The 288,358-nt window shown below is 38.9% G+C and overlaps 2 protein-coding genes and 1 long non-coding RNA gene across 4 annotated transcripts; 2 read left to right on the forward strand and 1 right to left on the reverse strand.

Moving 5' to 3' along the window:
- Positions 1–16,950: 16,950 nt before the first annotated feature.
- On the reverse strand, positions 16,951–163,739 carry TET2 (tet methylcytosine dioxygenase 2). Of its 2 annotated transcripts, none has more exons than XM_055434728.2 (11): positions 163,539–163,739; positions 116,058–116,237; positions 60,785–64,227; positions 59,084–59,174; positions 57,581–57,674; positions 56,756–56,964; positions 39,373–39,523; positions 37,645–37,734; positions 27,109–27,246; positions 24,030–24,384; positions 16,951–21,760 (listed from the first exon to the last, which is right to left on the reverse strand). In XM_055434728.2, the coding sequence occupies exons 2-11, from the start codon at positions 116,081–116,083 to the stop codon at positions 20,265–20,267; spliced, it is 6,093 nt and encodes a 2,030-aa protein (XP_055290703.2). In that variant the 5' UTR covers positions 116,084–116,237; positions 163,539–163,739; the 3' UTR covers positions 16,951–20,264. The 2 variants fall into 2 exon arrangements, with proteins under 2 accessions (XP_055290703.2, XP_055290704.2); XM_055434729.2 differs by having other exon boundaries at positions 116,091–116,237; positions 163,539–163,736.
- On the forward strand, positions 44,465–47,387 carry LOC129561886 (E3 ubiquitin-protein ligase RNF138). Its single transcript, XM_055434730.2, is given in 3 exon segments — positions 44,465–44,828; positions 46,609–46,774; positions 46,777–47,387. Coding segments are annotated over 3 exon segments (741 nt in total). The 5' UTR covers positions 44,465–44,718; the 3' UTR covers positions 47,242–47,387.
- LOC148777808 (uncharacterized) lies at positions 163,122–188,946 on the forward strand. Its single transcript, XR_016037416.1, has 3 exons — positions 163,122–163,270; positions 186,573–186,798; positions 188,313–188,946. It is a non-coding gene; the product is annotated as an uncharacterized LOC148777808 (long non-coding RNA).
- The last annotated feature ends 99,412 nt before the right edge of the window (positions 188,947–288,358 follow it).

Raw genomic sequence — 288,358 nt, forward strand, 5'->3', positions numbered from 1 at the left:
TTGGGTGGGGTTTTTAGGATTTTCTATATATAATATCATATCATCCACACACAAAGATAATTTTACCACTTCCTTTCCTGTTCAAAATGTCTTCTTAAAAGTTGAGATATAATTGACATTATAGTGTTATATTAGTTTCAGGTATATGTTAATAACATAATGATTTGATATATGTCTATACTGTAAAATGATTACCACAATAAATCTAGTTATCCATTACCACACAGCTATAACTTTATTCACTTTTATGATAAGGACTTTTAAGATATGTTCTTCTAGAAACTTTCAAATATACAATACTGTTTTATTAACTATAGTCACCATGCTGTACACTATATCTCCAAGACTTATTTATTTTTTACTGGAAGTTTGTACTTTTTGAGTCCCTTCCCCATTTCACCCCTGTCTAACCACTGCCTCTGGCAACCACTATTCTGTTCTTTGTATCCATAAGTTCATTTTTGTTTTAGTGATTCCACATATAGGTGAGATTTTAGGACATTTATTTTACTCTGCCTGGCACTACTCTTAGTAGAGTGCCCTCAAGGTCCATCCATGTTCTTGCAAATGATAGGATTTTCTTTGTGTGGCTGATTAAGATTCCATTGTGTGTATGTATGTGTGTGAAATGTGTATGTATATATGTATGTATACATATAATACACACACACTCTACATATTCTTTACCTATTCATCCATCTATAGACACTTAGTTGCTTCCTTTGGAGCTATTGTAAATAATGCTGAAGTGAACATGGGGTACAAATATCATTTTGAGTTAGTGTTTTCTTTCCTTCAGATAAACACACAGAAGTAGGATTACTAGATCGTATGGCAGTTATATTTTTGATTTTTTGAGGAACCTCTATAGTGCTTTACATAGTGGCTATACAAATTTACATTCATATCAACAGTATATAAGGTTTCCTTTTCTCCACATCTTTGCCAGTACTTTTAAGAAATTATTATAGCTATTCTAACAGGTACAAGATGATACTGCATTGTGGTTTTGATTTGCATTTCCCTTGTGATATTAAATACTTTTCCTGTATCTGTTGGCCATCTGTATATCTTCTTTCAAAAAATTTCTATTTAGATCTGCCCACTTCAGTCATATTGTTTTTTGCTCTCAAGTTGTATGAGTTGTTTTTAGTACTTGGATATTAATCCTTTGTCAGATATATGATTGAAAAATATTTTGACTAATTCCATAGGTTTCTTTTCGTTTTGTTGTTGGGTTCTTTTGCTGTGCAGTGCTTTCTTGGTTTATCTAGTACCACTTGTTAATTTATGGATTTGTTGTTGTCCAGTCGAAAAAATCTTTGCCAAAACTGACATCAAGGGGCTTACCATCTGTGTTTTCTTCTAGGAGTCTTGCTAGAAGAAAGACCTGAAAGAAAGACTTTTCTTTCCTCATTGTATTCTTTTCCTCATTGTATTAATATATTCTTGTCTCTTTTGTCATGAATTTATTGACCATATATGCATGCTTTTACCTCTGGGTTCTCTATTCAGTTCCATTAATCTGTGTCTAGATTTTTTTGCCAATACCATCTGGTTTTGATTACCGTAGCTTTGTAATATAGTGTGAAATCAGAAATGCTGATGCCTTCAACTTTGTTCATCTTTGTCAAGAGTGTTTTGACTATTCATACTCTTTTGTGTTTCCATACTAATTTCAGGGTTATGTTTTCCTGCATCTGTGAGGAACCCCACTGGAATTTTGATAGGAATTGTTTGAATATGTAGTCTGCTTTGAGTAACATGAACATTTCAACAATATTCTTTCAATACATGAGCACAGAATATCTTTCCATTTATTTATATTTTCAGTTTCTTTCATTGGTGTTTTATAGTTTTCAATGTACTGGTCTTTCACTTCCTTAGTTATATTTATTCCTAGGTATTTTATTATTTTTGATGCTAGTGTAAATAGGAATGTAAATGAGATATTTTTCTTCTTTTCTATTTCCAATAGCACAGTAAATAGCAATGCAACTGATTGTTCTATGTTGATTTTTTGTATCCTCCAACTTTATTGAATTATTTTATTCTAATGTCTTTTGGCCACCTCATGCGACGAGTTGACTCACTGGAAAAGAGTCTGATGCTAGGAGGGATTGGGGGTGGGAGGAGACAGGGACGACAGAGAATGAGATGGCTGGATGGTATCACCAGCTCGATGGACATGAGTTTGAGTGAACTCCAGGAGTTGGTGATGGACAGGGAGGCCTGGCGTGCTGTGATTCATGGGGTCGCAAAGAGCTGGACACGACTGAGCGACTGAACTGAACTGAACGTCCTTTGGTATCATCTTTAGGGTTTTCTAGAGAAAATACACTGTCATCTGCAAATGGTGACTATTTAACCTCTTTCCCATTTGTATACTCTTTTATTCTTTTTCTTTCCTAATTGCTCTGGCTTGGGCTTCCAATGCTTGGGCTTCCAGTACTATGTTGAAAAAGGTGGTGAGTGGGCATCCTTGTTTTGTTCCTGATCTTAGAAGAAAAGCTTTCAACTTTTCATCATTGAGTATGTGTTTTGTTATATATATTGCCTTAATGAAGTTGAGGTACATTCCCTCTGTACCCACTTTGTTGAGAGGTTTTGTTTTGTTTTTTAAATCAGTTTTTTATCAGAATGGATGTTGAATTTTGTCAAATGCCTTCCTGGCATCTGTTGAGATGAATATATGATTTTAACCCTTTATTTTGTTAATGTGGAATATCATATTAATTTATTTTGAAGATGTTAAACCATCTTTGCATCAATAGAATAAATCCAACCTAATCATTCTATATAATTATTTTAATTTATTGTTGACTTTGATCTGTTAATATTTTGTTGAGGGTTTTTGCATCTATGTACATCAGGATATTGCCCAGTAATATTATATTCTTGTAGTGTCATTATCTTGTTTGGTATCAAGGTAATGCTGCTGCTGCTGCTGCTGCTGCTGCTAAGTCACTTCAGTCGTGTCCGACTCTGTGTGACCTCATAGACGGAAGCCCACCAGGCTCCCCCGTCCCTGGGATTCTCCAGGCAAGAACACTGGAGTGGGTTGCCATTTCCTTCTCCAATGTGTGAAAGTGAAAAGTGAAAGTGAAGTCGCTCAGTCGTGTCCGACCCTTAGCGACCCCACGGACTGCAGCCTACCAGGCTCCTCCATCCATGGGATTTTCTAGGCAAGAGTACTGGAGTGGCTTGCCATTGCCTTCTCCCAGGTAATGTTAGCCTTGTAAAATAAATTTGGAGTTGTCCTATCTGCATCAATTTTTTGAAAGTGTTTGAGAAGGATTGTTGTTAATTCATTTAAAAAAATTTTTTTATTTAAGTCTATTTGACTTACAATATTAGTTTCAGGTGTACAACATATTAATATTTTAATATGTTACATTCAAGAGAAAGTTATTAAAATATTATTATATTCCTTGTGATGTACGTTACATCCTCTAACATTTATTTTATACCTAGTAGTTTGTATCTTTTAATCTCTTTCATCTATTTTGACCCCCCACCACCCTTCTCTTCTCTAGTAACCACTAATTTATCCTCTGTATCTGTGAGTCTGTTTCTGCTTCCTTATAATTGTTTCATTTTTTAAGTGAAAACATACACTATTTTTCTCTTATTTTTCTAAGTATTACACCTTCTAGGTCCATTCACGTCGAAAATGGCAAAATTTCATTAGTTTATTTTTTAATTGGAGGAAAATTGGTTTACAATGTTGTGTTGATTTTAACCATATGGCAATATGAATCAGTCGTAATTATATATGTTTGCCTCCCTCCCCGCCCCACCTCCAAGCCCTCAAATTTATCACAGAGCATCAGGCTGGGCTCCCTGTGTTATATAGCAACTTCCCACTAGCTGTTTTACACATGAAAGTGTATGCTGCTGCTGCTGCTAAGTCACTTCAGTAGTGTCCGACTCTGTGTGACCCCATAGACGGAAGCCCACCAGGCTTCCCTGTCCCTGGGATTCTCCAGGCAAGAACACTGGAGTGGGTTGTCATTTCCTTCTCCAATGTGTGAAAGTGAAAAGTGAAAGTGAAGTCGCTCAGTCGTGTCCGACCCTTAGCAACCCCACGGACTGCAGCCTACCAGGCTCCTCCATCCATGGGATTTTCTAGGCAAGAGTACTGGAGTGGCTTGCCGTTGCCTTCTCCGATGAAAGTGTATGTATATATGTTAATGCTACTTTCTCAATTCATCTCATCCTCTCCTTGCCCTTCTGTGTCTACATTTGTTCTCTACATCCATGGCACCATTCCTTTTCTAGATTCCATATATATGCGTTCATAGATATTATTTGTTTTTCTCTTTTTGACATATTTTACTCTGTATAAGACGCTCTAGGTTCATTTTTTAGTGGCTGAGTATTTAAGTGAGTGGGTTGGTGGGTATATCTATCAGTGGACCTTTAAGTTGCTTCCATAGTTTGGCTATTGTAAAAAATGCTGCAATAAATATGAGTCTGTATTTTTTTTAATTAGTATTTTTTCTTCAGATAAAAACCCAGGAAGGGAATTGCTGGATCATACTGTAGTTCTATTTTTAATTTTTAAAAGAATCTTCATACTGTTTTCCATAGTGACTGCAGCAAATTGCATTCCTACCAATAGTGCACAAGGGTTCCCTTTTCTCCACATCCTTGCTAACACTTGTTATCTTTCTGTAATAGTCATTTTGACAGGTGTGAGGTAATATCTTAGTATGGTTTGATTTGCATTTCTATAATGATTAGTGATGGTGATCATCTTTTCATGTGCCTGTATTCTTTGGGGAAAATGCCTATTCAGGTCCTCAGCCCATTTTTAAATTCTATTGCTTTTATTTTTGATATTAACTTTTATGAGTTATTTAAATACTTTGGATATTAACCCCTTATCAAACAAATTGTTTGCAGATATCTTCTCCCAAGATTTTGGAAAAAGTAGGTTGACTTTTCATTTTTTTAAATGGCTTCATTTGCTTTGCAAAAGCCATTTGCTTATTTTTGCTTTTGTTTCCCTTCCCTGAGGAAACAGATCCAAAAACTATTGCTAAGACCAATGTCAAAGAGCTTACTATTTGTTTTCTTTAAGGAGTTTTATGGTTTAGGTCATTAATACATTTTGAGTTTATTATTGTGTGTGGTGTGAGAAAATGTTCTAGTTTCATTCTTTCACATGAAATTCTCTGGTTGTCTCAAAACCAGTTATTGAAGACACTCTCTATTCCAGATTGTACATTTTTGCCTCCTTCGTCATAGATTTGTTGACCATATAAATATAGACTTATTTCTGAGTTCTCTTCTGTTCCATTGATCTATATATTTGTTTTTGTGCCAGTGTCTTATTGTTTTGATTACTGTAGCTTTGCAGTATAGTCTGAAGTTGGGAAGTGTACTTCCAGTTTTGTTCCTTTTTCTCAAGATTGTTTTGGCTAGTCAAGGTTCTTTCTGGTTCCATACAAATCTTAGGATTATTTGTTCTAGTTCTGTGAATAATATCATGAGTATTTGATAGGAAATTGCATTAAATTTGTAAATTGCTTTGGGTAGTATGGACATTTTAACAATGTTAATTCTTCCAGTCATGAACGTAGGGTATCTTTCAATTTATTTCTGTTGTCTTCAATTTCCTTCATCAATGTCTTATAGTATTCACATCCTTGGTTAAATTTATTCCTAGACATTTTATTCTTTTTTATTTTATTACATGGGGATTACTTTCTTGATTTCTGTTTGTGATAGTTCATTATTAATGGATAAAAACTCAGCAGATTTCTGTAATTATTGTATCTTACAACTTCACTGAATTGAATTCACTTATTTATTCTAATAATTTTTTTTTTTGGTGGAGTCTTCAGTTTTTTTTAATATATCCTATCATGTCACTTCCAGATAGTGACAGTTTTACCTCTTCCTTTCCAATTTGGATGCTTTTTATTTTCCTTTCTTTGTCTATTCCTGTGACTAGGACTATCAATACTATGATGAATAAAAGTAACAAAAGTGGACATCTTTGACTTTCTCAACAGTGAAAATGATGTTAGCTGTGGGTTTGTCATAAATATCCTTTATTATCTTGTGGTATGTGCCATCTATACCAACTTTGATAAGATCTTTAATCTTAAATGGATGTTGAATTTTATCAAAGGCTTTTCTGCATCTATTAAGATTTATCAGTTCAGTTCATTTCAGTCGCTCAGTCGTGTCCAACTCTTTGCGACCCCATGAATCACAGCACGCCAGGCCTCCCTGTCCATCACCAACTCCCAGAGTTCACTCAAACTCATGTCCATCGAGTCAGTGGTGCCATCCAGCCATCTCATTCTCAGTCATCCCCTTCTCCTCCCGCCCCCAATCCCTCCCAGCATCAGACTCTTTTCCAGTGAGTCAACTCTTCTCATGATGTGGCCAAAGTATTGGAGTTTCAGCTATAGCATCAGTCCTTCCAATGAACACCCAGGATCGATCTCGTTTAGAATGGACTGGTTGGATCTCCAGCACCACAGGTCAAAAGCATCAATTCTTCGGCGCTCAGCTTTCTTCACAGTCCAACTCTCATGTAATTCTTATACATCTTTCATTAATGTGGTATATCATATTGACTGATTTCTGGTTATTAAATCATCCATGTATTCCTGAATAAATCCCACTCAATCATGATATATGATCTTTTTTATGTATTGTTGAACTTGATTAGCTAATATTTTGTTGAAGATTTTTGCATATATGTTCATCAAGGATTTTGGTGTGTAATATTCTTTTTCTTCTTTTTTTAGTCTGGTTTTCATTATCACAGTAATGCTGGCCTTGTAGAAGAGTTTGGAAGTAACCCCTCCTCTTCAATTTTTTTGGAATAGTTTAAGAAAGATCTCTTCTTTAAACATATGATAGAATTCCCCGGTGAAGAGGTCTGTACTATTTATTGAGAGATTTTGATTACTGATTCACCTTTTTACTAGTAAATGATCATTCAGATTTTCTTCTTCCTGATTCAGTCTTGGAAGATTAAATGTTTCTAAGACTGTTTCTCTTTCTTCTAGGTTGTTCAGTTTATTGGCATGTAACTGTTCATAGTATTCTCTTATGATTCTATTTCTGTGATATAGGTTATAACTTCCCCTCTTTCATTTCTAACTTTATTTTATTTGGACCCTCTCTTTTTTTCTTGAGGAGTCTGGCTCAAGTTAAAATTTTTTAAAAAACAACTCAATTTCATTGATCGATTGATTTTATTTTTATTTTTTTATTTATTTTTTTTTGCTGCAAAACCATTTATTTCTTTTTTTTTTCATGTTTTAATAAACACTTCGTCTTTTTGTATTGCTTTCTTTTTCATCACAATAATAGAAATATAACACCATATATCACTGTAAAACACGTTTCCACATAAATGCTGATAAGCACAAAATATTTTTCATCATTTACATTTTAACTTTAATAATATATGGCAGGATTAAAGCTGCATCCATCATGTGTCTAACTAACCTTGCTGTAATGAATTTTTAAATGTAATGGTTTCTGTTGCAAAGTAAAATCGTACATAATGTCTAGTGACACAGTACGCTGGTGAATGGGTGGTTTTGGAAAATGGAAATGCAACTTCATTTTTAATTAGATTAATAAACTTCACCACCTCCACCTCCACCTCCAGCCAGCTTCGCAATCCTCCCTCCCACCACCATTATTTATTTTTTATTTTAAATGAGGCTTTTAATTAATGTTTGACAGAGCTGATTCAGGTTGAATAGACTAAATTTCTTTAAACAAACTTACTTATACTCCAGAGTCCTTTAAAAACTTAATAGCATTTATACATTGAAGGTATTTGATTTTCTTGTAACTAGCACTTCAAATGCAACAAGCATTTGAAGCAACAGGCATTTGACCCAACAAGTAAAACTTTCTACAGTTCATAACTTTTATAAATAAAATAAATTAAATGTACAGTGAATAAGTTCTCTGAAATATTTCAATATTTCTGCAGGTTCAGTAACATCATAAAATACATATCAACTAAAATTCACAAATCTAAAAACCTGTTAGGCATTTTTAGGCGTTTTAAGTTGGAAATGAAGACCAATGTTACATCGTAATATGCCAATTACAAATAGTACTTCAAATAGCAAATACTACAGTTTGTCCCAAACTTTAAAAACTATTCATGAACTCAACACTGAACTATTGATGGCTATGAGAATTGTTTCCTAGCCTTTTTGAAAATATCAACCCATTTACGTTTAAGGTAATTATTGATAAGTACGATCCCATAGCCATTTTCTTTATTGCTTTGGGTTCAAGTTTATACACTCTTTCTGTGTTTCCTGTCTATAGAAGATCCTTTAGCATTTGTTGGAGAGCTGGTTTGGTGATGCTGAATTCCCTCAACTTTTGCTTGTCTGTAAAGCTTTTGATTTCTCCTTCATATTTGAATGAGATCCTTGCTGGGTATAGTAATCTGGGCTGTAGGGTATTTTCTTTCATCACTTTAAGTATGTCTTGCCACTCCCTTCTGGCCTGAAGAGTTTCTGTTGAAAGATCAGCTGTTATCCTTATGGGAATCCCCTTATGTGTTATTTGCTGCTTTTTCCTTGCTGCTTTTAAGATTTGTTCTTTGTGTTTGATCTTTGTTAATTTGATTAATATGTGTCTTGGAGTATTTCGCCTTGGGTTTATCCTGTTGGGGACTCTCTGGGTTTCTTGGACTTGGGTGATTATTTCTTTCCCTATTTTAGGGAAGTTTTCAACTATTATCTCTTCAAGTATTCTCTCATGGTCTTTCTTTATGTCTTCTTCTTCTGGGACTCCTATGATTCGAATGTTGGAGCGTTTAACATTGTCCCAGAGGTCTCTAATATTGTCCTCATTTCTTTTAATTTGTTTTTCTTTTTTCCTCTCTGTTTCATTTATTTCTACAATTCTATCTTCTAGTTCGCTAATCCTGTCTTCTGCCTCTGTTATTCTATTGTTTGTTCCCTCCAGAGTGTTTCTGATCTCATCTATTGCATTATTCATTGTATACTGACTCTTTTTTATTTCTTCTAAGTCCTTATTAAATCTTTCTTCCATCTTCTCAATCCTTTTCTCCAGGTTATTTATCTGTAACTCCATTTTGCTTTCAAGATTTTGAATCATTTTCACCATCAAAATTTGAAATTCTTTATCAGGTAAATTCCCTATATCTTCTTCTTTTGTTTGTGTTGGTGGGCAATTATCTTGTTCCTTTACTTGCTGGGTATTTCTCTGCCTCTTCATCTTGCTTATATTGCTTTGCTTGGGGTGGCCTTTCCCTCTTCTTGCAGTTTGTGAAGTTCTCTTTATTATGTAGTTTCTTCGCTGTGTGTGGGGTTGGACGGGTGACTTGTCCGGGTTCCCTGGTTAGGGAAGCATGTGTTGGTGTTCTGGTGGGTGGAGCTGGATTTCTTCTCTCTCCTTTAGAAGACAATGGGCTGCTTTTCTGGGAGCCTGATGTCCTCTGCCAGTATTCAGAAGTTGTTTTGTGGCCTTTACTCCACGTTCAAATGTTCTTTTGATGAATTTGTGGGGGAGAAAGTGGTCTCGCCGACTTATCCCTCTGCCATCTTGTTCCTTCCTCCCCAGAACACTGGATTCTTATATTCCACTTGGTCATGGAGTATCTCTTCCCAGCTGCTCCAGCAAGGTGCAGCCGCTGTACCTTACCTTGGACTAGGGGTATCTCCTCAAGGCTGCCCCTCCTGCTTTGAATGTGGATCAGCTCCTCTCGGCCCTCCGGTGCCCAAGCAGCCACCGCCTCCTGGACGTGGTACAGCTCCTCTTGGCCACCGCCCTAACCCTGGGCGTGGGGTAGCTCCTCTCAGCCACGATTCTGCACGTGGTCAGTTGCGCCGGAGCCGGGCGTCTCTCGCGTCTGCACCGCCGGAGCCGGGCGTCTCTCGCGTCTGCTGTTTTATTTTTAATCTTTATTTCCTCTCTGATCCTTATTCCTTTCTTTCTGCTGAATTTGGGCTTGATTTGCTTTTCTTTTTCTAATTCATTTGTGTGGAAAGATAGGTTGTTTGAGATTTACTTGTTTCTTGAGGTAGGCCTGTATCACTATAATCTTCCCTCTTAGAACCACTTTTGCTGTGTCCCACGGATTTATTTATTTATTATTTAATTATTTTTGGCTGTAGTAGGTCTTCATCACTGCACGGGGTTTTCTCTAGTTGTGGCTCATGGGGGCTACTCTCTAGTTGTGGTTCCTGAGCTTCTCATTGCAGTTACTTCTCTTTGCAGAACACAGGCTCTAGGGCATGCAAGCTTCAGTAGTTGCAGATCCCAGGATCTAGAGCACAGGCTTAGTATTTGTGGCAAATGTGCTTAATTGCCCCATGCCATGTGATATCTTCTTGGATCAGGGATTGAACCCATGTGTCCTGCATTGGCATATTCTTTACCACTGAGCCACCAGGAAAGCCTTGTCCCATAGATTTATAAAATTGTGTTCCTATTTTCAATTCTGCTTATATAACATTGTGGTTGGAAAAGATGCTTGATATGAATTTCAGCCTTCCTAAATTTTTTGAGACTTATTTGTGGCCTAGAATGTGATCTATGCTGGAGGAAGTTCCACATGCACTTAAGAAGCTGTATTCTGCTGTTTTTAGATGGAATGTTCAATAGGTATTGTTTGGGTGAGATGTATTATTTAAGGCTACTTCCCCTTATTGATTTTTTGCCTGGATGAACTGTCCATTGATGAAGTGGGTGTTTGTTCTTTAAATATTTGGTAGAATTCACCATGAAGTAGTCTGGTCCTGGACTTTTGTTTGTTGACCTACTTGAATGCTGATTCAATCTCCTTACTCACTGTTGATCTTTTGTAGTCTGTTTCTTTTATGATTCAGTCTTTCTAGAAGTTTTTCTGTTTCTGGGAATTTATCCAGGTCTACATTGTCCAGTTTGGGGCATGTAACTTTTTTAAATGGTCTATCATGATATTTTGTATCTCTGGGCTATCAGCTGTAACTTCTCCTCTGTTTTCTGTGATTCTGAGTCCTTGTCCTCTTTCAGTTTTTCAAAGTTTGTCTGACTAAAAGTTCATAAATTTTCTTTATCTTTAAAAAAAAAAAATAAAATCAGCTCTAAATTTTAATGATCTTTTCAATTTTTTTTATGGTCTCTATTTCATTAATTTCTTCTCTGATCATTGTTATTGCCTTGCTTCTGCTAACTTTGGGCTTAATTTGTTGTTTTTTTTTTTTCTCTCTCGTTCCTTGTATTGTAAACTTAGGCTGTTTATTTGAGATATTTCTTTCTTTCTTAATATATGCATATATAAACTTCCTTCTTAGAACTGCTTTTGTAGCATTCCATTTTTTAAAATAATTTGTTTAATTTTTGGTTGTGCTGAGTCTTCATTGCTGCATGCAGATTTTCTCTAGTTGCAGAGAGTGGGGACTTCTCTCTAGTTATGGTCTGTGGGCTTCTCATTGTGATAGCTTCTCTTATTGCAGAGCACAGGCTCTAGGGAGCATGGGCTTCAGTAGTTGAAGCATGGGCTCATTAGTTGTGGTTCTTAGGCCCTAGAGTGTGTAGCCATCAGTATTTGTGGTGAATGAGTGCAGTAGCTTCAGCTCCTGGGCTCTAGAGCGCTGTAGTTGTGGTACATAAGCTTAGTTGCTCCATAGCATGTGGAATCTTCTGGATTAGGGGTCAAACCTCTGTCTCCTGCATTGGCAGTTGAATTTTTTACCACTGAGCCACCAGAGAAGCCCACCATCTTTTTTACTGTGCTTCCATTAACAAATTGTTGAACCTAGAGCTATTTTTATGCTTTTATTACTTAACCTTTATTCTAGAGTTAAAGACTTCCCTGGTGGCTCAGATGGTTAAGCGTCTGCCTACAATGTGGGAAACCCAGGTTCAATCCCTGGGTTGGGAAGATCTCCTGGAGAAGGAAATGGCAACCCACTCCAGTATTCTTGCCTGGAAAATCCCATGGATGGAAGAGCCTGGTAGGCTACAGTCCATGGGGTCACAAAGAGTCGGATACGACTGAGTGACTTTCTTTCTTTCTAGAGTTAAATAGCACATCACCATGTTATAGTATTAGAGTATTCTGAATATGACTATATGCTAACCTTTACCCTGGGTTGGAAAGATCCCCTGGAGGAGAGCGTGTCAACCCACTCCAGTATTCTTGCCTGGAGAATCGCTATGGACAGAGGAGCCTGGCAGGCTATAATCCATGGGGTTGCAAAGAATCAGACACGACTGAGCGACTAAGCACAGCACAACACAGCATCAATGTGTGATATATTTTTATGTTTTCATTTTACTAGTTAGCACTTTTTCCTTTCACCTCAAATAACTCATTTCAGCATTTCTTATAAGGCTGGTTTAATGGTGATCAATTCCCTCAGCTTTTGTTTATTCTGGAAAGTCTTATTTCACCTTTAGTTCTGAAGAACAATTTTGCTTGGTAAAGTATTTTTGGTTGGCAGTTTCTTTTACCACTTTACCTGTATAATCCCCATACTCCCCTGGCCTGTAAGGTCTTTGCTGAGAAATCCACTGATAATCTGATGGGAGAAAATTTTTGTCCCTTGCCTCTTATAAATTCTTTTTTTCTTTGATTTTAAACAGTTTAATGATTACATTTCTTGGAGAAGAATGTTTTGGATTAAAATTTTGAAATGACCAGTTAACTTCATGAGGTTAGATCTGTCTTTACCTTTTAAAATCTATTCTTAACACAGAATTACCCTTTAAAACACAAATCAGGTCATATTCCTCCTCTGCTGAGACCCCTCTAATATCATCTTAGAGTGAAGGCCACCATCTGACCTTATCCTCACCATTCTCTTCATGACTCATTCTGGCCTGGCCACAGCTTTTCTGAGTTTTCCAACTTTAGAGCTTTTCTCCTGCTTTTCTCTCTGCTTGTATACTCCTTCTCAAATATCCACATGACTTTCATTTTCAAATATTGTCAGTAAAACCTCCTTGGCTGACTACTGATTATTTAGAAAATCCAGCATTCCTCCCCATAGTCAGTGCTCCCTTTCCCCCTTAACTTGCCTTACTTTTTCCTCCTGCACTTGCCTATTAATACTTTATTCTGTGTCTCTCTTTCCTAACTAGAATATAGGCTCCAAGAAGATAGAGACATATTGTTCATTGCCGGATGCCTAACTCCTAGAAATGCACTTGAAACCAGCTTTAAGAGTGAAGGTTCAAACTATTTCTTAATGGACGGGTGAATGAGTGAATGATTATATAAAACCAGGGTGGTGGAAAAGGTGATCTCTAAGATCTCATTCAAATCTGCTTATCCCTGATTTTGTAAGTTAAAATGTACTTCCTTTTTCTCATTAATGACTTGAAAATGAATAAAATAAAACCACTATGTTAGGAAATGATAGCTTCAGCTCAACTAATTAACATAATATCTGACGTTTTTAGTTCATTTGATGTGCTTTAAATGAACTCATTTATTCATCGCAACAATCTCATGGCATAGTTATTATTATTTTCATTTTGGGGATGTGCAGATTGAGGAAACTAGAGGACAGATTAGCGCATAGCCCAAGGCTACATACTAGTAATGCAGAGCCAGGGTTTGAACCCAAAGTCATAGTTCTTTATTGTGAGTCATCATCTAGGGAATATAAAAATGAAAATTTAATCAGTGGTACATAATATTTAAAACATAACTCTTTCATTTTAATATATTCTCCCTTAAAATATTTTATTCAAATACACATATTTGAAATATGGATATTATAGACATTAATTTCATGAAATATATACCTGTTAGTAGCTGATATTGTAAGGAAAGGAAATACAAATATAATTTCCTCAGTCATTTATGTCTGGTTGACTTTTTTTTCCTTCTGATTTTAACTCAAATTGTTTGAGCTTTTTACTGGTCTTTGATGTGTATCTTAGAAACTGTGATATCATTCCAACTACTGGAATTTTTACACAGTCACCAGGGGATTATTTACTATAGCCTGATGGCTCAGATGTTAAAGAATCTGTCTGCAATGCAGGAGACCTGGGTTTCATCTCTGGGGCAGGAATATCCCCTGGAGAACGGAATGGCAACCCACTCCAGTATTCTTGGCTGGAGAATCCCCATGGACAGAGGAGCCTGGCGGGCTACAGTCCATGGGGTCGCAAAGAGTCGGACCCGACCCGACTGAGGGACTATCACCTTTACTTTCTTTTCTGGGATGATTTACTCACCTGAAAATCAGTTTGAGGCTTAATAAGAGTATATGACAGAGAACTATTTCCTTGTTTTTGTCCCTGTCTTCTCTCTAGTTTCGAGGTCCTATTGGTGCTTCATGATCAAGAGCTCATATGCTGTTACACAAACCTGTTTGGTCAAGGGGGAGGGAATTCCAGGTCCTGTGGTGAGGAGTCAGTTGATGGGCACTAGGGTGTGATCAGTGGAATGCACCTGCTAGCATGAAGCATGAAGCAAAGGGGAGGGAGGGAAAGGAAACACCTTGTGAAAATAACCGTTTATTCTAGTTTGTACTTAAAGTTTTAGATCCTTATTTAATCCTGACCATATCCCTGTGAGGAATGCACTCTTTTCCTGATTTTTACAGATGGGGCTTAACCGGTAAAGGTGCTAGTCTGCATCCAGAGCCTGATGCTTTCTTCTATACTGCTGCTGGCCTCCATCATGCTCCTTAAAGCTCAGTTAAGGGCTGCTTATGAGAGAGGCGTTAGGCTGCCAGGGGCATCTCAAGTTTCAAGCCACACCACCCGGATCTCTATTAATGGGACTCTTCTCTGTGCAAGGAATATAAGGCAAGGGCTCAGTGAATACGCCTAGAAATTCTTAATTCAGTGAATTTAAATGATCCGAATTCATTCTTGTGGGGGTAGGGAAGAAGTGGAGTATCTCTGTGTAACTACTATTTTACTCAACGCCTAAGGAGAAATCTCATTTCAGTTTGAATTAAGAATTGATTAGAGAGTAAAATGTCAATTTGAGTCGAGAAATTCTTTTGAAATTGCATAAAAGGAAGCCCCCAGAGAAAGCATATTTGTGCAGCATACTTGCAAGGGAAAGAGTGGCTCCTTTCAAGAGGGAAATGTTTCGAGAAGGAGCAAAGACATTTGTGAGAAATTGCCTTGTAAGAGAGGGAGATGCAGGCAGGTGGCCTCAAGAATATGGGAACAAAAGTATCTTTGTTCTTAGAAACTGAAGAGTGCTGGCAAAACTGAAATAATCTATAATTACTGCTAATTCTCTGCTGGGCATCTTTTGTGAACGTTTTCTCACCACTCTAACAACTAGAGAGTGTGTTTCTCATGGGAGGGAGGCAGGGAGGAAGCGCCCCACCCCTTACTGCAAAGCCTGAGACTGAAGTTAGTTAGCGTCTTCCTGTGGCCAGCACTCTCACACTGCATTGATTTGAGAAAGATGCTGGACACTCGCCTCCAGGTGGCCTTTAAACCCACAAAACCAATTAAAAATTCTCTGCAGCTTGAACAGTAGCTGCCTGGATGAATAAGGTCTTTTCTCACTGAATTTGGTTCTTACACAGCTGATGGAAAGGAATAGAAGCTTGAATCACCCAAAGCAGGAGGGTTTTTATGCTAGAGCGACTGAAGAGACCACGGAAAGGAGTCAGGAGTACTGTGTGACTTGGCAGCTGTGCGCATGCCTGCTTGTGTGAAAAGGTTCATTCTCAGCAGTTATTTCCAAAGGAGACAAGGGGCCAATCAAGCTTTTGACGCTGGCTCGTCTGTCATTGTCAGCTGTCTCCCTGGTTCAAGTCCACCTGCAGGCTCGGAAGCAGCAAAGTGGCCCACACCTTCATTTATGGGGCATTGGCATCACCAGCCTCTGCCGGGCCAGTGAGATCAGGAAGGCCCCTAGCAGGAAAAGCTTTTGCACTCACAGAATCTTACATTCCCCTTGCCTGGAACAGTGCAGACTAGCAAACCTGAAGAGCTAGAAGTTCCCAAGGTTAAGCCAGAGGATGGATTGTGAAATGAGAACTGACAACATCTCCAGAGGGTTGAAATTAAAAACAAAAACAAAACCCTCAAATGGTTGTGTTACTGCTTTTTAACGGTGACATTGCTTCTTAAGACCCTGGCTTTGAGCAGAATGCTCGAGGAATCACACAGGCAATGAGTTCAAAGGTTATTAAATGGCAGTCATTTTCTGGGTTCAAGAATGACTATTTGACAGAGAGAAAAATATGAGAAAGAATTCCCTTACTTCATGCATGATGTAAATGATTTCTCTACCAATTTCAGAAGGGGTAGGGCCGACAGTTAGAAGACTCAAGGTAATTAGAACGTGTAACTCTGCTATCTTGCGTTTCTATAGAGTGTTCAGCAGGATGCACAGGGGCTGTGTGGGGAGTGGTACGCATGACAGGGAAGGAAGAGAGGAGGACCTGGCTTCTGGCTTCCTGAAGGCACGCGGGGTGGATGCGGACATACATGTCTATCTGGTGCTTCTCAGGCCACCTCTTCCCACTCCCCTTCCTAACACTGCCTGCCTTTCTGATAGGCAGGGAGAGGAATTTTCCATTAAGAGTGGACAGGAAGAGGAAAATGAGAATCTGAGAAAAGGGCTGGGCTTGGACTTAAGCAATGTGACCTCAACTCTGGGGTCCCTGCTGTCGCCAACGGTGCTGAGACTGTACACCAGGAGGGACGGTCAGCTGAGGTCCTCAGAAGAGCTGTTACTCCATTCCTGACACTGGCTACACGTGAAAAGTGAGTAGGTTAAAAAGTAAGCTTGAAAAAAAAGTCAGCTGAATAGCTATTCAATCAGAGAAATATTTTGGCCTTAATTATTTGGATGCTACCTTAGACATAGTTTACTATTAAGAATAACCATCTAAAAAGTATCTTTAAAAAGCAACTGTTTTTCATTACCTTCTGCCCCACTGAGGTGGCAGTAATTCAGGAAGTAAACAGAAACTTCAACAACAAGACAATACTTAGAGTGCATTAAATAAATATAAATTTTATTAAAAACACTCACATAGCGTTATCAGGAATGATATAATAATAAACGCTTTCAAATAACCTGCATTCATAACATTACAATACTTACAGTATTTATAACCATCCTCAGATTTTTATAGACAAACCAAACATCTCATGAAAATAAGTTTTTAAAAAAAGCATAGAAAAATGCACACAGAACTCATTATCTTAGTGTCAGACTGCAGAAGTTTCCTACACAAGTTAACCACTAGCTTTAGAAATGAACTGTACACCACTGTGCGTCAATCAGGATGAAAAATTCATTCAAGTAAAGTTGACACCACTCAGAAGCATTTTCAAGTATGGCTATAGAGTCAACCTGATATTCCTATATAAGCAAATTGGAGATCTGCTTTCCATTCATTCTGAGGCAGGTTTGATATTTACAATTATAGATCTGATATTTACAATATGTCACTTAATTTCTTCTCCTTCCTACCTAACCTCTCCTCAACCCCCTGAACTATACTTCCTGCTCTGTTGGCCAGCAGTTTGACAAATGACAGTGGATTGGTACAGAAACCAAATATTCACTCATCTAGGGATGGTTGACTCAAAACCAGCAAATGTGCATGTAGTAACCAAATATTTGGGGTTAGATACATGGCATATGCAAAACATTCAAATCATGCAGTTTGATGTATATAAAGCAAATGTTCCTGAAATGCTTGTAAACTGGTCACAGCCAAAAACTAGCGAAAAAAAATTTTTTAAAGACAAAAGCCATGTTTTGACCCTCCCCCCAAAAATCCATTAAGATTTGACCAATAAAACTCAAAGGCCTCCATTGATTAAGAATTTATTTAAATCTTAGTAAGCAAAAATGTACATAGACTAAGACATAATTGCACAGTTGATTGCACACCATCCCCCTAAGTGTTTTGCTTGTGTAGAAAAGTCCTGTGGATCTGTACCTGTATTGATTACAGGATCAAAACATCTTTTATTCAGAGAGTTAAAGACTCTAGCCAACAGCCACTTGCCAAACTCCTGACTTACAATTTTCCCTTTATCAACTCAGTGCATTCTATTTTCATGTAATTTTTTTCTGCTTGAAACAGTCAAAAGATTTTCCAAACTCTTAAAATGCTTTTCTTTACAATTAAAACAGCCAACAGATTTACAAGATTAGTTTTAGTTACATCAGGACATATACAAGTAAAATAGGAGGGATTCAAAATAAAAGGGTTAAATCCCTGAAAAAGAATATATTTATTAACCTACAACAATTTTACATGAACACAGGTGACATGTTGGCATAAGGAGAACATGAGCTGAAATATCCCTGAATTTTTAGAACAAAAAGGTTGAAGTTCAAGTTATACTTGCTAGAAATCAAGTATTGGAAAAAGGTATTTTTTTTTTTTTAACTAAAAAAAAAAAGCCTTGGAAAAAAAATGATGGTACACAATGCTATAAGCTTTCACTCTCAGTTCAATATCCTATTGCCAAACTAGTGTTGAGGTATATGACAAGTAGGAACATCACTCAAACCTTTAATGAATTCTTAGCTCACATTATGATATATTTGTAGCAGGTTGAGTAGCACCATCATGATGTGAATTCTGTTTCAAATCTATATATATATATATATATTTATATATATATGTATATATTTAATTTCTTTTTACAGTACTAAAATACTAAAGCATTGCGTTAAAAAAGTTTGTTTACAATTTAATTTACTTACTATACATCTCTTTCATTTCTTTATACAAATTAATGATTTAAAACCACCACAGCAAACCAGCTGCCTGTTTTTTAATTTTTTTTAATTAATAGATTCACATGGAACTAACCCTGTTTATTCATCTTATGCAGGCATCAGTCTGTTCAATCTTTCTGGTAAAGAGGACACTTAAGCTAAGAAATGACAACATTAAAATGTACAATTATCAACACAAAGGCAGACTGCCATTTGGTTCGCCAAAGGGAACCATACAGATCCATAAAATAGCATTGGCTTAAGTGAACTAGCTTTGTTGAGTCTGTAGCATGCTTTTATTTATTACCTGCAGTTAATAGAAAATTCTTAAAACTCTACATATTTGAGCAATGAACTTGTCATACAATTTTGTATAAAACTGTTTTACAGTATAGCATGTGAGATGAGCACCAGAAAACATGTGTTTTGTGGACTAATGTATTCCCTTGAATCCAGTAAGCCCCATTTTGGATGTAACTGGCTATAATAAAAATGGATACATTGCTCATCAGCAGATGCATGGCTAAAAGCAAAAATACTTTAAAAGCTTTCCTTAAAAAAATCAACTTTTCATTCTAAAATGAAAGTAAACGTTTTTTTCTTTTTTTTTTAAACATCTCAGTACCTTAGCATTGTTCAAGTTGTCAAAGCTTAGGTAGACAAAGTGCTTCTAAAACACCATTTAAAATATTTATAGATATACATGTTTGTGCACATGTACATATGTGTATATATATATATGTACATATATACGTTTATTGTCCTACAAGGACTTCACTGGATGAGCAAAATCCAGAGGCCTTTAAAATGTCCACATTTTAAAAACTAAGCTTGTGTAAGAACAGGTAATTATGATTAAAAACTTGAATGAAAAGGTACCCCCATTATTCAAGGGCATTGGAGTACACTGATAGCATCTTGATGATATAAAGGCATTAAATGTTCAGCTGTTAAAGACACCATTTTCTTAGCACCATTTCTTAGAACATCCAAACAAATTCAGTGTTTTGCTGTCTATTCAGCTTCCTGTATCTATTTCGATAAATAAAAGTTAATATTAAGATTACAGTAAAAACTGCATGTTTAAAAGCCATAATTCCAGTATTTCAGTACATTGTATACTCAGCACCAGACGGTATTTTAAGATTCCTGCCCCTGTGATACTACAGTACTTGATTTGTGTTCCATGACTATGCAAACTTGGTATTATTAAAAGTGGTCACAGATGTGTAGAGTTGTAAGGGGGGGGAATCACATTTACATATCATTTCGTCCAGTAATAGAACCAGTGTTTAAAAATGTAAATTGTGGAACACTTCCTTCTCCACCTTCTTTTTGCATAGAATGCTTTGGTCTTTTGCCTAGATTCCATCTGTGACCACTTAGGAGTCAGTGGAAATTAAGTGCTATGGTAAGATGACCTCTTGTTTTGCTGGTGAGCCGAGGTTCCTCCCACCACATTTGTCAGGATTACTGTGTCCTTTCACCACTGCCCATGTCATGAGAACTACACTAACAGACAAGTTGGTTGTGGTCTTTTCAAATGAGGTAACCAACTCAAGGGGCGACATCATATATATCTGTTGTAAGGCCCCGTGACCCTAGTGAAGGCATATGGAGATGTAGTTACTGTGGAGTCTGTGGTCACGGACATGGTCCTTTCAGCAAGGGACTTGATGAAGCGTAGGTAAGTGGGTTCGGAAGGTTCATGCGGCTCAGTGGGCTCCCGTTTCACCTTTTTGCCATGGGTTTTCTGAGGCACATAGTCTGGGCCATACTTTTCACATTCTTCCTCTTTCTCACGGGCTTTCTCGGCCATTTTGGCTTCCCAGAGTGCCAAACCATGTTTTGGCTCATTCATGCTCTTGTGCTGGTAAAAGACAAGTGAGATCCTGGTGGGGTGATTCCTGTTGGGATTCTTTAAAGGGGTTGTGGCGTGCAGCTCACGCTTCGCACACTCGATGAGAATTGACCCATGAGTTGGAGCCACAGCCACTCCTCCGATGTCAGGATCCAGGAAGCTCTGCTCGCTGTCAGACCAGACCTCATCATTGTCCTCGGTGGCCGAAGGCTGCTTTTCCTGACTGCCAGCCTCGTGTACTTTGTGCAAGCCTTCCTGGACAGAAGTAGTTCTCTCGTGGTTAAGACCCGGAAGCACCTTCGATAAGCCATTTGCTGTGTGGGAGAGCATGTCGTTCTCCTTGTTTTGGAGATGCAGAGCATGAAGGGAGCTGTTGAACATGCCCGGAGCTGCACTGTAGTTATGGATTAAATGAGAAGCTGGGTGATGCTCACCGTTTTTATAGTCTATGTTTGAACTGCTCAAATTGGGTGGTAATCTAGAGGTGGCTCCCATGAAGTGGCCATCCATCTCATGCGTGGAATAAGGAGGAAATGTCCCTACATGGTGTACATTTGGTCTGACAGTACAACTGCTGAAGGCATCTCCTTGCATATTTTGGTTTCCGTAACCTAAGTATTTAGAAGTAAAACTCTGGCTGTTTCCGAATCTCGACTGGTAAAGTGTGTGGATGGGTGGCAGATTTAGCTTAGAGAGAGGGTCTTGGTTTGGATACCTATAGAGATCCATGGGCTGAGACTGGGGAGAATAGGAGCCCAGATATTGGGAGCAGTTGTCCATTGATATGTTTCCATTGCATTGATATGATGGATACTGGTTACTCTGATTCAAAAGCCCAGGGTAGGGGCTCGTGGGATTAGAAGAATTCAAATAGGAACCTGCAGCTTGGGATGAGGTGGAATAGAGGTTCACAGGGTTGGCACCTCCATAAATATCTGAAGTGTGCGAAGAGCCTGGATAAGGGCTCATTGCATTGGGTCGTCTCATGTACAGACTGGTGGATCCAGATGAAGAGTAAGAGCTGACCGACTCTGACTGAGAGTTATTACTTAAGGGGTGATGTGGCTGCTGTTGTGGGGGCTGCTGCTGGGGTCGCTGCAGCTGTGGTGGCTGTTTCTGTGGCTGTGGAAGTTGTTTCTGCATTTGGGGCTGGGACTGGGGCTGCTGGGACGGTTGCATGACTGGTCCTGAAAGTCGCAGAAGTTCTGTGGACAGGATAAGAGAGAGCAGGGACAAATATGCTTGATTATCATTTTATGAAAGCCAGTGAGAATGTTTACATGCATGTGAAAACCAGGACTAGAATTATGCAAGACCCGTCAAAGAAGGACGAGAGTAACATCAGAGCGCTCTAATCACCGTCTTGCATAATTTTCTGTGTCTAAAGTGTTAGAAATAAAATGGCAGAATCCGTAACAGTACAACTGGGTGAATGGTGGGAAATGTAATAAAACATCCAAAAGATATTCCACTGAAAGCACCATGTGCTGTGGAGCTTCTGCGCTTTTGATCACGCCACACTGTCTACTGGAAGTGCCCTGCCCCATCCTCCCTATCTCCCTGCCCTTCCTTGACACAGTCATCCCTTCCTCAAGGAAGCCTTCTCTAAAGCCAGCCTCCAGCGCTTTTGTAATTCTTAGTCACAGTCACTGCAAACATAAGTCAGATAAAGCAACAGTCATAGTATACTAGATACTGGAATTATATATAACGGATACTGGAATTATCCATTTTTAGCTCTTTCTTCACCTCACTATAAAGCAGTTCCGTGAGGGAAAGGATCCTGTCTCATTTCACTTTATTTCTCCATTGCCTGGCAAACAATGTTAAGTGGGTAAAGGAGGAAGAAAATTTGTTATGGAAGATTTAGCAATGCTATGAGGGAAAAAAATGGCATTCATTTCAATACCCAAAACACCTTATACAACTGGCAAACTCTGTTTCATTAGCATGCTTTCCAGGAAGGAAATTCACAAAGTTATAGATAGAACTTTAAAGAAACTTTTAGCTTTGTATGTGAAACTGGTAAAAGTCACACTTCTGTTTCATGACTTCACTTAAAAAAAAAAACAGTAATATGAGATCAGAACAGATAAATGGAGCTGCAATGGCAGTTCTGAGAACTGAAATGACTACTGCAGAGGCCAGTTAGAAGGAACTAGATGCAAAGTTCTTACTGATTATACTATATAGCTAACTTAAAGGAGATATCAGGGAGTGGATAGGATTTACTTACTGTAAATCAATGTATCAACAAATGTTTATTAAACATCTTTGACATATGATTCTAAATTACTTAGTTTTATCACTGAGATTCAGAAACAAATCAATCAGTAGGGAGATTTGACTTAGTGAAGCAGAGATGGGTGGTTCCAAGCAAAGCAGGATACTAACACAAAAGATATACATTTTTCTTTTGTTTATGGCTAGGTCAATACCTTCTCTTAAATTTGGATATGGACAACATGTATGATTTTATTTTTTAGGGTATTAACTACAGTCATAAAGCAAGAAGCTTTAGAAAGAGAATATTCACTTAGCATTGATAAATAACGCTCTATTGCTATAACTATAGATGTGATCTATTTTGATGGGTAAAAGTTTTATAAGAACTATATGTGGAGTCCCCTGCATACCTCAGACTCAACCTGGCTAAGGAAAGGTATCTTATTCTCCTGCCCTTCCCCTTCCATATCTCAATAAATAGTATTATTATCTGGGCTTATAACTTTAGAGTCATCGTTAACTATTTTTTCTCCTTCATTCTAATGGTTTGTCACTGATGTATTGATAATCATGTTGGAAGAATTCGCTTCCATCATCTTTGCTACACCAAAATGCAAGCTCTTATTATCCCCCTCTCGGTTGACTGCATCGGTCTCCAAACTATTAGTTACTCTACCTCCAATTTGGCTTGCCAGTCATTGCTAATAACTCTAATTTCACCATGTCACTTACCATAAAACTCTGCCATTTATTAGAAAATAAAATCCAAACTTCTTCCTCAAACTGGGGCTAATGGTGCAATATCTCATTACATCTCCAAGAACAAAGCCTGGGCCTTGCTACCTTAGAGAAAATTCTGGCATAGAACGAAGACCATGGCTGAACTTAACCTTCCAAAATCAACAATGTTCACTTTTAAAATGTGTCATCTAACACGTGAATCGGAGAAGGCAATGGCAACCCACTCCAGTACTCTTGCCTGGAAAATCCCATGGACGGAGTAGCCTTGTGGGCTGCAGCCCATGGGGCCACTGGAAGTCAGACACGACTCAGTGCCTTCACTTTCACTTTTCACTTTCCTGCATTGGAGAAAGAAATGGCAACCCACTCCAGTGTTCTTGCCTGGAGAATCCCAAGGACGGGGGAGCCTGGTGGGCTGCCGTCTATGGGGTCGCACAGAGTTGGACACGACTGAAGTGACTCAGCAGCAGCAGCACATGAATCTACAGTGCCTCACATTAGATTTACCTGCCAGCTGTTTAGCCTGGCTTGTGTTTTCAGTCTGTTTCGGACGAGATGCGGCTGACTTTTCTTTTTCACTCTTATTCGTGCTGTTCTCCAAAGAGGAAAGCTTTTCAGCTGCAGCTTTCTTGGCTTCTAGTTTCCTCTGTCGGCCCGTCTTAACCGGCTCTGCTAACATCCTGACCTTCCGCCGAAAAGAACTCAGTACCTGAATGGCACCATTTTGTTTTTTCTCCTCCTGAGCCTCTACACTGCCAAATTCATCAACATCAGAGACTTTGTAGAGAGGCAGAACGTGGAGCTGCTCATCCTCAGGTTTTCCTCCAATTTCTCGATTGTCTTCTCTAGTGAGGGTGCATACCTGGCAGGGAAGTAAGAGAGCATAGCTTCAGTTTCATCCCAAATGAAAGTTGGTGTGTCTGTTTCTCCTCAGTATTTAGATTCATAGTGCTGGCCTACTGGACCAGATTGGTTTGTTACCGTAAAACCATGTTTGTCTGTTATTAATGAAGACTGCATCAAAATGGTACATCAAGACAAATAAGTTCATTTTTTTTTTTTAATCTATCAGGACTCGCTCCCTGTAGTGACCCTGTTCCTTACAGACATTTCTAAGGGAAGAAACTGTACTGTACCCAAAGTGTAGCAATCTTACACTCTTCACACTTACAAAATAGACGTGCTAGAGGTGAAGCCTCTTCAAAAAGAAACTACAAGTTTCCTCCACCAAAACGACTTCCTCTGTTTTTGGTAATATCACATGCGCCTCATTTCATGCTTCTGTGCTCAAAGAAATTTCACATCTTTCTTCACACCTAACTCTCCTTAACTGTGTTTAGGAAATTTGCACCAGATACCAAAGTGAAATCTAAATAATGTAAAACTGAGGATTTGATTCATATGCAACTTAATGCTGTTTCCACCTTTCTTTTCTCTCCTCTATACTCTATGAAATCTAACTTATTGTTTGTCTTCTTTCTCATTTCTTTTCTTAAAAGGAAAAAAGCTACTTCTACTACTCTGATAACTCGAGGTACTTTTTTTTTCTTTGGTTGGCCACAATCACATTGGCTTTGAAAGACTGTTGGTTTTGAAATACTAGCTTTGAGTATTCAGTGTTTTTAATTAACAGAGAAAATGTGACCACAGTTATTTAAAACCCAAGGTAACATAAGAATCATCGAGAGATACGCTTGAAAGGAATGTGATGGCTAGATTTATGTTTGTAAATAAGTTTAATGTGAGATGGTATTAAAGAGGTACACATAAGTCATCCCAAATCCTTGTCTCTGAGCATCTGTCACCTTTTCCCACAATTTACCCCTACTCGCTTCTACTTCTCTTGTGCAGCTTTCCATCTAACCTCACAAAAATTGCAATTTATCAGAGGTAAACTCCCCTCCACTTAAAAACTTTTTCTTCCTCTGCCTACTCTCCATGTCCTTGCTGAAGAGGAATCTGGTTATCTTCAGGACCAACTATAGCTCCATCTATCATTTATTTCCCCTATTCCCCAGAATCTAGCAGAGCCTCCAAATGAGCAGATGTTCAATACCTGATTAATGATGACATAAGATATTGTAGATGATAAGCCTTGTGTTTATTCTCCTGGCAAACTTGGGTTAGTGGCCAATCTACCTCGCAGCCTGTTTTTTGTATGGCCAGTGAATTAAGATTTTTTTTTTTTCACTTTTAAAGAACTTTTTATTGGGAGGGACCCGAAGAACATTACAGAGATCCTATGTGGCCTGCAAAGCTTTTTAACAGAAAATGTGTCCAACCCCTGCTCTAAATTATAGGTATTAATCAATACCTTCTCTGCTTTTCAACAAAAATTTCACACCAGCTTCCTCAAATTACATCTACTGCCTACTACCTCTCTGAGTTCTTTTCTCCTCTGTAATGGAACGATAGTGCCTGCCTTATATTTTCCATGTTAGGTCTCATCTTCCTTGGTTGCACTTATATCTACGTTGATAACTCCTTGTTGTTCAGTCGCTCAGTCATGTCCGATTCTTTGCGACCCCATGGACTGCAGCATACCAGGTGTCCCTGTCCCTCACCATCTCCCGAAGTTTGCCCAAGTTCATGTCCATTGCACTGGTGGTGCCACCCAGCCATCTCATCCTCTGATGCCCTCTTCTCCTTCCGCCCTCAATCTTTCCCAGCATCAGGGACTTTTCCAATGAGTCGGCTGTTTGCATCAGATGACCAAAATACTGGAGCTTCAGCTTCAGTCCTGCCAACGAGTATTCAGGGTTGATTTAAGACTGACTGGTTTGCTGTCCCTGCTGTCCAGGGGACTTTCAGGAGTCTTCTCCAGCACCACAGTTTGAAGGCATCAATTCTTTGGCATTCTGGAGGAAGGAATGGCAAACCACTCCAGTATACTTGCCATCAGAACCTCATGAACTGATGACTCATTAGGTTGATTATACAGTTTCTGTACTTGAACTTTTTCATTCTTCATCTCCATCCTGGGTCATCATCCCTCTAGGTACAAGGGCACACCCTGGGTTTTATTGGTATAGAACACACCGCTCCCTCCTAAGATGGATCCATTTTCTCCCCTTAGCAAAGTTTCCAATTAAGGGCAATTCATTTCACTGACTGTAATATGTAGCGACAATAGGTGGTTTTGGACTTTGAACCCTCTATAGTAGTTACTGTGACATGGTGACACATTTTTCATATATCTTCTCTATGTAAGTTAGACTGGTATCGTGGCTTGTGTATGACTTTTTGCTGAACTGATTATAACTTACCAGATATTTGATACTAAATTCTGAAAGCTGTTTTCTGATATCCAATTATAGCTAGCAATGTTTAGTCACCAGTTTAGATTAGAACCAAGAACTTTCATGATTTTTACGTACTTCTCAACAGTTTTCTACTGATGTGATATGCCAACCTGTTATACAAGTACTAGTTATGCCAAATAAGGTCACTTGCAACAGCGATCATTCATGAAAACTCTGGCCGCTACAATGACATCTGCAGGGAGCAGATTAATTAAATGCTGCCGGCTTCCGTCCTCTACTCTTCAGTTAGCACATGCTGCTAACCTGTCCTCAGCTCCACCTACCAGTGTGCTGCCATTCTGCATGTTTTGCAAGTCTCTGTGGGCATGAGCACAGAAGTCCAAACATGCGGTGACCCCTGAGAATGGACGGCCTTCCTTCAGACCCAGACGGCACTCTGGTGCTCTGTGTTCATATTCAATCTGAAAAACAGAAGTGTGTCTATGAGTGGGAAGGACTTAGACATCTAAAATTCTTAGGCACACATTTGACAAAAAAGTTTTAAGATGGGTATACTGAGCAGGTGAAAAAATTCCTTAGTATTTTATATCCCAAAACACAATGGAATGAGGCAAAATGGGGCAAATGCTTTGACATAATACAGTTTTTATTTTACAGTGTTATTGAGATATACTTGACTTATACTTTAAATATATGCTGTTTAGTGTACTGTTTGATGTATATATCAAACAGTACACTATATATATGTGAAACCACTGCCACAAACAAAATAATGTACATATCCATCAATCCCCAAAGTTTCCTCATGCCTCTTTCATGCCTCCTACTTTGTTCTCAAGTAAGTAAGTAAGTGAAAGTCGCTCAGTCGTTTCCGACTCTCTGCGACCCCATGGAGTATACAGTCCATGGAATTCTCCAGGCCAGAATGCTGGAGTGGGTAGCCTTTCCCTTCTCCAGGGGATCTTCCCAACCCAGGGATTGAACTGGGGTCTCCCAGATTGCAGGCGGATTCTTTACTAGCTGAGCGACATGACTTTCTTCTCAAGCACAAGCTTTGTCACTAGAGATTAGTTTGCATTTTCTAGAATTTTATACAAATGGATCCATTTTGAGTTAATTTTTATATAGGGTGTGAGAATAAGAGTCAAAGAATTTTTTTTTCCAGATGGATATTCAACTGTTCAAACACCAGTGGGTAAAAAAAGTTTATACTTATCCCATTGAATTGCCTTTGTTGCAAATCACTTGACCATACATGTTGAATCTATTTCCAGACTATCTATTCTGATCTTTTGTTATGTAATAGTGTACTGGCATGTGTATGTGTGTGTAGACACAAACTGTCTTGATTACTAGTAAATGTAGATTTGTAGTAAATCTTGAAATCCTGGAGTATAAGTATTCAAATTTTGGTCTTTAAAAAACTGTTTGACTACTGTGGGTTCTTTACACTTCTCTCTATATATTTTAGAGTCACCTTGTCAATTCCTTCAGAACACCTGGTAAAATACTGCTAGGCCATGTACTGAATCCATTGATTAATTTGGGAAAAACTGACAAATAATATTTAGTCTTGTGGTCCATGAACACTGCATATCTTTCCAGTTATTTAGGTTTTCTACAATTTCTCTCAGCATTGTTTTCAGTGCATAGGTCTTATACAGTTCTGTCAAATATGTATCTATGGATTTTTGATGCTACTGGTTTTCATTTCAATTTTTAATTGTTCATTGCTAGTATATAGAAAATAGAATTCATTTTTATATTTTGCAACTGTTGTAAACCATTTATTAGTTCTAGGAGGTTTTTTGGTAGATTCTTTGGAATTTTCCACGTAGATACACATGTTGTCTGCAAATAAGGGCAGTTTTATTTCTTCATATTCAATCTGTATCCTTGCTTTCTGCACTGTCTAAAATTTCCAGTTAGATGTTAAATAGAATAATCTACAAGGATATTTATACAGCACAAGGAACATAGCTGAAAATTTACAGCAATTATAAATGAAGTATAATCTTTAATAGTTGTGAATATCTGTGTTGTACATGCGAAACTTATATGGTAAATCAACTATGCCTCAATTTAAAAAATTAGGATGCCACAAAAAGCTTGCTGACAAGATGAAAATTGAAAACCTACCTTGAATTTTATTAAGCAAACATCCATTTGATAAAGAATTATGTATTTATTTTTATTACTGTATGACAATTGTATATTAAACTTATGTTTATACATGTGGCACAGAGAACATTGTCAACAAACAGTAAAACCTAGTTGAGAAGTTAAAAGAAAGATGTTAACTAGAAGTGGTAAGAATGGACATCCTTTTCTTATTCTGAGTAATGTGTTTTTTCACTTTTTTAATTTTAGCTTTCCATTTATTGAGTTTTCACAGATGTCAAAGGTCTACCTTAGATAACAGGCATGATCCCATCACAAAATGGATGGGTGGCTTAGATGGTAAAGAATCTGCCTCCAGTGCAAATTCAATCAATGCAGATCAACCCAGGTTCGATCTCTGGGTCATTTTCAGGCTTTCACCATTACTCATGTTAGCTTTAGGTTTTTCATCTATGCCCTTTATTAGGCTGAGAAATTTTCCTTCTATGGATGTTAAATCTTGTCAAATGCCTTTTCTCTGTTGAAATATTTTTCCCCTAATATGTTGGTTAATACAGTGAATCACATTGATTGATCTTTGACTGTTAAATGAACTAACTGTTCCTGAAATAAACTCCATTTGATCATGATGTATTATTACTTTTACACCATTATTGGATGTATTTGCATGAAATTTTGTTAAGAACTTTCATATTAATATTCATGAAGATCATTGGACTTTATTTTTTTTTAATGTTCTTGTCTGATTTTAGTATCAGGATATTTCCAGTCTCATAGAAGGAACTGGGAAGTATTTACTCCTTTGCTATTTTCTAGAAGAATTTTCATTGTTATATCTTTCTTAAATAATGGGTGAAATTTGGAATGGAAATCATTTGGGTTTGGAGTTTTCTTTTGAGAAAGTTTTTAATTACAATTTCTTTAATAGAAGTATTTGTAGTATTTTCTTTCTTAAAATTTATTTTTAATTGGAGGATAATTGCTTTACAATATTGTGTTGGCTTCTGCGATACAACAATGTGAATCAGTCATAAATATACATATATCCCCACCCTGCCCCCAACCCCGCACCCATCCCAGCCCTCTACATTGTCACAGAGTACTGGGTTGAGCTCCTTGTGTCATACAGCAACTTCCCATTAGCTATCTATTTTACATATGGTAATGTATATGACTTCACTCTATGTAATAGGCTCTAGGTTCATCCACCTCACTAGAACTGACTCAAATGTATTCATTTTTATGACTGAGTAATTTTCCATTGTATATATGTACCACAACTTCTTTATCCATTCATCTGTCAATGGAAATCTAGGTTTCTTCCATGTCCTATTTATTTCTTCTTTAGTAAGCTTTGGTAATTTGTACCTTTTAAGGACTTTGTTCATTTCATTGATTTTATTTTCATAAAGTTTTAATAATATATTATTAATTTGTAGGATCTACTGTGATTTCTCATCTCTAATTCTTGATATTGACAATTTATACCTTCTATTTTTTTCTTGATTAAACTGACTCAAAGAAATAGCTTTTCCCTTCACTGATTTGTTTTCTGCATTCTATTTCATTGATTTCTGTTCTTAAATTCTGCGTTTCTTTCCTTCTGTTTCTTATAAGGCTAAAAGTGCTCCTTTTCTCCAAGTTTCATTGGGTAGAAGATCACTGATTTGTGGCTTTATTCTTTCCTTTCATTCATTTCATTCAGGTTGAAATAGTTTCTTTGTTGAGATTTGTGATTTTTACTTTGTAGGGTCAGAGAACATACTTTGTGACTTTTAAATTTACTGATAGTTATTATTCCGGGTCACCAAACAATTATCTTGGTAAATCATCCTTGTACACTTGAAATTAATGTTAACTCTGTCATTGTGTGGGGAGTTTTATACATGGCAATAACATCAGTTTGGTTAAAAGTGTTGTTCAAGTCTTCTGTTCCCTTATTAATTTTCGGTCCACTTGTTCTCACAGTCATTGAGAAAGATATACTGAAAATTGACTGCGGTTGGAGATTTCTTAGTTCTATCAGTTTTTGTTTAATATAATTTGAAGCTATTTATTATATGCATAGTTAGGATTATGTTCTCTTGCTAACTTGACCTTTTTATCACTATGAAATGATCTTTATAATATTCTATGCCATGAAATCTACCTTGCCATTAATATCACTCCAGCTTTTGATTGACATTAGTACAATATTTCTTGGTTCTTGCTTTGTAAAATCATAACTGTTTTACATCAGTATGATTATTCAATATCACAAGCTCTACCTTTTAAGTTGGGAGTGGTAAAAAAATTTACTTTTGATGTGGTTTTTATATATTGCTTGGATTAAATATACCATATGATATTTGTTTTATATTTGTTTTATCTTTGGTTTCATTTTTTTTTAAATGCTTTGGGATTCTATTCTCATCTCTTTACTGGGGGACTATACACTTTTTTTTAGTGGCTGCTTATTTTAAAGTTTATAGTGCAGTGTAATAGTTTATCCCTGTAGTATTACACTATTCCATATATAAGAATCTTACAACTGTGTACTTCCAATTCCCCAGCTTCCGCACTTTTACATGTTATGAGCCTTAAATTACATTTTAAATATATTTTAAAATAGCAAATTATCTTTTAAAGAAAATTTTTTTAAATAAGGGGAAAAAGTCTTTTTCTTAAATATCTACTATTTATAATGTCTTCATTCCTTTTTGTCAATCCAGATTTCTATCTAGTATTTTTCTATCAAAGGGCTTCCTTTAACATTTTTGAAGTGTTAGTCTGCTGGTGGCAAATTATTTCGGCTTTGGTAGATCTGAAAAAAAATTTTTATTTTGCCTTCAGTTTTTAGAGTCTTTACCGATTCCAAGGTTGATAGTTTTATTTTTTTCCCCAGGACTTTAAAGATGTTTCTCCTGTCTATTTTTCTTGCATTTGTCTATGTCTATTATCATTTTTTCTCTATAAATTAATGTCTTTTCTTTCCCCTCCTCTATCTGCTCTTCATGTTATTGATTTTAATGTGACTTTATGTAGCATTCTTTGTTAACTCCTCCTGCCCCCCCCACCCCCCACCACACACAACCTCTATTTGGGGCTTGCTGAGCTTCTTCTGGGATCAATGGGTTTATTTTGAACAAACTTGAAGAGTAATTGGCCACTGTATTTTAAAATATTGTCTGTCCTCCTTCTGGGATTCTAATTACACATATATTGGGGTAATAATACTGGCATTTGATCAAGTCGTTTTATTTTTCAGTTTTGCTTTTCTTCTTTCACATTGGGACATTTCTATCACCGCATATTCAAGCTCACTAATCTGCTGTTAATTCCATCTACTGTATTTTTTATTCAGATATTATATATGTTTTTCATCTCTAGAAGTTCAGTATGGGTTTGATGTCTCCTTAACTGTTTCTAAAGTCATGCTCATACTTTCCTCTATTGTCTTGAGCAAATGAAATATTAGCGATTTTAATGCCCTTGTCGATATATTCTTATCATATATCATTTCTGGAACTATTTCTGTTGATTGCTCCCTACCCCTGCCCCCCTGCCCCCAATTATGGATCATGTTTTCTAATTTCTTTGTATACCTGGTAATTTTTGATGAGTTACTAGACACTATTAATTCTATCTAAAAAATTTTTTTTTGTTCTGAGATGCTGTTATGTGTGTGTACTCAGTCGTGTCCAACTCTTTTTGACCCCATGGACTACAGTCTGCCAAGCTCCTTTGTCCATGGAATTTCCCAGCAAGAATACTGGAGTGGGTTGCAATTTCCTCCTCCAGGGGATCTTCCTGACCCAGGGATCAAACCCATATCTCTTGCATCTTCTACATTGGCAGATGGTCTCTTTGCCACTGCGCCATCTGGGAAAACCACCCCCCACCCCCATTAAATTTGTTGAAATCGGTTTGATCCTTTCAAGTCTTGCTTTTAAACATTATTAGATGGAACCAGAACAGCCTAATCTACGTCTGTTACCAAGGCCAGAAAATTCTAAATACTCTGCTTAATATCTTTCATGTTAGGGTGTCTTTTCCTTCTGGATGGTATTAACAACAACTATTCCAAGTCCTGTATAAAATTAAAGGATTGTTTTGCCTCTTTTGATGATTCTTTCCATGGCCCTGGTAATCTCTTCACAAGCATGCAACACTAGTACACAGCTGAAGACTCTACAGATCTCTGGAGCTCTTCCCAATGAAGCATTCACCTCTTTGGGACTCTGAATTGTGAATTCCAGCACTTTTACCAAATTCTGAACTTCATATCCTAACAGAGAAAACCGTGGGGTCTGTGTAGGTTCCTCCTTCCTGCCTGAAGTCTAACATGCTTTTTAGGAAGTAAGTTGGGGTAACTGTAAGTTTACCTTTTAAAATTCCCTTCTCTCTAGTGTTAGTATTTTGAGTTTCTTATTGTCTTATATCTAAAAACTACTGTTTGGTGTATTTTTCTTTTTTTTAAATGTGTGAAAGTAAATCAGTTTCTGTTAATCCACCATGGCTAGAAGCTGAAGTCGTAACATGATACAGTTTGTGACGGCTTGAGTATTTACTATTAGGTTTATGCAGCATCTTTGAGAGACTGACTAAAGGTAAATGACCACTCTATTTCACAAACCACAAACAGTGGCTTGTGACTATTTAGTCCATACTTTGGTCTAGTTAGCTTTATTCTGTTCCTTGAATAAAAATGATACAGAATCTAGTTGGTTTTTAGACTCATGCCATCTTATACCATGCAGGAGTGTGTGAATGAATTACTGGAAATTAATCTTTTTGGATGTGAGAGTTGGACTGTGAAGAAAGCTGATCGCCGAAGAATTAATGCTTTTGAACTGTGGTGCTGGAGAAGACTCTTGAGAGTCCCTTGGACTGCAAGGAGATCCAACCAGTCCATTCTAAAGGAGATCAATCCTGGGTGTTCATTGGAAGGGCTGATGCTGAAGCTCCAATACTTTGGCCACCTCATGCAATGAGTTGACTCACTGGAAAAGAGTCTGATGCTGGAGGGATTGGGGGCGGGAGGAGAAGGGGACGACGGAGAATGAGATGGCTGGATGGCATCACTGACTCTATGGACATGAGTTTGAGTGAACTCCGGGAGTTGGTAATGGACAGGGAAGCCTGGCGTGCTGTGATTCATGGGGTCGCAAGGAGTCGGACACGACTGAACAACTGAACTGAACTGAACTGAATCTGTCTGGAAGACAATTGTAGGTGGATGACTTTCTGATGGTGTAAAGCTGTGCTGTTCAATTTGGTATCTAGCAGCCACATGTGGCAATTTAAATTTAAATTAACTAAAATGAAAATTTCATTAAATCAATTGCACTATCCACATATCAAGTATTCAGTAACCACATATAGCTAGTAACTATCATTCTAAACAGTGTAGACAGGAAATATTTCCACTGTCATAGAAAGTTCTCTTGGTCTAACATGTCATCTCCACACATGATGAAAGCACATGATTTTAAGATTTAAGCCTGCTAATTCAGGCCTAAACTTTGGTGGTAAGATAATCATAGAAAAGACAGAGAAATACAAATCTACTGGCAGATATGAAGGTGTATTTAAATTAAGAAAATATATTCTCATATCATGGAGCTGACAGAAGAAATGCTGTGAAGACCCAATGAAGCTTAACTTTAGCAATAAGACTTTATGAATTCAAGGACTAACGCAAGGAAAAACATGCATATGTGAGAAATAAAGGTATTATATTCAGTTGGGGAAAAGGAGGCAAAGACCAAATAACAGACCTTGGCAGCATCCATAACTTTTATGTTTTACACATTCTGTAGGAAAAGATCACATGGTTGTTTTTCAGATCTCTAAACCACATTAAGACATATGGATAAATATTTTCAATAGTATCTACCATGAAATTTAAAAATACACCTTATTCATTCTTAGTCATTAGATGATTTAGTTTATATAGATATTACATCTATTTTTTAATGTATGAATGTATGTATGTATTTTATGGTGGTAAGAACACAACATGAGAGCTACAGTTTTAGAAAATGTTTAAATTTGTTGATTATAGGTACAATTATACAGTAGATCTCCAGACATTATTGATTGTGCTTAACCAAAACTTTATGACGACTGGTTAGGCTCCTTTGTCCATGGGATTTCCCAAGCAAGAATAATGGAGTGGGTTGCCAGTTCTCCAGGAGATCTTCCTGACCCAGGGATCAAACCTGGGTCTCCTGCATTGGCAAGCAGATTCTTTACCAGGGAGCCACCAGGGAAGCCCACAGCACATCTACACATTTGCTCATATACAAATATTAAAACACATCTAAGGAATTATATATAATCATAATCATGTTGTTATAACTTAAAAATCTGAGGCTCCTTTGTATTTTAGATAGTCCAGGTTTACTCCAAACATAAATAGAGGAGAACATAGATGCTTAGATAATTGTGTTTGTATGATACAGTCTATAGTAAGAATCAAAGAAGTAAGGTGAACATCAATGCTTGTTGTTCTGTCCCATTCCTCAGTTAAATCCATTAGATTAATAACCCCTATAAAAAATTCACTCAACAGAAAATGGCCAAACTTGAAATCTAGCAATGTAGACTCAATTCATTTTCTTTTTATAGCTTGATTTATTGTGTTGCTTACCCAGAGCTGTTTTATAACAGTATAAAACCATTCCTTATACTTTCCTGTGACACTGATTAAAACAGGTAAGGTTGTAAAATAACAATATTAATCCCACTGTTATTAACCATATTTAAAATAATTTTCATAGACAGTTACATATATATCTCTAAAAATCTAGATGTGACATAAAACAACTTATAAAGAGACAGTCATTAAAGTTGCCCTCTTTGCTACTTAAAAAAAAAAAGTGAATTGGGATTTGAGGAAAATGTTGTAGTCCACATGTTAAAGAATAGCTAAACTGTTAATTAGAATTGGTCCCCTGTCTCTGCTGTGTAGACCAATCTAGTCCCCTGAGAGTCTTTAACATTGTTAAGTATTGCAAATAACAATGTTTGCAAAAATGCTGCCCTTCACATTTCTTCATATCCCCACTGCTGTGTACTCTGAATACTTTCTCATCACTTCCAGCCTTCCCCCATCTATCAGTCTTCCTCTTCCTCTTAAATCTTTAACCTCTCCTATCCCATTGTTCCTATCCCCCCAGTCCTTTCTTCAATGGTTTCTCTTCCTCCACTCACCCCTAAACTGTTAAATGTCAAAATCATTAGACCCTTCTTATCTTTATAATCTCCACTCTGAAAAATTGCATTTACTACTACTTCCTGCATTTTGATAACTCCCACAGGGCTAACTTGGATTTTTTATTTTTCTGATTGTTTTTTAATTATCCTAGAAATATGTCAAATCTAGCATGTCCAAAATGACATTTATCTTCTTCTCCTTATCTCCTCCAAACTTAATTTTCTTCACTGATTCCTAATACTAATTAATAACCACCTAAGCCAGAAATTTGGTGGATCCTCAAATTCTCTTTTGCTCATCCTCAAATCCAATTGGTCACTATCAGTTCCACCTCAAATATTTCATATATTTATTTCATTTTATCACTGCCGCTATTTTGTTAAATTAGGACCTTAACATGTCTTGCCCAATGACTGCAATAGTTTACTTCTCTAATCTTCCACTGATCTAAGCTGTATTTCATTTATTTGGCTTGAGTAGCCTTATAGAGTTAAAACACTTCACTCTCACCACTTCCCTGGTGGCTCAGACAGTAAAAAATCTGCTGGCAAGGTGGGAGACCTGGCTCGATCCCTGTGTCAGGTAGATCCCCTGGAGGAGGGCATGGCAACCCACTACAGTATTCTTGCCTGGGGAATCCCATGGACAGAGGAGTCTGGTAGGCTACAGTCCATTACAGTTGCAAAGAGTTGGACAAAACTGAGCAACTAACACTCACTTTCAACCTTATAGAGTTAAACCACTTCACTCTCACTGCCCCCAATATACACTTAGAACACCCAGTGATAGGCCTCTTGTCTACAGGATTTTAAAGTTCAAAGATCTTTGTATGGCCTCCAAGGCCATTTATGACCTTACAGCTCTCCTCTACTCAGGAAGTAGCTTTTTTTTCCTTCAGAAATGTGTGCATACCTCTATCCCAGCTGTTACCATTTTTTTTCTATAGTTGGCATTTTACATTTCTCCTCTAAGGAAGGAGTTTATTGAAACCATGTAGACTTCATGGTCTTTTGCCTTCTTCATGAGCATCTCTAAACAAATCACCAAGCCTTCCATATAGGCACAACCTGGCACACACTTAGAAAATAGGGGGCAACTAGCAAAATCTAATATATCTCATCACATGTATATACACTCACAAAGTGGTATACCCATAGCTTTATATGTATAGACTTGCTATGAAAACAGTTAACAGGTGGTTGGAACTATAGTTTGAATCATATAATTTAATTAACCACTAAAGCCTGACTTTAGAGATAAAATCATCCATATGAGAACAAGATTAGTAAGTAAAACAGCTTGTGAGCCTTAAAAACTCATTATCTTTACAGATTAAAAGACCAGAAATATGCTCTTTTGGATGGTATAATTTTCATATATCAAAAACAGAACACTACAGTGGCTTCAAAAATTAGGAAGAGAAAAAGTTAGATAAAAGAAAAACATTGCTTCAAAAATATTTCTGGAAAGACAGGTAGGTCATCAATAATGAGTCAGTAAAGTGTCTCAGTAATTGTCAGTAATTGTTTAAACTTACCTGATTATTATATGCATCAGGTGCAAGTTTCTTGTATGTTGGTGCCATAAGAGTGGACAGGTTTTGTAAATGAGACTCCAATTTCTCTTCCTGTATAAAATGAACAATTCTGCATATTAAATTCCAAATCATTCTATCCATATATGAAAGGTGATTAGATTTTTTTCACCTACATCTTAGATCCAAATCACTATATATAGCATCTCTTGTTAAATAACTGCCATCTTAACACACTATTTCTAAGTGAAAAGCATAGACCACTTATAACCTATTTTTGTTTGTGTTGTTAAATGTCTATCACTTTGTTATTTAATAAGATTAATCAATTTTCTACTTTTCATGCATTTTATTAATATATGTTTATACTAGTAGTAGATTAGGAGAATGAAGCCATATCGTTTTAAAAGGTCACATTCTCTACTCCTCTCCAGGTAGTGGCCAAGGAAGATGAGGTGTTGAAAGGATTTGTTTGGTTTAACCTATTTCCAATCTTTCTATTTTTAAATGTTTATAAAAATAGCATTTCAAAATTTGAAATATCTCCATAGAACTAAAAATCACTAGGTGATTCAAATATGAATAAAACTCTAAGAACTATAATGTGGCATATGTGAAAATTTTTGGAAAGTTTAAAAAGCTCTCCAGTGTGAAAAATTAAAGTGGAAGGCAGCATGCAAATTTGCTGTTCATTTAGTTCAGTCGCTCAGTCGTGTCCAACTCTTTGCAACCCCATGAATCACACAGCACGTCAGGCTTCCCTGTCCATTATTAAATAGTTGGGTGTTTTTCTTTATGAAAAGAGGACATCTAGCACATTAATACAGCTTATTAAAATATTATGATTCTATGAAAAAAATTTTATTGTGACTTGAAGAGCTTTTGCACTTTATTAAATTTCCACTTACTATTATAATTACAAATAATAGAGATAACAAATTTTTCAATTAGAGGGACATGTAAAAATTATTACATCAATAGATATCTATTTCAATTTCATCTACTAAAATTTGAAAGAAAACTACACTGATTCACTAAAAATTTGATCATATTTAAATGCTAAACATACTGAGGTTTTCCAATTATTCAATTAACATACCCTAGAACACAAGCTACCCAAAAGTTGTTAAATTTGATACCAGTTTACAAGCTATATTTCGAGAAACTGATAGTCTAGAGAAAGGACAAACCCAGTGACATCAATGAGAAATCAGAGTTCATTTATTTCAACTGCACTTTTATATTAAAATCTAAATATGTTTTAGTTACTTAAATGCACATATTGTAGTAACATTAAATCATCAAGTCTCATGGGCTGAAAATGTGAATAGAAATAGTCTTTTATGAATACGGCAGTCACAAACATGGCTTCTATAATTCAGGTTTAAAAGATGAAAGTTTTAACAGTGAAGTATTAATAATTTTAATATGGAAATGACAGCTGTGTAAAACTCTGTAATTAATATAAAAGACAAACAATAAAAAGCCATAAGCATAAAGATTTTGTGTTGCTCAAACGCTATTACTTTGGTATCACATGGTTGTTATCATGCATAATTTTATAAAATATTATTGTGTGTCTACAGTTTAGCCAAAATTTTATTGATCCATCTTTGAGATGAAATTCTCTCTGATAATGAGAGCGTAACAGAGTATTTCATATTCATTTCATCTGTGTTCATCAATTCTCCATGAAAAATAAACAGATTATACATCAGGAAGTAAACAAACCTCTTTTGGGTCATCCCCAAGCAGCTTAAATTTTCTTGGGATCTTGCTTCTGGCAAACTTACATCCATTGTAGTACATGCTCCATGAACAACCAAAAGAAAAGGAGGCACCACAGGTCTCTGGGTCCAGCCCCTGACAGGCACAGGTTCTCCTGAGAAATCAAAGAACCGAGTTCATGACTATGGGTAGCACTGTCTGGGCCATCAATCTCACATTCTGGGTATCTACATTCCAAAATGGGTGCAAATTAATTTTAAAAGTCTGTATTAAGCTGTGCCACAATCAAATGAGAAAATAACTATTTCAATTGACTCAAAAGACCATTTAAACAACATTTTATTGCAGTATAAACCGGAGAAAAGTACACATGATTTTATAGCTTGCAATCACTCAGAAATGAACCATACCCATGTGGCACTTAAACTAAGAAATAAAACTTACACTTGCACCTTCAAAACCCCATCCTTTCAGGCACTGTCCTCCTAACAGTAACTTCTATCACAAGAGATTAGTTTTGCCTATTTTTACACTATATGTTTGCCTGTGCCCATACACTCAGGTATGTCCGACTCTTTGCGATTCCATGGACTGTAGGCTGCCAGGCTCCTTTGTCCATGAGATTCTCCAGGTAAGAATACTGGAGTGGGTTGCCATTTCCTTCTCCAGGGGATCTTCCTGATGCAGGGATCGAATCTGCGTCTCCTGCATTGGCAGGCAAATTCTTTACCACTGAACCACAAGGAAACCCTTTATACTATACATACTATTGTGTCTATTGTGCTTAGTCACTTAATTGTGTCCAAATCTTTGTGATTCCATGGACTGCAGCCTGCCAGTATCCTCTTCCCATGGAATTCTCCAGGCAAAAATACTGGAGAGGGTTGCCACTCCCTTCCCCAGGGGATCTTCCCGACCCAGGGATCAAACCCAGATATCCTGCACTGCCAGTGTATTCTCTACCATCTGAGCCACTAAGGAAGCTCTTTATAAAATAAATACTGTTCAGTTCAGTCGCTCAGTCGTGTCTGACTCTCCGCGACCCCATGAATCACAGCACGCCAGGCCTCCCTGTCCATCACCAACTCCCGGAGTTCACTCAAACTCATGTCCACAGAGTCGGTGATGCCATCCAGCCATCTCATTCTCGGTTGTCCCCTTCTCCTCCCACCCCCAACCCTTCCCAGCATCAGAGTCTTTTCCAGTGAGTTAACTTGTCGCATGACGTGGCCAAAGTATTGCAGTTTCAGCTTTAGCATCAGTGCTTCCAATGAACACCCAGGATCGATCTCCCTTAGAATGGACTGGTTGGATCTCCTTGTGGTACAAGGGACTCTCAAGAGTCTTCTCCAGCACCACAGTTCAAAAGCATCAATTCTTCGGCGATCAGCTTTCTTCACAGTCCAACTCTCACATCCATACATGACCACGGGAAAAACCATAGCCTTGACTAGACGGACCTTGGTTGGCAAAGTAATGTCTCTGCTTTTTAATATATTATCAAGGTTGATCATAACTTTCCTTCCAAGGAGTAAGCGTCTTTTAATTTCATGGCTGCAATCAGCATCTGCAGTGATTTTGGAGCCCCAAAAAACAAAGTCTGACACTGTTTCCACTGTTTTTCCATCTATTTCCCATAAAGTGATGGGACCAGATGCCATGATCTTTGTTTTCTGAATGTTGAGCTTCAAGCCAACCTTTTCACTCTCCTCTTTTACTTTCATCAAGAGGCTTTTGAGTTCCTCTTCACTTTCTGCCATAAGGGTAGTGTCATCTGCATATCTGAGATTATTGATATTTCTCCCAGCAATCTTGATTCCAGCCTGTGCTTCCTCCAGCCCAGTGTTCCTCATGATGTACTCTGCATATAAGTTAAATAAGCAAGGTGACAATATACAGCCTTGATGCACTCCTTTTCCTATTTGGAACCAGTCTGTTGTTCCATGTACAGTTCTGACTGTTGCTTCCTGACCTGCGTACAGGTTTCTCAAGAGGCAGGTCAGGTGGTCTGGTATTCCCATCTCTTTCAGAATTTTCCAGTTTACTGTGATCCACACAGTCAAAGGCTTTGGCATAGTCAATGAAGCAGAAATAGATGTTTTTCTGGAACTCTCTTGCTTTCTCCATGATCCATCTCTGATGCCTCTGCCTTTTCTAAAACCTGCTTGAACAAATACTGTAAACCTACTTAATTTAGTGTGTATGCGTGTGTATATGTATGTGAAAGTGACATAAAAGTGAAAAAGTGTGTGTGTATATATATATATAGTTTTGCCCATTTTCATACTATGTATAGTATAGATCACACATACATTTATACACACACACACATATAGTTTTGACTATTTTTACACTACACGTAAAGAAAAGGCAGAGGAACCAGAGATTAGAAAAGGCAGAGGAACCGGAGATCAAATTGCCAACATCTGTTAGAGCATCGAAAAAGCAACAGACTTCCAGAAAAACATCTACTTCTGCTTTATTGACTACGGCAAAGCCTTTGACTGTGTGGATCACAACAAACTGTAAAAAATTCTTTAAAAGATGGGAATACCAGACCACCTTACCTGCCTCCTGAGAAATCTGTAGTCAGGTCAAGAAGCAACAGTTAGAACATGAAACAACAGACTGGTTCCAAATTGGGAAAGGAGAATGTCAAGGCTGTATATGTCTCTCTGCTTATTTAACTTATATGCAGAGTACATCCTGTGAAATGCCAGGTTGGATGAAGCACAGGCTGGAATCAAGACTGCTGGGAGAAATATCAATAACCTCAGATATGCAGATGACACCACCCTCATGGCAGAAAGTGAAAAAGAACTAAAGAGCCTCTTGATGAACGTGAGAGGAGAGTGAAAAAGTTGGCTTAAAGCTCAACATTCAGAAAACTAAGATCATAGCATCCGGTCCCATCACTTCATGGCAAATAGATGGGGAAACTATGGAAAGAGTGACAGACTTTATTTTGAGGGGCTCCAAAATCACTGCAGATGGTGACTGCAGCCATAAAATTAAAAGATGCTTGCTCCTTGGAAGAAAAACTATGATCAACCTAGATAGCTTATTAAAAAGCAGAGACATTACTTCACCAACAAAGGTCCATCTACTCAAAGCTATGGTTTTTCCAGTAGTCATACATGGATGTGAGGCTTGGACTATAAAGAAACCTGAGCGCTGAAGAATTGATGCTTTTGAACTGTGGTTGTTGGAGAAGACTCTTGTGAGTCCCTTGGACTGCAAGGAGAGTCAACCAGTCTATCCTAAAGGAAATCAGGCCTGAATAGTCATTGGAAGGACTGATGCTGAAGTTGAAACTCCAATACTTTGGCTAACTGATTCGAAGAACTGACTCATTTGAAAAGACCCTGATGCTGGCAAAGATTGAAGGTGGGAGGAGAAGGGGATGACAGAGGATGAGATGGTTGGATGGCATCACTGACTCGATGTTCATGAGCTTGAGTAAGCTCTGGAAGTTGGTGATGGACAGGAAACCCTGGAGTGCTGCAGCCCATGGGGTCACAGTCAGACACAACTGAGAGTGAACTGAACTGACACCACATGTAGTATGCTATATACTTTATACTATAGTATAAAAATAGGCAGAAATGTGTGTGTGTATGTTATACATACACACATAACATAGGTACATGCAATTATTTAGTATAAGCTTATTTGTATCTTTTCTTCAACATTTTTTGGATGTTGCAACTGTATTGTTACATGTAGTTTTACTATATTTACATGCATACAGTTTTCAATTGTATAAATATGCCACAAATTAACCATTTCAACACAGATGGGCCTTTGAGTGCTTTCTAGTTTTTGGCTAAAATACAGTACTGTGACTTTACAGACCAAGTCAATTATATCCTAAGGGCAATAAACAGGCAACCAAGCAAAGAATCAAAAATTTAAAACAAGATAAAACATGCCACAAGGAAAACTATATTATTTAGCAGGTAATTTTTTCCTAGCTGTACTGAGGTATAATTGAAAAATAAAATTGTAAATATTTGAAGTATACAATGTGATGATTTGATACAAGCATATATTATGAAAGGATTCTCCCATCAAGTGAGTTAACACATCTATCACCTCACAAATTTATCTTTTTCTTTCAAAGAACATTTAAGTATGACCCTTTTAGCAAATTTCAATTATATCATAAGGTGTTTTCAACCACAGTCACCATGTTATACATTAGAGCCTCAGATCTTATTTCATAATGAAAGATGATTATATATATCCTTTACAAATCTCTCCCTATTTCCCTCAGGCCCTAGCCTCTCACAACCACTATGCTACTCTGTTTTAATGAGTTTGATTTTTATTTGTTTGTTTTTGACTCCATGGATAATTGATACCATTAGTATTTGTCTTTTTCCATATGGTTTATTTCACTCAGTATAATACCCTCCAAGTTCATCCATGTTTCAAAAATGACAGGATTTCCTTTTTTAAAAGCTGAATAATATTCCTGTGCGTGTGTGTGTACACACACCACATCTTTATCCATTTATCCATTAATGGAGTCTTAGGCTGTCTCCAAACCTTGGTTATAGTAAACAATGCTGCAATTGGAGACCAGATACTTCTTTGAGAGAATGATTTCATTTACTCTGGATACATGTGGACAAGTGGATTGTTGCATCTTTCATTTATGTATTGCTCTTCTGACCTCACTGGACAACAACCTTATTTGTAGTAACGATATTATTTTGAAGTTACTTATATATGTTCTGACATGAAGAAATCATTGTTAACTTCAATTAAGAATTTCAGTGTAAGATGAAAGAAGTCTAAATATAAGTAAAGATCCTGTAATCCTATGAATAGGAAACAGTATGAATTCATGGGTTAAAAAGTTCAAAATTTCTCTTTCTAAAAAAAATTTCTTTATCTGCCCACTGAAAATACCTAAAGTAACAATATTGTTGTAGCAATGGGCACATCTGGATACAGATTGTGATCTCTAAATACTATTTCTTATTGAAAAGAACACAAGTTAAAATCCATGAGGTTTCTATTTTTCAAGGGAGTTAATAATGATATCAAAAAGAAAGCACAAACTAATCATTTTTGGATGGTTACTAAGGTACCAATTCACTATTTTGAAATTTCACAACTAAAGATACTTACCATGCATTATTCTATCATTTGTTTACAAACTATATTTAATGGTAACCAAACAGTTAATAAGGAACAGTTTTTAAGTCAACTTTTCAGAAATATGAAAATTAACAAAAGGTGTATAGCAGTCCTGGGGTTCGCGTAGGGAGTCGGGCCCCTGGCCGCCGCCGCCACCTCGGCTGCTGCCGCCGCCATCGCCTTCATCCTTCGTCCCCCACCATGGCCGAGGAGCTCTCCGCGGCCACATCCTACACCGAAGATGATTTCTACTGCCCGGTCTGCCAGGAGGTGCTCAAAACGTCCGTGCGGACTGCGGCCTGTCAGCACGTCCACCAACATAACTTTAGATGAGAGCTGACAATTGTTGGGAAGAATTGACAGACCTCCAAATTTTCATCCTTTTAAATGGAACCAGTTTTCACTGGGCCTTAGGAAGTCAAGTGGGCCTTAGGAAGCATCACTATGAACAAAGCTGGTGGAGTTGATGGAATTCCAGTTGAGCTATTTGAAATCCTAAAAGATGTTGCGATGAAACGGCTGCACTCAATATGCCAGCAAATTTGGAAAACTCAGCAGTGGCCACAGGACTGGAAAAGGTCAGTTTTCACTCCAATCGCAAAGAAAGGCAATGCCAAAGAATGTTCAAACTAACACACAATTGTACTCATCTCACACGCTAGCAGAGTAATGCTCAAAATTCTCCAAGCCAGGCTTCACCAGTACGTGAACCATGAACTTCCAGATGTCCAAGTTGGTTTTAGAAAAGGCAGAGGAACCAGAGGTCAAATTGCCAGCATCTGATGGATCATAAAATAAGCAAGCGAGTTCCAGAAAAACATCTCCTTTATTGACTACGCCAAAGCTTTTGACTGTGTGGATCACAACAAATTGTGGAAAATTCTTCAAGAGATGGGAATACCAGACCACCTTACCTTCCTCCTGAGAAATCTATATGCAGATCAAGAAGCAACAGTTAGAACCAGACATGGAACAACAGACTGGTTCCAAATTGGGAAAGGGGTACATCAAGGCTGTGTATTGTTACCCTGCTTATTTAACTTACATGCAGAGTACATCATGCCAAATGCTGGGCAGGATGAAGCACAAGCTGGAATCAAGATTGCTGGGAGAAATATCAAACCACAGATATGCCGATGACACCACCCTTATGACATAAAGTGAAGAAAAACTATAGAGCCTCTTGATGAAAATGAAAGAGGAGAGTAAAAGAGTTGACTTAAAACTCATCATTCAAAAAACTAATATCATGACATCCAGTCCCATCAGTTCATGACAAATAGATGGGGAAACAGTGGAAACAGTGATAGACTTTATCTTTTTGGTCTCCAAAATCACTGCAGATGGTGACTGCAGCCATGAAATGATAAGATGCTTGCTCCTTGGAAGAAAAGCTATGACCAACCTACACAGCATATTGAAAAGCAGAGACATTACTTAGCTGACAAAGGTCTGTATAGTCAAATCTATGGTTTTTCCAGTAGTCATGTCTGGATGTGACAGTTGGACTATAAAGAAAGCTGAGTGGAGAAGAATTGATGCTTTTGAACTGTGGTGCTGGAGAAGACTCTTGAGAGTCACTTGGACTGCAAGGAGATCCAACCAGTATATCCTAAAGGAGGTCAGTCCTGGGTGTTCATTGGAAGGACTGATGTTAAAGCTGAAACTCTAATACGTTGGCCACCTGATGCGAAGAACTGACTCATTGGAAAAGACCCTGATGCTGGGAAAAATTGAAAGTGGGAGGAGAAAGGGACGACAGAGTATGAGATGGTTGGATGGCATCACTGAGTCCATGGACATGAGTTTGAGCAAGCTCTGGGTGATGGTGATGGACAGGGAAGCCTGGCATGCTGCAGTCCATGGGGTGGCAAAGAGTCAGACATGGCTGAAGATAATTACCTTAACAATATTGTGGTGGTTTTTGCCATATATTGACATGAATCAGCCACCGGTGCACATGTGACCCCCTATCTGGAACCCCCCTCCCAATTCCCTCTCCACTCCATGCCTCTAGGTTGCCCCAGAGCACCGGCTTTGAGTACCCTGCTTCATGCATCGAACTTGCCCTGGTCATGTTTTTTACATATGTTTCTGTAGAAAGTGTTTCCTGACTGCAATGAGAGAAAGCGGAATACATTGTCCCCTCTGTCATGGAAATGTGACTAGAAGAGAGCGAGCATGTCCTGAACGGGCCTTAGACCTTGAAAATATCATGAGGAAATTTTCTGGTAGCTGCAGATGCTGTGCAAAACAGGTAGAATTAAATTCTATCGCATGAGACATCATTACAAATCTTGTAAGAAGTATCAAGATGAATATGGTGTTTCTTCTATCATTCCAAACTTTCAGATCTCTCAAGATTCAGTAGGGAACAGTAACAGGAGTGAAACATCTGCATCTGATAACACAGAAACTTACCAAGAAAATACAAGTTCTTCTGGGCATCCTACCTTTAAGTGTCCCTTGTGTCAAGAATCAAATTTTACCAGACAGCGTTTACTGGATCATTGTAATAGTAATCACCTATTTCAGATAGTTCCTGTGACGTGTCCTATTTGTGTGTTTCTTCCTTGGGGAGATCCTAGCCAGGTTACTAGAAATTTTGTTAGTCATCTAAATCAAAGACATCAGTTTGATTATGGAGAATTTGTGAATCTTCAGCTAGATGAGGAAACCCAGTATCAAACTGCTGTTGAAGAATCTTTTCAAGTAAACATCTGAAGGCTGTAGACATGTCTGCATCTTTGTACCTGCAAGTGCCATCTTTAAGGAGAATACTACATGAAGTCACCATTTCAGTAACTTGATGTGTATATTAATAAAAGTAATTCAGTCTATTGTTTTAGTTTTGTAATTGAAAAATAAAGGTGGGCCATGTAAAAATTTAATTCTTTTGATAAGTTAAAAGATAAAGCTTAGGCCATTATCTTTATAAACATTAAAAGGATATTTCGTTAATGGTGAAAAAAAAAAAAAAAAAAAGGTGTATAGCAGTCCTGAAAGCATTTATTCAAGAATAGCAGTGAAATTTTGATAAGAAGCTAAGCTTTACACAGTGTTTTAACTTGCCCTATTCCCACTGTCCCCAGAACTCCGCAGCAGCCTTAAAAACCAGAAGTTCACATTTATGGTGAAATTTAGCAGGCTGGCAACCACTGGACAGGGCAGAATTAGGCTGGATATCCTCCAAAGCCCTACTCTTGGAGAAATGTCACTATTTTACCTATTTGGTAGCTCTCTAGAAGACCCCACTGGCAAGGCTTTCTTTATTTGCTCTGACCTGGAGCTCACCTATTGTATACAGCCTTTTCCCCACTGGAGGTATTTGTTGAAAATAGTCAAAGGCAGTTGTTGAACACTGTAGCTGTCTGAGGTCTTGGTAGACAAAACTAGCTAGACTGACCAAGAAAAAGAGAGAAGACCCAAATTACTAAAATTAGAAATCAAAAAGAGGACATTACCAATGACCTTATTAAAAGCATTATAAGGGAATACTATAAAAATGATCTATTAACAAATTAGATAACATAGATGAAATGGACAAAAATCCCAGGAAGCACAAACTACTGAAACTGATGAAATAGAGATCTGAATATATCTACAACAAAAAGACTGAATCGATAATCAAAAAACTGCCCACAAGGATAAACCCAGGAGTACATGATTTTCCTGCTACATTTAAAGAACTGGCCCCAATCCTTTACAAATTCTTCCAAATAATATGAGAGAACCCTTTCCAATGCATCTTAGGAATCCAGTATTACCCTGAAGCCATAAAACAAAGACATCAAAAGAAAACTATAGACCAATATCTTATCAATATAGATGAAAAAATCCTCAATAAAACACCAGCAAACAGAATCCAGTAACATATACAAAAAGTATACACTATAGCCAAGTTATAACTATCCTAGAAATGCAATGTTGGTCCAATGTACAAAAAAAATCAATATTATATACTACATTAACAAAATGAAATTCAGAAAAAGCATCTGAGAAAAGTCCAACATCCTTTTATGATAAAAATGTTCAATCTAAGAACAGAAAAAAATCTTCCTCAATCTGACAAAGAACATTTACAAAAACCCTACATTTAGCATCATACTAAATAGTGAAAAACTAAAAGTTTTCCCTTAAAATCAGGGATAAGACATAGATGTTTGCTTTTGCCAGTTCTGTTCAATAGCCACTATACGTTCTAGCCAGGAAAATAATGCAAAAGATTAAAAAAAAAAAAAGTAAAGACATTCAGATTGGCAATGAAGAAATTAAACTATCTCTATTCATAGATGACAAGACTTTTGTGTGTATAAATCCTAAGGAATCTACTAAAAAAAAAATTTAATACTAATCAACTAGTTTAATAAGTTTGCAGGATAAAAGGTTAATATATAAAAACCAATTGTGTAAGTGTATACTAGCAATGAACAATTCAAAAATGAAATCAAAATAATTCCACTTAAATAGCATAAAAAATAATAAATTATTTAGGAATTTGACTAAAGAAGTGTAGTACTTGTACACTGCAAACTATAAAATATCATTAAAAAAATTAGAAACCTAAATAAATGTAAAGACAGTCTAATAAATAGGAATATGTAATATTGTTAAGATGTCAATAGAACCTCTGTCAAAATCCCAGGTGGGGAGATTAATAAGTTGATCCTAAAATTCATAGAAACCTGAAAAGGACACAAAGTAGCCAAAACAATCCTACAAAAGGAAAACAGAGATTTACACACCCAATTTCAAAACTTATCATGACAACTACAGCAGTCAATGCCATGAAGTATTGGCATAAGGACAGGTATGTAAATTAATGAAATAGGAAAATCCTGAAATGACCCATACATCTTTGTCAATTAATTTTCAACAGGAATGACAAGACCATTCATATAGAAAACACAGACTCTTCAACAAATGGTGCTGAGACAACTGGATAGTCACATGCAAAAGAATGAAGTTGACTTCTTATCTCACATGATAACTCAACAGTGATCAAAAGACTCAAATGTAAGAGCTAAAACTATAATACTCTGGGAAGAAAACACTGGTGTAAATCTTCAAGACCTTCGATCATGCAATGATTTCTTAGATATGACACTAAAAATACAAGTAATTTAAAAAGACAAATTGATTTCATCAAAATAAAAAACTTCTGTGCTTCAAGGATATCATCAAATGAAGAGATAACCTACAGAATGAGAAAATATCTGCAAACCATATATCTGATGAGTTCTAGTATCCAGAACAATTAAAAATTGAGCAAAGATTTAAGTAAAGATTTCTTCAAAGAAGAAATGTACAACTGCAAATGAAATAATGACTAACATCATTACTCATAGGGAAATGCAAATCAAAACCATGAGATATACATTATACCCACTGAAAAGGTTATAATGAAAAAGGCAGACAACAAGTAGTTTTGATTAAAATGCAGAAACATCAGAACCTCTATATTTTGTTGCTAGACATGAAGAGTGGTGCAGCTGTTTGGAAAACAGTCTGGCAATTGCTCAAAAAGTTAAACAGCATTACCAAATGACTACCAATGCCATTCCGAGGTATATACCCAAGAGAAGTGAAAATATATGTCTATACAAAAACATGTACACAGATATTTATAGCAGCCAAAAAGTAGAAATAACCAAAATGTCTATGAACTGATAAATAGAGAAAATGTGGTATATATACACAATGGAATATTATTCAGTCATAAAAAGAAATAAAGTACTGATTAATGTTATGACAAAGATGAACCTTTAAAACATTTTAAGATACCTAGGAATAAAATCCTACCTAAAGAGGCAAAAGACCTGTACTCTGAAAACTATAAGACACTGATGAAAGAAATCGAAGATGACAAAGATGCAAAGATATACCAAGATATGTTCCAAGATATGTTCTTGGATTGGAAGAATCAATATTATCAAAATGATTATACTACCCAAGGCAATATACAGATTCAATGCAATCCCTATCAAAATGCCAATGGCATTTTTCACAGAACTAAAACAAAAAATTTCTAAATTTGTATGGATACACAAAAGACCCTGAATAGCCAAAGCAATCCTGAGAAAGAAAAATAAAGCTGGAGGAATCAGGCTCCCTGACTTCAGACTATTTTACAAAGTCACAGTTATCAAAACAGTTTGGTACTGGTGCAAAATCAGAAATATATTAACAGATCAATGGAACAGAAATAAAGCCACACATCTATGCTCAATTAATGTATGGCTAAGGAGGCAAGAATATACAATGGAGAAAAGACAGTCTCTTCAGTAAGTGGGGCTAGGAAAACTGGACAGCTACATGTAAAAGAATGAAATTAGACCACTCTCTAAAAACATACACAAAAATAAAGTTTGAAATGGATTAAAGACCTAAATGTGAAGGTGAACACTAAAAACTCTTAGAGGAAAATATAGGCAGAATACTCTAACACAAATTTTGCTGCAATAGCCTTTTTTGATCCACCTCCTAGTGAAAATAAAAACAAAAAACAAATGGGACTTAATTAAACTTAAAATCTCTGTACAGCAAAGGAAACTATAAACAAAATGAAAAGATAACCCACAGAATGGGAGAAAATATTTTTAAAAAAAGTGACCGACAAGGGATTAATTTCTAATATATAAACAGTTCTATATAAAAAAAAATTTTTTTAAATGGGCACAAGATCTAAATAGACATTTCTCCAAAGACATGCATATGGCCAAAAAGCACATGAAAAGTTGCTCAACATCGCTAATTATTAGAGAAATGCAAGTCAAAACTACAATGAGCAATAACCTTATACCAGTAAGAATGGCCATTATAAAAAAATCTATAAACAGTAAATGCTGGAGAGGGTGTGGAGAAAAGGGAACACATCTACACTGTTTGTGGGAAATGTAAATTGGTACAGCCATTATAGAGAATAGTATGGAAGTGCCTTAAAAAACTAAAAATAGAACTACCATATGATCCAGCAATCCCATTCCTGGGCATATATCTGGAGAACACTCGAATTTGAAAAGATATAAGAAACCCGATGTTTACTGCAACACTATTTACAATAGCCAGAACATGGAAGCAACCTAAATGTCCATCGACAAAAGAATGAATGTGATATATACATATACAATGGAGTATTACTTGGTTATAGAAAAGAATGAAATAATGCCATTTGCAGCAACATGGATGGACCTAGAGATTATTATACTAAGTGAAGTAAGTCAGAGAAAGACAAATATCACATGTTATCAGTCATGTGGAATCTAATTTTTAAAAAAAGGATTTACAAAACAAAGGAGCTTGGGATTAACATACACACACTACTATATATAGACAACCAACAAAGCACAGGTTTGAAACTCTACTCAGTATCCTGCAATAATCTATATGGGAAAAGAATCTGAAAAAGAAGGAATATATGTACAACTGAATCACTGTGCTATATACCTGAAACTAAGACAACACTGTAAACCAACTATACTAAAAGTTTTTTAAAAAATTTAAAGAACACACATTATGCCAAGTGGAAAAGGCCAGACAGACAGGTTAAATATTGTATGATTCTATTAATATGAAATGCCCAGAGGAGGCAAATTTATAGAGACAGAAAGTTGATTAGTAGTTGTCATTTAGGGGAGAGAAGAATGGAAAGTTACTAACTAATTGCTATGAGGTTTATATTTGGGAGTGATGAAATGTTGCACAGCTTCGTGAATATACTAATGCACTGTATTGTATCCTAAAAAGGTGAATTTTATAGTGTGTGAATTATATCTAAATTTTAAAAAATCACTACATAAAGTGACTTCAAGGTGATTTCCTACATGAAGTGGATACTAAAAAGGCACATTCCTTTTGACAGAGGCCTTTCAATTACGGTTAGAATTTTCACATTGTAGCCTCATTTCAACATGACTCAGAATTTGGCTAATTGTTAAATAACAAATCAGAGAAATTGTAGTAAAAATGTCTGCCAATGCAACATATTTTTAAAATGCTTCAACCTCTTTGGACTTCTAACTGTAAAAAAGAAAAGGAATTTAAGCTAAAAACTAGATCAGCTATTCAAACTTATGCAAGAATAGAAAACTAGCAAAATAAATGTATGCAAGAAATAAATTTGTACAACATTTAAAAATAAGAAACATTTCAATTTGCAAACTAATAGAAACAGGTAATAATCATTGATGGATGTACTAAGCTGTTAAGTAAAAGTTTTCTAGGAAACTCTGTGATGAGTGAATCAAGCTAATAACTTCTGAACTGAACACTGATAATATCACTATAAATGGAACAAAGCAGATATTATGTCCCTCATGATGGGTCTAAAGAAGTAAGATTATTTCATGACCACTTATGAAGCATTTTGCTAATATACATGTATGCTGCTGCTGCTGCTGCTAAGTCGCTTCAGTCGTGGCCAACTCTGTGCAACCCCATAGACAGCAGCCAGCAGGCTCCGCCGTCCCTGGGATTCTCCAGGCAAGAACACTGGAGTGGGTTGCCATTTCCTTCTCCAATAATATACATGTATACATACATATTTAAGTCTCTAACTACCAGTGTATAGACGATATTAGTGGCAGAGGAACAAGTTAAGTGTGCACAGTCAAATCCAGAGTGTGGGAAATTTTACAAAGCAAATCAAAACCATACAGTCTAACAAATTCATTTAAAAGAGGGGAAGCTATTCATAAGAGGCTTGTGAATCATATACTTTATCTTACAAACTGGGACACTTTTGAGAATAAAAGGAAGTTCTATTAATAATTATGCTAGACAATAGGCTTGAACTAGGACCTACTGAAAAGTCTCAATCAAATGCAAGATACAGACTTTCTTTATCTCAGTATTTTTTTACTCTCTGTATATATTGGAAACAGGATCCAATTAAGGAATTTTAAATGTGGTCTGAACATTAAATGATATTCAAGAATCACTCAATTTTGAAATGAAGGATAGTGCCACTGTGACTAGGTTTTGTTAAAAAAAAAAGTCCTCATCTGTTAGCACTATACATCAGAGTGAACACAGCTGAGATGATATGGCATCTGTTTTGCTTAAAACAGTGGCGGGGGTGGGGTTAGAAAGTGCGGTGGGGAGGATATATGTAATAGTATTGGCAAAATGTTGATAAATGCTGAGGTTGTGTGATGAGTTCCTGGGGATTCATTATCCTGTACTCTCCATTTATGTATATTGGAAAATTTTTATAATATAGTTTCTTTAAAAGCTTAATATCACCCAGCATGGCAGAGACAGTTCTGGCTTTGACTTTCTTATAATGACAGATAACACTCCCACAACTCTTACTTGCCAAAAAAATACTGGTTAGGCTTAGTCCATAAAATGGACCTCTCAAAGGGAAATCTTTAAAGGAGAAACAAATGGCTTGGCTCAAAGGAAATATAAAAATTCATTCTGACTTTCCCACTGGAAGATGCTCTCAGAGTTCGTTTCTGGACTCAACAGTGGGTGGTTATGGTGCATGCGGGCACTGGGATCTGTAACAATTCAGTGATGAGGGTCACACAGCTTTGAACATTAAGATGAGTCAGCAGCCCCAATTTGAGATTATCCCTTGTTGTTGTTGTTTAGTTACTTCAGTCGTGTCTGACTCTTTGTAACCCTATGGACTATAGTCCACCAGGCTCCTCTGTCCATGGGATTCTCCAGGCAAGAATACTGGAGTGGGTTGCCATTTCCTTCTCCAGGGAATCTTCCTGACCCAGGGATCAAACCTGTCTCCTGCACTGCAGGCAGATTCTTTTCCTACTGAGCCACCAGGGAAGCCCTTTGACCCTGTTACCAGGAGTTTTTCAAGGCCTAAGGATACAGAAACAATAAACAAGCTGCAATAAAAATAAAATCTCATACCATGAAAATAAGTATTCTTCATACTTGGCAAATAATAATTTTAACTTTTGCCAGATATGAAATAAAATTTATTTTATAGGGTAGGAGAAATTTTAAGCTGTATCTGAGTGATATATGGTATGCCATTGGTTAAATGTCTATTTGAATCATGTACTTCAAGTATATTTTTTGTTTTTTGGGGGGACTGCTCTAAGTATGAGTAGCCCAAAGCCAAAATACCATCTAAATAACTCTTCATCTTTACTTTGAAATTCCAGACCAAGTTAAGCAAAAGTATACAGACTGGCCTTTAAAATGTCTTAATATTTGCAGCAACATCTTTTAATAGTTTTGTACTTGCCTCCTATTTAGACCAGTGAAACAAATTACACTTTTTCTTAGACCCCAGCCCCACCAACAGTTGTCATTTTCAAATGTAAAATAATGTAATTTAGCAAAGTTTTAACATAAAATCTGACATATAGAAATAAATTCTGTTTCAGACAATGGTATTTATAGGAATCAAAGAAAAGCCTTCATGGGAAAAATAACAGATATTATAAAAATTAAATCAATTTCAAAGGATGTGAAATATAGTTTGCAAGAAACTTTAAGAAATGTAAACAAAACTGGCATTTTCACAAGATCTTTGGTGGTTTAGAAGTTCCAGCCACCAAGTCTAAGAGGAGGTCTGCTTTACAAACATAAGGCAGTGTCACTGAATTCCTGAGAAAAAATGTTATCACCAACACCAGCTCAAGATGTCTTAATGTTCATTTTCTTTCTGATTAAAGGCACCTAAATACATTTTTTAAAAAAGAAACATGAGATGTTAGGATAAATACAATATTACTTTACACCTAAAGCAATGCAGGAGACCCTAGTTTGATTCCTGGGTTGGGAAGATCTGCTGGAGAAGGGATATACACTAGTATTCCTGGGCTTCCCTTGTGGCTCAACTGGTAAGGAACTCGCCTGCAATGTGGGAGACCTAGGTTCGATCCCTATGTTGGGAAGATACCCTGGAGAAGTGAGAAGCTACCCGTTCCAGTATTCTGGCCTGGAGAATTTCATGGACATGGGGTTGCAAAGAATTGGACACGACTGAGTGACTTTTACTTCACTTCAAAGCAGTCAACCATAGTTTGAGTCATGTCTTATGAATCAACAACTTGGATCCTCCAATCTATCATTTGTGAAAGTGGGTTTATGGCCATAAGGTACACACCATGAAATTTTTGGATCATAACTATCATAGAAAACCAAGCCATATTTGCATATCGAAACAGTAATTTTGATAGATTATTTGTAGTTGATTTAGAACCCCATCTACCTGCCCCAATGTCCCAGACGGAGAACCTATGTTAACATATACTTCAACCATACCAGTTAGAGTAACAGTCAATGAAATTACAAATTTGGTTAGCAGTGGGTTATTGCAATGAACAGACAATATTTCCATAAGCTCAGTAAACTATTCTGTAATTTGGTGGACACAGGAGAAAGGAGACTAAAAGAAGAAGTGCAAAATTAAACTGTGACTAAAATAGTTACATAGGATTTCAGTGCAGCACTGTGAATTTTCCTGTATTTTTTTAATGATATACAAGAATACCATAGCAGAAGGAAAATTAAAAAGTACACTTTCTCAAAGTGAAGATTTAAATTTCCTGCAAGTAGATGAGATTAAAAAATAAAAAAAAAAACCCACAAACCATAAATTCTTGGTTGCATTAAATATTTAACTGTATACCCTTGCTTTCCTATTTCAAATTTTTATATTCCTGGAAAATAACGCCATCCATAGCTAATGTGTTGATTATTTAGCAGCAGTAAAAATAGAGGCAATTTTGATTATTACAATAGAAGGAACGAACTCGATTGCAATGAAGTCAAAACCAGTTTGTTCCTACAGGACCTCTACAAGCCTTGTACTTTTGTCTGCTACAGATGTAGTAAAATCCTTGATCTGGAAACCCTAAAGTTTCTTACCAAGCTTCCTTTTTCAAATACTGCAACACAGAAGTGGTATCAATACTTACTAACATGATGGCCAGGCACACAAAAAGAGTGAGCTTGCAGCGAGCGGACACACAAATATTTTCAAGTTTATAGTATGGTCCAGTTTGTGGATATACACAGACTTCCAGCAAGCTGCTTCTAACTCATAGCTACACTGTCCAAAGGTACAAAACATTAGTGAGTGCACCTCCCTCAAAGTATCCATGTTAGCAAATACGAGATCCTATCGCATGTTTGTGAAGCAGGCATTTTGAGCCCTATTTTATAAACAAGAAAACGCAAGTTCGACTCTTTACCCTCAAGCCAACGGTCAGGCGTTTTTAGCAGCGGAGAAGGAGGAGAGGCCCCTGGAGGCACTTACTCTTCGTTCAGGGCACAGCGCCGGTTGGTGAGCATGCCATACTTTCTTAGCGTCTCGGTGAGTTCCGAGTACAGCTTGTCAGCCAGAGAGACTGGGATGCCTTCCCACACCAGGATGAGAATCACGATCACCGCAGCCTCACACGTGTGGCCAGCTCGCTCCCGCACCAAGCACAGTAGCTTCTCCTCGCTGCAGCTTCTGCGAACCACCTGTTTGGGTCACCATTCCACCCCAACACCCCCACCCCAACCAAAACAAAACAAGGGTCACTTGCAGCAGAGGAGAGCATTGATTGATGTCTGTATATTTTCTCACATCTGGTCACAATTAGGTTGACATCTATCAGCACATGCCACCTGCCTTTTGTTGCCCATCTATGATGCTGGGGCTTACCCTGGAGTCAGAACCAGGAGAGATGCAAATGCAGTGTGTAGCAGACCCTCCCCAGGACACTGCAGGCAATGCTCCCTGCATTAAGAAAGCCAGAGCTACAGGGGCAAGACTTTAAAGTTCCAGGGCTTCAAAAACGACAAGATACAGATTGACCACAGGTTTTTAAAGGATTAAGGACCTCACATGCTGGGAAGAATTATACTTCTAGTAGGCACCTGAACAGACCTCCTCCTCACCATTAAGTTATTTCAATTAAGTACAGTTTGTACATGGTTTTAAACTGCCTTTTTCTTAAGAGATGACACAAAGATAAATATAATCAATCTTCCTTTCAACTGGCATAAATGACTGATCTGGGCAACCCAGTTCTCAGGGTTAGATAATCAAAATGCCCAAGACTGAGGATCAAAGGCCTTGTCAAGTCACACTTACCCATTTGGCAATAGGACATCCCTGAGAACTTTTGCCTTCTTTACCAGTATAGATGACTCTTTCAATCCTAATAGCTTTACCCTTCTGTCCAAACCTTAAAGAAATCCACAGAAACACACACACACATAAAATTAGCAAATGAATCTAAGAGGCAACCAAAATACTGAACATTTGAGCATAATTTTATTCTATGATCACATCCTGAGAAATGAATAGTTTAATTTATTAAAAAAAAAAAAAAAGAACTAAGCCAAGGAAACTGGATAACAGACTTTAAGCCTTGTATCTCTTTAGTATCAAAATATATTGGTAATTATAATGAACTATTTTGAAATTATATGTTGGGTAAAAATAATGGGGAAGCTTATTTTTATACATAATTTCACAAAGCACAAAACTTTTCCAAGTTTGTTAAATTTATTCTTCAAAGATATGTACTATTTGATTTGTCCTTTGCTGAATTAAACTATTTTAAAACTTGGGGAATCTTAATAGATTTTAGTTAGAATCCGTTCCTCTAAGAACCTCTCTCTCTCACATTGTTTAAAAGGCTCTCAAATAACTAGTATCCAGCAATTTTGAAACTATGGGATAATTCTAGAAACAGATTATACTTTTCCTTATGACCAAGACACTACTTACTACTTGCTAATAAAAGAGGGCACTTAGGGAAATTCACTATTTTTGCCAGGCTACTAGATGATTATTTAGTGAATTTCTATATGCTCATTTAGAAATAAATAATTTGGAATTAGGGCAACAATGATACAGAATATGTCCTTGCTGCCAAGAATGCTTCCTAATGTATTTTAATGATAAAACTGCCTACCTCTTAAAGAAAAGGCACCCCAGCATAACAGCAGCTCAGCGCTGTTGATACCTATATGAAGGTCTCTCCCTGCACTGATTATCTCAGAGTCTTCTACATGCAGGAATAACCATTAGATGCAGGTAAATACTTGCACACTTATGACTAACAGTTAAACATAAATGTAGCTATAAATAGAATCTATTCTATTTCTATTCAGTATATCATTCTTGCCCTCTGCTCATACCAGTGGACAACTTCCCTAGAGATAGCTACTCGTTTACAACTCGAGGCGAATTGAACTCAATGGTTCCTTTCTTATACCACCTTTCCCCTCTTTCTGACACTTTATCATCAAGTGGGAAAACCAGAGCGGGGCCTCTCTTTGCAGCCTGCGCCAGCACCCTTATGCCTGGCAGGCTGGCTGGCTGGCTGGTTCTTGTCCATGCCTGGGTTTTCTGGCATCCATCTCAAAGTGGGCAGCCTGTGCCAGCTTGCAGACTATTAGTCCTGTCAAATATTGTGACTCTCTGGTGAATAGCACAGTGTGTAGCGTTGGCAACCCTGGAATAGCTAAGCCTACTAATAATTACTCAGTTTACAATTGTTTACTGCTTTGTATGTGAAAGCTAGAAAAATTCTGACATATACAAAAGGATAACCGTTCATCTGCCCTGTGCCTTTGTGTTAATTACCTTTCTTCCATGATTTCTCTAATAGCTGCCACATTAGGACCTGCTCCTAGATGGGTATAAAAAGGACCTTCATCTTTTTCAATAATTTGCTCTGTTGAGATAATAGAAGATTATTATTTTAGACCTCAATTATACTAAATATAAAGGCTACATCCACAAAGCTTATCCCCCAACTGTACAGTAAGGGCCCTAAATGTGACTTTAAACATTTTTTTCCTTTAAAATGAATTGATGGACTAATCTATTAAAAAAATGTGCCAAATAATTAAGTATATGTACATTCTGCCTGTCGGATAAAAATATATTAAGTACATTTCAGATATGGGATAAGGAGCTATTTTAAACCAAGTAAGTGGAACTAAACAAAGAAAACAGTGAGGGAATTAGAATATATTATATGTAATATCAACTACAATCCAATTTTTTAAACTGAACAAAAAAATTACAGCTTACTAGAAGCCTGCCTACTATTTGGATGTTAAAAGATTAAAAATAAAATCTCCTGTCCTATCTCACCCCCCAGGATCTTGTTGAGTTTATTGTCAAGATACCTTTTTCTCCTCTTCTTTCCCCACAACATTCAATCACTCTGTTTTGAAAATAAGAACACTGAATCCAGATCCATGTTTGTATGTACTTTAGAACAACTTATGATGAGAGAAAACTTGAAGAGAGGCAGAGGGTCAGATAAAAGGAAGATGCTCTTGCATACCATCACAGATGACAAGTGAGGGAAAAAAGGGTCAGTGTGATAGGAGCGGGGCATGAAGATGAGGATAACTTACCCAGTGTTGTCTATGACATGTGTGGCACTTTAGCCCCATGAGGCAATAATATTAACCACACGCCAAGGGGCAGTATGGATCCTCCCTCCATCCTCCTACAAAATGTGGGGTGTCCCATTGTGATAAGAATAACATGGAGTGGGTGGACTATTAGCCACAGTAGTTTAACAATGGTTTTTACAAATGTCTTCTACTGTATCCAACAACACACCTATCAAGCATCTTGAATTTTAACAAAAAGAATCTTGTTTAAAAATAAAAAAGAAAGGGAAACACCATATTTTCTATCAAATAGATGAAATTTTAAAGAGAAAATATTATCAAAATAAATATAAATCACACAATGTTTCAAATGAATACACAGAGAAAGGGCAACTTTATGAGTATTCAGAACTTCAGCATTATAATTTCCCCCAATTCTCTGAGGCAGAAGGATGATCATTTCCCCCTTAACTGGAAGTTAACCTTGTAAGACTACTAATACATTCAACCTTGAATTTAAAAAAATATTAAAAGCTCCTACATTAATTGGCATCTGGCAGTTACTTTGCCATTTTAATGAGATGATTTTACAGCTTGGGTATCTCTCCAGGAGTTGATACACAAAGAATTAAATAGATTGATTAGTCTAAAACAGATACCTTTCAAGGGTTTGAAGGTAGGGACAAATGAGCATGCACAATTATTTTAATTTTTTTTTTTTTGAAAAATTGAGTGTAAATGAAGTTCTCTCTTGCACAGCACAAGCATCTGTAATTTAAAGACAAGAAATGTAAGCTTCAGGTTTTTATGAGCCTTCACAAATTGCTGCCAGACTCAAGATTTTTAAAAAAAAGAAAGAAAAATCCCATATCTGAAGACAAATTTGCTAATTCTGGATAAACACCATGTGTCTCAGTACATTTCTGGCACTTACCTACACATCTGCATGATGGGAAATCATACTGAGTCTTGACAGGTGTATCCAATAAATTTTTTATAGGAGTATCTAGTAATTTGGAAGGTGACTCTAAAAAATTATTGAGAACAGAACCAGCTGTTCTTTTGGTTGGTGTCTTTTCTGAGGAAGGCATTGCTTGTTGCTCTAAAGCTGGGGTGTGGCTCTCAAGTTCTGCGGCAGTGGTTTGTCTAGTTAAAACTGTAACTGGCCCTGACATTTCAACTTTTACTTGCTTCTGTGATTTGAGATTAAGAGCCTTATGGTCAAATAATGATTTGACCTGAAATTGCTTCAGATGCTGCTCCATGGTCTCAAGGATGCTCCGCTGCTGCACACTGTCACAGCTGGGAGGTGGAATCTCTTGCTTGGGTATCTTTTTCCACATTTTATTTTCTGGCTGTGCTGACAGGGGGCGCATACAGGCATGGGGTTTGGATCCAGGCTCGACCTTAATCGGCCTTTGCATCTGACTATGGCAAGACTCGGCTTGGAGTTGTGTTTGTTGCTGTTCTTGCTTCTGTAAGAGGTGCCACCTCAGAGCAGCATGCTTGTGAATGTCCTTCTGAGGTGGGGTCTGAACATGAGTTCCTGTCTGATCGGGCACAGGGAACGCATTTGCTTGGTTTTGCATCAAGTACCTTTGCTGAGCTAGTTGTGCAGCTTGTTGATTAGACACGTCTTGGTTCCTACTTTTATATCCCTGCAGAACTGAAGCCTGTTGAGGCTTTTGTTCCTGTTGTTGAAAGCACCTGTGAAGAGTATCTTGCTTAGGAGTCACATTATTTGGAAAATATTGCATGTGATGCACATTTGGGGTCTTGTTTCCTGCAAACAGTTCAGAATTTACAGTCTGTTCTTTATTGTCTGGAACCAGTTGCATATGGTTTGAACCAGAAATCTGTACTTTGCTTGCATTTGACTTCAAGATCTGACCATAGGGGGAATTTATACTGTTTATACTCTGTACTTGCTCCGGTCCCATTTGGGGATTATGAGTCTGGAACTCACTTGATTTTGAATATTGATCTTCACCAGGAAAGCATTCTTCTACTTTAACCTGGTTAAAGAATGTTCCTTCTCTTGGCTCATCACTGTTGCCCTGGAGATGAGAAAAGGTCTGGGGCATTTGTTCTTTATTCTTCAGCTGTAATTTTTGCTGCTGTTGCTGGTTTTGAGAGAGATGTGAATTCTGGGGTGGTTGTGTTTTTGCTGCCTGCTTATGAGGCTTATGCTGCAAAAGGTGTGAATTTGAGAAGGGTTCAGTCTCTGAAGTCTGTTGATTCAAGTGCTGTCTTAATGTTGGGGGCATGAGCTTCTCAGTTTGGGGATCTGGTCTTTGTTGGAAATGACATCTCGGGGCACACAGTGACTGCCTGTGAGTGTCAGGTGAAGGCTCCATTTTGGAGAAATGCACCTGGAGTGAGGGATTTTGGAACTGGAGATGCTGGTCCACTGTACCTTGAGACTGCCCTTGATTCATCTCAACTTGGTACCTTGATAGCCTCTGCTCCGGCTGCATTATTTTCTGGATATAAGCCTGCCCTGGGAGCCTGTTGGAATTTCCAGTGTATTGTTTGGAGATCATTTGATTGGAAGAGTTGGACTGATACTGAAGAATTGACCGCAGGGTTGTCTCATTACATTTTAGATGGGATTCTGCTTGATGATAGTGAGGGGCCTTCAATTCAATCCATCCTGGTTTCAGATAGGGCTGTGTTGGGAGCATGAGGTCACGTGTTTGTTCCTTGACTTGACTCTTGATACTCTCTTGCTGTTTGTGTCCCATCAAACGCTGGCAGTGATCCCGTGGATCTCCACCGCTACGAAGAATCGGTGGGTTAGGCTTGAGATATTCTGAAAGTTGTCTGGTTTTCTCAGAACCCAATGGAATAGTCATCATCCGCAGAGTCCGGCTGTCATTCTTGTTAACACAATTATTCTGAGGCCTTACTGGAAGCATCAGAGAGGGGTTGGATACATGGGCGGAGGGAGTGGGACTCTGGGGTGGCGGTGCCTCATGCTGACCCTCTACTTTCACTTCCCTTAAAAGAGTTGGGTCACTTTGGTTGGGGTAGTGATGGAGTTCTTCCAAAACCCCATCATTCAGAGCGTCGTTTCCTTGAGAAGGAAGCTGAGGAACCTGCGGAAGAGGAGGAGGGGAAGAAAGAAGCAATTGTGAAGGTGGTGGTGTGGTAGTGGCAGAAAAGGAATCCTTAGTGAACACTGAGCTTTGCTTGAAGCAAGCACCATTCATTTCATTTTGCTTTAAATACCGTGCAGAGCTGCTGCCAGGAGACTGCAAACTGCCGCTGGGACCCAAGCAGAATTCTTCACCAGAGCCTAGCTTTGCAGTTCCTTGGGTGTTACTGTTTTCTGCCGGAGATGGGCATATCTCAAAAGCGGACTTCTGCTGTTCCGGCTTCTGAAAGGGGCAGGCCCCTAGCGTCGCAGCTGGGTTACTGGCACCATCAGCCTCACAGCTCTCAGTCGCCGCTGCGGCTGGCTCTGGAGGCAGCTCAGAGTTCGAGGTCTGTGGGAAATTGATCTGCCCTGAGGTATGCGCTGGGTGAGTGACCTCACAGGACAACTCATTAGTAGCCTGACTGTTAATGGCATGTATGTGAGATGTGGTTTTCTGCATCGCGATGGAAACACAATCTGGATAATATTGAGACAGTGTTTTTTCCAGGAGTTCACCGTGTGTGTTTTCCATGGAAGAGGCAGAAACTGTAGCACCATTAGGCATGAGCACTGCCTTGTTTTTAAGAAGTAATACAATGTTCTTGTCGTGGTAGTTAGCACTTTTCCCCTCCTGTTCGTTCAGAATCTGAAGCTCTGGGTTTTCAGACCCACCACAATTGTGTGTTGGAAAACTGGTGAAATCTTTTACTTCATTTTCTTGGGCTGCAGAGCTCACAGATTCCCTCTTACCACTCACATCGGAGACATTTGGTTGACTGCTGCCTTTGTCTGGATTTCCTTCTTGGCTTTCCCCGAAGCTCTTTCTTTCTCCATTAGCCTTTTGGTCTGGTTTCAGTTTCTTGTTCTGATGGAGCCCAGAGAGAGAAGGTTCGCTAACTGTGCGTTTTATCCCGCCATTCTGCAAACATCTGGAATACCCTCTACCTTCCTGTATGAAATCTGGACTCACACGACTATTTTGGCTTCCTTTCATGTGGGGTATTCCATAATAACTTTTGAAAGACTGCCACTTTCTGTCTCCATTCACTTCTAGATAAGGTCTCTCGGTTAATGGGCTCCCATTCTGGAGCTTTCTCGCCAGAGGTTCTGTCTGGCAGATGGGAGAAGGAGATGGTATCAGGAATGGACTTAGTCTGTTGCCCTCAACATGGTTGGTTCTGTCCTGTTCCATCAGGCTTGCTTCGGGGCCATCCACAAGGCTGCCCTCTGAATGAATTCTAAAGAGCACAGAAACAAAAAATAAAGTACATTAATATATATCTAACACTAACAGTACACCTTACAGAAAAACTGTGGCCTTAATAATATTGGTATTCCTAGACATAGCAAAGTGTGATACTCCTTTTCATGTCTCAGAGTGACAATCAAGAGCTACTCAGGATATGCTTACTCTTGTCTTCCCAGCAACCCTCAGATATTTATGTTCACAAAAAAACAAAGATCAAAATCACCAGCTAATGTGAGAAGTTCATACTGTATTAGTAAATATTATCGACTTCCTTCCCAAATAATTTTTCTTGTCAAAATGCTAAGAACAACAGAGGAAGACTACCTCCTTTCTTTCTTCTCTAGTACCTTACATATCCAATCGCTTGCTAAGTTCTATCAATTCCATTTCCTGTGTATTCCTTGAATTATCTTCACTGCCATTTAGTGGCCAGATCTATATTATCTTGCTTCACTATCTACTGCAGTAGTTTTTAAAAAGATTTTTCCTTCGAACCCAGCTTGTCCTCTTCCCAGTCCTTCAAGGATCCTTCAAACTGCTATCAAAGGAAATGTTCTAAAATGCAAATCTGGTGTCATACCCTTCTTCGCACACTTTGGTGGTGGTTTGGTTTCTAAGTTGTGTCCAAGTTCTGCAACCCCATGGACTATAGCCCACCAGGCTCCTCTGTCCATGGGATTTCCCAGGCAAGAATGCTGGAGTGGGTTGCCATTTCCTTCTTCAGGAGATCTTCCCAACTCAGGGATCGAACCTGGGTCTCCTGTATTATAAGCAGATTCTTTACCGACTGAGCTACCAGGGAAGCCTGCACACTTTACTAACTCTTATTGCTTGCATTAGCAGTTCTCAAACTCTTTACCTAAACACACCTGGAAGACAAGGCATGGTCCCTGCAATGTTAACATTCCAGGGGATGGGGTATAGGGGTGAAAGTATAATTTATATGCCCTTTCTAAGTGATTCTGTATTTTCCTCTATAGGATCCGGCTGCCTCCTCCTGCGAATTCCTGTCCAATAGACATGGTTTTTCATATGCAAGTTTCTATTTTCCTGTCCTCCTACTTGCTCCCACAGATTATACTCCAACCATAACAACAGCTTATAAATACCCAAACACTGTAAGCTGTTTCAGACCTCCACACTGTTGTTTTATCTCCTAGAATGCCTTCCTAGTCCCCTTACCGTGTCCAGTGACTTCTGTATCCAGCTAAAACAGTCTCAGATCACCTTCTCTAGGGATTCCCTCCTGATTTTCCAGAAGAATTAATCACTCCCATTTCTATTCTCCTTCTTTGCCTTATATATAGTCTACTGCTGAACATATCACATGCAATTGTATCTTGCTTGGTCTCTATTACTGAGCTGTGAATTCTTTAAAGATATCCTACTCTGTTTATTTTTGTGCTTGCTATAGAGTAAACATCTAATCAGGTTCACTTAGACTGAAATAACTGTATTCATCTTGAGTTCATTTCTTTATTCAGTCATTCATTCAAACATTTTTTGAGACCACTATTGATAGACATTTCAAGGTCTAAATAATAGCGAAAGCAGGATGAAATGGGCACTAAAAATAAAAAATAATCCATTATATAAAGTGAATGCTGCCCCATTTATTATGGAGTCATACTTTATTTTCCCACAGTTTTTCTCATTAAATTTATTTTAAGGATGTAAGCAGAAAAAGAAATCAAGACTATTTTCCCTTTGGGCTATAAAAAAAGTCTATTAAAATAGCCACTGCTTACTAACCAGGACAAATGAAACAGAGGAAGAAATAAATATTGGAAAGCAACACTAGAGTTACCGTTTGCAGAGAATAAGATTGTACACTGGCCAGCCAAGAGAATCAACTGAAAACCTGTTACAAAGGACAGTAAAGTAGCTAGAGAAAAAAATCAACTACCTTGGTACCTAATAGCGACAACTAGTCAGAAGCTTTGGTGAAATAAAAAACCGTAAACTTTATATAAACACTAAGAATACACTTAAAAAGATATGTGAAAGACCTATCTGAGCAAAACGTTAAAACAAGATAGGGATTTACAAACGCAAACACAAAACAAGTAGAAAGGTAATATATCTTCCTACACAGTGGTCAAACAACCAATTCATTTAAAATATTTTCATAAAAATACTAGCAGAATGTTTTGAGGAATTAAGAAGCCAGATTCTAAAGTTTATGTGGAAGAATAAACAAATTGGATACCCAGGAATAATGTGAAAGAGAATTGTAACTCAGCTTGAGCAGGGCAGTAGCCAAATTGAAAGATATTAAAAAGCAACAAAAGCTCTACTTAAAACAGCTTGTACTTGCACATCAATAGATAATATGCTGTTTATTAGACCAATGGAATAGAATATAAAAAAATAGATTCAAACACGCATAGAAATATGGTATGAGGTAATATTAGATCGATAGGATAGTATTCTGAAAAAATGATGAAGTTGGATTAATTCCTTATATCTTATACCAAAATGCATTCTAGATAGATTTAACATCTGATTATGGAAAACAAATCACTAAAAAATTTAAAAACAGTCTTACAAAACTTAAAAGCATAATCTAATGACTGGAAAAGTTCTTTGTGACACAAAATCTAAAGCCATGAAAGATGAGGAAGTTCAGTAAAATGTATGCATGCAAACATAAACCCCTGAGCAAAGTTAAAAGTTATGTAATACTTTTCTTGATATGTAAGACTCATATAAATGGACAGAGGAAAAAAAGTTAACCATCAAATAGAAAAAATGAGTCAAAACTAATACAAATAACATAGAGGGGATTTAGCAATAGCTACAGAATTTCATAAAAACTTCCTTTGATTCTTCAGTTTTAGAAACTTTTCTAACAAATATTCTCATATATATGTGTTAAATGATGTATGCACAATGTTTTGCACTAGCAAAAGTTTGGCAACAACCTACATTTTCAGATAAAGTATTTCCAAGTAATTAAATGAAATAAAGAAAGCTGCAGGACAGTATGTATAAGAATGCCACAACCTGTACATTTACAAGAATAAAAATAAAATGAGCTCTGGTTTAAATATTTTGCTTCCAGGAAAAGGAATGGAGAGTTGGAAAACAGCACTGAGAAGGAGATTGCCTTTAACTGTGTCGTTTTATAACATTTAGGCATGCATATAAATAAATAAAACTTAAAATAATGGACAAAGAAAAACAACAGAACAAAGTGATATCTTAATTTCTGCTGGACCTACTTCCTTTCAAATATTAAGAGATGGCCTAGATGTGCATAGTCACTAGTCACAAAAAGCCATTGGGCCTTTGAAACCTGTTTAGTCCAAGTTGAGTGAGTAGTTCTGTAAGTATAAATACACACTGTATTTCAAAGAACTTAGTGTGGACCAAAAAAATATAAAAAAAGTCAATTCTTAGTTCATGCTGAAACAATGCTATATTGGATACAATAAGTAAAAACAGATCATTGAATTTCATTTGTTTCTTTTTACTTGTTTTACTGTGAGTACTGGAACATTTTAAATTTCAAATGTGGCTTAGGTTGCATTTCTATTGGGAGGCTCTGAGCTAAACTGATACTTGTAATCATTGATAATCTTTAATAAAAAATAACCTTTAGCTTTCAGAATCATTAATATTGATTTGTAGCCTTTGATATAGGAGGTTTCTCCAAAATAAGGGCATTACCATTTTTCAAAAATTAAGAAGCATATCAGAGCAGCCAAGATGGCAAATTAGAAGGAGCTTAATGAGCAGTCCAAAATCACAACAATCCACAGAACAACCATCCTTGAAAAAGACTGAAACCTACCAGAAAACACTTTCTACAGTTAAAGACATAGACGGAACCAACCAGACTAGTGGTGAACTCTCAATATAATCAAATCCCATACCCCTCAAGTGAACGACCCACAAACTGGAGAATAATCATATCACAGAGGTTCTCCCACAGAAGTGAGACTTCCATCCAGCACCAGGAAGAGGAGCCCTCCAGAGCATCTGGCTTTGAAGGCCAGTAGGGCTTGACATCAGGAGCTCCCCAGGACTGGAGGAAACAGAGGCTCTTAAAGAGCACACCCAAAATCTCACGCGCACCAGGACCCAGGGCAAAAGCAGCAATCTGATAGAAGCCTGGGCCAGACCTACCTGCCGGTCTTGCAGCACCTCCTGGGGAATGGTGGTGGATATACTGAGGAACATTCATCTGTGTGAGCTTTCCAGGAGGCTGACGTTTTGGCACCAAGACCTGGCCCCACTCAGTAGCCTTAGGCTCCGTTGGTGGGGTTCCTCGGCCAAATAACAAACTGGATTGGAACGCAGCCCCACCCATCAGCAGAAAGGCTGCCTAAAGACTTCCTCAGCCCACAGCCTGAGAATGATGGGGAAAAAATTTGCAGATAATGCTACCAATAAGGGCTTAATTTTCAAAGTGTACACACAGCTCATACACCTTAACATATATATTTAAAAAAATCCAATCAAAAGATGGGCAGAAGACCTAAATAGCTATTTCTCCAAAGAAGACATACAGATGGCCAACAGGCACATAAAAAGATTCTCAACGTTCTTAATTATTAGAGAAATAAGAATTAAAACGACAATGAATTATTACTCACACCAGTCAGAATGGCCATCATCGGAAAGTCTACTAATAACAAATGCTAGAGAGGGTATGGAGAGAAGGGAACCCTCATACACTGTTGGTGGGACTATAATGGGTACAGCTGCTATGGAGTTTCCTTAAAAAGCTAAAAATAGAGCTACCATATGATCCAGCAAGTCTGCTCCTGGGCATATATTACGGAAAACTCTAATTTGAAAATGTATATGCACACCAGTTTTCATAGCAGCACTATTTACAATAGGCAAGATATGGAAGTGACCTAAATGTCCATCAACAGATAAATGGATAAAGAAGATATGGTAGGAGCTTCCCTGGTGGCTCAGTTGTAGAGAATCTGTCTGCCAGTGCAGGAGACATGGGCTTGATCCCTGGTCCAGGAAGATCCCACAGTCCATAGAGCAGCTAAGCCTGTGAGCCACAACCTTTCAGCTTGTGCTCTAGAGCCTGGGAGACACAACTACTGAGCCCATCCTAGAGCTGGTGCTCCAGAAGAGGAGAAGCTACCACAGTGAGAAACCTGTGCACTGCAACGAGAAGCAGACCCTACTCACTGCAACTTGAGAAAAGCCCACGTGCAGCAAGAAAGACACAGCACAGCCAGAAATAAACAAAATAAAGAAGGGGTGGATGTATCGAATACATATAATGCAATAGTACTCAGCCATTAAAAAGAATGAAATAATACCATCTGCAGCAACATGGATGGACCCAGAGATTATCATACTAAGTGAAGTAAGCTAGACAGAGACAAATATCATATTAATATTACTCACATGTGGAATCTAAAAACTGATACATATGAACTTGTTCTCAAAACAGAAATAGGCTCACAGACATAGAAAATAAACTTATGGTTATCAAAGCAATAGCAGGGGGTAGCAGTGGAAGGGTAGGGTGGGGGAGATAAATCAGGGGATTTGGATATGTATACTGCTGCTGCTGCTGCTGCTAAGTCGCTTCAGTCGTGTCCGACTCTGTGCGACCCCATAGACAGCCCACCAGGCTCCGCCGTCCCTGGGATTCTCCAGGCAAGAACACTGGAGTGGGTTGCCATTTCCTTCTCCAGGATATGTATACTACTATATATAAAATAGGTAGACAACAAGGACCTAAAGTATAGTACAAGGAACTGTACTCATTATCCTATAATAACCTATAATGGAAACGTATCCAAAAAATAATACATGTGCGTGTGCCAGCATGTGTATGTGTATGACTGACTCACTTTGCTGTACACTTGATACTAACAAAACATTGTAAAATAACTATACTTCAGTGAAAAAGAAATGAAGTAAGAAGCACAGATACAAGCTAGATAATTCTTCATAGAATTAGGTCAGTTATTTTTCCAAATACTATAGCAAAAAATGTGTTTTTTTTGGCAACTGTAAAACTGATTAACACATACACCAAATAAAATGTATTTACATATATGTATACACACATGTACATTATATTGTTACATATTATATGAAACTTGCAGGTTCTGAATATATATTGTCCTACTTACTTTTTTATATAAAAAATATTTATATATTAAGTGGGGACTTCTCTGTAATGCAGAGGACATGGATTCAATCCCTGGTTGGGAAATAAAAATCCCACAAGTCTTATGGTGTGACCAAAAAAATATATATATATATATTTATATATAAAGTGATACATTATTACAATCCATACCACATAATTTAGACATTCTTTAAAGTGTCAAGGACAGAATTACAATGGATGGAGTTTGCAAATCTTTTATGAGCATAATAATAGCTTCTAAGAAGAAATGAAGGTGACTTGAAATTTATTTCAATATGGAGTTTTAAACACAATAGCCAGTTTTAAACACTAATTTAATCCTAGTATTAGAACTATTCTGTCCATGACAGCAATTCCTTTACGGAGTACAACCATCAGATGTAGAAAGTTACATGGTTAACTCTTTCAGGGAGGACAGGAAAATTATATATTATGTTTTCATTTTTGGATGGGGATAACTTTTATTTGAGAATTATTTGTTATTGGTCTATGAATCTAATTCAGACAATTTAAACAAAAAAAGTGCCATTTTAGAGGGAGAAAAAAGAAATATTTTCTTTGACTTCAGTTTGTCCTAGACCACACTTTTTGCGTTTTAACCCCAGAATATTACAAATCCAGGAGCCTACTTGCAACAGCACTCTTAAAATCCCCAAGTGCTTATACTGACATTGGAACATTATTTATCTTATAATGAAAGAAGAAAGAAATGAGACCTGTTCATTTTGATCACTGTATAATACTGAAAAAGCTTTTCTGCTGTAATTTTTACAGTGAATATAAATATAAAAAGTTTTTTCAAGCTTACAGAAGTCAACACTTTGTATGTAAGACAAAAAATCTTCCAAGATAATTTTTTCTGCTAAGCTGTGAAAATAGAGTTAATACTTTTACAAATTCAAGGGGAAAAGGGAAACTTTTTTCATAATTAAACTAAGTGGGGGGTTTTTTTTGAATGAACGTAAATTTTTATTAGAGAGATATTTTTGTGTGGCTTCCTTTTGCCTCACAAAGACTAAAAACAGAAATAGAGTTTTTATTCATTCATATCTGTTCTTCTACATGACTGATAGCAGAAACATTTTTGAATCCTCATAATTGAGATTGAAATGGAATATCCTTCATTTTTCCTACACTCAGTTCAGTTCAGTTCAGTTCAGTCGCTCAGTCGTGTCCGACTCTCCGCGACCCCATGAATCACAGCACGCCAGGCCTCCCTGTCCATCACCAACTCCCGGAGTTCACTCAAACTCATGTCCACAGAATCGGTGATGCCATCCAGCCATCTCATTCTCCGTCGTCCCCTTCTCCTCCCGCCCCCAACCTTTCCCAGCATCAGAGTCTTTTCCAGTGAGTCAACTCGTCTCATGAGGTGGCCAAAGTATTGGAGTTTCAGCTTTAGCATCAGTCCCTCCAATGCTAGAGAGCATATAATTAATATGATATACAGTACTAATCAGGATGCTATTCCATTGTGAAGCAATATTAAAATGTTTTTAAATACCAGCTCTTGGGGGTTTGTATATGATAATTTATACCAAATACAATTGTCAAATAGTTAATGCCAAATAAAAGTATATCTATAAAAAACAGAAGAGAGAATTTTCATTTTAGAATAAGATTCAATTTCTACAATAAGGACAATGACTTATCTACAGGGACACTGACCAATCAAAACTAAGGCACTAATTTTTTCTTAAAACTGTTAGGAAGTTTGTAGGCAGGAACATAGGCTGAAGAGCCTTTGGCAGACTGAAAAAGGAAGACTGGCTAAGCTTACTCAGTTATGTTTTTTCATACTGTCAGCACTTAACGTTATAGCGTTTAGTCACAATTTTAAAATGAATAGTGAGCTTTTAACATATTCCTTAAGAGATGTTCTGACAGATGATAGCTAATTTCAAGCTATCAACCGCCAACTCACAAAATTCCTGAAAATTTCACAATCTGCTCTTGCAAACTGTTAAGAGGTAGTTCTAGGCACACTACTGTTAAAGCTACTGAAATATTAACAAATCATATTTGTTTCTTTTCTTCTTTTTTGGAAATAGAATGAAAGTTCCCTGAGAACAAATATGTGCCATTTTATTTGCAGCAGTCTTCGTTATTTCCAGAATAGCAGTGGACAAAGCAGTCTTGCCTATAGACTTACTGAACAGTATGTTAAACTTTTGGAAGGCTAAGAAATTTTTTAATTATTCAAAATGAGTGATAAGTGTGATGATGATGGTCATGACAATGTATAAAACATTTCAGAGCATAAGAAAAAAATCTAGTTCTACTCTGTTATTTTACAGATGTAAAAACTGAGCAGTTTGCTCAAGTTAGGCATCAAAATAAATGCTCCCACAGGGGCTAAACTGGCAGTTCCATTGAGGCATAGGTTCTGCACTGCCCTGGACTGTGGTTTTGGTAACACAATATGAGTATTCAATTGCCACAGGAGTACAGGAGAGGGGAAAAACACTTTCAACTGTCAAGGTCTGCATGCCATCAATCCCAATTTCTCTCATGAAATTTAACTCCATTCCCTCTTGCCATAAGAGAGAAATACATGTGCCACTAAGTCAAAGTTAGTTTTAAAAGGATGACAATGAATGTTCACCAAACAGATCTATCAAAATCACTGAGGCAGAAGAACTAGTGTTCTAAGTAGAATATACATCAGTAGTTATCAGATACAGAGGGGACTATGTAAAAAAACTCAGCGCCTTTTTAAAAAAGTAATATTCAGTAAATAACTTATGGAAACTTTTCTGGCTATTAAATCTTTAACTTAGGAAAAGACATGGCATATATTTATCTACTTTAACTGCTCTAACAGTTATCTTTGCTAATCAAAATGTAATAAAGAGTTTCCCAGGTGGCTCAGTGGTAAAGAATCCACCTTACAACGCAGGAGACGCAAGAGACATGGGTTGATCCCTGGGTTGGGAAGATCCCCTGGAGGAGACATGGTAACCCACTCCAGTCTTCTTGCCTGGAGAATTCCATGGACAGAGAAGCCTGGCGGGCTACAGTCCGTGGGGTCGCAAAGAGTCAGACACGACTGAGCACGCACAAATGTAGTAAGTAACTCATTGCTTAAACTGTGTACACACACTACCAGCTTTGGCAATTTTTTCAAAGCCTAAAGAAGCAGTTTTAGAAATTACCTAAATGATGGATGTTAATTAAATCACAGCTTAAAATCTCATAATTTAGATTTTACTAGTCATGTTATTTATGTTTCTCCATTGTAACAGTCTAATGTTTCCCATGAAGTATGGTCTTATAAAGAACCAAAAAGAACAGCTTTGTCTATTATAAATACAGCCAATTTTTTTGAAATTCTAAAGGTCAAGTTATAACCAGATAACAGAAATGTACAAGAATATGTTATGGCCACTTCATGCTTTCAGCTAATGCTACAGGATAATTTTTTTGTAAGCTATAAGCGAGAGGAAGAGAAAGATGCTGAGACAGAGACTAAGAACTTTAAGTAAAAATTCCAAGTATATCAACCTTCATCCTCAGTATTGGAGGTACACATTAATGGAGGCTGTTTATCTCAGTTGAAAATACTAGCCTTTGACTAGTAGCTAACATTTTTGGTTTCCTAAGACCAAAAACAGCCACAGCAGCTTTCCTTTGGTATTTGATTTTGCTCCTTCTCCCACCTCTCTGACAATAATTTATTATGAATTCAAGTCACATTGGCAGCATCTGTGAAACAATTACTGCATCTAGGACTGACTCTGCAGTCTAATCCATCATAATTATGACAGGCCTCTTTGAAGATGCTATGATGCATGACTTAAAAATAGCACATTAGTGTGCAAATGGATCAGCGTCTCATTTCACCAATACGCATTTAGGGTTGTAATTTAGCTCAACACCATTTGACTCTCTTTGAATCATTCAAGAATGGTAGCTGCATCTCTCACCACATAAAGCTGTAGATGATGCTCAAAATATGTGAAGAGGGCTTTCTGTTTTTGCTTTTACTTTTTGGTTTATTGATTTTGTTGGTGGTGTGGTTTTAACTGCTCTAAAAGAAAAGAAGGAAAAAGAAAAATCATTTAAATCTCATGTCAGCTTTTTCCAAGGAGACAAAAAAAAAGTTAATTTATAGATATGTATAGTTATCACATGATAAGGCAATAATTTTTTTTTCTATAAAAATTTTTTGACTTCATGTTCTAATATTGAAAGTATATAAAATACTCTGCCATCATCATATGAGTCCTGTTTATTGACACAGGCACATTGCAGGGAGTAAATTCTTAAGACTAGTTACTTTCAAGGACCGTAGCTATTCAAGTACCTGTGTCTCAGCATCAACCTTAGGAGATTACTGTATGTCTCTATTGCCGCCTTGACAGGCTCAGCCCCTATTGTAATTCAAGTGTTAGGAATTAATTAGTTCCTAACATGGAAAACGTTGAGCAAAGATGATATATTTCACTACCCTTCCTGTGAAGATGGCAGTATTCTCCAAAACTATTTTAGATTCTTCCCACCAAAATGGGAGATAACTTGAGTTGACATATTTATTTCAAGATGCATGCAGGACAACGGGCCTCGGTTTTGTCTACCGAAGGTCCCCATGGGTAGTGCTCTAAAATCCTGATAGATCTCCATCCCTATCTTCTGCATCTATCAAAATCTCTCCACTCAGTTTGACTTACTTTCTTACTATATAATATCAGTATTGCTAAGTCCCATTCTGGAAGTAAGCAAAGCCTTTTTTATAGGATATAACTTAAGAAATTAAAAGTTATTTTTCATTAATCTTATATTAAAGCTAAAATTTTTAAGAAAAACAGTCAATCTACGCAAAACCAACTTTCAATAGCAAACTTTGTCTCCAAACTATATGTTAAGCTTGGAACATAATGCCTTGCTGCTGCTGCTAAGTCGCGTCAATCATGTCCGACTCTGTGTGACCCCATAGATGGCAGCCCACCAGGCTCCCCCGTCCCTGGGATTCTCCAGGCAAGAACACTGGAGTGGGTTGCCATTTCCTTCTCCAATGCATGAAAGTGAAAAGTGAAAGTGAAGTCGCTTAGTCGTGTCCGACTCTTAGCGACCCCATGGACTGTAGCGCACCAGGCTTCTCCGTCTATGGGATCTTCCAGGCAAGAGTACTGGAGTGGGTTGCCATTGCCTTCTCCACATAATGCCTTATATATGCATTAAATATGGAGAATATAAAGTTAATTAATATTTTTACTTCAAAATTGACTTTTCAATGTCTCATCTAAGAACTTTCAATTTTAATATTAAGAAATCTCTTAAGATATAATTCCCATAATTTGGGGGAAAAAAACCCAGCAAACACACAAACATGTCAGAATCTCAGAGAAAGTGCCTACATTTCCAGAAGTGTATTAATTATACAAGTAGCTACGCACACGACCAGCACTTTGCTTTGCTCCTGTGGTGTGTTACCCACGCTTATAGAGAGGACTTGTCCCATTTTTCATAATCCTCAGTAGAAACTATATAATTCCAATGTTGTAAGTTTTAAAGTGTGTTTCTTATCTTAAAAATAACAGTATAGACACAATTGAATAACAAATAGACGACTTGAGGGAGGAGAGAGGAGAAATGTCAACGAAGATTAGAGAAGAGGCCTGTAGATAGAAGTCTGCATGTAAAATGTGCAGACACCTGACAGTTTAGAAATAAATCTGCTTACAGTTTACAACTCGAGTCAACTGGTTTCCCAACTGGTGAAATGGGCATGCTCTTTTGTCAGTTTTCAATTATCCACATATGTGTTAATCCTGGGATTGTTTCTTGAATTTGGATTTATTCCTGGTCTCTAACTCTCACCAAATTAATATGTGTTGAGGGAAAAGATGATCAAACATAATTACAAATGCCATGTGTCACAAGCATCATTTGTTTCTCATAAATTATAAAAGTGAGATTTTTCAGCTTCAGTCCATTGTCATCATTAGAACAGCTAATTGTGAGTGGCTTATTTTTACTAGGAAACTGGGTTACACTTATTGGAATACACTCTATCCAATGCCTGACATTTTCAATTAAAAAAAAAATGTATTACAGGAACTGTCGTTCTTTGCGCTTTACCCCATTGACATACTATCTGAAGATCTGTCCAGTGGACAAGCACCCTGGCACAGAGAGAGTGCAGAGTGGACTTGCTGTAGGCAAAGCTGAACTGGACATAGTGACAGAAGAGACAGAGAGGACAGACTTCCTGGTCGGGGAGCTGTGTAGGAAGAGCCCCCGTGGGCCCCTCTCAAGAGCCATGGGTGCCAAGAGAGCCAGTGCTTGAATGCCTGCCCCACAGAGGACACCCAATAGTTAGTCATTGTCAACCACCAAAATAGCAACACTCAAAGTCCTGCAGCCTTGTTCTGCAGGTGAATAAGGAACCCTAAGTTTTTTCCATCCTTCCTTAGCGTTGCCTAACTTCCTAGTGGCTGGTGTTTAAAATAGAGGAGGCAGGGGCAGAGATATTCAGAGTCAGACTCTCCACATGTTGGAGCCACAGATAAAGACTCTGCTGGGGGAGGAAGAGTACTGATTTAGGCTTGACTTGGGAGTTTTAAGATGAATAAGGCTGAATTTCAAAGACCAAGATAAAACTATTCTAATACCAGAGGATGCTGTCAAAAGTACAGAGTCTAGCCAAGAAGACACCATAGGGATAGTAGGGTGGGGGATAGGGGTCGCTATCATGGTATATTTGCAGGTAAACTATAGGGAGAAATGCTTTTAATTTTATATCCTGGAGTATGATGTTTCCAATAAAACTGTCACATAAATCCAACAAAACAGTTTCTAGTAAAATAAAAGAACTCAATATAATTTCTGACAGGGTTAATCACTCAGAGGCATAAAAATAAAAAAATAAAATGATATATTCATATTCAAACTAATATTATTTCATAATATAAAATAATTTTTGTCCTTCCAGAAGAAAAGAAGTAAAAAGAGATTGTCTAGTGGACAAAGCATTAAGAAACATCAACTATTTGATTTTACTTGACAAGAGTATATAACCATGTGTTTTATCAGAAACATGTTCCCATAAGTTATGAAGGTTACTCTCATATTTTTCGATCTTCTGTGTTCTGTTAGAAGATCTGATAAATACTTCATATTGCCCCAAATTATAGAGTATATTTTAACTAGTATCAAAATAGAAATAAAAAGACTATACATTTTTTTCCCTCAAAAAGACTCTTACTCTGGATATACAATCTTAAGGGATCCAGAAGAAGCATTAAATATCTATCATTAAAATTTTTTAATTACTAAATTGGTGGGATAAGACATACATATACAAGACCAGTTCTTCAGATCTAGTCCTGGATATAGATTTTTGAGCAAGTCATAACATCTGCACGTGACAATTTAAACAAAAACAAAAAACCTCAATTATAATCTGAGGGAAATGAGCAGGATTATGTCTAAGATCTTTCTGAGTGCTAAAATGACATGATTCTTTAAAATTGGCAACGATTAACAACTACTGCAGAGAAGGCAATGGCACCCCACTCCAGAACTCTTGCCTGGAAAATCCCATGGACGGAGGAGCCTGGTAGGCTGCAGTCCACGGGGTCGTGAAGAGTCGGACACGACTGAGCGACTTCACTTTCACTTTTCACTTTCACGCACTGGAGAAGGAAATGGCAACCCACTCCAGTGTTCTTGCCTGGAGAATCCCAGGGACGGGGGAGCCTGGTGGGCTGCCGTCTATGGGGTCACACAGAGTCGGACACGACTGAAGCGACTTAGCAGCAACAACTACTGGGGTCTCAGTGAAATAAGTCATCACAAAGACTACTCTCGGCCTGGAAAGTATACTTTTCACTTCATTTAATAATAAGTAAATAGAAGCTAAAAGAGCAAAGAAGCTTGGCACAGCTGATACAGGGCAGATACAGATATGAAACACAGACCTGTCAACCTCTGAGCCAAAATGTGGCTAGAGGGAGGTGGTCAGTTCACGGCAGAGAAGCAGGTTTGGTGCTCCTATGGTTATATAGGCACTCCATATACTGTCCTGGGAAGAGAAACTCTGCACTGGCCAATGTGAGTATGGTCACTAGGTGAGCAGATTCTCCTCCACGCGAGGAAGATGGCTTTCTGCATCGAGATCTAGACGAGAAAATATTCCTTAAGTTCTCCAGATCCACGAAACACCGGGCACCCTGCGTGCGAGTACTTTGGACAAGGCACGTACGTACAACATGTTTAGAAGTGTGAATTTCTGATTATGAATTGAGAAATATATAAGTTTATTTAAACACCAACTTCATGTTCATTTGATTAAAACAAATCACTTTCAATCTAATCAACTCTGACAGAAAGATAAAATTGGGTTTCTGGATTTTCAGATTATGGAGCAGATTCTGGGCAATGTTGTCCATCCCAAAATGATATATTCTTGACATATCTAGCAAGTCTCTTTTTAAGTGCGTTGCTAAATACACTGGAGATTAGTCAGTACGTACAACTGCAAGAACACAAATAGACAACCACACTATAGGAACAAGGTCACATCATATGATCCACAAAGTACTAGTTCTATTGGTTATTAATACATGTTTTTTAAAAGGAAGGATGAGGCTGAGAGAAAATAAGGAAAACTGGGTTATGAATAAATTTAAATCTGCCTTTAATGAAAATCCTCAAAGCTTTTAATATGATGGTGGGAAGCCAAAAAAGTCAATGCATGTGTGGCATTTCCCAGACATAGCTTGAGTGCAGAATCATAGTTTACAGAATATCCTGCAAAACCAATATCCCACGGAATAGCACACACTAAAAAATCCTAATTCAGATCTACATGATGACTTTATGCAGTTTTAAATATGTACATGTGTCTTGAACTTGTGGTCTAGGAAAATATAAACTCATCTCCATAACTTAGGTATAAAGAGCTCTGAGTTCATCTTTGAGAGCCAAAAACATCACATGTGCCAGCCTTGCTTTAACTTCAAATTAAACATGTAAAGCCATTCTCCCTAATTTCTTCTAGTTACATTACCATTCTAATACTTAAATTCTTCCTTAGCTCAAAATCTCTTCTGTCCTGATGAAAATATTTAGAAATGGCTACAAAATCTCAAACCAAAATGTTTTGAAACAGTGACTCAAAACTCTTCAATTAATGGTGACAAATTTTCTTGGTAATTTTAAGAGTAGAGTCATTTAATTAATGTTAAAAGTGATTTACATTATATATAGATATTTAAAGAGACAAACAAATACTTGGTTTTAAGATTAACTCGTATAAACATAGTCTTTGTGATGTCTGTATTACCACCTGCCACATCAAGGTGTGACGTTTGTGTTACCACAAAGCCACTCCTAATTGTCCAAGACCAGATCACATAAAAATGTAATGGAAGCAAAGGACTGACACAAAGTAACTTTTTGTGCACTAAGTATAAGTGATCGAAATAAAATCAGATTATAGCTGAGGAACTACAGTAATATAAAGAATCCAATTAAAGATAACATTGAATAGAATAGGAACAGAAAATCTAGCTTTTTATGATTATTTTCTAAACATCAAAAGTGCCAATACACTTATATATTTAGGAGAAAAAAATTCTATCAGAAATTTCTTCAACCTTGAAGTGAACAATTAAACTTTTGATAACATAACCACAAAACTCCTTTTTCTCTCTAAATGCTCTCAAACCTACCATACATTAGAGTACAGTCTTTAGCAATAATATTGAATATAAAACAACCCTGAAGCGTAATTTTAAAAATAAATGAAGACAAACAGGAAAATTCAGATTCCCAGCAGCAATTTTACTCATCAAACTATCCTACTTTGCTCTGGTACTCAGAAATTGCTAATTTTCTGTGTGTGAGCTAAATAGACCATTTAAGTTATGCCCTTAAAATTAAGAGAAAGGCTGCTCTCAGGGTGTAATCTGGGTAACTGTTCCTTTAATGTAGCATTGCGTCTTCACAGAGCATGTGGAGAGGATAAGAAAAAGGAAAATAAAACGGCTTATAAACTCACTAAATCTAAACACTGAGAAAAACTAAAAATATACTTTGACTATGTCTGTGTTAAAAATATCATCTGAATTCATAATAAGACTTAATTACCTACAAAGTAATTTCCATACAACCACAGCATTATTTACGGGATAGCTGGGAAAGATTGAGGGCAGGAGGAGAAGGGGATGACAGAGGATGAGATGGTTGGATGGCATCACTGACTCAATGGACATGAGTCTGGGTAAACTCCGGGAGTTGGTGATGAACAGGGAGGCCTGGTGTGCTGCGGTTCATGGGGTCGCAAAGAGTTGGACATGACTGAGCAACTGAACTGAACTGACAGATTTACAGGTCACACCAAAGGATGCATTAGAGGTTGATTTGGCTAGTGATTTGCACAACAAACATAGCTATATCTGTTATCATGACTATAACTATATTCACTAAAAATGCATTAGCTTTTGTTTGAAAACCACTTCAAATTAACAAATCAGTAAATAATACAAGTTCATGGCATTTTCATAGAAAAGAGAATTTTCTAGAGAAAAGAATATAATAGAAAATGTCATACATTTTCTGTCTTTTGTCAAATTGCCATGTTTACACTTCAGTTATATTTGAATATGGTATATGCAACATTGGACTTCCTTTGGCGCTAGTGGTAAAGAATCCACATGGCAACCTTCTCCAGTATTTTTTCATGGAGAATCCCATGGACAGAGGAGCTTGGCAGGCTACTGTCCATAGTGTTGCAAAGAGTTGGACTTAGCGTGCATTCATATGCAACATAAATCTGAAATAATGTACATTTAAAATATCACCAGCTCTCTAAAAGTTGTAGCTTTCCCTTGCACCCCTTTCTTTCTTTCCATCTTTCAGTGGGTATACACACTCAGACTTTAACTGTCATCTTATAAAATGGTACCATAAGATAGGTTATAGAAATGTAGGATGCAGAAGTACCAACATTTCCATGAAAAAAACTTCATTAAAATTCAAAACAGTATTTCCTTTCAACTTTCTTCCCCCTCACCTGTTGCAAAGAATTATAGAGAAATAAACACAATAGAAACAAACACTATTTGCATTAGTCTTTGGCTTTAAAAATATTTATTTCTACTCTACTTGTCCTCTTTCATCTCCCCAAGAAACTCTAACCAAACTCCAAGCCCAGTAACTCCAGTATTCAAAGTGTGGAAATGTTTTACACAGTCTTCTAAACCCATGGTGAGCAATAAGATCTTAAAATTTTGGATTTTGTTTTAGTTGCTAAGTTGTGTCCAATTCTTTTGTGACCCCATGGACAGATCATAAAATACTCTGAAGCAAAATTAATTTTATTTGAGGGGAAAATAACAGGTAGAAGGAAACTATGGTGTGTCTCCTAATGGGAAAATTTCGTTAGTCACACATGGAGAAAACAGAACTCTCAATTGTCAAACTTTTCTATTCAAAGGTACTGACTTTACAGTTAAAATGTTACTCAGGCCACCCATTAATGGTACTGCATAAAAATTCTACACTGTTCTGCTGAAAGAGGTTATGGGTTATAATCCCAGAACTGAGTTGGCATTCTGGTCCCCTTTCAGTTTCTTACAATTCAAGGCAAATTCCCATGTTTAAATGTTCTCTTTGTGGCAAGAGGCAACTTGAAGAGATGGTGAAATCATTGCAGCCAAAAAAATAAAAGAAAACTGGCTGATCTCATCTTAACTATTGTTAATGCTTTGAGATGATGCTTAAAATGGCATTATTGAAGCAATACTGGGAAAATGCTGTATTCCTTTCTGCTTTTTCATTCATAATATTTTCAAAACTCTAAATCTTTCCTCAGAACCCACTCTGGCATTTCTAACTTTGGAAGACTGCCACAGCGTTACCAATCAAAGATTTTAAATTCCTCCAAGCTAATTTAAGTTTTAAATAATTGAAATTATAATATGCAGAATAAGAATTCAGCTTCTGGGTAATAAGTCAAGACTCACAAGGTTTAAAAAGTTCTTTCATTAATTTTCTTGAATATATATTTCATGATCTGCTAAGTGATCATAAGATGTTACTACAGAAAGAAACTGAAATAACCCATTCTTTTCAGTTTAAATGCTACTTACTTGAAGACTATTTGATTTTTATTAAAAAGTCTCACGTGGTATTTTCTGTAAAAGTAAGCATTATATCTATATCATTATACATGATAAACTTTCAGGGTATATTTTCTGACACACACTTTCAAATCTGTAGTTCAACTTACCATTTATTAAGCCTGTGAACTGAGTACTATGCTAGATACCATGAGAAACACAATGATGATTGTCATAGTGCCCTCAGGGAACTTATACCTAACTTAGAGGTGCATCCTAGAGTTTTAAGAAAATGAATGAAGGAATTCCCTAATGATACAGTGCTTTGGACTTGGCACTTTCATTGCCAGGGGCCAGGGTTTCATTGCCTGGTCAGGGAACTAAGATCCTGCAAGCCACATGGCACAGACAAAAATAAATAAAATCAAAAAAGAAGATAAATACTATCAGGCTCATACAAACACAGAACCACAGAACATACATCATAATGGAAATGTTTTTGTAGAAACTCAAGAATTTTTAGGATATCTTCAGTTGTAGTGAAATAAGAGCATCAAGCTAGAGGGAAATGCTTTAGGAAATTTATAGAAAGGGGACTTGAAACAGAAACCTTAAAATAACAAGAAATCTATTTGGTCAAGCAAAGATACATAAAACCTTAAAATGAGAAGGGCATAAATGTTATAGCAATTAGGGTGTCATTTTGAGTAAGGTTATTTGTGGTTATCACTATACGCTTTGATGCACAATCACTCAACTTGATTAAAATTGGCTAAAAAATTTTAGTATGCTTCTTCTGACTTTACTGCCTCTGAGTATACTTGAAGAGCTGAAAGTCCCATAGTAGTGTCTGACTCTTTGCGACCCCATGGACTCCTCCATGGAATTCTCCAGGCCAGAATACTGGAGTGGGTAGCCTTTCCCTCCTCCAGGGGATCTTCCCAACCCAAGGATGGAACCCAGGTCTCCCACATTGCAGGCAGATTCTTTACCAGCTGAGCCACAAGGGAAGTCCATTACAATCTCTCTAAATTCTACCTTTATAATCTTATGATAATCAAGTAAGCGTACTGTCACATTTCAGCAAAAATATTGAGTTCTAGTCCTAAAAATAGCCACTGTAGGCTATTTCATACTGCAGTTGTATATTTCCATCTTAGCAGGGTTGATGAGTTGAGTCAAGAATTAAACTCAGACTTGATGTAGTTAAAAAGAAAACAAAAAAGCAGATACATTTGCAAAATAAACTTCCATGGAGTATTTTGGTGGGAGAAGGGTGTGTTAGAGAATGAATGCATTTTTTTTAAAATAATGGAAAGTTTTAAAAAATTGAGATTAACAACATGAATTTAACTTTTTATGTATTTAAAGAACAGCACTAGAAAATATAGACAGCCTTCACAATTTCAATTTCCAAAATCTGGGGTATCTTAACTTTCATTTAGTGTGCACAAAAGAATCATTTGACTCGAGCTTAAAATACAGGCTTGTAAACTAAACTCAAAGCAGAAGGAAGGAGCTAATAGAGATTAGAGGAGAAATAAAACTGGAAAACAACAGAAAAGATTTACAAAACTAAGAGTCAACTCTTTGAAAAAATAAACAAAACGGACAAACTTTTAGCTGGACAAGAAAAAAAGATAGGACTCAGATTTTAAAAAGAGAGATATTACAACTGATACCACAGATACACAAAGGATCAGAAGAGACTACTTTGAAAAACTATATGCCAACAAACTTGGACACCCTAAAATAAATGGATAAACTCCTAGAAACATACAGACTACCAAGATTAAATCATAAAGGAATAGAAAATCTAAACAATAACGAGTAGGGAGATTGAATCAATAATCAATAAACCTCCCAAGAAAGAATGACTCAGGACAAGATGACTTCACTGGTGTATTTTAATAAACATTTAAAGAAAAACTAATGCCAATCCTTCTCAAACTTTTCCTGGGAATAGAAGGGAACACTCCCAAATGAGGCTGGCATTACCCTGATATTAAAGTCAGATAAAGACACCACAAGAAAACTGCAGGCCAATATCCCTAATGAATATAGATGCAAAAACTCCAAACAAAATACTATTAAATTGAACTCAACAAAATATTAAAAGAAGGATACTACAAGAAAACTGCAGCCCAATATCCCTAATGCATACAAGTGCAAAAACTCTCAACAAAATACTAGTAAATCAAATTCAACAACACGTTAAAGGAATCACACACCATGATCAAGTGGGATTCATCCCTGAAATGCAAGGATAGTTCAACACACCCCAATCAAGAAAAGTGGCACTACACATTAATAGGATGAAAGATAAAAATCATATCATCTCAGTAGATGCAGAAACAGCATGACAAAATTCAAGATCCATGATAAAAAAAAAAAAAGACTTTCAACAAACTAAGCAGAGTGAATGTACCTCAACATAATAAAGACCATTTATGATACTCAATAGTAAAACTTTGAAAAAGTTTCCTCTGTGATCAGGAACAAGAAAAGGGTACCTACTCTTACTACCTGTATTCAACACGGTAGTGGAAGTCCTGGCCAGGAGAATCAGGCAAGAAAAAGAAATAAAAGGCATCAGAACCAGAAAGGAAAAAGTAAAATTTCTCTGTTTTCAGATAACATGATTTTATATGTAGAAAATTTTAAAGACTCTACTAAAACACCATCCCTAATCAACAAGTTCTGCAAAGTTGCAGGATACGAAACACTACAAAAAGCAGTAGTACTTTTATACATTTGCAATTAATTAGCTGAAAAAGAAATAAAATTATTCCATTTACAATAGCATCAAAAGCAAGAATCCTGGAATGGGTTGCCATTTCCTTCTCCAGGGGATCTTTCCAACCCAGGGATTGAACCCATGTTTCCTGTACTGGCAGTCAGATTTTTTACCACAGAGCCACTAGAGAAGCCTGGGAAAACTGAATATTCACATGCAAAAGAATGATTCTTAACATTCACAGAAATTAACTCACAATTTATTAAAGACTTAAGAATAAGAGCTGAAACAATAAAACTCCTAGAAGAAAACATAGGGAAAAAAGCTCCTTGACACAGAGCTTCCTAAAGATTTTCTGAGTTTCCTTGATGGCTCAGATAGAAAGGAGTCTGCCTGCAGTGAAGGACACCCTGGTTCAATCCCTGGATCAGGAAGATCCTCTGGAGAAGGGAATGGAAACCCACCCCAGTACTCTTGCCTGGAGAATTCCATGGACACAGGAGCATGGCAGGCGACAGTCTATAGGGTCACAAAAATATATCACAAGCAACAAAATATAAGATGAACTACATCAAACTAAAATGTTTCTGCAAAGCAAAAGAAACAGTCAACCAAATGTAAAGACAATCTATGGACTGTGGGAAAAAACTGCAAATCAAGTAACTGAAAACAAGTTAGTATCCAATGCATATAAAAAATTCATACAAGAGCAAAAAAAACTTCAATTATTTGAGCAAAGGACCTGAACAGACATTTATACTAAGAAAATATAGGTATGGCCAACAGGTCTATCAAAGGTGCTTAATATTAGGGAAATGCAAATTAAAACCACAGTGAGATATGTGACTTCATGGCTTTTAGAACAGCTATCATCAACACAAGAGATAACAAATTCTGGTGAGAAAGTGAAGAAAATGGAACACTTGTACACTGTTTGTAGGACTGTAAATTGCTGCAGCAGCTACAGAAAACTATGGTGGATCCTCAAAAAATTAAAAATAGAACTACCATACAATCCAGAAATTCTGCTTCTGGGTTTACATCCACAGTAAATAAAAGCACTATGTTAAAGAAATATCTGCACCCCAGTGTTCACAGCAGCATTATTTACAATTGTCAAGGCATGGAAATAACCTAAGTATACATTAATGGATAAATGGATAAAGAAATGTGAAATTATTATATATAAAGTTGAATATTATTTGGCCATACAAAAAAAGGAAATCCTGCTATTTGCAACAATATGGATGGACCTTGAGGGTATTATGCTGTGACATAAGTCAGGCAGAGAAAGACAAATACCACATGATCTCAAACAAACTCATACTTAACAGAGGATAGGCTGATACCAGAGGTGATAATGGCAAAATGTGTGAGGGTGAGCAGAAGGTACAAACTTACAGGTATAAAATAAGTCAGTCACAATCTGAGTTAACAGTACTGTATTGTATATTTGAAAGCTGCTAAGAGCTAGATTTTATAAGTTCTCATCACGAGACAAAAATATCTATGTGAGGTGATGGATATTCACTGAACTATTCATGGTGATCATTTTTCAACAACTACATATATCAAATCACTGTTGTGAACCTTAAATTTATACAATGTTATAGGTCAATTATATCTGAAAACTGAAAAAAAAAATACCAAAATACAAGGGGTGTGTGTGTGTGAACCTACAAATACAGGCGCATATAAACAATTCACTACAAAATTCTATCCCAAGTTGCCAATCTTTATAAACAGTTGGTTTTGAATACACAAGAAAAATAATTCGACACTTGAAACTGTTACAAACTTAGTCATTTAATAGTGTTTGGTGATTAAATATAATCTTTGGAAAGTCTGCTGTTCCTCTCAATCTCAAATGGGCTTCAGGTGATCAGTACAGATCATTCTGCAAAATAGAACAGTAAGGGGATAAAGAAGAGGTGCTCTTCACTATGAGTAAACTGGACTTGTCAGCCATCTGACAAGATAAAAACTGCATGGTTCAGGTATTTAAAATTTTCTATTTTGGGGACAATGAAAGTGCTACAATGAGAATATTCATTTTTTCCCTCCGCCTCAAGTTTTCTTGATACTATAAGGGGAATAATCAAAGTTAAGAGTATCTGTGTTCACTGCCACCCACTCATTCACACCTCATTCCATCACTGGCATACTGTTATTCACAGGGTAGTTATGAGGTATTTATAGAGAATCTCAATGACAAGTCAGAACCAAAAAAAGTAGACTTGCAGTCAGGTAGGTCTGCATTTAAATCTTCATTCCTCCACTTACTGTGTAACTTGATGGAGCCTTTGTTTACTAGTCTAGTGTCAACAGTAACAGTGAAAGGGTTGCTCACTGTTAACCGAGGAATATGGAAGATCAGTGGGATGACTTTCTGTTCCCTACCAACAGGTATGATCGCCGAAGAATCGATGCTTTTGAACTGTGGTGTTGGAGAAGACTCTTGAGAGTCCCTTATACTGCAAGGAGATCCAACCAGTCCATTCTAGAGGAGATCAATCCTGGGTGTTCATTGGAAGGACTGATGCTAAAGCTGAAGCTGCAATACTCTGGCCACCTCATGCAACGAGTTGACTCACTGGAAAAGACTCTGATGCTGGGAAAGGTTGGGGGCGGGAGGAGAAGGGGACGACGGAGAATGAGATGGCTGGATGGCATCACCGACTCTGTGGACATGAGTTTGAGTGAACTCCGGGAGTTGGTGATGGACAGGGAGGCCTGGCGTGCTGTGATTCATGGGGTCGTGGAGAGTCGGACACGACTGAGCGACTGAACTGAACCAACAGGTATATTCTGCTTCACTGTCTCCTGCCCCTCCTTCTTACAAGCCTTCCCTACCTATCTGCCAAGGTGCAATAAAAATCTACTTCCTCCATACAGCCTTTCCTGTTCCTGTCCAAACAGAAGGGGTGCCCTTTTCTGAACTCTCTTTTCCTTTAGACTTGTATTAGGACACTCTCACTTCAGTAACATCTTGTCTCAGCTGTTGTCTATTTCTCATTGCTCCGTCTCACTGTCCTACCAAGCTCCTCTGCCTCTGTTTATTCATTAAATGCCAGCGTCCTTGGGGTTCCAGTCTACAACTTCTTCAACATTCATTCATCTATTTACTCATTTTATTTAACAGGAACCTATAATCAAGGTATTGCTCTGAATTCTGGAGATGTAGGGACGAACAAGATAATCTAGATTTCATCATTAGGGAAATTTATTTAGACAAGCAAGTAAACAAATAAAACAACTGCAGATTGTTAAGTGTGTTGAGGGAAATATATCTGAATGATGGGATAGAGAGGGATTAAAACAGAACTATTTAACAGAGAAGTTACAGAAAAGGCTCTTTAGTTGCTGACATCTATCTGAGCTGAACAAAAAAGCCAGCGGTAGGAAAAGTTGGGGGAAGAATGTTCCAGTCAGAAGGAACAGAAAGTACAAAAGCACTGAAGCATAAATGAGCCTGGCTTACCTGAGGAACAGAGAAACTGGTTTGGGTGGTTCTCAGTAAGCAAGAGAGAGAGAGGTTTTAAGATAAAGTTGGGCTTCCGCAGTAGCTCAGTTGGTAAAGAATCTGCCTGCAATGCAGGAGACCCTGATTTGATTCCTGGATCAGGAAGATCTGCTGGAGAAGGGATAGGCTACCCACTCCAGTATTCTTGGGCATCCCTGGTGGCTCAGCTGGTGAAGAATCCATCTGCAATGCAGGAGACCTAGGTTCAATCCCTGGGTTGGGAAGATCCGCTGGAGAAGGGGAAGGCCATCCACTCCAGTATTCTGGCCTGGAGAATACCATGGACTGTATAGTCCATGGGGTCACAAAGAGTTGGACACGACTGAACAACTTCACTTTCACTTTTCAGAGATATATGTAGGTCAGGCAGGGGTGAGGCACCTAGATTTTGTTTCTCAGTTACTAAGTCATGTCCAGCTCTTTGCAACCCCATGGACTACAGCATGCCAGGCTTCCCGGTTCCTCACTATCTCCCTGAGTTTGCTCAAACTCATGTCCATTGAATTCGTGATGCGATCTAACCATCTCATCCTCTGCCATACCCTTCTCCTTTTGCCTTCGATCTTTCCCAGCATCAGGGTCTTTTCCAGTGAGTCAGCTCTTTGCATCAGGTGGCCAAAGTACTGGTCAAAGCTTCAGCATCAGTCCTACCAGTGAATATTCAGGGTTCATTTCCTTCAGGATTGACAGGTTTGATCTCCATGCAGTCCAAGAGCCTCTCAAGAGTCTTCTCCAGCACCACAATTTGAAAGCATCAATTCTTTGGCACTCAGCCTTCTTCATGGTCCAACTCTCACATCTATACATGACTACTGGAAAAATCACAGCTTAGACTACACGGACCTCTGTCAGCAAAGTAAAGCTTCTTTAGGTTCTTTCTGTCTAGGTTTGTCATAGCTTTTCTTCCAAGGAACAAGCATCTTTAATTTCATGGCTGCAGTCACAATGCTCAGTGATTTTGGAGCCCCCCAAAATAGTCTATCACTGTGCACCTAGATTACTATTTAAATCCACCGGGAAACCATCTGAGCATTTTATGCAGAATCGTTGCATACTCTGATTTGGACTTTTAAAAGATCCCACTGGTAGTTTGTGAAGGATGAACTGAATGCATTAAAAGCAGATACATCAAGATGGGAGATTGTAGTAATCCAAAAGAAAGCATATAATATCCTGAACTAGGATGACCGCAGTGGAAATACAGGGAAGTGAATGGATTTGGATGCATTTTGGAGGCAGAAACAAAACTACCTGGTAATAGATTGGATGTGAGGTACCGCATGAAAGGGAAGAAGAAACCAGGATATGCTGAGAGTTTTATCCTGAGTCCCAAGATTGATGATGGTGCCCTTTACAGAGAGATGTGAATGCCAGTAACAAGATTAATGGAAAATTATGAGTTAGGTCTTGTACAAGCTGTTTGAACTGGTTTAAAACCCAACATTCAAAAACTGAAGATCATGGCATCCAGTCCCATCACTTCATGGCAAATAGATGGGGAAACAGTGAAAATAGTGACAGACTTTATTTTTTGGGCTCCAAAATCACTGTGGGTGGTGACTGTAGCCATGAAATTAAAAGATGCTTGCTACTTGGAAGAAAAGGTATAACAAACCTAGACAGCATATTAAAGTACAGAGACATTACTTTTCTGGCAAAGGTCCATCTAGTCAAAGCTATGATTTTTCCAGTAGTCATGTATGGATGTGAGAGTTGGACCATAAAGAAGGCTGAGCACCAAAGAATTGATGCTCTTGAACTGTGGTGCTGGAGAAAATTCTTGAGAGTCCCTTGGATTGCAAGGAGATCCAACCTGTCAATCCTAAAGGATATCAACCCTGAATATTCACTGAAAGGACTGTTGCTGAAGGTGAAGTTCCAATACTTTGACCAGCTGATGCAAAGAGCCAACTCATTAGAAAAGACCCTGATGCTGGGAAAGATTGAGGGCAGGAGGAGAAGGGGATGACAGAGGATGAGATGGTGGATGGCATCACCAAGTCAATGGACATGTGTTTGAGCAAGGTCTGGGAGATGGTGAAGTACAGGGAAGCCTGGCCTGCTGCAGTCCATGGGGTTGCAGAGTTGGACACAACTGAGTGACTGAACAAAAGTTACTTAAGACGAAACTTTGGATGTTTAATTCTTTCTTTTCTCTTACAAACATCCCATCAAAAGCAAGTATTACTGGCTCTACCTTCTTATTGTATCTGGAATCCATAAATCACCCACATCCTCATTCTTACTCTCATGGTCTTACTGTCACCATCTCATGTAATAATGTTGGATTACTACAACAGACCATTAAATGGTCTTCTTGCCTCTGGTCTTCCTGGTCTTCTACCTCTTCTCTATACCAAAGCCCAATGCTGAACACTCTTGCTTGTCTACTTACTCCCATCACCACAGTAGATCCTCTTAGCCTTGATAGTCCTTAATCCCCTTGCTGCTAACTGCTGCTGCTAAATCGCTTCAGTCGTGTCCGACTCTGTGCGACCCCAGAGACGGCAGCCCACCAGGCTCCCCCGTCCCGGGGATTCTCCAGCAAGAACACTGGAGTGGGTTGCCATTTATGACCCTAAAGCCATCAGGATCTACCAGTGACTTCTCTCCAAACCTTTCTCTGAGCTTCACTGCCCCAGTCTCCTACTGACATGTTTATAATTTACATTTTCTTTAACTCAGAAGATTCCGTTTCTTATGTCTTTGCATATGTGGTCTTGTTTCACTGTACAAATCTTCCCCGTCTCTTTCTTCTTCACCATTCCCATTCTGGACAAATTAACTCTCATTTATTCTATTCAGATCTTGACATAGACAGTACTCCCTCTAGGAAACTGACTTTCCAAGGGCATGTTACATGGTCACTAGAATGGTCTCAGAACACCATTGTATTCTTAGATGTACTGTTGTATTTTTCTTCAACATAGCACTTAACACACTATACTGTATCTGCCAATTTCCTTCTCTGCATCCTCTACCAGGTTTAAGCTTCTTGCAGAGAAGAAGCTGTCTACGGGTTTCATAGTCATAATCACAATACTTAACCCAACACCTGGCAGAAAATACTCAATATCTGTTGAATGAATGATTGGGTATACATATTTTCTCTCCTATTGGTCTATAAAAATCTTAAGATTTAAAATTCAGCATTTTAACATAGATATTTATTCTAGTGAATAAGTGCATTAAAAACTAGAACACAAAGTACTCGGTAAAGAGAAAAGGTACAGGCAGGTATAGATAAGATACTACCTGGAAAAAATAATACCTGGTTATTGAATTAGCAATTGAGGAAAAATAAGTTTAAAATCTCTTGCCATACATATTTATTTTAACCCAGGTCCCACACACAACAAATCCTCAAAAAAACTACTTTGACTACAATATAAATGATTAGTTTTTAGCACACAGGATTAACAGGCAAGGGCCTCACACAGGGATTTCTAAATTCCCTTAGTGACTGCCCTGGTTATCACTAACAAGGTTTGTCCATCTTTGACTCAGCTTTGGACTCCCGAGGGGCAAATTCCAGGTGTTATCTACCTTCCCTCCCAACCTGAAAGCCTAGCAATATATGCAAAAGGCACTCAAAAACTGACTATTCACTAAAAGAAAAATAGAAGAGATACGATTATTCTAGATGGTATGTGTGTGTGTATGCTCAGTTGCCCAGCTGTGTCTGACTCTCTGTGACCCTGTGGACTGCAGCCCACCAGGCTCCTCTGTCCATGGGATACTGCAGGCAAGAACACTGGAGTAGGTTGCCATTTCCTTCTCCACAGGATCGTCCCAACCCAGGGATCGAACCTGCGTCTCTTAAGTCCTCTGAATTGGCAGGCAGATTCTTTACCACTAGCTCCACTATAAACAACAAACAAGCATGAAATGTCAGTAAAATATCTATAACTAAATATTTTATGCCAACCACATGGGGAAAATATTAGCATGTTAGTATTCCCAGATGATTAGAAATAAACTTTAGCTTTCTATATCTGTTTAAAATAGTAATTTCATAGCTACAAGTTTAAGATTTCTCAATTTTCTTAGACATCTTTTATCAATAAAATATCTTCACTAGAAAAGCAAAAGCATGTATTTAATTCCATTAAGAAACACAAAAACATATCTGAGAAATCTGCTGTTAAATTTCTGTTCTATTTCCATTGGGACACACCAACCTGGCATGTATCCTATTTTAGTTACAAGAAAGTTGGAAGTGCATTATGTCAGGTATGAACCTGTATCAAAGGATTTAGCTCTCTAAACCTGAAAATCAGTTCAGCCAACTACTTAATGTAAAGATCTAAAGGCAACGAGTTTTGTATCCGGGTTCATCTAGAACATCTCCGTTAGGGTAAGGACAGATAATCACCTTTCCTCACAAGTAAGGCTGAAGACTTATTTTGATCCAAAAATCTTTTATTATGCTTGACTTAGCCTAGAACAAATTCAGCCTTCAAATACTGCCATTCTCATAGCTGGAACGAATGCCAAAGGTGAATGTATAAACAATATTATGCAGACATTCACCTCAGTGTATTCAGTTCTGCTGAAAGCAGCCTCCGCCCAAACATACACACCATGCATTAGGCATCTATTTGGATTTCTGTTGTGCAAGTTGTAACATATTTAAATACCAAACTTAATTAAACTGGCATGCATTTTAATCGTTCCCCAGTAGATGTTGAAATTTAATAGCTTTGCTCTTTTATTCTGTTTCATCTAAAACACTTATCACTATTTGGATTTGAGATTACATTTGCTGACAGTTCACTTCTTTGGTGGAAGGAGGCTGGTTTAAATTGGCACCAAGTTTCCTGCTGTTTCCTCTTTATTATGGTAGGTCACTATGCCAAAAAAACAGGAAGATACCAAAGAATAGAATTAATGCTAAATTAATTCCAACATTGAGATTAATTGGAAACACCATCTACTCACCACTATTCAGCCTTTACACACTGTTTTACTCGTCTTCATCCTACAAGCTACTAAACAAAATTGAGCTTGCTCAGCATCTTTTCTATGACTGGAAAAGATGCAAGAAATATAGAAGGATAAATGGTTAAATAAAGATGCCTAATAAACTTTAACTTCCTGCACATAAAAGTAATCAAGTCTCCATGTCCCTTATACTTAATGGCAAAAAAAATAATTAGATGTTAAAAATGAATGAAAAAAATGGTTTCCCAATTTGGGAACTTGGTTCCTCAGAGAACTCAAAATGTAATTCAGAGAAAGATGTTGGGGAGTCCTGCTCAATGCTGGCCAGTTTGGATTGTTCACAAATCGAATGATTTGTTCAAATTTTGCTGAAAACTGTTCTTCCAGTTCCCACCAAACCAAAAATGCACATGAAAATATTCTGATAAATTAAAAGTGGGAGCTTTCTCATCCTGATAATGCCTAACAAAACGAAGGTATTTATAGTGCCTTCCACAGCAGAAAAAAAGAGCTGGGCTCCCCTCAGAAACCACAGACCTGCAGAATTGCCATCATGACCAATCATTTCAGTTCCCTCTTATGTTGCCTTAATATAGACACTGAACCTGATGTCATGGCCAAAACAAACTGACTGTGCTCTTCACTTGTCTTTTAAAACTCTCCGCTTCTTCCTCTTCAGCATACTCAAGAACTATGCGATCAGAACCGTGTTAAAATCTAGTATTAATTCTAGATACACTTTGAATGGTAGCAAATCCAGTTTTCTGCACTCCAGTTACATATCTTCACTTTCCTTTTATGTAGCAAAACTAGAAACTCAGAAGATGGTACATTTTTGACTTTATTTTCTTATATATTTACAGCACTAGTTCCTAAATTTTGAGATCCCATTGAGGATCTTAACAAAGCAACTTAGTCTTAATGTCCTAGCAAAACTTATGGAAAATTTCCAATGAGCTTTTAGATTCTTATCAGTGAATGCTTAGGATCCTTATCAGTTAAAAATTTTAGCTCTTTGGTTTCATCTAAAGAATTCAACTTGAACTGGAAATGTTAAAAAAAGAAAGAAAAAATTACTCCAAAAAACTTGGCTTATTTTTATCCTTGTGAGACCAGCTGATAATTTATTCTCTCTTCTTGAAAGATTGCTTTCTATTCTGAATTTCCTTGAGAGCAGCATCCAATATTAAATTCATTTAAGGAACTAATTTTCATCATGTTCAAGAACAAAATTATGCTGGAGAACTTGGAGAGAGGGTAACATAACACCAGACATCCAAGCCCTTCTCCCATTAAATGACTGAAATAATTAAAAACAAAAAAGAAAAGTGGAAATATCCTACATGAGCACTAAAGTACTAGAGAATAGTGACAGCTGAAAAACAGAAGTTTTGAGGAATTTCTGGATAAAACGCAGATAAATCCACATTAAAGGACCTATCTAAGAGTCTAATCTCAGTCCCTCTTTCAGGCAGCTGTGGAATGTAGAAAATAAAGAAGACGCTAGCCGACTGCCCCAAAACCCTTTCATTGAGGCATGGATTGGGGCAGTCAGGGCTAACAGGAGAAAAGGAGATTTTGCAATGCAAGTCCTCCATCACTATACCATAGCTGAGAGGCAATTGAAAACACAAACAGAAACTGAACAGTGCTGTGGTATTTCTCTCCCAGCTACACATTCTTGTGGCAGGCTCACCCCGACATAGGGATGCTCAGCGTCACTAGTTCAGTTCAGTCGCTCAGTCATGTCCGACTCTTTGCGACCCCATGGACTGCAGCACGCCAGGCCTCCCTGTCCATCACCAACTCCTGGAGTTCACTCAAACTCATGTCCATTGAGTCGGTGTTGCCATCCAGCCATCTCATTCTCTGTCGTCTCTGTCTCCTCCTGCCCCCAATCCCTCCCAGCATCAGTCTTTTCCAATGAGTCAACTCTTCGCGTGAGGTGGCCAACGGATTGGAGTTTCAGCCTCAGATTCAGTCCTTCCAATGAATATTCAGGACGCATCTCCTTTAGGATGGGCTGGTTGAATCTACTTGCAGTCCAAGGGACTTTCAAGAGTCTTCTCCAACACCACAGTTCAAAAGCATCACTTCTTCGGTGCTCAGCTTTCTTTATAGTCCAACTCTCACATCCATACATGACCACTGGGAAAACTATAACCTTGATGAGATGGACCTTTGTTGGCAAAGTAATGTTTCTGCTTTTTAATATGCTATCTAGGTTGGTCATAACTTTCCTTCCAAGGAGCAAGCGTCTTTTAATTTGATGGCTGTAGTCACCATCTGCAGTGATTTTGGAGCCCCAAAAAATAGTCTCTCACTGTTTCCACTGTTTCCCCATCTATTTGCCATGAAGTGATGTGACCAGATGCCATGATCTCAGTTTTTCTGAATGTTGAGTTTTAAGCCAACTTTTTCACTCTCCTCTTTTACTTTCATCAAGAGGCTCTTTAGTTCTTCTTTGCTTTCGGCCATAAGGGCGGTGTCATCTGCATACCTGAGGTTATTGATATTTCTCCTGGCAATCTTGGTTCCAGCTTGTGCTTCATCCAGTCTAGCTTTCTCATGATGTACTCTGTATATAAGTTAAATAAGCAGGGTGACAATATACAGCCTTGATGTACTCCTTTCCCGATTTGGAACCAGTCTGTTGTTCCATGTCCAGTTCTAACTGTTGCTTCCTGACCTGCATACAGATTTCTCAGAAGGCAGGTCAGGTGGTCTGGTGTTCCCTCTCTTGAAGAATTTTCCACAGTTTGTTGTGATCCATACAATCAAAGGCTTTGGCATAGTCAATAAAGCAGAAGTAGATATTTTTCTGGAACTCTCTTGCTTTTTGATGATCCAGCGGATGTTGGCAATTTGATCTCTGATTCCTCTGCCTTTTCTAAATCCAGCTTGAACATCTGGAACTTTACAGTTCACATTCTGTTGAAGCCTGGCTTGGAAAATTTTGAGCATTACTTTGCTAGCGTGTGAGATGAATGCAATTGTGTGGTAGTTTGAACATTCTTTGGCATTGCCTTTCTTTGGGATTGGAATGAAAAGAGAAATGCAAACCAAAACTACAATGAGGTCAGAAAGGCCATCATTAAAAAGACTCCAAATAATAAATGCTAGGAGAGGGTGTGGAGAAAAGGGAATCCTCCTACACTGTTGGTGGGAATGTAAACTTCTGCATTCACTATGAAGAACAGTATGGAGCTTCCTAAAAAAGCTAAAAATGGTTACCATATGATCCAGTAATCTCACTCCTGGGCATATATCGGGAGGAAACTCTAATTCAAAAAGATACATGCACACCAATGTTCACCGCAGCACTATTTACAACAGCCAAGATGTGGCAGCAACCTAAGTATCCATCAACAGATGAAATGATAAAGAGACGTGGTTTGCATGCATACACACACACACACACACACACACAATATGGAATATTAGTCATAAAATATAATGAAATAATGCCATTTGCAGCAACACAGGTGGGCCTAGAGATTATCATATTAAGTGAAATAAGTCAGAAAAATATATGATATCTTGCGGAATCTTAAAAAAATGATACAAATGAACTTACTGGGCAAACAGAAACAGACTCGTAGACATACAAAACTTATGGGGAAGGAGGGATAAATTAGCAATTTGGGACTAACAGATATACACTACTATATATACAATAGATAAACAATAAGGAACTACTCTGTAGTACAGGGAACTGTATTCAGTATCTTATAATAGTCTAAAATGGAAAAGAATATGAAAAAGAATAGATACATGTATAATTGCACCACTTTGCTATATACCTGAAACATTGCAAATTGACTGTACTTTGATTAAAAGAAAATTTTTAAAGTACTCATTGCCCATAGAATGAAAAAAACACAAGAATAAATATTGTAGATAATGACAATAGTCAAGTGAAGTATAAACTGAAGCGATTTTTATTTCTTTTTCTAAATAACTTTTTGTTCAAAGAGGAAATTTAAACTTTTAAAAATTTCTGAAAAAAATGATAATGAATACAACACATCTCAAAATACATGCAAGTTAAAGTAGCTCAGTCATGTCTGACACTTTGTGACCTATGGCCTATACATTCCGTGGAATTTTCCAGGCCAGAATATTGGAGTGGGTAGTTGTTCCCTTCTCCAGGGGAGGTTCCCTACCCAGGGACCCAACCCAGGTATCCTGCATTGCAGGTAGATTTTTTACCCGCTGAGTTTGCAGGGAAGCCTAAAATACATGGGCTGTAACCAAATTATTATAACTAGAGTCTTAAAATCCTTTTATTGACAACACAAAGTAAAATAAATGACTTAGGCATTCCAACCAAATAATTTAGGAAAAACAAATGTAAGTGAAAAAAAATAAGCAGGGGGAGACTGACAATAATAAGAGAATTAATAACAAAAACCTGTATATTATATTTAATAAATAAATTCAAGTATAAATTCTTAGAAAAGATAATACAGTGGATAGAAAAATCACTCAGGCAATCTAAATAACTAAATAAATAAACCTAAGTGCCATATCTATAGATACAGAGAATATTAAAAAAAATAATAGAATGTCATATACTTTAGACCAATAAATTAGAAGACCTAGCTAGACTGGTGTTACGGGGAAATATACATTGCTAAAATCAATTCAAAGGAGGTATAATGTCTAAATAAATTTCAACTTTTGAAAAAATTTATACTTTTGGAATATAACCTTTAAACTTTTCAAATTATTGTTCTGCAATTAGACCCAGAGCTCAAGTATTCCCACAAGCAATAACTTTCAGTTTTCCAAGAGACATCTTACTTTTATCTCTCTCTCTCTCTCTCTCACACACACACACAGGAATTCCCTGGCAGTAAAACGGTTAGAACTTGAAAGAAAGTGAAAGTTGCTCAGTCGTGTCCAACTCTTTGCGACCCCATGGACTGTCCATGGAATTCTCCAGGCCAGAATACTGGAGTGGGAAGCCTGTCCCTTCTCCAGGGGATCTTACTGACCCAGGAATCGAACCAGGGTCTCCCACATTGCAGGCGGACTCATTACCAACTGAGCCATCTGGGAAGATAGGACTCTGAGCTTGGGGGGAAAAAAAAGTGTAACTAAAGATCACCCCACTATAAAGTTATTCTGAATAACTGACAGCACTTTTCTTCTATCTACTGCTTGCCTAATATTATACAATGTCTATAATTTTTGGCAGCAGCAGCCCACTATTCATTTGAATTTATCTGTTAAGTGCCTGGTATGCACCAAGGATTCAAGATTCTTGCCCCTGAGGAAGTGTTGCTTCAAGCACCGAAGAAAACAGAGTGGTTAGTTTCCTAAAAGATCATATACCACATGCTTTGGAGACACAGAAGAGACAGGGGATAAATTTACCTCAAGGAGTTTGGATATTTTCACAGAGATTATATATTCCTTATTATATTGAAAATTTACTCAAATCTTGCTGAAAATATTCCCTCAACCTTGTTAATCTGAGTCTTTTTGGGGTTACCTACTGCTCAGCAGCATCAGTACTGAAGTTAAGAGCTCAGGTGCACTCCTCTGTGTGTGATGAAACGCACTGACAAATATACAAAGGCCTTTCATGGACAGAAACACATTCAATTCCCAGCTGTTCACAGTATGACTTAGGATAACTTTGAAAGCTAGAAATATTATTTTCCAGTAAATTCAAAGTATAAAACCCTCACCTACCACTCCTTTCCAAATCTTCTAAACAAATTTGGTTTCATGTATTCTGGTGTAATTATATAGGCCAAATATGAATTTATATGGTCTATATAAGAATGGATGGAGAAGGAAATGGCAACCCACTCCGGTGTTCTTGCCTGGAGAATCCCAGGGATGGCGGAGCCTAGTGGGCTGCCATCTTTGTGGTCGCACAGAATCGGACACGACTGAAGCGACTTAGCAGCAGCAGCAGCATATAAGAATGGAAGTAGTTCTTCACTTAGTATAACATAGTCATATGGCACTACTTTTATCATATAAACTTATATAAAATGTTTCAAAATAACTAACTGGATGTTGTTAGTATTTTGCCAGCTCTCCTCCTTGTTTAGTAACCATTATCGATACACCGAACATTTACTACCTAACATGTGCCAAGCACAGTGTTAGGAATCCGAATCTAAGAGAGAAGTCCAAGTACTTCATGAGCTCAAACTCCACTACGTCATTTTCAGTTTACAAGGATAACTATGAAATCCAATGTTTCACTAAAAAATAGAGAGGGTTTCACTAAAAAATATTTGGCCAGGTATCCAACTCTATTTGATACTTTTACTTACTCACTTTCTGTTTTGTTTCAGAAAATGTTTGTATTTACTAGTTTCATTTTGCCTGCCACAGTAACAACCAGCCCATCTTCATAATAAAATCTTTATTGTGTTAACACAGTATCTACTACTCTTTGACAGTAACTCTATCACAAAACTATGGAACCTAAAGACAAAGTACTCTTCGATAAATTATAAATGATAATAATAATAAAAACCCAAGCTTTGCTATAAAAAGAGAATGTAGTTCAAAAAAAGGGCTTAGTGTGGCCATTAACTAAAGTTATGATATTACTAAAACTACTAAGTGTTATTTAGAAGAAACTAAAAAACTATTGCCTTTGAGAAAACCAGAATTTCAGAGAAGGAAAAACATTAACTAACTGGAAACAATAAGTAATTTAAAAATATCTTTCCAGTATTTATTTAATAATAATAGTTAAGGGAAAAGATTTAAAAAATAAAGTATGAATTACAGATTTTTCTTTAATAGAGGCAGTCTGTAGCAGTGGAAATAGAACCACTATGTATTCAGAGGATTGGACAGGCAGATCTGTGCCACAGTAATTCATCACTCTACCCTGAAGCAGTCACCTCACTGCTCAGAAGACTCAGGCTTATCAATGATAAGGGCTGGGAAAACAATATCAATAATTTGATTTTCATATTATTTTCAGCATCAGCTATCCATTAAGTAAGATTAATATATGTTTGCTACTTATCCACAGTTTTTGCAAGCATTCTATAAAACTGAAGTTGGAAGAGATAGCTATATAAATACATATTCATTATATTTACGAGTCAGGGAACCAGTTCATTGGACATATATCTATGTTTACAAGAAGTCAAAGAAGAGAGAAGACGGGAGTGCTTGCTATCTCCCAAAATATACAGTTAATTTCTATGATCACACAAATCTGGAGGACAGGAGATAGTAACCCATAGATTCTGGATGAAGATGTCCTGGGAGGGATTCAACTCTAGTCCCAACTTGGAGGTGACTTTTTATTGCTTTATGGTTTGCTTTGTAAAATTCATAATAAGTAGCCTTGAAACCCTCTCAGTGAAATGAATTTTTTCTTTGAAAAGCACACAAAAAAGAAATACCGCCACTTAAAAAGTTCCTGGTTTAAATATTATCAACTGATGGTTTTAAAATTTAGTAAAAGCTACTGAGCATTGCAATGGGAACAAAAATTAGCACTGCACCAAATGTACTCACTATTTATCACTTAAAAAAAAACACTTTTTGCCTCAATATATATTGTATTGATTACTATCAATGAATGGAAATACAGTCTTAGACCTTCCATAAAATTTTTAGGAAATACTTTAAACAAAAGGACAAATAAGATATGTAAATATGAACCACTTCACCAGGAAAACAGTTCTTCTCAATTACATATTTGAAGGGAAAATGGTGCCTTTTTTTAAGGAAGAGATAATTTTTCCTTTAAAGGCAATTCATCTAACTTTTAAAATATATCAGTGGTACATACAATGGAATATTACTCAGCCATTAAAAGGAATGAAATAGTACCATTTGCAGAGATGGGACCTAGAGACTCATATAGAGTGAAGGGAGTCAGAGAAAAAAATATTGCTTACGTGTGGAATCTAGGAAAATGGTACAGATGAACTTATTTGCAAAGCAGAACCAAAGACACATATGTAAAGAACAAACTTACAGATACCAAGGCGGGGGGGGGAAGGGAATGAATTGGGAGATCAAGATTGACATACACCCACTACTATGTATAAAACAGATAACTAATGAGAACCTACTGTACAGCACAGGGAACTTTATTCAGTGCTCTGTGGTGACCTAAATGGGAAGGAGATCTAAAAAAGAGGGGATATATGTATACATATAGCTGATTCACTTCGCTGTACAACAGAAGCTAATGTGACATTGTAAAGCAACTATATTCCAATAAAATTAATGAAAGTAAATAAGTAATATATCAAATGGAATGTTTCTAAATTAAACTCTTAATTTAAAAGTACTTAAATGATTTACCCAAATACTTGAATTTAAAGAAGAATTGAATTCTTCTCACTTTTCTGGGGTAGAAGGATTCAACTACAAAGATTTTTAATCATAGTATTATTAAGTGTCTCAAGTCATAATGGCTCAGATGGTAAAGAATCTGCCTGCAATGCAGGAGACGTGGGTTCAATCCCTGGGTCAGGAAGATCCGCTGGAGAAAGGAACAGCAACCCACTCCAGTATTCTTGCTTGGAGAATTCCATAGGCAGAGGAGCCTGGTGGGCTACAGTTCATGGGCTCACAAAGAGTTGTGCACAACTGAGAAACTATCACTTTCTTTTCATTTTCAAAGTCATAATTATCTCATGAACATAAACCTTAGACCTTGAAGTACCACGGTAAAGTCAAACTTCTTTCTTCTTTTGATGAAAAGTATGACATGAGTGTGTCTGTGTATGTGTGCATATATGTGGGTGTATGTGTGTACATTTAAATAAATAAATATATATATATACACGACACATGGTCTCTGAACTACTAAACAGCAGGAAGCAGTGTTCTCAGAAAGGGAGAAAAATGAAAAACGGTTTAACAAGCAGGAGGGAGGAAATGAGAATTAAATGAGAAGGTAATTAGACAAAGGTTGAATAAACATATAACAAGGAGGGATGTAGCAGGATTTTTTAAATTAATGTATCTTTTACTGCATTCACAAAACAAAACTCTAGAAGGAATTTTCAAAATAGAAATAATTATTGAACTGAGGCTTAGAGAAATACCAGTGGAAGTTTAAAGCTGACATCTTCCCCTGAATGTCCTCTAAAAACAAATTCACAGTTTCTCATCTCAATGTCAGTTGGGCATATCATATCTCTGTGACCTTTGTATTCTAACAGGATATAAACCAAACAGTCTCGGGTTTATACTATCTATCATCAAGAGTAGTATCTGCTATTGCTGATAAATTAGTTTAATGGAAAAACAGTCTACCAATGGGTCAAAGATGTTAAGCACATTATCTGCAGGTCCAACAGGAAAGCACTTTTTCTCTCCCTGTGCTAAATTGCTTCAGTCCTGTACAACTCTTTGCAACCCCAAGGACTGTGGCTCATCAGGCTCCTCTGTCCAAGGGATTCTCCAGGTAAGAATACTGAAATGGATTGCTATGCCCTCTTCCAGGGGCCCTTTCTGACCCAAGGGGCAAACCCACGTCTCTTATGTCTCCTACTTTGGCAGGTGGATTCTTTACCAGTAGTTTCACCTGGTAAACCTGCATTGTACGTGGATTCTTTACCATCTGAGACACCCTCTAAGGGGTTGGGAAGCCCTAAGTAAAGGCAAGTTCAGTTCAGTTCAGTTGCTCAGTCATATGACTCTTTGTGACCCCATGAACCACAGCACGCCAGGACTCCCTGTCCATCACCAACTCCCAGAGTTCACTCAAACTCATGTCCATTGAGTCGGTGATGCCATCCAGCCATCTCATTCTCTGTCGTCCCCTTCTCCTCCTGCCTTCAATCTTTCCCAACATCAGGGTCTTTTCAAATGGCAAAAGTAACCACAAATCCAAAAGTGAGACAATTGCTTCTACATGTTCAAGCCTACCTTCTAATATACCCTTAAGTTCATGGTTCATCACTGGCCCAATTCAATGAGGTATCACCTCACACCAGTCAGAATGGCCATCACTGAAAAATCTACAAATATCTGTAATAAATGCTGGAGAGGGTGTGGGGGAAAAGGGACCTCTCCTACATTGCTGGTGGGAATGTAAATTGGAGAAGCCATATGGAGAACAGTATGGGGACTCCGTAAGAAGCTGAAAATAATTACCATATGATCCAGCAGGGCTTCCCAGGTGGCACTAGTGGTAAAGAATCCACCTGCCAATGCAGGAGATGCAAGAGACATGGGTTCAACCCCTGAGTCGAAAAGATCCCCTGGAGTAGGAAATGGCACCCCACTCCAGTATTCTTGCCTAAAAAATTCCAAGGGCAGAGGAGCCTGGCAGGCTACAGCCCACAGGGTTGCAAAGAATCAGACACGACTGAGCACACACACACATATGATGCAGCAACCCCACTCCCCAGGATATGTCCAGAGAAAACGCTGATTTGAAAAGATACATGGACCCCGATTTTCATTGCAGCACTATCTACAATAGCCAAGAGGCAGAAGCAGCCTAAATGTCCATCAACAGAAGAATGAAGAAGATGTGGTACATACATACAATGAATGAAATAATGCCACTTGCAGCAACATGGATGGACCTAGAGACTATCATACTAAGTGAAGTCAGAAAGAGAAATACCAATATCATACATTGTGAGATCTAAAAAAATGATACAAATATATTTACAAAACTGACACAGATTCACAGACACAGAAAAGAAACTTATGCTTACTAAAGGGGGGGTGAGAGGGTAAGTTAGAAATCTGGAATTAACAGATGTACACTACTATATATAAAATAGATAAACAAGGACCTGCTGTACAGCACAGGGAACTATATTCAGTATCTTGTAATAACCTATAATGGAAAGGAATCTGAGAAAAGAATATATTCATGTGTATATAACTGAATCACTCTGCTGTACACCTGAACTAACATTTTAAATTAATTATATTTCCATTTTAAAAATGGTTTTTAAAAATGTATGAAATTAAGGGAAAAAAATCTTTTTGAGACCATCTGATTTTATACTTTTAGTAAATATATATCAAAAGGTTATACATTTTTTTGTTGTTGCTGTTCTAAATAAAATACATTTAAAATGTCAAGTATTCAATTCTGCATTTGATGTGCAAAGTTTATTTACCATCCTCTGAAGCTGTGAATTTTAATAAACATGTCACTGTTTGGTTAGGGAACCTAGAGCTCAGAGGTCTTTCCTGAAATGCTCTCTAGAGATCCAGAATACTGATTTAGCCCTGCAAGCTTGCATACATTCCCAGTGATGTCCTCATATCATCACAAGGCACCTGGATATCTCTGCCAAACACATGGCTCCCACAAAAGCCTACATTCAAGAGTACACTGATCAACCTGCCTCCTCTCCCCTGACGGTAAAAAAAAAAAAGAACAAAATAAAATTCTGCTGGGTCAGAAAATCCATCATCAACTAAACTTTCTGGAATTTTCAAGACATTTCCTATATTTATGTCTCCCCAAGCAAGGTCTTGAGTGAATTTATTCATTAAAACTATCACCCAATAGACATCATATATTATTCATAATAGCTTTTAAATTTCTCTTCCTATGGTGAAGCATTTGTGTTAATGAATACTCCTGGAATCAGAATATCCTTAATGTCTCCCAAAATAGCCAACAAATCCCAATTTAATTTACTTAGGGTAGGATACTTCCCAGGTGGTGCAAGTGGTAAAGAACCCACTTGTCAATACAGGAGACATAAGCGACACGGGTTTGATCTCTGGGGCGGGAAAATCCCCTGGAGAAGGGAATGGCAACACACTCCAGAATTTTTACTTGGAGAATCCTTTGGACAGAGGAGCTTGGAGAGCTACAGTCCATAGCAAAGAGTCGGACATGATTGAAGTAACCTAACACATACTTTAGAGGAAAAAAACATAACCATCAAATGTTACTTATGCAAGTGATAGTTACAGTTGGGCTTCCCAGGTGACTCAATGGTAAAGAATTCTCCTGTAGTGCAGGAAATGCAGGTTCAATCCTTGGGTCAGGAAGATTCCCTGCAGAAGAAAAGAGCAACCCTCTCTAGTATCCTTGCCTGGGAAATCACACAGACAGAGGAGCCTCGTGGGCTACCGTCCATGGAGTGGCAAGAGTTAGACCAGGACTGAGTTGCCCCAGGACTGAGCAACTCAACAACAGTTAGAGTTGAGTGTCTCCGAGGTTCAAGTTCTGAAATAATGTAACTCTGTATACAAAATTACCAATCTAGACACTGTAAATTCTAATTTACCCTCCCAGTTCCTCCTCTGCCCCATTCCCACTTAACGGACAGATGTATCTATATGAAGGAGCCAGAGCAAACAAGAAATAATAGATGTGATCACAAAGGCAATTCTTTCTTCTGAAGAGTGTGATTAAGTGCCTACTATATAACCAAACACCATACAAAACGTTAGGCATGGAAGATAAGACAGCCTTTGTCCCAAGGATTTCAGAGAAGACAGGCACACAGGACTACAATAAGTGTGATGTTTGAGGGGCAAGAACTGCCACAAATATGAGGATGTGCTGGTAAAAATCTGAGCTGAGGCTTCATGGGAAAAGAACAGTTAACCAGGAGAGGAACGACAAGCATAAAGACTTGAATGAACAAAATATAATGTTATGTTTAAGACCTAGAGTTAGGAAGAATTAAACCACACAGTCTGAGAGACAGTCAATATGCTGACAGGAGGTTGGAGAGAAATCAAGAGCCAGATAAGGAATCTCAAACACAGAGTTTGATCTACTTCTTGTAGGCCAATGGTTTTCCAAGCTGAGTTCTTTGGATAGCAAGAGTTCACAGAGATGTTCAGGGCCACACTGGCTGAAAAGCGGGTAGGGAGGCGGCCCCATAAGTCCCCACATTGTATCCACTTCTGCACTTACCAAATGAACTTCGTTTTAATTGTAATAACTTTGAAAGGCAGTTGTGTAGGGAGGGGCGTGGGTGCTTTAACAAAGTTTGCCAACAGACATCTATCAAAGGGTAGTAAGAAGGAGCATACATGCTTATGGGCTTCCCTGGTGGTTCAGAGGTAACGAATCTGCCTGCCAATGCAGGAGACGTGAGTTTGATCCCTGGATCAGGAAGATACCCTGGAGAAGGAAATGGCAACCCACTTCAGTACTCTTGCCTGGAAAATAATACAGACAGAGGAGCCTGGCAGGCCGCAGTCCATGGGGGTCGCAGAGTTTAAACAACAACAACAACAATACATACTTATATCTGCATTTAAGAAAGAGCACACTAGTGGTGAGAGTGGGCACCCTTGTCTTGTTCCTGACTTTAGGGGAAATGCTTTCAGTTTTTCACCATTGAGGATAATGTTTGCTGTGGGTTTGTCATATATAGCTTTTATTATGTTGAGGTATGTATGGCTATACCAGTTAGAACTGGACATGGAACAACAGACTGGTTCCAAATAGGAAAAGGTGTACGTCAAGGTTGTATATTGTCACCCTGCTTATTTAACTTATATGCAGAGTACATCATGAGGAACGCTGGGCTGGAAGAAGCACAAGCTGAAATCAAGATTGCTGGGAGAAATATCAATAACCTCAGATATGCAGATGACACTACCCTTATGGCAGAAAGTGAAAAGGAACTCAAAAGCCTCTTGATGAAAGTGAAAGAGGAGAGTGAAAAGGTTGGCTTGAAGCTCAACATTCAGAAAACAAAGATCATGGCATCTGGTCCCATCACTTCATGGGAAATAGATGGAAAAACAGTGGAAACAGTGTCAGACTTTATTTTTTTGGGCTCCAAAGTCACTGCAGATGCTGATTGCAGCCATGAAATTAAAAGACGCTTGCTCCTTGGAAGGAAAGTCATGACCAACCTTGACAGTATATTAAAAAGCAGAGACATTACTTTGCCAACCAAGGTCCGTCTAGTCAAGGCTATGGTTTTTCCCGTGGTCATGTATGGATGTGAGAGTTGGAATGTGAAGAAAGCTGATAGCTGAAGAATCGATGCTTTTGAACTGTGGTGTTGGAGAAGACTCTTGAGAGTCCCTTATACTGCACGGAGATCCAACCAGTCCATTCTAAAGGAGATCAATCCTGGATGTTCATTGGAGGGACTGATGCTAAAGCTGAAACTGCAATACTTTGGCCACCTCATGCGGCGAGTTGACTCACTGGAAAAGACTCTGATGCTGGGAAAGGTTGGGGGCGGGAGGAGAAGGGGAAGACCAAGAATGAGATGGCTGGATGGCATCACCGACTCTGTGGACATGAGTTTCAGTGTACTCCGGGAGTTGGTGATGGACAGGGAGGCCTGGTGTGCTGTGATTCATGGGGTCGCGGAGAGTCGGACACGACTGAGCGACTGAACTGAACTGAACTGAACTGATGTCCCTTCTATTCCCACTTTCTGGAGGGTTTTTATCATAAATGGATGTTGAATTTTGTCGAAGGCTTTTTCTGAATCTGTTGAGATAATCATATGATTTTTATTTTTCAGTTTGTTAATGTGGTGTATTACGTTGATTGATTTGGGGATACTGAAGAATCCTTGCATTCCTGGGATAAAGCCCACTTGGTCATGATGTATGATCTTCTTAATGTGTTGTTGGATTCTGATTGCTAGGATTTTGTTAAGAATTTTTGCATCTATGTTCATCAGTGATATTGGCCTGTAGTTTTCTTTTTTTGTGGGATCTTTACCAGGTTTTGGGATTAGGGTGATGGTGGCCTCATAGAATGAGTTTGGAAGTTTCCCTTCCTCAGCAATTTTCTGGAAGAGTTTGAGTAGAATAGGTGTTAGCTCTTCTCTAAATTTTTGGTAGAATTCAGCTGTGAAGCCGTCTGGACCTGGGCTTTTGTTTGCTGGAAGATTTCTGATTACAGCCTCTAGTTCCTTGCTTGTGATGGGTCTGTTCAGATTTTCTATTTCTTCCTGGTTCAGTTTTAGAAAGTTGTACTTTTCTAGGAATTTGTCCATTTCTTCCAGGTCATTCATTTTATTGCCATATAACTGCTGATAGTATTCTCTAATAATCCTTTGTATTTCTGTGTTGTCGGTTGTGATCTCTCCATTTTCATTTCTAATTTTATTGATTTGGTTCTTCTCCCTTTGTTTCTTGATGAGTCTGGCTAGTGGTTTGTCAATTTTATGTACCTTCTCAAAGAACCAGCTTTTGGCTTTGTTGATTTTTGCTATGGTCTCTTTTGTTTCTTTTGCATTTATCTCTGCCCTAATTTTTACGATTTCTTTCCTTCTACTGACCCTGGGGTTCTTCATTTCTTCCGTTTCTAGTTGCTTTAGATGTAGAGTTAGGTTATTTAGTTGATTTTTTTTCTTGTTTCTTGAGGTGTGCCTGTATTGCTATAAACTTCCCCCTTAGCACTGCTTTTACAGTGTCCCAGAGGTTTTGGGTTGTTGTGTTTTCATTTTCATTCATTTCTATGCATATTATTCAACATAGTTCTGGAAGTTTTGGCTACAGCAATCAGAGCAGAAAAAGACATAAAAGGAATACAAATTGGAAAAGAAGAAGTAAAACTTTCACTGTTTGCTGATGACATGATCCTCTACACAGAAAACCCTAAAGACGCTACCAGAAAACTACTAGAGCTAATCAATGATTACAGTAAAGTTGCAGGATATAAAATCAACACACAGAAATCCCTTGCATTCCTATACACTAATAATGAGAAAATAGAAAGAGAAATTAAGGAAACTATTCCATTCACTGTTGCAACGAAAAGAATTGAATACTTAGGAATATATCTACCTAAGGAAACAAAAGACTTGTACATAGAAAACTATAAAACACTAGTGAAAGTAATCAAAGAGGACACTAATAGATGGAGAAATATACCGTGTTCGTGGATTGGAAGAATAAATATTGTGAAAATGAGTATACTACCCAAAGTAATCTATACATTCAATGCAATCCCTATCAAGCTACCAACGATATTTTTCACAGAACTAGAACAAATAATCTCACAATTTGTATGGAAATACAAAAAACCTCGAATAGCCAAAGTAATCTTGAGGAAGAAGAGTGGAGAAGGCTTGGTTAGACTAACATCTGTAAAGACAGGTAAACATTTCCATTGTCTTTAGTTGCACTGCAACTTCCTTTCAGAACACAAAGTGTTTTCACCAAGACTCTTTCATTTATGCTTAAAATATCCTATGAGATCAATAGAGGCAGCTGATACTTCACCTTTTGATAGGGAAACTGAAATACAAGAATGGTGAAAATAACTTTCATAGGGTGCAGTCTATTTTAGCATGGCTGACTCGTTCCAGACTCACAGTGCGTGTCACTCGTAGACAGGCACTGATGCCCAAAGTGTTACAGTGCTATTTGTGAATTCAGGGACTGCCAAAGTTCTCAGCAGAAACCCATGTCTTCCAGAATCCACTCTCTTGGGACGTAGAGACTATGAGACCAAGCTGGGCATTATATGAATAAAAGACAAGACATCACAGATAACGCAGATTTTGCTTTCATATGGCTCAGTCATGACCTGTATTATAATGTGCGTGCTTATTTAACTTATATGCAGAGTACATCATGAGGAACGCTGGGCTGGAAGAAGCACAAGCTGGAATCAAGATTGCTGGGAGAAATATCAATAACCTCAGATATGCAGATGACACTACCCTTATGGCAGAAAGTGAAGAGGAACTCAAAAGCCTCTTGATGAAAGTGAAAGAGGAGAGTGAAAAGGTTGGCTTGAGGCTCAACATTCAGAAAACAAAGATCATGGCATCTGGTCCCATCACTTCATGGGAAATAGATGGAAAAACAGTGGAAGCAGTGTCAGACTATTTTTTTGGGCTCCAAAATCACTGCGGATGCTGATTGCAGCCATGAAATTAAAAGACGGCTTCTCCTTGGAAGGAAAGTTATGACCAACCTTCATAGTATATTAAAAAGCAGAGACATTACTTTGCCAACAAAGGTCCGTCTAGTCAAGGCTATGGTTTTTCCTGTGGTCATGTGTGGATGTGAGAGTTGGACTGTGAAGAAGGCTGATCGCCGAAGAATTGATGCTTTTGAACTGTGGTGTTGGAGAAGACTCTTGAGAGTCCCTTGGACTGCAAGGAGATCCAACCAGTCCATTCTAAAGGAGATCAATCCTGGGTGTTCACTGGAAGGACTGATGCTGAGGCTGAAACTGCAATACATTGGCCACCTCATGTGACGAGTTGACTCACTGGAAAAAGACTCTGATGCTGGGAAAGGTTGGGGGCGGGAGGAGAAGGGGACGACCAAGAATGAGATGGCTGGATGGCATCACCGACTCGATGGACATGAGTTTGAGTGAACTCCGGGAGTTGGTGATGGACAGGGAGGCCTGGTGTGCTGTGATTCATGGGGTCGCGGAGAGTCAGATACAACTGAGCGACTGAACTGAACTGAACTGAATAGTGGAGAAAGTGAAGGAATGCATAAAGAAAGACGTGCAGCACTACTGGGAACAGAAAACTAAAATGTTCTTTTTTAAGCACATTTCTGCTCTTTTGTTAGAAAGTTACATTTTATTAAAAATAAGAACATATTTAATAACAAACAGGTGGGCAGCAAAATAATAGTTTGAAGGGTGCAGTTTGAAGAGCACTGCATTGGACGATCTCTAGGGTCTTTTTTTTGTTAAAAGTCTTATGGTTCAAAGGATAAATTGATCAGGTCTGTCAGAACAAGGACAATGAATTTCAGTTTACAAGACTGATCTATAAGGGAGTGTTAAGGATCTATAAGGAACACGTCTGAAGTGTTCATTTTTAAAAATATGGGTGGTGATTTATATTTAGGATGACAAAAGGCATTTTTGTTTAGAAAAATAAACAGAAAAAAGGTACAATGATAGAAATTACTGTTCCATCTCAAACTACTGAAAATATAAAAAGATGACATTTTAAATCAGGAAAACAATAATCACCACAGGTGGGAGAATCTAAGCATATATGATGAACCTCTTCTAGTTTTACCAGTGCTTCTTTGACCCTTTCTAAGCAACTTAGATCTGTTTCATGTGACAGTAAATAAAAATGTCCACATTAATTAGAAAAAGTGGCTACAAGACAGTGTGAATAGGCAATCCAAACATTCTAACTCTGTTCTCCACAAGCAATCTGGAAAAATGCAAATCACAAATATTTCCTACAGAAGGCACAGGCTAGGAGCTGTCAATACGGAGACGTGGAGCTAGTCTGGGTTCTACCAATAACTAGTGACATGGACTTAGGGAAGTCATACGTCACTTCTGGGTACCCTATTTCCTATAATTTCCTATAATGGCCATACTTCATTGATCAATTTAAAACTTGAAAACATTTCTTCTTAATCCCTTGTGTGCAATTAATCAGTTAAATCATTTTTCTTCAAAATATATCAAACCTACCTTCCCTTTTCTGTCTTATCTCTTACCATAATCCATGTTTTCAACCTCACTCCTCAATGACTCCAACCACTTCCTTCATCTCCCTACTCTTCTAGACTACTTATAACAATATCACTAAAGACCTGGATTTACCATGTTACTTATCTGCTTCAGCTGCTCCTCAATATTTATATGAGAGCAGGTAATCATCTTTAGACTGCCCTTAGAGTTTTACAAAAACTGACCTCACTGATCATCTTCCCGCCCACTACTTGCCAACTCTGTGCAAAGCTGTCTGCCTGTTCCTTTTTCCTAGTGCACCTCTGCCTGCAAAGCCAACATCCTAATTTTATTCCGCCTCATGCTATTTCCCATTTACTTCAGTCCACTGGGATGTCATTCCTTACTGTTTTATTTGTTTTGTGGCTGATGATGTGAGGCTGTATGACTGTGAACTGTATAAAAATAATTTTAACTCAAACTTTTACTTTGGAGTTTTTTTTTAAGCTTCATTGAGGTATGAACAACAAATAAAACTAAAATACATAAAGTATACAATATGATGATTTGGCATAGATACTGTGAAAGAATTTCCCCCATCAAGTTAATTACCACCGCCATCACCTGATGTTTAGGTTCTACTTTTTGTTTTTCATGAGAACATTTAAGTTGTACTTTCTTAGCAAATTTTAATTATACAATACAGCATTGTCAACTATAGTCACCATGCTATATGTTAGATCCTCAGATTTTATTTATCTTGTAACTGAAGGTTTGTACCCTTTTACCCTTTTAGTGAATTTTACTATACAAATTCTTCCTCGCCTCCGAGATCCAGACCACCACCTTCCTTCATGAAGTCTTCTCTACCTGTTTTAGTCTAGATGTACCTTGCCATTCTTTGAACTTCCAAAGTTCCTATCTGTATCATTCACTTGGGTACCTGGGCAAATGTTTATTCGTGATGCATGAAGAAGCTGTACATGATGTTCTAATTCTCTTTGAATCACTCCGAAAAAACTGCTCTAGGGGCTTTGTGGTATTTCCCCTCTGCCCCCATGTAACTTTATGGTATGAGCATATTCCTTTTTCATGTTTTTTACTCAAAAAATAATTTTATCCTGATGTCTTTCCTGACTACTCTATCTTCAGTTACTAACTCACTGCTGCTGCTGCTGCTAAGTCACTTCAGTCGTGTCCGACTCTGTGTGACCCCATAGACAGAAGCCCACCAGGCTCCCCCGTCCCTGGGATTCTCCAGGCAAGAACACTGGAGTGGGTTGCCATTTCCTTCTCCAATGTGTGAAAGTGAAAAGTGAAAGTGAAGTCGCTCAGTCGTGTCCGACCCTTAGCGACCCCACGGACTGCAGCCCACCAGGCTCCTCCATCCATGGGATTTTCTAGGCAAGAGTACTGGAGTGGCTTGCCATTGCCTTCTCCAACTAACTCACTATGCCTCCAATTTTCTTTTTCTGACAAAATGCTTATGCTTAGTATTCCCTGGTATTCTATATAGAATGCATTTGTGTTTATGTCTGGCTCCCACTCTATAAACAAGGAAAGACTTTTGTCTGTTTTGCTCGTTAATGTGTCCCTTCCTAAAGAGTGCCTGGTATTTGATAGGTGGTCAAGAAACACTTTTTGAATGAATTCATTATTAAAAAACGAAAAGCAGCATTAGTAATAGTGGTTAATAATAATAAAAAAATGCTACTATACAGTTGAGAACTATGTGCCAGGCCCTGAACATATCATCCATATAACATTACACAATTCTATTATCATTTCACTCTGACCTATTTTCCTCCTTGCCAAATAAAACAAGGCTTAAAGAGGCCAAATAACTTTCCCATGGAACACACAGCTAATCAACATTACGAAAAATAAGCCCCGGCTTATTTACTACTGAAAATAAGTCCTAGGCTGAGCTTACCAAACTGTAAAAAAACTGAATGCAAAATTAAATTCTTTTTTGATATGAAGGAAGGATTCCTTCAGGAGTGACTTGAAATTTAAAACATAAATAACAGCTAATATTTTAATCTCCTGTCCTCTTTTCTTTCTTTTTTAAAAAATATTTATTTATTTGGCTGCACTGGGTCTAGCTGCAGCATGTGAGATCTGGTTCCCTGACCAGGGATGGAAGCCAGGTCCTCTGCATTGAGAGCACGGAATCTTAGCCACTGGACCATCAGTGGTAGTCCTCTGATGGAAATCCCTGTCCTCTTTTCTTGTTAGTAATTTATCTTATACTTTCCCCTAAACTTTTGTTTTTCCTTACTTATCCACCCGTCATCTCCAAGAAGAGAAAACCTTCTGACTAATGTTATGACTTAACTAAAAAGATAAAAATTTTCTTAAAGTATGTCTCAGTTCTCACGTTAAAGCCAAACTCAGAAAGAATAGCCACAGTCCCCACACTGAGGGGCAAAGCATTCACTCAGGGAAGAGGGGAAAAGCAAAGAAAGCTTTGTTCCTAATTACCTAAGATTTTCCAGTATGAGAGGGGAAAGAGGAAGTCTATTTTCAGTGACAATGATTACTCTAAAAACATTAGCATGCAAGGGGAAAATTTTCATTCTGAGAGTTACCACTGTGCTGAGTTCTCTTTCCCTTACATGGTGAACTTAAAATTCCCGGGGCAGAGAGGTAATCTAGGCAGATGCACTTGCCCTAAGTCTTGAAAATGGCAATATCCAGGAATCATGGGAGTTTAACTGAGGACACGTTGGAAAGGATTTCTCAGCACCAGGTCCAGTCTCTAAGAAGTATCAAGTAGCAGAGTGGATACTTATATCCTCAGGCATCTGTAGTGAGGGCAGAGATTAAGCTACACAGGCTTTTTAGAAGATTTACTATGCTGTATGCATAAACAAGACTCAGTGAAACTAAAGCAGAATTACGTGCTAAAGAATTATAGATGAAAAAAAAAATCTCATTCCTCCTTTTCTCTAGCTAACCTGTACTTCCTCTTCCACAATGCATCTACAATTTAAACAAGCAAGGGTATATACAGTAGAACATATTCTACTATTCATCTTAAGGGCTTCCCTGCTATTTCAGCTGGTAAAGAAACCGCCTGCAATGCAGGAGACCCTGGTTTGTCTCCTAGGTTGGGAAGATCCCCTGGAGAAGGAATAGGCTACCCCCTCCAGTATTCATGGGCTTCGCTGGTGGCTCAGATGGTAAAAATCTGCCCACAATGCGGGAGCCCTGGGTTTGATCCCTGGGATGGAAAGATCTCCTGGAAGAGGGCATGGCAACCCACTCCAATATTCTTGCCTGGAGAATCCCCATGGACAGAGGAGTTTGGCAGGCTACAGTCCATGGGGTGCCAAAGAGTTGGACATGACCCAGCAACTAAGCACATTTATCCTGAATGTTTTGGGTGAAAATAAATCAATTCCCTACTTCCGTATGTCTATATAAAAGTTATCTAACTGAAAAAAAAAAAAAAACACACAAAAAAACCTTTAGGTTGGGATGCTTATTAACAAAATTAATTGATCTTTATTAAGATCAACTATAAGAACACAATGAAAAGAGTGTCTTTCTCTTTGTCCGTACTTTTATTTGCATTTTTCAGAAAAAAATCATGTGAAAAAATCAGATAGACTCTTCTGACATCTGTTATTCTAAACTTTAGTTCTCAGCTAGGTCTAGGAAGCCAAACTGTCATGAAGCCCAGCTGCCTAGGCTCAAGAGATGCTCACTTTCAGACCAGTAAATAACCATAAAATAGCATTTTCCTGGTCCTCAAATAGATTGAGACAAAGTAGCCAGAGGTGAGATAAGAATGGAGAAAAGAAATGCTGTAACAAGTGGTTAAAGACAGGAACTTTCTCTGTGCTTACAGAGAAATACTTACAAATACTTCTCTGTGTATTTGAATGGTTCTTATTTCTCTTTTACTAAGAAAAACAAACAAACAAACAAACAACACATACACTTAAAAGTCAGCACAACTTTAGGGGATTCACAGACCTTAAAATCTAAGCCATGCTTCGTAAGCATAAATAGAGGCATTTGAGAGAGTATAGAGCTGGAGACTGGACAAGAGGTTGACCATTCAAGTGAGAATAAACATACTTGCAAACTAGCATCACTGTCGCCATGCCTTACCAGCAGCTCTGTCCCTCACTGCACCTCCTGGATCATGGCCTTCTGGCTGCCGCTGAGCCCATCTCCTGATGCCATGTGAGGTAACTCAACCAGGAGCAAAGGCAAGTGGACAGTCTTGAGAGGGTCTGCTGCTGAATGGTGGCCAGCCTGGAAAAGATGAAGAGTTTAAATATTTTTAACAGCTAAAAGGAACTAGGCATGTACATCTGGTATGAAAGCTATGATGCAGAGTTTAGAGGTTTTAGATGCCTATAGGTAGGTACTTCCCCACTGTGCCATTGGCTCTGAAAAATTTCGGGGTTTAAGGATCTTTCTCAAGGCCATCAAAGTCTCAACGGCACCATAATATGTGTCTAATATTTGCAGAGCAGTTTGCAATGTCCAAAGCAGCTCTGCCTATGTCAGTCTGTGATCATCACATCTTAACTGTGATTATCAATTAAGTTTGAGACCCACTGGCTTCTATTATTTCACTGGTTGAAGCCAACAGTTCTCAGCCTTGGTTATAATTATCACCTGGGTATAAAGCTGAAGCCTAACACTCAGAGGTTCTGATTTGTTGGCCTAAAAATGAAACCTTAGTCCCCAAGTGTTTCTAAGGTGCAGCCAAAATAGACTTTAAGTCCCTGTAGTTGTTGAGATGTAGCACTAGCTTAACTCACATATAGCAGATGTTTATCCCAAATATACCACACATCAAGGCAATGTTCTAAGTGCTATGGAAAAGGTAAAGAATTATAACATGTAACCCAGTGCTCAGGGGCTTTAATTTAGCTTGACACATACTTTCAAAAGATCACATGATAAGATAAATACTTAAAAAATATAACCAAAGTAAGGCTTCACTGATCAAAGATGTAGTGAAAATCTTGGGTGCTACAAAAACGAGAAATATCCATGCACTGAAATGAGAGGATAAGTTTAATGCATGAGGATAGGCTTCTGCTGAGTTTTAAGGCAGGATGAAATTCAGAGGAACAGGGAGGGAGCATTGTTTTAAAAAAAAGACACAGTTGCAAGAATATGCAAAGCAACTTTACAGGGACTAAAAAAAGCCCATTCTGAAGGAAGGGTTTCTATAAAATAGCCTTAGGAGAATCTGGAGAGGCAATTTTGAGCCAGAATATAGAGTATTGGTAAAATGGCAAAGGAGTTGGACCACTTTCCAGAATATCTGGAAATAGTATCTGAAATAGTACTGGAAGCTGTTGAAGGCTCACGTCCCAAGAGGTCTTAGTAAATTTACTAGGTTCTTAGTGATGCCAGATACCGTGCTAGAAGTAACTAGATATGTTAACTCATTTAACACAAACATCTGGAAGGGTAGTTACTATTATCCCTATTTTACAGAGTCAGAAGGGAGGTCACTTAATTTTCTCCATTACATAGCCAGAAATATTAAGCTGAGACTGGGGCATGCTTTTTCTTCAGCAACATGGCATCATAAAAGTCAATGTATGAAGACTGTTATGTCTCAATTAAAAATTAAGATATAATTCACATACCATAGAAGTCATCATTTTTAAGCACATAATTCTACTTTTTGTCTCTATGAATTTGACTATTCTAGGTACTTCATACAGGCAGAATCATATTTGTCCTTTTGTGACTGGTTTATTTTACCTTGCATAATGTCTTGAAGATTCATCCATGGTGTAACATATCAGAATTTCCTTCCTTCTTAAGGCAGAAGAGTATTCCATTATATACATATACCACATTCTCTTTTTCAATTTATCTGTTGTTAGACACAGATTGCTTCCACCTTTAGGCTACTGTGAATAATGCTGCTCTAAACATGTTTGTTCATTGTTTCTAAGTTTTTGTATGGACATATGTTTTCAGTTCTCTTGGGAGTAGAATTCCTAGGCGTGAAATTGCTAGGTCATAAGATAATTTTACGTTTAACCTTTTGAGGAGCTGCCAAACTGTTTTTACAAAGTCTCTGCCATTTTATATTCCCATCATCAATTATATAAGCGTTCCAATTCTTCCACACCCTCACAAACACTTGTTATTGTCTGTCTTTTTTGTTTGTTTGTTAAAAGCCATCCTAGTGAATGTGATGTAGGAGAAGATGCAGAGGCTTGGGGCTTCCCCAAGTGGCTCCGAGGTAAAGAATCCATCTGTCAGGGTAGCGGACACAGATCGACCCCTGGTCCACGAAGATGCCATGTGCTTTGAAGGACCATGCATCACAACTATTCAGCCTGTGCTCTAGAGCCTGGGAGTTGCAACACGCTAAAGCCCACGCAGCCCAGAGCCTGTGCTCTGCAACAAGAGAAGCCACTGCAATGAGAAGCCCATGCACTGTAACTAGAGAGTAGCTCCTGCTTGCTGCAGTTAGAGAAAAGTCCACACAGCTGGAGACCCAGCACAGCCAAAAATAGATAAATAAATAACATTGTTTTTTAAGAAAGATATTGGCTTGTTGCCATAGTTCAGATGTAAAGTGATAAGTCTGAACAGAAGGGTGGCAGAGAAAATGAAATAAAATGATACAGTAGGGAAATATTACTGATTGAGAAATGGGTGGATATTAGTAACACTGTAGATGTAGGAAGAAAGACTCAGTTATAGCAATAAAGCTTTGAGTTTGGTTGCCTGGAAGAATGATGGTATTAATCGGAAAAAAATTCTATAAAGGAATTTGAAATGACAAAATAAACTTCTGACATGACATATTTGAGGATACCATGTATTCCAAATAATTATTATCAGGCTGGATGGCATCACCGACTCGATGGACATGAGTTTGAGTGAACTCCGGGAGTTGGTGATGGACAGGGAGGCCTGGCGTGCTGTGATTCATGGGGTCACAAAGAGTCGGACACGACTGAGCAACTGAACTGAACTGAACTGAACTGAACTCAAGTGCAGTTCAGGAGGTTAGGGCTGGAGACAATGAAACATTTTGTCATTTTAGAAAAGGTCAAAGAAACAATGGTAAGAAGAGGGTCTTTGTCTGTATATCCTTAGATTCCTAAGGCTGGGTTTAGCAACTTATGGACCAAATATTGAGGAAGGAAGGAAACACTTGCCTTCCTGTTTTCTGTTTAAAATAGTAATGTAAAACCTAAATGGTTAATGCATTCTCAGAGTAAACTCAGTTTTATCAGAATGTAATTGGTATAAGATTTTTATCTATACTGTAAGGCATTCAGGACAGCAATATCCTTGGCTCAGAATGGTGTGAGCGGGCTTAGTGAGACTGTTCTCTAAAGACCAGCACAAGATAGGGGGCCCTAGAGAAATGCATGTCACTATGAGTAGTTATCTGACTGGCTGGGAACCAAGCTGGCAAATTACCAAAGAGACCATGAAGTTCCAATTTTCTATGCCCCAAAAAGGTCCTTTATAGAAAGAGGCTATCCCAATAAATAGAATTACACCTGTAAGAGACCACAAGGCTCCTGTCAGAACACAGTTCTTCACTGACCAATGATCTTGGCTGTGTTCAGTCTTGGAATGTCTCCAACATGATATCATTCAGGAATCATTGCAGTGATGACTCATATGCTTGGGTACAGGGTTTGAAAGAGAACCTTAATAATACTATTTAGGATGCTATGGTAATATACTCTCAAAGCAAATGTAAAACAATATCAATCTGCTTATATAGAGTTTTCCCTCTGACCTGATATACTGAGATTATAAAGAAAACAAAAATCATTTAGAAGGCTAAACAGAATAAACATGAAGGGTAACTGCAACCAGACAGAAATCAAGGTAACACCCCCCCCAGCCCCCCGCAAACCAAGAGCACTTTGAAATTTTCTCACTCCCATCCATATTTTCAACTGAATGAAATAAATCTCACAGTCAAAATCACTCTCTTTCTAAGGATAATGTGGTTCCAAGACAGATTTTTCTTTTGTCTCCCTAGATTGAAGCTTATTCTGCTATTTTATCTTCATCAACTATTCACTGCTTCAAAAGGATAATATCCTTTTGCAATCTTTTCCAGAGTGTAGATGAAAAAAATAACAGTGACAATAAAAACAGCTAAGATTTACTTATTTCATTCTTAGTCATTTAATCTTCAAAATACTGTCAGTCATGTCCGTTAGCACACACTTTGTAGGTGTCAGGCCTCCAACAGTTTATAGGAGATTCAGGGAAGAACAGAATTCTCTTTGGTGAAAGATAAGTAACTCTGTACTTCAAATATGAGTAGCAGACACTTTCCTTCAAAAACGGAACCAAACTTTTCTTTACAAACTATCAAGATGTATACATCAATGTACACTATGCATTGTATACAGAAATCTTTGCGATCTCATATTCATTCTCCTTCCAATAGACAGATATTTCACTGATCAAATCATTAGATAAATATTTCCACTGCAAACAGGGCACTATGTTCATGCTGCTGGATCTAGTCCTTCCTTCCCCCTTTGTGCTACTCAGCCACCTTTACTGCGTGTCTCTACAGAGTTTCCCAGTGATAGGTGTTTCCTTCCTGTTGTCATGCTGCCTGGGCTGCTCCCCTGCTGGATGTGAGCCTTCTCCAGGTCTAAAAGGGGTCAGACTGGACATCCACTGAACAGCAGGTTACTGGCCTCAGCAGGATATCCCCAGGACTCAGGTCTCCTCCCTCTTTCCTCTCCCTTCTCCCCCTCCCCCGCCCCAACAAGCCTGGGCTCAGGCTCCCTCCCTCTCTCTCTGCAAGTAAATGATCCTCACTGCAAGGTGTCCAAAGGGAAGTGCTATTTCAGAATGTCAGCTCCTTGGCAGCAATGTTTGTTCTATTAAAGCTTAAAAAAAAAAAAAAATCACTACAGCAGTTAAAGCTCTAAGCAGAAAACTAAAGGAAGTTCTCATGTATATTTTACTCCTCACTCTTCCTAACACAAAGTAGTAACTCCAAGGAAAAATTCAGTAAGCATTTACAGAACAAATTCCACTATGATAAAAGCATGCATATATACACCGAACAAGACTGTTGCTAATGAACAGTCTTTATAGTACTAAAACTGCCAAACAAAGCTGAAACATTAGGCAGCAGTTATAAACTGTTTGACATAGTATTTCTATTGCACAAAGAAATTAGGTACCATGTCCTAATTTGTTACAGGGATAAATTCATTTGGTGTTGACGTTGTGCATAGATTATCAACATATATACCTTTCAAAAACAAACAGGCAAACAAAAGTTATGAGGGAATAGATATTTTGAAACGCCAAGATGAAAACCCACATTAAAAAAAAATACTGAGTAAAAGTCAAGCAGAACAAGCATACATAATTTCTTGCATCTGAAATGCAAACATTTCTATGACACTCTGACACTTGCTAATACTTGACCTCTTTGGTCAGAGACTGGGCTATTATTTACATAAACCAATGGAGGTGTGGCCATTTTTTTTAACTCTGAAAGGCCACTAAAATAGGAAACATTCATCCACCAAAATAGGAAACACAATTCTCTGTAATTCTCTATAACAGGGCTGCCATTCACAACATCTGAGCATTTTGGGGATCCCTTCTAGGAACTCTATGTAGTGAAGGAAAAGAAAGCGGCAGAGAAGATGAAAGCGCTGGAGGAAAATGTGTGCACGGATTTTCTTATGGTTCATGTGTTCCTTTTTCTCCACACAAGGAACTTTAGATCTTGGTGACTAAATTTCTATGGCTGACTGCAGAACAATATTTCTATTAGGAGTGAGGCTTTGAGCTGAATCTCAGAAGACATTTCTCACCCATCACTCTTGTAAACCCATAAACAAACTAAGGAAGTAGGCAGGTAGAAAAGATAACCGAAGTATAAATCCATCTCAGTTTTAATTCTGCCACTAATTCGCTATAACTTCATGATCCCAGGCCAATCACTTAAGGAAACTGAGCTTTGAGAAGTCTATAAAATGTTGAATAGTTTTATCTCTGTTCCAAACCAGGTTTAAGGGGTTATGATTCTATGACTTAAATACGGTCTAATTTGATACAGATGTTACAAATACGTGTTTTAAAAAAGAGGTATTACACAATGAATAAGGTGTAAAACCATGAAAAAAATACTGATAGGAAATTAGAATAATTAGAATAATCAATATAATTTTATTTCACATGAGTTTGAGCAAACTCAGGGAGATGGTCAAGGGTAGGGAAGCTTGGCATGCTGCAAGCATGGGGTCACAAGAGTCAGACACAACTTAGTAAGTGAACAACAACCACCTTCATATACTAAATATTAAAACTTTGCAATGAATAATCTTCACATAACAGGTAACTGTAAACTGATAATCACAATGCTTACTGATTTCCCCTAAATTATTTTACAATGTATTGATATATTCTCTTCCTTTAGATTTGGTAATTTCATATTATAAAGTAATAAAGTAGATCTTTAAGAGTAATGAGACCGTGGTTTTATTTACTTGGATTATTAAAAGCAAACTATGCATTTTACAAAATTAGAAATGTTATTAACATGACATAAAGTACTTCTATCATACTACTACTACTAAGTCACTTCAGTCATGTCCAACTCTGTGTGACCCCATAGACGGCAGCCCACCAGGCTCCCCTGTCCTTGGGATTCTCCAGGCAAGAACACTGGAGTGGGTTGCCATTTCCTTCTTCAATGCATGAAAGTGAAAGTGAAAATGAGGTCGCTCAGTCGTGTCCGACTTTTTCCGACCCCATAGACTGCAGCCTACCAGGCTCCTCCATCCATGGGATTTTCCAGGCAAGAGTACTGGAGTGGGTTGCCATTGCCTTCTCCGACTTCTATCATAAGGTACTCTTAGAAACACCAAAACATGTAAATGATGATTCTCTTGCTATCCACATGAGTGATAATAAAAACATTTAACAGTTAGCATGTCAAAGCATGGGTCATAGTGTTGGAGGAGGGTCCAAGAGACCACCTGTTTTTGCTACAGGACTGTGGGGAAGAGCAGGGAGTCATGGAGAAGGAGTCAAGGAGTCTTAGAGCAGTAGAATTCCCTCACCACCTTGGAAATATTTCAGCAACCTTCAGCACAGCCCCACTCATGTATACCTGCTACATATCAGCTCTAGCTGTTTCAATGATTCTTAAATAAAGGATTTTTTAATACAGGCTTTAAGCAATTGCTAAAATCTTTGCAAATCACAACGTTGTAAATCAACTATATTCCAATAAAATAATTTTTAAAGTCTTTGCAAATGTACTACTTGTACTAGGGGGAAAATGTAACTATTAACTTTGGCAGTAGCTAGAAAGAAACATCATGGGGGAAATCTGATAGAAGAAATGAAAACTTAAAGATAAAAGGTTTTTTTTTAATTTTTAAAAAATTTTATGTAAAAATTATATGCTTTGTGAGGTTGAAATTATTTAAAATTTAGAATATGAGGTTAAACTTTCAAGTAATGACCAGGATGACAGAATTTAAGTACATTTTCCCCCTAAATAAACAAAATGTTTAGTATGAACAGCTGTACCACACTTAAGATTGGAGAATCATATAAATAAATGAGAAATCCAAGTAGATATTTTAATAACAAAATTTTGATATATTTTTAAATAAAATTACTATTTTCAAATTAAACTGGATTTTCATACATTTCCTGGAGATGGCAAATGTTGCTTAGAAGTTAATTTCTTAAGAATAAGCATATCATAATGTTGAAGAAATGGCAGTTTAATTAAAAAATATTTGATGCCATGTTCCAAAGATGTAGAAGGCGGTCTATATAGAACTGCACATTTAAAAAATGTTTTAAGTCATTTTTTATTTGCTAGATCTTCTAGATGGAATATACAATCTAAAGAGAGCAGAAATTTGTTGTTGTTGACTGTTCTCTTGTTGAAAGGGATTAAAAGTTTCCTAGCAACCCCTGTGTTGTAGAAACCAAAATTAAAAAGAGAAAGTTGTCAACTACCAGTCCTTCTAAATGGAAGAGTGCAAGCAGGTAAGAAAGCATTATTTTGCTACAGAACTCTGTCACACATTTTTAATCACAAGACAAAGTAAATACCATCAACAAACTCCCAAGAAAAAGAAACTCATCTAAGAGCATATTAATTGTGGCTAAATTGAAAGTTTATCAACCATGACCACACAGACAGATAGAGACATGTAACACACACTCCAATAAAGAAAATAACAAAAGACTGGCTAAAGAGTACACAGATCATAGCTTAGGGAGGGTGACTGAACAACGGAAACTTTTTGAGGGCTTTAAAATATTCTAGGAAGAAATACAAATGAGTATAATAATAATGATTTGTAGTAGTGGCTTTATTTTTAACCTTATTTTATAGAGGCAAACAAGTAATAAAAGTGGACAGGAGGTAGCTGGGGACAGCAACTGTAACGCAGAGGAATAGACAGAAGGACTTGAGTTACAAAGAATGATAACAGGGCAACATCAATAAAAACGTGAAATGCTATTGGTGATGATGATACAGGGAAAGGTAAATGATGGAAAATATTTAAATGTCAGAACTTACTTACCTTTTTTTTTGGAATGTCATGATACCGCAGCGTAACATGTAAGCTCTAAAACAAAAAACTATAATGTAGCTTCCTTGTAAAACAAAGAAACTATATATTTTAAAACAAAAAAGCTCAATAATTATAAAACATGCGAATGTATTTTATACAATTAAAAGTATAAGAACAGGAATGTGAGAGTTTGTTATTTCCCCCGATGTATTAATGACTGAGGTTCTAGAATATAGGAAGCAGTTTTAGACACTGAAAGAATAAAATCACCATTTTAAAATCATCATTGAGCAAAACAGAGTTTGGAAAAAAAAGGAGTTACTGACTCTGCCTTTAGAGAAGGATGTCTGAGAAAAGCCCTGTGCACCAAGTTGACTCGGGGTCACAGGCCATGGGAATCAGTACTGAATGTCCTGATTCTTCATTGAGTGGATGAGATGCTCAATGAAACTGGAACATTAACTTCTTATACCTGGACATGTGAAAGTGTAATTTCTAAGAAAGGTCAACCATCAGCTGACCAGAAAAGCATAACCACTATAACCTCCAAGAAGGAGTCAGTTAACAAAGCGAAGGGAAAACAGACAAATGAGCAATCAAGTATATGTATGTTATTTCAGCTCTGTAGCCATTGCAACGGAGAAGGCAATGGCAAGCCACTCCAGTACTCTTGCCTAGAAAATCCCATGGATGGAGGAGCCTGGTAGGCTGCAGTCCATGGGGTCGCTATGAGTCAGACATGACCGAGTGACTTCACTTTCACTTTTCACTTTCACACACTGGAGAAGGAAATGGCAGCCCACTCCAGTGTTCTTGCCTGGAGAATCCCAGGGACGGGGAAGCCTGGTGGGCTGCCGTCTATGGGGTCACACAGAGTCGGACACGACTGAAGTGACTTAGCAGCAGCAGCAGCAGCCATTGCAAGGGGCTTTCCTGGTAGCTCAGGTGGTAAAGAATCCGCCTTTAGTGCAGGAGACCCTTCGATTCCTGGGTCTGGAAGATCCCCTGGTGAAAGGCATGGCAACCCACTCCAGTATTCTTGCCTGAAGCATCCCCATAGACAGAGGAGCCTGGCAGGCTACAGTCCATGGGGTCACAAAGGACACGACTGAGCACCTAAGCACACAACAGCCATTAAAAGCCAGATATTCTGCATGCTGGAAAAACCTCTTTCCTTTTGAGAAAGATGAGTAATACTGAAGAACCTAATAGCAGGATAAACTTAACCAGGCCTCACTAGGAATGCAGCTGCTTTACAGAATCTCACAGTAGACAGTCTTACAGTGGGAGATCAAGCCTCTCTCCAACTGTCATTAAAATGACTTAACACTCCGAGTTTATGCCAGGTCAGTGTACACAGGTCATCTCCAGAGCCATGAATGAAGTAATGTTTTATCAGAAAGCAGGTCAGAGGTGACATAAATCATCTAAGGGGAACAGCTGACTAAAAATAAGTTTCTATTACAAGCACTCATTTCCTAAATGAGGAGGATAGATATCCTTCATTTTCTGAGGAGTGATGAGGGGGAAATCCTCACATAAAACCAAACAGGGCTCTCATCTTCAATACTCAGAGAAAAGGCATGGAGTCTGTAGGTACACGAGTTTCGCTTGTAGCCTTTGATCTATCAAAGGCACTGAATGAAGCCAAGGAAATCTTGCCCACTGGCCATCTTTTGATCAACTCACATCCCCTCCCTCACCTTTCATATAAAGGACTGGTACTAAATGTTCATTGAAATAAGGTTGTGACTCAATTAAGAAGATTAGGTTACTTTCTCAACCTCAGACTGGAAACCTAGAGTCAAGACAGGACTTGAACTGAAACACTAAGGAAAACAAAAGATACTTTTACTGCCTAGCTTGTTTTCTTTTAACAAATTTATGGTGCTTTTAGGTTGCATTACATTTTTTAAATTAAACATATTTTTAGAGCAGATTTTGGTTCACTCTAAAATTTAGTGGAAAGAATAATGAGTTGTAATATACTTTGGTCTACACACATGTGGTAAAGAACCTGCCAGCCAATGTAGGAGACATAAGCGATGTGGGTTCGATCCCTGGGTTGGGAAGATCCCCTGGAGAACAGAATGGCAACCCGTTCCAGTATTCTTGCCTGGAGAATCCCATGGACAGAGGAGCCTGGTGGGCTACAGTCCATGGGGTTGCACAGAGTCGGACACGACTGAAGCAACTTACCACACACGTACACACATGTAATCAGATTGATTATATCCTTTGCAGTGAAGATGGAGAAATTCTATATAGTTAGCAAAAAACAAGACCTGGAGCCAACTGTGGCATAGATCATGAGCTCCTTATTGCAAAATTCAGGCCAAATTGAAGAAAGGAGGGAAAACCACTAGACCATTCAGGTATGACCTAAATCAAATCCCTTATGATTATACAGTGGAGGTGATGAATAGATTCAAGGGACTACATCTGGTAGACAAGAGTGCCCAAGAACTATGGACAGAGGTTCATAACACTGTACCAAAACCATCCCCAAGAAAAAGAAATCCAAGAAAGAAAAGTGGTTGTCTGGAAAGGCCTTACAAATTGATGAGAAAAGAAGAGGAGCAAAAGGCAAGGAGAAAGGGAAAAATATACCCAACTGAATGTAGAGTTCCAGAGAATAGCAAGAGGAAATAAGGAAGCTTTACTAAGGGAAAAATGGAAAGAAGTAGAGGAAAGCAATACAATGAGAGAGATCTCTGCAAGAAAACTGGAGATACAAAGGGACTATTTCATGCAAAGATGGGCACAATAAAGGACAAAAATGGCAAAGACCTAACAGAAGCAGAAGATATTAAGAAGTGATAGCAAGAATACACAGAAGAACTGTACAAAAGAAATCTTAATGATCCAGATAACGACAATGGTGTGGTTACTCACTAAGAGAGAGATATCATGAAGTGTGAAGTCAAGTGGGCCTTAGGAAGCATTACTACGAACAAAGCTAGTGCAGGTGATGGAATTCCAATTGAGCTATTTCAAATCCTAAAATATGATGCTGTGAAAGTGCTGCACTCAATATACCAGCAAATCTTTAAAACTCAGCAGAGGCCACAGGCCTGGAAAAGGTCAGTTTTCATTCCAATTCCAAAGAAAGGTATGCCAAAGAATGTTTACATTACCACACAATTGCACTCATTTCACATTCTAGCAAGATTATGCTCAAAATCCTTTAAGCTAGGCTTCAACAGTACGCGAACTGAGAACTTTTAGATGTATGAGCTGGATTTAGAAAAGGCCAGAGATCAAATTGCCAACATCCACTGGATCACAGAAAAAGCAAAAGAGTTCCAGAAAAACATCTACTTCTGTTTTACTGACTATGCCAAACCCTTTGACTGTATTGATCACAACAAACTGGAAAATTCTTCAAGAGATGGGAATAAAGATCACCTTACCTGCTTCCTGAGATATCTGTATTCAGGTCAAGAAGCAATAGTTAGAACTGGACATGGAACAACTGACTGGTTTAAAATTGAGAAAGGAGTACGTCAAGGCTGTATATTGTCACCCTGCTTATTTAACTTATATGTAGAGTACATCATGCAAAATGCTGGGCTGGATGAAGCTCAAGCTGGAATCAAGATTGCTGGGAGAAATATCAATAACCTCAGGTATGCAGATGACACCACCCTTATGGCAGAAAGCAAAGAGGCATTAAAGAGCCTCTTGATGAATGTGAAAGAGGAGAGTGAAATAGTTGGTTTAAAAGTCAACATTTAAAAAACTAACATTATGGCATCTGGTCCCATCACTTCATGGCAAACAGATGGGGAAAAAGTGGAAACAGTAACTTTATTTTCTTGGGCTCCAAAATCACTGTGGACAGTGACTGCAGCCATGAAATTAAAAAAGACGCTTGCCCCCTGGAAGAAAAGCTATGACCAATCTAGACAGTATATTAAAAAGCAGAGATATCACTTTGCCTACAAAGGTCTGTATAGTCAAAGCTATGGTTTTTCCCAATAGTCATATATGGTTGTGAGAGTTGAACCATAAAGAAGGCTGAGCACCAAAGAATCTGATGCTTTTGAACTGTGATGTTGGAGAAGACCCTTCAGAGTCCCTTAGACAGCAAGATCAAACCAGTCAACCCCAAAGGAAATCAACCCTGAATATTCATTGGAAGGACTGATGCTGAAGCTGAAGCTTCAATATATTGGTCATCTGATGCAAAGAGCCAACTAACTGGAAAAGATCCTGATGCTGGGAAAGATTGAGGGCTGGATGAAAAGGGGTTCACAGAGGACAAGATGGTTGGATGGCATCACTCAATCAATAGACATGAGTTTGTGCAAACTCAGGGAAACAGTGAAGGACACGGAAGCCTGGTGTTTTGCAACACACGTGTAAAACCTCTCCCAATATGAGGCTTACTTTTGGAGTGGTGCATTTGTTACCATTGATGAACTTACACTGATGCATCATTATCACCAAGTTGACCCCAGGTTTTACTCTTGATGTTTTACATTCTGTGAATTTTGACAGATGTTTAATGACATATATTTATCTTTGTAATAAATTACAGAACAGTTTCACCCCCCCCTAAAAATCCTCTGTATTTTGCCTATTCATCCTTCCTACCCCTAATTCCTGGAAAAACTAATCTTTATAGTATCTGCATGCTGCTGCTAAGTCGCTTCAGTCGAATCCGACTCTGTGTGACCCCGTAGACGGCAGCCCACCAGGCTCCCCCATCCCTGGGATTCTCTAGGCAGGAACACTGGAGTGGGTTGCCATTTCCTTCTCCATTAGTTTTTTCCTGGAAAAACTAATCTTTATAGTATCTGCATAGTTTCACCTTTTCTTGAAAGTCATACAATCAGAATCAAAGGGTATGGACTTTTACAGAATAGACTATTTTTCTTGGTAATATGCATTTAAAATTCTTCTATGTCTTTTCATTGTTTGATACCTAATTTTTTTTACTGTAAAATAGTAGTCTATTGTCTGCAGGCCACAGTATATTTATCCATTTACCTACTGAACGGCATCTTGTTTGCTACAAAGTTTTGGCAATTAGGAAGAAAGTGACCATAAACATTGTGTGCGGATTTTTGTGTAGACTTAAGTTTTCAGCTCCTTTGAGTAAATTCCCAGGAGTGCAATCACTGGATTATATGGTAAGAGTATATTTAGTGTTATTCAGTTCAGTTCAGTTCAGTTCAGTTGCTCAGTTGTGTCCGACTCTTTAAGACCCCATGAATCACAGCACGTCAGGCCTCCTTGTCCATCAACAACTCCCGGAGTTCACTCAAACTCATGTCCATCGAGTCAGTGATGCCATCCAGCCATCTCATTCTCTGTCGTCCCCGTCTCCTCCCACCCCCAATCCCGCCCAGCATCAGACTCTTTTCCAGTGAGTCAACTCGTTGCATGAGGTGGCCAAAGTATTGCAGTTTCAGCTTTAGCATCAGTCCCTCCAATGAACACCCAGGATTGATCTCCTTTAGAATGGACTGGTTGGATCTCCTTGCAGTCCAAGGGACTCTCAAGAGTCTTCTCCAGCACCATAGTTCAAAAGCATCAATTCTTTGGCGATCAGCTTTCTTCACAGTCCAACTCTCACATCCATACATGACCACGGGAAAAACCACAGCCTTGACTAGACGGACCTTGGTTGGCAAAGTAATGTCTCTGCTTTTTAATATGCTATCTAGGTTGGTCATAACTTTCCTTCCAAGGAGTAAGCGTCTTTTAATTTCCTGGCTGCAATCAGCATCTGCAGTGATTTTGAAGCCCCCAAAAATAAAGTCTGACACTGTTTTTAGTAACTGCCAAACTTTCTTCCAAAAATGGCTCTACCATTTTGCATTCTACCATCAATGAATGAAGAATTTCTGTTGTTCCATAACCTCACCGGCACTTGGTGTTTTTAGCATTCTAGCTTTTGGCCATTCTATTAGGTGGGCTGAGTAACCTCATTAATTAATTTGTAATTCCGTAATTACATATGATGATGAACACCTTTTCATAAACTTATTTACCATCTGTATATCTTCTTTGATAATGTGTCTGTTCAGGTCTTTAGCCCAATTTTTAAATAGGTTGTTCATTTTATTAATTGTTTTCAGTTTCAAGAGTTCTCTGTATATTTTTCTCTGTATATAGTTTTCTCTGTATATGACTGTCCTTTATCAAATGTTTTCTTTGTAAACATTTTCTCCCAGTCTATAGCTTGTATTCTCATTCTTTCGACATACACTTTAGTAGAACAGAAGTTTACTTTTTTTTTGCAGTGCTGCTCAGCTTGTGGGATCTTAGTTCCCTTGCCAGGGATTGAACCCTGGCCCTTGGCAGTGAAAACTCAGTCCTAACTACTGACGGCCAGAGAATTTCCAGTTTTTCATTTTAATGAAAGTAAAGGTGAAGTTGCTCAGTGGTGTCCGACTCTTTGTGACCCTATGGACTGTAGCCTACCAGGCTTCTCCATCCATGGAATTTTCCAGGCAAGAGTACCAGAATGGGTTGTCATTTCCTTCTCCAGGGGATCTTCCTGACCCAGGGATCGAACCCAGGTCTCCTGTATTGCAGGCAGATGCTTTACCCTCATATTAATGAAGCCCAGCTTAAAAAGTATTCCTTTCAAGAATCATGTCTTTGGTGTTGTATCACCAAGAGGTTATCAACTCACACCAGTCAGAATGGCTATGATACAAAAGTCTACAAGAAAAAAAAAGTCTACAAATAATAATGCTGGTGTGAGTATGGGAAAAGGGGAATACTTTTACATTCTTGGTGGAAATGTAAATTGACACAGCCAGTACGGAAAACAGTATGGACTTTCCTTAAAAATTAAAAATAGAGCTACCATATGATCCAGCAACACCACCACTCCAGGGCATATATCCTGAAAAGATGAAAATTCTAATTCAAAAAGATACATGCATGCCAATGTTCATAGCAACGCTATTTACAATAGCCAAGCCTTAGAAACTACCCAAGTGCCCATCAAGAGATGATTGGTTTAAGAAGATGCAGTATGAGTATGTGTATATTTGTGTGTGTGTTCAGTTCAGTTCAGTTCAATCTCTCAGTCATGTCTGACTCTTTGCGACCCCATGAATCACAGCACGCCAGGCCTCCCTGTCCATCACCAACTCCCAGAGTTCACTCAAGCCTACTTCCATTGAGTTGGTGATGCCATCCAACCATCTCATTCTCTGTCGTCCCCTTCTCCTCTTGCCCCCAATCCCTCCCAGCATCAGAGTCTTTTCCAGTGAGTCAACTCGTCGCGTGAGGTGGCCAAAGTATTGGAGCTTCAGCTTTAGCATCAGTTCTTCCAGTGAACACCCAGGATTAATCTCCTTTAGAATGGACTGGTTGGGTTTCCTTGTGTGTGTGTATACATATATCAATAAATATGTGCATACACACATACACACACACACATACACACACACACACACTGGACTATTACTCTGTCATAAAAAAGAATGAAACATCACCATTTAAAGCAACATGTATACAAAACAGAAATAGACTCACAGACATAGAAAGCAAACTTATAGTTAAGAGAGATAAATTAGTAGTATGGGAGTAACACACACAATGCTGACTTCAAAGAACGAGTTAGAAATTATTTTCTCTGCTTCTGTTCTCTGAAATTGATATAATTTCTTCCTTAAATGTTTGGTAGAATTCACCAATTAACCCATAAGAAAGACCAGGTGTTCTGTTTTGGAAAGTTTTTAATTACTGATTCAATTTATTTAACAAATATAGGCCTTTTTTGATTATTTACTCCTTCTTGTGTGAATTTTGGCAGATTGTGCCTTTCAAGGAATTAGCTCTTTTCATCTAGGTTACCACATTTGTGGGCATACAGTTTTCACATTATTCTCTTATTATCTTTTTAATGTACATGGCATCTGTAGTACTGTCTCCTTTACTGATTTCCTGCTTTAAATTTCATTGATTTTACCTCTGATTTTTATTTTCTTCTGCTTACTTTGGATTGAATTTGCTCTCAATTTTCTAGTTCCCTAAGATGAAAGCTTAGCTTACTGATTTTATTTATTTTTATTATTTATTATTTTTGGCCATGCCATGCAACATGCAAGAGTTTAGTTCCCTGAACAGGGATCAAACCCATGCCCTTTGCAGTGGAAGCACATAATTTTTACCACTGGGCTGCCAAAGACATTCCCTTATTTGTTTTAGATTTCTCATTTCTGATATATGTATTCAGTACTATACATATATTACATTTGAACACTATATTCATTGATTTCCCACAAATTTATATATGTTGTATTTTCATTTTCATTTAGTTCAAAATATTTTTATATTTCTCTTGAGATCCCTTCCTTGACCTATGTTTGATTTACAAGTATGTTAAATCTCCAGATGTTTAGGGATTTTTCAATGGTCTCTCTGTAATTGATTTCTAGTATAATTCCCTTAGGGTCTGAGAGCAGACTCTAAGGAAATTTTAATTCCTATTCCTTTAAAACTCGATAAGGTATTTTTTATGGCCCAGAATGTGGTCTATCTTGGTGAATGTTCCATGAGAGCTTGAAAAGAATATGTAATATGCTATCATTGGATGGTATCAACATATGCTGTGTGTTAGACTAACACAAAATCTATCACTGGATGAAATCTATAGATGTCAATTATATCCCGCTGATTGATGGTGCTACTATGTTCTGACTGATTTTCGGCCTGCTAGAGCTGGCTACTTTTAATAGAAAGTTGTTAAATTCCCCAACTATAATAGTAGATGATTCTTCTTTTTTTTTTTTGATGTTCTATCAGTTTTTGCCTCACTTATTTTGACACTATTGTTAGATGCATGCACATCTAACAAAATTGTATATCTTTTTGGAGTCTTAACCTCTTTATCATTATGCAATGCACTTTTTAAGTCTGAAGTCAGCTCTGTTTGAAAGTAATATAGCTATCTTAGCTTTTCTTTTTATTACTGTTAGTTTTCACATAACCTTTACTTATAATCACTATGTGTCTTTACATTTAAAGTGGGTATCCTGTAGAAAACATATAGTTGGATTTTGTTTTTTGATCCACTCTGATGATCTCTGTTTTCTAATTGGTGCATTTAGATCATTGGCATTTAAAGTGTTTATTGGTATAGTTGAATTAATATCTGCTATTACTGCTTTATAATTATAGCCTTGGTTTTTTTCTTATTTTTGTTTTCTACACTTTTCCTTTCTTTTGTGGTTTTCACTGAGCATTTTGTATTTCCCTCTTCTCTCATTTCTTAGTATATGAGTTACACTTTTTAAAAACCATTTTTTAGTGGTTGCCCTAGAGTTTGCAACAGACATTTACAACTAATTCAAGTCTACTTTCCAATAACAATATATACTACTTCATTGGTAATGCAAGTATCTTATAATAAAATATTCTTAATTCCACCTTCTTGTTTGTGTATCATTGCTGTCACTTATTTCACTGCATGAGAATATACACTATATGTGTATATACGTAATTACAACATACGTATATTATATATCCATGTATTTTGTATATGCACATATATGATTTAGTATTGCTATTATTATTTTGAACCAACTATTATAAGTTAGACCAACTAAGAATAATAAAAATAAGTCTTCATTTTATTTTCAGAAGCATCACCAATGCTCTTCCTTTATGTAAATCCTTGTTTCTCATCGATGTCATTTTCCTTCTCTGTGAAGAATGCCTTTTAGCATTTCTTACAGGGAAGACTGCTGGCAACAAATTCCTTCGATTTCTTGTCTGACAAACACTTTGTTTCTCCTTCACTTTTACAGAACAGTTTCACAGGGTACAGAATTCGAGGTTGATCAGTTGTGTGTGTTTTTTTTTTTAATCTCTGTATTTTAAATATCTCCCCCCACTTTATTTTTGCTTTCATGGTATCTTGAGATAAGTTTAATGTAATTTTTATCTTTGTTCTCTATAGGAAAGGTGTTCTTTTTCTTCTTTCAAATGTTTTCCTTTGATATTCTGAAGTTTGAATATAATATCTATGTGTGGCTTTTTTGTTTTTGTTTTGTTTTGGTATTTATCCTGTTTAGTGTTCCCTGAGCTTCCTGATATGTGGTTTGGTGTCTGACATTAATTTGGGGAAATTTTAGCCACTGCTGCTTCAAACATTGCTTCTGTTCCTGTCTTCCTCTGATGGCTACAGTACATCTTTTGTAACTATTCCACAGTTCTTGGATATTCTGTTTTGTTGTTGTTTCTCTTGGATTTTCCATTTTTGAAGTTTCTGCTGTTACATCCTCAAGTTCTGAGATTCCTTCTTCAGTCATATACAGTCTACTTGTGTGCTCAGTCACTCAATCCTGTCTGATTCTTTTCAATCTCATGGACTGTAACCCACATGCTCCTCAGCCCATGGGATTTTAAGCAAGAATATTGGAGTGGGTTGCCATATCCTTCTTCAGGGGATCCTCCTGACCCAGGGATTGAACTCATGTCTCCGGTGTCTCCTACACTGCAGGCAGATTCTTCACCCACTGAGCCATTGGGGAAGCCCACAGTCTACTTCAGTTCAGTTCAGTTCAGTCGCTCAGTCGTGTCCGACTCTTTGTGACCCTATGAATCACAGCACACCAGGCCTCCCTGTCCATCACCAACTCCTGGAGTTCACTCAAATTCATGTCCATCGAGTCGCTGATGCCATCCAGCCATCTCATTCTCTGTTGTCCCCTTCTCCTCCTGCCCCCAATCCCTCCCAGCATCAGGGTCTTTTCCAATAAGTCAACTCGTTGCATGAGGTGGCCAAAGTACTGGAGCTTGTTTCAGCATCAGTCCTTCCAATGAACACCCAGGATTGATCTCCTTTAGAATGGACTGGTTGGATCTCCTTGCAATCCAAGGGACGGACTCTCAAGAGTCTTCTCCAGCACCACAGTTCAAAAGCATCAATTCTTCAGCAATCAGCTTTCTTAAAAGTCCAACTCTCACATCTATACAGGACCACAGGAAAAATCATAGCCTTGACTAGACGGACCTTTGCTGGCAAAGTAATGTCTCTGCTTTTTAATATGCTATCTAGGTTGGTCATAACTTTCCTTCCAAGGAGTAAGCGTCTTTTAATTTCATGGCTGCAATCAGCATCCGCAGTGATTTTGGAGCCCAAACAAATAAAGTCTGACACAGTTTCCACTGTTTCCCCATCTATTTCCCATGAAGTGATGGGACCAGATACCATGATCTTAGTTTTCTGAATGTTGAGCTTCAAGCCAACTTTTTCACTCTCCTTTCACTTTCATCAAGAGGCTTTTGAGTTCCTCTTCACTTTCTGCCATGAGGGTGGTGTCATCTGCACATCTGAGGTTATTGATATTTCTCCCGGCAATCTTGATTCCAGCTTGTGCTTCTTCCAGCCCAGCGTTCCTCATGATGTACTCTGCATGGAAGTTAAATAAGCAGGGTGACAATATACAACCTTGATGTACTCCTTTTCCTTTTGGAACCAGTCTGTTGTTCTATGTCCAGTTCTAACTGTTGCTTCCTGACCTGCATACAGGTTTCTCAAGAGGCAGGTCAGGTGGTCTGGTATTCCCATCTCTTTCAGAATTTTCTACAGTTTATTGTGATCCACACAGTCAAAGGCTTTGGCATAGTCAATGAAGCAGAAATAGATGTTTTTCTGGAACTCTTGCTTTCTCCATGATCCAGCAGATGTTGGCAATTTGATCTCTGGTTGTTCTGCCTTTTCTAAAAGCAGCTTGAACATCTGGAAGTTCACGGTTCACGTATTGCTGAAGCCTGGCTTGGAGAATTTTGAGCATGACTTTACTAGCGTGTGAGATGACTGCAACTGTGCAGTAGTTTGAGCATTCTTTGGCATTGCCTTTCTTTGCGATTGGAATGAAGACTGACCTTTTCCAGTCCTGTGGCCACTGAGGTGTTTTCCAAATTTGCTGGCATATTGAGCGCAGGACTTTCACAGCATCATCTTTCAGGATTTGAAATAGCTCAACTGGAGTTCCATCACCTCCACTAGTTTTGTTCATAGTGATGCTTTTCTAAGGCCCACATGACTTCATATTCCAAGATGTCTGGCTCTAGGTGAGTGATCACACCATCATGATTATCTTGGTCATGAAGATCTTAAAATCTTTAGGTTTTAGTTAAAAAAAATTTCTGATCTGATAACTCCAATATTCCTGCCATATCTGACTCTGGTTCTGATGCTTGTTTGGTCTCTTCAAATTCTGGGGTGTTTTTTTGTTTGTTTGTTTGTCTTAAACTTTTAGTATGCCTGGTAATTTTTTGCTGTAAGGTGGACATGATGTACTCAGGAAAAGAAATTGCAGTAAACAGGCCTTTAGTAATATAGGGGGCTTCCCTGGTGGCTCAGTGGTAAAAAATCCGCCTGCCAATGGAGATGCAGGTTCTATCCCTGAGTCAGGAAGATCCCCCGGAGGAGGAAATGGCACCCCCCACTCCAGTATTCCTGCCTGGGAAATCCCATGGAGAGAAAAGCCTTGTGGGCTAGAGTCCATGGGGTCACAAGAGTCAGATACTACTTAACAATAATCAACAACAAATGTGGTAGTACAGTATGGAGAAGTGGGAAGCACTCTAGAGTCATATGATTAGGTCTCATCTCAGTCTTCTGGTGAGTCTTTGCCCCTGGACTGTGAATTTCACTAGAGCTTGTCAGCCCCCTCTCCCCTCACTTTTAAAAGTAGGACAGAATAGCTGGAGGAGTCTGTAGGTGCATATTTCCCTTCCCCCACATGGGCGGTTAGAGGGATCTGCAGTATTCTGAGCTCTGGTAAAACAGTTTCCCCTGAGGGTAGGCCTTGTCAAGAAGAACACAATGCTCTGGCATATTTCAAAACTGTTCTTTTCCCTGGTCCTTCCAGAAGCAGAGGACAATTTCCCTCTAATGTTTCTATTAAATATACTATAAATATTTAAATATATTTAGTGTTTACTTTAAGGTGCTGGTAGAGTTCCTGGAGGTAAAATTCATAAAAATGTGCAGCCTACCTGCCCCCCATAGCTGGGCTCCCCTAATGACTTAACCCTATGACTTTTATCCACAGCAAAGCTCCAGCAGTTTGCTAATTACAGGATTTCTTCTACCATGGCACTGGTTCCTATGGTCATTTCTACTCACATATTTCTGCTCCAACAAGTTTATGATTCTCAGAATCTGCCTGTTTATCTCCACTTTTGGAAGCAGTAGTTTGCCCTATGACCATGCTTCTCTGATGGAACAAAGAACAATTGTTGATTTTTTAGTTTGTTCAACTTTTCACTTAGTAGGATGGCAAACTGCTCACATACTGGACTAGAAATAGAAAACCTCAGTATTTTTCTTTTAGGATTTAAAAAAAAACTTTAAAACCATATGTCATCCTAGAAATATATCAATTCTTCTTTTTCAAATATGTATTGGGAAATAGTAGTGACTAAAATTCTGTGATCACAGTGAGCTGTTTCTCAAAAAGGGTTTTCACAATGTACAAATAAAGCTTTTAGAAGACACTGGTGAAATAACCTTTAAGACCTATCAAAGAAGGTGTAGACTGACCAAGTCAGTTTCATATTTATGAAAACACTTGCCTTTTTGTAACTCTGGTACCTATCAGATTTTATTCATATATGTAATATAGTTATAAAACAAGTTGAGGTTTTGGATTCTCATCCAGAACCTATAATTATAATTAGCACTCTAAATTCACATTTATAATACTTTTGTCAGTGTGTATGTTTATAGAACGACCTGTGGTCTTTTGAAGTCACTGCTATCTACTATTTAAGAAATGATATACATTATTTTTATAGGCATGGTATGTTTTATATTTCCATGTACAAAACTAACCTTCAGTCAGTATGTTATAAACTGAAATCCTGAAGAAGTCTCAAGATTGTTCCTAACTAGTAATAATCTCTGTTAAATTATATCCTGTTCATGTATCAGTTTAAGAGGAGTTCTCTTAAGGATATTAGCCTGACTTCAAAGATGGTTTAATTTAGCATGTAATTAATATCTGAATAAGTGGACTTTTGTACTCACTGAGTAAAGAAAATAAACCAGCAAATTTCTCTGAATTGCCTAGACTCATCAACTTTTCATTCTTGTAGACAATCTTTCATTTTCAACTAGACTTTATTTCCTTTACTTACCAAAATGACTCATTGTTATCTCAAGTTTTTCAATAAGCTTGACATTTTCTTTAAAGATTAATCCAGGAACTCATCACTTTAATTGTACACAGCAAAAGGCAATTTTAGAACATTTTTCTTCAGGGATTAAAGACAGGTAAACTTTTTATCCTTTGTATTGGTGTGCAGAAATGAACTTCCCCTTAAAAACAAAATATACATCCTTAAGAGGTCTGAAAAGCAGAATTTTTTTTCTACAACATCTATTCCCTCAAGGAATATTTAAAGTTTGATTTATGGAAATAAAACCAAAATAATTTTGCTCTCTGCTATTTCATGTTCTGATAAATACTGCATAAAGTATAAAAACAATCTGTAAGTAACCCTGAATTCAACCTTCAGAGTTCTGAAATATTTCTCATAAACATTCAAGCGTTCGAATGAAATACTATTGCTTTTTCCTTGAAAGGAAATAACAAGGTCACTTACAAATGCACGAAACAAATAGTTAATATTTGTGATACGCTGCAAGTAGTCATATGAGAGCGAAAGTTGCTCAGTGTGTCTGACACTTTGCAACCCCGAATTCTCCAGGCTAGAATACTGGAGTGGTAGCCGTTCCCTTCCCCAGGGGATCTTCCCAACCCAGGGATCAAATCCAGGTCTCCCACATTGCAGGAGGATTCTTAATATTGGAGTGGATATCCTATCCCTTCTCCAGAGGATCTTCTGACCCAGGAACTGAACCAGGGTCTCCTGCATTGCAGATGGATTCTTTACCAGTTAAGCTACCAGGGAAGCCCATATGTATATTCAAATTCAAATTTTGAAGTTCAGTGAAATTTCAGAAAACATTATTTTGCCCAAGTTATTCATTATATAGATGAGGAAACAGTAATAAACTTCCTGCCCAGTATCACATGAAAAGCTAAAGAACTATTTAAAGTCAATAATGTATTTTTGCAATACCGAATATGTATTAATCCTGTTTGACCTGTCTGAAAAACGCATGCTATAATCATAGGAAGATGATAAGCCTTGGAAGAAGATTAGAAAACAGACTTCCAAAACAGGTAAAATGAAAGTCGCTCAGTCACGTTCGACTCTTTGTGACCCCATGGACTACTGGACAGGGACAGTTTTCTATTTTTTTCCAAAACAGGTAAAAATGAATAAAGACATCCAGAAGAAAGAAGCTAGTTTACTTCTGTGCATGATTGTAAACAGGCAAATGTAACAATGGCAGCAAGGACCAGCATCCTTTATCAAGAAACTGTTGCAGCTCAAGAATTGTATGTTGGTCACAGAACTGTGCAACTATTAAAACAGAGAGTGAAAAGGTTGGCTTGAAGCTCAACATTCAGAAAACTAAGATCGTGGCATCTGGTCCCATCACTTCATGGGAAATAGATGGGGAAACAGTGGAAAAAGTGTCAGACTTTATTTTTTGGGGCTCCAAAATCACTGCGGATGCTGATTGCAGCCATGAAATTAAAAGACGCTGACGCGAGAGACGCCGGGGTGGCGCAACCGACCACGCAAAGAGGTACGGCAGTGAGGAGCTACCCCACGCCTGAGGCAGGGCCGGCAGCAGAGAGGAGCTGCCCCACGTCCAATAGGCGGTGGCTGCGCGGGCGCACGAGGGCCTAGAGGAGCTACTCCACGTTCAAGGTCAGGAGGGGCGGCCTTGAGGAGATACCCCTTGTCCAAGGTAAGGTGCAGCGCCTGCGCTTTCTTGGAGCAGCTGTGAAGAGATATCCCACGCCCAAGGTAAGAGAAACCCAAATAAGACGGTAGGTATTGCGAGGGGGCATCAGAGGGCAGACACACTGAAATCATAATCACGGGAAACTGGTCGATCTGATCACATGGACCACAGCCGAATGTGGTCCACTGGAGAAGGGAATGGCAAACCATTTCAGTATACTTGCCTTGAGAACCCCATGAACAGTATCAAAGGGCAAAATGATAGGATACTGAATGAGGAATTCCCCAGGTCGGTAGGTGCCCAGTATGCTACTGGAGCTCAGTGGAGAAATAACTCTAGAAGGAATAAAGGGATGGAGCAAAAGCAAAACCAATACCCAGTTGTGGATGTGACCGGTGATAGAAGCAAGGTCAGATGCTGTAAAGAGCAATATTGCATAGGAACCTGGAATGTTAGGTCCATGATCAAGGCAAATAGGAAGTGGTCAAACAGGAGATGTCAAGAGTGAACGTCGACATTCTAGGAATCCGTGAACTAAAATGGACTGGAATGGGTGAATTTAACTCAGATGACCATTATATCTACTACTGTGGGCAGGAATCCCTTAGAAGAAATGGAGTAGCCATCATGGTCAACAAAAGAGTCCAAAATGCAGTACTTGGATGCAATCTTAAAAATGACAGAATGATTTCTGTTCGTTTCCAAGGCAAACCATTCAATATTACAGTAATCCAGGCCTATGCCCCAACCAGTAATGCTGAAGAAGCCGAAGTTGAACGGTTCTATGAAGACCTACAAGACCTTTTAGAACTAACACCCAAAAAAGATGTTCTTTTCATCACAGGGGACTGGAATGCAAAAGTAGGAAGTCAGGAAACACCTGGAGTAACAGGCAAATTTGGCCTTGGAGCACGGAATGAAGCAGGGCAAAGGCTAATAGAGTTTTGTCAAGAGAACGCACTGGTCATAGCAAACACCCTCTTCCAACAACACAAGAGAAGACTCTACACATGGACATCACCAGATGGTCAACACCAAAATCAGATTGATTATATTCTTTGCAGCCAAAGATGGAGAAGCTGTATACAGTTAGCAAAAACAAGACCAGGAGCTGACTGTGGCTCAGATCATGAACTCCTTATTGCGAAATTCAGACTTAAATTGAAGAAAGTAGGGAAAACCAATAGACCATTCAGATATGACCTAAATCAAATCCCTTATGATTATACACTGGAAGTGAGAAATAGATTTAAGGGACTAGATCTGATAGATAGAGTGCCTGATGAACTCTGGACGGAGGTTCGTGACATTGTACAGGAGACAGGGACCAAGACCATCCCCATGGAAAAGAAATGCAAAAAAGCAAAATGGCTGTCTGAGGAGGCCTTACAAATAGTTGTGAAATAAGAGAAGTGAAAAGCAAAGGAGAAAAGGAAAGATATAAGCATCTGAATGCAGAGTTCCAAAGATTAGCAAGGAGAGATAAGAAAGCCTTCCTCAGTGATCAATGCAAAGAAATAGCAGAAAACAACAGAATTGGAAAAACAAGACATCTCCTCAAGAAAATTAGAGACTCCAAGGGAACATTTCATGCAAAGATGGGCTCGATAAAGGACAGAAATGGTATGGACCTAACAGAAGCAGAAGATATTAAGAAGAGGTGGCAAGAATACACAGAAGAACTGTACAAAAAAGATCTTCACGACCAAGATAGTCACGATAACATGATCACTGACCTAGAGCCAGACATCTTGGAATGTGAAGTCAAGTGGGCCTTAGAAAGCATCACTACGAACAAAGCTAGTGGTGGTGATGGAATTCCAGTTGAGCTATTTCAAATCTTGAAAGACGATGCTGTGAAAGTGCTGCACTCAATATGCCAACAAATTTGGAAAACTCAGCAGTGGCCACAGGACTGGAAAAGGTCAGTCTTCATTCCAATCCCAAAGAAAGACAATGCCAAAGAATGCTCAAAACTACTGCACAATTGCATTCATCTCACACACTAGTAAAGTCATGCTCAAAATTCTCCAAGCCAGGCTTCAGCAATATGTGAACCATGAACTCCAAGATGTTCAAGCAGGTTTTAGAAAAGGCAGAGGCACCAGAGATCAAACTGCCAACATCTGCTGGATCATGGAGAAAGCAAGAGAGTCCCAGAAAAACATCCATTTCTGCTTCATTGACTATGCCAAAGCCTTTGACTGTGTGGATCACAATAAACTGTGGAAAATTCTGAAAGAGATGGGAATACCAGACCACCTGACCTGCCTCTTGAGAAACCTGTACGCAGGTCAGGAAGAAACAGTCAGATCTGTACATGGAACAGCAGACTGGTTTCAAATAGGAAAAGGAGTACATCAAGGCTGTATATTGTCACCTTGCTTATTTAACTTATATGCAGAGTACATCATGAGGAACACTGGGCTGGAAGAAGCACAAGCTGGAATCAAGATTGCTGAGAGAAATATCAATAACCTCAGATATGCAGATGACACTACCCTTATGTCAGAAAGTGAAGAGGAACTCAAAAGCCTCTTGATGAAAGTGAAAGAGGAGAGTGAAAAGGTTGGCTTGAAGCTCAACATTCAGAAAACAAAGATCATGGCATCTGGTCCCATCACTTCATGAGAAATAGATGGAAAAACAGTGGAAACAGTGTCAGACTTTATTTGTTTGGGCTCCAAAATCACTGCAGATGCTGACTGCAGCCAGGAAATTAAAAGACGCTTACTCCTTGGAAGGAAAGTTATGACCAACCTAGACAGTATATTAAAAAGCAGAGACATTACTTTGCCAACCAAGGTCCATCTAGTCAAGGCTATGGTTTTTCCCGTGGTCATGTATGGATGTGAGAGTTGGACTGTGAAGAAAGCTGATCACCGAAGAATTGATACTTTTGAACTGTGGTGTTGGAGAAGACTCTTGAGAGTCCCTTGGACTGCAAGGAGATCCAATCAGTCCATTCTAAAGGAGATCAATCCTGGGTGTTCATTGGAAGGACTGATGCTAAAGCTGAAACTGTAATACTTTGGCCACCTCATGCGACGAGTTGACTCACTGGAAAAGACTCTGATGCTGGGAAAGGTTGGGGGCAGAAGGAGAAGGGGACGACAGAGAATGAGATGGCTAGATAGCGTCACCGACTCTGTGGACATGAGTTTGAGTGAACTCCGGGAGTTGGTGATGGACAGGGAGGCCTGGCGTGCTGTGATTCATGGGGTTGCAAAGAGTCGGACACGACTGAGCCACTGAACTGAACTGAACTGAACCCCAAAAGAATCCCCATGCCCACTAGCACTTAATCCCCATTTCCTCCCAATCTCCCCAGTCCTAGGCAAAAAAAAAAAAAAAAGAAAAGAATTGTACCTTGGTAACACGAGTATAAATTTTAAGAATTTCAAAAGATGCTTCAGTAAGTTACACTGTGAAAGACTACTGGATTCTCTCTTATCTGGCTATGTGGTCACATATAGTTATGTCAATAAAAGATTAAAAATCTTAAACCAACTCTCTGATTTTAGAAAATTCTCCATATTTGGAAGAAAAGAAAAGACCTACTCTATCAGTTTATACTTTGTTTTACTAGCATCAAGTATACTATTAATCATTATGAGTTTTTATGCTACAAAAACTTTGGAATCAGAATTCTCCAAAAGTAAGGGCCCACATTCAACAAATAGCTATTATGGGCTTACAATGTTCTAGGTGCTGTGCTAGGCAATGGTCACAACACTTAAAACAGAAATAGAACTCCCAACAAGAAACTTATAAATCACACTCAAATTCTACTGGACTTTGAGCCTTTAATGATAAAAACAATAATGAGAGAAAAATGCACTCAAAACACTATGAATTTATATCCCACCCACCCCCAATTAATTAATAAAGAGGGTATTTCAAAACTTTTGGAAAACTTCATTGAAGAATCATCGATGTGTAATTATTTTTCACTATGAAATAAATGTCTTGGACACTTGAGTTCATAACTAATTTTCTGAAGGATATTATCTCATCTTGATAGAAGCAGCTAAGAGATACTGAGAACAGTGCCATTTCTCCTAGCTGGAAGGAAGCTGGTAATCACACAACTCAGTGAAAGGAAGCAGAAAGAACAACATATGCATTGCTCATCTTTTAGGTGGTTTTAGCTGCAAAAATCTACTCATAAATTAGTTGTTTAAAACTTAAGGTAGCTTTTAAAATCCTGTTTGCATTTTAAAGTAGATTTTTAAACACATAGGTACCTAAAATACTATCCAGTTATAATAACGTCAGAAAGGAGGACAGTTGTCAGTATGTATGACATTTTAGCTACAAATGTTTCCTTGGCCCTAGAAACTCCTGGAATATTGTGTCAAACAGAACACTGGTAGCCTTAAAGGGAAAGCAGTAAAAATAAAATTATATTATTGCCCCTTTACTCATCATTTTATTCATATACATATTCACCAAATATTTATTCAGTGTCTACCACATGTCAGCCACCATTCAAGGTGCTGAAGCATGTGACCCAAACAATGCCCTTGTTCTCATGGAACTCACATCTTCTGGGAGAAGCAGAAAATAAAAGAAACTTTTCTGGTCAAACCTCCTGTCTTGCAGGATCTTAGTTTCCCAAACAGGGATTGAACCCATACAGTGGAAACTCAGAGTCCTAACCCTTGGACCAACAGGAAATCCCCAATTTTTTTTTTTTTTCAAAGCAGCAACGAGTACTCTAGCAAGTGATGATAAACCTAATGAAAGAAAATGAGACAAGGTTAAGTGTGGTAGTTCTGTTAAATAGTTATGGGTTTGTTTTTCCTTTTGGCCACACCACATGGTATGTGGGATCTTAGTTTCCAGACCAGGGATTGAACCCATAACCGCTGAAGAGGAAGCACAGAGTCTTAAATACTGGATTTCCAGGGAAGTCCCTGAATTTTATTCCTGGAAAACTAACACTCTCAAGGGGAGATTAGAAGTAAAGGAAGAAGCAACATAAGTGAATACCTAAACAAAGGTTGTTCCAAGAAAAGGAAATAGCAAGCACAAAAACCTAGAGGAAAGAGGATGCTCATTTTGTTGCTTGGACAGCAAGATAGCCATGGCTCTTAGAATGAGGGAGAGAACTGGAAAGAAATGGAATCAGAAATGTAAATATCAGCTGAGGTCTTGGAGGCTACAAAAAAAAAAAACAAAACAACCCTGGCTTTTACTCTGAGTTAAATAGGGATTCATCAGTGGCTTTAAGCAGAGGTATGAGCTGACAATTTTTAAATGATTAAACTTTGATTTCTGAATTTGGGTAAAACACCTTGGTAAGGTGAGCAAGGGAGGGCAGAGTCAGAAGCAGGGCGATCCACTAGGATGACAAGGTTATAGTCAAAGTTAGACGTGACAGTGGTTTGCAAGAGTGTGGAAACGGTGAAATGACAGGGAATGACAAAAATGGGTCAGATTCTGGATAGAGTTCAAACTAAAGTCAACAGACTCTGCTGAGAGATTGAATATTTTTATCTGTCTTTTCATTCCCTCCTAAAAGTCCTACTTCCCTAACTTCGGGGAATACACTTTTTTGAAAAAAGTTATCTAGAAAAGATGAACCATATTTACTTCAGATCTCATTAACCAATACCGGATGAAACATTGTTTCAATGCACCAATGTCTCCCAAGTTGTGAGGGAAAATTACCTTGAACATGGAATTCTATACACCATTATTTTATCAATTAGCTCTGAGGGAAATTTCAAGTCATTTTGGACATGTAAGGACTCAGTTTTCCTCCTACACACCATTTCTGGACAAAATAAACAAACTGTGGATGTAAATCAGTGAAAAGAAAAGGAAAAGAAAGAAAGAATAAAATAACGAGAAAGACGTGGAACTAAAGCAATGGTGGACCTAACCCGGAGAATAATGAATGAAAACTAAATCAGAATAGAATAATCAGAGAGCACAGAGAAGAGTGAGTTTAAATAGATGGTATATTTCATTCACCAAGCGGTATAATTAAGAAACTTGAAAAATCATTGAGACAGATGAGAATTTTTAGCTGGCCCCATTTGACAGATGGGGAAGCTGATTCAGAGAGGCTAAAGCTGCTGTGTTGTGTAAGAACATACACAGCTTGTAAGAAAGCAAGTCAGGATTCAAAAATAGATCTTCCTAACTCCAAAAACCAGACTGTTTGTGAATTCTCTGGTGCTCCAGTAGTTAGGACATTATTCTTTCACTGCCAAGGGCCCAGGTTTGATCCTGGTCAGGGAACTAGGATACCACAAGCTGCATGGTACAGTCAAAAAACAAAATAAAAAACAAATTGTTTGATGGAATCCAACTGTTTAGGAATGAAAACTGACCTTTTCCAGTCCTGTGGCCACTGCTGAATATTCCAAATTTGCTGGCATATTGAGTGCAGCACTTTCACAGCATCATCTTTCAGGATTTGAAATAGCTCAACTGGAATTCCATCACTTCCACTAGCTTTGTTCATAGTGATGCTTTCTTGACTTCACATTCCAGGATTTCTGGCTCCAGGTGAGTGATCACACCATTGTGATTATCTGGGTTGTGAAGATCTTTTTTGTACAGTTCTGTGTATTCTTGCCACCTCTTCTTAATATCTTCTGCTTCTGTTAGGTCCATACCATTTCTGTCCTTTATTGGGCCCATCTTTGCATGAAATGTTCCCTTGGTATCTCTAATTTTCTTGAAGAGATCCCATTCTGTTGTTTTCCTCTATTTCTTTGCATTGATCACTGAGGAAGGCTTTCTTATCTCTCCTTGCTAATCTTTGGAACTCTGCATTCAGATGCTTATATCTTTCCTTTTCTCCATTGCTTTTTACTTTTCTTCTTTTCACAGCTATTTATAAGCCCTCCTCAGACAGCCATTTTGCTTTTTTGCATTTCTTTTCTGTGGGGATGGTCTTGATCCCTGTCTCCTGTACAATGTTACGAACCTCCATCCATAGTTCATCAGGCATTCTATCAGATCTAGTCCCTTAAATTTATTTCTCACTTCCACTGTATAATCATAAGGGATTTGATTTAGTTCATACCTGAATGGTCTAGTGGTTTACTCTGCTGCTGCTCCTGCTAAGTCACTTCAGTCGTGTCCAACTCTGTGCGACCCCATAGGACGGCAGCCCAACAGGCTCCCCATCCCTGGGATTCTCCAGGCAAGAACACTGGAGTGGGCTGCCGTTTCCTTCTCCAAAGTGGTTTCCCCTACTTTCTTCAATTTAAGTCTTGATGAAAGTGAAAGAGGAGAGTGAAAAAGTTGGCTTAAAGCTCAACATTCAGAAAACTAAGATCATGGCATCTGGTCCCATCACTTCATGGCAGATAGATGGGGAAACAATGGAAACAGTGTCAGACTTTATTTTTTGGGCTCCAAAATCACTGAAGATGGTGATTGCAGCCATGAAATTAAAAGACGCTTACTCCTTGGATGGAAAGTTATGACCAACCTAGATAGTATATTAAAAAGCAGAGACATTACTTTGCCAACAAAGGTCCATCTAGTCAAGGCTATGGTTTTTCCAGTGGTCATGTATGGATGTGAGAGTTGGACTGTGAAGAAAGCTGATCGCCGAAGAATTGATGCTTTTGAACTGTGGTGTTGGAGAAGACTCTTGAAAGTCCCTTGGACTGCAAGGAGATCCAACCTAAAGGAGATCGATCCTGGGTGTTCATTGGAAGGACTGATGCTGAAGCTGAAACTCCAATACTTTGGCCACCTCATGCGACGAGTTGACTCACTGGAAAAGAGCCTGATGCTGGTAGGGATTTGGGGCAGGAGGAGAATGGAACAACAGAGGATGAGATGTCTGGATGGTATCACCGACTGGATGGACATGTGTTTGGGTGAACTCCGGGAGTTGGTGATGGACAGGGAGGACTGGTGTGCTGCGATTCATGGGGTTGCAAAGAGTTGGACATTACTGAGTGACTGAACTGAACTGAACTGTTTAGGAGTTGATTGATTTATCAGAAATATGGAGGCAATGAACACAGATTCCAGGGAAAATATGGTGAACAGCTGAAAAAGCCAAGAAGGTAGAAGAGAAAGCTCATATAGGTGAGAACACCAAGAAAGGAAGAAATTTCAGTTACAAAGGAACAGAGTGAAAAAAAGAATCGGGTGAGGGCTTCCCTGGTGGCTCAGTGGTAAAGAATCGACCTGCCAATTCAAGAGACATTGTTTGATCCCTGATTCAGAAGATTCCGTGTGTCATGAAACAACTGAGCCTGGGCATCGCAACTGCCAGGCCTGTGCTCTAGAGTCCAGGGAGCTGAAACTACTCAACACACGCCACAGCTACTGAAGAAGCCCACATGCCTAGAGCCCATTCTCTGCAACAGAAGAGCCACTGCAATAAGAGGCCTGCATACCACAACTAGTGAGTAGCCCCCACTCTCTGCAACTAGAGAAAAGCCCGTGCAGCAATGAAGACCCAGCACAGCCAAAACTAAATAAATATTTTTTTAAATTAAAAAAAAATATAGGATGAAGGAAGCAGAAATGGAAAGAGAAAAGCCAAATGGCCATAGTAAAATATTCTATAGGGTTTAAGGATAAATGTGCAAATAGGGAGATGTCAAAGATAATTCAAAATGTATAGAGAAATTATTTAAGCCGATGTCTTGGTTTCCTCCTTAGTAAAATGAGGATAATAATAGCACCAACAAAAACAGATGTCATGTAAGAAGTGAATAAGATAACCTCTGAAAACCCCTACTGTGGTTCTTGACACAATGTGAAGACCTCAGTTAATACTGGCTATTACTAGAATGATAAATATCCTATTATTCAATTTGAGGCAACGGTCTTCACCTCTCTAGTTAATGCAACAGATAGTCTCTAAAGTTTCTGTTTCTTGTCAACAATAGTCTATGATTCTATCCTTGAAAATGAGCTACATTTTTTGCAAATCTGATGAATGATTTATTGACATATTGAAGCAAATGTGATGGGAATCCAGGGAGCAATATCTTATAAATAGTGGGTGATGTCTCTAGTTTGCACAGCTAGATCTAAAATAGAAAAACATACTCAAACATACACATACAAAATTAAACCCACAGTCCAGAACAACCTGTTAAAAGTTCAGAGAGAGGTAGATAAGGTCTTGGTTAATTTGTTACAAGGAGGAAAAGAGTTTGAAACAAATCTCTTAAATGTCCGTAGCTTGTAATAAAGCATTTATTCATTGAAAACTATATTTTCCTTGTTTATAACATGTTCTCCCCTCACCCTTTTAGGTCTTTTTCATGTTTAAAAACAGTTGCTTGCCATTTAGTTGTATGAATACCGCCATGCTATTATTATATATTTTTCCAGAATTACCATTCACTCTTTTTTCCCCTTTATCATGATTCTACCAGATAAGAAGGTATTTTCGTCTGTATTGTTGTAGACATAGGCTCTTTGTAAACAAAACAGTTCTATACAAATATATCCAGTGATTTTGAAAAGCATTTCTATATCTAGTAGGATTGGCCTATTTTCACAAATAAAATTGGAATAATGGGTAAGAAACAATTTTAAAACTGGAGAAAATGGCAGCCCTAGCTCCAATTATCTGTTCCCATGCACATATGCGGTAGTATCATTAGAGCTGGTTAAATTGCCATAACAGCTTCCAAAAGAGTCTGAGTCAGCTTGGTTACGAAAGAGTGACACTCTTGAGAGCTTTGTCACCTCCAGTCCCTGGATACCAAAGCGCTTACTCACTTGTCCGGTTAAAAGCTACTATTTTAAGTTCAAAGTAGAAAGCTCCTTTTGGGTGGTAACGATAGCTTAAAATAAACAATCCAGAGGTTGGGGGGTGTGGGGGGGAAGCCTGCTTTAAGCATCTACTCTATTTCCCCTCCAGGCACATTTTACCACAATCAGCTCTTTCTTATTCTCTATCGATATTCATGACCCAGGTCATTAAACAGTTTGTGAGATACAGACCTCCCCTTTCCCCACTGTTGCATCATTGGTGTTCAGAATTCTGGGACTGTGTGTGTAAACGTGAATGCCATGTGTGCTTGACCACATGGGAGGGCATCATTATGACCTAGGACTCCTACGCTAGAGGGAACACCCGGCCAATTTTAACATCTCCACGCCAGCTGTTTGTTTTTATGTGTGAGCGCCTGTGTGATTCCTTAACCATCTTCTACGGAGCCATACAAAAGTAGTTTCTATAAAAGACCCTGGGGATTCTGTTCACCTTCACGATATTTGGGAAAATGCATGACATCAATATTTTTTAAATTTTATATTTGTAGACAGTTTTACTATGGTTTAATTAATCATTCCTACCAAAAAGAAATTAACTCAGAAGTCCAAAAACTTTTAAAGTGAGAGGACACACACATGCACGTGCAAACACATGCTCTCAATAGTTGCTGGAAAGAGAAAACAACCTAAATTCCCACACTGCATCTTGCTAGGTATCTTTCACATTTGATCTACCATTTCAATCTTTTATAATACAGAGACAATTGCTGTTCATCTCACCTTCACGAAGGAAGCCCATCTATTGAATACATGTTTACTGAATGCTTGCAGCTTCAGGTGAAACAAAAATACAGTTATATTTAATCCCTTCCTTAGCAGAAATGAATCAACTTATAACCTTTATCAAATTCTGAGTAGATTCAGCTTATAACCATATATAATTGACCATCCAATAAAGGTATAAAAAGAGAGGAAAATGGTAATGTTCTAACACAGGCTAAGATCATCCTTGTGAAAGCTCAAGAGTGTTCAGACATGGTACTGCTTTTAGTAAGAAAGTATACTCATAAGTAATTTCACACAAACTTTTACTATTTAAATCTAGGGCAATTAAGATAAATACACCATGTTCAAGTCAAAACAATGATAAGCATGCAAATAAAAAATGAAAATAATTTTTAAAGCTTATAATCTAAATTCACTAAATCTTAATGTATTAGAAAAATACAATAACTTATAACCACTAAATAAGTTATATATCTTCAAATTTGGAAGGAAACTTTACTCAGCAAGAAAAAAATGGAAAATATCTATTCCATTTTCTCAGATTTCCTTATGTTAGTTAAATTAGTTACTCTCTTGATAATTTCTTCTAAAAGAGCATATCCAGCTGTTAAACAGCTCAAATTTAATTTCTAAGTCTCATAGGTAAATAATAGACTTGAAGACATAACTCTAAATTATTCCATACCTAAACTTCCTATACCAAACATTCCTTGGTATTTGGTTTATCTCTTGGGGAGAAAATTCTTTATTTTGAAAAGTTGAATTCCTCCCATTTACAGTACCACATTTCAAAGATTCTGATCATTCCTCTTTTTAGAAAGATAGTGTGATTAGAAAAAAAATATTCTATGAAAGAAGACTTCAAACAGTCCAACTTTTAAGTAACTACAAGTTGATTTTTTTGGATGATTTAATTTCAATTCTTTGTTAGGCAAGGTTTCTATTTCTGGATAATCACTGACGGGTTGGAATATTTAAAATATGAGTAAATTTGAGTCCTTTTTTTTGTATTGCATTTCAGGATCCTTTTTGATCAAAAAGGACTCAAAATTTACTCATATTTTAAATATTCCAACCAGTCAATTTACAATTTAAAAAAGTACCAGGAACACAGGTAGAGACACAAATTCTTGGTGTTTTAATTATTTTTAACTTGAGACTTAAAGAAAATGAGAAGTATAAATGAAAAACTCTTAAACAATATGGGAAAAGAAGAACAATTCCCTAAGTATTGAAATCTAATTTAAAAAAGAAACACCATGTCTTGATATGTAACAAGATGGAGGAGGGCTGAGGGAGGTGTGATAATGGGAAATTCAAGAGGGAGGTGAGAAACGACAGGGGTGGGTACAACTGAACTGGATATGGAAGATGATCAAACAACCGTTTTCCTGAGTACTCTGTGGTCAGTTGTCGAGTTGCGAAGTCAGTTTACCAATTCTCTTGCATCTGAAGTTGCTTACAAATAAGAAAATATTTTTCAAAAAAAAAGGATTTGTGAGACTGGGTGGCAGGCATGTGCATTTCTGTCACAAGTGGCAGAAGTAAATTACAACCAGAACCAAGACACAATTTGCCCACATTTCGAAAACACACACACAAAAATATTTGGCATAACGGATTCCGTTTGCTGCAGGAGGGGGCGGGGAAAAGAAAAGAGTGATCCTATACTAAGGCACAGCCTTTGAGGCTCCGGTAACTTGCATATCGGGTAGATCCTGACCTAGACGTCGGTGAACTTTGATGCAGGACCCCATCAGAGCCAGACAAGGGCTCCTCCATTATGAATAAAATTGATTCCTCCGCGCCCACGGACACACAAGCCCGTACTCTGAGCTGTTACGTAAGAGTCTCCGGAATCCCTGGATGGTGTTTGTAAATAGCGCTGCCATGCGCACGGAACCCACGTGTCAAATGTTGATGTGACCGCGTGTAATCGCAAGGCGAGAAAGTGTCAACAAGCTCCAAAGAGAAACCTCCTATTTCTTTCGCCCTAAAAAAAGAGCATGTGAGTGTCAAGGAATTATTTCTAAGGGAGGTTTTCTCTCTCTCCTTCCAACCCCTGCCCCGTGCAAAAAAAAAAGAGTAATGGGAAGAACTGGAGGAAATGACCAATCTCCATCACATTTCTTTTCTTCTTTAAGTAGCTCCTGACCTAGGACATGATCAAAATTAACTGCCTGTCTAATTAAATTTAGGGCAAGTTTTGTAATCTCAACAGTGAATTCTGAATGCACTTTCTACCTCCTCTCAAGACTTCTTGTTTTTCTTATTATGAAAGATAGCATTACACAACCACTAGTAGGACATTAAGTAGGCAAACTGTTTGCAAAGTAACAGTTCTATATCCAAATAAAATTACACTATGATCCTTTCAGAGGGAAGTATCCAATAACTTCATGTGAGTGAATGGAAATACAATTTAGTTTTCTGTCTTCTTATTTTAAATTTTACCCTCACTATACTCATTGTATCTTTTACATGGGTTTGTTAACAGAAAACAAACTATTCCTTAAGGAGGCCAAATTCTTACCTATATTAGAGGAAACTGACAATGTCAACAACTAAGCTTTTTATTCCTACATATGAAAAGCTTCCCATAATCTTCAGGATTACTTGAAACATGACAAATTATAACAATGCAAAAATACTGATGCAAATTGTCAGTAGTAAATTAAACTATTAAGAAAAATTACTGACTTCAACAAAGCCTCATGCATATTTTTTAGTCATTTTAAAATACCATATCCTATATATGCTTGATTAAAAATGCTGTTTTAATATATTGAAGTTTTAGTTCCCAAAGTTAACCAAATGTCCTTTCTTATTTTGATTTCTGGTAGAAATACATAATTATGTAATAGTTATTTTACCTTTGTAAGCTATTAGTAAAATGTTTACTAGCTTTCTTTTTGGTTAATATGTTTTTCTCCAAGCTATAATGTGGTAGATAAGTCAAAAATTAAAATACAACTTTGTTAGGTTTTCATTTTAATTTTATATATAACTTCACAGGAGGAAAAAAACACACCATTTAGGTGAGTAGATTACAACAAAGATAGATGAAATCTAGAATGCAAAGCTTAGAATGTGTACTTTCTTGCTGAACTATACCTGCTACTCTTTTTACAAAAATAATTTATGTGGTGAGTATTTTTAGGTTGGAAGATTTGTTCTTCCTTCATGCTTTTTAAAATTTTTCCTGTTTTAATGAGAAATAATTGACATACATCACTGTATGTTCTTCCCTCATGCTTGAAAGTATCCATTTATGGTATTTTTTCCTTTTATTAGTTATGTTTGGCACATGAAAATATGAATATAAAGCAAATTAATATCTGAATAATTTAATTCACTTTTTAAGAGGCTCACTCTAATTTTATGAACTATCACTGTATTTGTAGAATAATTTCTTGTCCTGTTATGATGTACGCAGTAAGACAAACAAAAAGCTAATAGTGATCCAAACTAATTAGTAGGAGTCCAAAAGTAATCCTTTTAATACAAAAAGCATGAAAGGTTATAACAGAACTAACAGAACTTTATAGCCAATGGCAAATATGAAAATTCTGTGACTTCAAAGTAAGAAACTTCAAACAAAAATGTAAAAAGTGCTGAAAGGACAAACATTAAAAAATAAATTAATAGGAACAAGACAGTAGGTTAGGGATGGAATCTGGGTGTGGTATCATTGCATTATTTTTAGATTCTTGTGCTTTACTTTAGAATCAGCACAGCTAATAATTAAGGTATTTTTAAAATAATAATTAAGTACTCTTGTTTCTCAATGCAGGCAGCAATGAAAAATAGGAGAAATAACCCAGAGATAGACTACATTATATCCTCTAGGCTTCACTATCACTATTTAAGCCTTTTTTCTTATCCATTGCTAGATTTAAAAAAAAAATCAATTTGAGGAGAAATAATAAAAACTCTAAGAGTTGGGTGAATAGTTTCTATTAAAGTATAATCTAATCATAGAAATGATATTTAATACTCTATCAAGAAAAAGACATGATGAGGCAAGTTTTAGCAATAACTAATGAATCATGACAATAGTAATTAAAATGATCATTACTTTGTGACATCCACAAATTTAATAAATCTCAAAACTGCAAAAGTAGCAAGTGAAAGACATCAATACTATGTATGGTGTACCTTTGTGGGAGATCTACTGTCTATGTCTGACCATGGCAAGTCTGTTCTCTCTGAAGAGAACAGTCATTCCTTCAGCAAATACCACAGTCCACTGTTTTTCTTTTGAATATAGTGTATCTTTCATGGGCTTCTCTGATAGCTCAGTTGGTAAAGAATCGGCCTGCATTGTAGGAGACCCTGTTTCAATTCCTGTATCAGGAAGATCCACTGGAAAAGGGATAGGCTATCCACTCCAGTATTCTTGGGCTTCCCTGGTGGCTCAGCTGGTAAAGAATCCGCCTGCAATGCGGGAGACCTGGGTTTGATCCCTGGGTTGGGAAAATCTCCTGAAGAAGGGAAAGGCTACCCACTCCAGTATTCTAGCCTGGAGAATTCCATAGACTGTATATTCTGTGGGGTCACAAAGAGTTGGACACAACTGAGCGACTTTCACTTTCACTTTAGAAAAGCAAAGATGGAGTACTATGCTCAAATTCAGTGAATAGTTTTTTGAATATAATAAAAATAGCATGAAAATCTACTATCAGCTGAGGAGGTTCAAAAAGTGTCACAAGAAATAGGGGATAGTAGAAGTAAATAAGCTACTCATCTCTCCCATGAGAAAGATCAGACCTGTATTTTACCTTATTGCTTTCCATAACAGTCACTGGACATGGAACAACAGACTGATTCCAAATTGGGAAATGAGTACATCAAGGCTTATATTGTCACCCTGCTTATTTAACTTATATGCAGAGTACATAATGAGAAACACTGGGCTGGATGAAGCACAAGCTGGAATCAAGATTGCCGGGAGAAATATCAATAATCTCAGATATGCAGATGACACCACCCTTATGGCAAAAAGTGAAGAACTAGAGTCTCCTGATGAAAGTGAAAGAGGAGAGTGAAAAAGTTGGCTTAAAGCTCAACATTCAGAAAACTAAGATCAGGGCATCTGGTCCCAACACTTCATGGCAAATAGATGGGGAAACAATGGAAACAGTGACAGACTTTATTTTCTTGGGCTCCAAAATCACTGTGGATGGTGACTGCAGCCATGAAATTAAAATATGCTTGCTCCTTGAAAGAAAAGCTAACCTATGGTTAACCTAGACAGCGTATTAAAAAGCAGAGACATTACTTTGCCCACAAAGGTCCATCTAGTCAAAGCCATGGCTTTTCCGGTAATCATGTATGGATGTGAGAGTTGGACCATAAAGAAAACTGAGAGCCAAAGAATTGATGCTTTTGAACTGTGGTGTTGGAGAAGACTCTTGAAAGTCCCTTGGACAGAAAGGAGATCCAATCAGTCCATCCTAAAGGAAATCAGTCCTGAATATTCATTGGAAGAACTGAGAGAGAAGCTGAAACTCCAATACTCTGGCCACCTGATGCGAAGAGCTGACTCATTTGAAAAGACCCTGATGCTGGGAAAGATTAAGGGCAGGAGGAGAAGGGGACGACAGAGGATGAGATGGTTGGATGGCATCACCAACTCAATGGACATGAGTTTGAGCAAGCTTGGGAGTTGGGGAGTTCCCCAACAGGGAAGCTTGGCGTGCTGCAGTCCACAGGGTCGCAAAGAGTCAGATATGACTGAGCAACTGAACTGAAGAATCGCTATGTCAACTTCTTGATGGGTAAAAAGGTTCTAACAAGAGTGTCTAACTTGAACCTGGCACAAATATACAACAAACCTACAAGTAAATGCTATAATCATACTCTTAAAAGGTATCTCTGGGTCATTTCTATAGCTATTCCTTGAAAAAGTAATGATTACAGTAATTACATGAAGCCAAGACATGTCCTCATTGAGTATAACAACAGGCACACATTATTAAAGCTGAATGCTTCAAGATCATTGGCTCTTCCCTTGGAGCTGTTAACAGTCACGGTATCAAGGTAAGGGACCCAACTGGCATCATTCTCAACAGAATAAAAGGGAAAGCAGTACTGCTTAACAAGAAGAATGTTTGGTATCCAAGTATATAAAGCTAGAAATTAAAATGAAACCAACCCCAAGTAATTCCTGTGTGTCAAAAAAAAATGTCCTAATTTCATAGGGGCTATTCCTAAAAATCCGAAGTCATTTTACCATTAACAATCTGTAAAATTTTGTTGGTGTTTGTAAAGACTGGCTATACGTAGCAAAACATGGACAGTCATCAATGTTCAGATTCTTTTTCCCACTTGTCTTATATCACAAAGACTTCTGCAGACCAGTTTCTTTTCTCAAACTGCTTTCACATGTATATTGTTAATAATGCTGCTATGAATATTCAGGCACAAGTTTTTGTGTAGATAGTTGCATGCATTTTAAGTCTCCTTTTATGACCTTCCCTACACAGCCTATGTTACCGCTGCTGCTGCTGCTAAGTCACTTCAGTCGTGTCTGACTCTGTGTGACCCCATAGACGGAAGCCCACCAGGCTTCCCCCGTCCCTGGGATTCTCCAGGCAAGAACACTGGAGTGGGTTGCCATTTCCTTCTCCAATGTGTGAAAATGAAAAGTGAAAGTGAAGTCGCTCAGTCATGTCCGACCCTTAGTGACCCCACGGACTGCAGCCTACCAGGCTCATCCATCCATGGGATTTTCTAGGCAAGAGTACTGGAGTGGCTTGCCATTGCCTTCTCCGATGTTACCGCTACATGTTTATTATTAGTGGCGGTATAGCATAGTGGTTAAAAGACTGACTTCAGAGACAGATTGCTTAAATTCAAATCCTAACTAGGACATGTACTGGCCGTATGAAATTGGGCAAGTTATTTAATCTCACTGTGCATTAGTTTCCTCTCCAGAGACAGGGATAACACCACCACCAGTCTCCAGAGTTGTGATGAGAATCAAATGATGTAACTTGAAATGTCATAAAACATTAAAAGCTAATGCAAAAATATTTTAAGTAAAAAAAGTTTGAGTAAACAAAATCAAATGATGTAACAAAATCTATATTCTGATACATATTTTGATAAGGCATGGTAGCATAATCACATGATTGATGAAGTAAAACTGTGTTAAACTTCTGTTTTCAGGGGGGGAAATGTTTAAAATTATCTGATCGAATGATTAAATTATCTTTAAAATGGTATATAGAATGAAATATACACATACACAAACATTCAAGTCAAATCTGAGTAAGGTTGGTAGACTACATCAGTGTCAGTCTTCTGACTGGGATATTATACTATAGTTCTGCAAAATGTTACCACTGGGGAATACTGGACAGAATGTCCATGTCCAATTATTAGTTCATACAACGGCATGTGAATCTACAACTACTCAATAAAATTTTCAATTTAAAAATATAAATTCACTAAACATCATTCAACTGTATGCTTATAATGAATGGCTTTTATGGGACAACTGCCATAACCTGTAGAAGTTACATTTAAGGAAAAAGCAGCATCATTACTTTCATCACTGGTATCACCAAAGACCTTTTACTTTGTTTTTCTCTTATGCACTGAGAATATAATACACATTTTCTAATTAAATGACATTTTTTAGCTTCTTCTACATCATTCATTATATCTTTTCCCCCTCAGCCTTTATTTAGAATAACTGACATATAACATTGTATAAATTTAAAGTATACAACAATTTATAATAGGTACATATTGGGAAATGACTACCACAATAAGCTTAGTTAACACATCCATGACCTCACATAGTTATGAGCAACTTTCAAATATACAATATAGTATTGCTGGCTATAGTCACCATACTATGCTTTCAACCCAGCACTTATTCATTTTATAACTGGACGTTAGTACCCTCTGGGCACCTTCACCCCACCACCCCTGACCCCCAACAAATTAAACCTTGACTTAGTAGTATACCAATAGATTCTATTAGGGAATAAAAAGACATAGAACATAACTCTTTGTAAAAAATTTATTTATTTTAATTGGAGGCTAATTACTTTCCAATATTGTAGTGGTTTTTGCCATACATTGACATGAATCAGCCATGGGTATATATGTGTTCCCCATTCTGAACCTCCTCCCATCCCATCCCTTAGGGTCATCCCAGTGCACCAGCCCTGAGCACCCTGTCTCATGCATCGAACCTGGACTTGCGATCTGTTTCACATATGATAATATACATGTTTCAATGCTATTCTCAGAACATAAATCTTTCAACAGACATAAATCTAACTTGAAAGAAGCATTTATGGTATTTTTAGTGAAGCAATCACTTCATTTTATGTCCTAAATTGTCCTCCAAAACACTTCATCCCGATTCACTCATCTTTTTACTTAATTCTCAGATTATCCAAAGCTTGAATCGAAGTCAGTTTGAGGAACAACCCTTAGTAAGTATAAAATATTGATTTCCAAATTCTTAATACTGGAGGTAGGTTGACATTATCACTTAATTTATTTTTTACACAAAATATTGAAAATCCACCTACCATCTATTCATACTTCTTGAAACCTGGCACATTTAACTGCATTTCATGACAAGTGGAAAAGGTATAAATGAAAGCTGATAGAATTTACTATTTTGGAATGGGCAACCAAAATCTATTTTATTGAGAAAGTATTATATGTCTGTCTTAGGATTTTTCTGCATTGCACAATTTAGGATAAGAATAATGCTGGAAATAAGCAAATACACACAATTCTTTTTGGCTGCTAGTCACAATGATTGAGGTGTATTGCTTTACCCTCTTCCTTTCTGAAACTCTTCTCTCCTACAACATACCAAAACAACAGATGCACCATGTAACCTTCTTAAATAATGCCACAGTATTCACTGAGTTTTGGCAGTGAATCAAAATAGAAATTGGAGATCTAGACCAAGTAAATACTGTATATTTGGCAAAATCATTTGTGGTTGTGTTCTTCAACACAGTTTCCAAGATAACCACTAGCTCTACTTGGCAACCCTACTGTCCCACAGTTAAGACTCCATTTGTAAAGCTGGCTTAAGAGATATTTTCTTGCTACTGGCTCTGGTGCCATTACTACTTTTAAGAACTACTGTGCAGTGATGGCCTAATAGTTGAGAAAATGTTACTTTCATGAACCAACACTGACAGCGAGCTGATCCAAAGTTTTAACCCATCTCCATGACTCAGAAAGATTAGAGTAGAATAGTCTACATGGTTGTTTACAAAAGAAGTCTCTTCCTAGTGAAGATGGCTAGGTAAGACTATTAAATTCTTCTAACTAATGACATCAACAACAAAGACAACAATTGAGCCCTTGTAGTAGAAGGAATTAGGGCAATGAAAAGCAGATTGAACACTTTCTAAATATTAGGTATTCTAAAAACTGTCAAACATCTATAGCTTTTGAGAACATTTTACGGTAATTACTTGAGAATTCATAAGAATATACTAACTTGGATTTGGGGCAGGATGAAAAATAAGAAGGTGTTCTGCCAGGTGTTTCTGTGAATCATAAGAACTTCTTAATGAGTCAGCAAATAAGGAAACACATTTCAATAGTGACATCTGGCTTACAGCACCGTGTATGGGTGGAGCACTGGAGAAACTGATAGAGAAATTCTAACTCCAACAAGTGAAACCAAAGCATTAACTCCAGCCTTTGTTATCTATTGTAAGTCTAGTGCCCAAACAGAACTCTGGAAGTCTGTCATAACAGCTCCTGGGCAGCTGCATTTCACTTGCTGGGAGTGACATGACCCTGCCCATGTCCAGGTCCATGTGCCACTGAATCAAAATCCTATCAATCCTGTTGGCTCCTGGCATGGACCAGCATGAGGCCAGACCTAATTAGAGCCCTAAGAAGTCTGGTAAATGTGTGAATTTAAACAGGACAAGAGACTTCCCTTATTCCAAGTTAATTTCTCATTAACCATTAGCTCAAGTTTTAAACATAAGCAAAACAATATTGTAGTTTAAGAAAAACCATCTATCTTATTATTCTCCACTATGACTCCACTACAATTCAATTACCCAAAACAGGTCAAGCTGCGAAATTTTTGGAGAATCCAGGTAGCACTGACTTTCACAAAGAGCTGAGGTTATATCTTTCATTGTAAACTATTCCACAGTAATTCAAGTAATTTTTCTAATAAAAGAGAAAACACTTTTATTTGGATTTGTGAATAATATGTACAGGTCCTTCTTATAATCCTTGAAGTCCCTCATACAATATTCATTAGCAGCTACTTTCAGAAAAGAGTCTAAATTGGATGCTGGGAAAGAACAGGCCTTCATGGTCACATTCAAAATGATTAACCAATGTAGATATTCTTATTTATCAACGTGAGCAACAAATATTATATCTATTATTAGTTGAATGGCCTGAAGACAGTATATACAACATTGGAAAAGTCCCCCCAAAGTAGTTAGATCCTACTCTTGGCAAAAGGAATTATGTATTTTAAATTCTGAATTGCTGGGATAATTAACCACAGTTTTCTCAACAGATAGTAAGCATTTCTCTAAACTCTTTAAGTGTTTTCTTTATTATATGAGGACAAATAAGAACAACCAAATGAGCTGTTTCTATTCCACAAAGATGAGTAACACGTCTCCCTTGTAATCATGCCTCTACAACGATTAAACTTAACTGCTTTCCAGAGATCAAAATGTAGAGTTACAAAGTGAACTACTAAGGAAAAATAGTTTTGGAGATGTGATTTATAGAGCAATGTCCATTTCTGCATTTTTTCCCCATTCATCTTTTAATCGTATACATGACTTCTAAACTTGTTTGACTTTCCAATCTTTCACTAACACTTCTCTGTTTAATAGCATTAAAATATCAGTATTTATTATGTTGAAATGTATATTCTACTTCAAACCTGTTATGAAACACACAAGCAAACAAGGAAAAGAATATAACTCTGCTCCAGTATTTCCACTTTCCATTAAAATGCAAATATAATGATTTCATTAGCCAGGCAACAATACCCACAGCCTCAAATCAAACCAAACCATAGCCAGTATCTTTCCTATACACATTTCCAACTGTCCCTAAGATAGAATCTTACTCTTATGTTGGATCATTTATTGATGAATATTTTTGGATTTGGATTTGCCATTATCTATCCCTGATTGGAGAAAGAAAAGCATGATGTATGATTCGAGATTTTAAACTGGCTGTATTCTACTCCCTAGACAGGCAAATATAAAAATATTTTACGAAATTTTAAACGACTGGAAAATGACCCCTTTTCAATTCCTAAACAGTACAAGGAGGAGGAGAAAAACTCACTCAGTACAATTAACAGTATGTCATGCGGGCAACAGCCTGTAAATTTCACTTATATTTCACATTCGACCTTCCCAGCAGTCTATCCAGCCCACACTTTATTTTGCCACAGATAGAAAACTCTCCATAGAAACTTAGCTTAGTATCACTAGAAAAGCAGCCTCCATGAAAAAGATTCATCAAGAGTCCTGTATGAGTGAAGGAAGGAGGATTGAAGGAAGAAGGAGAGAAAGAAGAAGGAGAGAAAGAAGAGCGGGAGGAGAACAGGGACACACAGAGAAAGGCAGAAAGATAAAGACCAGAGAACTGCGAAGAAAAAGAAATTTGGATGAGACTGTTAGAAATCTGCTCCCTGCTTCTCCGTTTCTTTACTGGGATTGGGTTTCATTTCTTTCTGCGCCCCTGACCTTGCAGCCTTCCAACTCTCCGCTCTCCCCCCGTCCCCGCGCCCGCCCGTCTGCCCCCTCCCCCGGCCTGCGCCTGCCTTTGTGTCTGCCTGTCACTTACCGGTGAACCCGACGAAGCTGATTTGGGAGAAGCACAAAGCCAGGACACAGATTTGCCCACAAATGCTCTCACCCACGTTCCCCCACGCTGGAAGGTACAGCCCATCGCAGGGCTGATGGACCTTGAGAAAAGTGGGGTTCGGGTCTTGTCTGGGGAAGCCGAGAAACTATTCTTTCCTCTCTCGGCTCCGCAGCGCTAACAAAACCCGCGGACTTCAGGGGGGAAAGAAAAAAAAAAAACCAAAAACAGCAACCCCCGACCGAGTGGACTCCTGTTCCGCTCGCCGTGACACTCGCTGAGCGCGGCCCCCCGAAAAGGGGCCACGGGGCAGCAGAAGGGGGCGGACGCAAGCGCACACTCAGGTCCAGACCCCCGGCGGAGAAAAGGGGCGAAAGGCAGTGGGTCCGTGTGCGCCCCAGGGGTGGCTGAGGGTAAACCCGGGGCTCGTCTGCCCTCCACCGAGGCGGGGGGGGAGATTCAAGGGAAAAGTCGTGCCCCCCGACAGCTGAACTAGTTTAGAAAGGCAAGCAGAGAAAAAGCTCTTTCCGGAGGATAAAAGGCCGGGAAAGCGGCCGGCCGGACTCACAAAGGTAAGTTTTCTGGGTGAGGCGGGCACGAGCATTAATTAGCAGCAGAGAGAGGAGAACACACAAACTGCAGGTTTAAAGGGGGTGGGGGATTAAAACTATATTTGTCAGCCATGTTGAAGAGGCTCCAGTAATTTGTGAAGCTTCCCTTCTTCCCTGTTGGTGTTCGCGGGTGACACTGCAGGCTGGGCTCCCCGGTCCCCGCGAGCCCGAGAGAAAGCGAAGGGGACAGGAAAGCGAGAGTCCCGCGGCACGAGAGAAGCGCTCTGACCTCGTCCTCGTCCCTCCGCCTCGCAGCGATCGGCAGTCTGCAGTCGGGGCTCCTTTCTAACAAATCCTAAAGGGCAGCCATCTTGCTTCCTTCTGCTCCTCTACGAAAGCAGCCTAGCCTCCGCATCAATATTCATAAGGCAGTTTGACGTCTGTTCTCATCACTCGGCGGGGCTGGCGTCTCGGGGCGGCCGCGGCCAGGGGGCGGACGTGACTCGCATGCGGGCCGGGCCTGGGCGCGCGGCGCTCGCGAGGAGGAGGCGGCGGGGCCGCCCGAGCTCTGGCCGCCGCCGCCGCCGCTCTCCGCCTCCTCCGGCTTCTCCGCCTCCGCCGCGCCGCTTCCTCCTCCTCCTCCTCCTCCTCCTGGCCGCCTCCTCCTTCCCCTCCGCCCCGGACACCGCCCTCTCCGCCCGGGCCTCCACCGCCGCCCCGGGGCTCTCGGCCGGGACTCCCCGGGAATTGGCTCCTCGCCCCGGGGCTCCCAGCACAAAAGCCGGAGGCACCTGGGGCCGGACGAAGGGGCTGGCACTGGGGCGCCAGGGAGGGGAGCAGTGCGCCCGGAGGAGCGCCGGGCAAGGTCCGGACCCCGGGACCCTTGGACCGGTCGCCACCCAGGTGGAGGCGTGGGACTGGCGCGACGGGGGAGGTAGTGTGGGTCCCTGGCAGGAGGATGCGAGACCCTGGCTGAACCTTTTAAACTTTTTGGTATCGTACCCACCGCGACCTTAGCGTAGGCGCGCACCTCCCCAATCCCCAGTGCCCGCGCACCCGCCCCGACTCCCACCTCCTGGCAGGCATCCCCGCGCACGCCCCGGAGCGCACCCACCTTCGCCCGCGCAGGCCCGCACCCGCACCCCCTGGAAGGTCCACTCGCCCCGCCTCGCCCCGGCTTTGGCATCCTCTCCACACGGTCGTTTTAATCTAGCTCTGCAGAAGCACTCCCCAGTTTCTCAGAGGGCATGCCCTTACTGCTTTAGGGGCCTTTAGTCTCAAAGACTCGACAAATTGGGAAATTGACCGGGGCCCGCTTCTCACCGCCCCAGCCCACCTTCTGTTTACTTTGGCCACGTGGGCTGAGAAGAACGATTCACGCAGATCCGAGAGGACTTTCTCAACAGTGACTCCTTACTTCTCCCTAAATTCGGTCGTAAGAAATAAACCTGCAATTTCAAATGGTTAAGTTTACTCGCGAAAGAGCCCCTGTTTTGCAAAAATGCCTAGCCTTACAATTAAGTAATGAAGAAATCTACCCGTAAAGAACTAAACTCCGAATGACGGACTCTCAATTTTCCCTGACGTTCGGGATTCAATAATCAGTCGCATCCGTTGACAGTTTTTCTTTTCTATTGCCGAGTAGATTTTCTTCTCTTTTTAATGCTTTGTTAAAAAGAATCGTCATTTATGTTGAAGATGAGATGAAAAACAAAGCCCATATGAATAGTTATATCAGACTGATAGTTTTTGAGATTCGCCCTCTATTAGAAGTTCTCACGTTCAGTTCAGTTCAGTCGCTCAGTCATGTCCGACTCTCCGCGACCCCATGAATCACAGCACGCCAGGCCTCCCTGTCCATCACCAACTCCCGGAGTTCACTCAAACTCATGTCCATCGAGTCGGTGATGCCATATAGCCATCTCGTTCTCTGTCGTCCCCTTCTCCTCCTGCCCCCTATCCCTCCCAGCATCAGAGTCTTTTCCAGTGAGTCAATTCGTCGCATGAGGTGGCCAAAGTATTGGAGTTTCAGTTTTAGCATCAGTCCTTCCAATGAACACCCAGGATCGATCTCCTTTAGAATGGACTGGTTGGATCTCCTTGCAGTCCAAGGGACTCTCAAGAGTCTTCTCCAACACCGCAGTTCAAAAGCATCAGTTCTTCCGCGATCAGCTTTCTTCACAGCCCAACTCTCACATCCATACATGACCACTGGAAAAACCATGGCATTCAAATTTTAGATAGATTATGGGGAGCACATCTGTTTTGGGATCGCTACATTGTGATCGGATCGCTACATTGTGATCAGGCTATTCTTAAGTCAACACAAGTTATTTTGTATAGGTCACATTTTTTGTCCGTAATTTCTTTAGAAGTGAAGATTTTACCTAATTTTATGAGATCGGAATATTTCCTCTTTGAAAAGGCTTTAAAAAGGGAACTCTTTCTATGTTACGTTGTTACGAAGAAGAGCGTTTAAAGTGTGTTCCAACGAAACATTGTTTATTCCACTTTGAGACAAAGTTGACTTTGACTTTTGGTTTCGAACTTGTCTAAGCAAGATCATTCGTTTCCCTAAGCATTCATGTAAAATGAATTTCCATCTTTTTTAACTGCGCACGAATGTGTCTTTGAAGTCTTGGTAATTGCTAATGAGCTGTAAGTTGTTTAAGAGGTGCCTTGTAATTTGTTTTTCAAGTCCCCAAAGTAAAGTTTCCCGAAGACTATGACCTACCTTTGTGTCCAGCACAAAACAGCAGAATTGTGGAAAACATGGGCTTTGGAGTCAGACAGACCTAGATGGACGTCGACTCCACCCCTTACTAAATGTGTGACCTTGAGCGTGGCACTTAACTCTTTGTGTATCAGTTCCCTCATCTTTCAAGTATGAAGTGGTAGTCTCTCAGTGGTATGCTGCTCTTGGTGATCCCAGTGACAGTAACACCAGGCTCTTCTGTCGATGGGATTCTCCAGGCAGGAATACTGCCTTTCCCTTCTCCAGGGGATCTTTCCTGGGTCTCCTGCATTGTAGGCAGATTCTTTACTGTCTGAGCCAACAGGGAAGCCCATCTTAAAACAGTGTGCTTTGGGAATTAAATATGACACTAAGTGCCCAGGTCAGTTCAGTTCAGTTCAGTTCAGTCGCTCAGTCGTGTCCGACTCTCCGCGACCCCATGAATCACAGCACGCCAGGCCTCCCTGTCCATCACTAACTCCCGGAGTACACTCAAACTCATGTCCACAGAGTCGGTGATGCCATCCAGCCATCTCATTCTCCGTCGTCCCCTTCTCCTCCCGCCCTCAACCTTTCCCAGCATCAGAGTCTTTTCCAGTGAGTCAACTCGTCGCATGAGGTGGCCAAAGTATTGCAGTTTCAGCTTTAGCATCAGTCCCTCCAATGAACATCCAGGATTGATCTCCTTTAGAATGGACTGGTAGTTATTATTAATACTGTTACCAACCACAAACTCTCTACTTCCAGGAGTTTTTCTTGTTTGACTAGAAGCATATAAGTAAATATATGTCTTCGTACATTGAATAACATGTGGCAAATATTGTACTGACATGAGTTTGATATGACTACCTGAGTGCTCCCTCACTTATGCCTATGATAATTGGGGAAATGGTCTGTAGGGCCACCTCCTCCTCATTTATCTCTTAAGCACCTCCCTCTCTCTGTGTTGGAACCCGTGGTTCTTGCCTGTCTGGAATCACACTTGACTTGCAGTTGGTTTTGCGACAGGCCCTGAACCTTTTCTTGCCGACTTCTCTGCACCCCACCCCACCCTTAACCACAATGACATTTTGTTAATTTGAAAGAAAATTCCTTACTCCTCTTGGCTATTGTGACTTTTCAACAGCAAAAGGAAGGAAAATTCTAAGTCTACAGGTATAAAATATTTTAGTAAAATTTTGTATTGTTGATCAAAAAAAAAAAAAAAAACCATCCTCTTCCTTAACCTCTATTTCTGGGAAAAGAAAAGCTATAGTGCACATAATCAGCTGTTTACTGAATATTAGTGCACATTTGTATGAGTAATTCAGAGCCAGCTTTTATTAATTGTGTGCATTCTTGAGATTCCTCCTCTTATAGGTGTGGATAATCTGTTTTAAAAGATAATTTGTTGTTTTAACAACAGTCAATTGTTATCAAACTTCTTACCATTTCCCCCCCTCCAACTAGAAAGACCAGCACTACTTCCACACAGAAAAATCCCTGCTTCCTTACCAGAGAAAAAAGACTAATAGAACAAGTTCCACGACATGCTCTTCTGTGTTAGAAAATTGACTTGATTGGCCGGGGCACCTGCTGTCTAACTCAGTTGCTGGTCTCTAAGCCTCTTAGGGTGGAGGCAGCTTCCTGTCTGCTCTGTCCTTTAAAGAGCTGACAACAGCAGCTTGCTTTACAATGCAAATTTCTTGTACTAACAAAAAATAATAGGTGATTCTTAATTTCCTCCCCTCCTACAGAATAAGAAATTTTCTTAAGGACTTGATTTTCTTTTTAACAGAGAGAAAAAAGTTGTGGTACATACTCCTTTGAAAGAATTACAGTGGTTTAACAAAAACATTAAATTATGGCCTGTTGTTTCCCATCTCCAAAAACATATTTCTGAAGCATGACATGATAAAGATTCTCTGCATGCTTAAAAGACAGTTGACCTTCAAACAGCACAGCAGTCATTGCTGTGAAGGGACTTTCTTGTTTCTTTTGTCTAGTGACATTACTGCACACCATACAAGGTATCTATTTAACCTAAGTCCAATGCCAGTTTTAAAAAAAGATCTCCAAAAGATGAAACATTTAGAACACTTTAAATTATTGATATACATTGTTACTAATATAAATAATCATTGTCTAAAGCCAAGATCATAATATTATAATTCTCTTTTGTTAATGTGATTTTTATTTTTTTCCTGACCTTGTTTCATATGGTTAATTTCTCTATAATTTGGAAATTTTTAAAGAAATAGATACAAATGATATAATCCTAGCACTCAAACCAAATGTGTGTACTGACTTAATGGGAGTTAAAACGAGAGGTCAGATGAAACTCAGAAATCTAATCTGATTAAAAAACTGCCAAAGGTGTTTTAAAAAGAATATTAGGATCACTAGAGATCTCATGGAAATGCCTCTAGAAGTATTGCCAATGTGTTCCTGACATCCACGTCTTTCCTTCTCATGAATTCTGAATCTGCAATCCAGTAACTCCTCTGCTTCTTCTCATCCAAATTTGGTAACACATTTAATGTCCCACTTTCTTTGAGAGAATAATTCAGTGATAGGTTCAGACAGTAAAGCGTCTGCAATTCAGGAGACCCGGGTTCGATCCCTGGGTCAGGAAGATCCCCTGGAGAAGGAAATAGCAACCCATTCCAGTACTCTTGCCTGAAAAATTCCATGGACTGAGGAGCCTGGTAGTCTACACTTCATGGGGTCGCAAAGAGTCGGACACGACTGAGCGACTTCACTTCTTCTTCAGTGATAAACTTCAGTAATGAAGTTTATTAGTAATTACTTCAGCACCAGTCTACATTGACAAAAGATTTTTATCGTTTTAAAAGCATTTGAGTGGACTTATCTGGTGGTACAGTGGAAGAAAATCCACCCGCCAATACGGGAAACGATCCCATCACTGGTACAAGAAGATCCCACGTGTCGGTGGAACAACTAAGCCCACTTGCCACAACTACTGAGCATGCGTGTAACTGCACGCTCTGGAGTCTGTGCTCCAGCAAGAGAAGCCCCGGCAATGAGAAGCCTTTGCACCACGGGGAAGAGTAGACCCGTGTTCTCTGCAACTAGAAATCTGCCTGCCAATGGTCCAGAGAGTCCATATGCCACAGGGCAACAGTACACTCACCACAGCTGCTGAACTGGCGCTCCAGAGCCCCTGAGATGCAGCTACTGAAGCCCACACGCTAGAGCCCGCGCTTGTACTCTGCAACAAGAAGAGCCACCGCAGTGAGAAGCCTGCACCCTGCACTGGACAGCAGCGCCCTCTCAGGACTAGAGAAAGCCCACACAGCAACCAAGACCCAGCGCAGCCAGAAATAAAATAAATGGATAGTTAATTTAAAAAACGTTTTTCATGTAAATTAGCATATGTGAAACGAATGGCCAGTCCAGGTTCGATGCATGATACAGGGTGCGTGGGGCTGGTGCACTGGGATGACCCAGAGGGATGGGATGGGGAGGGAGGTGGGAGGGGGGTTCAGGATGGGGAACACATGTGCACCCAGGGCGGATTCATGTCAATGTATGGCAAAACCAATACAATATTGTAAAGTTAAAAAAAAAAGTTTTTGCACGCTAGTTTTTTTACGGTTAGGTGTAATGGCACCCCACTCCAGTACTCTTGCCTGGAAAATCCCATGGACGGAGGAGCATGGTAGGCTACAGTCCGTGGGGTCGCCAAGAGTCGGACACGACTGAGCGACTTCACTTTCACTTTTCACTTTCATTCATTGGAGAAGGAAATGGCAACCCACTCCAGTGTTCTTGTCTGGAGAATCCCAGGGACGGGGGAGCCTGGTGTGCTGCAGTCCATGGGGTCCCAGACTCAGACATGACTGAGCGACTGAACTGAACTGATCTTTTAATTTAATGCTTGCTGCTGCTGCTGCTGCTAAGTCGCTTCAATCGTGTCCGACTCTGTGCGACCCCATAGATGGCAGCCTACCAGGCTCCCCCGTCCCTGGGATTCTCCAGGCAAGAACACTGGAGTGAGTTGCTATTTCCTTCTCCAATGCACGAAAGTGAAAAGTGAAAGTGAAGTCGCTCAATCGTGTCCGACTCTTCGCGACCCCACGGACTGCAGTCTACCAGGCTCCTCCACCCATGGGCTTTTCCAGGCAAGAATACTGGAGTGGGGTGCCATTGCCTTCTCCAAATTTAATGCTTAGAATAACCAAATAACGTAGGTAATAGTTTATTGAGAATTAAAAGTCAAGTAACTTGGTTGGGATTAAAGAGCTTGAACCAAGGTTCTGAATCTAAATTTGTTTGTTTCTGGGCTTCCCTGGTGGCTCAGAGGTTAAAGCGTCTGCCTCCAATGCGGGAGACCCGGGTTCGATCCCTGGGTTGGGAAGATCCCCTGGAGAAGGAAACGGTAACCCACTCAAGTATTCTTGCCTGGAGAATCCCATGGACGGAGAAGCCTGGTAGGCTACAGTCCACGGAGTCACATAGAGTCGGACACGACTGAGCGACGGAACGGAACGGAAAGCTCATGTCATTCCAAGCTACCCTGTGCTCTCTCCCCAGCTTACAGATACAGACATCTATGTTTACTGCCACGATAAACTTTTCACACAATTAATGTGTGGGTGTGTGTGTGTGTGTGTGTACGGGGGGGGTTGTTTTGTTACTGTTGGGGAGTTTTGTTTTTTTTGCAAGAACATTAGTGTTCCCCATTCTTCCTTATAAAACAAAAGCAGAAACAAAACCTCTTCTTTCTTAACCTCTACTTGGTTTTGTTTGTTTGTTAACATCGTTTTCTCTCTACCCTGTTTCTTAAGCTTCCCAATTGTATGTTAGAAATTGGCATATTTGAGCTCTTTAGATCAGTGATTATATTTATGTAATAAATAAATATAGCCACACACCCTTGCCTATTCCCTCTACCCCTTTAATGTATGTCTTACTCCAAATTTGTCTTACTAACAAATTGTGTACAAACATAAGTTCTGCTATCTGTTTTCACTATTGGTGTGGTAAAAGGTAGTTGCACCCTTGATCTGTTCCTGATTTCCAGGGATAACTTAGGGTTCATCCCCACCAAAGAGGAAAGCTGACAGGTGGAAAGAGTGCCACCTACTGAAATTGTCGTAGGACATATCGATGTTTGAGGATAAAGTACTCTGAATGGGATGGCACCAAATCTTTCCACTGGGAAAATGAACGAGGATCCCCTCTGGAGCAACTGGAAAATACATGTAACTAGGCTCCACTTTTATACTCCCCCAGCAGCATCTTGGGAGATTCTGATTAACATCTGGGATGGGGCTGGAGTAACAATATTTTTCAAAAGATTCACAGAAATCAGATGTACAACTTTGCTTAAAAATCACTGGTATAGCCTAGTGTATAAAAATATGATGAAAATGATTAATGCTTTCACACAATATTAATAGTTAATAGGCACACACTGTTGTTATTTATGGAGCATCCCATGACAAATAGCAAACAGTGTGTATCTTTCTGCATTCTGGTGAAGCCCTTATACCTTTGCAAAAATCCAGCACATCTGCCTGTGACTCCCTTTCTGTATTTTAGGTTGGTTAAATCCTTCTAAGAGGAGAGGGAAATGGCAACCCACTCCACTGTTCTTGCCTGGAGAATCCTAGGGACAGAGGAGCCTGGTGGGCTGCCGTCTGTGGGGTCGCACAGAGTCGGATACAACTGAAGCGACTTAGCAGCAGCAGCAAATCCTTCTAAGTTCTCTTATAACAGGTTAAAAATAGAGACTCTCCTTTAAGAAGAAGATAAGTAATTAGCTGCCAAAGAATGATCCCAACTATCAGTCGTGAAAAGGAAGAAGCAGGGGAAAATGCAAACAATAGGACTGGTAGCTTAGTGTAGAGGAGAGGAAGAAGTGTTGAAGATTGCCCGAGTTCAACTGGTGAAGACTATTTGGGATTTTTGTTCTAAGAAGAAAAATCTATTGGTTTAGTTTTATTACAGTTTTCTTTAAAAATGTAAACAAATCTTTAATACAGGCAATTAGACAAATTGATTCTGAATTCTTTCTTTTTCCAAAATAATAGTCAGGCAGTAGTTTATGAATATATTACAAAGCACCATGCTAACGATTAGTGCAGCTCTTCCTGAAAGGAAGAGCTTTACAGATTAAACTAATTTTAGGCCCCCATGAGTTAGATTCTTTCCTTTCTTATGATACTCTGTATGGAAAAGAAAGAAAAATTAAGAGTATCACTATTTGACATCCAGTTTTCTTCAAATATTTTAAGTGTGTTTTTATACTTTCAAGAGATGTGTGAGAAAGTGTAATGAGATCTGTCTCATGCCAACTCAGAGCCTGTTGGAAGGCCAAGTAGTTTCCTGTAAAGATCTAAACCACCAACCTCTGTTTAACTTGTTTTCTTATTTTATATCTTAGAATAGAATACTATTACTATTTGGCAGAAAATCTCCTTGATCTGTCAGTAATTAGGCATGCCTCTAAGTTGAACGTGGGTTGATTGCCAAGCAGTTGTTCTGCATTTCACAATGACTTTAATCCCCAAGAGAATAAATTATATTTAAGCACTGACCACAAAATAGGTGTTCTTGAAAGAGCAGTTAGAGTAGAAGGTGAAAAGAAATACACACACACATTAATTCAGAACATCAAAAACAGATGCTATTTTGGACTCAGTGGGAGAAGGAGAGGGTCAGATGACTTGGGAGAATAGCATTGAAATGTAAACATTACCATATGTAAAATAGATAACCAGTTCAAGTTCAGTGCATGAGGCAGGGCACCCAAAACTAGGGCTCTGTGACAACCCAGAGGGATTGGTGGGGAGGGAGGTGGGAGGGGAATTCAGAATGGAGGGGACACATGTATACCTATGGCCAATTTAAATTGATATATGGCAAAAACCGTCCCAATATTGTAATTATCCTTCAATTAGAATAAATCAATCTTTAAAAAAGAGTTAAAAAACAAAAAAAAGAAGCATTTGCTTGGTGGTCCCTAACATTTATTTCTCTGAAATCTTATGATCACTGACCCTAGTTAGACTGGGTAGAGAGAGAGGAGGAGGAGAGAACTGTTGGAGAATGGTATGCGTAGCATGGGGCTGAAGATGTCAGGTGGGTGTAATCCCAGTGATAATACTGATGTAGTTTAATAAAAGAGGCGTTCCTGATTCTCCTTAAATCTTAGAACATTAATAACTACTGTCAAGAATCAAGGGTCTCTCTAAATTTCAAATTCAAAAAAGGGGTAAAATAATAATTTTGGTGGGTAAGACCCACTGTTAAAGGTAAAGGCCCACTGTTAGCAACTCACAAAATAGATATTCAAAAAATTTAAAAAGAGAAACTAATAAAAACAGTTATTGGAAGTGTTAAATTCAGTCTGATATGAGTAAATAACATGGTGTAGGTCTGTAGTTTAAACCTACGCCCAAACACCTGAAACTCCAATACTTTGGCCACCTCATGCGAAGAGTTGACTCACTGGAAAAGACTCTGATGCTGGGAGGGGTTGGGGGCGGGAGGAGAAGGGGACGACAGAGAATGAGATGGCTGGATGGCATCACCGACTCGATGAACATGAGTTTGGGGAACTCCGGGAGTTGGTGATGGACAGGGAGTCCTGGCATGCTGCGATTCGTGGGGTCGCAAACAGTCGGACACGACTGAGCGAATGAACTGAATTGAAACATTTCATATGTATTATCTCATTTAGTATTTATAATAATCTTTAAAATAGATGAGACATTTATGAATCCCATTTTATCTTATTTTTTAACACTAGGGAACATGTGTTCAATGTATAAGGGGGCATGTCAGAAAGATTAAGTAACTTGCCCAGGGTCACACAGCAGGTGATACCTTCTCAGACTTAAGTGTTCTTCAATACTTTTCCACAACCAAAGGGAAAGGTATAAACCAACTTTAATTCCTTCTTGGGAACAGAAAAAAATGCTCTGGCCAACTTGTGACATTGTATCCTAGGGTGATAGTACATTTGTATTCTTTGCCCACACAGGCAGAGCAGAAAACTACAGTAATGGAAACATTTACTGTGTTCATTGTTTTCATTTGTTTATTTATTTGTTTATATTTTAATGTAGCCCAGCCAGTGTGGTAGGCATTCTGTTCACTCAAATGTGCTGCTGCTGCTAAGTCGCTTCAGTCGTGTCTGACTCTGTGCAACCCTGTAGACGGCAGCCCACCAGGATCCCGCGTCCCTGGGATTCTCCAGGCAAGAACACTGGAGTGGGTTGCCATTTCCTTCTCCAATGCATGCAAATGAAAAGTGAAAGTGAAGTCACTCATTCATGTCTGACTGTTAGCGACCCCATGGACTGCAGCCTACCAGGTTCCTCTGTCCATGGGATTTTCCAGGCAAGAGTACTGGAGTGGGGTGCCATTGTCTTCTCCCCACTCAAATGTGAGGGGAAAGTTAATCTATTACCTAAAAACATTTCTTAAGTGAAAGAATAACAAAGTATCTTCCATACTCAAAGGTAAGGAAGATAAAAACACTGGAGTTCTTCCTTGCAGTCTTTCCTCTCAGAGCACAGAGAAAGATTTTGGTTATAGGTGTATGGGTGGGTGTGGGTGTGCATTTAATGGAGCAAAGTCATTAGATAAGATGACATAGACATATTTACATAAAAAGCAAATTAAAAAAAATCTGAAGTTAATTAAACTAATTCCCCTTTTATTGAATAGGGCTATAGAGGGTGGGGTTTAGTAGATTTACTTTAAGTCAGTTACAAACTCACAGATTTTCTAATGAAACTAAAACTCAAAATGAAACTTCATACACACAATTTGGAATGAGTAAAACATTTTGCTTTAAATCATTTCATGAAAAGGCAAGTTTCTTACAACTCTAGCAAATGAGAGTGCTCTCCAAGACGGCTGCTTACCAAACAAGAGCACTTCATTACATGCCATATATCTTTACGGGGAAAGAAAAGCACTGATGTTTAACAAATTTACTGTAGAATTGTTAATTCTTGGTGACAATAATTATTTTATTTGCTGGCATATATTTCTACTTTTGGTCTTCTTAGACTTCCTGCCTGACATGGAGGGTACAGATCTGGGGATAATGCATACAGTTAAAAAGCATAACTTTATTGACCTTAGCACTAAATTGTAGGCCCCACCTTTTAAACTGCTTTGCTCATGAAAGGGTTGTGCTGTAAATGCAAAGGTTTGGGAGTAGCTTACCAAATGATTTGAAATGATTGAAAACTAACCTAGGCAAGACACTTTCTCAGAAAATTTTTTTTTAAGCTTTAGAAGTGAAGTCTTATTAGTCTCATTTTCCATTGCCGAATGGTTCATCTGAAGTTTCTAAAGTGTCATGGGTTATGATGGTGCTTGAGATACTGATGTGTCATTTGTGTTTCAATTTCACATTCTTGAGAGGCAGCTTAATCAGCACATGACCATGCTGCTACTGTTGCTAAGTCACTTCAGTCGTGTCCGACTCTGTGCGACCCCATAGATGGAAGCCCACCAGGCTCTCCCATCCCTGGGATTCTCCAGGCAAGAACACTGGAGTGGGTTGCCATTTCCTTCTCCAATGTGTGAAAGTGAAAAGTGAAAGTGAAGTCGCTCAGTCGTGTCCGACCCTTAGCGACCCCACGGACTGCAGCCTACCAGGCTCCTCCATCCATGGGATTTTCTAGGCAAGAGTACTGGAGTGGCTTGCCATTGCCTTAACCGGAGTCAAATGGCACCATTATGGAGGTCTGCCCAGGAGATCCTCAGATCACAGAAGGATCAGAAAGGGACATATCATTGCAAAAACATCCACTAAAGATGTAATGATAATGACACATCTGGTCATCCTTGTTTCACACTAGGGGTGGCATTTCCCAGGCTCTGCTCTCTCAGCCTAATTCTATAATTAAAACTGAACTTATGTGGTGATGGTTCGCTGCATTATTTTCACTTCACTATGTTTCTTCTCTCATTCAGCGATGTAACAGTGAACAAGATGTGTCGCCTACCTGCCAAGAGCTTATTGTCAAGTGGGAAAACAAACATGTGAATTGTTGTTCAGTTGATCAGTCATGTCTGACTCTCTGTGATCCCATGGGCTGTTGCATGCCAGGTTTCCCTGTCCTTCACCATCTCCCAGAGTTTGCTCAAACTCATGTTTGTTGAGTTGGTGATGCCATCCAACCAGCTGGTCCTCTGTTGTCCCCTTCTTCTCCTGCCTTCAATCTTTCCCAGCATCAGGGTCTTTTCCAATGAGTCAGCTCTTTGCATCTGGTGGCCAGAGTATTGAAATTTCAGCTTCAGTATCAGTCCTTCATATGAATATTCAGGGTTGATTTCTTTTAGGATTGATGGTTTGATCTCCTTGCTGTCCAAGTGACTCGTAAGAATCTTCTCCAACACCACAGTTCAAATGCATCAATTCTTCAGCGCTCAGTCTTTTTTCTTGTCCAATTCTCACATCTGTACATGACTACCAGAAAAACAATAGCTTTGTCTATGTGGACCTTTGTTGGCAAAGTAATGTATCTGTTTTTTAATACACTGTCTAGGTTTGTCATAACTATTCTTCCAAGGAGCAAGTTTATTTTAATTTCTGGGCCACAGTCACCATCTGCAGTGATTTTGGAGCCCAAGAAAATAAAGTGTGTCACTGTTTCCATTGTTTCCCTATCTATTTGCTGTGAAGTGATGGGACCAGATGCCATGATCTTTGCTTTTGGCATGTATCTAGGCAATGATGAAAGACTCTATGCTGTGTGCTAGAGTACAGTCAGAAGGGTGCTTACCTCAGACTTGCAAGCTCAGAGCAAACTTTCCATGAAGGTAACATGATACTGAGACATGAGAGCTTAAATATGAATAGGAGTTCTTCAAGCCAAGTAGAAAATCAGAGAAGACTGCTTGGTAGAGATCAAAGGATCTATGAAGAACAGGGACAGGAGAGAGCATGACGCATTTGAGAGAAAAAGCACATTCCATATGACTTGTTTAGGAAGTGAACAGGAAGAGGGTGACCGCTTAGGCTGTGGCAGTGTGTGGGGACCAGTTCTTGAGTTAGTGATAGTCATGATAAGGGGTTTGGGTTGTGGCCTTAAGTGCAGTAGGAAATCAATGGCTAGCTTTAATAGGGAGGAAAATGATCAGCTGTGGATGTTGGAAGTACATCCCTAGTGCACTGGGGAGAGTGAATTGAGAGAACACAATAGCAGGGGCTAGGGCACCCATGGGGAGACTGGGGTAGTGACTCAGGAAAAATCAGAGTGGTCTTGAATTAGAGATTAGGCAATAAGAAGGAGAGAAATGGACAGCTCCATGGGTATCACAGAGGCAGAAGAAATAAAGCCAAGTAAACCGCTTGGAAGCTAGATGAAGCAGAGGCAGGGCTCCAGAATGTCACCTGGGTTTCTGAGCTGGCCAAGGGTAGTTGGTGGTGAAATTCACTGGAGACAGAGATAAGAGTACCTGGGGGTGGTGGTGGTGGTGGTGGTTGAGAGCTGTGGGAGGAAAAAGAAATCAGTGATCAAAAAATCAAGTTTGAGTCACCCAAGGGACATCCATGTGGAGAGGTGCAGTAAGCAGTCGGAGAACTGAGCCTCAAACCTAGATTCAGACTGGAGTTACAAATTTTTGAAACCATCTGCATGAAGTTGCCAATTGAGGAAGATACCGTACACTCTGAGTGGGAAGAAAAGCGGTGCTCTGACACAGAACCAGAGGGACACCCTCTGTGAGGTTTGAGAGAAAGAAGAGGAACCCCCAAAGAAGGAAACAAGAGGTGTGTACTGTCGTGGGAGCCACGTTAAGGACAAGCCTCATGAAGGAGGTCTGACCTGGTTAGCAGCTGTCACCTGAGACAAGTAATGAGAAGTCCCTTGGATGTAACGGTGGGGCATTCATTGAAATCCTTGGCAAAGTGAGTTTCAGGAGAAGAGTCCTGTGACAGAAGCCAGATTGCCTGAGGTTGAAGGATAAACAGGAAGCGAGGATGTGGAGATAGGGAGAGCCAATGTTTAAAGAAGGTTGGCTGCAGAGACGAGGAAGCAGAGAGCAAAGGAGCTCCAGGGGGGAGTGGGGTTGAAGAAAGAATGTTTTAAGATGGAAGAGACTCAAGCATGTTTACTGATGAGAGAGAGCAGATTGAGGTGGGTGGTTAAAGATACAGAAATTGAAAAAGACTTTCTGAGCAAGGTCCCTGAAAGGTAGGGTCTGTTAAGAGAGTATTGTGCTGGTAAATGGAGGAAGGGGATAGGCCTTGTAAAGGGGGTGAGGGGGTGGGAACTAGTTTAAAGATGTCTTTCCATTTTTTTGTGGTTCAGGTTGTGTATAGTCCATAGTTGCTGATGGGCTAAAAGAGTTCATTTCACTTTGCCTTTCCTCTATCCCCTCCTTAGAGGACTCTGTAGATTTTCTTCATAAAGTTTTATCATTGCTTTGGAGAGAAAGAGGAATGGGGCCTATGAAATGTATTATGGATTAAAGGCTGGTGCTTGGACAAGGCTGAGGTGGTGTCTATAATATAATAAGAATTTCTAGAAATCAGAGCTTCCTTCAAAACACAAGCGTGTATTATAAAACACTCCATGGACAGAGGAGCCTGGTGGGCTACAGCCCATGTGGTCACAAAGAGTTGGACATGACTGAGGACTCACATACACACACAGGTAATAAATAAATAGTAAAGGGATCATACGGTGGCAAAAGAATCTCCATCAGGGTGATGTGTAGTGATGGCCATGGTTTCTAATCCATGCTTCCTACTATATTGATAGCTCTGTGATCCATGAAATAGCATAAGAATATATACCAAATACTGATTGCCTACTAAGTACTAAGCACAAAGTACATGTTATTTTTATATTCCTATGAGAATCCTGCATGGTAGATTGCTATTTTCAGTTTACAGATAAGTAAAGGCTCAGAGAGAATAAACATCTACAATCAAAGAGCTGGTTAATGGCTCAACTAGTAGTAGAACCCAAGTTTATCTATTTCAGTATGCGAGTATTTTGCATTAAGTAACATGATGTATCTTGCATAAATACCTAAGTGAAAAATTTTCTTTTTGCCCTCAATTTCTCTCACAGTCACATGTTATTATGCAACTAAAATATCTTCTCTTTTAGATATTAGTGAACAATCAACCTAGGGAAAAAGTAGTTTTGGTGTACAAGGAAGAGAGAGTTGAGAAAAACTAGATCCAGACATAATGAGATTAATGAGAGAAAAAAGAACTATCTTTGCCACCACATATTCCTTCAGCTGGCTTATTTGTTCATGTACTTTATTTATTAATTCCATGAATAATATTCGAAAATTTACAGAAGTATTGTGTCCTCCTAGAGCTACAGTAACTACACAACTAAATACTTAATTGTAATTATGACAGGTGCTACAAAGGAGAAGTTTAGAGGCTGTGCTGCTAAGCTGCTAAGTCGCTTCAGTCGTGTCCAACTCTGTGTGACCCCATAGACGGCAGCCCACCAGGCTCTCCCGTCCCTGGGATTCTTCAGGCAAGAATACTGGAGTGGGTTGCCATTTCCTTCTCCAATGCATGAGAGTGAAAAGTGAAAGTGAAGTCGCTCAGTCATGCCCAACTGGTAGCGACCCCATGGACTGCAGCCCACCAGGCTCCTCCATCCATGGGATTTCCAGGCAAGAGTACTGGAGTGGGGTGCCATTGATAAAAGGACACTGCTCAGTTTAGAAGCCCACTTAAGGTTTCCTTGAGGAAGTGATAATTGTGCTGACTTGAAAAATAACTAGAAATGAACCAATCAAATTGGGCATGAGGAGAGGAGTCTTGTTTCAGGCAGAAGGAATTGCACAGGGGGAAGGCCAAAAGCAGGGCTTCCCTCGTGGCTCAGATGATAAAGAATCCGTCTTCAATTCAAGAGACCCAGGTTAAATTCCTGGTTGGGAAGATTCCCTGGAGAAGGAAATGGCAACTCACTCTAGTATTCTTGCCTTGAGAATTCCATGGTCAGAGTAGCCTTGTGGGCTACAGTCCATGGAGTTGCAAAGAGTCGGACATGACTGAACGACCAACACTTGCGCTTCTAAGGCCAAAAGCAGAGATGGATGTGGCATAAGGCAAGTGCAGCTGCAGCCCAAAAAGTTTTTAGCATACAATCAGATGAGACTGGAAAGATAGGCAGGGATCAGGACATACAGGTCCTTGTAGGTCATATTGAGTCTGTTACTGTCATTTTCTATTGATTTAACCTGCTCAGGATCCATCCTCCCTTTTCTCATATACTGATACTGTGATATTATCCTTGGGAAACTGTAAGTAGATAGGGAAGAAAAAGAACCAGGCACGACTTTCTTAACAGAAGAGAGGCCATCTTTGACTTATGCCATTTTGTGATCTAAGCCTGGGCACAATGCTTGCCCTTGAATGTGGAGTGCAAAGTCACTTCAGTCGTGTCTGACCCTTTGCAATACTAAAGACTGTAGCCCGCCAGGCTTCTCTGTCCACAGGATTCTCCAGGCAAAAATACTGAAGTGGGTTGCCAGGCCCTTCTCCAGGGGATTTTCCCCACCCAGGAAACGAACCTGGGTCTCTTACATTGGCAGGCAGGTTCTTTACTACTAGCGCCATCTGGGAAGCCTGCCCTTGAATAGGTTTCAGTAATAATTCTCAACTTCTCAGGCAAGAGAAGGAACCATAGCAAAATAATATATCAGTTGTAAAGACTCCCAGTTCTATTTCAGTGGTAAAGATCAGCCTGAAACATTCAACTTCCAGATCATCCTGAACCTAAAGAAGGATAATGTTGACATTTTCTGACCCTTATGACTTTGATCAACTAAAGTTTGGACTCTGTCAATGGTCCATGTCAACTGCCCAAGTGCCTGCATAAGTGGCCATGTGCTCTTAGCTTAAAATTCCCCCAGTTTTGCTGTTCAGGGTGACACTGCTTTAGGAAAGATACCCAGTGTTCTCTTTACTTACTGCAAGAGATAATAAAGCCTTCTTTTTGAAGCAGGAAGGAAGAGGGCAGGGTACAACATTTAAAAGAATGACATAGCCCAAGGACACAACATAAACTGATTAGAACAAAACAGGCCCAAGATGGTAGGCTAGTCACTAGACTCCCACTAGACCTTGAGCATCGGTATGCACTCACCGTAACACACAACAAACTACATGACCCCCACAGGTGCCAAGAAAAGAAAATCTGTCACTGCTTCCACTTTTCCCCCTTCTGTTTGCTTCTATGAATGATGGGATCGAATGCCATCTTAGTTTTTTGAATGCTGAACTTCAAGCCAGCTTTTTAACTCTCTTCTTTCACCTTCTTTAAGAGTCTCTTTAGTTCCTCTTCACTTTCTGCCGTTAAAGTGGTATCATCTCTATATCTGAGGTTGTTGATATTTGTGGTCTCATCTCTGTATCTGAGGTTGGTGATATTTCTCCTGGCAATCTGGATTCCAGCTTGTGATTCATCTAGCCTGGTATTTCACACGATGTACTCTGCATAGAAATTAAATAAGCAGGGTGACAATATACAGCCTTGTACTCCTTTCCCAATTTTGAACCAGTCAGTTGTTTCCTGTCTGGTTCTAACTGTTGCTTCTTGGCCTGCATACAGTTTTCTCAGGTGGCAGGTAAGGTGGTCTGGTATTCCCATCTCTTTAAGAATTTTTCAGTTTGTTGTGATTCACACAGTCAAAGGATTTAGCATAGTCATTAAGGCAGAAGAAAATGTTTTTCTGGAATTTCCTTGCTTTCTCCTTGATCCAACGGATATTGGCAATTTGATCTCTGGTTCTTTTGTCTTTTCTAAACCCAGCTTGTACATCTGAAAGTTCTTGGTTCACATACTGCTGAAGCCTAACTTTGAAATAGAAGGGCACAGCTTCTGCAAGAATGACATAGCCTGAGGACACAACATAAATGAGTTAGAATCAAATGGGTCCAAGATGACAGACAAGTGAACTTCAGACTAGACCATGATCCTCAATCAGCAAGCTAAATGACACAGCTAGAGGCACCATGACAGTGCCAAGCCACTGTCAAAAAAAAAAAAAAAAAAAAGTGGGCAATGGCCCAATTCCTGGAAATTTCCACTCTTTCCCCAAAATAGTTGGAATAAGCCTCCCACTCATTGGCCTACGAAATTACCCAGCCCATAAAGGCTAACCATGCCACATTTCAGGGCTATCTCAGCCTCTGTGATGGCCCACATCTGCGTCTTTCTCTCTAAATTAATCCACTTCTCACCAATCACTTTGTCTCTCACTGAATTCTTTCTGAGATGAGACATCAGTCTGAGCTTCATTAGGTCCTGAAGCCAGGTACGGTAGGTTTTGGCTGTGTTTGAGTCCTAGCCACAGGGGTTCAAGTTCCAATCTAAGGTAAATGATTTCAGCTTGAAGGCTTTTGAGTGTAACCTTGCTAGCATGTGAAATGAGCACAATTGTATGGTAGCTTGAGCATTCTTTGGCATTTCCTTTCTTTGGGATTGGAATGAAAACTGACCTTTTCCAGTCCTGTGGCCACTGTTGAGTTTTCCAAATTTGCTGGCATATTCAGTGCAGAGCTTTAACAGCATCATCTCTTAGGATTTTAAATAGCTCAGCTGGAATTATCTTCAGTAGCTTTGTTCCATCAGAAGACCTCAAAGATATTATGTATACTCCTTGAGGAGGAACCAGGACCCTACCCCAAGGTGACATTATTGTTTCCTTGACTACTCCTCTCTTGATTCTTCATTCCCTCCCTTTTGTGATTAGTAACAGTTTGAAGATTGGGAAAGGAGTACATCAAGGCTGTATATTGTCACCCTGCTTATTTAACTTATATGCAGAGTACATCATGAGAAACGCTGGGCTGGAGGAAGCACAAGCTGGAATCAAGATTGCCAGGAGAAATATCAATAACCTCAGATATGCAGATGAATCACCATTATGGCAGAAAGCAAAGAGGAATTAAAGAGCCTCTTGATGAAAGTGAAAGAGGACAGTGAAAAAGCTGGCTTAAAAGTCCATTCAAAAAACAAAGATCATGGCATCTGACCCTATCACTTCATGGCAAATAGAAGGGGAAACAATGGAAACAGTGGAACAGGCCTATCCAAGGGCAAGTCACTGTGGATTTTGACTGCAGCCATGAAATTAAAAGATGCTTGCGCCTTGCAAGAAAAGCTATGACAAACCTAGACAGTATGTTAAAAAGCAGAGACATTACTTTGCTGGCAAAGGTCCATATAGTCAAAGCTATGGTTTTTCCAGTAGTCATGTACAGATGTGAGAGTCAGACCATAAAGAAGACTGAGTGCTGAAAATAGATGCTTTCCAACTGTGGTGTTGGAGAAGATTCTTGAGCATCCTTTGGACTGCAAGGAGATCAAACCAGTCAATCCTGAAGGAAATCAATCCTAAATATTCATTGGAATGACTGATGCTGCAGCTAATGCTGGGAAAGATTGAAGGCAGGAGGAGAAGGGGATAATAGAGGATGAGATAGTTGGATGGCATCACTGACTTGATGGACATGAGTTCGAGCAAACTCCAGGAGATGGTGAAGGACAGGGAAACCTGGTGTGCTGCAGTCCATGGGGTCACAAAGAGTCAGACACAATTGAATGACTGAACAACAACAGTTTGAACTTGCCCTTTGGAATTCAGGGAAAGTCAAGGAGGCTGAATGAACTCTATTGCCTACAAATAAGAAAGAGGGATATGAGAAAGACTTTTCCCTGGGAGGGCTGCACAGAGTCCTGCTCCATTTCAGCTTCTTGGAGGATATTGAACCAAAAGACACAACCAAGCTAAAGATCAGGAGAAGGAAGGATTTATTATTTGTAGCCAGACTCCTCAAACTGGCACATGAATAAAGAGGGCAGGGCACAACCTTTGAAAGAATAACATAGCCTGAGGACTGTGAACACTACAAAAACTGATTTGAACCAAATGGATTCAAAATGGTCAACAGAGTCAACAACTTCCTTTAGACCTTAAGCCTCAGTATATGCTCTATATAACACATCAACAAGCTAAATGACACTCCTACCAGGCTGGGATAATTCTAAGAATGACCATCAAAGACCAAAAAAGTAGGTGGGGCCCAATTCCTGGAAATCACTGCCCCTTTCCCCAAATAGCTTGAATAATCCCCCCACTCATTAGCCTGTGAAATTACCCAGCCCATAAAAACTAACCATGCCATATTTTGAGGCCACCTTGCCTTTTGAGATGGCCTACATTCTGTCTGTGGAGTGCGTTTCACTCTAAAATCTGTCACTGAGCTTCATTAAGTCCTGAAACTAGGTGTGTGATTTTAGTTAAAAGTTTGTGGGTTTTGGCTGGGTTTGAGTCTGGGCCGTGTGGATTCAAGTCCCAGTCAGAGTTACAAGGTTTCAGAACAGCAAAATTGGGGAAGTTTTAAGATAAGAGTACATGTCAATTCATGCAGAGAGGAGAGTTCAGCATAGAATCGGGACAAAGATTGACAGAGCCCAAGCTTTAGTTAATTGAAGTCATGAGGGTCAGAAAAGGTCAACATCATCACTGCTTAGATTCCAATTGATCTGGTAGTTGAGCCCCAGACTGGGGAGATTTAAATTCTGCAAAACAGCTCAAGACAGTGCTTTAGGCTTGTCTTTACCACTGAAATAGAGCTGGGATTCTTTACAACTGGTTTGTTTTCTTTGTTATTGTTACTTTTCTTGCCTGATAAGTTTGTCCTTCTGTTCTCTTAAGATCAGTATTGCTGAGGCCTAAGATGCTTACTCCTTGGAAGGAAAGTTATGACCAACCTAGATAGTATATTAAAAAGCAGAGACATTACTTTGCCAACCAAGGTCCGTCTAGTCAAGGCTATGGTTTTTCCCGTGGTCATGTATGGATGTGAGAGTTGGACTGTGAAGAAAGCCGATCGCCGAAGAATTGATGCTTTTGAACTGTGGTGCTGGAGAAAACTCTTGAGAGTCCCTTGGACTGCAAGGAGATCCAACCAGTCCATTCTAAAGGAGATCAATCCTGGGTGTTCATTGGAAGGGCTGATGCTGAAGCTGAAACTCCAATACTTTGGCCACCTCATGCGACGAGTTGACTCACTGGAAAAGACTCTGATGCTGGCAAGGATTGGGGGTGGGAGGAGACGGGGACAACAGAGAATGAGATGGCTGGATGGCATCACCGACTCTATGGACATGAGTTTGAGTGAACTCTGGGAGTTGGTGATGGACAGGGAGGCCTGGCGTGCTGTGATTCATGGGGTCGCAAAGAGTCGGACACGACTGAGTGACAGAACTGAACTGAACTGATCCAAGGGCAAGCATTGTGGGCAGGTTTAGATTTAAAAAAAAATGGCTTAGGTCAAAATGGCCTCTCTTCTGTCAAGCAAGCCATACCTGGTTCTCGTTTACCAGGGATCCCCTACTGTATCTGCTTACATTGCTTTAGCTGAGAAACGAAGCATCTGTAGTATCTTGGGACTCAGAGCTCGGGTCTACTGAGACTGGAGATTTGAGGATGTGTTTTTTAAAAAAATCAATAAAGTACTGGTTCCTTCTTGTGAGGTTTAGTAAGGCCCTTTAAGAAAGGGACAAGCTGCAGTTAACTTTGGTTTGTCTGAAAGCAGTGAAAACACTAACAGCAGCCCCTTCACCCTTATCCTGAAATCCCAACCAACCAGGAGTCAGAAACTTTATAAGTGGAGTTTGGAAAGTAAAGTCCTCTGTTCCAGTCTAAATTTAGTGCTGGCAAAAGTGAGGAGGGGAGCATGAAATTAGAAGATAAGTCTGAAACCAGGAGCTGCACACACATCTGTTGACAGAGCACCAAGGTTAATTGTTAGAAGACAGAAACTATCCCTTTAGGATCTGGAGTCAAGGATTAGACTGAAGTACCAACACTGGCTTTTGTTGCTAATTCCCTGAATTTATAGGAAACATGGTTGAGTTTACTAAATTCAACATTGGTTGAGTATACTAAACTTTTAAGGAACTTGGGTTTCCAGAGAAACTTCAACACCCATAAACTCAAAGCTGTGATTGCTCAACTCCCAAGGCAGTACTCAGCGAGGATCCTAAACCCACCCTAACAGAAATAGCACCAGGAGAAGGCTATGGAGACCAGAAAGTAAACACTCCCCAGTGCCTTTCTCAGCGATGGTCATAGAGGACAGATGACTAGCAAAATCCTCGTAGAAGACAGATCCCTGAGTAGACAAAAGAGGTTCTCAAGAAATTCACTCTAAAGCCAGAACAAGAGATCCCTCTACTCCTGTCCTGCAAATAGTACATTGTAAGCCACTCCTCCTCCCATTTCCTCTTTTCAAGTAGAAATTCTTATGGTAGCTATTTTGTTTCCTCCTCACAAATATATGTTTGTTGGAAATGATTAAATATCATTGTGCAATAAGTTGCTGAGTCAGGAGAAATGCACATTAATGAGAGTCTAGACTCAGCCTAGGAGAAATAATTGGGTAACAAGTGCCTGGTGCTGCTACATATGTTTTTGATTCTGCATGATATTATTGCTTAACGTAAGCTTGGGGAATTTTTGAATTTTTAGGTATAAGAAAAAGATGTGTGGATGGTGTGCAGCTAGGAGGTGGACTATAATAAATGTCTGTGTTTTGACCTATCTGGAATCCATTTCTTCTAGGTCTGCTCCCTGATTTTCCCAAAGGAACTACTCTTAACTTTCATTACATGTGAATAGGTGAATCTGATTTCACTTTGAGCTTCAGACATGGCCAATCAAAACATTGTAAACCTCTGACTTCAGTGATCTATTCTGGACATCTGAACATATGTCTGATATGTTCATCTGACATATGTTGGTATCTAGGCCAGTTAAATAAAAAGAAACAAAACAGTTCTGGAACTGGGTAAGAGTCAGTTTCTTTCTGTTGGGATTGTTGTGAATGTAGAATATAAGCCTGGGGTTTCGAGCACCTATCATAGACGATGAACCTACCTGACAATAAAACTAAAATAGACAGATGAGAGCATTTAACTCATTTGAGTCACTTCCATCTAGCTGAACCTAAAAATAATCTATCCTTTAATTTTTTTCATTATGTGAGTCAATCCCCTGCCTCCACTACCCAGTTTCTTGGGGGATAATCTAGATTATCTAGATTATGTTGGGTTTATTTTCTTTCCAACTGAAAGACTCTTTAGCCCAAGTGCAACTCAAGTCGTGAACTGGATTTAATCAGGGATGTGATCATGTTTGGGCTTCCCAGGCAGCACAAGTGATAAATAACTCAACTGCAATGCAGGAGACAAGAGACACAGATTCTATCCTTGGGTTGGGAAGATTCCTTGGGGAAGGGAATGGCTATCCACTCTGGTATTCTTGCCTGGAGATTCCCATAGACCGAAGAACCTGGCTGGCTACAGTCCCTGGGGTCACAAAAGAGTCAGACACAATTCAGCAACTAAACAACAACAACAAAAGTGAAGTATATAACTTGTGAAAAGTATTAGTTGCTCAGTCATGTCCAACATTTCTTTTTCTTTCAATTTTAATTATATCACCTTTTATTATTTTACAATGTATTTCCAAAAAATGCCATTACAGTTGCCTTAACTGCTCTATAAGACCTGGAATCAAAGAACACTGAGAATTAGAACACACACATCAAGCTGTAATACCTACTTGTGCTGAACCACTACTACCAAAGGGATGTTGTTTCTTAAATAATCAGATGTGTGGCAATGCAAAATAAAATACAGACTGGTTAGAACAGTAAACTTTGTTTCAATGGCTGTAGAAAGGAGGTGGTTTTGTTGTTTTTTTTTTTAAACACATCTGGTCTGCCAGCAAGATGTAATATGCATTTAGAGCAATACATGCCCTGAAAGCTTATATTTTCAGTTGTGTGCATCACCTGAACTCAGAGCCCAGATGAAGAAAGTAATCCCTCTCCATACCCTCAGCACCCCTCCCTCCATACGGTCACAATATTCCTAAACTCGAGATTCTTGTTGGTGAACTGTTTTACAATTTTTTTCTCCAGTGACACTGGATGCTTTTAGTTTTTTCTCTGAAAGAGAAGCAATGAAAATGCAAGGACACCTTTCAGGGTCCAATTTTCACATCACATTCTCCAAGTAGTAAAATAGCAGCTCTATAACATGGATTAAAAAAGTTTTCAGTTTCCTCCTAGTCCTCCTTCAGTTTTTAATTATATTAGCATTAAAATTTATCTGGAGTCAGTGGGCTTTCCCAAAGAAAATTTTTAGTTGCCAAGTATTTTCAGAAATTTATTAAAGCATTACAAATATGTAATTAGCTCTTATCTACCAAAAAAAAAATATATGTATGTATATTTGTATTTATTTATCTTCACTGAAGTGCTGTTTTTTGTTTTTTTTTCTCCTGACTGAACCTAAGAACCTAGTGGATGGACAAATGCTGGCACAAAAGGGGAATAACAAGAAATGCTTTCCACTTTCAGTGAAGAGTACCAAAGCAAGTGTCTTTCACGAGAAAAGGGAGAGAAAAGTGTTCAGTACTTCATGCACAACTTGAGCTAAAAAGAAAAAAAAATTCTCTTCTAGGTCCTGAAGCTTGAGAAAAACGAGTTTTCCTAATCACATGCTTCATGTCAAATAAAATGTCATGTCCAACTTTTGCAACCCCATGGACTGTAGCCTGCCAGGCTCCTTTGTCCTTGGGATTTCCTAGGCAAGAATACTGGAGTGAGTAACCATTCCCTTCTCCAGGGGATCTTCTCCTGACTCAGGGATCAAACCTGGGTCTCCTGCATTGCAAACAGTCTCTTTACCATCTGAGTCACCAGGGAAGCCATACAACTTGTAGACCTCATTTTATTGCTCTCCACTTCATCTACTTTCCCTACTGTGGCTGAATTGTGGACATGATGATAAGAGCCAGTGTTGACCATGAGCCATGAGGATGAGGCCAACACTCTAGAGGAGGCAGAACAACAAGGTAGAAGTAAGCTGGATCCCTAAGTGACCACCTGGATTGGAGCCACCTATCTACCTGGGACAACCCGCGAGAAATAAACTGTTTTATGTAAAGCATGGTATTTTGGTGGCTCTTTAATACATCAGTTTAGTGTGTACATCATCAGATAGAATGGATTATTATTTCCAAATAATGTGTGTGTGTGTGTGTGTGTGTGTGTGTATAGCTGATTAGGTGACCAAAAGCTAAACAAAAATCTAACTTTTTCTTTATTCTCAGGATATAGAGGGAATACCCTCTATGCCAATGTTTGCCAAACTTTAGAATACATAAAAATTTCCTGGGGAGATTGTTTAGAAAGATGATTTTGGATTCTATTCCCAGAGATTTTCATTTACTAGTGTTGGAGTATGGTCCAGGAGTCTGTATTTTTAAAAAGCATCCCAGATAACTCTGATATAAGTGGTCTGAGAAACTTTATTTGTAGAAGATCTGTCAACACTGTGCATGAAAGACTATGAGTGCTTTATGAAAAGGAGGAATATGTAACAGAATAATAAGGGTATTTCTAAATTCATAATTTTGAGAGCACAGAAATTTAATTTGATTAATCATTTTATAAATAGTCATCTTATAGACTTATTCTTTTAAAATTAGTTTGAATTTAATTATATCTAAGATATAGAGATAACTTGAAACATTTAATTCTGTATAGTCTAAAACTGGACTTGATGGGGGAAAAAAACAGGGTGTTTGGGATGGACATGGTAACCAACAAAGACCTACTATATAGCTCATGGAACTCTGCTTACCGTTATGTGGCAGCCTGGATGGGAGGGGAGTTAAGAGGAGAATGGATACATGTATATGTATGGCTGAGTCCCTTAGACATTCACCTGCAATAACATTGTTAATTGGCTACACCCCAATACAAAATAGAAAATTTTAAAAAATAATAAAAATGGGCTTGAGATATGTTAAAATTATAAATAATGATTCAGTTATAGAAAGTGACTTAGAATCTGAAACTTATATCAGTTCAGTTCAGTTCAGTCGCTCAGTTGTGTCCGACTCTCCGCGACCCCATGAATTACAGCACGCCAGGCCTCCCTGTCCATCACCAACTCCTGGAGTTCACTCAAACTCATGTCCACAGAGTTGGTGATGCCATCCAGCCATCTCATTCTCGGTCGTCCCCTTCTCCTCCCGCCCCCAACCTTTCCCAGCATCAGAGTCTTTTCCAGTGAGTCAACTCGTCGCATGAGGTGGCCAAAGTATTGCAGTTTCAGCTTTAGCATCAGTCCCTCCAATGATACAAAACAAGAGACAGACTTTTCATTGCAATATTTAGTTCTGCATGGAAGAAACAGAAGTTCTAAACTTTAACTTAAACCTAAACTTAAGGATAGAATGATAAGCTTCATATTCGATTCTTAGGTGTTTTTGTAACTTTCTGAAGCAGCTAGAGGTAAGAAAATACACGAGCAAAATGAAAGAAAATGCTAATTTAGCCCCTCTAACTTCTAACCCTCAAGTCTAAATAAAGGTTCAAGAAAAAAATAAATCCATCTAATTATACCTTGGTGGAAAACAAGAGCCAAATTGGGAGGGAATAAAAGCCCCCAGACTCTACACTGATAAATTCTTTCCTTCATTTTTGTTGAACTCTATATCTTTTACCTCTAACATATTTATTGTGAAGAAAAGAGGGCCTGCTTTTAAGCTGGGGTCTTATTCCACTTCCTCAACATGCAAGAAAAGTTCAAAAAGAGGAAAACTATGACCAATTATTTCAAAAAGGGCAAAATTTCCTTCAAGGCAACTATGTTCATTTCATGGTGGGAAGCAAGTCACACAAGGGGGTCTGAATTGCAGAAGAGAAGCACATTTCTCTCCCAGCCACGTGGCTTTAAATGCTTCTTATAGAAGGAGGAAACAAGTTGGACCTCACATCTATGCAACTTGGACATAAAGAGGTGAAACTTCTCACACATTACTTTTTTCAATAGGTTTTCCAAATGATTAAATAGTTTGCCTTTAAGGAACATTTTAATATGCGCCCATTAAGTGTTTACATTCCAGAGGAAAGAAATCCCTTGACACTCTGAGTATATACCCTTCTCCCCAAGAGACTGAAAAATTACTTTGTTTAGGACTTCACTGGTGGTTCAGTGGCTGAGAATCTGCCTGTCAATGCAGGGCACATGGGTTCGATCCCTGGTCCAGGAAGATTCCACGTGCCATGGAGCAGTTAAGCCCATGAGTTGCAGCTACTGAGCCCATGTGGTCTAGAGCCCGTGCTCTGCAACAGGAAAAGTGACAGCAAGGAGAAGCTGCAGACTGCAACTGGAGAGTAGCCCCCACCTGCTGCAACTAGGGCAAGTGTGTGCAGCAACAAGACCCAGGACAGCCCCAGATGAAACTAACTAAATACAATTACAAAGCAATTTCTTTCTATAAACAAAATTCTTTGATTTCTAGAACCTGAAGTCTTATTTGGATATAAATATACATTTAAAAAGTAACTAACAATTAATATCAAATGTCTTGACAACCTGCTGTATATCTGAATTTGGACAAAATACTATTATTTACTTTCAGTTCCAGACCATAAATTGTCAATTAGATATTTACACAGAGATACTCAGGGTGTCAAACACTATAAGAAATAAATGTGTAACATAATGATAGTAACATGTTCCTAATAGAAAAGTTTTAGGAAAGACAATTTTGAGAAAAGTGAGTCAGCTTTTTAAAATGCCTTTTTGTATGATTTTAAATTCTATTGATATATTTTAAAGGATGTTAACAGTAAGAAGCATTTTCCTCCATGTAATGTTACTACCACATTACCACCTTCTAGTTGTGTAATCTCGTGATCCCTTATCATTGCAAAAGTTTAGAAAGTTCTGATGGTATAATGCCTGACTTGGCTTCCCATTCTCATATTCCAGTGTCAAAATACCAACCAATACCAATATGTTTTGGTTTGTACACAATGCCTCAAGGCCACAAGATTTCCTTCTTTTCCCTCTACATTTCTCAACATATTTTACAGAGGAAGAATGACCTAAAAATCTAGATCACTCACTTTTGCAGCTGAAATTTTGCTTAATGGATTGGCTAAGAGATATTTGCATTAATAAGTTGGAGAGTATTTAGGGTAATTCACTGGCCCCTTCCCAGAAAAAATTAGTCTAAGACTCTTATTCAACAACTTAACCTACTAATATTCTAAACTAATGTTTTCTTTTGAACAGAAGCAGAGGATGGTAAGCATGAAGCTTAATTTACTGTTTGACAGAGTTTGTTATTCAAAACCAAGCTTCTGTGGCCAATTCTAAGTGATCGGAGGTTTGGAGTAAACCCTCTTGTGGTTTTACAAGTTATTGTCCTTAAAATCTGAGTTTCTTCAGATGAATCCACATATGCATCAGTGAAGCCGACAGTTAAAGAGTAATCTCCTCACTCCCCATTCTATTTTAACCAATATTTAAGAGTAGGTTTAGCCACAAAAAAATTGGCTGCACCCATAATGTTATGGTGTTAGGGACATCTGCCAACTATTTCAAAACATGGAGAGCATTGGCTGGCATCAGTGAAACAAGTGGAATTTAGCTTTGAAAACTGATTTTGTAAGCACTTCTCTTTCTAGTATGCCTGTTGGAATCTCATTCAAATATATTTTGCAACAATGTGGTTACTACCTCATTGATCTCTGAAAAAAAGCACTTACTTTGTAGAGGAGAAAATATTCTCATCCCATTAGGTGAAAATCAATTTATGAACCCCAAGTACTTTTCATTTCAGCATAGATTTTTTCCATTTTCCCATTTGTCCCACAAACAATGTCTTTGGCCAAGAAGAGCATCTACAAAAACAAATGTTTATGTCTGGATTTCACTAGAGAATAATGTGTAACTGAATTTTCTGTGTTTCAAAAATATTTGAAATTATGACCATAGTTTGTGATAAAGGAGACATGCATTTCCATAGGTCCAAAAGTGTCTAGAAAATGTTCTCAAATAGCTTACATAAGAGATCACAGTACTCAATTGAATAGACTTCTTTTATCCATAAAGGGGCACAGAGTGAGTTTTTTTATTAACAGGTGCCAAAGATTTTTTCCTACAATCTATGTATTATTTAGCAGTTAGAAAGATTATTTATATATAATTTCCTTCATAGAACTGAACAATCCTTAACAAAATAAATCTTAGAAATCAATAACAAAGCTAACCATATCAATATTTGTGTTACATAAACGGATTTTTTTCTCACATTTTTTTGTTAAGAGGATATTTTAATCCATAAAATCTAAGACTTGTAGGACTTCCAGAAGTTCTATTCTTGCTAGAACACTGTGTTCAAAAGTCCTGGAACATGGGGAAATACTGACATTTAAAGTTTCTAGATTGTTTCAACCTTTAAAAATCTGGAAACTTTTCCACGTTGCTAATTTTTTATTGAGCAATAGGTATTGAACACAGAAGGCATACTCCTATTAGGCACCTTCGGAGAAGGCAATGGCACCCCACTCCAGTACTCTTGCCTGGAAAATCCCATGGACGGAGGAGCCTGGTAGGCTACAGTCCATGGGGTCGCGAAGAGTTGGACACGACTGAGCGACTTCACTTTCACTTTTCACTTTCATACACTGGAGAAGGAAATGGCAACCCACTCCAGTGTTCTTGCCTGGAGAATCCCAGGGATGGGGGAGCCTGGTGGGCTTCCGTCTATGGGGTCACACAGAGTCAGACATGACTGACGTGACTTAGCTGCAGCAGCATAATTACATTAAACAAATTTTAGTTTATCAAATTCCAGTGAATTCCACTTGTTAGTGAACTTTTTAGATATACCACCCTATCATTTGACAGGTTTATACTTAGAACTGACCATTCTTAATATAATACTTTCAGGGAGGTAACCTTTAAACCTTTTAGAAAAATGTCAATAAAAGAGATGAGTCAGAAAGGGTCCCAGCTGGAAATGGAAGGCATACTCAAACAAGGATACTTAGAAAGGGTTTAATAACGAGAGACTGCAAATGTTTGGAGAAGGTTTATGCAAAATACAAAGGAGAGCACTGCTAGCACCCCTAAGCTTGCAGGTGCAAGTTGCAGAAATGGTTCCCAGGACGCAGAAGAGAGGATGTGCCGAGGAGGCCGCCCTGAGGGGAGCTGTGAAGGACAAAGCCAGACTGTGGTGATCCAACAGGGAAGGAACATCCCCAGAATACTCATTCCCTCTTTGACTCATTCCCATGTTTTCTATGGGCTAAACTGCGCTGCTTACTATGGTAGCCTAGTCACAGATGGCTACTGAGCACTTGAAACTAAAGCGAAAAACACAGAGCAAATGTTGAAGACATAGTATGAAGAGAATTTAAAATATCATATTACTAATTTTACATTACAAAAATGGGAAGGATAATATTTTAGATAATATATGCCCTCTCCTGGGCATATGTCTGGAGAAAACCATAGTTTGAAAAGATACATGTATCCCAATGTTCATAGCAGCATTATTTACAATAGCCAGGACATGGAAGCAACTTAAATGCCCATTAACAGAGGAATGAATAAAGAATATATATATACAATGGAATGTTATATACAATATTCAATGGAATATTATTCAGTCATTAACAAAATGAAATAATGCCATTTGCAGCAACATTGATTAACCTAGAAATTATCATACTAAGTGAAATAAGAAAGAAAAACAAATACCATACAATATCATTTATATGTGGAATCTGAAAAATGGTACAAATCAACTTATTTGAAAAACAGAAATAGACTCATAGGCTTGGAGAACAAATTTATGGTGAACAAAGCAGAAATGTACGGGGAGGGATAAATCAGAAGGTTGGGATTAGCATATACCTACTGCTGCTGCTGCTGCTAAGTCACTTTAGTCGTGTCCATTCTGTGTGACTCCACAGACGGAAGCCCACCAGGCTCCCCCGTCCTTGGGATTCTCCAGGCAAGAACACTGGACTACTATATATAAAATAGTCTACAAGGACCTACTGTATTCTATCAGTCCAGTTTAGTCGCTCAGTCGTGTCCGACTCTTTGCGACCCCATGAATCACAGCACGCCAGGCCTCCCTGTCCATCACCAACTCCCGGAATTCACTCAAACTCAAGTCCATAGAGTCGGTGATGCCATCCAGCCATCTCATTCTCTGTCATCCCCTTCTCCTCCCGCCCCCAATCCCTCCCAGCATCAGAGTCTTTTCCAGTGAGTCAACTCGTCGCATGAGGTGGCCAAAGTATTGGAGTTTCAGCTTCAGCATCAGTCCTTCCAATGAACACCCAGGATTGATCTCCTTTAATGGACTGGTTGGATCTCCTTGCAGTCCAAGGGACTCTCAAGAGTCTTCTCCAGCACCACAGTTCAAAAGCATCAATTCTTCGGTGATCAGCTTTCTTCACAGTCCAACTCTCACATCCATACATGACCATGGGAAAAACCATAGCCTTGACTAGACGGACCTTGGTTGGCAAGTAATGTCTCTGCTTTTTAATATACTATCTAGGTTGGTCATAACTTTCCTTCCAAGGAGTGTCTTTTAATTTCATGGCTGCAATCAGCATCTGCAGTGACTTTGGAGCCCCAAAAAATAAAGTCTGACACTGTTTCCACTGTTTCCCCATCTATTTACTATGAAGTTGGACCAGATGCCATGATCTTTGTTTTCTGAATGTTGAGCTTCAAGCCAACCTTTTCACTCTCCTCTTTCACTTTCATCAAGAGGCTTTTGAGTTCCTCTTCACTTTCTGCCATAAGGGTGGTATCATCTGCATATCTGAGGTTATTAATATTTCTCCCAGCAATCTTGATTCCAGCTTGTGCTTCTTCCAGCCCAGCGTTCCTCATGATGTACTCTGCATATAAGTTAAATAAGCAAGGTGACAATATACAACCTTGACGTACTCCTTTCCCAATTTAGCACCAGTCTGTTGTTCCATGTTCAGTTCTAGCTGTTGCTTCCTGACCTGCATACAGGTTTCTCAAGAGGCAGGTCAGGTGGTCTGGTATTCCCATCTCTTTCAGAATTTTCCACAGTTTATTGTGATCCACACAGTCAAAGGCTTTGGCATAGTCAATGAAGCAGAAATGGATGTTTTTCTGGGACTCTCTTGCTTTCTCCATGATCCAGCAGATGTTGGCAGTTTGATCTCTGGTGCCTCTGCCTTTTCTAAAACCTGCTTGAACATCTGGAAGTTCACAGTTCACATATTGCTGAAGCCTGGCTTGGAGAATTTTGAGCATGACTTTACTAGCATGTGAGATGAGTGCAATTGTGCAGTAGTTTGAGCATTCTTTGGCATTGCCTTTCTTTGGGATTGGAATGAAGACTGATCTTTTCCAGTCCTGTGGCCACTGCTGAATTTTCCAAATTTGCTGACATATTGAGTGCAGCACTTTCACAGCATCATCTTTCAGGATTTGAAATAGCTCAATTGGAATTCCATCACCTCCACTAGCTTTGTTCGTAGTGATGCTAAGGCCCACTTGACTTCACATTCCAAGATGTCTGGCTCCAGGTGAGTGATCACGCTATCATGATTATCTTGGTCGTGAAGATATGTTTTGTACAGTTCTTCTGTGTATTCTTGCCACCTCTTCTTAATATCTTCTGCTTCTGTTAGGTCCATACCATTTCTGTCCTTTATCGAGCCCATCTTTGCATGAAATATTCCCTTGGTATCTCTAATTTTCTTGAAAAGATCTCTTGTTTTTCCTATTCTGTTGTTTTCCTCTATTTCTTTCCATTGATCACTGAGGAAGGCTTTCTTGTCTCTCCTTGCTAATCTTTGGAACTGTGCATTCAGATGCTTATATCTTTCCTTATCTCCTTTGCTTTTCTCTTCTCTTCTTTTCACAGCTATTTGTAAGGCCTCTTCAGACAGTCATTTTGCTTTTTTGCATTTCTTTTCCATGGGGATGGTCTTGGTCCCTGTCTCCTGTACAATGTCATGAACCTCCGTCCAGAGTTCATCAGGCAGTCTATCAGTTCTAGTCCCTTAAATCTATTTCTCACTTCCACTGTATAATCATAAGGGATTTGATTTAGGTCATATCTGAATGGTCTATTGGTTTTCCCTACTTTCTTCAATTTAAGTCTGAATTTGGCAATAAGGAGTTCATGATCTGAGCCACAGTCAGCTCCTGGTCTTGTTTTTGCTAACTGTATACAGCTTCTCCATCTTTGGCTGCAAAGAATATAATCAGTCTGACTTCAGTGTTGACCATCTGGTGATGTCCATCTGTAGAGTCTTCTCTTGTGTTGTTGGAAGAGGGTGTTTGCTATGACCAGTGCATTCTCTTGGCAAAACTGTGTTAGACTTGCCCTGCTTCATTCCGTGCTCCAAGGCCAAATTTGCCTGTTACTCCAGGTGTTTCTTGACTTCCTACTTTTGCCCTGTACTCTATAATAACATGTATAAGAAAAGAATCTGAAAAAGAACAGGTGCCTGTATATGTTTAGCATATATGTTTAAATCACTTTGCTGTATACCTGAAAATAACACAACACTGTAAATCAACCATACTTCAATATAAAGTATAAATTTTAAAAAATGCACACTTGGCCAAATTCTAGGATACATATTCTTTCCTCATGTCCCACACATTGTCTTGGAGATTTATCTCACAAATATAGGATTCTTGTGTTCTCGTCTTAATGAGAACAAGATTTATGTTTGAAATCTGTTTTGTTGGGTTTGTTTTTACAGTATTGAATGTAATGATATAGTACTGATTATGGTTTATAAAGTGGATATAAATAAGCAAATATCATAGAGAAGTCTTTATTTTCCTGATTATATAGTCTTTTATTAAAATGAAGAAGTTTAGTCCAATTAATACTAAAAAGATTATTTATGAAAATCTTACGTACGCTTGAAGGAAAAATTAAGAATTTTTCTTGCAGGAAAAATGCATGCTTCATCTAGATTTTGAAATTCACTGATATAAGAGAGTACTTTGTTTTTCACTTTTGCCACTTGGGCAATGTATGTCTTTCTTTTCTTCACCCAGCGTGCTGGATCAACTGCATAGAATACTAACAGCCCAGATGTTTGAGTTATGTACATTTCAAATTGGAGATGCCTCAAAATATTATAAAGGGAATGCCATTTAAAAAACTCTGAAAGCCTCCGGAAGCATACAGACCAAATTCTAGAAGTCAGTAAACACTATATACATATATCTATTGTGTAAATGCTGATTTAAAGTATTATTTAAAAAGCGTTTACCAGAGAAGGATAGACAGTGAACAACCTCTTTAGGGTATTACACTTTCTATACTTCCCAAAACTTCTGTTCTCTTCCTCTTTTTCTAGGCTCCAGCCTCTTGCTTATATTCCTCAAGCATCTTGTTCCATCTTCCTCTTCCTTTACTGTCACATAGACTTAGTCACCATATTATGCCTTCACATGACTTCTCAAGTGATCCCACGTATCTAGAAAAATCCTCTTTTATCAACACTCCACCTTTAAGCCAAAGGCCTGCTCTAGGCTGAACCAGAAAAAATTATCCTTCACCATCTTCTAGCCTTTCCTTTAAGTCCTTGTTGATTTCTTTTTAGCACCTCTACCAACTGTTCATGGATATCAGGCCTTCTTTTCCTTTTCCAATTGGAAAGGAAAAGTTAAGATTCAGCCAGATCAAATTTATTTGAGCACAGCCAAATAAATAAATTAAAATGTTAAAAACATTAAAATAGGAGAAAACCGATAAAGTAATAGAAAATAATTGGTCCTCAAGTATTTTGGCTATCTATTGCCGTGTAACAAATTACTCCCATACTCAGTGTTATCAACAAGAGTTTTGCTTGCTCATGATCAGGTCAGGAATTGAAGCAGAGTTTGACTGGGCAAGTTTTTATGCTCCACGTAGCCTGAGAAGTCTCGTTCACTCATTTGCATTCACCTGGTGGTGGAGCTGGACTGGAAGTTCCAAGCAAGCTTTCCTCATGTAAATGGCACTTCTGTGCTCCACCACATGGGTTCTCACACTCTAAAGGGCTAGCTTAGGCTCCCTCACTGCTCAGTGATTGCTGGTTAGTTGTACGTCTTAAGTGGTAGCTGGTTTCTAAAGAGCATTCCAGGAAGGGTAAAGTAGAATATACAGATCTTTGAAGACCAGCCTTGAAAGTTATATAGCCACTGATGCCACATCCCATTTGTCAAAGTGTGTGTAAGGGCTAGTTTAGAATCAAGGGAAGGGGAAATAAACCTCACCTATCAGACTGAACGACTGAGCATGCATGCACGCGTGATGAGAGGTGTGGCAAGAATTTGATGATATCCTCCGGTCACCATATCAGGGTTACTTTAGAGACATATGGTTTTCCAGTTCTGAGTCTTTCTACTATGCAAATGGAAGGTCCCAACAGAAAACTCATTTGGGGTGTTGTTGGTGTGAATGGGGCCACTTGTCATAACTTGCTGAGAATCACTGTGTTTATTAGCAATGTTTTCCTTAAATCATGCCACATACATAGTACTATAAATAAAAACTTTTAACTTTCCTGAAAGCTGTACAGGCAATTATTTTCTATGGAATCGCCTTTAAAAGTACTAAAAAAAACTTCTGAAGTTAATAGAACAAATATAAAACTAAAAAAAGTACAAAACAGATCCTTGTGGAAGATTTCTTTTTTTTTTTTTTGGTTCTGCTGCACAGCTTCTGGGATCTTACTGGGCCCACACCAGGGATCAAATCTGGGTCCTTGGCAGTGAACACAGAGTCCTAACCACTGGACTGGCAGGGGATTCCCTAGACATTTATTTTATTGTGCCCTATTAATCAGGTGCATGTGATCGCAATATATATGGGTATACTCTTTCCTGAGCTGTCTGAAATGACACGGCTTTTCAGAATAAATGCTGTTTTTACATTTTCATGGACTAGAAGTCTACTCAGAATGTATATAGCACCTGGCAGAGTTGAGAAGTGGGCAGGAGGTGGGCAGGAGCCAAGCTAGAGTGACCTAGGGTGAAAGAGATGCCCCAGTTAATTTCTGGGAAACAAAACCCAAGGCACTTGAGGACAAGAGAAAAGTCTCATTAGGGCTAGAAGATATCTACTTTGGCCTTTTCTTTTCTTTTTTTAAACAAATAATTCTAAGAGTGGTTAAGAAACTTACCTGAAGTGTCATAATTCCTTGGGTACAGGCATTTGACTTCATGTATCTACCACACCTTCAGTTCAGTTCAGTTCAGTCGCTCAGTTGTGTCTGACTCTTTGTGACCCCATGAATCACAGCACACCAGGCCTCCTTGTCCATCAACAGCTCCCGGAGTTCACTCAAACTCATGTCCACAGAGTCAGTGATGCCATCCAGCCATCTCATTCTCTGTCGTCCCCTTCTCCTCCCGCCCCCAACCTTTCCCAGCATCAGAGTCTTTTCCAGTGAGTCAACTCATCGCATGAGGTGGCCAAAGTATTGGAGCTTCAGCTTTAGCATCAGTTCTTCCAATGAACACCCAGGATTGATCTCCTTTAGAATGGACTGGTTGGATCTAATTGCAGTCCAAGGGACTCTCAAGAGTCTTCTCCAGCACCACAGTTCAAAAGCATCAATTCTTCGGTGATCAGCTTTCTTCACAGTTCAACTCTCACATCCATACATGACCATGGGAAAAACCATAGCCTTGACTAGACAGACCTTGGTTGGCAAGTAATGTCTCTGCTTTATAATATGCTGTCTAGGTTGGTCATAACTTTCCTTCCAAGTATGAGTAATATTTTTGACCTTCCAAGCCTCACATTTGGTCCTGGTTGCCATTTATGAGATTTTCTCCCCTTGTGTCTCCTTTTAAGGCAGGATTGTGTGTTGATTTTAAAACTATGTCACCTGTTTTAAATCAGGTTTTTTCAACCTTTATCAAACCCAGGTGGCACTAGTGGTAAAGAATCCACCTGCCAATGCTGGAGACACAGGAGATGCAGGTTCGATCCCTGGGTCAGGAAGATCTCCTGGAGTAGAAAATGGTACCCCACTCCAATATTCTTGCCTGGAGCCTGACAGGCTACAGTCTAGGGGGGTTGCGAAGAGTTGGACACGAATGAGCATGCACACTCATAACATGAAGATGCTGGTTCATTAGGCCTGAAATATTGTAGTTTTCACAGGCTGCCAGGTGACATTGATGTTGCTTGTCTGTGGGTCAAATTTTGAATCTCAAAGAGTATCAAAACATGTCCCTAAAATACCAGTGGAAATTATCAGGAGATTAATCATAGGCATAAATGCCAAATGGAGTCTAATTTCCTAGGCTAGTCAAAGAGTTATTCATTTATTCAAGAAATACTTATCAAGAGCTTAGATATTGTTCTAGGAAGAAAAAAGATAAACTTTTTAACTGTCGTTTCTATTATCATATAAAACAATGTGCCAAGTTTGTGCTTACTCAGAAGTCACTTTTGATAAGTCCAAGCAGAGTTGCTTTCTAATGCATTTGGGCTGCAGATTATACATATATTTTGAAAGACTTTTTCCAGGAATAGACTCTTACTCTACCAGTATATTTTTCGAACTCCTAGAATTTAGAAATACATTTGGAGACTACTTTTAGTGAAATTTTGTTCCAAAATAAAGTATCTATCAATCAAATGAGTGGAAGAACGATTTTGCTTTTGGTCCACAGGGGAAAACCAGCTCATATTGAACTTGATAAATGTGCACAGAATGCTTTGTGTGACACATGCTAGCATCACTTGACTTGCTTCCACAGCTGCCCCATGTGGTCTTTTGTGACTTAACCTGGGTCACATTGACCTGCCAAATAACTAACACTGCCAAGTGCCAACCAGGTATTGCAAACTGAATTATTTGGTACTATTTTCCCTCATTGCTAGGGCAACAACCTCAGTATTTATTAATCCAATGAGATGCTTCCTTTATAATTAACCTGAGGGATGCATCAAATATCTAATGGTAACTCTGACAGCAAAAGAGTGAACTTTGGTGAGCCTTGAAACTCTCTCAACACATTCTTAGTAGAAGCAGCTTTGCAGCTATCCGTTGGTGGCTGAGAGAGTTTAAAAAAAAAAAAAAAAAAGCAGTCATGCTATTGCAACACTGATTGCCCCAGCCTCTCCTTTCAGTTAATGAGGTGTTGAAAGTTCAAGACCTAAGTTATTTGTGGAACTAAAAAGAAGCTAAAGATTACTACCTGCCAGAATGAAGACTTTAGGATTTAAAGCTCATTCACAATCATGCTATCAGGACTGTATTTTGGATGCATTTAATAGTTCACCATAATTTATTTATTCACACATATATTTTGATCACATAAAATGCAAGTTTCCTGCAAGCAAAAATAGTGCTACCTGTTTCTCCACTGTGCTAATATATAGCCTTATTTGTTTTAAGTGTCCAGAACTGCTTGGTGAGTAATAACAGGTTGCAATCTGCGTATTTATCTTCTATTACTTAGGTATTTTTATTAGGGTCAAATTTTCTGCTTATTTTAAAGAGAAATTCTTGGTCACCTTCTCTATTTCTTGATTATGGCTGGATTAGACAATTAGGCCAGTCCCTCAAAGAAGTTTGGATGAATTCCCATGATTCTGTAATTGACTTTTCTGGAGAAACAAAGGGATGCAGATTATCTAAAATGTCTCAGTATCTTCTGGGGTATTCAAATCCTGAATTTGGGTATTATGAATGCAGCAAGAGGCATCAGGAAATGAACTCTTTCAGAGCTAATTCCAGGAGGAACCTACATTTACTCTTCGGTTTCCCCTCAATTGCACATATTCTATGGGACTTGAGAAGTAACATATCTGGACATAACTTTGTAAAGTTTTTCTTTTAAAATCTCCCACAATCCTATATAATTTTATATATTATGTAATATAGCCCAATAATATATTATTTACTGTATCTTATATGGTGATAGAATTATGCCACTGAAGATGTTTTCAAGGAACATTACCAACTGAATACTCTGACTATACTGTAAATGAGTCCAAATAGAGAACCGGGCCCTATAGTATTTATGACCATTGCTTGTTAAAGAAATTAAAGAGACCAACAGCAATCCCTGATGTTCACCTAGCATCATCGTATGTCAGACATTGTGCTAACAACTTTATATATAGCAACTCATTTAGTCTTCATGATAGCTCTGCAACAGGTGTAATCTTTACTCACTTTACAGATGGGGAAGCATAGGTGCAGAAAGTTGCTAACAAATATTCTCAAGGATTTTCAATGGACAAAACGGATTCAGATTTACCTAACTCTACAGCCCGTATTCTAACCTCTATGTGACCTTCTAAACCTAGTTTCCTCAAAATGACAAATAGATGTGTTGCCAGTATCAGAGTCACATTGTAAAGGTGAAAACCTAAAATAAGTAATCTCATCAAATTGGCATATATTGTTTTTCTAATCTTGTAAATATTATTTTCATGTCTTTAGAATTCTTTCCATAAGAACAGGCTGAGGAATCATGGGGGTTTAATATAATTTCATATGGACAGTCTGCAGTAGAGTTGGAGAGAGAATTTATATTTACTGATACCCCCAAATTTATATTCAATTTAGTATACTTTGCTGTATGCATGGGCTTCCCTGGTGCCTTAGTGGCCTGCCAATGCAGAAGACATGGGATTGACCCCTGGGTTGAGAAGGTGCCCTGGAGAAAGAAATGGCCTGGGAAATCCCATGACAGAGAAACATAGTGGGCTACAGTCCATGGGGTCACAAAAGAGTTGGACACAACTTAGCAACTAAACGACAACAACAAAGCTGCTTGCATGTCCTAAACTATTCAGAGACTACTTAAACTCCAGTCTATTCTCATAACAATAGCAATGGGGATTTTAAAAAGATAAACCCAATTCCTATCCTGGTTGTAATCCAACAGATCAATATCTTTGTGCTTCATGACTTTACATAGTTGAATTTAAAATGTAGATGCAATCGTTAATTCTATGTGCCTGGCACTGTAAGCACTTTTCCTTCTTCCTGTATAGTCTTACAGGCTTCCGAGATGGTGCTAGTGGTAAAGGACCTGCCTCCCAGAGCAGGAGGTGTAAAAGACATGGCTTTGATCGCTGGGTGTGGAAGATCCCCTTGAGAAGGAAATGGCAACCACTCCAGGATTCTTGCCTGGAGAATCCCATGGGCAGTCTGGCTGGCTACAGTCCATAGAACTGCAAATAGCTGAATACGACTGAAGAGACCTAGCATGTGTGTATAGTCTCACACTTTGAGAACTATTTTATGTACTTAGTGTTGATGTTGGACATGACACTGAGTGAACGACACCAGCAAATGCTGATGTTGTTACGCAAGCATGTCATCATTCCTGAGCGTTTTCTTTTTCCTCTCTCTTTTTAGCCTCTTTTTGTTTTTGTAGATATCTGCAATGACCGTCTTATTATATATAGCTTCCTCTTTTTTTCACTTCTTTCTTTCCCTTCTTTCATTTCTTCTTCCCTCACCTCCTTCTCCCTTACTTCTCTCTCCTTTGTTAAGATGCATTGTGACAAATGATTAAAGGAAAAGAATATTTTTGTAAATCTTGACACTTCTTGTGAAATTATTTGCCAAAAAAATGCTGTACTAATTTATGCTGAAATCAGCAATGGATGAGAACACCATTTCTTTTTCTCCTTGCCAGAATTGTTCATTATCATTTTAAATTTAAAATAGTGATAGAATGCTTCCTTGTTAAGAAAAATTCCACTTTTCGAGAGTTCCTTTAAAGTTTTTTCACTTTTTGTATTTTTAGACAAGTTGATTTTTTTATAATTAAAAAAGGCTCAATAGACTACCAAAATCAGTTTATTTACCACCACCCATACATGCCCAAGAGATGTGAGCCATATGGCTCTATGTATTGAGTTATCCCTTTTGGTTTATCCACTCAAGACTTTACACCACCTCCGTCTAGGGGAAGAAATTCCCCTTGCTAGCTTTATTCTTACCACTGGCTGACTTTACATTTAGAGGTTCCCATTTTTTTTCTCTCGATGTTACCCAATAGATACCACAAAATAACTGGCTGTAATTACAAGGAGAGCACTAACCTCCAAAGCCCCTGGTATTCTGATGTGTGAACCAATCAGCAACTGCTGCTTCATTTTCACACACTCCTCCTTCGATAAAGTGCTAGGGGAGGAGGAGAATGGACAAGGGTCAAATACATCTGAAAGCTCTTTTTTTTTGGTAAATGATAGCATTTATTCAAAGGTTATATGTGAATTTTTTTTAATTTTGAGAACTCCTTTTAAAAAAAATGTCAAACCTACAGTCAAATTACAAGAAAAATACAATGAACACTTGCAGATTGTTCACCTACATTCATGATTGCCACTGTTTTGCCACATTTACTGTTTCTTTTTCTTTAACATTTCCCTCCTGAACCAGTTGAGAATAAGTGGCATCTTTTCGCTTTCCGTTCCGTTCAGTCACTCAGTCGTGTCCGACTCTTTGCGACCCCATGGACTGTAGCCTACCAGGCTTCTCCGTCCGTGGGATTCTCCAGGCAAGAATACTGGAGTGGGTTACCATTTCCTTCTCCAGGGGATCTTCCCGACACTTACCCTTAAATACTTGAGCATATATCTGCTAATAAGACATTCTTCTACATAACCACAATCTTATTATCACTGAAGAAATTATTATTGACACCACACTGTTGCCTAATATGTTGTCCATATCCAAATTTCCCCTATTGTCCCGATTGCTTTATAACTTAAAAAAAAAATCTTCCTCCTGATCCACATATCTCTTCATTATCCCTCTATTTATCTGGAAAATCCCTTTGTTCTCTTTTATCAGGTTTTTTTCTTAACCAACTTTTCTCTTGAGGCACTCATCTGTTTCCCTGAGATAATACTATCTTTGAAGATTGTAACTGATTTGTCTTCTTTCTGCCTCTTTAACACCTCCCTTCAAGACCATGTGCTCCCTGGAAAGATGACTCTGTTTTAAACATGTTTTCTAAAAGTGTAATTTAAATTCTCCTTTAAGAGTTATACTTGCTTTCTCTTATCTTCCTGTCTTTCCTTTATGTAGCTCTTAATTGAAGTCCTTATTTTCCAAGTTGCCCTAAACTAGAAGTTTATGTTTTAAAGAATTATGTTCATTTAGAGTATAATACGGAGAAGGCAATGGCAAGCCACTCCAGTACTATTGCCTAGAAAATCCCATGGATGGAGGAGCCTGGTAGGCTGCAGTCCGTGGGGTCGCTAAGGGTCGGACACGACTAAGCGACTTCACTTTCACTTTTCACTTTCCACTTTCACACATTGGAGAAGGAAATGGCAACCCACTCCAGTGTTCTTGCCCGGAGAATCCCAGGGACGGGGGAGCCTGGTGGGCTTCCGTCTATGGGGTCACACAGAGTCGGACACGACTGAAGTGACTTAGCAGCAGCAGCAGCAGCAGCAGCAGCAGAGTATAATATGCTATTATTGACTCTTTGGTATAAAAATGCATTTTGTTGTATTTCTGGTTCAAAATTCATGAAATCCTATCTTAGTTAACACAAACCTTCAATTTAAAGTTTAAAAGAAGGAAAACATACCTAAAAGCAAACATGCAAACATACCTGTTGATAAATGGTTGTTAAAAAATTGCATTCCAATTGTTTCAAGATAGTCAAGTACAGTCTCTTTTGTAAGATCTGGAGGGACCTTAGAGATAAAAATTTTACTCCCTTGAGTCTTCAGATAAGGAAATAGAGAGCCCCAATCATTTATGATCACCATCAGTTGGTGGCAAAGACAGTCACTATAGCCCTATTCTCTTCTCAGTTCAGAATGATTTCTTTTGCTCTCATTGCATTCAGTTTACTGGAAATGTGTGAATGAAATGTTAAGAGGGCTAGTCACAACCTCATTAGCTGCAGCCACTGAGAGCTTTAAAAATAAAAATATAGACTTGCTTTCACAGTTATAGCCATGGACTTAACATTTGTTGAATTATTTTTTGGGGGGACCAGGTACTGTTCTAGATGTTTATAATATCCCTAAAATTTGGCTTATTATTATCATCCTCATTTTAAAAATGCAAAAACTGAGACACAAAGACCTTGAGTAACTCGTTTAATGTTATTTATTGTGTTGGGCCTCCTAGGTGGCGCTGATGGTAAAGAACCCACCTCCCAGTGAAAGAGATGTAAGAGATGCAAGTTCATGTCCTGAGTCAATGGTCCATAGGGTCACAAAGAGATGAACATGACTAAGGCAACTCAGCATGCTCGCACATACATTGACTGTGTAGAATGGGCTGCAAACTCATTCAAGTACGTTCCTGGGGTTATACACCTAACCATTATGATACACTGCCTCTCCTAGTCGTAAGAGCTTCAAACCCAGATGCCACTCGATTTCTCCCACTGAAATGGAAACAGGTGTGCATGTGTAGAATGCTTTATTATCATTACTCAATGAGATGCCAATAGCTACCCCAAACTACCTTTGCCTCAAATTGGGATTTCCCTAATATCACAAGTGTGCTGAACTTTTCATTCTAAGAGGATTGCTGGTGAAGTCCTTGGTAAGAAATAGGAATTTTATCTAGAGTTACATTAATTTGTTTTGTTGTTTTTTCTTGCCAATGTGAATTAGCGGGATTGTTGTCTGTAATTTGTGTTCTATCACCTCTGGTGATGAAACTTTTTGTCCTTAGCAGAACCGAGTCACTCGAATCTGCTAGAAACCAGATATTTATGACTAATTAACACTCTCCCTTTAAAAATAGAAAATAACACTTTAGTGAACTAAAACTTTGCATTTGTGATTAATTTTAACATTTCGTGAACGTGGTAACAATGTCAGAGTAGTTATTACTATAAAAGAGTTTTTTAAAAAGTTAAGACTAGAAATAAAGTCAATAACTAAGTAGATAATAGAAAATTGAATTTTTGGCCAACAGTATGAAGTATGAACTAAATTATCATTTGGAGTCAACCTAACATAAATTTTGAGCCAATGACTTAAGTCTAGAATGTTTCAGACACCTCTGGAAAGGTGAACTGTAGTATACTGTACTTGGTAAATAATGTATGACACCACAGCAACTCTCACTTAATTCAAGGCAAACAGGAAATGATACTTAAAATGTTGGAAGAACTGGGCTGAATTTCATGAGGTTGTAAGCCCGTCTGCCTGCTTCTTGGCTATGTGTTGGCCAGCAGAAAAAGAATATCTCAAGAGAGAAGAGATGTAGGGTCTCCTGAGACTGGCTGGGAACTTGAAGGCTTACACTGAGCTAGGTTTGATGCTAACACGTAATTTTTCACGGCAATCTTGGGAATGAGAATGGTCACTAACGACTTAGAATGACTATTTATACAAAACCCACTGGCGTCTCTAATAAAATTCCCCCTGCTGTACTGGGGGACAGTCTGCACAGCAGGTAATTACAGCTGCTGGGCCAGAGTGTAAGTCAGCCAAGACCTTATCTCAGTAGCATGTCTTGCTTGAAAAATGAAGTGTAAGAGTCAAACTCTGGAAGAGTGCATGACTGAGCAACTTTCTGGAATAGAGACTTAAATAGAGAGAGGAAAAGAGAGCAATAGGACGGGAGAATGACAAATAGAACCTTCTTTTTTGGTCTAGACACTTAAAATCCCAGAATTAATTCTTAATTCAGAATCCCAGAATTTATTATGTCCGTCATAAATTCAATAGGGAAATATAATGGCTGTATGGTTTCCCTGGTGGCTCAGTGGTTAAGAATCCACCTGCTAATGCAGGAGATGCAAGTTTGATCCCTGGGTCAGGAAGATCCCCTGGAGAAGGAAATGGCAACTCACTCCGGTATTCTTGTCTGGGAAATCCCACGGACAGAGGAGCCTGGTGAATATGTCATTCTGGAACATGTAAGGTAGGGGCATTTTTGGTTGGGAAGATTTATTGTTGAAGAACATTGAAATGTGAGTTTAGTATCCCTGGCAAAGGCTAGGAATGTACCATAACACAAACATTAAACAGTTCTCTAAATACAAATGAGCAGCGGTTTTACAAACGAGCAGGGCAGCGTGCAGCCCTTAGCACCATTAGCAGGCAACTGTTCCCGCGAGACCACTAACCGGAAGGTTAGAGAGGTGGTTAGAGGTTCTACTCAGTCATTGGTCGACCCTGCAGTGGGCCCCTCCCCCAGGGAACCGAGGTCAATGAGCAACCGTTAGAGGCCTGTTTGGTCTTGGTGGGTGGAGTGGCAGTCTTCAGGCAGAGAGTGAGGTAAGAGGTGGATACCAACTTTCTCCTGAGAGCTCTCCAGCTCACCTGGTCTCAGGCCAGCCTTCGGGGCTCCATAGCCCTTGCCAAGGCCACCAACTGGCCAAGCTGAGGCACTGAGGTGGCCCTGAGCCTCTTTCCCATCACCTCTGTGACCTAATGGAAGTGGCAGTCTGCGATGGGACACCGTCTGTAAGGCTCGAGCCCTTTGGGAGGACTGAAGAACCTGAGGCCTACTTGGCTCCTGGGCTCCTGGCTCCCTCAGTGGTGACAGTTGGGCAGGGTATGGGGCCCTGGCCCTGAGGGAACTGCCAACTGGGATCTGCCTTGTTAGCCCTGGTGGGCTGACCCAGACTGGAGGCTGGAGGAATACGCCTGGGCAGGGTAACTGGGCCTTGCAGGGACCCCCTCCCCTTAGCCAGGGCCTAGACATCAGAGGGTGAATGTTGTGCCTGGGGACCTTGACCTTTCTTTCCAGAACAGAAAATAGTATTTGTTTGGTAGAGATTTATAGGAACATTATTACCTGACCATGATGTCAAGAACAAAGACTCTGACACCAAGAAATTTGCAACAACCAACCACAACCCTCCCTCACCTTTCCTATAAAAGGGATTTGCTGAAAGCTTTTGGGGAATTTGGGGTTTTTCAGGCATGAGCCACCCCTTGCAGGCCCCTAAAATAAACCTTTCTTTGTTCCAGATTCATACATTTTGGTACTGTTAGGTCTCAATGTGGGTCGAGCAAAATGACTAGTGTTTTTGGTAAGTTTCAATTTAGAGGGAACTGTTTCTCAAGGGATAAGTGAGAAAGAGGACAGCAATAAAAGCCTCTGTGAGCAAGAGGTAGACAAAGGCTAATGGTTTCTTATGCTTAACGAGTGATAAGTTATATTACAGGTCTTATCATGGGTCCCTGGAACATGGAGGAAAATACTGGCAGCATAAAAGCTCTATATTTTAGAAAGAAAAACATGGATTGAGATAGAAAAAGTGAATGAAACTTCTTATGGTGTAGCAGTTTTATTTTAAAATGGAATGAAAACACTTTTTAATTGAATGAATGGAAAGAAACAGATCAAGTTGGGATTAGGATAGAGGGAATATTCTGCTATATATCTTGAAGATTCTTGACGTATGAATGGCAAATGAATACATATGTTTGTTGCCATAGGAACTATCTTCCTGGACTACCATGGACACTGCTTTTCCTCTGATCTCTATCTTTGGTGCTCTCTTAGCTTAGGACTCAAAGAACTTGGGTTGTTGTACTCAACATTTGAATGGTCCGGATTTTCAACTGCATGATTTTAAGTAATTTTTTGGATTCATCTAAGAACCTGAACTATGGATTTAGTGTTAAAAAAATATATATGTTCCAATGCCACTCAACTGATTTACAAATGCACCTTGGAACACATTTTATTATGAAACTTTCTTCTGTGTGTTTATGAAAGACAGGTAATATACTGTTCTCTATCAAGTGTAGATGTTTTGGGGACTGCAGAATCTGTGTCTGTCTGAGCCTGTGGAGGGTGTTTATTTAAAAGCACAAGGCTTCCTCTATTTACTCTTGGTTCATGCCTAAGAAATTATGTATTTCACTCCTGGCATTTGACTTAAAATCTCCCTTTGGATCAAGTGAGATAATCTTCATATTTATGGATTTGCTTAAAGTAGATTTTCCAACTACTTACGATTTAATGAAGAGATTTATGACTTCAATTTTTAGAAAGTTCCCAGAGAAAGTTCCAATAGCTCTTGTAGCCCCTTAGGCCTCTCTAGACACTTCTTAACCTGTCACTCTCACCCAGCCCTGCTGGGGCCAGCGCTGATTTCCCCACTGCTCTTCCAAGAACAGGAATCAAGGCTCTGTTGGCATCCTGATGGTGAGACAGCATCAGATTTATTCCCTGACTTTGGTGGCTTCAATTAATTTCTTGGTGTTCCTCCATTTTTTGTTTTTGATTTAGCAATTTAATGTTCTTCTCCCTTCCTGCTTTTATTCATTAACTAGTTAGCACCAGATAGTATATCATTTTTCCAGCAGCCAGCCCATGAAGAGGAGTTGGAGTCAGACTCTGGCTAGATTTTGGACATATCAAGAAGTCCATACTCAGTATCAACATTATTACCTTGATGGTATCTCAAGTGGGAAGAAAGATTAAGAGAAACAGAGTACATGGATCACCCTGTAGAATAGGCCTATGACAGAAAATAACTCCTTGTTCCTTATATTTTACAAGATATTTTTGTAAAATTTCTAAAGCAGAGAACTAGTACCGTTTCCCTGATTACATAAGTTCACCTACCAGGACAAATGAAGAACAGGTGTGTCATTTTCAGTATTCAGAAAATAAATTCCAGCTTATTTTTAAAACATGCTCTCTGAATGTCTCTGCATGGTACATAGATGGCTGCTGTCATGAGAACCACCTTCCTGGGTCACTATAAAAGCTGTTATCCCTCTGGTTTCCCACCTTCAGAGTTCTCAGTAACTTAAGATTCAAATATACCTGCTTAGTCGCTTCAGTCATATCTGACTCTTTGCAATCCCACGGACAGTAGCCCACCAGGCTCCTCTGTCCATGGAATTCTCCAGGCAAGAATACTGGAGTGGGTTGCCATGCCCTTCTCCAGGGGATCTCCCTGACCCAGGAATCAAAACTGGGTCTCCCACATTGCAGGCAGATTCTTTACCATCTGAGCCAAAGACTCAAATATATCTGAGACTTAAAACTCAACTCTTGGATAGTAGGTTTTTAGCTACATCATGGTTTAATTAGAAATTTTGTGATGCACAGAACCTAACCATAGGTATTGAGAAGATACATATGCCAAGCTCCAAATAGTTGTATCCACAGATTTAGCCATAGAAATTGGGCCTGGTTTGGTGGTTCCAGGACAAGTGATGGTTCATGTAGTTTACTGTTTCTGATTCAAGAATGTTGAAAACAGAGAATTTGTTTTGGTAGTTATGGCTTGGTTTATGAGGCAAAACTAAAAGAAACAAAAGAGTAATGGGACCAAAGTAGAGACTAGTATGGGAAGAAACTGTGGCAAAAACCCGAGCGGGCAATTTATAAAGATATACAGCAAAAATGATGTGATGGCGTCTTGAACTCCAAAGTCAAAAGAGAACTTAGATCAAACTCAATAAGGATAGAAAGGGAATCAGAGGATTTATACTGAAAAGGACAAACCATAGAGATGCATCCTCAGGAAATGACTAATTGAACAAAAGCTCTCTTACTGGGGCCATCTGGTCTTAAAAGAAGCTCAGTGGATAGAAAGGTCTTGTGGAGACTTTAGCGATGTTCATGTAGCCTCAAACATTGAAAAATTTCACTTTATATGTTTTATAATAGTACATGAAAAAATATAATGCTGATCTATGTTAAACAGTCATTTCTACATTCTTCATGGAGTTTTGTAGCATAGACTTGGATGTAGGATAATAAACTCTTTTGCCTTATTTTTAAAGACTCAAGAATCTGGCTACAAGCCAAATTATCACCTTCTCACAGTCATTAAGTATTGTTGGACTGTGTTTTATATAAAGTAATTAAGCCAGACATAAACCTTAAAACTCAGGAAATTAAGGGACTTCCCTGGTGGCTCAGTGGTAAAGAGTCCATATGCGAATGCAGGAGTCATCAAGGTTTGATCCCTGATCTGGGAAGATCCCACATGACACGGAACAGCTAAGCCCATACACAGAAACTACTGAGCTTGTGCTCTAAAGCCTGGGAGCTGCAACTATTGAGTCCATGTACCACAGTGACTGAAGCCTGTGTGCCCTAGAGCCCATGCTCTGCAACGAGAGAAACCACTGCAATGAGAAGCCCGTGCAGCTCTCAACTAGAGAGTAGCCCTCGCTCACAGCAACTAGAGAAAAGCCCATGCAACAATACTCAGCATAGCCAAAAATAAATAAATAAAATTTTAAAGTCTTAGGAATTTAAAATTTGAGTCAGAATATTAGAGCATTTTGGATCTGTTGAATACACAGAATAAGCAAATACACACACACAGAATACATTCCTGCAACACAGGCTTGAAAGAAGGTTTTTTTTCCCCACAAAGAGACTATTAGAGAAAAATTATATAAACTGACCTAAATCTTGATCTTACTAGCTGAAAATTCTAGGAACTCTTACTGAAAGAAAAGATGAGTATTCCAATAAGAGAAATTGTGCCACCATCAAACTTTAAACACAAATGTGGTGGAACAAGATGAGTGACAGGGATAAAGGGTGACAATATTATATTCATTTTCTCATTCATTCAGAGATTATTAAGTGCTACAGTGGATTGTTTTACTTTGTTTTCAGAGATGGCTGCAACACTATTTGCCACATTAAATGCTCTTTTGCAATATAATCTTGCTACATACACATCAAGAGGTGGAATCTATTTCTCTTCCCCTTGAATTTTGATTGGCCTATGGCTGCTTTGTTCAACAGTATTGATAGAAGTGATGCTGTGTAACTTGCAAGACAGGGCTTTAAAAATCTTCAGTTGCTGCTATTCACAATAGCCAAGGCATGGAGACAGCCTAAATGTCCATCAAAAGATAAAGAAGATGTGGAGGGTGTGAGTGTGTGTGTGTATGTATATATATATATATATTCTATTGTGGATGTGCATATATATGAATGAAATATTGCCATTTGGAGCAACATGGATAGACCTAAAGATTATCATACTAAGTAAAGTAAATCAGGCAGAGAAAGGCAAATATGATATCACTTCTATGTGGAATCTATAAAAAGAATACAAGTCAACTTATTTACAAAAGAGAAACAGACTCACAGACATAGAAAATAAACTTACAGTTACCACAGGGGAAAGGAAAGGTGGGGATAAATTAAAAGTACAGAATTAACAGATGCAGCAGCAGCAGCAGCACTATATATAAAATAGATAAACAAGGATTTACTGTATAGCACAGGGAACTATATTTGGTATCTTATAATAATATATAATGGAAAAGACTTTGAAACTGTATACCTAAAATTAATAGAATATTATAAGTCAATTATAGTTAATAAATAAAATTTTAAAAATATCTTCAGTTGCTGCTTTTGTTGCTTGGAACACAGACACCATGCTGTGAGGAAGCCCAAGCAGTCCCATGGACAGGAGAGGTCCATGTGAAGGAGAAGTAAGAGCTCTGACTGACAATTCCAGCTGAGTTCCTGTGGTAAAGTGACAGTCATGTGAATGAAGCCTTTTGGTATTTTTCACTTGTCCTTGTGCCCCAGGTGACACTACATGAAGCAGAAGAACCATCCCAGAATGGTTCTTCAGGGTTCAAAATCCTGGGTTCAAAACCCAGAATAAAGAGAAATTATTAATCTTGATTGCTTTAAGCCAATGATTTGGGGGAAGTTTTGCTATGCAACAATATATAACTGTGGGCTTCTCTGGTTTGCTCAGTCAGTAAGGAATCCGCCTGGGATGTAAGAGACCCGGGTTCAATCCCTGGGTTGGGAAGATCCCTTGGAGAAGGAAATGGCAACCTAATTCCATATTCTTGCCTGAAGAATTCCATAAATTAACCTGGCGGGCTATAGTCCATAAGGTCACGACTCAGTGACTAAACCCTCACAATATATAAATGTAAGTATTTGCTATGTGCCTGTCATTCGGTTAGTTGAAAGCAAAATTCTCTCTCAAGAAAAAAATAAAATTAATAGTCTAGTGGAAGAGACCTACATATTAGCTATGCATATAGTATATGGGGACAAATTCAAATACATAATTACAAATTTCTCTATTTATGTACAGAGAAAACACAGTGATACAGGTGATAAACACATTCTGAAAAATTAGGAAAAACTTCCAAGGAAGATAATATTTAACCAAAGTATTTAAATAAGGCATTTAGGCATTTATACATGCGCAAGTATACAGACACATGAAACAGTGTATATATTTCAGTTAAGTTCAGTCACTCAGTCATGTCTGACTCTTGGTGACCCCATGGACTGAAGCACAGCAGGCCTCCCTGTCCATCACCAACTCCCAGAGTTTACTCAAACTCATCTCCTTTGAGTTGGTGACGCCATCCTACCATCTCATCCTCTATTGTCCCCTTCTCCTCCTGCCCTCAATCTTTCCCAGCATCAGGGTCTTTTCTAAGGCGTCAGCTCTTCGCATCAGGTGGCCAAAGTATTGGAGTTTCAGCTTCAACATTGTTCCTTCCAATGAACATTAGGACTGATCTCCTTTAGAATGGACTGGTTGGATCTCCTTGCAGTCCAAGGGACTCTCAAGAGTCTTCTCCAACACCACACTTCAAAAGCATCAATTCTTTGGCTCTCAGCTTTCTTTATAGTGCAACTATCACATCCATACATGACTACTGGAAAAACCATTGCCTTGACTAGATGGACCTTTGTCAACAAAGTAATGTCCCTGCTTTTTAATATGCTGTCTAGGTTGGTCCTAACTTTCCTTCCAAGGAGTAAGCATCTTTTAACTTCATGGCTGCACTCACCATCTGCAGTGATTTTGGAGTCCCCCAAAATAAAGTCAACCACTGTTCCCACTGTTTCCCCATCTATTTGCCATGAAGTGATGGGACCAGATGCCATGATCTTAGTTTTCTGAATGTTGAGCTTGCTGCTGCTGCTGCTGCTAAGTTACTTCAGTCGTGTCCGACTCTGTGTGACCCCATAGACAGAAGTCCACCAGGCTCCCCCGTCCCTGGGATTCTCCAGGCAAGAACACTGGAGTGGGTTGCCTTTTCCTTCTCCAATGTGTGAAAGTGAAAAGTGAAAGTGAAGTCACTCAGTTGTGTCCGACCCCTAGCGACCCCACGGACTACAGCCTACCAGGCTCCTCCATCCATGGGATTTTCTAGGCAAGAGTACTGGAGTGGCTTGCCATTGCCTTCTCTGATGTTGAGCTTAGAGCCAGCTTTTTCACTCTCCTCTTTCACTTTCATCAAGAGGCTCTTTAGTTCTTTACTTTCTGCCTTAAGGGTGGTGTCATCTGCATATCTGAGGTTATTGATATTTCTCCCGGCAATCTTGATTCCAGCTTGTGCTTCTTCCAGCCCAGCGTTCCTCATGATGTACTCTGCATATACACTAAATAAGCAGGGTGACAATATACAGCCTTGATGTACTCCTTTTCCTATTTGGAACCAGTCTGTTGTTCCTTATCCAGTTCTAACTGTTGCTTCCTGACCTGCATACAGGTTTCTCAAGAGGCAGGTCAGGTAGTCTGGTATTCCCATCTCTTTCAGAATTTTCCACAGTTTATTGTGATCCACACAGTCAAAGGCTTTGGCATAGTCAATGAAGCAGAAATAGATGTTTTTCTGGAACTCTCTTGCTTTTTTGATGATCCAGTGGATGTTGGCAATTTGCTCTCTGGTTCCTCTGCCTTTTCTAAAACCAGCTTGAATATCTAGAAGTTCACGGTTTGCGTATTTCTGAAGCCTGACTTGGATAATTTTGTGTTAGTTAGGACATACTTAATGGACAAAATAAAAAAATCTGAAGCAAGCTAAGTTAAGCTAAAAATGGAAGGCCCTGGCTCATACACATGAGCAACCTAGAGTAGCTCTAACTTCTATTTTGGCAGTACAGAAAGTCTCAGATGAGGTAACCGGTATCCAATTCTTCTTGCTCCATTGTTTATTTCACGTCCACTCTGTTGGCTTTATTCTCATGGCTTTCCCCCATGGTCTCCAGGCGGCCTCCATAGATGCAGAGCTCACATAATTCATGGGCTTACATTTAATAGGAAAGTTTTCTTTCAATAGGAAAGTTTTCTTTTGTAGGATTCCTGAAAAAAAAAATAAATCTCATTATGGTTCACTGGCTCTGATCAAGTAGTGCCCATTCCTGGGACAGTAACTGTGGTCCAATTGCAAGCACTCAGTCTGGAAAAGGGAGAAATGCTGGTAACCTATAGATAACTTAGAATATGTTTTCCAGAAGGGAGAATGGATAGTAAATGCCTATTACAAGGTATCTGCAAGCTTCGGCTACTTGATACTTCTAGAGAGTGAAAAGACTGAGGATTACAAAAGTGATAGGAAATCAGACTAGAGAAGTAAGCAGAGAAATGCCATCCAGGGCCTTATACACTGGCTGAGGAACTTAGTCCTTAACTTGTAGGTGATATGAAGCCATTGAAAGATTTAAAGGGCAGAAACATACTTGCTTTTTCCCCCCATAACTTGTTTTTTAAAAGCCTGTCTTGATATTACAGCAGGTTTGAAATTAGTAAGACTGCGGTCAGGGCGACCAGAGGAGACACAGTTCAAATGATAGATTCAACAGACCCCTGAGAAGGAGAGACAACTGGATGTAGGAATTACTTGGAAGAATGGAGGTGAAGAAAGCTGCAAGAAGTATGAGCCACACTGAAGTTCTGTCAGCCATGGGACTCCCTGTTGTGCTAGAGGAGGCCCTGGGACAGAAGGCAGGAAGATGCTCAGGTGAATCAGTAATATAAGATACAACCTGTGTTGCTTTAGTGGTCCTCAGACTGTCATTGATTTTTATCTTCTGCCTCTTCTACTCCTGACACTAGGTTTTTAACTTTTGTGAGAGTTGGACCATAAGGAAAGTTGAGTGCTGAAAAATTGATGCTTTCAAACTGTGGTGCTGGAGAAGACTTTTGACGGTCCCATGGACAGCAAGATCAAACCAGTCAATCCTAAAGGAAATCAACACTGAATATTCATTGGAAAGACTAATGCAGAAGTTGAAGATGCAATAATTTGGCCACCTGATGCAAAGAGCTGGCTCATTGGAAAAGACCTGGTGCTGGGAAAGATTGAGGGCAAGAGAAGAGGGTGACAGAGGATGAGATGGTTGGATGGCATCACTGACTCGATGGACATGAGTTTGCATAAACTCTGGGAGATAGTGAAGGACAGGGAAGCCTGGCCTGCTGCAGCCCATGGAGTCACAAAGAGTTGGACACAACTGAGTGACTGAACAACAACAACAGTCCAACACCGGCAGGTTGAGGTTGCCTGACTGGTTGGGTGAAAGGGCCCAAGTCCCTTGTGTGGTGTGACTGCTCCAATTGCCAATAAACAGTCATCACCAAGCATGGAAGCACCATAGTAGACTATGGTGAACACTGCAAGCTGCAGATGCAGTCCTTTTTGTCTCTATTTTGTATCAGCAGTAACCCCTCAAGAGAATCAAGTTTGAGTGTTCTTCTCAGTAGAGTACTTTCTTCTTTGCCAGTTGGTCCATTGACATGAGGAACTACAGTTTCAAATTCAGTGGAATACTTACAATGTTGCCTGGTAGAAGAATTCTCAAGACCTCAAATACAACAAAGTCTAAGACCAAGATTTGAAAGCACAAGTTTTGCAAACACATTATTGGCAGTGATAGGAGTCAGTACTACTATTGCTTCTTGGTAATAGTAATCCGATGCCAACTCTATTACCTCTGGGTAATAGTAATCCACTGTCTTTATATACCCTTATTCAGGACTATTTGTCCCTCTACAAATAGTAGGCAACTAAAAATCCTGATCAAATTTCTGTCAAACAACATTTCCCTTTCTCTGTTCCTTAGGGACTACTTTGTCCATGAGTGGAGCTCTGGTGTAGTGTAGACCTTTATGTCTCATGTCAACATATTGAACTGACTGTGAACAGGTCCAATATTTCCCTTTGTTTATGACAAGGAGGACTCATCATAGACAATACACATAGTTGTGTGTTGAAGTAGAGTCCACCAGTCCTGAAAACAGGCCCTCAGTTATCAGGGGTAACTGATACAGTGATCATGGCCTCATATTCATGTAATTTGTATCCTCTAGGCCTGTTGAGACCTGACCCCACCAAGGTGCTATATCCAATATGATTAATTGGAACTGTGCAATCAACATCCACCTTACAAAATTTGGTGGCTCTCACAATATCCAGCTCAAATTGGGAAGGTCCGGTTGTATACACATGATTAGCCATAGTGAGATATTCAGTCTCTATTGTGGAACATATGGCTGCAAACCAGAGGATTCTGTGCTGAGTCTCCTACTGAGACCCCATAAAGCATCCTCTACTGTGGTATGTAGTTTTATCACCACTGGGTCTTCTGGGCCTCGTGACCTGAATGGTGGGGAGGCTTGCTTCACAGACTGGACCTATTGCTCAGTCCTCTCTTGCTCTGAGCCCTCTCAGAATTTTCAGTCCTCTTCAGTACTGTGATACGGGTCAGAGTAATATTCTCAAATGTGGTATACGATGACTGTAAAATCCAAAGCCTACTATTATTTTAATTTTCCCATAAAATATGCAATGAAAAAAGGGATTTGTGTGCAGGGCAAGTTGTTTGGGAGATAATTAGAGGAAATCATAGAAAGAGAATGGGAAAATGAAATAAAAAATGAAGGAAGACAATAAAGGATTTATTTTCTTGTTTTCTTTTTTTAAAAATAGCTTTATTGAGCTGTAATTTATGTACCACAAAATTTACCCATTTAAGTGTATAATTCAAAATAATTTTTTGTAAAGAGTTGTGTTGCATCATGATAAACTAATTTTAGAGCATTTTCATTATTGCAAGAGACACTCGATCCCTATCAACACTCGTTTACCATTCCTTACAGTCCTCTTTCCATTGCCTCACACAGTCTTAGGCAATGACTCACTGACATTCTGTCTCTACAGATTTGACCATTATGGGCATTTTATGTAAGTGGAATCATGCAATATTTGATCTGCTGTTACTGGCTTCTTTCATTTAGCGTAAAGTGTTCAAGGGTCATCAAAATTGTATTAACAGCATATATCAGAATTTCATTTCTCTTTTTTGGCCAAATAATATTCTAATGTGTGCTATATTCTGTTAATCCAGTTTAGTTGGTGGACATTTGAATTGTTTGCATTCCTGGCTAGTATGAATAATACTCCAGAAATATTTATGTGGACATGTATATTTTATATAGACCCATATGTAGGAGTGAACTATGTAGTAACTCTATTTTGACATTTAACAGTTAACTCCCAAATTATTTTCCAAAGTAGTTATATCATTTTACATTCCCACAACAATGTATGAAGCGTTGTGATTTTTCCACATTCTTGCCAATATTTGATATTACATCTTGATTTTAGATCCTAGTAAATGTGAAATGATATTTTATTGTGGTTTTGGTTTGCATTTTCCTAATGACTAGAGATAATATGCATCATTTCACGAATGGTCATTCCGGTATATTTTATGAAGAAATGTCTATGTAAAAACTTTTATTCATTTTAAAATTTGGTTATTTTTTTCTTTACTACTGAATTGTGTTTTCAAATACATTCTAGATAAGAGTAGTCTCTTATCAGATACATAATATGCAAATTTTTTTCTATTCTGTAGGTTATTGTATTAGTCATGGTTCCCCAGAGAAAGAATACATACATTGAGAAAAATATATATATATACAGATACAGAGAAGAGATATTTTAAGGAACTGGTTCACATATTGTGGGGGCAAGTCTGAAATCTGTAGGCAGGTTGGCAGGCTGAAGATTCTGGTAGGAGTTGATGTTGTAGTCTTTCATAATTTGCTGTATGAAGGCAAGTCTGGAGGCTGAATACTTCCTTTTCCAGGGAACACAGTCTTTTCTCTTAAGGTCTTCAACTGACTGGATAAGACCCATGTACATTATGGAGAGTAATGTGTTCAAAATCTACTGATTTAAATATCAATTACATTTAAAAAGTGCTGTCACAGCAACATGTAGATTGGTGTTTGACCAAATAACAGAGCACCATACCCTAGTAAGATTAGAATATAAAATTGACAGTCAAAATTATCTTATCATTTTCTTGATGGTGACATTTGAAAAACAAAAGTTTAAAAAATAAAGCTGAATTTATTATTTTTTTCCTCATCACTTGCATTCTCTTATCACAAGTATGTCATCTCTAAGAAGTTGCCTTACCCAAGGTCATGAAGATCTAGTCGTGTTTTTTTATAAGCGTTTTATAGTTGAGCTCTTTAGATTTATAACCAATTTTGAGTTAAATTTTTATGTATGGTGTGAGGAAAGGGTCCAGATCCATTCTTTCACATGTGGATCATCAGTTGTCCCAGCACTATTGTTGAAAAGACTGCTCTTTCCCTATTGAATTTTCTTGGGGCCCTTGGTGAAAATCAACTGAGTATATTTTGATTTTCCAGTGTGGAGGCTGATATCAGTTATCTGCTCACCAGCCCTTGATTTTTTTCTGTAGGCAGATGGCCATCTGTGTCATTCCCAGAAACACCATGGTCAAGGTACTCTGATTGCCATTCTGGATTTGATGCCTATTATGGTAATCCATCCTAAAGGAAATCAGTCCTGAATGTTCATTGGAAGGACTGATGCTGATCTGAAACTCCAATACTTTGGCCACCTGATGCAAAGAGCAGACTTATTTGAAAAGACCCTGATGCTGGGAAAGATTGAAGGTGGGAGGAGAAGGGGATGACAGAGGATGAGATGGTTGGATGGCATCTCTGACTCAATGGACACGAGTTTGAGCAAACTCCAGAAGATAGTGAAGGACAGGGAGGCCTGGTGTGCTGTGATTCATGGGATCACAAAGAGTTGGACACGACTGAGCGACTGAACTGAACTGAACTGATGGTAATCACTTTTACCTTGCTTCTGACTATTAACTGCAATTTTTTGAAATTCTATCATCCCCATCAGCAAAATGGAAATGCAATACTGTGGCATTAATTCTTACTATCTACACAGGCATATGGAGAAGAATTAGCACTGACATTCTCAAAGATATGAGAGAATCTTACAAAAATTTAATTTTTTGCTATTTTAGTAAAGGGTATATCCTCTGGGCTATCCTGCAGAACATGGTTAGGGTGTTTTCTTTCCCTCTTTCCTGAGCCTTCTAAATCCTTTTATAGTACTCTGCCAAGGCAGTTCCATTATCTCTACCCTTATAGGCCATAATTGTGACTAAGTTTCAAGAAGGCATCCCAGTTCTGTGTTAGAACTGGGTTCCTATGTTCTTGCCAAGATATCAAATCCTGAGTCATGGAAGAGTACTTCAATATCAACGAATCTCCCTTATTCAGGTTAATATACTGCCTCCCCTTCTTAACCCTCACAATCCTTTCCCACACATATTCTTCGAAGTCCTGTCAAAACAGATAAGCTAGTACTATTGCCATTGTTGTTTAGTTGCTAAGTTGTGTCCGACTCCTTGCAACTCCATGGACTAGAGCCATGGCCAAATTTAGACTTAAATTGAAGAAAGTAGGGAAAGCCACTAGACTATTCAGGTATGATCTATTTCATATCCCTTATGATTGTACAGTGGAAGTGACAAACAGATTCAAGGGATTAGATATGATAAAGTGCCTTAAGAACTATGGATGGAGGTTCATCACATTGTACAGGAGGCAGTGATCAAGATCATCTCCAAGAAAAAGAAATGCAAAAAGGAAAAATGGTTGTCTGAGAAGGACTTACAAATAGCTGAGAAAAGAAAAGATACAAAAGAGAAAAGGAAAAATATACCCATCTGAATGCAGAGTTCCAAAGAATAGCAAGGAGAGATTAGAAAACCTTCTGAAGTGATCAATGCAAAGATATAGAGGAAAACAATAGAATGGGAAAGATTAGAGATCCCTTCAAGAAAATTAGAGATGCCAAGGGGACATTTCATGCAAAGATGGGTACAATAAAGGACGGAAACAGTATGGACCTAACAGAAGCAGAAGATATTAAGAGGTGGCAAGAATACACAGACGAACTATACAAAGAAGATCTTCATGACCCAGATAACCACAATGGTGCCATCACTCACTTAGAGCCAGACACCCTGGAATGCGAAGTCAAGTGGGCCTAAGGAAGCATTACTATGAACAAAGCTAGTGGAGGTGATGGAATTCCAGTTGAGCTATTTCAAGTCCAAAAAGATGATGCTGTTAAAGTGCTACACTCAGTATACCAGCAAACTTGGAAAACTCAGCAGTGGCCATAGGACTGGAAAAGGTCAGTTTTCATTCCAATCCCAAAGAAAGGCAATGTGAAAGAATGTTCAAATTGCCACACAATTGCACTCATCTCACACTAGCAAAGTAATACTCAAAATTGTCCAAGTGAGGCTTCAACAGTACATGAACTGAGAACTTCCAGATGTACAAGCTGGAATTAGAAAAGGCAGAGGAACCAGAGATCAAATTGCCAACATCCGTTGGATCACAGAAAAAGCAAGAGAATTCCAGAAAAACATCTACTTCTGCTTTATTGACAATGCCAAAGCCTTTGACTGTGTGGATCACAACAAACTGTGGAAAATTCTGAAAGAGATGGAAATACCAGATCACCTTATTTGCCTTCTGAGAAATCTGTATGCAGGTCAAGAAGCAACAGAACCAGACATGGAACAACAGACTGGTTTCAAATTGGGAGAGGAGTACATCAAGTCTGTATATTTTCACTCTGCTTATTTAGCTTCTATGCAGAGTATATCACACAAAATCCCAGGCTGAATGAAGCACAAGCTGGAATTGCCAGGAGAAATATCAATGACCTCAGATATGCAAATGATAACCCTTTATGGCAGAAAGCAAAGAGGAACTGAAGGGCCTCTTGATGAAAGTGAAAGCAAAGAAGAACTGAAGGGCCTCTTGATGAAAGTGAAAGAGGAAAGTGAAAAAGCTGGCTTAAAACTCAAGATTCAGAAAGTGAAGACAATGGCTTCCAGTCCCATCACTTCATGGCAGCTAGATGGGGAAACAATGGAAACACTGACAGACTTTATTTTCCTGGGCTCCAAAATCACTGCAGATGGTGACTGCAGCCATGAAATTAAAAGATGACCAACCTAGACAGCATATTAAAAAGCAGGGACATTACTTTGTTAACAAAGGTCCGTCTGGTCAAAGCTACGGTTTTTCCAGTAGTCATGTATGGATGTGAGAGGTGGACTATAAAGAAAGCTGAGAGTCAAAGAATTGATGCTTTTGAACTGTGATGTTGGAGAAGACTCTTGAGAGTCCCTTGGACAGAAAGGAGATCCAACCAGTCCATTCTAAAGGAGATTAGTCCTGAGTGTTCGTTGGAAGGACTGATGCTGAAGCTGAAACTCCATTACCTTGGCCACCTGATGGGAAGAACTGACTCATTTGAAAAGACCCTGATGCTGGGAAAGTTTGAAGGCAGGAGGAGAATGGGATGACAGAGGATGAGATGGTTGGATGGCATCACTGACTTGATGGACATGAGATTGAACATGCTCCAGGAGTTGGAGATGGACAGGGAGACCTGGCATGCTGCAGTCCATAGGGTCACAAAGAGTCGGACATGACTGAGTGACCGAACTGAACTGAATTATAGCCTGTCAGGCTCCTCTATCCATGGGATTTCCCAGGCAAGAATACTGGAGTGGGTTGCCATTTCCTTCTCTAGGGGATCTTCCTGAACCAGGAATTGAATCTGCATCTCTTGGATTGGCAGGTGGATTCTTTACCAATGAGCCACCAAGGAAGCCTTAATAAGCTAGTACTACATTTTGGTAAAAACTATTTTCTTCTGGAGCAGGGACTATATTTCCCTACTCAGTGAATACGGGGTCATGACCTTAGTCATTAGTTCGTGCACTGTAAGGGGAGACTATGGTGGGTCTTAAGGAGGAAACATCATCTTCCATAAATCTGCCTCATGTGAGATCTTTACAAGATATTCAGGTAAGGGACACTCTTTTTCTTAGCAGAAGGGAATGAGCTGCTTCAGGCAGTCTGAAGGCTCCAGAAGAACTTGGTGCTTCAGTCTTCTTAAATGAACCCATCCAAATGTCTTCATATCAGGTCTCAGGATTCCACTATTTTTCTATTATGGCTGTGTCTTCAGCTTGGGAGATCTCTCAACATTGTACCTCTAGTCTTTTCATAAGGTTTAGCTCTTTGACCTGACTTTCAACATAGGCTACCATCTGATTGTAAGAGTAAAGATCTTTTTGAACCTTCCTATGGAAGCTTTCTGATCTTCCAGTGTGCACTGAGTTGATAGCTGATGTGATTCTGCTATTTTATTTCTACTCCATATTCTACTGTGTTCTCTCAAGCCTTTTATGACATCTAACAAAAAACTTTCAATTCCACAATACTGGTAGTTACCATCAGCCCACATCATTTGTGCAGTGCTTTTCCTTTCCCCTATATTTCATCACATTCACTATGGGTGAGAGTCTCAGTAATTGAATGCTACATCATGCTGGGTCTTATCACTGTCCTGCTCCCACCAGTGATTATATTACTGGTATCATCTAAATGGAGACGGTCTGGCCATAGAGTCTCATGTTGAGAGTCTGCTTTCCAGGACCATTCTTGGTACCAAATACCTTTGGGTTTTGCTAAAAGCATTGCCTGAGATAAGAACCTGGGTGTGGGTAGTTTATCTGGGCAATGATCCTACAAAGCACGAGCATCCAGGTAAGAAGAATGGGATGGTGAAGGAGGAAGAGACAATGTCAGGGTACTTTATTCGCATCAGTACTCTGGGCAGCAAGGGCTTTTTGAGAAGAACAAAGACTGCTTCCAAGAATTAGTCATCTGAAGGATGGAAGTCTGGAGCTTTTATCTACTGACACCCCCACTGTGGGCTGCCCAACTCCTGCGGTATTAGAGAAGGTCCTGGGGGCAGAATACAGAAAGACGTGCAGCAGCAGGCACTTGTGGTGAGAGTCTGGCGGCAGGAGCTGAGTTAGAACTGTTCATAATTAATCATGGCTACAGTCAGGATGGGGAGGCGAAGATGTAAGGACTTAGGGAGGAAGTCTAGGCTAGAGATACAGATGTGAAAATTATGTAGAGGTAATGTTGAAAGCATAATAATAACAAGATAATCAAAGAAGAGGTGGAGAACACAAAAGAACACCTATTTTTAAGAAGATGGGGGAAGAAGATTCAGGAAAGAACTCTAAGAATTGATCCGACTTAAAAGTTAGAAAGTGTTTACTTAACAATTTATTCTCTGCTTGAAGAATATTAAAAATTTTATAATTGCTGCCTTAAAAAAAGGAATTGTTCTGAGATGTCAGAGAATCAGGAGAGCATGTTATCATGGCAAAGAAAAGAGAAATTTATCAAAGGAGGGGTTGGTCAGCATCTAGAAATACCGCAGAAAAATCTAATAAGATAAGGACTCTAAAATATCCACTGTGTTTGTCAATAAGCAGGTCATTTTGATCATTTTCTTTGTAAGTTTCAGTAAGGTAGTTAGGGCAGATGCCAGATTACAGTGGGTTGATAATTCAGATGAGAGGGAATAGATATCATAAAATGGCAACATTTTCAAGGTGATTCACTGAGAAATAAAGGAGAGATTCATGAATGCCAGGAAAGCGAGAGATTCTTTCTTAGGTAGGTGTTCAGTTTTCAAAGCCACAAATTTGCCAGCTCAAAGATTTCTTTTCTTTCTTAAACTAGTTCAGTTGACTAATTTTTGTTGAGGAGTTAGTTCTTTAGCCAGTTAATAGGAGATGCAGCTACTTTAAGGAAATACCATCCCTTTATTTATCTCACCACTTCCTCTTACAGAAGGAAAGACCTGAGTTACAACTGGGTTGTGTTCTACTGTAACCAACACAATTCAAGTGAGGGCCGGGGGTTGTCCGGAGCCTGGAAACAGGAGGAAAAAGTGATTAAAATAAACACAAAGCTTGTTTACGTATTCACAGGAAACTTCCCACGACCTATTAAAATGGAAAACAAAGAGATCAAATTCGAGAAAGGGACGCAAAATTTCTCTTAGTCCATGGAGGCCAATGTTCTTTACAGTAAAAAGCCCTGCAAAAGAAAATTTGCCAAATACACTACTGTTTCCTCTGGCTGCCAGCTTTCCAGCATCCGGTCACATTATTGCACTGATTTTCCCCCTTATTACAGGCAGGCGGGAGCTTGCAATTCCCTGCTGAAGCAGAGGGCATCCGTGCAGATGCCTGTACTAGGCGATTGCAGTGTGACTCACACAGTGAGCCTGGGAATCTTGGGAGTTGAACTGAGGACAAAATGGGAGGGATTTCCCTTCGAAGGGCTGGTCTCTGGGTTTCTTTACACATCCCGTGCTTCATGGAAGCTTACTGCTTAGCTGCTGAGTGCCTCCCGGAGGAAGATTATGAGGCTTACGAGGAAAGTTAGTGCTTGTTGCTTTTTTTCTTCCTTAACCAACTTCCTTGACTTTGTGCTTAACTCTGCTCTTACTGTTGTTTTTTTCTAAAGTTTCCCAACTTAATATATGAGTTTATGAGAAATTTCATAGCTAAGATTGATGATGATGATATTACTACTTAGAATTTGTAGAGCAATTGCTATCATGAATTTCAAAGAACTATGCCAACCAGTCCATTCTAAAGGAGATCAATCCTGGGTGTTCATTGGAGGGACTGATGCTAAAGCTGAAACTGCAATACTTTGGCCACCTCATGCGACGAGTTGACTCACTGGAAAAGACTCTGATGCTGGGAAAGGTTAGGGGCGGGAGGAGAAGGGGACGATGGAAAATGAGATTGCTGGATGGCATCACCGACTCTGTAGACATGAGTTTGAGTGTACTCCGGGAGTTGGTGATGGACAGGGAGGCCTGGTGTGCTGTGATTCATGGGGTCGCGGAGAGTCGGACACGACTGAGCGACTGAACTGACTGACTGACTGACTGACTGATGCGGTTCTTAATCTCTGGAACACTTGTTAGGAGATATTATTAGAATTGAGACTGGTATCCAATTGCAGGAGGACCTGGGAGGCAACTTTCTTGCCTTCCTCCTTTCCCTCTTCCTTCCCTTTCTGCCCTTCCTTTCTTTCCCATGCTTCCTCTTCTTAATACTACCATGTCTGCCCTAATAGCCTGCTTCTCTCACAGGGCAGTCATGAGATGAAACAACACATAGGAAACAATTTTAAATTTCATAGTGTCCTATGGTATTGTTTTGTGATTATGATGATCATACCTTGCTATTTTTGGAATGAAGATCAAAGATGATACCACTGATGGGAGCACAGTAATTGACTCATGAGTATTTCTTTCTTTTACCCTGCACATGACACTAAAGTAGCAGTAGTGGTAGTGGACTTGTCACGTTATTTTTTAAAATTGTTGATAATAGTCATATGTTTGTCTCAATTCTACCTGCATTAGGCCTTGTGTGCATGTGTATATATATATCTGTGTCTATCTATACCTACTACAGATTTTTAGGATTATTAATCATAAATCACGTTGGTTTTATCAAATTATTTGCTTATTTGTTGATGCTACAACTGTTTGTAGAGTGACTGTGACCTTCCTTCTTGGTCTCATCTTTCCCTAACAATTCTCAGCGTACTTACAAAACGATCATTTCCTGTCTTGTTTCTAACAGAATGAACGGGCTGGGTCTGTTTCTCTCAGGTCAGAGCTATGAGACCAGCCCTGAAGCTTTCCTCAGATTCTGAGATCATAGTAGCTGCTTTTCACCTATTTCTGAGCATTCAATGAGGAAGGTAATAGTGCTTCAGTACATGATACAATATACTTTCAGGATGTCAGGTCCCATCAGATAATAGATACAAAGCTGATCCATCTAATTTCCAATGGGGCTTCTGGAAATTTCTGGGATTTCTTTGTGGACATCAGGATATCCATGATAGCTCACATATCAGGATCGTATGGAAGGCTGGCTCCCCTTGTCAGGTGGACATTGACTGTTGGCCTGTTGTTCTTAGTTCCAGGTCTGCCCTGAGCTGAGACACTTGCTTCTTGCTTCCCAGATATTAGTGAGTTGGCTAAATCTTTAAATGGGAGAGAAAAATAAAAATGAAGCAGCACCTTTTTCTCACGAGGTCTCTTTAACTCCTCTAGATAGTTCAGTTTTCCCTAGGATGACAGGATGGGATTTTCTTCCAGATCTCCTTTTATTATCTCCCACCCCACAAGAACATAATAACACACAAGAAGCATCACATTCAGGATGCCCAATTTTAGCACAAGTGTCTGCAGGATGTCCAGCCTTCTTTGGGGACCAAGCACTACAAGAACCTGTTGACTCTCCACTGGGGATAGTGCCTGTAGACTGAAATGGAAAAGATGATCTGCATGACTTCTAGGGCTTTAGACAGGGAGGCCTGGCTTGCTGTGATTCATGGGGTCGCGGAGAGTCGGACATGACTGAGCGACTGAACTGAACTGAACTGAACTGAATAACAAGGTTATTTCTCTTGACTATACCCTTGCACAGCATGACACACTGTACCTGGAAGTACTGATAGATGTCATGGGTGTAACAAAGAAGTTAATTTGGTAACTGTGGACACCACTTTGGATTGCTCCCCAGTAAGTGTGCTCTGGTTCTGCAATCTCATTGGCTATTGAATTTTCTCAGTGGAATATGTTTTCTTTGGGATGGAAATTTAAAATCCTTTTGGAACAGAAGAGTTGCTCCTTGTTGATGTTGGAGAGGAAAAGAGAAAAGAGGCTCTTCCCAATTGGAGGAAGTACATGACACTGCCCATGGGCCTCTATCACCCCCTCTTCCTCTACAGATCAGCTCAAGGTTTCATTGTCAATCACTTTACTCTCAGTGTTGTATAGGTCATAATATCAACTTTAAAAAGGCCTTAAAGCATTTACAGTTACAAATGCTGGATCATTTTATTAAACTGGAACCTAACCAGGGTCCTCTTGGCTAGCCAGCAGAATTTTATTCAAGGGGTTTTAGTTTCATTGCTGAAGTAATGTTACGTGAAGATCATCAACCTTTATAATATTCCATTCATGATTTAAATTTAGTTCAAGACCAGTGAGTGTTCAAAATGAGACATAGAGCTATAGTCTTTAATTCTAGGAGAGTTGCTGCAGATGCTAATTTAATTTTATGGAGAAAGACAATGGCCCATGGCAAACTAAGCAGAGCATTTGGGAGGCCATTGGTATTCTGGGCGAACACTTCTTAATTAAGCTGTACACCTCCCTCTCCTCTTCTGAAGCCCACTGTTGTTGTTTATGACAGAAAACTTACCATTTGTTACTGTGTTCATTTTCCTCCAAGTTTCTGGATTTTTATTTCTGCTAGCAAATTTTGAAATTTATTCTAATTTACTGGATAGCTCTTCCCCTAAGGGGGGGCATAAACTTGAATTAAAAATGAACTTTTGCTTCTTGGAAATATAGAAATCTTTTCCTCTTATGGACATATGACAGAAGAAGTTTGCTTTAATTTTCTTTTTGTGCAGTTTCCCAGATTATTCTCAGGGATACACCAAGAATTGTGAGGGAGGGAAAGTGGAATGAAAGCACAGGCACAGTGTTGTTGCCATTTCAAAGCATCAAGAGAACTCTATTAATACAGTAGAAACTGAACCCTTAGAGAACTCACTCCATCCTAGGTGCCATTCTTAATTTCTTTCTTTATTCTGGCTCTCTTTCCCTTGTCCCACACTTTTCCCTACTTCATTAGTGCTGGCATATTGCTTTGAACCTGCTCAAGGCCATATTTTATAAATGATTATCTAGATTTAGGAAATCCCTGCTTATTGATGACTAAGGGTTGTGATCAGAAATGGTTAGTGATTCTCCAGGAGTTAAGTGAAGCATTTGAACTGTTCACAATTCTTTTCGAGGAGAGGGCAAGGATGATGGAGATAGCACAGTGAATGGAAGAATATGCAGCCATCTTTCCCCAGAAGTTCCCATGGGAGAAGGAAGGTAAGTGACTAGTTCCTAGACTTCCTATGCAGTCGAATCTCCTTTACTTTTTGCAATCTCTTATTTCTCCTTCCTGTTTCTTTACTCAAGTATAGGTTTCCTATTGATGAAAGGACACAGATTAATTCATCAGGAGACCAATAGTGAGTATTCTGTCTGGCTTAAGACCAATGATGTGCTGGTGAGGGAGAGATAAAGATGGCAGAATAAAAGGACATGAAGCTCACTTCCCTCCATGAACACATAAAAAAAATACACCTGCATGTGAAACACTTCTCAGAGAAAACTAACTGGAAACTGGCAGAAGGACTCCTGTACAACCAAAACTGTAAGAAAGATAAACACATAATAAAGTAGGAGAGGAAGAAAAGCATCAGGTTGAGACCTGCAGCCCTGGGAGGGAACAAGAGGAAAAGGGAGATTGCACGGATGGACACTTGCCGTGGGGAGTGAGTGGATCCAGTCACAGACTGGTGTCACAGTCTTTGAGTCCTATGAGTAGGAGACAACCCCCTTTGGCTGCCTGGAGAACTGCTGGGACATATAGAAAGGCAGGAGAAGACTAGACCCCTACTTGTGAGGAGTGCATAGGTGTGGTGTGTCCCCAGGAAAGTGGAGAGAGGTCTGTCCTAGCTTCTACCTCCTTGCTGCATTCCCCAGTCAGAACTGAGTGAAAACCCTGGCGCTGCTCACTCCGTCCCACAGCTTGGCACTAGATCTAGGCATCCAGGACCCGGAAAAAGACCTGATCTAGGAATGCAATGGCAACCTGAGGCCCTGGGGTGTAGCTCAGGTAGATGGTGGTTGCCACTGTTGGTGCTTACTGAGGTTGCACCCCAGAAGCAACCCAGAGTTCTGACAGCAGTACAGCTATTGGAATTCCCACCACAGCCTTGCCCAAGATGCCCTAACCCAAGATGAGGGAACACTGAGCCCCCGCTCTCTCCACACTGCAGCCTAGCACTAGATCTGGGGTGGCCATGACAAGGGCAAGATGTGACCATGAACTGTGTCTGATTGCAGCCACAGTTGCCTACATAGAGCACTGGACTTCTGTAAGCACATGAACCCCACTTACTTCAGCACTCCTCTCTGTGAGGGCAAAGGTCCCAGAGCAGGGAGAAGGAAAAACACACTCTTAAAGGGAACAGAGCCACCTTGAGCCCAACCTTCAGAGCTTCTGATTCAGCAATCTTGAGAGCAGATCCTGCTCCTGACAGGGCAGTGATGGCGACTGAGCAGAGAGGAAATATCATCTCACACTCCAGATAAGTTCTAGCTCCACCATAATCAGCCATACCCTCTGCTAGCACATCCTGAGGAAAGATGTGACTGGCAAACTCATCAGGTCCAGCTTTCCCACCAAAGGCATTGAGCATATGCAGCCTGCATAAGGATGCTCTCACATAACAACACCTCTTTGTGACCACAATAGGAAATCATTTCACCTAAATTCATAGAGGCAGAGCAAGCTAAGTAAAATAAGATTGCAGAGGAACTATTTTCCACTGAAAGAGCAAGAGAGGGGAGAATAAGATGGCAGAGGAATAGGTGAATGTGGAGTACATTCCTCTCCATCAGGAATACACCTTCAGACACAGAAGTGTATGCAGAACACCAGCTGAGAGTGGACAGGAGTACCTGACCAGCGGAAAAGAATATATAGAACTATGCAAAACTCGATAGGAGGAAGGAACCAGGGGGAAAAACAGCAGTGTTAGTAGGACTGGACCCCCGCCTTGGCTGGTGGGGCAACAGAAGCAGGGGTCCAATCCCCACATCGGAGCAATGGTCTGAGTCAGAGGAGAAACATTTAAGGCCGAAAGTGAAACAGCTGACCTGTGGCAGCCTAAATGGAATGAGAATGAGAGAGTCCTTGCTGAAGCCATATGTACCCCGGACAGGAATGCTGGTCCCCTGGAAGGCGCAACAGCTGGGAGCTGGAGTTCGGGGATGGTGGAGTCATCCCAGGGTGAGGGCTGCTGTTGACTGTGGAGAGACAAATTGAGAGTATGTGAGGGAGGAGATCATGGTGGGAAATGCCGGTGGAGGAAAGCCGGGCCTCCATGGAAGCAAGGCCATACTGCCAAGTCGCACGTAGTGGGTGGAGCCATCACCATAGCCTCTCTCCCACACGCCAGCATAGGCAGCTGAACAATAGAGAGGCTGGCCCATCAAATGCCTGACGCACTGACCTACAGAGTAGGAACCCACCCCGGGTGCTCCTTTAAGTGACTGATGCGCCAAACAGAGAAGGACCCCGGCAAGGGAGCCCTCTAAGTGCCTTAACAGGTGGGTCTATGGAGAAAGACCAGCCAAAGAGGCCTTCTGATCGCCAGCTACAAGAGGCTTGAAAAAAAGACTCTGATAGGGCCATAACTCCTGCAGTAGAGGCAGTCCGTATTCCTGCACACTTGGTGCTGCCAGGGTCCCCGCAAGCCAAGCAGCTGTGCCACCTTCACGCTCAACTCTCACTGGGGCAGAGGTGCCACAGGCAAAAAAGTCTTGCATATATGCTCACAGTGTCACTTTTGTCGTGTCTGACTATTTGCGACCCTGCGGACTGTGGCCTGCCAGGCTTCTGTCAGGGATGGGGGTTCTCCAGGCAAGAATACTGGAGCATATTGGCAAATACTGGTTGCCATACCCATCTAGAGCACTGTATTTCCTGCTGCCCTAGCCGCCAACCCCCTGAGTACCTGCTGCTGCCAGAACTCCTGAGACCCAAGCAGCTGCACCACCTCCACACTTGGCTCTCACAAGGGCAAAACCAAACCCTCCAGGGCAGCCTCAGGAGCAAACCCCAGTGGATGACTCACATGTAGAAGTGAAAATAAAACCACAGTTGAAATCCAAGGGCAGTGTGGCTAAGGAAGAAGACCCAAAATCTTCCCAAGATTTTGTACAAGCTGCAGATTAAATCCATACAATAAACAAGGCAGACTCTGTGTCTACGGAATATATAAAAGACCATTGAGAGTGCCCACAAAAGAAAATGCACTAGTTCTGTTAGCTGTGGACTTTGGAGGCAAGAACACACAGGAGTAGGACCAGATTAGAATCTGAGCTGCCCCCACAGCAGGTCCAGAGATCAGCACAGTGTTGGAGGGCATCCTAGGGAGGTGAGGTGGACTGTGATTCCCAGCGAGAAAAGGACTCTGACAGCAGTGACTCAAAAAAAAAAAAACATTTATTGTTCTTATTTTTTGACTTGTTTTGTAGATTCTTTTGAATTTTTTCCTTTTTTCTCTTTTTCCTTTTTTCCACCTCTGTTGTAGTTGTCAATTTTATTGGCACTAAGAAATCCAGGTAAGCTTTTGAGCTTTTTTTTTCAGCCCTCAATCACATTTTTTATTGTTGTTATAAACCTCTGCTTCTACATTGGACTTTTGAAGTTTTGTGGAGTTTTCTTTTTTTAATTTTTAATTAAAAACTTTTTTAAGCTATTATTATTTTTCTACATTTATTCTTTTGTTTGCTGTTCCTACAGTTCTTTTCCTCTTGCAGTTAATCTTTAATGTATATAAATCTTCATTTACCTTTATTTAACTTTGCATATCTATTCTTTCTTTTCTTTCTCTCCTTTCCTCTCAACATATTTGTTAGTTTTATTTTCATTGCTTTACTCCCCAGTTGGCACCTTGCTTTAGTTTTGTTTTCCAGTTTGTGCTTTAGTTAGTTTTTCTCTGATAGATACAACGTGTGATTTCCTTTGTTTGCTGGGTCAATCTATTGTACTTCATTCTTGTTGGACTGTTTTGATTTTGCTTATGGGTGTATATGTATATGTGTATATTCAGTCACTGTTTTTATTGTTGTTATAAACCTTTGCCTCTACTTTGGGCTTTTGCAGTTCTGTGGAGTTTTCTTTTTTTTTTCCTTTTTCCTTTCTTCCATTTTTTTTCTTCTTTTTTTTATAATTTTATTTTTTAAAACCTATTATATTTTTATACATTTATTCCTTTGTTTGTGTTTCCTACTGTTCTTTTCCCCTTGCAGTTAATCTTTAATGAATATAACTCTTCACCTACCTCTATTTAATTTGCATATCTTTCTTTCCTTTCCTTTCAACATATTTGTTAGTTTTGTTTTTATTGCATTATTTGCCACTTGGCATTTTGCTTTAGTTTTATTTTCCAGTTTGTGCTTTAGTTAGTTTTGTTCTTAACTGGTAAAAGTAATTTTTGATTTCCTTTGTTTGCCAGGTCAATCTACTGTACTTTATTTTTGTAGGACTGTTCTGACTTTGCTCATGGGTGTGTATGTATACGTGTATATTCCATTTTAATTAGTATTGGCCTGATTTTGTAACTGTCATTTGTCTGGGGTTCATCTTTGATTTCTCACTTTTGGATATTTGTTTTAATCTCACTAAATGCCATAACAAACCACGTATGGAATCTTCATTCCTGACCAGAGATCAAGCCCTGAGCCTTTGGGGTGGGAGCACTGATTCCAAGACCCTACACTACCAGAGAACTAACCCAAGGGAGTACCAAATAGTGAGAACTCCCACAAAGGAAACCACTTGAATACAAGACCTGGCCATCATCCAACCACCAGTAGCATCCTGTGTGGGATACCTCATCTAAACAACAAACAAAACAAAAATACAAACCCAATCATAGCAGACAGGGTTACCACCTCACTCAGCCTTGCCCATTGGAGGAAAAACAAACAAACAAAAACTCAGCACAAATCTCACCCTATAGGAAGCTTACACAAACCACTGGACCAATCTTAGGAGGGCAGAAACCAAAAGGAAGAAAATTCAATCATCTTCAAAGAAAGAATTCAACTTTCCTTGAGGCCTGGGTAAAGGAGACCTCAAACACAATAAGTTTAAAAAAAATAATGAAAAGGCAGAGAAATACTACACAAATGAAGGAACAAACTAGAAACACAGAAGTCCAAATAAATGAAGAGGAAATAGGCAAACTACCTGAAAAATAATTCAGAATAATGATAGTAAAAATGATAAAAAACCTTGAAAACAAATGGAGAAAATGCAAGAATCAATTAACAAAGACCTAGAAGAATTAAAAAATAAACATTCAGAGACAAACAAAACAATTACTGAAATGAAAAGTACTCTAGAAGGAGTCAATAGCAGACTATCTGAAGCAGAAGAACGAATCAGTGAGCTGGAAGATAAAATGGTGAAATAAAGTAAAAAGAATGAAAAGAACTGAGGACAGTCTCAGAGACCTCTGGGACAATATCAAATGCACCAACATTTGAATTATAGGGATCCCGGAAGATGAAGAAGAAAAGTAAGGGTATGACAAAATTTTTGAAGAGATTATAGTTGAAAGTTTCCCCAACGTGGAAAAGGAAATAGTCAAGTCCTAGAGGCACAATAGGTCCCATACAGGATAAACCCAAGGAGAAACATGCCAAGACACATACTAATCAAACTAACAAAGATTAAACACAAAGAAAGAATATTAAAAGCAGCAAGGGAGAAGGAACAAGTAACATACAAGGGAAACCCCATACACTTAACAGCTGATCTTTCAGCAGAAACTCCACAGGCCAGAAGAGAATGGCAGGATATATTTAAAGTACTGAAAGGGAAAAATCTACAACCTAGATTACTGCAACTGGCAAAGAGCTCATTCAAAATTGATGGAGAAATAAAAAGTTTTTCAGACAAGAAAAAGTTAAGAGAATTCAGTACCACCAAACCAGCATTACAACAAATGTTAAAGGGACTTATATAGTCAAGAAATACAAGAGAAGAAAAAAGATCTATAAAATCAACCCCAAATGATTAAGAAAATGGCAATAAAAACGTAAATATCAATAATTACTTTAATTGTAAATGGATTAAATGCTCCAACCAAAAGACACAGACTGGCTAAATGGATACAAAAACAAGACGCATACATATGCTGTCTGCAAGAAACACACTTCAGACGTAAAGACAAGTATAGACTAAAATGAGAGGATGGAAAAATATATTCCATGCCAATGGGAAGCAAAAGAAAGCTGGAGTAGCAATCCTCATATCAGACAAAATAGACCTTAAAATTAAGAATATTACAAGAGATGAGGAAGGACACTACATAATGATAAAGGGATTGATCTAAGAGGAAGACACAACAATTATAAATATCTATGCACCCAACATAGGAGTACCTCAATACATAAGACAGCACTGACAGATATAAAGGAGAAATTGACAGTAACACAATAATAGTAGGAGACTTTAACACCCCATTCACACCAATGGACAGATCATCAAAACAGAAAATTAATAAGAGGACACAAGTCTTAAATCATACATTAGTTGAGATATATCTCATTTATATCTTCAGGACAGTCCATCCAAATGCAGAAGAATTAACCTTCTTCTCCATTGCACACTGAACATTTTCCAGGATAGACCACATCCTGGGTCACAAGTCAAACCTCAGTAAATTTAAGAAAATTGAAATTGTATCAAGCATCTTCACTGATTGCATTGCTATGAGACTAGACAGCAATTACAAGAAAAAAACTGTAAAAAAAACACAAACACACGGAGATTAAACAACACATTTTTAAATAAACAGGTTACTGAAGAAATCAAAAGGGAAATAAAAAAATTTCTAGAAACAAATGACAAGGAAACATGACAACTCAAAACCTGTGGGATGCAGCAAAAGCAGTTCTAAGAGGGAAGTTTATAGCAATACAATCCTACCTCAAGAAACAAGAAAAACATTGAACAGACTAACTTTACACCTAAAACAAGAAAAAGAAGAACAAAAACATCCCAAAATTAGCAGAAGGAAAGAAATCATAAAGATCTGAGCAGAAATAAATGAAAAAGAAAAGAAAGAAGCAACAGTAAATGTTAATAAAGCTAAAAGCTGATTCTTTGAGAAGTTAAACAAAATTGACAAACCTTTAGCCAGACTCATCAAGAAAAAAACAGAAGAATCAAATCAACAAAATTAGAAATGAAAAAGGAGAGGTTACAACAGACAATGCACTGAAATTGAAGTTGTGATTAAAAAAATCTGCAAAATAAAACCAAAACAAAACAAAAACAAAAGCCCAGGACCAGATGGCTTCACAGGAGAATTCTATCAAACATTTAGAGAAGAGCTAATGCCTATCCTTCTAAAACCCTTTCAAAAATTTGTAGAGGAAGGAACACTTCCAAACTCATTCTACGAGGCCACTATTATCCTGATACCAAAACCAGACAAAGACAACACAAAAAAGAAAACTACAGGGCAATATCACTGGTGAACATAGACACAAAAATCCTCAACAAAATTTTAGCAAACAGAATTCAGCAACACATCAAAAAGCTCATAAACTATGATCAAGTTGGGTTTATTCTGGGAAGCAAGGATTCTTCAATATACGCAAATCAATCAGTGTGATATACCATATTAACAAATTGAAAGATAAAAACCATACGATAATCTCAATAGATGCAGAAAATATTCTGCAAATTTTTTGACAAAATTCAGCACCCATTTATGATTAAAACTCTTTAAGAAATGGGCATAGAAGGAACCTACCTCAACATAGTAAAGGCCATATATGATAAGACTACAACAAAGATTATTCTCAATTGTGAAAAACTGAAAGGATCCCCCTTAAGATCAGGAACAAGACAAGGGTGTCCACTTTTGCCACTATTATTCAACATAGTTCTGGAAGTCTTAGCTACAGCAATCAGAGTAGAAAAAGAAATAAAAGGAAACCAGAACAGAAAAGAAGAATTAAAACTCTCACTCTTTACAGAAGATGTGATACTGTACATAGAAAACCCTAAAGATAGTATCAGAAAATTATTAGAGCTAATCGGTGAAATTAGCAAAGTTGCAGGATACAAAATCAATACATAGAAATTACTTGTATTTCTATATACTAACAATGAAAAATCAGAGAAATGAAGGGATCTATCCCATTCACCATTGCAATAGAAAGAATTAGATATCTAGGAATAAACTTACCTAAGAAGACAAAGGAACTGTACACAGAAAATTATAAGACACTAATGAAAAAAATCAAAGATGAAATAAACAGATGGAGAGATATTCCATGTTGGGTAGAATGAATCAATATTTTGAAAATGACTATACTACCAGATGCAATCGACAGATTTGATGCAATCCCTGTCAAGTTACCAATGACATTTTTCACAGAACTAGAACAATTTCACAATTCATATGGAAACACAAAAGACCCCAAATAGACAAAACAGTCTTGAGAAAGAAGAATGGAGCTGGAGGAATCAATCTTCCTGACTTCAGATTATGCTACAAAGACACAGTTTTCAAGGCAGTATGGTACTGGCACAAAACCAGAAATATAGACCAATGGAATAAGGTAGAAAACCCAGAAATAAACCCATGCACAAGGTTGTATATTGTCACCTTGCCTATTTAACTTATATGCAGAGTACATCATGAGGAACGCTGGGCTGGAAGAAGCACAAGCTGGAATCAAGATTGCTGGGAGAAATATCAATAACCTCAGATATGCAGATGACACTACCCTTATGGCAGAAAGTGAAGAGGAACTCAAAAGCCTCTTGATGAAAGTGAAAGAGGAGAGTGAAAGGTTGGCTTGAAGCTCAACATTCAGAAAACAAAGATCATGGCATCTGGTCCCATCACTTCATGGGAAATAGATGGAAAAACAGTGGAAACAGTGTCAGACTTTGTTTTTTTGGGCTCCAAAATCACTGCAGATGCTGATTGCAGCCATGAAATTAAAAGACGCTTGCTCCTTGGAAGGAAAGTTATGACCAACCTTGACAGTATATTAAAAAGCAGAGACATTACTTTGCCAACCAAGGTCCATCTAGTCAAGGCAATGGTTTTTCCCGTGGTCATGTATGGATGTGAGAGTTGGACTGTGAAGAAAGCTGATCGCCGAAGAATCGATGCTTTTGAACTGTGGTGTTGGAGAAGACTCTTGAGAGTCCCTTATACTGCAAGGAGATCCAACCAGTCCATTCTAAAGGAGATCAATCCTGGATGTTCATTGGAGGGACTGATGCTAAAGCTGAAACTGCAATACTTTGGCCACCTCATGCAACGAGTTGACTCACTGGAAAAGACTCTGATGCTGGGAAAGGTTGGGGGTGGGAGGAGAAGGGGACGACGGAGAATGAGATGGCTGGATGGCATCACCGACTCTGTGGACATGAGTTTGAGTGTACTCCGGGAGTTGGTGATGGACAGGGAGGCCTGGTGTGCTGTGATTCATGGGGTCGCGGAGAGTCGGACACGACTGAGCGACTGAACTGAACTGAACTGAACCTATGGGTCCCTTGTTTTTGACAAAGGAGGCGAGAATATACAATAGGGCAAAGACAGTCTCTTCAATAAATGGTGCTGGGAAAACTGGACAGGTACATGTAAAAGAATGAAATTAGAACACAAACTCAGCAGTGGCCACAGGACTGGAAAAGGTCAGTTTTCATTCCAATTCCAAAGAAAGGCAATGGCAAAGAGTGCTCAAACTATCACACAATTGCACTCGTCTCACACACTAGTAAAGTGACACTTAAAATTCTCCAAGCCAGGCATCAGAAATACATGAACCGTGAACTTCCAGATGTTCAAGCTTGTTTTAGAAAAGGTAGAGGAACCAGAGAGCAAATTGCCAACATCCGCTGGATCATGGAAAAAGCAAGAGAGTTCCAGAAAAACATCTATTTCTGCTCCATTGACTATGCCAAAGCCTTTGACTGTGTGGATCACAATAAACTGTGGAACATTCTGAAAGAGATGGGAACACCAGACCACCTGATCTGCCTCTTGAGAAACCTGTATGCAGGTCAGGAAGCAACAGTTAGAACTGGACATGGAACAACAGACTGGTTCCAAAAAGGAAAAGGAGTACGTCAAGGTTGTATATTGTCACCCTGCTTATTTAACTTATATGCAGAGTACATCATGAGAAACGCTGGGCTGGAAGAAGCACAAGCTGGAATCAAGATTGCCAGGAGAAATATCAATAACCTCAGATATGCAGATGACACCAACCTTATGGCAGAAAGTAAAGAAGAACTCAAAAGCCTCTTGATGAAAGTGAAAGAGCAGAGTTAAAAAGTTGACTTAAAGCTCAATATTCAGAAAACTAAGATCATGGCATCTGGTCCCATCACTTCATGGCAAATAGATGGGGAAACAGTGGAAACAGTGGCTGACTTTATTTTTTGGGGCTCCAAAATCACGGCAGATGGTGACTGCAGCCATGAAATTAAAAGATCCTTACTCCTTGGAAGGAAAGTTATGACCAACCTAGATAGTATATTAAAAAGCAGAGACATTACTTTGCCAACAAAGGTCCGTCTAATCAAGGCTATGGTTTTTCCAGTAGTCATGTATGGATGTGATAGTTGGACTATAAAGAAAGCTGAGCACAGAAGAATTGATGTGTTTGAACTGTGGTGTTGGAGAGGTCTCTTGAGAGTCCCTTGGACTGCAAGGAGATCCAACCAGTCCATCCTGGAGGAGATCAGTCCTGGGTATTCATTGGAAGGACTGATGTTGAAGCTGAAACTCCAATACTTTGGCCACCTGATGCGAAGTGCTGACTCATTTGAAAAGACCCTGATGCTGGGAAAGATTGAGGGCAGGAGGAGAATGGGACAACAGAGGATAAGATGGTTGGATGGTATCACCAACTCAATGGACATGGGTTTGGGTGGACTCCGAGAGTTGGTGATGGGCAGGGAGGTGTGGCGTGCTGCAGTTCATGGGGTCACAAAGAGTTGGACACGACTGAGCAACTAAACTGAACTGAGCACCATACACAAAGATAAACTCGGAATGGATTAAAGACCTAAATGTAAGACCAGAAACCATAACACTCTTAGAGCAAAACATAGGCAGAACACTCAAAGACATAAATCAAAGCAAGATTCTCCATGACCCAACTCCTTAGAGTAACGGAAATAAAAACAAAAGTAAACAAGTGGGACCTGAGTAAACTTAAAAGCTTTTGTACAGCAAAGGAAACTAAAAGCAAGGTGAAAAGACAATCCTCAGAATGGGAGAAAATAATAGTAAATGAAACAACTGACAAAGAATTAATTTCCAAAACATACAAGCAGTTCATACAACTCAATACCAGAAAAACAACCCAACCAAAACATGGAAAAAAGAACTAAACAGACATTTCTCCAAAGAATACATACAGATGGCTAACAATCACATGAAAAGATGCTCAACATTGCTCATTGTTAGAGAAATGGTAATCAAAACTACAAGATATCACCTCACACCGGTCAGAATGGCCATCGTCAAAAAGTCTACAAATAATAAATGCTGGAGAGGGTGTGGAGAAAAGGGAACGCTCTTGCATTGTTGGTGGCATTGTAAATTGATACAGCCACTATGGAAGATAATATGGAGATTCCTTAAAAACCTAGGAATAAAACCACCATATGACCCAGCAATCTCACTCCTAGGCATCTACCCTGAGGAAACCAAAATTGAAAAAGACACATGTATTCCATTGTTCACTGCAGCACTATTTACAATAGCTAGAACATGGAAGCAACCTCGATGTCCATCGACAGATGAATAAATAAAGAAGTAGTGGTACATACACAATGGAATATTCCATTCCATTCCATTCTGTCGCTCTGTCGTGTCCGACTCTCTGCGACCCCAGGACTGTAGCCTACCAGGCTTCTCCGTCCATTGGATTCTCTAGGTAAGAATACTGGAGTGGGTTACCATTTCCTTCTCCAGGGGATCTTCCCAACCCAGGGATCGAACCCGGGTCTCCCGCATTGGAGGCAGAAGCTTTAACCTCTGAGCCACCAGGGAAGCCCCAATGGAATATTACTCAGCCATAAAAAAGAATGCATTTGAGTCAGTTCTAATGAGGTATGGATGAACCTAGAACCCATTATACAGAGTGAAGTGAGTCAGAAAGAGAAAGATAAATATATTCTAACGCATATATACAGAATCTAGAAAAACGGTACAGAAGAACTTATTTACAGGGCAGCAATGAAGAAACAGACATAGAGAATAAACTTATGGACCTGGGGAGAGGGGAGGAGGGGGTGAGATGTATGGAAAGAGTAACATGGAAACTTACACTTCCGTATGTAAAATAGCCAATGGAAATTTGTGGTATGCCTCAGAAAACTCAAACAGGGGCTCTGTATCAGCCTAGAGGGGTGGGTTGGGGAGGGAGATGGGAGGGAAGCTCAAAAGGGAGGGGATATATGTATACCCATGGCTGATTCATGTTGAGGTTTGAGAGAAAACAGAAAAATTCTGTAAAACAATTATGCTTCAATAAAAAATAAATAAAGCTTTTTAAAAAGAGCAAGAGAAAATTCCCAGAAAAAAAAATTATGAAATAAAAGCAACTTTACCAAGGAATTCAAGACATTTGTAATAGAAATGTCACCTGAATTAGGGAAGAGAATTGATCCCAACACAAATCATTTTAACAAATAACTAGAAAATATAAAGATGATCCAATAAAAAACAGATAATTCAATATCTGAGATAAAAATATGCTAGAAGCAATGAATAACCAAATTACACAGAAAAAAGCACATAAGTGATCGGGAAGATAGAATAATGGAAATCATCCAATAAGAACAACAGACAGAAAGGCAATTAAAAAAAAAGAGTGCAACATATGAGGTCTTTGGGATAACATTACAAATGTTAAATAAGCTGATTCAGTTCAGTTCAGTTGCTCAGTCGTGTCCAACTCTTTGCGACCCCATGAGTCACAGCACGCCAGGCCTCCCTGTCCATCACCAATTCCCGGAGTACACTCAAACTCATGTCCACAGAGTCGGTGATGCCATCCAGCCATCTCATTCTCTGTCGTCCCCTTCTCCTCCTGCCCCCAATCCCTCCCAGCATCAGAGTCTTTTCCAGTGAGTCAACTCGTCGCATGAGGTGGCCAAAGTTTTGGCATTTCAGCTTTAGCATCAGTCCCTCCAATGAACACCCAGGATTGATCTCCTTTAGAATGGACTGGTTGGATCTCCTTGCAGTCAAAGGGATTCTCTAGAGTCTTCTCCAGCACCACAGTTCAAAAGCATCAATTCTTCAGTGATCAGCTTTCTTCACAGTCCAACTCTCACATCCATACATGACCACTGGAAAAACCATAGCCTTGACTAGACGGACCATTTTTGGCAAAGTAATATCTCTGCTTTTTAATATGCTATCTAGGTTGGTCATAACTTTCCTTCCAAGGAGTAAGTGTCTTAATTTCATGGCTGCAATCAGCATCCGCAATGATTTTGGAGCCCAAAAAAATAAAGTCTGACACTGTTTCCACTGTTTCCCCATCTATTTGCCATGAAGTGATGGGACCAGATGCCATGATCTTTGTTTTCTGAATGTTGAGCTTTAAGCAAACCTTTTCACTCTCCTCTTTCACTTTCATCAAGAGGCTTTTGAGTTCCGTTCCTCTTCACTCTCTGCCATAAGGTTGGTGTCATCTGCATAGCTGAGGTTATTGATATTTCTCCCAGCAATCTTGATTCCAGCTTGTGCTTCTTCCAGCTTCTTCCTCATGATATACTCTTATTAGGGATCAGATAAGCTGTTATAATGTCTCAAGCCAGTACAAAGATAAAAAAAAAATTTAAAGCACTAATAAGTACAATAAACAGTAAAAGAATAAGATGGAAGATGCAAAATATGACATCAAAGATACAAAATGTGGTAGAGGGGAGAAAAAAATAGATTGTTTAGCATGTATTTGAACTTAAATGACTATCAGTTTAAGTCACGTAGATATAATTATGGGTCAACATATGTAAAGGCAACAGTAGCCACAAATAAAAAACCTACAGTAGATACACAAAATTCAAAAAGAAAGGAATCTAAGAATACTACTAAAGAAAATCACCAAGGTTCAATGCAAGAAACAAAAAGGAAAAGAAATGGACAGTAAATAACTACAAAAACAATTGAAAACCAGTAATAAAATGGCAATGTCTACATATCTATCAATAATTACTATAAATGTTAATGAACTAAATGATCAAAAGGTACTATCTGACTGGATAAAAAACCAGGACCTTCAATAAGCTGGTATATGAAAATCACTTTGTGGCTAAAGACACACAGATAGAGCAGATAGAAGAAGATATTTCAAACAGAAATGAAAAAATAGTGGGGTTAGCTATACTCATATCAACAAAATATATATTTTAAAACAAAGACTATAACAAAAGATGAAGGACATTATATAATGATAAAGTGACCATTGCAAGAAGAAAATTTTACACTCATTAACCTTTGGGACTCCAATATAGGAGCACCTAAATATAAGGAAATGGCAACCCACTCCAGTGTTTTTGCCTGGAGAATCCCAGGGACGGCGGAGCCTGGTCGGCTGCCGTGTATGGGGTCGCACAGAGTCGGACACGACTGAAGCGACTTAGCAGCAGCAGCAGCAAATATAAGGCAAATGCCAACAGACATAAAGAGAGAAACTGACAGCAATATTATAATAGTAGGGAACTTTAACACCCCACTGACATAGTAAATTCTAAGCTAAAGTGTCTTTTTTAAATCAATTATTAATTACTACAGTTATTATTATCCTCTATCTCTCTTCCTCTTCTTTTACAATCCAGTGATATGCTGGAAATCTATTTTTTTAAAGCTTAAAAAAAACAAAAAATTCCTGATTTTCATCATTGCCAATTTCCATGTAAGTTCTTACACAGTGGGTGTTTTCAAAATACCAAAGACTTAATGCTTAGATTGTGAAATTCCTGACTATTTAATAATCTCTCCTCTCAAGCTGGTAAAAAAGTGTTCCAACACTTAAATGTCTTAAGAGTTTATTTCCAGGGATGTCTGTATTGCTCTCAAGATTTTGTTTACAAACATTGAAAGGACAAGTTATAATTGTTAGATTCTGTGTAAGTGATGTTTTTTTCTTTTGAGTAAAAACCTATGGGTAAGTGTTTTCTATTTCTTTTTCCCAACTCTTCTATTTGAATAATTTTACCTCTCAGTTTACAAAAAAGAACAAAATTTTATATTACCCGACTCATCTGACATTTCTTAGAAAGTCTTATTAACATAAGAGTTTTGGATTTAGAAATTATATTTTTAGAAACTGAACTATTGGTCTGTCTTTTAATATTTAGCTTTGTAATTTTGGTCAAATCATAATCAACAGTAATGAGATATATCTCAAAGGACAGCTGGGAGGTATGTGAAAGGAGGTTATAAATTTGAATGTTTAAACATATGTTCTTACTGTCCCAAGAACCAATATAGTAGCTAACTTCATATCCACCTGTGCGTGGATGATATGGGTTTTTAGGGTCGTAGTATTTGAGTGACGGAGAGGGAAATGGCAACCCACTCCGGTGTTCTTGCCTGGAGAATCCCAGGGACGGGGGAGCCTGGTGGGCTGCCGTCTATGGGGTCGCGCAGAGTCGGACACGACTGAAGTGACTTAGCAGCAGCAGCAGTATTTGAGCGAAGGAAGAGATCATTAAGTTTAAGACAGGTTGGAGAGAAGCTGAGACTATGAAAATAGTTTGGATAGACAGAAAATGGAGAGGCACCCTAGGTAGAAGAAATACATCAATAAAGTGTCAGAAGAGGGAAAAGGTTAGTAGTATTCAGGGGAACAGTCACTCAGGGACTCACTCCCAGGTCACTACATGCCTGACACTGTAGTTGGTGCCAGAGCTTTAAGCAATGAAACACAATTCTTGTATTCGTAGGCTCTGACATGAAGTAAGAGAAGGAACACTAGATTGGAAAAGGATGGATTGGGAAAAGAGCAAATTAACTTTTGCTGGGTGAATTAAGGTAACTTCATGGAAGAATGTGAGTTTGTAATTATTAGACACATAAAATATGTCACTGCAGACCTGTGAGTAGCAATTAAAACGGTATTTTGCAGCAATCAATTTAGTGGAGACGTGTAAAACAGATCAGGAGGTTGGAGACAGGGAGAGATAAGAGAATACTGAGATAACTTAGAGTCTGAACCGATATTGATAACACTTGCTCACTGATTGTACACAAGAAAGAAGGAACCAGAGGTCTAGAAAATGAGTTGGCAAATTTTTCCAAAAAGCCAAATAGTAAACATTTTAAACTTTGCAGGTCACATGGTCTCTGTTGCAGCTACTCTGCCCTTGTGATGTGAAAGCAGCCATAAATGGTACAAAAACAAACAAGCATGACTGTGTTCCAGGATAACCACCAGTGGTGCATTTGTTCACTGGCTATCGTTAATCACCCCCTGGTTTCGAGTATAGAGAAAATGACAATGGTCATTGCCTGGGAGAGAGGACTGTAACTTAGATTTTGGATGTGCCAGCTTTAGATGATGAAGAGGAAATCTAGGTGGCAATATAGGCATTTAGGATTGGATTTTGGATGAGAGATCAAGCTGGACTCATTATTCACTGTTAAAATGAGAAAGGTAACGCACATTTAACTTCAAATCAGTAACACAGAAACCAGAAGCAATCTGATGCAAATAATAGGTTTAACAGGTGATGAAGGAGCTAAGGGGACAAGCCAGAGATTAGGAACAGCGTGCAGCTAGGACTCCAAGCCATGGTTAGGATGGAGGTAGTGTTTCTGGAGGGATGGGGTGAAGCATATTGTTAATATGGCCCCCACGGAATAACATTCCCTTGTGTCCAGGCCCTTTGTAATGTATTATTTCTGCTTGTCTCATCAAGAAGTAAAGTCTATTTTTTTCTAGCCATTGAATAAGGGCTGGCCTTGTAACTTGTGTTGACCGATAGAACACGGTGGATGTGACCCTGTGTGAATTCTGGAACCCATATGCCGTAAGAGGTCTTGCAGCTCCAGTCTTGCTCTCTCCAACCCTTCAGACCCCGCTCTGTGAAAAAGCCCAGTCTTGTCTGCTGAGAGGTGAGTTGTCACGTGAAGGAGAACCTTGCTAGCAGCCAAAATAAATTGCCAGATATGTGAGTGGAGCCTGCACCACCCAGCTCCAGTGAAGACATCCGAGATGACACCCGAGACACAGAGAGGGAGGCAGAGAAATACCCGGGCTTCTCCCATGCTTTACCCTCCTGTCTTGCTCAGGGCCTCTGTTGGTGCTTCCATTCTCCCTCCATGGCCCCCATTTGGTCTAACCAAATGAAGCCAGCTGACAGAGGATGCCTGGGAAACACAGTCTGCAAAATGAAGTAGAACTGGGGAAACAAGACCAGGATCAGTATGTAGATGAATCAAAGGAAAGCCAGTGTGAAGGGTGAGAGAAAAGCACAGGGTGTAGCCTTGTTGCAGCCATGGAGAAGGAAGAGGAACTGGTAAAGAAGCAGAGATGAACCAGCTAGGTAGGTTGGAGGGACAGTAATACAGTGTTGGCCTTAATTAAAAAGTGACAGGATTATAAGGGAGAAGGAGAGGTCTGATAAATGGTGTAAAATAATGCAGAGACTTCAAAGAGTGTGACTGGCCAAAAAGAATTTTTCCTGATGACGTGCAGTAATTAGTGAGCCATAAGTGGCCTATAAACAGTTAAATTTTATTTCCTGAATTGTGGTTTGAAAATTCTCAGAAGCTTGTAAAATTGTCACAGGGGATTCACCATTAAAAATGGTATAGACATCTATTTTGGCTTCCGGTATGTTTAAAAAGTTACCTGTTTGGTAAGTTTATAAAAGATTTTTCTTTTCGGTCACACTGTACAGCATATGAAGGATCTTAGTTCTCCAACCAGGGACCAGACTTGTACCCCCTGAATTGGAAGCACAGAGTCTTAACCATTGGATCACCAGAGAAGTCCTTATAAAAGATTTTTGAATGTAATGATAGTGGTGGCTTAGTCACTAAGTCATGTCTGACTCTTGCAACCCCATGGACTGTAGCCGGCCAGGCTCCTCTGTCCATGCAATTTCCCGGACAAGAATACTGGAGTGAGTTGTCATTTCCTTCTCCAGGGGATTTTCACCACCCAGGAATCGAATCCACAGCTCCTGCTTTGCAGGCAGATTCTTTACCATTGAGCCACCAGGGAAGATTTAATGTATTATATCTCCTTTAGAAAAACAATACAGAGATGCATAGAAATTAAGTTAGTGACCTCTAATTTCTGTTTTAAACATACTTAAATGATGATGTGATTATTTTTCTTTCAGAACTGAACCTTTGAGAGTTTGATATAGTGTATGGAGTGGCCAGGCATACCAGTCATTGGATATAAGATAATTACACTTGTGATTTGGTCACCCAGTTTAGCCATTATGTTGATTTTGATTGTTATAAGGCTAAAACTTAAAAAAAATCATTTGTACCTTTTAAATTTAATTTATATCCATGATCAAACTTTCTATAGACAGAAAACAAAGTGAATATAAAGTTAAATATGATTTAACTAAGAGTATAGAAATAATAGTAATTCTCTAATTTGCCTCAAGACATACTGTACAAAATTCTGGTTTCACTAATTTCAACATTTTTTACATAGTACATCAAAATCTCTTTAGTACTTCTGAAGCCTGTGTAAAAAGAAAAAACAGAGTGACAAACACATCTAACTTAGCTTTTTTATTTATTACAAAAATGATAATTCATATATGTAATGTGACATTTGGAAAGAAGTGTTGCCTTAGATAATTTTATCTTGTTATTTAAAAACAAAATGTAAATACTACAGGGCTTCCCCGGTGGTTCTATGGTAAAGTATCCACCTGTAATGCCGGAGCCGCGGGAGATGCAGGTTAGATCCCTAGGTCAGGAAAATCCCCTGGAGGAAGTCGGGCAGCCAGCTCCAATATTCTTGCCTGCAGAATCCCACAGACAGAGGAGCCTGGAGGGCTACAGTCCATGAAGCTGCAGAGTCACACACAACTGAAGTGACTTAGCATGCACGCACAAATACTACATGATACCATTCATATAAAATTGTTAAAAAGTCCAATCTAAACTACAATGACAGAAAGCTCATCAGTGGTTTCCTAGGAGCAGCGGTGGGGACAGATAACAGCAAAGGAGCGTGAGGGAATTTTGGGGGATGATGGAAATATCTGTATCTTGATTGTGGAGTTAGTTACATTGTTAAATTCAATACAACCAATTACAAAGACTGTATTATATTGAATATATATTAGATTACAAGATAGTAAATTTAAAAATATATAAACTTCATAAAAATAGCTCAGTTTATTTTTTAAAATATTCAATTAGATAATTTCAAATATCAGATCACAAAAGCAGATTTTTGTCTATGAGGGCTAGGACAGAGGTGAGGCAAATTAGACACCCAGGGCACAAAGTTGAAGGAGGTGTTCACCATCAGATTTCCAAAAGGGTCAGCCCTGCACTTGTATGTCTCTAAACTATTCCTCCTTAAATTTCATGCCTGGAGTGTATCACCCTTTTTGAAGACATAATAGAAGATACATTTTTATTCCATCTTTTAATATGCATTTGGTGCCAAAACCTAATGTTATAAAATATGCTGCCATTAAATTTTATTTATTTTCAAATAAACAACACAGCAGTGCGACTTGCTGTGTTTCTTGAATGTGAGGATTCCTATCTTTCACTTCTGGAAAACTCTCAGCCATAATCTCGAATATTGCACTCCCCGTCCCCCCACCCCCCACATCTCCTTCTGAAACACTGAAAGGGTATGTGTTAGAAATTAACCTAATTTTCACGTCCCGTTATCTTGAGTTCACATCATTCATCCCTCTGTCTCTTTGTCCTGCTTTCTGATAAAAGCTTGAGCTCTCTCTTTAGTTGTTTCCAATCTGTGTCTTGTCCTGTCCATTTGAGTTTCTAATTTCCAAGATCATTATTTTTATTTCTTCAAGTTCTATTTATCAAATTTGCCTGTAATTTTGACACCCTCTGTGTGCGTGCATGCTAAGTCACTTGAGTTGTGTCTGACACTTTGCAACCCTATGAATTGTAGCCTGCCAGGCTTCTCTGTCCATGGGATTCTCCAGACAAGAATACTGGAGTGCGCTGCCCTCCTCCAGAGGATCCTCCCAACCCAGGAATCAAACTCATGTCTCTTACATCTCCTGCATTGGCAGGCGAGTTCTTTACCCTTACTGCCACCTGGGAAGCCCTTGACACCCTCTAGTATCTCTTCAAAAAATTTAAAGGGACATTCCTTATCAATTTTAAACATTGATAATAAATACCACCAAGATGGCAAGAATTCAGTTTTGTTCACTGATACATCAATGATCCCAGGCACCAAGGACAGTTTGACACAAAGTATGAGATTGATAAATATGTTTGTAAATTAATTAATTGCAATCTTTGCAAGTCAGATTCTTTTTTTTTTTTTGTGCTGTTTTTGTTGATTTCTTGCTAGTGACAACTTGTTTCCCTGGGTGTTTGCAATTTTTTCCCCCTTAACTGAGCTCATGTTTCTTGGAAATATTTTGGGGAAAACATTGTGCCCTGGATCTAAGATGCTTTCTTTTGGAAAGTTTCTATATTTGATCTTCCCAAATGCTTCCAAGGCACTAATAATCATGGGTCACTTTAAAGTCTCTGCTTAGGCTTTTCATGTAGGTAGATGCATGAGCCCCAAACCTACTTGAAGACTAGCTATGATTAAGAATTCTCATTGAAAAACTTCTACTTTCTTCACATAAGACCAAGGCAAGACTTTTTACTATTTTGCCTGAAGGTGGAAATGGAGGCTTAAGAAAATTAAGGTAATAGAGCTGACAAAAGGAAAGAGTTATGAGTAGTACATAGATTTAAAGGGTTTTGAGGCCCACGCTTTTCTTCTAATACCAAACATGTTTATATGACTTTAACTGTGTTGTTATATGAACCAGACTTGACACAACTCTTCAGTGGGTAAACAGGGTAGAGCTTGCAGGAAGCCAGTTAAGTTCAGCCACTGAGTGGAGTCAGAAACAGCACCGAGTGGGAAGTCTGCTTAAAGTTTCTCGTTTCTTGTGGCTAATGCCTCTGTGAATTCACCACAGAGGGTCAGGTCTGGAGGTGGCCTGGGGCTGTTATTGGTTAGCAGAGCAGGCAGTCAGGTAGCAAGGTGGACATCGATCAAGGAGAGTAGGACAACACGAACCTCTCTGTTCCTCTCTGACTTAAGCAACCACTGTCTTCTGAGTATAATGCCTGCTGATTTATTCGATCTCCCAAATCTCATGCAAACATCTCCATGGTGGCACTAACACAGGAGTACACAGGGAAGAAGGTTTTGGGAAATGTGGTTGTCTAAACAGACACAGTAAACAACCACCAAAGGCAGGGAAAAACTTGGCAACCTATATACTGATCACATCTTTCTCCATCTCTGAGCAGAGAATCGTAGTGCTTAGATTCTTCATGTGTGACCACCGGTTGCCTTACCTTCTTACCACAAAACTTTTCACCCGGAAAGTGAGTGTGGGAAGTTGTATATACAATGCATCTAGCGTTAAACATGTATTTATTTTCTTGGAGTGTTGGTTTCAGAAGCAAAAATACACAGTAGTTTTTGATCCATAATTCCTGCAACGTTTTTAGGATGCTGTTTAAAAATCTTTAGTTCCTGAAGCAATGGATTGCTATGAATTTTGGAGCAGAGATACAGCAATGAATGCTTGCCACCGACAGGCACCTTCGGGTAAGGCTATATAAACATGTGGCCAACTGATTTATTGAGAGAGAAATATGACCTTAAAAGTTAATGTGATCCCCCACCCCCATTAGGTGGGCCAAGGTCATTTGAAACCCCGCAAACTCTCTGAAGAATAGGATCCTTAACCAGCCCACCCTTTGCTTTTGAAAAAGGCTCTCAGAAAGATGTGATTTTAATTCAAGGTCTGCAGAATTTCTTTCAAAGAATACATGTTAATGTGACTAGAGTCCACTTCAGTCAGAACAGACTCATTTTTTCATATGGGATTAAGAGGCCTCTGTGTCTCCTTTTCCTCCAGAGAATAAGAACAACATAGTCTGAGGTGTACCATCTACTAATTTTCGGTACTTCTGGGCAAGATCTACTATTTTCAGTAGTAATGATAATAATTGTCATTATATTATTCAGTAATAACATTGCTTTTGCAATTGTTTTATTGTTACTATTATCATTCTTCTAGCTCCTTTTCTTCCTGATGCTCTTAAGTGTTTTACTGTTTGCAAGCCCTTCACATTTTCCCATTTCCTATTCACAATTAGGGGAACCTTTGACTATTTCTGCTTTATAGACAAGGAAATGGAAGCTCAGAGGCATTAAGAGATCTGCCTGGGTTTCGCCATCAAAGTCAGAGCTGTGTTCAACTCAAGGTATTTTTCTGTTCCTTCATTTTTTATCATTTGCTTCACAATTTTTAATAAAGCTGATTACTCTTATTTCTGACGCTTGGTCACTTACAATGTGAACTTCTTTCCAGTAGGAATTATGGAAACGCTACCAATTTACTTAACATTACCTGTTTAAACAGGGAACGTGTGACAATGACTTCCTGGACAAATTGATGAATTTGTGCCATTTGTTCATCTTCCCTTAGAAGCCTGGTTTCAGGATCAATCCTTGAGGTAAATTGCATATTCTCAAGAAACTGATTAAACATGGGAACATTTTGACTTCTTAAAATGTCCAGCCCACAGAGATGGGTAGGGGATATTTCTTTTTGCCTACATGGAGCAGAATAAAAAATGATTCGTCATGCACTGATAATTGCAGTACAAAAGAAATGTGACTATTTTTAAAGCGCTATTTTCTCACTAAGACCCAAAGCTTCCCAACCTCTTATAAAAATCCATTCACCTGATATTAAAAGCTCCATTCCCTGCATCAAGCCTCAGTCTCTGACCTGAAACATAATGGCAAGTTCCCAGCAAATGATGCAGCCGCTGCCACAGTCGAAGCCTTTGTTGTTTGCATTTATCCTCACACGCAGACATCTCTGAAAAGAGAGGCAGGTGCTGTTTGATAAAAACTGGTCCCCACAGTCAATGTGAACAGCAGTCAGAGCACATTTACATTTTCTTATTTTCAGAAGGAAATGTTAGATGAGTTTGGAATCTTGCAATATCCTTCTGTAGTTTAATGCCCACCTCCCTCCATCATTGACCAATTTCAGTATTTTAAAGCTGTGTTACTTATAAATTCACATAAGTAGTTCAGAGGCAGGCATCCCAGGAGATGACAAAACAATGACAAAGAGAAAAAGAATCATTGTATATTTTGACGAACGCCTTGGATTTAGAATTAAAGACCCTGCTTACATATTCCCATTTCTTATTATTGAGAAAGATTCTTTAGAGTTGCTCTTTGCAGACACAGCAAATTCACTGACAGGATTAAAAAAATTTTGGAGCTGCATTTTAGATGAAAGTGTCGCTGTCTGCATATCAATGCCAGCTACAAATCAGCACAAACAATTGTTCCGTCATTAGCAAAAGCCTGTGAACAGGAGCAGTCCTAATATTAAGCCTTCTGGCACTCTCATTGGATTTGTTTGACTTGATTGCATCCCGTTACATTTACAATCTGTTTTGTGTTATCGCACACAGACTGACAGACTTTTAAATTCACATTTAGAAAATTTGAGAGCAGTTTTCCAAAAACAAACACTCCCCGAAAGAGTAATATATCAGCAGCATTGACTTACGCTGCCAATAAATAATATTTAGCCACTGGAAACAGATAGTCTGATCCAATTAAAGAGGAATCCTGCAAGATGAGAGACCTAGATTCTGCTAAGGGTTTACTTGGTTTTTCTTTGTGCCTGTGGAGTTAGTTTTCTATACTACAGTTCCTTGGAATAAATAGGCCACTGTATGTGCTCCTGCCTTTACTAGAGTAAATAAAGTAGACAAGAATTCATCTTTTCCAGGGTTCTGGTTCTCTGAGATGGAGGATGCTGTGGAAACTCAAAGACCTACTAATATCATGAGTTCCAAGTGCTGTTATCATTTGGCCCAGACAGACGAGGAGATAGTTGCATGCAAAGGAAAAATAAGAATGAGCAGCGATGATTATTTAATGAGTATTTCTCCAGCTCTGGCCATGTGCTAAATGCTTTACACTTGCTCTTTCTTTTCATTCTCACAATAACACTGTTAGCACAGTATTAGTGTGCAACACTCAAGGAAACTGTGGTTAGAAGTTTTCAGCAAATGGTTCACGGTCACACAGCTTAATGCCACACCCGGGATTCAAACGAAGGCTCATCTGTCTCTAAGCCTGTGTTCCACGAGGCAAACTCAGAAAGCCACTGTCAAAGCCTTATTTTCTGAAGTGACTCTTTCATGATCTGTCCCCCAGCTCCCAGCTGCTCTTCACTTTCATGCTCCCCATCCTCTCTCTACGTAGTGGGGAAACCCTCGGGGTGAGTTTCTGGGATGAGGACTTGCTGTTGATTCCCATAGCCCACATCTATCTTTTAGTCAAAGAAAAAACCTAGTTAAACAACTTTGTGTTCTTAACAAATAGAAGAGTTTTAGTGCTCTTGAGAGAGTCCTTCCAGGTTGATGTGGGTCCCACAGAATAAAGAGGAGAATGTGTTTTCCTCTCTAATATTCTAATTTGTTATATCAAAATAACTGGAGAATTAGAAGAAAAATTAACTGTGTTGTTTGAGATTTCCTATTTGGCTCAGCATACACAAATTAAGTAGCTGTAATATTTAGGCCTTGTTCTGGGTGGCAGGGATGAGATGAATTAGACATGACAACTGTCCTCAAGGAGGTTAAATTTAAGTGAGAGAAATAGATCTATGAACAACTATTAGGCTGGTACAAAACTAATTGCAGTTTTGCACTGTTGAAATTTGCAATTTGTTATTGGAATACATTCTTAAATGTGACTATGCTATAATCATTTTAATGCACATTTCTCGCTTTATGATTTTTGCTAATGACTTATTACTTGCTGTGTATTTTATACTTACTGTGTATTATGGAAATGATGTTAGACAAAAAGCAAATTTGAGTGATTTTCTTATTCAAGTTCAAAATAGGTTGTATAGCAGTGGAAAAAACTTGAATATCAACAATGCATTTGGCCCAGGAACTGCTAATGAACTGTGTACAGTGTAGTGGTGGTTCAGGAAATTTTTCAAGGGAGTCTTGAAGATAAGGAGTGTAGTGACCAGCAATCAGAAGGTGACAACGACCGATTGAGAGCAATCATCAAAGCCGATCTTCTTATACCTGTATGAGAAGTTGCCAAAGAACTCAATGTCGACCATTCTATGGTTGTTTGGCATTTGAAGCACATTGGAAAGTTGAAAAAGCTCGATAAGTGGGTGCAAATCAAAATAACTCTCATTTTGAAGTGTTGTCTTCTCTTATTCTCCTCAACAATGAATCATTTCTCAATTGGATTGTGACATGTGATGAACAGTGGATTTTATACAAGAACTGGTGATGACCATCTCAGTGGTTGGACCAAGAAGAAGCTCCAAAGCACTTCCCAAAGCCAAACTTGCACCAGAAAAAGGTCATGGTCACTGTTTGGTCATCTGCTGCCTGTCTGATCTACTACAGACAGTGAAACCATTATATCTGAGAAGTACACTCAGCAAATCAGTGAGATGCACTGAAAACTCCAATGCCTGAAACTGGTATTGGTCAACAGAATGGGTCCAATTCTTCTTCATGACAATGCCTGTCTGTACATCACACAACCAATCCTTCAAAAGTTGAAAAAATCGGGCTACAAAAATTTTACCTCATCTGCCATATTCATCTAACTTCTCGCCAACTGACTACCACTTCTTCAAGCAATTGGACAAGTTTTTGCAGGCAAAATACTTCCACAACCAGCAGGAGGTAGAAGAGTTTCCAAGAGTTCATGGAATCCTGAAGCACAGATTTTTATTTTTTTGCTACAGGAATAAGCAAACTTATTTCTCATTTGCAAAAATGTGTTGATTGTAGTGGTTCCTATTCTGATTAATAAAGATGTATTTAAGTCTAGTTATAATGATTTAAAATTCATGGTCCAAAACTGCAATTACATTTGCACCAACCTACTAACTACTTTAGTGTAGTATTAATTGAGGTAGTAGGGACAAAAATTATTACAGAGTTCATTATATTAAAATATAGAAAAAATTCTTTTTATATTGAAAAGAAAATCATTTAAGCTAAAATATTTTTATAACTCTTACATAAGTCTCCCTTTATAGATAAAATTTTTAAAAACTGAAATATACAAGGATCTAGAGTCAATGATTAATCATTTTTATAATTAACTGAGTTACTATGAACCAGTGACTTAACCTCTATAAACCTCAATTTTCATATAAGATATGGATAATAATTCCTATCCCAGAGTGCTGTTGTAAGGATGGTGTAAAGTAATGCCTGGCATCAGCCAGCACACAGTAATTGTTTGCCTTGTTCTACCTCTTGTTGCAAGCCCTACTTTTCCTCTTTCTGCTTAAACAATAGGGGAGATGCATTTTAGTTAGTAATAATGGTTGTAAAACAGAATAAATTTTGAGGTCGTGTCTGTAAGAGATAAGTGCATCCTGTTTTTTTCCTTGTGCTAAATATAAAGTGCTTAACATTGACTTTGGTGAGAAATAAGGGTTGTCGTAAATGCGGAGAGAGGCAGCCTCCATGGCTACCTATTTACACATGGAATTAAGGACACTGTATTTCTCTGAAGAACACTCAGGGGCTCTGTCTATTATTCCCCTGTTTTTTCTGCATTGAACATATAACTTAATGTTAAAGAACCATTGTTGTTAAAGTACTTTCTCAGCATGGACTCTGAACTAGGCCTTTCCATCTACACCTACCTTTAGTTCTTCTGACAACTTTGTGAGCAGAAGATGCAGAAGTGGGAGAGCTATAACGTTAGAGATCCTCTGATCCAGGATGACAAACTTTCTCTTTTTACAGAAATAAACCTCATGGTGCTCTGAAAGCTCTCCCCACTCCTGCCCCCTCCCCCTTTGTCATTCACAGGAGTTTTTCCTAATAAATATCTTACAAGTTTAAATCCTATCTTGATGTCTGCTTCTGGGTTGACCGGCATTGATATAGTTGATACTAAAAATGTTCTGATAAATCAGATGGTAAGATGGGTTTGGGGCTTGGCTCACTTAATGCCCAGCAAGCAAGGAGGGCCCCTTCCTGAAAGGAATGTAGGACACAGACATTCCCTGGCACAGAAGGCAGCCCCATAGCTGGACATGTCACCAGTGGGGATGTGCAGACACATCACAATGGAGGACACCCCTCTGGGGGTGATGAAACAAGGATTTGAGGATGTGGGGTTGGGGCATGCAAGGACAGCAGAGTTAACTGGTTATAACTATCCTATACTGATGCCCTGCAGAGGGAAATGAGAAACCGAGGGCTGTTCACAAATACTAAGAGTGAGTGTCGGAGAGGCTCTTTGGTACCTTATGGTGATGAAGAGCCTCTTATCTCCTCCAGAACAGTGAGCATCCAAGAGCAGACTCAGAACTTGATAGAGTCTGAAAGCTGAAGAGATATTTTGATGCTCAGCCAGAGCAGGTCTCCATGGGCCCTGGTTTGGAAAACCTGGGATTTTCAAACATGGGATGGAAACATCTGGACAGATGACCCCCAGAGGATTTTGGCTCTGTAGACTGGCCTAAGTGTTCAGAGTTTACAGAGATAGTCTACTCTTCTATAATAAGGGTTGGCGATCCCTGAGTATGGGAGATGAAATTTCAGGGAACTGCCACTTCAGTGAAGTTTATAGATACCTAGTGATCAGAGATATGGTGGAATATGCTCTTCTATATAAAAGTCAAATTACTGCATTTTGCATCCCCATCACAAGCAGGGAGACACTGATACCAGTGGGGTTCTTCTCAGTTCTAGAGGCAATGCTTTCTAAACTGGAAATGCTACTGTAGCCCATACACTTGGTTACACAGAAGGCTGTCAGCTTTGAAGGGCACCAGAGAAGGAAAGGACTCTGCAACAGGACTAGCCTGCAGTGGGGGTCCAAGACCTTAGGCTGTGTGGTCCATCAGAGTCGATAGAGGTGTCAGTGGTGGGAAAAGATGTTGTTTGGAGCTTCTAGCGATATCTAGTGGCAGATACTCAAGGCAGGTCTTCGGGAGTTTGGAGAAAGGCCATGCCATTTGCAGTGGAGAATTACCTACTTCTTGAAAAACAGCTCCTGAAGTGGTATTGGGTTCAGGTAAAGGTGGAACTTTTGCCCACAGGACCCCAGTTGAGCTGCCCATTATGAGCTAATTTCTGTTGGACTGGCCAAGTCATGAATGTGGATGGGTCCAGCAACAGTCTATTTTTAGATAGAAAGGTGTGTCCAGAAATGGCACAGGCAATGACAGAGAACACAAGTAGCTGCATGGGTAGGTGGCCCAGAACCTCATGTCACTTATCACACTCGCACCAGTGATATTCCCTTAGTTTGTACCTGTGCCTGTGGGTGGGTGGGGGGAATACTACGCATTCATCTAAAGGAGAGTGAAAATACCTGTGCTTGGTTTATAGACAAATTGGCCAAGTATGTGAAAATGGAAAGTGACTATTATATTTAGTGTAGCTACAATGTGTGCATAAAAATTTGACTGTAAAACTAGATTTTTTAAAAACTGAAATATTTGTAAAAATTATAAATACATACTTTTTTTCTTTTTAGCAGTTTTTTTTTTCCTGAAAGAATTTTTAAAAATTCAGAAAACTTATAAATTATTTGGGATACAGTTATGTTCTCATACTTTCTCTGACCACCTAATTTAGGGTAATAAGGTTTTTAGTTTTTAACTTACACATTTCCATCTGCCCAGCAACTGGAGTCCATCTGGAATAATGTATTTTCATCAAATTGTATGGGTAACTCAGACCAGGATTATTCATCTGAAGAGAAAATTGTTGTTATTTCATAGGTTTCACACATGAGCAAATTGATCTATAGCTGTGAAATGAATAATAGCATTATTTGACTACACGGTTAAATGAAAGTCTTGGAAATTATATAGTTGAATATTTCGCATTATTATTGCTATTTTCTCTGGATTTCTCTTTGGGAGTGCCTTTACACTTAGAAATTTTCTTCACTTTTCATCTTTCTATTAAACAACAAAAAGAACTGTTTTGTTAGTCCAAGGTGGGTGAGCAGATCTGCAATGCACTGTGGATGGGGCTAGAACTATGACAAGGGTATCGCCTCTTAAGGCAGATTCATGAGTTTAAAATCAATGCAGGACCTTCACAATTAGGATTGATTACATCCTTAAATGGAATCATTTCACAATATGGGATTGAGGATAACTGGATAATTCTAGGTTGCAGATTTATTTCCTCATGCACAGAAGCATGAAACAAGCTCAGTATCCAAGTGACTTGGGTTGGCCTTGGCTTCTTTCAAGCATTGTATTAATGCTGTGATCTCTGGAGTCAATTTGTTTGTGCCTCAGTTTCCTTATCTGTGAGATAAGAGGGTTAGAGTAATTTATTTTCTTTTCTTTAACTCTTTAGGGCGGGAGGAGAAGGGGACGACCGAGAATGAGATGTTGGATGGCATCACCGACTCTGTGGACATGAATTTGAGTGAACTCCGGGAGTTGGTGATGGACAGGGAGGCCTGGCGTGCTGTGATTCATGGGGTCGCGGAGAGTCGGACACGACTGAGCGACTGAACTGAACTGAACTGAACTCTTTAAAAATTTTTATTGTTGATTTACAACGCTGTGTTAGTTTCAAGTATACAGCATAGTGATTCAGGTGATTCAGTTATACACATACCTATGTTCATTCTTTTTCAGATTATTTTCCCATTTAGGTTATTATAGAATTTGAGTAGAGTTCCCTGTGCTTTACAGTAGGTCCTTGTTGGTTATCCATTTTATATATAGTACAGTAGTGTGTATATGTCAATCCCAAGATCTTAGCTTATTCCTCCTTTCCCCAACATTTTCCCTTGAGATTTATTTTCTTCCAGATTTAATTTTAAATTTCTAGAAACCAGGTTTTTGAATACAGTTAAGGCTGGCTGAAATGAACATCCAACTGCCCCAAAAGTGCTTCAATCTAAAACAGTCTTTTAAATAGTGTTTGAAGGTTAAATGGATTAATACACGCATTGTGTTTTAATCTTCTAATGAACAAGCACTTTTGTACTAAGTCCTCATTATGAATTCTTTATTCTCCCTCCAACAAGATGACATTAAAATGTCCCATTGTGTTCTTCTAAATTCTTTTCAGGCAGAGGTAGACCTTGAGATATATTGATCATACTTTAAGAAAGAGTTAATTATCTGAATAGATGGCACATGATATCATTTATATAGCACATTTATATAGAAATTCTCAGAAAATAGATGAACAAGATTTACCACAGGAGTGGTTCATTCTCTGTCCTTCCCTTACTCTATTGCCAACAGTGGTCCTGCCTGAAAATTTATCCACATCCTTCTGCAGTCCATTTACAGTTTTGAAAGTTATAAAGTAATAAACTCCATAAGCATTCTACATATCAGTGAATAGTAATTCTGATATTTGTCTAAAGATTGCCTCATTCATTCATTCTAATATTTGCCTGTGTTCCTCATATCTACCGATCTGAAGATACCTTTTATTCTTTATACTGGTGGTAAAATCCTTCATTTTGAGAATTCACCAGAGGAGAATAATATCAAACGAGGACTGGCGCATTGCAACTTTGAAGAATTACAAGAGAAGTCTTGTTGCAAAGGCTCATAAGCAAGAAAGGAATATGCTATGACCTCCACAATCCTGTTTCAGAGTGAAAACTAATAGATATTTGCTAATAAATGAAGAGATTAAATTAGAACAGCAACTTTTTTTTTTCTTTTCAGTTCAATGCAGTTAGTGATTGTCAGACAAAAAATATTATCTCAAATATTTCCTAGTCAGCAAATGTTATCACATCCCTCACCTAATTTTGGAGATTTTATCATACCTAGCAGCAATATTGTGGATTCAGATCTGCAACTGTTTCATGGTTATAAGTTCCTGAAAATAAGATAATTAGAGCATTCTGAATGCTCACTCTTCCTGTTGGAATTATATCAATATTATCATCTCATTTTTTGTTTGTCTGTTCCTCATAACAGCATTCCCATCTTAGCACTTAAGCAGAAAGCTTTACTTGTTATGGTTGTTTCACAGTTGATTCCATCCTTTGACTTCCTGTTTTCACAATTTGCCAACCAATCAAAGAGATGTGTGGTTTGAAAGCATGTGTCAACTGAACAGATAGCAAGAATAAAATGCACATATACATCCCAAAAGACTTGTGTCAAAGTCGGTAAGATTGCACAAGGCAGGAACCTCGGGGATAGCGTGCTAACAGAAGAAAATTGTCAGAAATTAGTTCATTCAGTCTAGTATCTGGGCTGTAATAAGCCATGTCTTATCTCCTTTGGCCAGTGGACAGCTTCTAATTGGTAAGGGTCCAAGGTAAGGCAAACAAATGCAGGGAAACCTGTCTGCCTGGCTTTATACATCAGCAAGATAGCCTATCGTACATCAACGGACAGGCTTCAAGTTGACAACAGGAAAAATGTGACTCAGCTTATACAAAAGGGGAAGTCCCGGTTTTGGGCTCAAACAATGGGCCTGTCATTTTACTGCCCTGATGGTCTGTCTTACTGTTTTGGAAGATATGCAGGGCAGAGGACTCAGTATTCTTCCCTGGGTCCTAGACAGGGTGCTGAATGTAGACTGAGGGAGAGGTATTATTCAAGGGTGAGAGCAGAGCAGAGCAAACAATGCAGAACTTGTGGTTAGGCTGGTAAAATGACACCTTAGATTCCAGGAATACTTCATTGGGTATGGGAACAGGATAGACCCGGGAGCAAAACAGAAAGAGTGCAAAATCCTCCTGAGAATGGTTGGAACTCAGAACGAATAAAACAAAGACAGCAGTCTGTGAGAGCTATGCTTATTTTCTGCTCCCATCCTCATACGTCTGCAATTCCCCCTGCAGAAGGGCAGTCTTATTTCAAGTCAGCAACTACCTGCTCATCGAAGCAAAAACATTTCTGTGATGTGACGCCAAACACCACGTCCATGTGGTTTACATGTTTTGTTACTTAAATTTGGGGGAAATTCTTAAGACCTTTACAGCTGAAGAGACCTTTATTTCTCAGACAACTGAGCTCCATATAATGTAAATGACATCATTGGGCAGACATCACCATAGAGTCATGGTTTCTGACCACCAGGCCACCATCACTCTCTATGCTCATATGTTGTCCATAATCCCTGGCTTTAAGTGTCGCCTAACTTCACGGTGTCCAGTTCTTCTATACTGAATTTTGTGAAGCTTCCATCCTCGTCCTTTCTTGTGGTGTAGTGATAAAATGGTAAATGTGGGTGATACAGGCCTTTTGTTGAAATATGGACTTACCAACATGAACTGGGAGGAGTGGCTAAATATTGCTGGGGCCTCAGACTTTTATGGGAAAGACAATAGCAGTCATAAAATAGTCATTGGGAAGAACATGAGTTTTCTTAAGTTTCAACTCTTTAGATGCCATTGGGAAAAATGTTATTTTTGACAATTATTTTTAGAGTATGACAAATATATTTTATTATTTTCTTGTGACTTATGGTCAGATGTCCTGGTCTGTGGTACATAACACCCCAACAGGCTATTAATGATGGCTTCTCACTACTGATAGGATCACATCTTCTTCATCTTTGTGTCCTTGGAATATAGTCAGGATCTGTCAATCATTTAATAAACATATTTAGTTGAAGGCATACATTTTCAACTGTTTTGATTAGCTTGAAAAAGCCCCAAAGAAAAGAGAGATATAATGTGATAAGACTGACAGAGAGTAAGGATTAAAACCATAAAACTGGAATTCCCTCTCCTGGGCCAGAAATTATAGTTCTGATTGCTCTCCTTTGGATGCCACAGAAATACAGAATGAAGGAAAAAACCCAGTTAAAGAAGCCTTTAGCAACAGCAAAAAGATCCTGTGAGTTTTCAATGGTAAATTTAGATAATTTAAACTTCCTACAGGGGAGAACATTTAGGAAATAGGAAAAGTTTTGACTTCATACCACCCATAAGGTTTCCAGAACCTTCCTTGATCTCAGATTAGCATGGAGCTCCCTCTTCTCCTTGCCCCATTCTTGAGTCCTGTGCTGCTTCTCCTTTCTCTGTTCCTGTTCTGTCTCCCACGTCACACAGCAGTAACAAAATGACTAAAACCTTACTCACTGAATTGACTGCATGAGCCAAAAGCAAGTGCTCTGGCAGCTCAGCCAACTAACCACATCTTCTGAATCTCAAAGACAGCACTGACTGAAAGTTCTCCATGGAGTTGGGGGAAGAAAGCATAATACATCATTTCTCAAATATCCACTTGCCTAACCCCAATACCTCCTTAAGTCTAGTCAAACCTCACCTTCTAAATGAGACACACTCTGACTCTTCTATTTAGTGCTGTAAATGGCCCCACCTCCAACTCTGATCCTGCACTCCTGATCTTTCTTACCCTACATTCTTTCTTTTCTGTGGCATTTATACTCTTCTATATTAGCATGTCTACTTATTATTATCACTATTTTTTGGCTGTGCTTGGTATTCATTGCTGCATGCAGGCTTTACCTAGCTGTGGAGAGCGGGGGCCACTTTCCAGTTGTGATATGTGGGCTTCTCATTGCAGTGGCTTCTCCTGTGGCAGAGAATAGGCCCTGGGGTAAGCGGGCTTCAGTAGTTGTGGTATATGGGCTTATTGCCTTGTGGCATATGGGACTTTCTGGACCAGGGATCAAACCCGTGCCCCTTGCATTGGCAGGTGGATTCTTAACCACTGTACCACCAGGGAAGCCCCAGCATGTCTACTTACTATATTAATTTTCTGTTCCTGCTTTCTACTCGAGCTTTCTACTCAAATGTAAGTTCCACAGGGCAGGATTCTTAATTTGTTTACCAGTGTATCCCAAGCCCTAAGAACTATGTGGAGCACATAGCAGATGCTCAATAAAGATTTATAAGATGAATGATTGACTATAAGTCTACAGCCCCTCTTTTAGCTAAGTTTTTGAGTAGGGCTGCTAGAATCTCAGTGGAATTTCTTAGGGTTCTGGAGAAGAGTTATAAACAAAGTCCTACTGTGTACACTAATAGGAGGGCAAGCCACAAATGAAACATCAAGAGGACTTTCAGCTAAATTCAATACATTAAGCTTTTTTTTTTTAAAAAAAACCCCGAAGTATAGTTGAATTTCAATGTTTTATAAATTGCTGCTATACAGCAAAGTGATTCAGTTATACAAATACATACATTCTTTTTTTTATATTCTTTCCCCCTGTGTTTTATTACAGGGTATTGAATATAGTTCTCTGTGCTATAAAGTAGGACTTTGTTGTCCCAAGATTTTAAAAAGGCCTATCTTGTCCAGGAACTTTGCTGGGTACTAGAGAGACAGCGATGAATCAACTGTTGCTTCTGCTCTCAGTTTATCATCTATCTGAGAAACAAGTGCATGAACAAAGCCTCACAGTACAGTGTGATAGGTGCTAAAACGGCAATATAAAGGAAGAGCAATGACATGAGAAGCTCCACTGAGCATCACACAATTCCACTGAATATTTGTCTCTTCTAGTGAGGTAGTCAAAATAGATCCTGGGAGAGGGCTGAAGGGAATCAGGGCACCAAGAAGAGACCTTATGTGAGCTGTCAGCTTCTGTCTTTTCATGAGAATGGAATCTTGTCATTAGGACATTTTCTTGCCTGGTATCGCAAGTTGAGCCAGCAAGTAGAGTTGGAAGAATGAACTGGTTAAACTGAAACTCATCTATTGAGTCTCTTGGCTTCCAGGTCTCTGGTTAGAGCATAGGCCCCTTTCCTTTTCCCATGGCAGTTCCTGCAGGTTTCAGGTCTCATCATGTCTGTATCTGCCCAGCCTGTTTAATGAGGTTCTGAATAAATCAGTCTCCTTGTGATAGCTTCTCATACACTTCATCTTTCCTTCTATCATTCTAGAAAAACAGTCTGCTTTGCATTTTCTTGGTATTGCTTTATTCTTGGTTATTTGTATCTTGACTTATCTTTTCTGAATGAGAAGCAGATGGCAGATGACTCATCAGTACAATCATTATGACTTTCTTTGCTGCTCATAACTTCAGATTCCTGGCCTAAATGTTTCTTACCACTTCTGCTTCAGATGAGTCATATGACTTCAGGTGGTGGCTTAGAATCACTGCTTTCTCTGCTCTAACTAGTTCCAAGTATCTGTTTATAGGTGGTCTGATGAGGGTTTAGAAGTTATGCTGCTAAACAGACCCTCCCCAGTGAGAAGAATGGGAAGAAGTTCTCCTTTTGTGGTATCTTATTTTTATTGATTAGCAAAAGATTGTCATATTGATCATTTGTGTGTGTGTGTGTGTGTGTGTGTGTGTGTGTGCATGTCTCTGTGTGTCTGTGTGTGGCTCAGTCTTGTCTGACTCAGTCTTGTCTGAGACCCCATGGACTATAGCCCACTGTCCATGGAATTTCCCAGGCAAGAATACTGGAGTTGGTTGCCCTTTCCTCCTCCAGGGGATCTTCCCAACCTGTGGATGGAACCCACATCTCCCGTGTCTCCAGTATTGGCAGGCCAATTCTTTATCACTGCATCACCTGGGAAGTCATGTATTAATCATTATCATTACCTTAAATATTTAAAAGCCATCCAAAGATTTCATGAGTGAAGACTTAAAATCTATCTTAGGCATCTATTTCTATTTATTATGTTCTCTGTGGCTTTGGAAAGTGAGAAACCAACGAGTTACACCTCATTTTTGTGAAGCTTTTACTGATTTCTTAAGATAGAGGCTGGGAAACACAAGGGAAAGTACCTAACCATCTGCCTACAATGTGCTAGTATAGGCTTCTTCAGGTCAATTCATTTTTGCATACCCAGTTTCTAACATAGAGTTGCACATACAGTAGATACTTAGTAGATGTTCTAAATTAGTGAATAAAGGAAGACATGGGTTGGCCTGCTTAGTGATGTGAGGAACAACATTGAACCTGGAATTCAATTTATATGTCTGTGGGAAGGTAGAATTATACTGGTCAGTTTTCTAAATGAGAGATACTATAGGGTAAATTGAACAGATGAGACTTTTAACAAAATGTCTTAACATTACATCTTTTTTCTTAGTTTATAAGGAGAGAAAATTGCCTTAGGCATATACTGAGTAAGTACCACCTGCTGCTGCTGCTGCTAAGTCACTTCAGTCGTGTCTGTCTGTGTGACCCCATAGACGGCAGCCCACCAGGCTCCCCCGTCCCTGGGATTCTCCTACAAAGTACAATTTGAGGAGTTGTAAATAAGAATCCCTTGGATGCCTCCCATGAAACAGTTTTCCTTTTATACCTGGTCAGTAATTCCCATCAATAGGGCTGGTCTGCAAAGTCAAGGAATGTGATCTTCATAGAGAGCACACATCCATTCAAGTAAAAAGAGAGTGTTAAGAATTTTCTCAAGCCTTCTCCTTTTCTGGGTCATTTTCACCTTGATTAGCACATAGGTATAAATCATAGGTTGGAGAAGGAAATGGCAACCCACTCCAGTATTCTTGCCTGGAGAATCCCAGGGATGGAGGAGCCTAGTTGGCTGCCGTCTATGGGGTCGCACAGAGTCGGACACGACTGACGCGACTTAGCAGAAGCAGCATAAATCATAGGTAGAATTTCTCAAAGTATATTCTGTGCATTCCTGTACCACCTAGACTCCAAGCTCAGCTATCATTGTTTATCTCCAAACTCTGTCTAATTTTTCTTCATGGTGCTTATTACTAGCTGAAATCATGTATTATTTTAGTTTTTACTATCTGCTTTCATCACTAATGGTACAAACTCATAGAGGACAGGGACTTGTTCATGACTTTTTAGACACGAAAATAGTGTTTGGTGTATACTAGATACTCTATAAATATTTGAAGAAATGAAGGCGTATCATGATGTGAAAAAAAAACTTGTGAACAAATTCATTTTGAAAATGCTGGACTGTTTGTTTGTTTAAGAAAAACAGGTCTATCTACAGCAGGGCTCATTGGGTATTTTAGCAAACTAATTGTATTATGAATCTCAAGAAGGGCAAAAATATGTTGTGTTTCCTTAACTTCTTTTATCACAGAGCTTTTTTTTTTTTTTAAGCAATAATGTCCTAATGTAATGAGTTAAGTGCATTTCAGTGGAGAGACCAAATAGGGGAGATCTCAGAGGATCACTCCTGTAGGAGATGACACAAATTAAATTTTGTTTATCATTCATTTATTGAAAACTTCAAGAAGTTTAAAAATTAAAAAATTTTTAATTTACAAGAAGTGTAAAAATTGCTTTATATATCCATTCATTCATTAAACAACTATTTATCAAGCACCTACTAAGTGCATAATACTTTTAAAGCATGTAGGCTACATCAGTGAGATTAAAGATAAATAATAACTATTATCTACCCTCAGTTACATTTGATGAAACCGAGATAGAGATCTTAACCTGCCCAGGGTCAAGCTTTTTTAATATTTGTTTGACTACTTCAGGTCTTAGTTGTGGCACATGGGGATCTTTGGTCTTTGCTGCAGCATGTGGGATCTTTAGTTGTGTCATGCAAATGCTTCATTGCGGGATATGGGATCTAGATTCCTGACCAGGGATCTAACCTGGGCCGCCTGTATGGGGAGTGTGGAGTGTTGGCCCCTGGACCACCAAGGAAGTCCCCAGGGTCAAGTATTCAATGAGTGATAAAACCGGAGTTTACACTCATATAGTTCTCTCTGAAGCCCTATAATATTCTATGCAAAGAATATCTACATTTATTTGACCTTTCCCAAAAGTGAAAACTTGACTATTTATATATTTTGAAAGATCTTGGAAGAATTGTCTATAAAGACTCAAGTTGTTATTCATAAAATAGAAACTCTCTTTTATGAGGAGTTTTAATAGAGAAGTAGTCTGTGATGATCACATTAAATGCACCTATTTTGCTTTTAAAAACCAAAAAGTGAGATAGGAACAAGTTTCTGTGGAGAAGCTGGTTTTGGTTTGCAGCACTCATCCATTGCCTTTTAGGTAGCTGAGCCAACTGCTTATTTCTGACTCTTGTTTCCCGTGATTCTCAAGAGACAACGTGGTCCCTTGTAACCACTGATGGGTGGTGTGGTTGCCCTTACCTGCTTGACTCTTGATATACTCCCATGGCATAATTTTGGCTTTTGCCTTTCAGCAGCATATACCATGAGTGAAGGTGGGAAGCCCAGGTCTACAGAGCCTTCCTACTTTATGACTGAATAGCATTAGGCTAATATTTAAATATTTCAGTTGCTCACTTAGTCAATAATTCAAATTCTTTGCACTTGAGTTCCCTTTGCCTCTCTAGATACACAGAGTAAATTGTTTTATAATCTGGCATTTATTTTCACTTGACTCATTTTTAAAGTCTTCTTCATTTTGTTCCTGTTCATTTATAACTCTATTAGCTTAGAGACACCATTCATTTTGTAAGCAGTGCTTTAAACACATTTCATCTATCAGGATTAATTTTGCTGAATGCACCACCAAATAAATACATTAAAAACAACTGTAACACTTCATTAATCAAAATGTCAACTTCTGCAGATGTGAAATGTCCCCCACCTTTAAAATTCTCTTCCTTTGCTTGTGAGTGCTTGTCTGTTTGACTAAAACATAAAAAGTGAAAAGTGATAAAAAACCACTGCTATTCTATTAGAATATGCATGCAGGATTTGAAGGTGCAATCCATTATAATTAAGGCTAATTAATTATTATATGGTCAAATGAGCAACAAATGCACATGCAAAATCTAAAAAGTTAATTATTTGAAAATTGGTTAATCAATTGTGCATTCAAATGCACATTTGTTTTAGCATGCAGACACTTTGCACTTTTATAAAGGATTAGTCTAGATAAAAAAACCATTAAAGTAAAATAGTTTTGAAATATCTCTGCTCTATGGGGAGAGAAAACACATTAAGATCAAATGGATTGGAGTCTCAAAAATCATAACTATTTTTCTAATAAACAATCTTCAAAAGAAAGAAAAAAATGTTAGCATGAACACTCATTTAGAATGACAAAAAGAAATCAGTCCAGATTACCTACTTTGTGGGAGGCATTCAACATGAACATAATTAAAAGGAAATCTCCACCATGTTAAGTGGCCTGCCACCTGCATAAAGTCCCCCCAAAGCCAATATCCAGATGGAATTACTTATTCAAAAACAAACTAGAACCATGTAAGGATGTACAAATCCCCAGTCAACGAAGTGGCTTCAAGCAAGTTTTTTTCATCTTTGAATTTCACAAACCATGAAACTTAAAAAAGGGTGGGGAGGGGAGCACAAGAGACAGTCAAAGTGGCAGCAACAACACAACGCTCACAAACTGCAGCCTAGACTGGGAAAGAACGGTTGCTGAAAAGTAATCCATAATGCAAGTTACCTGTTTTTTCTTTTTTTTTCAGATTCATCAGGGAGTCCAACCTATTGGAAGCAGAACAAATGTTTTACTAGCTATTTAATATCAGAAATAAGAGTCTCTTGTTCATTCAGGGTGATTTCCAGAAGTCCTCTATGGGAGAGACAGGAGCAAAATTGGTAAACTGAGAGAGGGAGGGCAGTGCATGGCGCAGTAAAAGCCCAGAGGTGGAATGAAGTTGTCCCACTATAACACATGCTCATTTTGGGGAAAGAGACAATTAGCTTCGATACATCAGCAGTATCAGATTAGAGCTGGCTCTGAAAGGTGGGCTCATGAATCTGGACTTTATGTGATGGGTACGGGAGAGTCATTGAAGTTTTCTGGCTCAGAATCATAACTTCATTTGAGCTAAATTTACAAGAGATCAATTAGTTTGGGTGAACTCCGGGAGTTGGTGATGGACAGGGAGGCCTGGCGTGCTGCGATTCATTGGGTCAGAGTCGGACATGACTGAGCAACTGAACTGAACTGAACCTGTTTTAAAGAGATTGGAGAAAAGAATCATTTGAGACAGGGCGAATTGTTTAGAGGTTATTTAGTTAACTGAGGTAAATATATCTGAACTTTGAAAGAGGAGGAAAATTGAAGTAACAGATATTAGAGACATTTCAAGGATCAAAGTAACATGACAGGAACAGTTAGAGATGTCTTAAATATTTAATGCTCTAACACTGTAAAAGGATGGCATCACTGGAAAAAAGAGGAAAATTAGAATAAATAGTATATTTGGACTTAAGACAATGAGTTTAGTTTTAGAAACTTTGAGCTTGAAATGGCAACAAGGCAATAAGTACAGGTACAGGAATTAGCAGAACTGTTCTCATTACTTTGAGGAGTCATCTAAATCAGGACGATCTGCTCAGAAGAAAAAGGTTTGAGGAAGGGAACGAAAGGTCTAAATATGAACTCTCAGGAGACAGAGAATAAAAGTGTAAGAATAGTAAGAAAAAAAGAAGAATTAGCAAAAGAAGCAGGAAATGTATTGCTTACCTCCAGACTGCTTGTTTTTTTTTTTTAAAGGCAATTATTTTAGCAATTATTTAATTGCTAAATAATTTAATAATTAGGCAATTATTTAATCTGTTTTGTTGTTGTTACTTGTAGCCAAATAATTGATAACAAACTGAGATTTTGAGCATTTAGGACATTGCCATATTTATGAATTGAGTGGAAAAATGTTTCTGGAGAAAAGGCAGATTAGTTCTCTAGACTGACTATCTTGAGCCTAAAACACTGGGTAAAATATAGAAAAATACCCTTTAATTGAATTAATTAGAAAATAAAGAAGGATTATGCAGGCAAGAGATTGAGGTATACCTGGGTACCTAGATATGTAAATGAACCATACTGAGTACTTAAGTATTGGTTTTTGTGAGTCTGTAAAATTCAAGGAAGGGAAAAACATTCTGGAAGCCACTTAAAGTGAAAGTCTAATTAAAAAATCCCTTATACATAAAGCTGGAGTCACAAAAGACTCTATGCCCAAAGTATGCACTGACTATAAATAAGAGGAACTATAAGAAAAATTGCCAGTCTCCAAACTTCGTATTTAGTAGAAAAATTTTTAAAAATTATCCTTTGATATTTTTAACCACAATTCAGTTTTGTAACCTAATTCATGCTACCCACTAAGCCAAAAATCTGAGATGTGAATTCAGTTTAAAGTGTTCCAGACACTTGAATGGAACAGACAAATTCTTTCTGGAATAACTTACTTTGATACCAGGCATTAACACATTTCCACAGATAAAATTTCAGGGTGTATGAGCAGTATACAATAAAAAATATTGCTAAATACAAGGAAATAAGCTATCCTATGTGAGAAAGGAAGAAGAAACAGTTGCTTAAACTTCATATTTTGGAGTTATAAGACACACAGTATAAAAATATGAAAATATATTTCAATAAATAAAAATTTAAAAAGCATAAAACAGAACTTATATCAACAAAAGTATGATTACTAAAACCTCAGTGAATTGGTTGAATAACAGATTATACACATCTAAGAAAAGAACTATTAAGTTACAAAAAAATTACTGAAGAAAATCTTCATAGTTAAGAGAGACAGAGAGATGAGAAATATCAATCAAATACAGGTCAAAATATAGCAAGAATAGACAGATATGGTCAGATACATGTATGTGTGTGTATATATATATATTATATAAATATATATATTTAGTTAGAATTTTAGTTTAAGAGAGAAAATGAAACAGAGGAAATACCTGGCAACATTATGGCTTGAGAACTTTCCAGAAACAGTGAAAGATACTAATATCATTCAGCAAATTCAATAAATTCCAAGCAAGGAAATTAAAAAGAATCACTTAGGCGCATCGTAATAAAGCTGAAGAACATCAAAATCATCCAGAGAATTATGTGCCTTTTGAAAAGAACTCTTGGCATGCCGTTGGGCAATGCTATAAGCGGAATGCATAACTGCATGTCTGGAACTACCAGCATGAGCTAGGGTCTGTCTGACTCATTGAGATGGACAGTTGGGTGGGCCCAACAGCAATCCGTTGTAAAATGGAAGTAGTACATCTGGAATTGAGGATGAGCAGAGAGCAAAAGCAAGCTGGTGACTCCCATTTCATCTGCCATTGCTACACCAGCAATCACTGACCTCACAGTTTTAGTTATCACTTAGTTGCAATAAGATAATTGAGGCAAACAAACTCCAAGCTTGGTTTATGAATGGGCCAGTTTGGTATGTTGGTGCCTGCCAAAAATGGACAACAACTTCACTACAGCCACTTTCAGTGGCTATGACAGTGGTGAGAGAAAATCCCCATTTAGGCAGAACTCTGAGTAGCTCAGATGGTAAAGCGTCTGCCTACAATGTGGGAGACCCGGGTTCGATCTCTGGGTTGGAAAGATCCCCTGGAGAAGGAAATGGCAACCCACTCCAGCGCTCTTGCCTGGAAACTCCCATGGACCGAGGAGCCTGGTAGGCTACATTCCATGAGGTCGCAAAGAGTCGGACACGACTAAGCGACTTCACTTTCACTGAGTGATGCATCTGGTCATATATGTCGGATAAAAGAGTATATGGGCCTATGGGCGGTCAGCCTATAAGAAGAATGGATGGTCAGAGACCAAAAGATATGGGGTGGAAGCGTATGGATGGATATATACAAATAGGCACAAAGATTAAAGATCTTCATATTACTTATTAACTCCTGCCAGAGAGCTGCTGTCACAGAAAAGACACTAAAAACCAAAGCAGATCAAATAACTTGGCTGATTGATGTCAATAGCATTACCAGCTACCCTAGTGCTACCCTTTGTTAACTTATTATTTCATTTACTTACTTAAACTTCTTTTTATTGGAGGAAAATTGCTTTACAATGTTGTGTTGGTTTCTGCTGTACAACAGCTTGAAGCAGTCATAATTATGTGCATATCCTTTCCCTCTTGAGCTTCCTTCCCCTACTCCATCCCACACCATAGACCATCACAGAGCAGCAGATTGGGCCCCTCGTGCTGGGTAGCAACTGCTCTTCTCACCAGCTGTGTTATGTATGACAGTGTATATATGTCAATGCCACTTTCCCCGTTCGTCCCACTCTCTCCTTCTCCAACAGAGTGGAGTATATCAGAAAGAGAAAAACAAATATCGTATACTAATGTATATATGTGGAATCTAGAAAAAGGGTACTGATAAACCTATTTACAGGGATGGAATGGAGATGCAGATGTAGAGAATGGACTTGTTAGCTGAATTTTTTTTCAAAGATCTGCTACGTCTTTGTTGATTTTCTTAATTCTTCCTATCCTCTCTTTTCATTTCTACTTAAAAAATTATGTTCTTTCTACTTTGTTTGGATTTGATGTTTTTCTAGTTTCTTGAGGGGAAAACCCTCTTTAAACCCTCTTCTGATTTAAATTTTATAAATTTCCTGTTTAGGTACTATAGTAATTGCATTCCCTAAGTTTTATTACATTTTATTTTTATCATATTCAATTATTTCCTAACTTTCCTATGATTTCTTCTTCAAATTATAAGTTCTTTAAAATGTGATGCTTAATTTCCAAATAGTTACAAATTTTCTAGTCCCCTTTTTGTTATTATTTATTAGTAAAGTTTCATAGTGATAAGAGAACATTCAGTTCTCACAGCACGCCAGGCCTCCCTGTCCATCACCAACTCCCGGAGCTCACTCAAACTCACCTCCATTGAGTCAGTGATGTCATCCAGCCATCTCCTTCTCTGTCATCCTCTTCTCCTCATGCTCCCAATCCCTCCCAGCATCAGAGTCTTTTCCAGTGAGTCAACTCGTCGCATGAGGTGGCCAAAGTATTGGAGTTTCAGCTTCAACATCAGTCCTTCCAATGAATACCCAGGACTGATTTCCTTTAGAATGGACTGGTTGGATCTCCTTGCAGTCCAAGGGACTCTGAAGAGTCTTCACGAACACCACAGTTCAAAAGCATCAATATTCTGCATAATTTCAGGGCATTGAAAATTTTCACTTGCTTTATTTACTAGAATAGAATCTATTTCAGTAAATGTCTCTTGTGTAGTTAAATACTATATATATTTTTTCAGGTATTGAATGTAGTGTTTTATAAATGCAAATGTTCATTAATTGTGTTGTATAAGTTTTCTATATCCTTCAGTTCAGTTCAGTCGCTCAGTCGTGTCCGACTCTTTGCGACCCCATTACTATTTATTAATTTTGCTTAAGCTATCAATTGCTGAAAGGGTTATATTACGATCTCCAGCTATCATTGTAGGATTGTCTATTTTTTAAATTCTAATTAATTTTTGCTTCATAAGTATGTGATTTCTTTGATATATTCAATAGTAGAGTTGGGCTAATTATCTACCTATCACATTGATTAGATTTCTACTTGCCATCTCACTTCTTAGAAAGTTTTTTGATAGTTCAACTTTTTAAAAAAGCTCAAAAAAATGTGAAATTTTATTTTCCTCTTACATGGGTCTGTAATAAGCAAAAGGAATAAACCTCATCCCATTATCCTTGAAGATGGATTCAAAATCATTGAATACACCTAAAATGTATTCTGCTCATTGCTATATTTCATAGTTTCAGCATGATAACACGTAATTCTTGGGAGCATTTGTAATTTTTTTTGGCTACTCTGTATAATTTTTCTTCTTGTTTGAGGGAATTGCCCATTGGGTAGATTGGGAGAATATATAGTTTACTTCTCTTTACCCTGCCTATAAAGCCTAGCATGCTGTAGTCTATGGGGTCGCAGAGTCAGACATGACTGAATGACTGAACTGAACTGATTACTACTACCAACAAGCTGAGATGCAGGTTGCTGAACTAGGCTCAGCTACCTAGAAGCTTGCGCTCAGAATTTGAATGCAGAGGCAGTGAAAATAAGTAAATAAATTTATTTATTTTAAATAAATCATTTAAAAGTATTGAGAGTCCAGTGGTGACAGCACCACACGTTCACACCAGTGATGTCCAGTGAGGATAGAGGCACCTGCCAGTGGCAACAAGGTAATTATTCTTGTGCCATGACTTTAGTCTTGGTTCTGCGGCCCTGAATCCTTTGGTTTCAGTCCATTTTCTGAGCCTATTTCTCTATCTAGCCCTCTCCTCGATTCTCTAATTCATCCAATATTTTTATTAATATATTTATTTTCTAACTTAGCCGAAGTTGGTTTTAATGACCTACAAGCAAGGAATGTCACTGATACAGACACCTTCTAAATGCCAGGTGTGTATTCTAGATGCTGAGGTCATAGACATAAAGGATATGGTTTTTCAATGGCAGAAAAGTACAATATCATGAGGAGCTAGACATACTAAACCAAGATTTTAAAATAGTATGTATAAATATATAATGATATACACAGAAGCTCTAATGGAGGTATGTGTGAAGACCAAAGGAATAGAGAAAGGAGTGCCTGTGTTTGCCCAGGTGTCAGGCACTTTCACAGAGCGGAGACTCTGGATCTGAGGAGAGAATGCTGGCAGAGGAAGCACTCATGCTGAAGAGTAGGGAAGGGATTCTGGACCAAGGGGGTAGCACGGGCTGTAACAGAGAGTTCCATCAGGGAGTACTGAGAAGTCAGTACGGCAATGGAACAGATACCTGGTGGGAAAATGGCAGGAGGGAGGGAAGAGTACATGTGTAGACTGATGGCCACACTAAAGGATTTAGACTTTAGAGAAGAGATTATGTGCGCTTAGTCGTTCAGTCGTGTCTGACTCTTTGTGGCTCCACGGACTATAGCCCAGCTGGCTCCTCAGTCCATGGGATTTCTCAGGCAAGAATAATTGAGTGGGTTGCCATTTCTTGCTCCAGGGCATCTTCCCCACCCAGGGATGGAACCTGAGTCTCTTGCATCTCTTGCATTGGCAGGAAGATTCTTTAGCAGTGGTGCTACCTGGGAAGCCCTAGAGAAGAGATTACAATAATATTAGATAGATTTTTCTAAAATGAAGCAGCTGAATGAGAATGACTCAAGAGATGAAAATAATCAGTTGTTGGAGTTTCTTTTGTATGCCTGCTAAGTCACTTCAGTCATGTCCTGTCTGTGGACTGTGGCCCGCTAGGCTCCTCTGTCCATGGGATTCTCCAGGCAAGAATACTGGAGTGGGTTGCCATGCCCTTCTCCAGGGGATCTTCCCGACCCAGGGATCGAACCCACGTCTATCTCTTACACTTCCTAACTTGCCAGGAGGGTTCTTTGCCACTAGCACTACCTGGGAAGCCCAGTGGTTCTCTTAGTAAGTTTCATAGTTTAAAGAAGTGAAAGTGAAGTCACTTAGTCGTGTCCAACTCTTTGCGACCCTATAGACTGTAACCTATAAGGCTCCTCCGAACATGGGATTTTCCAGGCAAGAATGCTGGAGTGGGTTGCCATTTCCTTCTCCAGGAGATCTTCCCAACCCACGGATCGAACCCAGGTCTCCTGCATTGCAGGCAGACGCTTTACCATCTGAGCCACCAGGGAAGCTGAAATAACATCTCTCTTCACAACATCTCCTATGTTTCTTTTACAAAGCTGCAAGTGTAGTGTCTCAATAGCAGACTTGACTTTTTGGACTTTTGATTATTAAGAGCCAGCATGTAAATCTCTTTAATGTTTCACAGTCCTAGATAAGTCTGTCACAATCTTCCCATGCCGTCTCACCTCTTCACAAGTTATTGTAAAGCAATTAAAAAAAAATTACCTCATTAGGAGGAATGTTAGAACTTTGTAGTGTCTTTCAACAAATTGAAGGGTCAGCATCTTGATTTTGTATGTTGCTATTGCATTCCCAAAGGCATGGGTGAAAGCAGAAGTGAGTTGAGGGTAACAATTAGATGCAAATAACTAGAGAGGGAAAATGTGCATAAGGACAAGGAGTTATAGATCATGAGACAGTGATGGTATAACTGAAAGCAACAGGATGTCTCAAAAAATTTAATAGAAGATAATGATCAAAGTGAAGAGGTTCCTGTATGCAGAAGGCAAGACACACAAGCTTAAGTTCTGCCAATGAAAGATTATTTCCCTGCTCTATGCTGGGAAAGGTTGGGGGCGGGAGGAGAAGGGGACGACCGAGAATGAGATGGCTGGATGGCATCACCGACTCTGTGGACATGAGTTTGAGTGAACTCCGGGAGTTGGTGATGGACAGGGAGGCCTGGCGTGCTGTGATTCATGGGGTCGCGGAGAGTCGGACACGACTGAGCGACTGAACTGAACTGAACTGAACTAGTTACCATGTTCCCTTTCTCTGGGCTAGGCTGTCGCCGGATGATGAGGAACAGTTGTGCTCATGATCTTCTCTTGCTAAAGCCTATAGGAGAAACCATGGTTTACATCATGTTTTAGTTCCAGGAGCAATCCTTAAGTTCTGTTTTAACACATATTGTAGCGAAACATTAAGGAAAGAGAATGAAGAGCGGGTGTGATAGGAGGGGAAGGAACGGTAGGAAGGGAGAAAAAAAGGAGAGGAAGGGAGTGACAGGGGAAGAGGAAGCAGTGAATGAAAAGGAGGAGGAAGGTGGAAGCAGAGTCTCACAAGGCAGGGAATGCAGACAAACCAACTCAGAAAAAATAATCAGTTGAACTAATTCCAGCTACTGTCTAGCTTAAATGGAAATTGTGGGTCAGCCAGGCATCTAAACACTTTAGAGCGATTGTTCTAACATTGCTTAAATCTTTGTTGAATTAAAACAACTTAAATAAATGTTTGGATTTTAAAGAGAAAGTGGAAGGCTGCGGAGAATGGAAAAGAGCTTCTGGAAGGAAAGATGATGGAAATTACAAAACATTATTGGTCTAAAATAGGAAACAAGTCACTTATAATAGGTGAGGTGAAAATCAGGAAATTTGGAAGAAAATGGTAAAGGCTCATGGAAGCTTCATTGCCTCTGTTGTCTGTGACATTTAATATGTTGCAAGGAAAGTGTAGAAATTAAACTCCTCTGTAGAAGGCAGAGCTGCACAATGGCTCTGGGGATTTCAGTTTTTGGGGAAACTGTAGACTTGGGAAGTAACATTTTGGTGCCGTTTACTTTGTATATTATTATGAGATTTAAAAACTAATATTTAACTGCATCTTGGTTTAGTGAAAGAAGAGCTGGTCATGGCTTTAAAATATACACAGACACATTCCTCAAAGGATACATACTAAATTGTTAACAGTGCCAACTTTGGGGAATGGGAGTGGGTTTGGGACTCAGTGATGCCTTCACCTTCTATTTGACATATTTTTGTGATTTATGATTTAAAAAGTTAATTTTTAAAGTGAACATTTTAAGCAATTTTTTACCACCCAACCATACTTTAAAATTTTTTCTTGAGATTACAAAATGGATACATGCTTGTTGTAAAAATTTGTGATGATTTATTTAATCAGCTCCTATGGACAGATTTTTAGGTTGTTTCTTTCTTTCTTTTTTTTTGCTATGACAACCACTGTTAAAGTGATCATGCTTGTATGTTCCTGTATTTCTGTAAGATAAATCATAGAATTACTGAGTCAAAGCGATTGTGCACGTTAATTCTGAGGAATATGCTAAATGACTTGTGGAAATGTTGTAGCAATTTATACTTCCACAAAAGTGTATGATTATGCTAATTTCACCAAGACTGAATATTAGTTTTCTTTTAAATATTGGCCTATCTTATAAATAAAATTTATTTCTTCTTGTTCAAATTAAATTGATTATTAGTGAGGTTGGGAATAGTTTCATATGCTTAATGGCGGGTAGTTATTTTAAAAGAAATTGATTTGTCAGAACTTTCTTTATAAAGTGGTATTTATCCTTTACCATATATATTGAAAATATTTTCTTGTTTGTACTGTCTTTTTGACCTTTGTAGTATCTCTTTATATTACAGTATTATGTGTCAATTTTTTTCTTTAGGGTTTCTGGGTTTCAGATTGTCATTGGAAAGAATGAGAGAAGTATTCTCATCTACATCACTGCCATCTTACTGGTGAATAGTGGGAACTCAAAGTGAAAGAAAGTGTCAGACTCTCTGTGACCCCCATGGACTATAGCCCACCAGGCTCCTCTGTCCATGGGATTTCCCAGCAAGAATTCTGGAGAGGGTTGCCATTCCCTTCTCCAGGGGATCTTCTCACCCAGGGAATGAACCTGAGTCTCTCCAATCGCAGGCAGATTCTTTACTGTCTGAGCCACAAGGGGAGCCCAAGCTATAGGTAATCAAGTTGCTGTTGCTGCTGCTAAGTCGCTTCAGTTGTGTCTGACTCTGTGCGACCCCATGGACTGCAGCCTACCAGGCTCCTCCGCCCATAGCATTTTCCAGGCAAGAGTACTGGAGTGGGGTGCCATTGCCTTCTGCAAATCAAGTTGCTAGACACTATTAACCACCTTAAAATTAAAAAAAATACCTCTCCTACCTTTTGTGGTCATTATTTTTTCCTTACTTTCCTAACAGTGTTTAGGAACTATTACATGTTACTCAGAAGGCAAAGTTTAAAAATTAAAAGATAATTCTATGATTAAAAAAAGAAAGAAAAGACTAAATTCTCATTTTTCAATCCCTATCAAGGATGAAATACAAGGGTGTAGTCTCTTTTTAGAAAAGAGGTCATGCTGTGTAAACCACTTATTTACTGGCACATCAGTGTGTTCCCATCTGAGTCAAGGTGAAGATGTGTGTTTTGTGTTACTCAGGCGGTGAGAAACAGCTCCTAGTAGTCCATTCCTGCTTGTACCACGGCCATAAAGGGATTGCTGGATATCAAGCCCACCATTGAATGAACCACACCTTGCTTCCCCAAGTGAGAGAGAGGAGAAATACAGATTTCTCTGTTATTAAATTTAGTCATCTCATACAGTTAGTCTGGCTGATTTTGTGTCCCATCATATATAAACAACATTTGCCCTTAAAGGCCCAACACAGATATACTTTTCTCTGTGATGCCTACCTTACTTTCTCTACCCTGGATCCATTATTTCTGTTTTCTAAATTCTCTTAGCCCTTTGTGTATACTACTCTTCTCTGAGTATTTCTATCTTGTTTCCTAGTTAAGTAGGCATGATTTATTCCTATTAGAATGTAAAACTCTTTCAGTAGGGGAAAGCTGTTTGTTTAAATCAACTTGGTTATTTCCTCACAGTGCTTATTATGATGACCTTTCTCATATGAATGGGTAAAAACAGAATTAAACTAAGTTGGAGAGAAATACAGAAATTCAAAATTAGAACTCAAGGAAATAGATGGTTTTATCATAAGAAAGGAAGACCAATAAAATGATTAAAAACCTGATAGCTAACCCAGGTAATTCAGCTATAATGGCTAACAAACAAGAAAAAAAAAAGCCAATCTTTGTCTTCCTTATTTTTGCTGTATAATTATTTAAAAAATTATCTCGCATAATTATGAGTTACAGTGGCCTGTTCTGTCCTTTGAGGGACTGTTCAATAACTTACTCCTCTTACCCCAAGAAAGCCAGTCTATTTTATAAATAAAATTTTATGTTAATTCACAAAAAATGAGAATATAGAAATAGTTCACTGAATTAGGAAGAAGAGAAAATTAACATGCCTAACAGTTGATTTGTATTAAAATTTATGACTATTCTTTCTACTTGAATGATATTTATCATTCTTCATATAGTATGATTCAGGCAAGTTCATACTTCATATATATACAATTAATTTTATTGAATTTTTGACATGAGGGTTCAGTCTAATATAGTAATTGTGGAGCCAAAAAAAGGTGTTTTGCACTAAAACAGAATTTAATCTTCTCAGATAAGGGCTACAATTCTGTCTTATATTTTATTTGAACCACAGGAACTGGCTTTGGGATCCTTTGAAATCTACAGACTTGTAGATCTGTAGCCACTGACTTCCTGGATAGCTTGTCCGGGTGTGCCTAAATCAAAGCAATGTGATTTTCTTCAAGGAAAAATAGCTAATTAAGGTGCTGTCATTCCTCAGTCATCAACAGAGAATGGCCAATAATTGACTAGGGAAAGGAGAGAGAACCTGACATAAGCTGGAGCTGATTTTTTATTTTATTGAATCTGTCTCCTGATGATTAACACAGAAATTCCTCTAGCAATTATGGACTCTCTTATAAATGACTGTCTCGTAATTTACAGCTTGCCAGGAGCAGATTCAACTCAAACATGTGTGTAATTCACTCTTCTAGCTCATTTCCATCACATTTCCCCCCAGTCCAGATTCTCTCTCACATGTGAAATGTTTCACACTGAGATTATATGATCCCCCTTTGCCAGAAAAATTGACCTACCATATAGAGAATACAATAGCTGGTTTCCCAGGGTGTATTCTAATGGAAAATAAGGCTATTCTTCATAAAGGAATTCCATAGTCAATTCTCACACTTCATTTCTAATTGCTGATTTTAGTCTCCTATCCCTTCTGCCAGTTTTTACCTATCCATCTCTCTCTCTTTCATCAGAGTTATGGGTGTACAACCCAGTCAATACATTTTAATTTTAGTTCCTCTTCTATTTACATTTTCCCTCCTCTATTAGGCGTGCTAATGATCTGTGAAATGTCCAAAATATGGGTAGTAAGAGGTAAAAGCGGAGAAGGCAATGGCAAGCCACTCCAGTACTCTTGCCTAGAAAATCCCATGGATGGAGGAGCCTGGTAGGCTGCAGTCCATGGGGTCGCTAAGGGTCGGACACGACTGAGCGACTTCACTTTCACTTTCACACATTGGAGAAGGAAATGGCAACCCACTCCGGTGTTCTTGCCTGGAGAATCCCAGGGATGGGGGAGCCTGGTGGGCTTCCGTCTGTGGGGTCACACAGAGTCAGACACGACTGAAGTGACTCAGCAGCAGCAGCAGCAGCAAGAGGTAAAAGAAAAAATGATTGAGATCGTATAAACCCTAAATCCCTCTCTAACAATAAATACCTGAATGGAGAAGCATATTAAAATTCCCCAGTCCTATGAAAGATATGGGCTTCCCTGGTGGCTCAGAGGTTAAAGCGTCTGCTTCCAATGCAGGAGACCCGGGTTCGATCCCTGGGTCGGGAAGATCCCCTGGAGAAGGAAACGGTAACCCACTCCAGTATTCTTGCCTAGAGAATACCATGGACGGAGAAGCCTGGTAGGCTACAGTCCACGTGGTCGCATAGAGTCGGACACGACTGAGCGACGAAACGGAACGGATGAAAGATATGCAAATTGGCTCTAATGTAGCTCTTATCTTTATTGATGGTAACATTTACATTATTATTGAATGATCTTATTTTTTTCCTATTGTATACGGTGACGAGGTGCCAAGGAAAAGTAGAGAGCCATGTCAAAGCACTGGCCAGTAAGGTGGTAGGTTACATTTCCAGGAAGATAATTTGTTTGCTACAAATGCATTGCATATCCACCTTTTTCAGTGTCCTATATCTTGCCAGGATTCCTATCATAGACTCAGTGAGAGGCTCTCAAATGAAGGTGGGCAAGGGTAAAATGAATATGCAAAGATATTGCGAAAAGATTTCCCTAGTGGCACAGATGGTAAAGAATCTGCCTGCAACGCAGGAGACCTGGGTTTAATCCCTGGGTTGGGAAGATCCCCTGGAGAAGGTAAAGGTGACCCTCTCCAGCATAATTGCCTGGTGAATCCCCATGGACAGAGGAGCCTGGTTGGCTACAGTTTGTGGGGTTGAAAAGAGCCAGATACGACTGAGCAACTAAGCACACATGACAAGGGGCTAGCCAGGGAGTTATAAAATTGGAGCCAAAGGGACTGATCTAGGACCATTTCTCAGTTACTATTTATTCAGTTAACATTTTCCAGTAACCCCAGACCACCTGACCTGCCTCTTGAGAAACCTGTATGCAGGTCAGGAAGCAACAGTTAGAACTGGACATGGAACAACAGACTGGTTCCAAATAGGAAAAGGTGTACGTCAAGGTTGTATATTGTCACCTTGCTTATTTAACTTATATGCAGAGTACATCATGAGGAACGCTGGGCTGGAAGAAGCACAAGCTGGAATCAAGATTGCTGGGAGAAATATCAATAACCTCAGATATGCAGATGACACTACCCTTATGGCAGAAAGTGAAGAGGAACTCAAAAGCCTCTTGATGAAAGTGAAAGAGGAGAGTGAAAAGGTTGGCTTGAAGCTCAACATTCAGAAAACAAAGATCATGGCATCTGGTCCCATCACTTCATGGGAAATAGATGGAAAAACAGTGGAAACAGTGTCAGACTTTATTTTTTTGGGCTCCAAAATCACTGCAGATGCTGATTGCAGCCATGAAATTAAAAGACGCTTGCTCCTTGGAAGGAAAGTTATGACCAACCTTGATAGTATATTAAAAAGCAGAGAAATTACTTTGCCAACCAAGGTCCGTCTAGTCAAGGCAATGGTTTTTCCCGTGGTCATGTATGGATGTGAGAGTTGGACTGTGAAGAAAGCTGATCGCCAAAGAATCGATGCTTTTGAACTGTGGTGTTGGAGAAGACTCTTGAGAGTCCCTTATACTGCAAGGAGATCCAACCAGTCCATTCTAAAGGAGATCAATCCTGGATGTTCATTGGAGAGACTGATGCTAAAGCTGAAACTCCAATACTTTGGCCACCTCATGCGACGAGTTGACTCACTGGAAAAGACTCTAATGCTGGGAAAGGTTGGGGGCGGGAGGAGAAGGGGACGACGGAGAATGAGATGGCTGGATGGCATCACCGACTCTGTGGACATGAGTTTGAGTGTACTCCGGGAGTTGGTGATGGACAGGGAGGCCTGGCGTGCTGCGATTCATGGGGTCACAGAAGAGTCGGTCATGACTGAGCGACTGAACTGAACTGAACTGAACTGAATGTGGCTTTATCAAACTGAGAACATGGTCTAATGCTTGAAAAATATGGAGATAATTAGGCATTGTCCTTGAATGTAAGCATTTAAATCTAGAGAATGCTACATGTAATGTGCAAGGATTACTATATTTTAAGGCAGTGTGTGATCCATGCCATTAGGGAGAAATGGTTAGAAATTTACACGGGCTACAGTACATTGTCTTTAATGCCTAGTGTTCCTGTGAACACTCCCTCTCCATCAGCTGTCAACTCAGAGAAGCAATAAGGGGCTATTTTTGTGTATATGTGACCAGTGTATACCTGAACCTAATCAGCCAATCCATAGCCTGGTAGATTGTGTATGATGAAGCTTGGCTTGAAACTATGAGTTGGCCAACTAAATTATTTTTCATTGAAATTGAGATTAGAGCCACTCAGAGACAGAGCAATTAGCATGAGGAGATGAGTCAGAGAGCTGAGAGGGACTGTGCTCTTGGTGAAAGAAATCAGAATAGCAGAATCAGGTTCACAGAGAAACTGGGACCTCAGCTCAGCCTTGGAGTTCAGGGAGAGCTCTGGGTTCCCCTATTGCCTGTGACTTAGGAGAAGACGACTTGCCATCTCAGGGTAGTGCATGGATGACAAGAGCAGATTGGGAAGTGTAATGCTGGTAGAAACCTGAATTGAGAAGGAGGAAAATTCAAAGCAGCAAATACATACAACTATTCTGAGAAGTTTTTCTATGAAGGGGAGGAGAGAAATGGGGCAGTGATAGAGGAAAACCTGCGATCAGGAGAAGAAGGTTTTTAAGATGGGGAAGCTAATAGCATATTTTTTCTGTTGACAGGAAACCTTCAATAGAGAGGAGAAAATGATGATGCAGGAGAAAATGGAAGGAGTTGGTTGAGTGATGGCCTTGATCAAGTGAGCAGGTTGGAACTGGTTGACAAATAGAGTTCATCCTTCATAACAGCAGGAAGACAGAGGACTTGGGGCCAGATGCCTGTACATAGGTAGCTGTGACTGTGAGAGCTTGAGGAAGTACTGATTGTTTTTATTTTCTCCAGTGTCACACTGGAAACAGCCCAAGTATCTTGAAAGTAACAAAGGAGTAGGAGGATCAGGAAATGGGAGGAGAGAGGACAAGGTATGAAATCATTGAGTGACGTTCAGTTCAGTTGCTCAGTTGTGTATGACTCTTTGCAACCCCTTGGACTGCAGCACGCCAGGCCTCCCTGTCCATCACCAACTCCCAGAGTTTACTCAAACTCATGTCCATCGAGTCAGTGATGCCACCCAACCATCTCATCCTCTGTCATCCCCTTCTCCTCCTGCACTCAATCTTTCCCAGCATCAGGGTCTTTTCCAATGAGTCAGTTCTTTGTATCAGGTGACCAAAATATTGGAGTTTCAGCTTCAGCATCAGTCCTTCCAATGAAGATTCAGGATTGATTTCCTTTAGGATTGACGGGTGGAATCTTCTTGCAGTCCAAAGGACTCTCAAGGGTCTTCTCCAACGTCACAGTTCAAAAGCATCAATTCTTCAGTGTTCAGCCTTTTCTATAGTCCAACTGTCACATTCATACATGACTACAGGAAAAACCATAGCTTTGACTAGACGGACCATTGTTGGCAACTTTTAGGCTCACTTGATGGTTAGTGATCGTGAATTTGAAGTGAAACCATCAAATCCAGCTGTGTTGTGGGTCTGGAGTAGGTGTAGTCTTGGATTTAGTAGTGTTGTGGTTGGCCAAGTGAGGCCTGCACAGGGAGATAGATATATGGAGGTAGGGTGGGTGGGAGAGGGAATGATTATAGAAATTGTCTGAGGAACGTAAACTCATCACGAGACATATGAGGTTGTGAGGGGGTAAGTGAAAAGGTAGTAGGTGGACACCCTAGTTTTGGGAGTGAATGGCTAAACTAGGGCAGAAGACAAGACTCGAAGCCAACAGACAGCTTTCACATTCCATTTAAATTATCTGTTTAGGCGTCTGTTTCTCCCACTAGGTCAGGGATTCTCAGCCTTGGCATGTTGGCATTTTGGACAGCATAAGTCTTTATTGGAGTGGGGAGAGTTGTTCCATTTATTCTGTAGGCTGTTTAGCAACTTCACTGGCTTCTACCCACTTGATGCCAATAGCACTGTCCCAGTGGTGACAATCAAAACTGTCTCCAGTTTTGCCAAATGTCCCCTGGGAGACAAAATCAGCCTTGGGTTAGAACTGTTACCTGGACCAAGGCCTCTTAATAGGAGATACACCTTACTCATCCTTATGTTCCCAATGTTTTAAAGCTACTTGGGTGGTAGTTGCTGAGTAGTGTATGACTCTTTTGCAACCCCATGGACTATAACCCAATAGGCACCTCTGTCTATGTGACTTATGAGGCAAGAATACTGGAGTAGGTTGCCATTTCTTTCTCCTGGAGATCTTCCCAATCCAGGGATTGAAGTCACATCTCCTGCATTAATTGGCAGGTGGATTCTTTACCACAGAGCCACTGGGAAGCCCATTTGGGTACACAGTGAAAACTCGATAGATGTGTGATTAACTGAAGAGTTTGAGTCACAGTGCATAAGATGCTATGTTGAACATCTCCAAGATCACCCTCAGGTTTGGTGATTTGCTAGGAGAACTCACAAGATTCAGTATATACTCATACTCACAGCTATGACATATTACAGTAAAAGGCTACAAATCCCAATCAGCAAAGGGAAAAGGCACATAGAATGGAGTTCAAGTGATGTCAGGCATAAATTTTGAGAGGTCTTCTACCAGGGGAGTAGTGCAAGATGCACTTAATTCCTCTGACAATGAGGTGTGACAACTCACTGCTAATTGTTGCTAACCAGGGAAGCTTGTTAAGAACACAGTGCCCAGGGTTTTTGTTGGAGGCTGGCCACATAGGTACTCTGCCTGGCACCCAAATTCCAAACTCCCAGAAGGAAAGCAGTGTTCAGGAAAAACTGTATTGTCTGCACACTTTTAGGCACAATGGGCCACTCTCCTCAATTCTGGGAATGGTTCTCCCTGCTTCTCTGAAATCCAGCATTTCAGATCCCAATCAAGGGTCAACCTTGCACAATCTTGCAAGCAGAACTTTCAAAGCACAGAAACAGGGTCTCCTGTGTTAACTCTTTTCTGCACAGGGGATTTATATTACATATCACACGGAGGAGAAACAATTCAATTTCCACTTAATCCCTGTTTTCAAAATTCTTAATCCCCTGACCAAATGCCTCATTTTCCATCTCATTTTTCCTTATATAAACTGGCAAAAAGAAATGTCTCTAGTCCAGCATCACACAGCCCTGCATACCCCATTTCTCTAAATGGCAGTTCAGGGACCACTGGGTGTTAATAAATGCTGCCAGGAGATCCGAAACTCTACCTTCACTCCAAACAGCCAAGAAAACAAAACATTCTTCATGCTAATTCATACTGGAAATGAAAGAGGGGCTTGCATTTGTATAATATTTAAGGATATTTTGGATACCCTGTCATTGCTGCTTCAACCCTAGAGCAAATATGCTTAATAGAATACATGCATGTGTGTGCGCTCAGTCGTGTCCAACTGTTGTGACCCCATGGACTGTAGCCTCCCCAGCACCTCTGTCCATGGAATTTTCCAGGCAAGAATACTGGAGTGGGTTGCCATTTTCCTTCTCCAGGGGATCTTCCTGACCCAGTGATTGAATCAACTTTTCTTATGTCTCCTACATTGTTAAGTGGGTTCTTTACTAGCTGAGCCACTGGAGAAGCCCATTTAATGAATAATCCATACATAATACACAGATTAGAATGAAAATATGTATAGTAGAGGAAAATAGGGTTTACTGCAGCAAGTATATCAACACTAGTTATTTGAGCTGTTAACTGGATTAAAAAATTCCCATTTAAAACCTCATCTTAAAAAAAAATATTTCATATAAACTAAAGTCCTAACTATGAAGAATTGATCAGTAAGGTT

The sequence above is a fragment of the Moschus berezovskii genome, chromosome 5, assembly GCF_049115385.1.
Source record: "Moschus berezovskii isolate FMDL1 chromosome 5, NW_MosBer_1.0, whole genome shotgun sequence".
Classification (NCBI taxonomy): Eukaryota; Metazoa; Chordata; class Mammalia; order Artiodactyla; family Moschidae; genus Moschus; species Moschus berezovskii.

Bases quoted from the DNA above. Each gene is read 5' to 3' on its own strand.
- TET2 (XM_055434728.2), bottom strand. From the start codon at position 116,083: ATGGCGACAGTGATGCTAGTTTGCAA. The intron at 27,247-37,644 runs GTAAGTTTAAAC...TCTGTTTTTCAG, and splicing joins CTGATGCATATAATAATCAG to ATTGAATATGAACACAGAGC. The intron at 24,385-27,108 runs GTAGGTGGAGCT...CTTCCCTGCCAG, and splicing joins TGCAGAATGGCAGCACACTG to GTATGCACCCTCACTAGAGA.